We start from the raw sequence: 267,855 nt of genomic DNA on the forward strand, positions 1-267,855 counted from the left end.
GAGAGTGCTGGAGGAACCGGGAGGCGAGCGCCAGCCATGCGCCAGCGAAGGTGAGCTCATTAAAAAGCAATTAATGGAATTACACAGAGTCAGGCACATCCCACCTCACACAGCCCACGTATGTTTGTTCGAGCAGCCGTTCTGAGTAGCTGCATCTTCCTTTCTGCATTTGAGACCTGATTATAACTTCACTGTAACTTCATTTCCCTGCGGCCTCGCAGGGAGCTCTGTGGGGAAAGGGCGGATGCACGACTCGGAAAGAACGCGCGTGGCAGAGCTGCAGCTCAAGGCTTTATTGTGTTCTGGGAGGAAGGGCGCGCGCAGGCAGCCGCGCTACGTGTCACAGTCTTCGGGAATCGCCGCTGTTATAATCAGCGATTGCTCGATTACCTCTGCCGAAGAGAAGTTCTCATTTGAGCAGAGTCTCTGCACGGGGATCTCCTCGGGCAGGGAGCCACGGGACAGCGACTCCACGATCACCTCGGCGGAGCCCACCTCCAGCTCTGGCGGCGGCTGCAGTGCCACCACCACGGCCTTCTCGTCCTCGATGATCAGGTTCCGCAGCTTCCGCTGCCGCGGGTTGTAGTTCTCCACCCGGTCGTGAATCTCCATGTGACGCCTCAGGTGAGCCTGCAAAAGGAAGAGGCAGGGCGAGGGCCCAGTGAGGGCCGGCTGCCCTGGCACAACGCGCTCCACGGCGGCCCAGGAGCCGGCAAAGGCCTCAGCCTCACCTGCCGCGTGAACTTGTAGCCGCACTCGGTGCACTCGAACTTCCTCACGCCCTTGTGCCGGCGGACGTGGACGCGCAGCTGCTCAACAGCTGGAAGGGAAGGCAGAGCCCATTGGCACCGGGCAGCAAACGCTGGCGGGGATGCCAGCCCACCACGGAAGGGGCCGCGCAAAGCTCAGCGCCCCGGCCGTTACCTTTGAAGGTTTTCCCGCAGATCTGGCAGAAGTGGGGCCGCCCCTCCTGGTGCCGGCTGGCGATGTGCCTCAGCAGGGGCCCCTTCTCCGTGAAGCGCTGATCGCAGAACTCGCAGCTGAAGGGGCGCTCGCCGGTGTGGGTCCGGTTGTGCTTGTCCAGGCTCGCTGCCGTCCCGGGGGGAAAAGAGGGGGAGAGCCCCGGGTCAGCGGTGCGGCGCACGCCCCCCGTCCCAGGGCTCGGGTACGCACCACGCCGCAGCAAAGACGCGCGTGCGCAGGGCGCTCGGTCTGCGCCAGGCTGGTTAGGAAGGCTTAGAAGCGGAACAAGCAGCAGCCTGCTGGTCCAAGCAAACCGTTACGGGGGAAAACTCATCCATTTCCTCCCCTTCTGTCAGCGGCAGCATTCGCAAACCAGACCGCGGCTTTGCTCCCCGGGGAAAGTGGCAGCAGAAGGCGGTTTCGCAGCACGGCCGCTTTCTGGGGGTCGCGGATACCGGAGCGTGGTGCTCGGCCCTCCCCACCCCCACCGCACGCCCGGGGGTACCTTGCGTCCTGAAGGTCTTCCCGCAGAGGTGGCACTGGAAGGGCTTCTCGCCGGTGTGCGTGCGCAGGTGCATGTTGAGGTTGGCTTTCTGCGTGAAGGCGTGGTGGCAGAACTCGCACACGTAGGGCCGCTCGTTCCTGCGGGCAGGCAAAACGCTGCTTCCGTCTGTGCCTCTGCCAGTTCCGCCCCTCAGGCTGGCTGCTGCTCCTCGCCCAGAGCTCTTCTAATGAAATCCCGCTTCAGCCCGTCTCAGACTGCGGTGTCTGGAGGCCCAGGAAGGCTATTCCCGAGCTGCAGCCTCCCGCCCCTTGAGCGTCACAACCAGCACAGGAAACGGAACGCCAAGGATGAGCGTGCCGAGCAGCTGCTGCCGCACGCTTGCCGCTTCAGGACCACGGATTAGCCGAGCTGCTGAGCTTTGGTCGTCGCCCGCGTTACTGCGGCCGCACGCTCAGAGGAAGCGCAGATTCCTGGCAGACGTTTTGATGCAGCACCTCTGGGAAGGGGGGTGCTTGCTGCCCTCCCACCAACTGCTCTCCCCGGCACCGCCCAGCCAGGCCCCTGGGGGCAGAAGCGCGGCCGGGAGCGACGGAGTGGCGCGGGGGAGGCCGCGGGCCACGCCATACCTGTGCTTGGCCTTGATGTGCATCTGCAGGCCGTTGCGACTTGAGGCCCTGTGCCCACACTCCTCGCAGACAAACAGCTTCTCTCCCCGGTGCTTGAAGGCTTCGTGCAGGCGCAGCTCTGTCCGAGACAGAAAGCACTTGGAGCAGGTCGAGCACTGCAAGGCCACAGGAGACCGCGGGGTTAGGCAGCTCGCCCGGGCGCGGTTGGCAGCACACGCCCACGACGGACCTGCCCGCCACCCCAGGCCCGTCCCTCCGCCCGCCGCTGCCGCTCTGGGGCCCTCCCCGCGGCAGCACCCCAGCTCCACGACACCTGTGAGATGAGACAGCCCGCAAAAGCGAAACGCTGGTTGGTACTTGGGTCTATCGGCCAAAACAATGCGGAGGGCTGCGCCTGGACCCACAAAACCAGTTTCCAGCAGCTCTGTCGCTCCCTGCCTCGCTAACAGAGCCAAAGGACCAGGGGTGCCGCTCGCCAGGCCAGGCCGGAGCGCAGAATTCCCTCCCGCAGGCCCAGCGCCACCCGCCTGCCCCCCTTACTGCGTGGGGCTTTGGCGCGCCGTGCAGCTTTATCATGTGGCTCTGCAGGTCCTTCTTCTGCATGAACTGCTGGGCGCAGGAGGAGCACTGCAAGGCAGGAGAGGAGGGTCAGCTGCCGGCCACCCCCCGAACAGCCATCTTGGAGCAAGGAGAGGACCGTCAGCGCGCCGGCACGAGGGGCAGGGGAGCAGAAAACAAATCCCTGGTAAAGCTGCAGGAAGCGCCTGCCCTCGGCGCCTCCCTGGAGCGCACTGCGGCTCCGAGACGGGGAACGACCCGCAGCGGGCTGCCGCAGACTGGGGAAGGGAGCCGGAGCACGCCGCTCCGCTGACGGGCTGGGCCAGGCTGCCCGCACCGGAAAGGCTCGCCCGCCCTTCCCTGGCGCCGGGGCGGGAGGCACGCGCTGCTGACCTTGTACGGCATCTCCCCCGTGTGCGACACCATGTGCAGCCGCAGTTCCATTCGCCTCTTGAACGCCTCCTGGCACACCGAACACGTGAAAACCTGCACGAGACAGGGGATGCGTCGGCTTCCGTGGGGCCCGCAGCCCGGAGCAGGGCTCGGCACTCGGACGCCGGGACCTGGTTCTCAGGTTTGACCCGCGCCCACGGCGATGGGGGTCTTTTGGGTACAAAGAGAATCCCGCGTGCTTGGAACAGACACAGCGAGAGCTGTCTGGTAAATCAAAGGCTGCGGCCGTCCTCATCGGCAGCGCGCTGGGGGGGCCCTGGCCGTTGCACACGCGCCGCGCCGAGGAGGGGTTTTTGTAGCCGAGCGAGACCTGGCCTGTGGCTGGAAAAAACCTCAAATTCCGCTCCCGCCCTCCAGACCACCGGCGGCAGCCCCCCGGGCGTACCTGCTCAGAGCGGTTCATGCAGTTTCTGGCTTCGTGTTCCAGGAGATTCTCTTTTCTGAAATAACACTTGCCGCACTTGGAACATTCAAAGGGCTTTTCTCCAGTGTGTTTCCTAGGGGGGATACAAACGGAGAGCACCCATCACTGCCGCTCCAGCAGCAGCGACGCACGAACGGGCCCGGCAACGACACTGGGAACTGGGAAGGGAGAGGGAGGACCAGGCAGCTTTTACAGCCTCAGCACCAACATTCAGTCGCCCGGAAGCGGCCTTTGGCGCCAGCTTGGCTGATCCCGTCGCAGCGTGGTGCAGCCACTGGTGCCGCCGTGCTCCGGGGAACCTCGGCTTCACAGGGCTGAGGTTTGCCCCTCGCCGCCGAGCCTGGAGCCAGCGCCCGCCCTGCAGGCGCCCGCTTCGCTCCCCTCTCCCACCCCGAAGCTTCTCACAGCGCCCAGCCAGGCCGGGGCGCTCCCCGCCGCGCGGGCGCCTTCCCCCCCGGCCCGTGCTGATTCTGAACCCCAAAGGCCGGGCTGCCACCGCCCGCCTGCAGCCAGCGCGTCCCCTGCAAGAGGCCCTCAACGCCGCCGCCTCTTCAAGCGGGGCTGCTCCAGCCCAGGAGAGTCGCTGCAGCTCTCGGAGGCGCGTAATCCCCCCCGGCTGAAAGCAGCCCCGCGCACGGGGGGCGCGGGGGGCAGACGGAGCCCCCCGTCTGTCCCGCGGCAGCGCGCCCACCCCTGCGCGTGGATGCAGAGGGAAGGAGATGCCGGAGCGTTACCTGTTGTGCACTTTCAGGTAATATTTGCTGAGGAAGGTTTTGTGACATGTGGGGCACTCGGCCGGCACCGCTGAACCTTTTCTGCCCCCCGCCGCCCCCGCGCCGCCGGGCGCCTTCCCCGGCGGGGGGCTCTTTCTGTTCCGCGGGGCCCTTTTCTCGGGGAGGGACTCGGCGTCGCTGTCCCCTCGCCCGCCGTCTCCCGCCGCCGCCTCCTCCGGGGCCGGGGGGGTGGCCTGCGAGGGAACAGGCGGCCGTCACCGCGCCTCCCCCGCCGGGCGGGCGGCCCGCTCCCCCGCCCCGCTCCCGTCCCGTGCCCCTCACGCACCGCCTGGCCGCCGGGCTGCGGGGGGGCCAAGGCCTCCGCCTCCCCGGGGCGGCCGTGGAGCGGGGGGGCGGCGGCGGCGCGGCGGGGCCGCTGGCGGGGGGCGGCGGGGCGGAAGGCGCGGCACAGCGCCACGGCGTCGGGCACGCCGAGCTGCTCGGCGGCGGCCAGGAGGCGGGCGCGGTTGTGGGCGGTGAGCGCCAGGCGGCCGGTGTAGAAGAAGTCGAGGAGCAGCTGGAAGGTGTCGGCGAGGCCGTCGGGCAGCGCCACCGGGCCGCCGGGGCCGCGCGCGCGGAAGAAGCGGGAGCAGCTGGCCAGCACCGGCCAGTGCGCGCGGAACTCCCGCCCGCCCACGCCCAGCGTGGCGTCGCAGAACTGCCCCGCGGCGCGCTGCCGGTTCAGCTCCCGCAGGACGCGCACGCTGTGCGCCGCCGCCGCCGCCATGCCCGCGCCGCTACCGGGCCCCGCGCGCCGCCGCCATCTCGGCAGCGCGCCGGAGGTGGCGTCAGGGCGCGCCGGATGTGACGGCAGAGGGGCCCGCCGCGGGCGGCGGGGAGCGGGCGGGCTGCGCGGGCGTGGCGGCGGGGGCGGCGGCGGCGGCCCGGCCCCGGGGCTCAGGCGGCGGCCAGGCGCCGCGTGTAGCGCTGGATCGCCATCTGGAAGTGCTCGGGCGTGTTGAGGCGCGGCCGCAGCAGGATGACGAAGGCCTTCGGCAGGAAGTAGCCGCCCAGCAGGGCGCCCAGCGTGCAGAGGCCGCCGAGCACCCGCGCCGCCGCCTCCCCCCGGCCGCGGAACGCGCCCTGCGCGCAGAGCACGGCGGCGGAGCAGCCCAGGTGCAGCAGCAGGCAGCCGGTCAGGCACTTGGCCTCGTTGTAGCCGGCGGGCAGGTCCTTGCCCGCGTAGCTGAGCGCGAAGCAGCCGGCGCTGAGCAGGAGGGTGTGGGCGACGGCGGCCCTGCTCGCCGCGGAGCCGGGGCCGCAGGCCAGCACCACCCGCTCGGCCGACGCGCCGTAGTCCCTGCGCGGCACCGAGGGGCTGGCGGCCTCCGCGGCCAGGCACAGCAGCGCCTGGGCCGCCGTGCTGGCGGCGACGAAGAGCACGGGCCCCCGGCACCGCAGCCAGGCCTCGTAGAGGGCCGGCCAGCGCGCGTTCAGCTTGAAGATGCAGATGATCTGGAAGGAGCGCGTCGCCACGCACGAGAGGAAGACGGTGAAGCTGATGGTGAAGAGGGGGAGCCGCAGCAGGCAGGTGTGCCGGGTGGGCTCCCCGAAGTAGCAGAAAAGGCTGCTGCAGGTGCAGGCCAGAGAGCCCAGCATGAGGAAGCACATCGTCCCGCCCGCAGACTTGACCACCGGCGTGGAGGCGTGCAGGGCAAAGAGGACGGCCAGCCCTGCCATGAGCAGCATGAGGAGGACGGTGGGGATCAGCAGCGCCCAGGAGAGCGGCTCGGACCAGGACAGAAACTCCACGGTGCGGCTGAAGCAAGTTTCGCTCCTCGCCGGGGCCCACTCGTCCACCCCGCAGGGCTGGCAGCCGTAGAGGTCTGTGGAGGACACGAGGCCGGGCGGTGACAGAGGCACCTTGTGCACCACGGACCCCGGTAAGAGATCTGCCGCGGTGGAGCACCCCGCCCTCACAGCCCCCCGGGCTCGCTGCAAGAGCTGCCCGCTCCTCACACCCCGCTCCTTCCCCTCGGGCGCTTCCAAGTCTCAGGGAGCAGAGAGGGGCTCTTTTCCCAAAAGTCCGCTGCTTGAGATGAGAGGCGCGAGGCCCACAGGGGCACAGCTGCTTGAGCTGAGGCTCAGGGGTGCGTGGGCTATGAGTGGGAAGGGGCTTGCACATCCAGCAGTAACCTGCGAAGGGAAAGGTCTGCAGCAGCCCCGCTCCTGTGGGCTGGGGTATGGATCAGTATATTTGGGGGCTCCCTGCTCCCGCTGTTACCCAGAGCTGCCCCTTTCCGCCCCCGTCAGCCTAGGTGTGGGCCGAGGCTGCCAAGGGAGCAGCTGCCAGGAAGGGGTTTGTTGTTGTGGCTAGCGACTCCTGGCTGCCCTTGCCACAGGCAGGGGACATTTCCATATGCCAGGAGCCCCGGGTGCCATCTGCGGCACAAACCACCAGGTCGAATTTCCCTGCCGGAGGATGCGGTGCAGGAAACAGCTGTCAGGCCGGACACCCCTTGTCCCCTGGCTTCCGGAAAAGGGGCTCTGCGGGCGCCGGCTCCGCTGGCTGTTTGACCGGCGGGCAGCGCTCCCCGGAAAGCGCGGGGCACGGGCTTTGCAAAACCCAAATGTGAGGCAGACTGACCGTGGCCAGGTCAGCTCAGAGGCGTTTACTGACCGCAGGGAGGGAGAGAGAGCGGGAGGGCAGAGGCTGGGGAGCAGCGAGACGGAAGCAAGGAGCTGATGGGACGAGGAGGCAGGGCGCAGGCAGGGGAGCTCAGTGGGAAGGAGGAGGGGGCGGCCCCCGGGGGCGTACTGACCCGATCTGTTCAGGAAGGTTCCTGCCGGGCAGCCCACGCAACTGAAGCAGCATCGGTGGCGGCTCCGCTGCAGCCGCTTCTCCCCGGGCTGACAGGCCTTGGAGCAGAGCGAGGCGGGAGCCTGTTTGGAGCGCGGTGAGGGTCAGGGGGGCGAGCGGGGTGGCAGCAGGACCCCTCGCTGAGCGCAGGCCCGGGCCTGGCAGCGTTCGGGCAGCTCGCTGCCGGCTTTCGGGACAGACGGGGCGGGAGCTGAGAGCTCACCGCGTTGTGGTTCTTACAGAGGCGGTGAAAAAATGAGACCTGTTACAGGTAGGACCCAGGAGCCTTTTCGATTCATGTGCCCTGCATGTTTTTGGTAAGCATGAAAGCCGGTACTCAGAACACAGATCACCCCCTCCATACCGCCTCCGTCTGCTCCCATTTTCGTCCTGCTGTGGGTACATACCCCAGGACCGGCAGTGCTGGGGATGTAGCTGCCCCTGCAGTGAGCAGTACGTAAGATCTGGATGCAGAACGGTACCTGGCGATCTTTTGTGTGCCACAGCATTTTGCCCCGGTCAATGCTCAGCTTGTTGGGGTTCACGCTGAAAGTTCCTATCACATCGAAGGTCCAGCTCGGGCCGCTCCAGTTCCACATGACGATGTCGTAGCCTTTATGAATGTCCCCGTTGGTGTCAAAAGAGATGCGGCTCTTGTACAGGGTGAAGTTTACTCGCCTGATTTTTTGTAGGAGCTGTAAAACAGAAGAGTAAGAGAAGAGCCCCTCTTGATGACGAGGCTCCCGCTGGGGAGTGCCTTGTCTTGGGAGGGAGACGTGCTAGAGGGGCCCTTCTCTGCTCTGGCTCCTCTTTCCAGCCCCCAGCAGCCAGCGTATGCCCAGCTGCAGAAAGGCCCTTCCAGGTTTCTGCGAGGGGCTGGCAGCAGAGGAACAGAGCGATCCAGGGCGGGAGTCTGGGTCTGGGTTCAGGCTGCTCTGATTGCGATGGGCGGCTGAAGCCCAGGAGGCTCCTCAGCTGGGACACGAGCCTTCCAGAGGGACACAAAACCCCTGGGGACAAGGTTCCCTTCCCTGCGAGGAACGATCATCCATCCTCGTGTTGCTCTTACCTGCCAGGGATAGACGGTGCCTTTGCTGCAGGCCCCCGAGGCACAGCCCAGCAGGTCGTGGAGGCCGTGGGCCACCGCGTACACGGCTGAGTACACGCTGAAGGAGGCCCGAGCATTGTACGCGTTTGGGGGAGCGGCGAGCAAGGCGCAGCCGGTGCAGCGCTGGGTGCAGTCCAGTTGGGCGCTCCCTCCGATTCCCCCGCCTGCCTCCGTGCTGCCGGCACATTTAGCCGCGGCGTTTTCCTCTGCCGCCTTCCAAGATTCAAAGCGTTTCAGCATCGTGGGCTCTGTCTTCTCAAGCGACATCCCAATCACCGAGCCGATACTCTGGATGCCAGGCACCTGCCAGATCGTTTGAGCTAATGACCAGTCTTCGGAACCGACCCACACCATGCCCGTGACGTTCCTCTGGACCGCCACCTCAAAGAGAAGGCGGGCGCTTTGCCTGCTGGAGAAGACGACGGTGACGTTGACCCTGCTGTCCGTGAGGATTCTGACCAGGTTGTGGAGCTCCGGGCTGCTGGCGTCCTTGTTGGCGGGGATGATGCCTCGGTAGGCAACGCACACGTCGCTCGCGGTCAGCAGCTTGTAGAGGGTGTCCAGGCCGTGCCTGCCGTAGGCGTTGTCGCTGCCCAGCAGTGCGACCCAGGTCCACCTGAACTGCTGCAGCAGCAGGAAGATGGCCTTCACTTGCTGCCTGTCGCTGGGAATGGTGCGCAGGAACGAGGGGTAGACCCACTTCCGGCTCAGCGTCTCCAGGGAGGCTTCGTAGCTAATCTGCAAAGGGAGCCAGGAGAAAGGGGGTTGCGCTTCCCGAGGCAGCGGCACCCTAGGAGCTAACGGCACAGGCAGCCCGTCTCCTGAAGAGACTTGGGGCTGGGCAGGCGGCAGACCCGGAGCTAAATGTGCTGCCGCGAGAGAAACCTTTGAACGACAGCGAGCCAGCCGCGATTCCTGCCTGCCAGCTGACAGCGCCTGGGAAGAGACCCCAGCCAGCGTACGCGCAGAGGGGCTGCGTTTCCAGCTCAGCCTGGCTCCTCAGCTCCAAGCCCGTCCTCCCTCAAACCATCACTCCCTCAGGCTGACTTTTCTTCATCTGCTGGGGGAGCCGCGCTTACCTCCGGTACAAGGAAGATACCGAGGATGGCCGCTGTGGTAAGGGTCAGCTGCGTGCTGTCGGGCCCGATGACAGCCACTGCCTGCGGCTCGTAGCGGTGGAAGGAGGGGAGCATCGTGACGTCCTGCCCGCCTTTCTGGGTGAGGGCGCGCAGCGTGGCGTGGAGGTTGGTGGGCTCCGAGCAGGTGTCGTGGATGTCGTACCCCAGGGTGACGTTGGGCAGGAGCGCGCTGGAGTTGTTTATCTCCTCCACGGCGAAGCGCATGGCTTGCGACAGGCAGTAGCCGTGGTTCTTGAAGGCAGCGGCACTGCGCGAACACAGGAGCGGTTTTCAGGGAGGAAAAACCCGCGAGTTTGCGGGGGGGAAAGCGGGGCGAGGGGGACTCACTCGTCGCAGCCGTCCACCAGCGGGCGGGCGGCGGCCCGCGGCGCCGAGCTGTGCAGGGAGAAGAAGCCGGCCAGGCGGTAATCGCCGCGGCTGCGGAAGGAGGTGGAGGCGGCGGCGGCCGCGCAGAGGCAGAGCAGGGCGGGCAGCGGCATGGCGGGGCGGTGCCGGCCGGCGGGCGGCGCCTCTTAACGCGGCGGGCGGCGCTCGGCCGAGGGGCGGCCCCGGGGGCGGAGGCGGAGGGAGGCTGAGGCGGCCATGCCCGCGCGGCGCGGCCCCTCGGCCCGCCGCCCCCGCCGGGCCCCGTCCCGGGGGAGCCGGGCGGAGGCGGCCTGGAGGGAGTTCGCCGCCTCCTTCGCCCGCGCCGGCATGGTGCCGCCGGCAGAGCCGGGGCTGGCGGCCGTGGAGGCGGCGGAGGGCGCCGCCGTGCTCGTCCTGGCGCCGCGGCAGGTGGGCACCGACCGGCCCCGCTGCCCCCCGCGCCGCCTCCGCCGCCTCACCGCGCTCTCCCCCGCCGCAGGCGCTGACCTTCACCGGCAAGTGCCGCCTGCGCTGCCTCTACGGCGCCGTCCGCGTCCTGGGCTTCGCCGTGGCCTCGCACCAGCCGGCGCTGCCGGTCTTCTCGCCGGCCACGCACTGCGCGCTCAGCCTGGAGGCGCTGCCCGCCGCCCGCCCGCCCGCCGCCGACCTCCGCCAGCTCCGCGCCGCCGCCCGCGCCGCCATGCGGGCGCACAGCGTCCGCCGCCGTGAGTGCCGGCCGGGAACGGGGGGTGGGAAGGGCTGCGCTCCGCCATTTCGCGTGCGGTGCGGGGAGGCAGCCATTTCGCGTGCGGTGCGGGGCGCCCGCCATCTTGTGTGCGGCGGCGCGGTGCGGGGCGCCCGCCATCTTGTGTGCGGCGGCGCCACCGCCCCCCGGCTCGGGCTGAGGGCCGTCCCCCCCGGCAGAGGCGCGGGTGAAGGTGATGGCGCGGTTCTCGCCCGACTGCGCCCTGGTGCTGCTGGAGCACCTGGACACGCCGGTGACGCGGTTCCTGCTCAGCCACCCGCCGCTGTCGCGCCTCTTCGAGCCCCAGGTGAGACCCACAGGGCGTCGTGGGCGCCGCGCGTCCCCCAAAACGGGCCCGGTGCGGAGCGACAGGCGGCCGCCCCCCTTGGCGTGCCTGTCGGCGTCCGGCTGCGCCACTCCCGGGCCTGACGCGCGCCTCTCTGAGCATTTTTCCGCTCTTCCCCAGAAAAAGGAAGAAGCCAGCTTCACACCGGAAGACGCCGTTCTGGCGTCTGTTGGCATGGTGAAGTGTAGCCCCGACCGCGGGCTGCTGGTGTCGGAGAGCATGCTTGTGGCCCTGGAGGAGCTGATCCAAGCGTGCTGCGGTGAGCGGCGTGCGCCTGGCGGGGTCGGAGGCTTTAGTAGCCTGAAGAAAGGAAAGTCATGAGGCACTGCACGTTAGGGAGAGCGAGCCCTGCGACAGGCGCTGGTTGAACATCGTGTTTTACCCCTAAATAGTGAGGGTCTTGAGCTTGTGCATGACCTCAAGCGGGTTTGTGCCTCTGCTGCCAGACAGGCAGCTTGCTGCTGTGAAGACACTTCCTAGTCTGACGTCAAAACTCATTCTGCTCTCTTTTGTAGCGAGTAGAGAAAATACTCCCTTACTTGTCCAGCAGTATTTAAAATGCTCTGAGCGGTTGGAGTTTGTACATGTTAGTGCTAGGGCTTGCTTCTCACTTCAGGAGCCTTTTCCCTTTACATTGGTACCTATCCTTAATGGAATTTTTTCACTTTACTTAAAATATGTCCTAGTCAGACCACAGAGTCTGTCGGTTTTTTCAGGGCTTTTTTTTTTTTTTTACTCCAATGTATGTAAACAAGGCACATCCAAAAACTGACAGCCTGGTCTATTTCAGAGTTTGTTTGTTTTTCCAGCGGAAGATGAAGCTGTCCCGGTGGTTCTGGTGTGTGGCCCGAAAAACACTGGGAAATCGACATTTAACAGATACCTGATTAATCTGTTACTGAATCGGTGAGTCTTTTCGTGTCCTACAAGTTTTTAAGTACTGCATGGGATTTAGGAGAAGGAAAAAACCTGTCTGCCAAGATTCTCAGAATAGCGTTACTGTTGAAGATGGAAGATGGCTCATCTTTTAAAAACAAACAAGCATGCAGAAAAACAGACCTTCTTGTCTTGGGTTGCTTTCAGAAAAGTGACTGCTGAAAAATTGCTATTGAACTGCTAAATCACTGTCTTGGAGTATGTGAACTGATTGGGCACCGAGCAGTTAGGGTTCAGTAAGGAACTGGGAATTACAAGACTTAAAAACACAAAGTAAGTTATAATTTGTTAGGGTCTTTGAGGATTCTTGGCAAAGCAGGATGTAGTCTATTCTCCTGATAACTGCCTGCTTAAAATAAGGATTCTAAGGTTTTTAAGTCTCAAATGGCTGGTCTCGGGGTGCCCGGTTAACGTGGGGCAGGCGGTGCACTGATACGTACCACCTCTGATTATCATTCTGGCTGCTTCTCTTAAGCTGGATGGGTGCGGAGTTACTGCAGTACAGTATTGAACCGTAGGGAGCCTTGTGCGTTCCCGCTTAACACTGCCTCGTTCGGGAAGGAGAGAGACAAGGGGTGGTTTGATTGTGTTCGAAAATTTAATTTGGGCGACCTGGAACAAAATCAGATTGTGCTTCTGATGCGTTCCAGGTCGTGTCCTGTTTCTTTTTTTAGCGGACGCTAATAAACGAGCTTCTTTCACTGCAGCCTTCCACTGGTTGAGTATATGGAATGCGACATAGGTCAGACCGAATTTACACCGCCTGGATGCGTGTCCTTAAGTGACATAACAGAGCCAATTCTCGGTACGTGTTTTGCCATTTTCTGCAGTTGCCAGAAACCTGTTTCGTTTTCAGAAGGCTCTTTCTGAGCAGAGGCTGTGCTTTAGGGGAAGTTGCCACGTCTGTCAAAGGTGCATATAGGAAATAAAGGCCATAGAAGTTTTCTTGCTAGGGGCGTCTAAGCTCTGTGTGAAAATCTCGCTAAGTAACATGGGGCTGCTCTCTGTACTTGTTTTTTTCTGTTTTAAAGAGAGAAGATAGTTGTTTTTAAGGTGGTGGAACAGGCCGTGGCATGTCAAAGTGGATTTTCAGCCTTTCGGATTTGAAGAGTGTCTATGGGAAAGTCTTTCCCTGTTTTTCGTATCTGTAGGTGAAACTAGCTTGAGAAATGCAAAGTGGATCCACATAGGTTGTTGTTTTAAAGTGCACAAGTGTGTAGCCAGTGATTTAAAATAAACAAGAAAAACACCTGAAACCCCAAACAAACAAAACTCCTGGTGTGGAGCCTTGCCAGTGACAGACGGGGTTCTCCACAGGGGCAGGCTGTGCAGGAAGGACCGTTAGCGTGCGAAAAGAGGGCATATTTCGGGAGGGATTGCATGTAGGCCCTACAGGGATGGGACAGCTTTGATGTGACTTACTGAAACCACTGGGGATTTGCCGCTTGTGTTTTCAGGTCCGCCCTTCACGCATCAGCAGACGCCACGCAAGATGGTGTATTATGGCCAGACTAGCTGCGAGCAGGACACCGAAAGATACCTCGATGTCGTGAAGTACGTGTTTAGCTCCTACAAGAAGGAAGTGCCTTTAGTCATCAACACCATGGGCTGGGTGAAAGGTAAATAGGATAAATCTGTTCTCGGGGGGCGCCGCGGAAGGAGCGTAGTAATCGTAGCAGTGCACCGCCACGCTCTGTAAAATGCCGCTTAAGCCCCTTCAGCTAGCACTGGTCTTCTAGCAGTGTTCCGACCTGTTCATTAGTGCAGCAATCGTGTCTTCTCTGCTCCCTGAAGGCGAGGGGTTGCTGCTGCTGATTGATATCATCCGGCTGTTGTCGCCCAGCCACGTTGTGCAGATGGACGTGTACGACTGGAAGGCCATGGCGCCGCTCACCCCAGAGTACGTTCATCACACTCCTGGCCTGTACACCAAGGGCAAGCGGCAGGGCAGGTGCAAGCACGTGGGCACGAGCGGAGCGGAGAACTGGAAGCCCTCTGAAGGGGAGGGAGATGCCTCTGCCCCCGAGTATAAGCTGCTGTACGTCCACCCAGAATTCCCGCGAGCAGGGGTTGCCGGTGAAGCGTAAGTAGAAAGTTCAGTGCTGCGCAGTGGTTCGTGGGCTTAAGTCATGCCTAGTCCTGACGGTAAAGGCTCTTGCTGTGCTTTGGCCTCGAGAGCTCTGTTAAGTCAGTCAGAGCTTGCTGGTTTACCTATTAGGGGGTTGTGTGTGGGCGTCGTTGGTTTGGGTTTTCCGAGTATTCTGTTTGGGGGGAGGTTTGTGTAGGGTTGGTTTGGGGATGGGGGATTGTTCCTATTCTACTCCCAGTGACTACTGTCAGTTACTTTTACACTGGGCATGACTTCAACTTAGAATCTGTGAATATTATGTCTCTTTTTTAATTGGGAGGTTCCTTACCCGTTTCTTACAGACCTAGACGATGGTCACGTTATTTCTTAATTTCTCTAATGCTTTGATCATCTCCAGACATTTATTTTCCTGGACCTTGGGTCTTTGTTGCCAGTTTCAAGTGCTCTTTTTGACCCAGCCTTCACCAGTGAATTATCTAGGAAAACAAATTTATTGCTCTATCTCACAACAACTGCCTGACTGAAAGATGTGTGGCCATCAGGGTTGGAGAAGGGAGCCATTATCTAATAACAGGCTTTGTTTAAAAAAAAAACCAAAACAAAACCAACCAGCCACCACCTGTGTCAGTGCCTCTTTAAAGTAGAAGCAGTGCCCTAACTCCTGCGATCCCTTAGAGGTAATAAAAACATAGCTCTGAGTTTTCCTCAGTGGGAGAAGCTTTAAAAACTAACCTTGTGTGAAACAGCGTTTAACGCTGCGTGGCGTACTCGGGGCTGTCGGGGGTATCTGGTTTGACTCGCCACCGGGACGCGCTGCCTTTCCATGACGTGGTGCGGTTGTTTTCCAGGCGAGTTCACAGCGGTATCCTGCGTGACATGTCCATACTGGGGTACCTGGGTCAGCTGCAGTCCCCGGACGTAGGAGCGGTGCTCCCGCTGCACAGTCTTGTGCCGTACCAGGTAAATGGGTGGGGTTGGAATATTTGGAGGGGGTGCAGAGAGCCCGTCTTGTGGTGCCTGACAGTTCTGCTTGTAGCGCAAATGTGGTTTGGAAGAGTCTGCGCAAGGAGAATGACTCCTTCAGCGTATCTGGAAGCGAGGTTTCCGCTGAAGTGTCAGCGCGACGCACGTTTTCTGTGTTCAGTTAGTGCTGAGGGTGGTGTGTGTGCCACCGAGGTAGTGGCGGCTGGGTGGGTCTGCGGGCGTGGGCTGGGAGCTTTCGGGTGTGTGCCTGGTCTTCTTCTCTCTGACCTCCAACTGAACTGGTGCCGAGCTGATGACACAGGTTTTTCCTTTCTCCCCCTCAGGTACCTTTCAGTGCTGTAGCACTCAGGGTTATTCACACGGATGTTGCTCCCACAAACATCATGTATGCCGTGAACGCCAGCTGGGTCGGGCTCTGCAGGATACCGGATGAGATCAGATGCCAGACCGACGGGCCGGTCTTGCTGACGCAGACACCAGTCTGCGACTGCCTCGGCTTTGGTGAGCCGGCCCGGGAAGCCTGGAGCTGCGCTCTCGCCTGCCGCGTTGTGAGGCTGCAGAGTGACAGAATTCCCTGCTCTTTCAAAAACAACTGAAAAATGGGATGAGGTGGAAGAATGATCATGTATTCTGTTCCTAGTACAAGCTGTGCTTCGAGTATTTTTCGTTGGTTTGTGGTAACAGCCTTGGGGAATGTCACTGAGCGGTGCCTTTTGTGGCTCCTCTCTTTCATAGCTTGACAGTTTCCTTGCTTTCTGGATCCACGTTCTCAAAAGCAGATTCCACATGGCTTACGCAGAACTCCTTGAGTTGTCTTGTTAGTTTCCTTCCACAATTTGATTTAACGTTACAGTTCTGACTTGGAGTTTGGCCCTGAGCTCCTCGAGTTTCTGTAGGAGCGTACCAATCCACAAGGATAGGCGGTTTGGGAGGTCAGCTGTCCGTTTGTGCGCTGGGATACTGGAAAAGCGGGATACAGCAATGTGGGTTTTCCTCAGGATGTGTCTCAAACCCTTCTCTTGGCTCCAGAGGAGCCATTTATTCACAGAGCTTTGTCTGCGTCTGACTGTACAGTCCAGAATGATTGAGTGGAGTTAGGACTGAGCTTTGCATGGGTTTTTTTGGTTTTTTTTCAGGAATTGTCCGAGGGGTTGAGATGGAGAAGAAGCTTTACCACATTCTGACGCCGGTGCCTCCGGAAAACCTGAGAGCAGTGAATTGTCTGCTCCTTGGAAATATTGCTATCCCGAACTGCATCCTTGTGGGCCAGGTAGGAGCTGCATGGGAAGGGCGTGGGAGCTGGCTGAGCTCAGGCTGGCTGGCGGGCTTTCCCTTCTTTCCGAGGCGAATGCCTGTCTGGAGGTGTCTGGGCATTAGCAGATGGTTATCTCCCTGGGAAATTGTCCCTAATGCATAGAAAGAAGGGAGAGGAGAACATTCCTCTCGTGTTTCGGATACCAGAGCAGGGTTTGCTCGGTGGTAGCTTGCTCCTTTCCACCAGTCAGCTCTGTCAGTCTGCAGAGGAAAGTGCTTCCCCTGAAGTTGTTTCTGCTTGTGTTTTTCCTCTGTCCAGCAAGGAGTTGAGGGAGAGATCCCCTACGTCACATCTGATTATAACTACAGCATCTTGGGGGCTGGGAAGCTGAAGAAGAAGAAGCATTTCAAGCGGAGGGAGTACGCGTTCGAGTGCGATTACGCCTAAAGCCTTGGGGACCTCGGACCGCGGGGTTGGTTCTGTGGTGGTGGTGTCTGGGGAGAGCCGGCGCAGCCGCGGCAGCCCTGGGTGCTACGGCGCTGAGACCCTGGACAGGTGTCTGGTGTAGATACTGCAGCATGGCCGTTTTTGATAATGTTTTATATTTTTTGGTTTGTATCTCGGTGTTTTATAATAAATCTATATTAAAAGCATTGGTTTGGTTTGCACTTGTTCTTCAGCCTGCGTTGGCTCAGGCATGGGTGCCGCGAGCTGTTGGGTGGTCAGCGTGGGAAGCGCTCCGCGTCTGGATTCGGCAGGAGCTCCCCGTTTGAGGTCTAGCCTTCGCTTGGCCCTGGGTTTTGGAGCACAGCCACAGTGGCGTGAGCGTAACGTCACGGTAACCTGGCTGGGGAAGAGCTCTTGCTGGTGATTCCCTCCCGGCGCCACGGCTGACCTGTGTGTGCCTTCGGGTGGTTCTCTCAACGGGAGGAGGAGGAGGGAGCGCGTTAAATCCCCTCTCTCCCCAGATACGACCGCAGATGCAGCCGCTGGAGGGAGTTGGCTGCTCGCTGTGCTGTCGCAGCTCACCGCGGTGACCACCCGCCAGCCCGCTGCGCCTGGGGACGCTGCCTTGTTCCGGCTGTGCGCCGTGCTGGGGTGGGTTGAGTTCCACGCCTTGAGCGCTGCTTTGGGTCGAGCTCAAACGTGTTGCCCAGCTCTGAACAGTTTGTGGTGTGGGTAGAGGCCAAAACGGGATGGAAGCGAGGAGGAACTCGTTAGCCGTGCGCACGGAGCTTGGCGTGCTTGGTCTCGTTAGCTTGGTCTGTGTCCCACCGCGAAAGACAGAGGAACTTTATTTTTTAAATTATTTTTTTTTCAGCTATTTGTTGGCAGCAGTCTCCCGAGTGAAGATGAGGTTGGTGGGAGTCATGCAGAGGTCAGTGAGCGTCTCGGGCTGGGCTGAGTTGAGGACCTTTTTTGGGAAAACCTCTTCTGGATGAGTAAGGTCAGCACATCAGGTATTTAATGGCGCGCAGCCCCCGAGGCAGGTGCCGGTTCGGATCTGCTGTGGCCAGGTCTCTCCCGCAGAGGAAGGAAGGACGCAGCACGCCCCTCGGTGCTGGATCTTCTCGGCTGGCGGCTGCTGCGGCCGTGAGTAACCTGCGAAAAATGCTTTTATCTGGTTTGTGAGGAGGTTTCCTCGTGCTCCAGAAACGTGCACCTGTAAACACGCGGGCGGGACGATGGCAGGGAGCCGATGGAGCTGGAGAGGAGGTGCGAGGGGCTGTGCAGCGCTGCTGCCTTATAAAGAGTTAAAGCTTTAGCTTAATCCAGGCCTAATTATCCCCATCTGGCTGGGTCTGGCAGTGAAGGAAGGACTTGGCTGGCAACCTGGCCTGAACAGTGGCTAAAATAAACACAGGGGCCGTGGTGCAGCCGAGGGGAAAAGCGGGGCCGGGGCGGGGGTTCAAGGCGTGGGGCAGCGGGCGGAAAAGGCAGCAGGGAAAGCGAGACGGGCGAGCGGGGCGCGTGAAATGCCCAGCGCAGAAACCCCCGGGGCCCAGCATCCCTTGATGCTGTCACGAGCACCCCCAGGCAGGGTCCCCCCTCGGAGCCAGGGGACGAGTGAGTAACCCCCGTGTGCCCACACTGAGCCCCAAGTGTCCGGTTTCGGATCTTTCTGGGGGGAGACCAAGCTGGCCCGGCCTGGATGGGGGTGCATCTTGTCTGGCAAAGGGCTCCTAGAAGCAGCAAAACTACCGAGAGCACGGCACCGTCAGAGAAGATGCTGTTGATGCCGATGAGTCTGGGGGCTGGGACGGGCTCGGCCCGGCCGGTCGCCTCGTGTGGTGGTTTGTTTTTCCCCGTTCTGCGCGGGGCAGGACGAAGGTGCCGTATTTTGCCACTGTTGCGGGTTTTAAGCATTATCTGGTGCTTTCCCCTTTGCCTGGGTTTAGTGGGGGGGAAACCCCCTAAAGACCCCTGGCTTTCCCCACGCGGGCTGGGGGCCCCTGGCATGCCCGCGGGTGCGGGGGTGCAGCCGGGGCTCGGCGCGGCACATTCCTGCCCCCCCAAAAGCCGTCCGACGGTGGAGCCGCCGAACAGCCCCCTTCTTCATGCCGATTATTTTAATCACAAGCGCGTCTTGTCTCTGTGGCCGAACGTCTTTCATAGATGGCGGAAAGTGAAATTTGTGCAATGTCTGTAGGAGGCTGAAGAAAGGCCCTTTGTGCGCCCCCCGCGCGGGCGCTGGGCAGCCTCCAGCGGCACCCTCTGCCGCCCCGCGGCTCCCAGCCGCCGGCCTGAATGCACCGCTTGTCCGGAGACCGGGATCTGCTCTTACAGCCGCAGCCGGGCTCCCCCAGCTAGTCCCGCCGGTGGCCCCGGCGAGGTGGGCACGGCTCCGGGGAGCCCCCCGGCCCCCGGCCCGGGATGTTTCTGTACTGGAGGAAGCGGGGCGCCTACGAGCTGGAGGCTTTGCCCGCCGGCCTGGCCGGGCTGGAGTACGGGGCGGTGGAACGCTTCTCCTGGAGCTCCAGCCTGGACATCAGCGAGGAGCTCGGGGGTAGGTGGCTGGGGGGCGCGGGAGCCGACCGGCTGCGGGCAGTCACACTCAGCCAAAATCCTCCAGCCCTGGCAACGAGGGCGGGGGGCTGGGAGAGGCTCTGGTGCAGCGGGGATGCTGCAGGTGCAGCCAGGGAGCGCGGAGTGAATCGCCCCGCGCGGCCGGCAGCGCCGGGTGTCTGTAACGGTGAGCTGCGCCACACGCTCTGCTGCGAGCGTGGTCCGGTTCCAAACTCGCTTGCCGTCACCGAGAGACGCGGGTGTGACAGCAGGGCCAGGAGCAGCAGGAGGTGACCGCTGGGGAGAGGAGCTGGCGGGGACAGGATCCCCAAAGCGTCCAGTGGGGACATGGACGCCCTCCTGCCTCCCCCAGAACCCGGGGTCCGTTCCGCGGGCTCCTGGCCGAGGGGCTCCCACCCGCTGCGCCCAAGGTTCCGAAGCGCGCGTGACCCGTGGCCAGGGTCAGCGTTCGGGAAGAGCCACGCGGCTCGGCCGCGCCAGCGGCTGTGGTGTGGGGCTGGTCCCCGGCACCACCGGCCACTGCGGCCGGCCTCGGGCTTTCGGTGAGTTTGGAAAACTTTCCCTTGGGTGCGTGAAAGAATTCCTTGTTTGTTTCCGTTATTATTCCCGATAGGTCAAGTGAAACGGCGGCGGCGGGGGGCTGGCCCAGCTCGGGCGCTGCGGGGCGACTGGGGCACAGAGCCCTCATTGTGCTCCCACCGTGGGGGCAGCGCGGCCGCCCCAGCTCCCAGCCTGCTCCCGGGTGCTGCTCCCGCGCCGTCGTCCGGCAGCGCCCGCCGCAGCCCTGCCTGCGCTGGGGTCGCGTCCTGGCCGGGAGCTGGGGCAGCCAGCGCCGCTCCGGATTGACTCCCCCTCTGCGGGCAGAAGGAACAGCTTTTTGGGCACTGCCCTAAAAAGCAGCTTTTCCCGCAGACTGAGCCTAACCCCGGCCTGGGCCGCGGCCCCCTCGGGCCAGCGCAGACGCTGTTTGTGTTGGCAGGAGGGATGCGGGAGAGAGGAGTGGCGTGGCGGGGGAAGCCCCTGTGCCGGCTGCCCCGCTCCTGCGGCCGGCGTGGCCGCGCTGCCTGGTCTCTCCGCATGCCCTGCACTGGCTCCGTGCCTGGCCGGGCAGCTTCCCACGGGAGCAGCTTCCCACGGGAGCAGCTTCCCACCAGAGCGTCCCAGTCTCGCAGCGGGGCTGCTCCGCAGGACGACGTTGGCGCTACTCTTTCGCTGTGAGCCGCCTGGACTCTGTTATTTTTAAAAGATTGGATGAGACACATAACAAAAGCCTTCAAAATAGGATTTGTCCCCAAGGCCGATTTAACTGTCAAAGCTTAACGTGGCTCCTAAGCCCCTTCGGGGGCTGGCAAGGGGCAGATTTAGCATTCCTGCCGCAGCCCCGGTCCGTGCTGGCCCCGCGGGCACTGGGGCAGGTCTGTGTCTTCATCCCGCGATTTGGGGGTGCGGGTCCTGACGCCGCATGACGCGCGGTGCCTTCCCCCAGTGGGGACACAGCGCTGGCTCCGGGGACGGGGTTCACCCCCCGGGACAGGCTGTGGGGCAGGCCCAGCCCTGGCTGAGCCCCGGTGCTTTGCCGAGCCCTTAAACCCAGGGTTTGCGGCGCGGGAGCCTCGGTGCGGTCCCCCTGCGTGGGCAGGGCTGGGCGCGGGGCTGGAGGGGGCTCACCGTGGCACGCCAGCACTGATCCCCCCCCTCTCCCGCAGCCGAGCCGTGCCCGCCGGAGGAGACGGTGCTGCGCTGCCAGAACCCCGACTGCGCCGGCGAGAGGAGGGCGGCCAAGGTGGGTCCGGGGGGGTGGCGGGTGTGCTGGGCAGCTGCCGGCGCCTGGTGTTGGTCTTGCAGGTGGGAAGGGGGCTCTGGGTGACCTGCCGCTCCCCGAAGCCCCCCTGGCACGGCAAGCAGCCCCTGCCAGCCGCGTCCCCCCGGATTGCGCTGGGCACACGTTCCCTGGCGGTGCCGCAGTTCCACAGGTATCCAGCGGCACAGCGGCAGCTTGCCCGTCTCCCCTCACTGGCATAATTCAGGCTAATCTGCTCCAGCCCGTCTGTCCCCCACTCGCGAACGCGACGCCAAAGCGGATTTAGGGTCCCTTCTCCCCGCCGGACCTGTGCACCAGCTCCCGGTGAGGCCCGGGGTTCCCGCACCGGCCGCGGGCAGTGTCCCTGGCGCAGCAGGCGGTTCGGGGACCCGGCCGCGCCGGGAGGTGTGCCGCTGCGCTTTGTTTGCACGGCTGGGGCGGCAGGGCCAGCACCGGCAAGGGCACGCGTGGCGCTGGGCTGCGGCACCCCGGGGCGCGGCTGGGACCACGGGGAGGGAGCCCCCAGGGCCACCCCGCTGCCGTCTCCAGAGACCCCGGCGGCACCCGTGCAGGTAGCGTGGGGCAGGGGGTCCCGGCGGGGCTGGGGGCTCATCCCTTGTCCTGCCATAGCACGGAGCTGCAGCACATCCGCCCTCATTTTGTGGGGCTGGGGGCAAAGCCGCCACATGCCGGGAGCGCGGTGGGGCTGGGAGCTGATCCCTGGGGTGGGCAGGGGGTTTGGGCGTCCTGCCCGAGCCCTCCTGGGGGGACGAGCCCAGGGCTGAGCCACTGGCAGGGGCGGATGGGGAGCCTCTGTCCTGACGGGGTGGCTGCTCCCCACGGAGCGAGTGCCCCCCGGCTGCCGTTGCTCCACGGGTGCCGCGATGGCCACGACAGCGTTGGGCTGCGATGCGTGGTGGGAGAGGAGCGGGGCTGGGGCCGGGGGCACGGGGCGTCCCGGGCTGGCGGTACGGCTGGCGTGTCGGGGGCTGCGGCTGCCTCGTGGCAGGGCACCGGCGAGCACTGCGGAGGGGCTGGCGGCCCCTCGGGGAGCGCGCGGGCGGTGGGAGAGCGTCAGCTCTGACCTCAGCAGCGCTGGAGGAAGGAGGGCAGGAAGCGGGGGCGGCGGGAGCTGCACGGGCGCTTCCTCTCCGCAGCGCTGCAGCGAGCCCGGGCAGGGCTCCCCCCGCCCCAGCAGCCCCTCGCGCTGCTCCACGTGCAGGGCGGTGACGGGGGTCCCGTGCTGGCGGTGCCATGGGGCTCGTGGCCGGTGGCATCGTGGTCCCCGCGAGCGGGGCCAGCCGGGGTCCTGGGCGAGGCGGACGCCGGCCAAGGGTCGCAGGCCGTGCACCGTGCGGGGGGCCTGGCTGGGGATTTAAAAATAACACGCTGTGAATGCCCGGCGAGGCTGCGGCCGGCACACAATCGGAGGAAACGTGCCGGCTTCAGGCATTGTTTGGCCGCAGACGCTCGCTTCCTCCGTCCTGCTGCGGGACGCTGCTCTCGCCAGCACGAAGGGGCTGCGGCGCGGGAGCGCGGCCTCCCCAGCCCCCGGCGAGGTGCGGGTGGCACTGGCACAGGTGGCCGTCCCCCGTCTCACCCTCCCCATGCCCAGTCCAACTTTCCCGGGGTCCCTGCGCAGCGCGGCAGAGCGCACGGTGGGCTCTGTGGCGCAGGACCCCGCGCCTCGTGGCCGTGTCCCGCTCACGCTGCTTTCCCCGCGCCCGCTCTGCCCTCCGCGTTGCCCGCGAGCGCTGTGCTGGCGGCAGTTGGGGATGGGAAGGGGGGTCCTGCTGCTCACAATCCCGTGCCCAGCTGACACGTGCGCCCACAGGTATGCCACCACGTGGAGTGCCGGCAGCTGAGCCGCAGCGGCCCCCTCGCCTTGTGTGAGCTCTGCGACGGCCGCCTCCATGGCGCCATGCACTTCGACGGCCACGTTCGCTTCGACCTGCTCCCGCAAGGTGAGCCATGCCGCACGCGGCCCACGCTGCTGGTGTGCGCGGGGCCGGCCCGGTGCGGCAGTGGGAATGGGATGCGCCTGCAGCTGGTGCAGCACTGGGACGGGAGCGGGATGCAGCTGGAGCCGGCTCGGGGCTGGGGGTCCCAGCGCGACACCCCTTTGCAGGCTCCATCCTGACCCGCAACATGTCGACGCGCTCGTGTCCCCCGCGCACCAGCCCTGCCTCCGACGCGGAGGAGGAGGAGGAGGGACCGGTGGACAGCAGAGGGTGAGTCCCTGGCCCCGCTTGTCCCCTGCACATCCCCGGCCCGCAGCGGCCCCGTCACCCTGCTCACCCCGTGCCCGCAGGGAGCGGAGGAGCTCGGCGCTGAAGCTGCCCAAGAAGAAGGCTCGGCGCAGGCACACGGACGTAAGCCCCTTCCCCGCGGTGCTCGGTGGGCGGCAGCGTGGTCCCGGGGGTGGGAGAGGCCCTGGGCGAGCGGCTGCTGCCTCCCCCAGGACCCCAGCAAGGAGTGCTTCACCCTGAAGTTCGACCTCAGCGCTGACATCGAGACGGAGATCGTGCCGGCTGCGAAGAAGAAGTCGCTAGGGTGAGTGTGCCGGGGATGGGTGCAGGGCGGGATGTGGGAATGGATGCGGGGACGGATACGGGGATGGGTACGGGGTGGGATGTGGGAATGGATATGGGGACGGGTACGGGGACGGACGTGGGGATGGACGCGGGGCTCGTGTTCCTGCAGAGAGGTGCTGCTGCCGGTCTTTGAGAGGAAGGCGCTGGAGCTGGGCAAGGTGGAGATCTACCTGGACCAGTCCCACACGCCGCTCTCCCTCCAGTTCGAGGCGTACCGCTTTGGGGGGCACTTCCTGCGGGTGAAAGGTGCGCCAGGGGCTCAGCGGGGGGCTCGGCCACGCCGGGGCTCGCAGGGGGTCTCTGACAGCCGGGTGCCGCCGCAGCCAAGCCCGGGGATGAGCTGAAGGTGGAGCAGGTGGCGCGGGACGCCAGGTCAGCCAGCCTGCCCATCCTGCGCCCCGTCAGCACCGCCGCGCTCCTCGGGCCGGCACTGGAGCCGCTACCGGGACACCGGGAGGGCGCCGACAGCCTGGTGAGTGCCCGAGGGGAGGAGTTGGGGAGGGGATGGTGGGGCGTGGGACCCCCCTGGAGCCATCCTTGCTGGGAAGATGGGGCCGTGGGGCAGCAGCCTTGCGTGACGTGGGCTGGAGACCCCCGAGCCCTGAAGAGCCGGTTTGGCTCCTGGCTGTGCCGTGGCGCCCGTGTCGTGGTGGTGCCCGGGCAGCGCCCTGTGCCAGGCGTGGCGGCCGTGCCACGTACGGGCTGGCACCGGAGCAAAGGCAAACAGCAGCCCCGGGGGCCCCGGCGGCGGTGCCACCCCAGCCCCACGGCTTGCCCCAGCCGCTGGCCCTCCTCTCGCCGCGGCGCCTGGCAGCTGCCGCGCGCAGCTTGGTCCTGCCTCATGGACCCTGGCCCCAGATAAGGCGTGGGGCTGGGCTGGCCGCCACTCCCCATGGGAGCAGGCTGCCCCTCTCACAGGGAGCAGCTGTGGGGGACGCGGCGCTCAGCCCCACGCCGGTGGCCCCCGAGGGTGGCAAGCTGGCCGCGTGGCCGGGGCTGGTGGCCACCCGCATCCAGTACTTCGATGCCCAGCTGCATCGAAGGGCAGGGGGGCCAGTGGGCACCCAGCTGCTCCCGCGGGGGTCCCGGCCCCAACCGCCTCCCCGGGGGCAGGCGGCACCCGAGCCTCGCCGGGGCGATGGGGCTGGCGCTGCCCACGGTGCCTGGGGACGCGGGGGCACGGTGAGTAGCGGGGACGGTGCCCGCCGTGGCTCTCTGCACCCAGGGCTGGGGACGTGGCAGGGCGTGGGGCCGTGACGGCAGCAGAGTGCCGCGTCCTGTGGCTCGGTGGCAGGCAGGGAGCCCCGGCCCTGACGCCCTTAGCGCCAGGGTGAGGAGATGGCAGCAGCCGTGTCCCGGCACAGCCCGGGGTGCGTGGGGAGGCCGCCGGGGCGGCGATGCCCGGGCCGGCGGGAGCTGCTTGGCCGTGACCCAGCTCTCACAGCTGGCCGGGGGGCTTTGATCTGCGCCGGTGAATTGTTCGGCTCTGGTTCGCTTATCTGGTGAGGAGGGAAATCATGTTTTCGGTGCTGGCCCCACCTCCTTTTGTTTCGAAGGAGCCCGGCCGCAGCCCGCCTGGCTCCATCTCTGCCGTCCCAGCCGGGAGCACGGCGGGGTGGGCGGCTCGGCCGGGGTGCGGTGCCCCGCAGGATGTCCTGAGCCCTGGTGCTGCCGGGGCCGCTCGCCTGCGACCAGCTGGGCTCGGCCGGGCAGCGCCCGGGGCCCCGCGCCCCCGGGATGCAGGTAGGCAGGTCAGTGCGGGCAGGGGAGCGCGGCAGGGGGTCCCCGCCGCCCGCGGGTGCCGCCCAGGTGTCCGTCTGTCCCACGAGTGCTTGAGGTTGGCCCCGCTGTAGCGTCGCGCTGCGGTCCCATCCCGGTGGCGCTGCGCGGTGCTGGGTGCTGACCCGAGGGGCGCTGGCTGTCCCGGCTGCAGGCTCCGGGCCGGCGGAGGAAGAACATGACGGAGTTCCTGGGGGACGCCAGCATCCCCGGCCCCGAGCCGGCCCTCCACGGCGGTGGCTCCCTGCCCGCCAACGGCACTGACACCTGGAAGAACCGCGCTGCCAGCCGCTTCAGCGGCTTCTTCGGCTCCGGCACCGCTGCCGGCAACTTCGGGAGGGTAGGTGGGACGCGGGCACGGGGAGGGGGCACGGGAGCTGCCTGCGGCGGTGCTGGGGAGCTGGGATGGGTGCCCAGGGGCTCAAGCACCCCAGCTCCACAGGCAGGGTGAGGGGATCTGTGGCGCACCCCCCCAGCCACTCTGCCCCTGCTTTCCGGCAGGAGACGGAGAAGCTGGAGCAGCTGGCGAGCCGGCTGCACGCCTACAGCGCCTTCGGGCTGCCCAAGCTGCCGCCCCAGCTTCGCTTCGACCGCGACTCCTGGGAGGAGGACGGGGACGAGGCCGGGCTGGCGCTGGAGGACAGCTGGCAGCAGATCATCCGGGGTGCGGAGGTAGGGCTGGGGGCCTGGGGGGCCGCGGCGGCGCTGACGCTCGACCCGGCGCTGACGCTCGACCCGGCAGGCCCTGTCGCGGCGGCAGTGCCACCAGCAGGAAGCCATTTGGGAGCTGCTGCACACGGAGGCCACCTACATCCGCAAGCTCAAAGTCATCACCGACGTGAGTGCCGGCGGCGGCGGCCACGCCGTGGCGGGGGGCCGGGGGCCGTGGCTGCACCCCAGCGGCTCCCCGCTCTGTCCCCGCAGCTCTTCCTCTGCTGCCTGCTGAACCTGCAGGAGTCGGGGCTGCTGGCCGAGGTGAGCGGCGGGGGGCTGCGCCGGCCGGGGACCCCCGGGTCAGGGGCGGGACCCTGGTCCGGCTGTGCCGTGAGGTGAGGGTACCATCCCCGCGCAGGTGGACGCCGAGCGGCTCTTCGGCAACATCGGGGAGATCATCCGGCTGCACCGCCAGCTGTGGCGCGGTGTCATGGCCCCGGTGCTGGCCAAGGCGCGCCGGACCGGGGCGCCGCTTGACCCCGTCGACTTCCTCAACGGCTTCAAGACGGTGAGTGGAGACCCCGTGCCGTGGTGGGGGGCCGTGCCACACCGCGACCCCCAGTGACCCCCCTGCGCCCTCCAGTTCGGCTCCCTCTTCCAGCCCTACGTGCGGTACTGCATGGAGGAGGAGGGCTGCATGGAGTACATGCGGGCGCTGCTGCGCGACAGCGAGCTCTTCCGCGCCTACGTGACGGTAAGGGGAGCGGGCGAGGGCCGGGGCCGGCGCTGGGGCCGGGGCCGGCGCTGACCCCTGCGTGCCACAGTGGGCTGAGAAGCACGAGCAGTGCAGCCGCCTGAAGCTGAGCGACATGCTGGTGAAGCCCCACCAGCGCCTCACCAAGTACCCGCTGCTCCTCAAGTCTGTGCTGAAGAAGACGGACGACCCACGTGCGCGCGATGCCATCACCACCATGGTAAGGGGCCGGGGCCATGGGGTGTCACGGCGTGGCGTGGGATGGTCCTCCCCGAACCCACCGCCACACCGGCCACAGATTGGCTCTGTGGAGCGCTTCATCAACGACGTCAACTCGCGGATGCGCCAGCGGCAGGAGCGGCAGCGCCTGGCTGCCATCCTCAGCCGCATCGACGCCTACGAGGTGGTGGAGGGCAGCACGGACGAGGTGGACAAGGTAGGCTGGGCATGGCGGTGCTGCTGTGCTGTGCCACCCCGTGTCTTGCCACCCCATGCCATGCCATGTCACACCATGCTGTGCTACTCAATGTCACCCCGTGCCGTGCCGCCTCGTGCCGTGCTGTGCCGTGCCGCCCTGTGTCGTACTGCGCTATGCCACCCTATGTCCTTTCACGCCAAGCCACCCCATGCCATGTCACGCCGCCCTGTGCCGTGCCATGCCAAGCCACCCCATGCCATGCTACCCCATGTCGCCACACACCATGCCGCGCCATGTCACCCCGTGCCGTGCCTGGCGCTGACGCCGGGGGCTGCCAGCAGCTGCTGAAGGAGTTCCTGCGGCTGGACCTGACGGCCCCCATCCCCGGCACCTCCCCGGAGGACACGCGGCAGCTCCTCCTCGAGGGCAGCCTGCGGATGCGGGAAGGTAAAGACAGCAAGGTGAGGACTGCGGGTGACGGGGACCCCCGGCCCCTGCGCACCCTCCCTGCCGCGCCGGCCCGTGCCCACGGCCCCGCTCTCATCCCCAGATGGACGTCTACTGCTTCCTCTTCACTGACCTCTTCCTCATCACCAAGCCCCTCAAGAAGGCAGAGCGCACCAAGGTGGTCCGGCAGCCCTTGCTGGTGGACAAGGTCGTCTGCCGGGAGCTGAGGGACCCGGGTGAGCCATGCTGGGGGGCGATGGGGGCTGTGGGGGGGTCCCCGGGCGCTGCTGACGACCCCTGCCCGCAGGCTCCTTCCTCCTCATCTACCTGAACGAGCTGGGGAGCGCTGTGGCCGCCTACACCTTCCAGGCCAGCGGGCAGTCGCTGTGCCGCACCTGGGTCGAGGCGGTGCACAACGCCCAGGTGAGGGGCGTGGGGGGCGGCCGGGGGTCCTGCGGGCACCCCGTGCCTCTCTGATGTCTCCCCCTCCCCAGAACCTGCTGCAGCGGCTGCGGCAGCGCCGGCGCCTGGAGGAGGAGGAGGAGGAGGAGGAGGAGGACGGCGAAAGCAGCGCCTCGGCCGCCAGTTCGCCCACTGTCCTGCGCCGTGGCAGCGCCAGCCCGAACTCACAGTGGTGGTAGGGAGCAGGAGGGGGGCCCTGCGCACCCCCAGCCTGGCGCAGCCCCCTCCTCACCCTGCTGCTCCCGCAGCCCCTCCGACGGCTCCACCGAGACCCTCGCCGTGGTGGCAGCGGACGACGGCAACGAGCTCTCCTCCCCGGACTGGGACGCGGGCCCCTTCGGCTCAGCCTCGGACGGCTCCTCCGTCAGCACCAGCACCTCTGCCGGCACCCCCACCTCTGCCGAGACCCCGGCTCGCGAGCCACCCACGGGCGCCCTGCCTGTACCCCTGCCCCACAGCACGGCCCCTGCGGCTGGCGGCTGCCGCTCGTCCTCCATCGACAGCGCCTACGGCACGCTCTCACCCGCCTCGCTGCGTGACTTCGGCCAGCAGCCAAGGGGGGCGGCTGAGGAGGGACCGGAGCCCCCGCGGGCCCCCTCGCCCCGGCTGCGTCGCCGGACGCCTGTGCAGCTGCTGCCCTGCCCTGCCAGGGTGCTAAAGTCCAAGTCGGAGGCCAGCCTGCCCCAGCTCCTGCCCCCCGGCCCCCCATTCCCCCTCAGCCAGAGCCACAGCCTCTCTGACCTCTGCGCCGCTGCCCCCCGGACTGGCCGAGCTGCCGGCCCCCCAGTCGCCCCCAGCAGCAGCGGCAGCTCCACCTCCGAGCTCTCGGAGCCGGAGGAGCCGGCGGAGAGCCCGGCGTCCCTGCCAGGGGATCTGGGCCGCGACCCCCTGCCCGCCGCCCGCCGGACCCTCTCGGACCCGCAGTCGGCACAGCACCGCAAGCTGACGCTGGCGCAGCTCTACCGGATCCGGACCACGCTGCTGCTCAACTCCACGCTCACCGCCTCGTAAGCGCGCTCCCGCTCGCGCCCTGCCCCGTGGTCGCCGCAGCCGCGTGCTGAGGGCGCCTCTCCCCACGCTGTGCCTTGCAGGGAGGTCTGAGAGCCACCGGGGAGGCGAGGACGGACGCGTGGCCACGCTGAGGAGCCGCTCCCACTTCTAACCGTAGCGTAACGCCGGGGGGGGGGCAGAGCGGGCGCTGGGATGCTGCGCAAGGGGTGACACGGATGGGGATGCAGACCGGTCCCTTTGGCGGGGACGCGCCCTGGGCTTGGCGTCGCAGGGCCGCCCGCTTTTCCCCCAACTGGGGCCGGATGCGGCACGTGGCTCGTGCCCAACCCTTGTCTGCAGAGATGGGGGCTGTGGGTCAGGACCCAGCCACCCCACGGTGTGTTGGGGAAGGGGCCCCACGGAGGTGGGGGGGGCTGAGGGGGGCCGTGGGGTGGCTCCCGTGGGCGAGGAGGGGATGACGACGTTGGCAGCGGTGAGTGGGGAAGGTGCTGAGGAGGACGCGGCGCTGGTGGCGCAGGGAGGAGGCTGGGGCTGGCGGCAGGAGGACATGGGGCTGGGCTGGGGCGAGCGGTGGCCCCGGGGCCCGGCCGCGGCAGGGTTTGCCTGGTGAGGCGAGATGGGCGGCAGTGCTGAGGCCGGAGTGCGGGAGCCACGGGGGGAAGTGGCGGCGGCTGGAGCGTTGGCTGCTGCCCCGTGCCGGTCTGTGCTCCGCGTCCCGCCGAGCAATAAACCCAGCTGGTGCACGCCTGTGCCTGCCTCGCCTCGCCTCTCCTTCGGCCGCGCGGCCGCGGTGACCGGGAAGCGCTGGGATGGGCACGTGGCCGTGGCGGGCACTGCGGCGAGGCCAGGGGCAGCTCCAGCATCGGGCCCTGGGGCTTGGGGTGGGGATGGGGCCCTGGGGACGGGGCATCAGCGCTGCCCCCCGTACCCCCCACATCCCTCTGGACCCCCTGCATCCCCCCAGCCACACCTGGCTGGTGCCAGTGGGAAAGGGAGGGTGGCAGCCGGGCAGCCCGCGACGAGGCGGCGCAGGTCCCTTCTGCGCCCAGCGCTCCTGTCATGTGGTTTTGCACCTCCTGGACTCATTTCCAAAAAAGCATTTCCTCCTCTCGTGGTTGGGTGTAAAAGCCTGTGTGCGGAGGGCTGGCACTCACTCACCACGCGTCGCACGCTGCCGGCAGCGGCGATGGGGTGCCGGGGCACCCTCCCCGGGTGCTGAGCTGCCCCCGCACCCCGCTGCGCCCGCTGCGTCCTGGTCCCCTTGCCGCCCCGGCATGACCCAGCCGCATCGGCCCCAAGGATGACGTGCCGCTGCCCAGGGGCGGCTTGGGTGAGTGCGACGGTGCTGGGGTCCCACCGTGGCCACGGGGGGTCTGGAGGAGGGGGGAGAGCGGGGTAAGCCCGGTGCCAAGCGTGCTGGAAACTCTTGCCCCGCTCCAGCTCAGCGCCCGGGACTGGCGTCGGCCGCACCGAAGCGCCCGCGGCGTGGCACAGCCGCGAGGACCGCGGGCACGGCCCTGCTGCGGCCGTGGGAACGGGGCGCGGCCGTGGGACCGGGGCTCAGCGGCGGGCAGGGCGCTGCCACGGGCACCGGCTGTGCCGACCCGCGGCTGCGGGCCCGGGCTGCCGGGGGCCGTGCCGGGGCTGGGCCGGCGGGGGTCCCGGCGGCACCGGGCGCAGAGGCCGCGGCGGGGCCGCGTTACGGGCGGGGGCGGTGCTTGCGCGGCACAGCGAGCGGTGGCTCCCGCGCCCCGCAGCCGGCGGTGGGAGGGCGCCCGCGCTGGCGGGTCCCCTGCCCGCGGGGCCCCCACGGGTGCAGGGCCCCGCCACGGGACGGTCGTGCCTCGGCGGTGACTCAGACGTGCCGCTGGCAGCCGGGGCCGGGGCGGCCGCCCCGATGCGCCGTCGGCGTTCCGCGAGCGGGGCGGCCCATGCGCGGTTTCCAGTCCGCCGGCGGCGGGTTTAACAGAAAATGATTCAGCCGCCGTAATCGGGGCCATCGCGGCTGGGAAATCCAGCCCCCGGCGAGGAATCCCCTGGCTCCCTGCCCGCGCTGCCGGCACCGCCGCGCTCCCCGGCCCCCTGCCCTCCCCAGAGCGGGGCTCCCCGGGGTGCAGCGCCGAGGCGGGGCGGCCGTGACCTACTTCGGGACGCACGTACGAGGCGCGATAGCATCGGGGAGAGCGTGAGCCAGGCATGGCTTCCTCTCAGGGAGGAAATCGCCTCCTCTGCGAGGGAGATAAACCCCAGGAAAGTCAGCGCCGGCAGCGTTAACCCTCCCGCACCCGGCTGCCGGAGCCTCCCCGGGCTCGCCGTCCCGCGGGCCCGAGCATCGGCACCGCCGGCAGCCTGGTCGCCCGCATCCCTCGGGACGCGGCGGGGCGCAGGCGGGCGAGCGTCCCGGCCCGGATCCCCAGCCACCCCCCCGGCCGGCCCCCTGCACAGCACCCGAGGGGCACCCGACGGCAGCCCCCGGGCACGGGGGGTGGCACTGCGGCCCCCGCAGTGTGCGCGCGCCTCGGCGTCAGCAGGAAGCCGCTTGCTCCGGTGCGGCGGGGAAAGCTCGGTGCGGGGGCTGCCGTGGGGCATTCCCGGCCGCGGGGCCACACGCTCGGGCAGCTCCGGGGCACGGGGCCGCGGCTCCAGCCGTCCTGCGCGGTGCGGGCATCGGTGTCCGGGCGGCACAGAGCCTCGGCCAGCCCGGTGTGCGCCCGGGAGGCCCGGGCGGGGGGGGCACGGTGCGAGGGCTGCCCCGGCCGCCGCCATCCCTGCCTCCCCCTGCCCGCAGGTGGTCCTGGCAGCGCTGTGCGTGGCAGCGAGTGGAGCGCAGCCCCCCGGGTGCCAGGACTGTGCGGGGCAGCGGGGGCAGCAGGTCCCGGCGCGGCCGCCCACCCGCCCGCGGAGGCACGACGCCAGACTCTCCTGCCCCGCCGGCATGAACTGGATCGAGAAGGCTCGCCGGTGCTGTGCCCAGTGTCCCGCAGGTGAGAGCCGCTGGGGTGGCGTGGCACGGCGCGGCACGGCACGTGGCGGCACACCGCGCGCATCGCCCCGGGTGGCCGTGCTCCCTGTCACCCCCTGTCCCCGCAGGGACGTTCCTGCGCAGCCCCTGCTCCGGCGACGGCAACGACAGCGTCTGCATCCCCTGTCCCGCTGGCACCTTCAGCGCCTGGCCCAACACCTTCTCCGAGTGCCAGGCCTGCTACGAGTGCGACCGCCAAGGTGAGCTGGCGGTGTGCTGTGCCGTGCCGTGCCACGCAGCACCGTGCCGCGCCGCTCACCGCCTGTCCCCCGCAGCTTTCCAGAGCGTGCTGAGCAACTGCTCGGCCACCAGCAACGTCGCCTGCGGCTGCGAGCCCGGCCACTTCCGCAACTGCCTGGACAAGCGCTGCAGCGACTTCTCCTGCCACCCCTGCCAGCCCTGCACCAGGCGCCTCATCCAGCAGCCCTGTGAGTGCCGCCGGCTGGCCCACAGCATGCCCCCGCTGCCTGTGCTGCCGCTGGCCGGGCCACCCCACCTGACGCCCGCCTTCTCCCCAGGCTCGGAGGCGCAGGACACGCTCTGCGGGAGCTGCAAGCCTGGCTTCTACGCTGAGGGTGACGAATGCCGGCCGTGCCATGCGTAAGCGCTGACGCTCCCCATCTGGGGACATGTGCGAGGCCCGTGGCCTGGTGCAGCATGGTGCCCGTGGCTCCCCTCTCCTTGCAGGAGCGTCCTGGAGATGTGTGGCAAGGAGTGCCAGCGGGTGTGCAACAACGGCCAAGGTGCAGGGGCAGCGGGGCCGGGGGCGGCGGTACAGTGGACGCTTCGCCGGCCGGCTGACAGGGATGTTCCCGCTCCTTGCAGGCTCGGGGATGCAGTACATCCTGCTGGTGCTCGCCGGGCCCTTCCTCCTGGGTGCCCTCGCCATCTACCGCAAGAGGAAGCGGCTCCGGCACAGTGCCCTGGCCGGCAGCCCCCTCCCCGCCGTGCCGGTGGCCACCTCCACGGCGGGGGCTGCGGCCGCACCGTGGTGCCAGGTCAGCACCCGGGAGCGGGACAGCCCATGCTGGACCCAGATGTGCACCCCACAGCTGACCCAGATGACGGAGCACGCTGCTGGCACGGCGAGACCGAGCCTCGAGCACCAGACCTTACTGCGGGAGCGGCCCAGCAACGCGGCACGGCCGGGAGGCAAGGCGCAGCCCTCCGCCCCTCTGGAGCCCCCCAGCACCCTGCTGCAGGGCAGCCAGCTCTATGCCGTCATTGACGCGGTGCCGGTGCGGCGCTGGAAGGAGTTCATGCGGGTGCTGGAGCTGCGGGAGGCGGAGATTGAGCTGGTGGAGCTGGAGGTGGCCCACATCCGTGACCAGCAGTACGAGATGCTGAAGCGCTGGTGCCAGCAGACCAGTGCCACGCTCGACCGTGTCTTCGCTGCCCTGGAGCACATGGAGCTGGCGGGCTGCGCCGAGGCGCTGCGCCGGAGTCTTCTGGTGGGCCCCTGACCCCCTGGCTCCGACACCCCGGCAGCTCCCCGGGCGCCTCAGCCGAGCCGCACACCTAAGTATTGTTACTTACGCCGTGTAGACATTTTATGTCAGTTTTACGTTCCCTCCGTGCCCGCCCACCTCCCCTATTTATGTCCCCCTGCTCCCAGGGCTGGATGGGACCCCGCACCCCAGCACGCCGGCTGCCTGGCCGCTCGCAGGACGAGTGGGCGCCGCGCCTGCCGCGAACCCATGGGATAGTTCTCCAGGCCGCCCGCTGCCGGGTGCGCCTGCCCCCACCCCAATAAAGTGTCTCGTTCTCCATCCGACGGCCCCTGGCCCTTCTTCCCGGAGCTGTGCCGGCCCGGCTGGGCACCGGGCCACCGCTGGCATCGGGGTCACCACCGGGAACGTGGCCACCGCAGGTGATGAGCCGATGCGGGTGGTGGTGGTGATGGGTGACGGGGCGATGGGTGACGGGGGCACCACGGTGGGCGCAGTGTAGTGCGGGCAGGGGGATGGTGTGGGCAGCCCCAGGAAGGCGCGGGCGCTGCTGGCGGGGTTTATCGTTTTAATCGCTGGACAGGCAAGTGGTCCGGGGCGGAGGCAAGTTGGGAGCTGGCCTCGGGCGGCTCCGGAGGCAGGAGGGACGGAGCAGAGGCGAGTGTGCCGCAGCCACAGTGGCTAGCGGTGCCAGCGGGGAGCAGGGGCAGCCGGGTGGCGCGGCGGGCCCAGCCGCAGCGGTCGAGCTGGGTGGAGCACAGGGAGTCAGATGCCCCGCGCCACGACAGCGCGCTTCACGGAGGGCAGCGCGGGGCGGCGGCGGGCGGGCGGGCGGGCAGCAGTGGGACGGGGTCTGTGGGTGCCTGGGGTGGCAACGGGGGCTCCTCCGGGTGGGGCTGCGCGGCCGTCCGCGGCGGGAGGAGGGTGCTGAGGCCCATCCCGGTCCGCGGTGGGACCCGCCGGCCTCCTCCTGCCACGAAGAGCTGGGGCGCAGCGTGGCGTGACTAGTGCTTGGCTATGTCCCCCTTCTTGAGGATGATCTGCCGCTGCCAGGGTGCCAGCTTTGTCTCATCGTACCCGAGAGTCCTTAGCTTTTCTGACTGCTCCTTCTCCTTCTCCTCCTCCTCCCGCTTCTGCTTCTCCTGCTCTTTCCTGCACGGCAGCGGAGGGCGCGGGGCGCGGCGGTCAGCGGAGCCGCCGGAGCCGCCGCGCCCTCTCGCCCGCCCGGGGAGGGGCTCATGGCACTCACCGTTTCTGCTCCCTGCCAAGGCAAAGGGAAGACCGGGGTTAGCGGAGCCGCGGGGGCAGCCCGCCGGTGCGGCGGCCCCCAGCCCCAGCTCACCTCTCCTCCTCCAGCTTCTTGCGCAGGATGTCCCTCCTCCAGGCTGGCATGCTGGCCAGGCGCGCCTCCTCCTCCTTCTCCTGCAACAGACAGCCGCGTTACCGGCACCGCGGGGCAGCCGCCTCGCCCCGGCACGTGGCATTGCACCGGGCCGGCCGAGCCACCCTCGTGGCACAGCGCTGTTGGGGGCTCGCCAGCACGCGGCTCGCCGATGTCGCCCCTCGCCCCTGCCGCCTGCAAGGAGGAGGAAGGAGTGCGCGGCGCGGCCAGCCCTTCGCAGCACACCACAGCTTTATTGCACCGACACGCGGGGGCCCACGCCGCCCCGGCACCGCAAACGCCACACCAGAGGGGAGCGCGACCCTGGTGCCACACCCCCCGCACAACACACAGCCACAGCAAGCACCACACCGCAACCTCGGCCCGGGACCACGCAAACCAACGCCCGGCCCTCCGCCGAGCCGAGCCGCCGCTCTGCCACAGCCGCACAGGCGGCCGCGCGCAACCGGGCACAGGGTCCTGCCGCCCCCAGCGCCTGGTCCCAGCCAGCCCCACGCCGCGCTGCCGGCACTGCCTGCAGCCTCCCGCCAGGCTCAGGTGTCGGACATCTCCGCCTCCTTCTCCTTCCAGAAGGAGAAGCTGCGGTCGATGAAGCGGCAGACGTCCTCCTCACTGAACTCGCCCAGCTCCGGCACCGGCACCGCTGCCCCTTCCGCCCCCGGGGCCGCGGCAGGGAGCTCCGGCAGGCTCTCCGCCGCCGCGGTGGGGCCGTCCCCGAAAAACTCCTGCACCAGGTCCTCAAAGCCGTCGAGCCAGCGGCGGTGGCCAGCCTCGACCTGCTCCAGCACGGCGCGGTGGAAGCAGCGCACGCGGTGCCAGCTGTGGCTGCCCAGGCGGTCGAACATCTCATAGCAGAGGAGGTGGCGGAAGCGCCGCTCCTCGGGGCTGAGCGGCATCTCCAGCAGCTGGAAGTAGCCCAGCATGAAGAGGTCGAGCGGGAGGCTGTCGTGGGGCACGGGCGAGCCGCCCACGTGGGGCAGGAAGTGCTGGGGCCAGTACAGCACCGCGGCGTGGCTCAGCCGCCGGATCTGCCGCCCTGGCACCCGCCGGGCGACGCTCCTCCAGCGGGCCAGCAGCCGCCCTGCCGCCGGCCGCCGCCTCCCCGGCCGCCGCGGCCGCTCTTCCCCGGGCGCCGCCGCCAGCGCGCGCTTCTTCCAGTGCTCCAGGAAGAGGAAGACGGCGCGCTCCTTGCACACCTCGGTGTGCTCCCGCGGGCTGCTAGGCTCCGGCAGTGCCAGCCGGCTCCGCCGCGGCGCCCCGTCCCCGTACTCCTCCTCCAGGATGGGCTGGCGGGAGCTGCCGGGTGGCTGCGCCCGCTTGCGCTTGCTGACCCTGGGGAGGGGCGCAGGGGCCCCCCCTGGCCCCTCGTAGTTGGCCTTGAGGCTGCGGACGGAGACACCGCAGCCCAGGAGCTCGCGCTGGGCATCATGCTGGGTGCCGGGGCCGCCCAGTTCCCCCCCTGCTCTGCGGCCCTCCCGGTCCCGCAGGGTGGCCGGCGGCGCAGGGGGCTGGCCGCTGCGAGCAGGTGGGTCGTCGCGGGCGAGGGGGAAGCGCTGGGGTGCCGGGGCGGGGGGTAGTGGTGGGAGCATCGGCCGCGCCTCGGGCATCACCCGCAGGCTCCCCAGCTGCCTCTCCAGGTGCCGCACGTCCTCCTCCCGCATCGCCTGCCCAGCGGGTCCCGGCGTGCCCCCGCAGGCAGGTGGCCTGCGCCGGCACGGGGACGGCGAGCGGCTCCCGGGCTGCGGCGGGAAAGAGGGCGAAGGGGCTCTTGAGCCCACACCGTGCACTTCACGCTGCTGCCGCGCGTGGCACCCCGGGGCGTGACGCCCTTGCACGCGGGTGGGTGGTTCCCCCGCGCAGCCGCGAGCCGGAGGCAATGCTACGAACGCCTTCTCCCCAGGTCCGGAGCCACTGGGCCGTGCCCGTGCCGCGCTCGCCGCCGCAGCACACGAGACCCCCCTACCTTGCGCCGCTGCTCCTCTTCCTCCTGCATGCGGAGCTGCAGCTTGCGCACCATCACCTGCCGCTTCCACTCGGGGACTGGCCGGCCCTGCTCATCGTGGCTCGGCACCAGCGCCTCCGCCTCCGCCGCTGCCCCCGCGCCCGCCGCTGGCACTGGCGAGCTCCCGTTCAACACCGGCTCCGGCGAGCCCCCCGCCAGGCAGCGCGGCGGCCCCGTGGCCTCGGGGGTGGCCGGCGGGGTGGGCGTCCGGGTGGGTGATGGAGAGGACACCGGCGACTCTGCCTGCGGAGGGAGGAGGGAGGAGAGCGATGGGTGCCCGCTGCGCTGTGCCACGCCGCGCCCCTGGCCCCCGGCCCCCCGGCCCCCCGCCACCACCTACGTTGGCCCCTGCCTGGCCGCTGCCGGAGAAGACGGTGGTGAAGCCCTTGCTCTGTGGCGTCGGCTTGAGGCTCTTCCCAGCCTTGATCTCAGCCAGCAGCTCCGAGTTGTCGCCGGTGGGGGACATCATGTTGAAGGACTTGGTGCCTGGGGGGAGGTGGGGTGGGCAGTCAGGGCCCCCCGCCAGCAGCCCCCCACACCCCCGGCTCTCCCGCCAGCTCATGGGGCGCCGGGTCGGCAGGGCGGACGGTTTACTTCCCCCCACCCCCGGCACCCCCTGGGACTCCCCTTGGAGCAGCGTCCTGGCTCCCAGCCGCCCAGGTCCACGGGACCGGCACCCCGGCACCCAGCTCGCTGGGGACAGGGGGCTGCCAGGGCAGCCCCCCCGGACTCAATGCCAGAGACCCCAGCCCCGAGCGCCGCTCACCCGCGGCACCACGCTGTGACAGCGGCACCCTGCCTGCCGAGGGATGGGCCCGCGGCGGGCGGCAGCCCCGGCACAGCAGGACGGTCCCGAGCACCTCACCGGGCCCCTGGACGCCCTGAACCCGCCACAGCCCCCGGCAGCGAGGCACCAACAGCCCGAGCCAGCCCCACCGCCGGCCTCAACCCCCAAGGCGCCGGCACCAGGGCACGGCAGCGCCCCTGCGTGATACCCGTGCCGCCGCTCGCCCCACTCGCACCCACCGTCCGTGCCAGCCATGCGCGCGTCCCTAACGGCCCATGGTGCCGTGCCACGGCAGAGCCCCCTCCCCGCTGCTGGCGCCCACCGCTCGCCCTGCTCGGCTGTGCCGCGCCAGGGCCAGAGGGCTGCGGGTGCGGAGCGCCCAGCGGGACGCGTGCGCTGCCATCCAGCGCCGTCTGAGAACGCCCAGCCCCGGGAGCTGGCGCTAATAAAGCGGGTGCCGAGCGGCGGCCAAGCCTTCGGCTGCAATCCGCGGCGGGGGAGCGGCCGGTGCGCTCACGTGGCGGGGTCACGCCGGCCGGCTGAGCGTGAACAAAGGCCCTCTGTGCGTGGGGCCAGCGGCGGGGCCGCGGGGGGCGTGGGGGGCCCCGGCCGCCTGCCCAGCCCTGCTCAGCAGCTTCGGCAGCCCCGCGCCAACGCGCAAGGCGCCCGCGTGGCACGCCAGCCCGGCAACGCGGCGGCGAGGGCGCAGCAGGTAGGAGAGCCGCGGGTGGCTGCTGGTGCCATCGGCCGTTTGACGCCCCATGGCTCCGGCGCGGGATGGTCCCGTGTCGGGCCCCTCCTGCTGTGCCCCGCGCTGGGGCACCCCTGAGCCGGGAGCCGCGCGGGGCCGCGGTACTTACTCTTCATCTGCCTGAGCGCCTTTCCTCCTAGGGAGAGAAGCAGAGAGGCGGCGCAGGGCGCACGGCAGAGGAAGGATTTGCCCACCGCGAGACAAGAGAGAAGAGAAGCAGCCAGCAGTGAGAGGAGGCGGGGGCGGGTGGGCGTGGGGGCCCCCGCGCCGACACCGGAGGAGAGAAGGACAGAGAGGCCGTCAGGAGCCGTGCGGCCGGAGCGCCACAGGAGGAGACGCGCCGGGGCGGCTGGCGCCGCGGTGCAGCCGACGGGACGGTGCCCGGGATTGCTCCCCGCGCCCGCCTGGCGCCCTGCCACTTACTTCCCGTGGAGGAGGAGGAGCGGCGGGGGCCGGCGGGGGTCTCCGCCGGCGCAGGCGGCGGTGGGGGCGGCGGGCAGGCAGCGTCGGGCAGCGGTGGGGGCGGCGGCGGCGGTGGCAGCTCAGCGCCGGTCTTGCTCTCCCCGTTGCGCATGGTGTTCGCCGAGATGGGCGACGCCTGAAAGAGAGCGCAAGCAGGCGTCGCCCGGCGCCGGTGCCGCCGAGCCACGTGCAGGCTGGCGGAGGGGGGCCGGGGGCTCACCTCCTCGCTGTGCGCCATCCGCCGGGGGCCGGGCTGCTCGCCCGCGCCGTGCCCCAGGTGCTTGTAGTAGTCGCCGGTGCTCGGCTGCTTGCCGAAGTTCCTCGAGCGCCTGGTGGAGTCGGCCCGGCGCAGGCCTTCAGGGCTGCTCTCGCGCGACGCCAGCTGCAACGGGGAGCGCGGCTCAGCGCGGCCCTGTCGGGCTGCGGCCAGGGTAGCCGCGGGGCAGATCCCAGGCCAGGGGCACGGCAGGCACACACCCCAGGGGTCCGCTCGGCACGAGGCTGCACCGAGGGCTGCGTGCCGGGCCGGAGGCGCGTGCCATCGGTGCCTGGCGCTGTGACCCCATAGCCCGTGCCCAGGAGCCCGGCCGAGCTCCCCTGGGATAACCTCCTGGGAACGGGAGCGCCCAGCCCTGGCCCCGCAGATTACCGGGAGCTTATCCCCGCGGGGCCGGGCTCCAAACCCCGCGGTGAGCGGGGCGCTGGGGCGGCGCAGCCCCGGCTCACCCCGGCACATACCGCAGCAGCTTTGCGGGTCGTGCTGCCGAGCACCAGCGCTGCGTGGGGCCGTGCCCGCTCCCTGGGGTTGAGGTGCCGCGGTGGCACGTTCCCCACTCGCCATTCTGGCGGCCCTGCTATTTGCATTTCCCCGTGCGCCACCTCCACCCGCAGCATTTGCACGGCAAGGCCGGGCGCTCGCCGCCGCCGCCGCCACCAGCCCCAGCTAAGTCAACAAGCGCCAGCTCGGCGCTTCCTGCTCCGGCTGCCATGGGCGCTGTGCCAAGCCCGGCTCGCGCTCCGGCAGCCCCGGCCGCGGTCCGTGCGAGGGTCCGTGCTGCTCGGCCCTGCTGCACGGGGCGCCCGCGCCTCCCCGGCACCAGGCTGGCACACACCCGCACCTCCCCGGGGCAGCCCGGCTCTGTAGCCCCGAACAGGGCCGCTCGTCACCCTGGTAAGTGCTAACGAGCCAGGGCAGTGCACAGGGAGCACAACGGGGTGCTGGCACTCCCCGCTCCACCGAGACCCCCATCCCATGTGCCCCCGTGCCCTGCAGCGCTGGGCTGTGCCCCCGCCCCGGCCGTAGCCGTGCACCGGGCTCCCGTTCCCGGTGGGGTGGCAAAAGCCACAGCGGGAGGTTGTGGCGGCCCCGAGCCCACCGTGTTCCCGTGCCCGCCGCCCACCCGGGGGGCTGCGCCCCTCTTACCTGTGCGCACCCAGCTGAGCCCTCTCAGCTCCTGGCAGCGCCGGCTGTGCCACCGGACACCCTTGGCGCAGGCGACACCGGAGCCGGGCACTCGGGTTACAGCTCGCGCAGGCGCCCACGCCCAGCTCGGCGAGGAGCCGGCGGCGGCGCTGGGGCCACATGGGCGCGGCCGTGATGCCGGCCACGCGCAGCGGCCTGCGCAGTGCCGCCAGGCGCCCCGGCCGGTGCGGCGGTGGAGCAGGGCCGCCCAGGCGCAGCCAGGCGCCAGAGCATCACCAGCCCTGGCTGGCTGTACCCCTGCCACCGGTCGCACCCCAGTCCCCCGTGTGCGCTGGTGTTGTGAGCATGTGGCCAGTGCCGGCGCTGTCGAGAGCTAACACCTCCCCGCGGAGCGTCGGTGCCCGTCGGCACGTCGCCCCGGGCAGCACCTCCCCTGGGCCGCGTGGCCGGGAGCAGCCGCGCGCGGTGCACGGGGCTTGCGGCGTGGGGCACGCGGGGCTCGGGGCACGGTGCACGGGGCCGTACCTCTCGGCGCAGCGCCTGGCTCTCCACATGCCGCAGGTTGTTCTTGGCCTGCACGTAGATGTCGGCGGTGTGGGGGGCGGCGGGGGGCGCGGGCGCGGGATAGCCGGGGGGCGGTGGGGGCGGCCGGGTGGCGGGGGGCGGGGGCGGCGGGGGGGGGAAGGCGGGGGGAGGAGGCGGGGGGGGGCCCTCGTCTGCCGGCCCCCGGCCCCGCGGCCGTGTCTCGGGGTCCAACATGTCCATGTACGCCTGCATGTCCACCAGCGCCGGCTCGGGCACCCCTGCGCAGGGCAAGCGGTCAGGGGAGGCTGGCCCCGCGCCCCCCACCCTGCGCCCCCCCGACCCCACACTCACGGGCGGCGGGGGCCCCCGGGGGGCCGCCCCTCTTCTCCCCGGTGCTGGACTGGCTGGAGTGGCAGGAGTCGTAGTTGGAGAGGGTGCTGGCCGGGGAGCCCACCTCAAAACGTGCCTGGGGCACTGACGCCGTGGTGTTGGGCGACGACATGCCAGAGTCGGGCTGCCGGCACTCCCCGTCCGCCGAGGGGTCTCGGGACAGCACGCGGTGCTCCACGCTCTGCCGGCACAGCCGCGCGGTCAGACGGCGGGGCCCCGCGCGCTCTCTGCATGCTCCCCGCGCGCTCGGCTGCGGGACACTGCCGTACCATGTTCTCCACAGTGCGCAGGTACTGGGCGCAGTGGCCGTGGCCGTTGTAGTCGGCGAGGTCAGCCGCTGTGTAGCCATCCTGGTCGCGGACGCTGAGGTCGGCGCCGTTCACCACCAGGATCTGGCAGCACTGGGGAGAGCGGGGGCGTGTGGCAGGGCCGGAGAGCGGCCCCCTCCCCGTCCCGGCACCCCGTCAGCACCCACCTCCAGCTCGCCGTTCTCGGCGGCGTCGTGCAGCGGCGTGCCGCCCCAGCCGTCGGTGGTGATCTCCCCGCCGTGCAGCAGAAGCCAGCTCAGCACCTTGGCGTGGCCGCGGCTGGCTGCGAAGTGCATGGCCGTGGCCCCCTCGGCGTCCCGCTCCGACAGGCTCACCGTCGTGAAGCTCATCTGCGCGGGCGGGCAGGCTGAGCACCGGCGCCGCCGGCCCCACGCCGTGCCGCCACGTTGTGCCACCGCGCCGCGCCCAGCCGGCGCTTACCAGCCAGACGATGACGGTGTTGTGGCCCATCTGTGCAGCGGCGTGCAGCGGCGTCATGCCGTCGTGGGCGCGCGCGTGGGGGTCGGCCCCGCAGTCCTGCACCAGGTACTGGATGATCTCCAGGTGGCCCTCCTGGCAGGCGAGGTACAGCGGGGTGGCCCCCGTCTTGGTCTGGGCACTCAGCGTGCTGCAAGCGGGGCACAGCGCCTGTCACCGCCAGCAGCACGCCACGACGGGGGGAAAGGGGACAGGTGGGTTGCACAGGGACATGTGGGACACGGGGGACACACAGGGGACAGGCTGGCTGGGATAGGCAGGGCAGCGTGGGCAGCCTGGGCTGGGAGCCGTCCACCCCATCGCTCCCCCGGGTCCCCGCAGAGAGGCAGCGGCTGCGGCGGGAGGTCACTAAGTTAATCAGCCTGCTTAGGCTAAGCTCCTTCCCCGGCTGTTTTCGGACACTGCAATTTAGCAGTATTTTTAAATAAGCAGCTTAGGCAGCAGTGGCCGCAGGGGAGCCGGCAGGGAAAGGCAGACCCGCACCCTTGGCGTCCCCACAGCCCGCACTGCGCATCCCGCATCACTCAGCCCGTATCCTGCATCCCTGCATCCCTGCATCCCACATCCCGCAGCCCCGTATTCTGCATCCTGCCTCCCACATCCTGCATCCATCCCGCAGCCCCGCCACGCAGGAAGCCGTTTTATTAAGCGCTCCATAAAAAAAAAACCTGTTGAATATTTAAAAAAGGAAGAGCAATAAATACTCTGCTCTGTTATCGCAGCGATCGCAGGCCCTTAATAATTGATCCCTGTAACCGTGAGACGGGCCGCAGGCAGCGCTGGCTTCCCGCCGTGCCGTGCCGCAGGGCGCCTGCCCTGCAGTGCCGCAGCACCAGGCCTGTGCGCTGCTGGGCGCTCCCCAAGACGGGACCGGGGCCGGGGCTGGGGCGGTGGCAGGCTGGGCCGGAGCGCAGGGGTCGGCGGGGGCACGGGCACGCGTTCAGCCCCCGATTGCCGTTTCCTGGTGACTGGGAGAGATTAAACCACTTGGGCGAGCGCCGGTAAACTGCTTTGCCAGATGGCCACGAAGCCGCGCCGGGCTGCCGGGGACCCCACAGGGCTGGCGTGAAGGTGGGCTGGGAGCACCAGCGTCCCACGGCGGCACCCTGGGATTGGATTTCGTGGGTGTAACGGAGCCTCCGGATGGGCGCGGGGCTGGGAGCGGGGCCAGCCCTAAATAATTCAGGGGAAAGGCAGCGACGGCAGCGGAGCAACCCCGGCAAGAAGCGTGAAAGCCAACGCGGGAGGGCCGCTGCCAGCGCCGCGCCGTGCAGCGCCGGGGCCGACACCGTGGGTGCCGAGCAGGAGCCGTGGCCCGGCCGGGGCTGGGCTGTGGGCTGCGCAGGGTTAATTCCCACGGGTGCCCGGGGCTGAGCCCGCACACCTGGGGCAGGGGGATAAAGGGCCGGGCTGGGCTGGGGGTGCAGGGACCCTGTAGGGGCTCTGTGTGGGAAGGTGGGGGGATCTGGGGGTGGCTGAGCCCCCGGTTCACCTCCCACTGCCCCGGGACCCCCTGTACGTGGTGGGCGTGCACACCCCTTGCACACCTCAAGCGTACCGGGCACGGCGCGGGGCACCGGCGCATTCCCCAGGCTCCACCCGGGACGGGGCTCCGGGTTATTTCTGGTGGCCTCTGCCCAGCGCAGGAAATCAGCTTAGGGGGCCGCCTGACCGCCTGCGCAGCCCCGCCGCGAGGCCTGGCACCGCGTGCCCGGTGGGCTGCCGTGCTGCCTACCCCGGGGGCCCAGCCCGGCCCCGGGTACCGCTGGGCAGGCGAAGCGGGGACGTTGCTGTGGCAGTGCTGCCACGTCCAGCGGCACCCACGGCCCACGGCGGGTGGAAAGGTCACCCCCGGCACGGGGAGCGGCGCTCCTCGGCGGGCAGCCTAATCCATTTACATAACGGCGAGCGGACAAAGGCGGCTGTGTTATCGCCCCGCACCAGCAGCCCAGGGAGCCAACTCGGCGGCCGGCGGCAGTATTTCTGCCAGCGCTCACCGCGCTCCTCCTCGCCCTTTCTCTCCGGGCCATAAAGAAGGTGCAGCTGGCTGCCCGGCCTGATAACGCGCCCGCGTTGCCCTTGGAGCTTGGGTGGCTGCGGCATCCGGCCCCAGCGCTGGCACCTTGCCCGGCGGTTGGAGGGAGGGATGGGGCAGCGGCGGGCACTTTGGTCCCCCGCCAGCCCCCGTCCTGCTGGCGGGTGGGGAGCCCCCGGAGTGGAGCCCGTCCCGCCCGCTGGCAGTGGGGCCGTTACCTTGGGCAGTGTCCCAAGAGGAGTCGCAGGGAAGGGAAATCTCCTTTGGCCGCGGCGTAGTGCACGGGCAGCGCTCCCGTGTCAGTGGCAGCTGTGGGGTCGCTGCCCCCGAAGCGGAGGAGCCAGTCGATCACCTCGTGGTGACCGAAGCGGGCTGCCAGGTGTAGGATGGTGGCACCGGAGTTGTCTGTGTCCTGCGGGAGGAAGCGGGGCGGCTGTCGGCACCGGGGAGTGCGTGTGGGGCCGGGGAGCGCGGGCAGCGGGGTGCAGCCCCAGGGATGGTGGGCTAGCGAGGCCGTTGGAGCAGGGCTGGAGAGAGGGGCTGTGCGCCAAGCGCGGGGCCCGCACGCAGCGAGCGCTACACAAAGCCCCCCTTGTTCTGCCGCCGGCCAGCGGCCCCCGCCTGCGGGGTCTCGCCATGGGGCTCCGCCACGCCCCAGGCCCGGCTGCCCTCCACGCTCGGCGGGGTGCGGGCTGAGCCTGTCCCCGGCCGGGAGGTTGCCCAGGCGTCCTGACCCCGGCCTCCCCGCTTAATCCCCTCTCCCGGCCGCCCCCTCTCCCTCCGGGCCCGTCACATGTCGTTAGCTCTCGGCCGGCCCCGGGGCCAAGCCGCTTATCGCCCGCTCCCGCCGTTGTGTAACCCCGGGAGGGTCTGTGCGCCCCTCGGGGCTGAGCCCCACCGGGATGCCGGGATGCCGGGATTCCCCCCTTCCTCCTCCCCCCGTCCCGTCTGGGACCTCAGCTTGCCGGCGGCAGAAGCTGCGGACCCACGCGCGACCGTCCCTCCCCTCGGGGCCGGGGCCCCCCTCGCCCTCCGCGCCCCCGCTCCCACCTGCACGCCGCAGCCCCCCTGCGTGAGCAGCCACTGCAGACAGGCCAGGTTGCCGGTGGCGGCGGCGTCGTGGGCCGGCGTGGCCCCGTTGCGCGCCCGCGCGTCCCCGCGCAGCGCGGCCTCGGCCGCCAGGTACCGGAGGCAGGCGAGGCGGCCGGCGCGGGCGGCGTGGTGCGCGGGGGAGGCGCCCAGGGCGTCCCGCAGCCCCGGCCGCAGCAGCCCGGCCGCCCGCAGCCCCCGCAGCCCCTCCACGTCGCCCTGCCGCGCCGCCAGCAGCGCCCGCTCCAGTGCCATCCCGGCCCCGGCGGCCCCGGCGGCACCGGCGGCGGCCCCCGGCGGCGGCCCCGGCCGCGGCTTGGCACTGCGCGGCGCTGCCGCCCCGCCGGCCCCCGGCCCCGCCGGCTCCTCCTCCTCCTCCCCCGGGGCCGCCCCTCCGCCCGCCCCGTCCGACGGCGCGGCCGTGCCCTCCGCCCGGGCCCCCCGCGCCGCTCTCCCCGGGCTCTGCTGCTGCTCTTGGGGACCCCAGGAGCGGCCCGTGCCGGCTGGCCGCCCCCCCTCCCCCCCGCGCCCCACGGGTGTCTCCTTCCCCCGCCCGCCAACTCGAGACGCGCGGGACCCGTGGGCTCCTCCGGCAGCCCCGACGTGTGTCCGCCGGTGCCGGCAGCGTGGGCAGGAGCGGGGGGGCGGCGCTGGGCGGGCTGCGTGGGGGGCGCCGCGGCGGGACCGGTCGGCGGGACGCGCGGGCTGCGCGGGACAGCCCTGCGGTCAGCACCGCGGACAGCTCCGGCGCCGCGCCTTCAGCACCGCGGACAGCGGCGCGCCCGCCCCGCCTCGCGGAGGCGGCGGTACCGGTACCGGAGCGCCGCGTCCTCGCCGGGCGCCGTGCCGCAGCCCCCCGCTCTCCTCCCGCCGCTGCCGGCACCCCCGGGCCTCCCGCCCATCCCCGTGTCCCCCCAGGGAGAGCCCCCCCACGGAGAAGCGCTGCCGTGGGGCGGCAGGGACGTGAGTGCCGCCCGCCGCCTCCACCCGCCCCGCCAACTCCGGCCGCCCCGCCGGAGCCGTTTCCCCACCGGAGGCTCCGGGGGAGAGGGGGTGCCGGGGGAGCGGGGCCGCGCCCGCCCTCTGCCTGCCCCGGCCGGGCTGGGGGTCGCGGCCTCCGCCACCTGGAGACCGGGTCGGACGGGCCGCTGAGCGAGGGGAGGCGGGGGGGCCCCGTCCCGGCGGGGCACGCGCAGCATCCCGGCCAGCACCGGGGCTTCGCCTCCCGGCACCGGAGCCCCGCCCCCTGGCACCGGAGCCCCGCCCCCTGGCACCGGAGCCCCGCCTCCCCGGCACAGAGGCTCCGCCCCCCGGCACTGAGGCACCGCCCCCCGTTGCGGCCCCCCGCGGGGGCGTGGCGAGGCGCTGCCCGCCAATAAGAAGGCGCGTGGGGCGTGTCCCGCGCGGTGGGGCGTGGCCTGGCGAGGCGGTGCCGCAGCGCCGTTGCGGGCGGGGCGCCGGTGCCGCCATGTCGGAGCGGGGGGCCGTGGCGGGCCCGGGGCCGGCCGCCATCCAGGTCTCCAGGTACGGCCCCGCCGGGCTCCCGGGGAGGGCTGGGCAGGGGCGGGCCGGGGGGCTACCGGCGGCGCTGCCTGCGCCAGGCACCCGGCCCGCACCGGGCAGAGCGAAGCAGCCGGTGCCCGTGAGCTGGCCGGTTCTGCGGGGCCTTTGCCCGCTGCGGCTCCCCGGCACGGCCGCCCCGCCGAAGCACGGCTCCTCTGCGGGCCGGCGCGCAGCCGTTGCCCCGCGGCCCCCGTGCGTCGCCTTCCCTCCTCCGGCCGGTTCCTCGGCGCTCCAGCAAAAGCCGGGACGGCGGGTGGAGCGGTGGCACGTGCCCGGCCCGGTCTCCGTTTGCCGCTGTTGGGGCGGCAGCGAGACGCCCTGCCAGAGGAGCGACGCCTCCTCCTAGTCCCACCAGTAATTTAAGGCGGTTTCCACCGGCGCTCGCAGGAAGCCACGTGCGGGCAGCGCCGGTGACGTTGCCGGCATCAGCGCGGTGAGATGGCCCGGCAGCTCGTTCGGTAGGGTGATGGCGGTGCCTCCGGGCGGCCGCACCCGACCTGGCTTGGGGGCGCAGCAGAGGGGTGCGAGCTCCCGTGTTCCTCCCCTGACAGGATCATGCGCCCGGACGATGCCAACATTGCAGGGAACGTCCATGGGGGAACCATCCTGAAGATGATCGAGGAGGCGGGCGCCATCATCAGCACCCGCCACTGCAACTCCCAGGCCGGGGTGAGTAGGCACCGCAGTGCCTGCCGGGCTCTGGCCCGGTGACTCTCCGACCCTCCCACCGTGCCCTGGGGGGCTGCCGGGAGCAGGGGGTCCCCTCGAACTGCCAAGCATCCCTGGGCGCCTCCCTGGTCATCCCCCTGCACCAGCAGCGCTTGCTCCTGCGTGCACACTGGCTGCTGCTGCAGCACGGCCCCAGAAGCCGGAAGCATTGTACTGAAATTGTATTTTACGAGCAGAATATTATTACACTGCCGTTAACGTTTTAATTCCTGCGAAGGGCGAGTCAGAGGCAGCCCCAGTGCCAGTTACAGGCGCGGAAGGAAGTGCAGCCACCGGCTGATAAGGTGGAGGTCGAAGTGCCGGAGCCGCATGCGGCATGGGCCGGCCCTGGGGAGCTGCTGGCTGCGGTCCTGCGCGGTGTGGCTGCGGCCGCTACCCTTGCTATCTTGCTGTCCCCAGGAGCCTTGCGTGGCCGCGCTGGCGCGGGTGGAGCGGACGGACTTCCTCTCCCCGGTGTGCATCGGCGAGGTGGCCAATGTCAGCGCCGAGATCACCTACACCTCCCGGCACTCCGTGGAAGTCCAGGTCAATGTCATGTCTGAAAACATTTTAACAGGTGAGTGGCTGCTGGCAGCTCTGTCCCAAAACTCCAGGAACAACCGCGAGAAGCCAAGAGCCCGTGGCGGTCACCCTGTTCCGCACCCACTGTCGCTGGCAGCGTCGGGCAGAGGGGAGATCTGGCTGGGGGCAGCGAGGAGGGTCGGTGCTGGGAACAGAAGCCAGACAGGCTCCCTGGGGATTACAGCTCCATTGATCGCTTTTAGCGAAGAACGGAAAACTCCTCCTGCCTAATTTGCTGCCCGTGGCTGCGTTCAGCCTGAAAAAGGCTCTTTTCCTGCTGTTGCTGTGGCAACCGGCTCCGCTTGCCGGGATGCCTTCCCGAAAGTGCATTGTCACATCCGCTCCAAGGCAAAGCCCCGCGGGAGCCGGCAGAGTGGGGGGCTGCCTCGGCCGGCAGCATCACCAGCGTGCAGCCAACCCCGGGCCGTGGCGGCGCTGGTTGCAGGCAAAGCGCTGCTGGTGTCGTGCAATTGCCCTCTGCCCCCCTTTCCTCTAGGGGCAAAGAAGGTGACGAACAAGGCAACGCTGTGGTACGTGCCGCTGTCGCTGAAGAACGTGAACAAGGTCCTTGAGGTTCCCCCCATCCAGGTAGGATGGCTCGCTTTGCTTCCCAAAAACTGGAGCTTACCCTCTCCAGGGGAACGGTGCTAACCCGGCCCCGTTGGCACCCCTGGCTGTGCCGCAGACCGTTCTTACCGACCTTTCCTTCCAGTACACGAGAAAGGAGCAGGAGGATGAGGGGAAGAAGCGTTACGAGGAGCAGAAGCTGGATCGGCTGGAAACCAAGCAGAGAAACGGGGATGTGATTTTCCCCGTCATCAACCCAGGTAACGCGGGTGGCACGTGGCCCGTGGAAACATCCTGGTGGTGCTGGGAGGCCGAACTGATTCCCGGGGGAACTCTGGCCATCCCCAGGCACCCGTGGCTCCGAAACACCGTGTTGGGGATGGGAGTTTGGAGCTGCGGCGCACGAGAAGAGGGGGAGCCGGATGGGTGCTGGTGGGTGGGATGCCGTCTGCCGAAAGATGGTTCCCGACACCCCTCCTTGCATCCCTTGTGTGTTCCTGGGCAGCGGGAGCGAGGTTTGCTCAGCGTAGGGTAAATGCAAGTGTTGAGCGAGGGTTTTGCGTGTTCTGCAGCTGCAGCCCCTCTCTGGAAGTCGGTTTTCACCCAGAAGTTAACCGGATGGTGTTTGAAGGGGAGGATGAGCTACAGGGAGGGGCTGGGGGTCACGCTTTCCCTCAGGGATTGCTGGGGATCTCTTTCCTAAAAAAAGCATTGCCCTGGCTTCTGGAAACTTAATGGTGGTGCCGATGGTGAGCCAGAGGCACGGGCAGCCGGTGACCTCCAGGACCAGCCGTGGTCCCTGGGCAGAGGCGGAGAGGTGGCGCGCAGGGATTGTCAGAGGGGTGATGTAGGATGAAAGTTGCTCAAATGCTTTTTTTTTCCCCCTTATTCTGCATGCTCACAGATAGGCAGACGAAAGGTAAGGCTCCACGGGCGCGGCTGCGTGGGCGTCCTCCCCGAGGAGGCGATGCCGAGCGGGCGGGGGCTCGGCTGGCTTTTCCTGTAGCGTCTCTCATTAGACGGAAAACGCAGCCATCGCCCTGAGCGCTGGGACTGCCGACAGTCAGAGGGCGCGATTTCTGTCACCCGCCTTGAGTGGCGAGTCAGACGTCACCACGTGTGCCAGGGCTGGGGGATGCGGGGCCGAGGGGAAAGCGTGGTCCTTCGGAGATGTCGCCGAGCGGCAGGTCTGGGGAGGTGCGGCTGGTGGCCTGAGGAGGGAAAGGGTACAGCCACGCCGCCGTCCAGTTCAGTCCCCTTTGCTTTCGGGCTCCTTGAAAGCTTTAAAAGGAGCTGAGCTGGAATAAAACTGATGGGTGGGCATTAGAGGGAGCTGGCAGGTGGCAAAGAGCCCCTGCTCTCAGGACATCTTGGGGCCGATTTAAATGCTGGTTTGAACATAGTTCAGCTTTTCACAAGCCGGCTCCGTGTTTTCTTCCTTTGTACGGTTTAAGGCGGGCATACAGGTGCTGGCCGTACGCTGACCTCCACTTTGCTCTCTTCTACCCAGAGCCGCACACCGTCGGCTACAGCCAGTCCAGCCTGATCCACCTGGTGGGACCGTCGGACTGCACACTGCTGGGCTTCGTGCACGGAGGTGAGCGAGCGCTGGGGTGGTTTTTCCCTGCAGCAGAAGCGCAGTTTGAGAGCGAGACATGCAGCTGGGCGGTTTTGGCAGGTGGGCTCTGCCTCTGAAGGCACACCGGCCCTTTTCCACTGTCTGCAAGGTTCAGCGTTGCTCCAGTTGAGACAAAAGCTTCTTTTTTTTTTTTTCTATGCTTAAAAAAGGCCCTGAAAACTGACACATCCGAACTGTAAATTGCACGATTTTGTCATAATCTTTTAAATTGCAAATCTCGGATTATAAACAGTGTACAAGGACTGCAGTTTGCTGGAGTATTTTCTTCTTGGCTGGCAGCACTTGTGGCCTGCTGGGCAGGCAGAGCAGGGCAGGGCAGGCGGGATAGCGCGGTGCGAGCCCGGGGAGAGACGCGTTCACTGAGGGCTGGGACGATGCTGGGTGCCACTCACCATCTAATTGCACCTTTAGAAAAACACCAAACAAATCACCACCAACAACGCGCCTCAGAGCTCTTTCCAGGCAGGAGGTTTGTGGGAATGAGCTTGTTTTGCAAGGCTGAGGTTTCCTCAGAGAAATCTGGGAGAGCCAGAGCTGGCTGAAATGTTAAGCCCAGGTCTGCGAGGGTGCCACCCTGGTGGTCCTCTTGGCAGGAGTCTTTGTGCCGGTACGGGGGTTTGTTGGGGTTCAGTCTCTGCGCTGACTCCTCGGCACGGCTTTGATGGCGCAAAGGCCTTACTGACCTACGTGTGGCTTTTTCCCAAATCCCACTGGCTTCCCTGAAACGGGACCCTCTGCCTCCCCTGCCCCAGGTGTCACCATGAAACTCATGGACGAGGTCGCCGGGATCGTGGCCGCCCGCCACTGCAAGACCAACATCGTCACCGCCTCGGTGGACGCCATCAACTTCCACGAGAAGATCAAGAAAGGTGAGTGGGGGTGGTGGTGGGCGCTTTGCTCTCTGGCGGTGCCACATCCCGGTTCCCTTGGGACGGAGAAATGTAGTCCCTGTTAGACTTGGCCTGTGCTGAGCAGCTCTGCTTAAGACATGGCTTAAGCATAAAACTAGCAGAACTGCTTGCTCCCTTCCTCTGAAGAGAAGCAGAGGCCACCGGCTTAACTGGCCGCTCCACTTCGCAGGCAGCGTCATCACCGTTTCGGGGCGCATGACCTTCACGAGCAATAAATCCATGGAAATCGAAGTCTTTGTGGATGCCGACCCGTTCGTGGACGAGTCTCGGGAGCGGTACCGTGCCGTCAGCGCCTTCTTCACCTACGTCTCCCTCAGCAAGGATGGGAAGCCCCTGCCCGTCCCGCAGCTGCTGGTAAGAGCTCTCCCTGCCACGCCGCCAGCCAGGCGGGCCAGCCCTCTCCTGCTCCTCCCGGGGCAGACCCCAGCCGGCTTTTTTTGTCCAAATCCTCTTCCTTTGAATTACTCAGCAGAAAAATAGGAGTGTGAACAAAACTTTCCAGAGCAGGCTTCAGGGTTGGGTTTTTAAAAATTTTTTTTTTCTGATTGAAAATTGCTGACACAGAGATGAGGGGGGGTTCCTCCCTCATGGCTGAGGCCAGGCCGCGTGCACGCTCTGAGCAGCAACAGAGGCCCCTGCTGTCCCCCGACCTCCCTGCCGCATCCCCGCTCCAGCCCTCCTGCCTATTTTTAGCTCTGCTGATCCCGGCAGGGCTTTGCTGACGCGGCGCTGCTGGCTGGGGGCTGTTTCTTGGTTAACATTTTATCCCGCGCGGGTCTCCTCTTGCTCTGCGCTCTGCGTTTCCGAGTGTTTTGTCAGCTAATCGTACACTAGCTGTCAAAACACGTTTTGCACGGAGCACAGGTTTTCCTTGACGTTTCCCGTGAGGGGAGGCGCGTTTCCCTGCCGCACACGAGGCGTGGGAGGGCTGCGCTGCCCCGAGGCAGCTAACGCTGGTGGCTTCTCTTTCTTTCCGTTGCTGGCAGACGGAGACGGAGGATGAGAAGCGGCGCTTCGAGGAAGGGAAGGGCAGGTACCTCCAGACGAAAGCCAAGCGTCAGGCGCAGATGCAGCAGGCTGCCCAGCAGTGAGCCCACCCTGCGCTCCCGCAGCCCTCGCCCGCCAGACGTCCAGGTTCCCGTTAGTGTCGTGTCCGGTCCGCGCCGGGCCTCGCGCCTTCGCCCGCCCCAGCCTGCCACCGCAGCTGCCACGGCGGTGCCGTCGCTTCGCTGCTGCTCGGTTTAGTGCCGTAGACCTTGTGCTTCAGGTGGCTTAAGCGCCCCGAAAGCCTCCGGGAGCTTTCCCGGTCGCTCGCCGTGCACCCCTCGAGCCCGGTTTTCACCGCTCAGTCCTGTAAGGGAAGCTCCCGCCCGTGCCGGAGCAGGGCAGAAGCGCGTGGCAGCACGAGGGATGCGCGAGGCCGCGAGTCTTTGTAATGCTGTGTTAAACTTGCCGGTACGTCCTGAAACCGCACACCAAAGCTTACGTACGATACCCGCGGCAGGAACCTCGCCCCGGTGCCGTACTGAATGTCTCGGACCGTTCTGTTGACGTTTCTAGGTAGTTTCTCTGTGCACATCTAAGTTATTTAAGGAATCCTCTGGCATAATTAAAGTCTGTTGTCGTTGACTGAATGGGAGTGGGTGTGTTTTTGTTTTTATTTTGGTCTCGAGCGGCAGGAATTCTGCCTGAGGAGCCTTATTTAAAAAAATGGCTCTGCCTCCCCCCTCCTCCCTTTCTCCCCGGATCCCCGACCAGCGCAGCAGGCTCCTGCCCTTGTTTTGAGGAAAGTCTGCCTCTTTCACTGGCAATCCCGGCCCTTCGGCACCCAGCGCGGGGGGGCCGGGGCCCCGGGATGGGGCACGCCGGGTTTGGCTCAGCCTCCCAGGCGCCGTAGCGAGCCCCGGGGACGCAGAACGGGGTGCTGCGGTTTACGGTGTTAAACAGCAGCCAAAGCGGTCACGGATCCGGCCCCGGGCCGGGGTGACCCGCGGGGCCGCGCCGGGCTGCCGGGCCCAACCGCTGCCACGGCCGGACGCCACTGCGCCTGCGCGGCGCGACTCTCGCGAGAGAGGCGCCGCCCTTGGGGCTGCCGCGCCTGCGCGGGGCGGGGCTCTCGCGAGAGCGGCGCCGCCGTTTCCCAGGCGACGCGGGCGGGGCGGGCGCCGCCATGATGGCGGCGGCGGCGGCGGCGGCGTCGGGTCCGCGGCGGGGGCGGCTGGGCCGGGAGGCCCGCGCCAGCCTGGCCGCTTTCCTGCTGGGCGCCTCGGTGGCGGCGCTGCCGGTGGCGCTGGGCTCCCCCGCCGCGTTGCTGGCCGGCCCCGGCCTGCGCGGCCGCCTGGCGCTCGCCCTGCACGTGGCGGGCGTCAACGCGGCCCTGCTGCTGCTCTACCCGCGGCCGCTCTACAAGGTGCGGGGGCGGGGGGCGGCCCGGGGGAGCGGGCCTGGGGGACCGTGGGGCGGGGGGCGGCCCGGGGGAGCGGGCCTGGGGGACCGTGGGGTGGGGGGCGGCCCGGGGGAGCGGGCCTAGGGGGCGGGGGAGGACCCCGGGGGCGGCGGTCGGGGCGCACTGGGCTCGGGGGAAGGCTCCGGCGGGGCCCGGGCCCGTGGGGCGGTGGCGGCAGCGCTGTGTCCCCTCCCTCTGCTCGCAGATCGCCGTCCGGGCCTGCTTCCTGGGCTTCGCCTTTGGCTGCGGGCTGCTGCTCAGCGCCGGCCGCTCCGCCTGGCGCCACTTCGGATGGTAAGGGAAGGGCCAGGGGAGCCGGGCGGGTGCGATGGCCCCCGGCCCTGCCAAACGTTGCCACCCTCCCGCTGCAGGTACATGTGCTCCCTCTCCCTCTTCCACTACTCGGAGTACCTGGTGACAGCCATCAACAACCCGCGCAGCCTCTCGCTGGACTCCTTCCTGCTCAACCACAGCTTCGAGTACAACCTGGCCGCCCTCTCCTCCTGGGTGGAGTTCACGCTGGAGAAGCTCCTCTTCCCAGGTCGGCCGCCCTGCCCCTCCCTGCCTCCCGCCTGCCGTCCCCCGGCTCTGCCCGGCTGCGCGTGGCTCGCTTGGGGCCCACCCGTTGATAGCAAAGCGCTGGTGACCCCTGCTTAGCTGACCTGTGCTGGCAGCGGAGGAGAGCTTTGAGGTGGCCTTAATCTCTCGGTGCTCAAAGCCTCTTGGTTTTGGTCTCGCGGGGCGGAGGGCAGCGCCCCCTCGCTCTGACACGCCAGGCTGCCTCTGCAGTCTTCAGCCCTTTTCTGCCTGCGTCTTTCGAGCTGCTTCGGTGGGACAAAGAATGACGCTTCAGTTACATCTGCGCGTCTTCTTTTCACCTGGAATAAAATAAAGTCGGCAAAAACTATTGCTGTTTGCCCAGTCCGGGGTGCTTCCTTTTATGTGGGAGAGGGGAGATGTTCTCCTTCCCTGCTTCATAACAGCAGTGCAGGCTGCGGAGCTCCCCGTGCCCGGGCCAGCGCGCCCGCTCGGCTGTGCTTTGCATCGCCGTTACTCTACGCGGTAAAGCCGGGTTCTGCCTGGCGCCGGGTTCCCCTCAGGGCAACCTGCCGCGAGGGCGTACGGGCTCGGCGTCGGGCGTGGGTCCGCGGCAGGGGACGCTACTTTTATATTTTTTGCTGGCGGTACGGCAGCGCACGGAACGCTGGCTGTGTTTTGCACCTTGTCGTGCTCTTAGATTGAGGGGGGAAGCCCACCCAGCGACCCAACCCCCCGCGCCGCGAGCGTTACCTGTGCAAACCTGTTGTGACCCGTCCTTATTCACTTGCAGAGCTGAAGCAGATCACCTGGCTGAGTACTGTAGGGTTGCTGATGGTGATCTTTGGGGATTGTCTGAGGAAAGCGGCCATGCTCACAGCTGGCTCCAACTTCAACCATATTGTTCAGAATGAGAAATCGGACACTCATACTTTGGTGACAAGTGGGGTGTATGGGTGGTTCCGGCACCCGTCTTACGTGGGATGGTTTTACTGGAGTATTGGAACACAGGTACCGTATCCAACGCGCTCAGATACTTCCGTCTTATAACCCCAGTCTGTCTTCTTAATGCTGCCCCGCACCCGTAACAGGATGCGAACCGCCAGCGGTCAGCGGCAGGGGTGGCCCGGGCGTGGATTTTGATGCCTCCTGCCTCCCACTGGCACACGGCGGGGCAGGAAACCCCCAGCTCTCTGCCCTGCGCGATCTCTGGGGACACTCCATCGCCTTCATTTTCTGTGTGGAGTAAGCAGGGGCGGCGGGCCTGGGGTTTGAGCCAGAGCGTCCTCGGAGGCCCGGGGTGCAGCCTGCTGCTAGCCTAACGCTGGTGTCCAGAGCTTCCTTGCATCCCGACGGCCAGCGTGCCTTCTGTAAGTGTTCGGGCTCAACCTCGCTCCTGCCAAATACCAGTCCTGTGCCGGAAGGCAAGGAAAACGCCCTCGAAGAGTGCCCAGGGCCCCGGCTGGAGGGTAAACTGGGAGCCAGCTGCGGCAGGGCTGCAGCTCAGTGCTGCCTTAGTCTCCCTCTTCTGGTGGTTGGCACTTGGTTTAATTTCTCCGGAGAGAGACCGTGGCGACTGCACGCGGAGCAGTGCGGCCACGCGCGGGCTCTCTAGAGCTGGGGCGGCAGGAGCCGGCAGCTGCCCGCGGGCTGCTTTCTCCATAAGCGCTAATTTCTCCCGGGAATGAAATGCCGCGAAAAGCAGTGGGACCTTTTAGAGAGCGTTTAGACGTCATCAGCCGGTGGGAGGCGGGGGGCAGCCCCCGTTTCTCTGGGAGGCGAGGGGACGCTAACTGCCGGTGTCTGTTCGCAGGTGTTACTCTGCAATCCCATCTGCGTGGTGGGCTACGCGCTGGCGTCCTGGCGCTTCTTCAGGGAGCGGATCGAAGAGGAGGAGATCACGCTCATTCACTTCTTCGGAGAAGAGTACCTGGAGTACAAAAGGAAGGTGCCCTCGGGTCTCCCTTTTATTAAAGGAGTCAAAGTGGAACTGTAACGCGGGTGAAAACCGGACTGGCTGAGCAAACGCCCGACTCCAGGCGCCGCGGGGCGAAGGGACAGTGCGTGGTGCTGGCGCTGGGAGTAGCCCGTGGGTGTTCCCCGGCTGCCCGGGAGAAGCTGGTGAAGGGCTGCGGAGCTGGGCGGCCTGCCGGGTCACTAGCGGATCAGAAGCGCGTTCGTCCTTCTCAAGATAAGTCTTTCATTGCACATTCAGGGATCTTCCGGATAACTTAGCCTGTAGCCACCCTAAAGAGAACGGGACCCTCTGCCTGCAGCAGCCGATCGTACTGAAGTGCCTCCGGACCGATTCTTCCGGAGAGCCGCTCAGCCCTCCCGCCCCCGTGCAGGAAGGGCACAGCTCAGCGGATTGTTCGTGCGGCATAACTCGATTTTAAAGCTTGTTGACCTCGCGAGCCAGGCAGCGCGGCTTTCGTCTCTTTCGGCCCGATTCTGCGAGCTGGCGCTGGGGGGGCTCGCGGGAGCCGGCCTCCAGCTCTCCACTCTTCGGGCGCAGGGGCTGCCTGCCTGCCTGCGCTTCTGAGAGCCGGCAGCGCGGCGCCGGTCGGTTCTCCCCGAGGCGGCAGCATTCACAGGGAGCTGTTCCACTCGCCTCGTGCCGCTGGATCCTGAGCGCCTCCGAAACATGGAGAGCGAGCCGCTGCCGCAAAGTCGGGAGTCACCGTTTCAGCCGCTGCTTCCCGAGCCTCCCTGCTGCCACCTCTGTTCCCTCTTCCCGCTTCCGAATCATGCTGCTTCCTGTCCTGCCAGGCCGCCTCCGTCCTGCGGAGATCCCAGGATTTTGGGTTGGGAGAGAGCCGCAGCTGCTGGGCTTGCCGAGGGCTTTAGTGCTCGAGATCCTTGCCTGCTTTTTGGGGCGAAACCTGGGATAGTGGCACAACTAGGAGATGCTTCTAGGGAAATTCTCCACGTGGGAAAAAAAGTTTGGCTAGCTAACGCTATTTTAAACGTGACCATTTTGGAAATGGTTCCTACTCGAGCTTTGTGGTATAACTTATTCTGCCGTTATATACCAAAGAGGTTCGCTGCTTTCTTGAGTTTTACGTTGTTCTTCCTAGCTGGAATGGAAACGAGTTGCTTGTCAGTTCGTGCGTCGGGCTTGTGGCGCTCCTGGGTGAAGGTGCTGTGGTACGGCTCAGGAAAGGGGGCACTGATGCTTGATTTTGTTTCTGAGGGGGTTTTTTATTAAAAAATCAAGAAAAAATATTGCCAACTTCTGTCTGGTGGTTATTTGAGATCTCTTACGGTGCTGGTGGCATCGTCGAAACGGGAATCTTACTTTTACAGTTGCCAGTGGGTTCTCAGCACGCTCCAGCGTTGCGCTGGAGCAGGACTGCGACTCGCAGCGACTCGTGGGGCTGTGCAGCCGCAGAGACGGGGCAAATTCTCCATCTCCCCTCGCTTAACTGGTGCAGAGTCCTTCCTCCACCGAGTTTGTTTGTACTGCAGAGCGTCTTCTTCACGGACCGTCAGCTTGGTGCCTTTGCTGGTAATTTGTCTTTTGCCGAGCGTGTTTTTAGCTCGGGAGAGGCGAGTGAATGTGAAAGCACGCCGGTGGGATGGCGCTGATTTCTGTGCGTACTCGCTCGTGGGCTCCTGCTCAGGATTTTCTGCGCCTCTGGTGCACGTCTCACGGAAGCTGCGACCGGCGGTTGTAGCCAACGTGCCTCAGGTGAGTTAATTTTTAAATAGTTTTTCTGTAGGCGTGACTGTTTCTGCGGTGAGCTCGCACAAGCGTACTTCGAATCAAACGAACAAAGCGCTCGCTGCTTGGGTTTGACCTGAGCTGACAAGGGAAACAGAGCTTTATTCTCCAGTGGTTCTCTGCGGTAAATGCACCTTGATCCCGGTTTGTGAGCGCGTGCCCGCGCTAGCTCTGACCCCGGCTCCAGCTGCGCGGCGCCAGGGTCTGCCCGAGGCGGGATGGGTTCGCACGAAAAGAAAGGGATAAACTTCACCGGGAGCAAAATCCTCAGAGCCCTCCCGGTGCTTTTGAGACCAGCGGCCTCTCTTAACCTTTTATTTTCCCAAATCCTGTGACGGGAAAGGAGACAGGAGCTCGCCAGGCGCAGGGAAGGCGCCTGAATCTTCAGGGAGAAGCCGGAGCAAGCTGTCAAACCCAGCCCTCCTGCGCCGCAGCGGTCGGTGGGTTTTGGGTGGCGCAGATGCACAAGGAGCAGAGCTTTTCTTTCTGCGTCTTTGCCTCTGCTGCCTGTCGGCAGCTGGCGGGACGCGCAGGCCCTGCGGTGAGCTCCTGGCCCTACCCTACGCCATGGGGTCTGGGGTTTTTTTTTCCGCATGTTTGCAAACTTTGTGGTTTTAAGAGCAGCCGGACACCCCAAGCTCGCCGGGCCCGTTTTGTCCAGAGCCGCAGAACCAAGCAGACGTGTACGCTTTATTTTACTGCTAACACACGAGAGGGAGGGTTTAAAGACAATTATTTTTTCAGACAAATGAAGTCTCCCTAAGGCAGTCTTTTGTTGTGCTGCAGATGCTGCGTGCCCCGGCTGCGTTTTCCTGCCTTCGCTGGTGGCACAAGGCGAGAGGAGCCGGTTGACAACCAGGGCACGGTTTCTGCGCAGCGCGTGCCAGTGGCTCCGCGTGCTCGCTCGGTGTCGGGCTTCACGGTGCCAGCTCCTTCCGGGCAGCGCTCTCGGCCCCGCTTTTCTGCTGGCCCCTGCAGCAGTCTTTGCTTTTCGGGGAGGGGTCTCCGGGGGCGCCGCCGGGCACGCAGCCCTCCCCGGGGCCGGCCAGAGCCCCCTCCCCGCTGCCGGGTGAGGCGTCCCTGCGGAAGGGAAGGCAAGGCACCTCAGCAGGGTCAAGGGCACGGGGGGAATTAGGCACCCGCGCGCTTGTCATTGCCCACCTCGGTGCTGCCTCGCTGTCGTCGCAGATCTTGAGCAGCATCTGCGCCTGTTCCTCCTTGGGCTCCCGGGGCTCCTGCAGCCTGCGGCAGGAGGGACGTGAGCCACGGCCAGTCCTCCCCAGCCCCGAAAGCCCCGCCACGCCCCTCACCTGGGCTCCAGACGCTCCTTCACCTTGGCGATGGAGCGGACGTAGGGCGCGATCTGCTTGGTGATGGTGGTCAGGCAGCTGTTCTCCTGCCGCAGCTGCAGCAGGTCGTGGAGCTGGGCTAGGGGCGAGAGGAACGGGCTGCGGCCATGGCTGCCCCCTCCGGCGTGAGCGCGGGGCGTTCGGGGCCGGGGAGTGGGGTCGCCGGTACCTTCGTAGATCTCCTGCTCGTTCGCCACCCGCTGGTATGTCTCCTCCCAGACCTGGAAGGGGCAGAGGGAGCTGGGCGCTGTGCCACAGCACAGAGGGGCCCCGCTCTGCCGCAACGCGCCAGCCGTACCTCCTCGAAGACGCTGCGCATCATCTCCACGGCAGAGTAGTGCGCTGCGATCTGCACGTCCATCTGCAGGGACTTCTGCAGGATCTCGCTCATGATCTCCGTCTTGATGAGCGAGTGGTGCTTGGTGAGGTCGCGGTGCAGCTCCTGCACCTGGTCCTTCAGGCCCTGGATCTCCGCCTGCAGCATCTGCGGGGCCGGGGTCACCCCCGCATGAGCGCCCTCCCGTCCCATCCCACTCCGTCCCGACCCGCGCTCCCTACCCGGTAGGTGTTCTCGTAGTTGCGGCAGTGCTCGGCGAAGGGGGTCTCGCGCCCCTCGGCCAGCAGGACCTTGGTGCTGATGTACCGGTGCATCGTCGGCTTCCGCACCATGGGGCTGGCGGACATTTTATCGCCAGCGGGGGGGCAGCTGGGCACCATGAGGGTCTTGGAGCATTGGCCGCCGGGGAGCCTGCATGGAGAGGGTGATGCTGCAGGCGAGCAGCGGCGGGGGCGAGGTGCCGGGGGCCACGCCGCCAGCTCAGCCCCACCACCCCTTGCCCCTGGGTGCCGGAGGCGCACCAGCCCCGCACCCCCCTTCCCTTGCCCAAACAGACAGGGTCGCTTTGGGGGTGTCTTATGCCGCCCACGAGTCAGGTTTCCGAGGGCTGCTCTTCCGACGTCCCCGGCTTCAGGACCGGCTGCGGCAGGGAAAAGGCATGACCCGAGCTTGCCACGCTCGGGTTTCTCCAGGGAAGGATGCAGCTCGCTCCCTCACCGCTGGTATCTCTGGGTGCCGCTGCCTCTGCCTCTTGCCCCATCCCACAGCCTCCCTGCGCTGCCCACCGCCCCGGCTCTGCGGCCCCACCGCCCTCGGTCCTACCGTGCAGCGCCGCGCTCCCCCTGCCCGCGCTGGGGCCAGCAGCCCCCCGGAGCTCAGCCGCCCTGCGGCGCTGAGCCCGGCCGGGGGTGAGGAGTGGTCTCCATGGGGCGGCAGTGCCCGTTTGTCCTCTCCAGCCGGGAGCGCCTGGCAGGGCCACTGCTGCCGTGACATCAATGGGCCTAAATATATCCCAGGCGAGGAACGGCCGGGCACTTCCCTGAAATTCTGATAAAAATAGTGGCGGGCAAAGAGGCTGCGGCACCGGGAGCGTGCGGGTGAGCAAGGGCTGGCCCCGGCGCAGCAGCAGGGGCAGAGCCCTGCGGGGACTGAGTTTGGGGGCCGGGCTGGGGAGCAGGGTGCAGGCTCGCCCGGGGCACCCTGCTGCCAGCCCTGCTGCCCGCCCGCACGCCCCGCTTCCCAGAAGTGTCACTTGAAGCCCCCACGCCTGTCGTTTGTCAGCACAGCTATGCTCCACGCTGTCCCCGTGCCACCGCCGAGGTGACAGGCTCAAGGGCAGCAGGGGGGGCAAGCTCGGCATGGTGGGATGCCAAGGGGGCTGCGTGGCACAATGCACGGCTGGGGATGCAGCGGCACGCGTGGCAGGATGCGCCCCGGCCCCAAACGCGACCCCAGCACCTCACATGTTTGCGCCGCTGATGCCGGGGCCGATGCCACCGGCGCTGCCCACCACGGAGCGACGGGGGCTGAGCATCAGCAGCGGCTCCAGGCAGCGGGCAAACTCCGCCCGGTACTCGCTGTTGATCTGGGGGGCGAGATGGGGCGAGCGCGGCTGGGGCCGGGCCGAGCCGGCAGCTGGGGCTGCCCACGAGCGCTGCGGGCAGGGGCTCGGCCCCGGGCAGGCGGCAGGACTCTACCTTGCTGGTCTGCGCCGGCCGCAGGTGGTGCGGCAGCTTGACGATCCTCTGCAGTCTCTCCATCAGTTGCTGAAAGGCAGCGGTGAAGCGCAGTGAGGGGTGGCCAGCACCCTGCCCACGAGCCTGGCACCGCTGCAGGGTGCTCCAGCCGCCCCCCGCCGTCGTGGCGGGATGCTGGCACCACTCACGTAGCCCAGGTCCAGGAACTCAGCTTTGTTGGCGGAGCTCAGGAAGGCCGAGCAGGTCACCAGGTGGACCTGCGTGCATGGGGGCTGTCACTGCCACCGCCCCCGGGGCCGTTGCAGCCCAGCCCTTGCCCAGCTCCTGGGGCCGGGGGTCCCTGCCCAGCCGGTGGCCCTACCTGCAGGGTGGGCAGCAGGGAGGCGAGGTGGGCGAGCTGCTCCTTGAACGCCTTCTCCTTCTCCTCGTGCTGGCTGCAGCAGAGCGGGGCATGGCACAGCTGTTGCGGGGCACCCCAGCACGCCCCGGGACGGGGGGACGCCCCTGGAGGGGGCTCAGCCCGCGGCCCCTCACCTCTGCACGGCTTTCAGGAGCGTCTTCTTCCTCTCGGAGAGCTGCTCCTGCAAAACGGCACAGCCGCCTTGTGACCCGTGACTGCCACGCGTCCCTCAGCCACCCCGGCCCCCTCCGGCCGTCCCGGCTCGGCCGAGCTCCTGCATTGGGCGCCCGCGGGCGCAGGGCACGACACGAGGCAGCTGTCCCGCACCTGCATGCGGCCAAAGAGGGAGTTGATGGCCGCCTCCTCCTCGCTGGCACTGTTGCGCACCTCCTCGATCATGGCCTTGAGGAGGACGATGGCCTCGCGCGTGGAGGTCTGCAGCTCCTTCACGGCCTGCCCAGGGGCGGCGGGGCGGCTGTGGCACTGTGGGCAGCGCCGCACCCCCCCATCCCCCCCGAAACCCGCTGGCCCCTGCCCACCATCACCGCCTGGTCCAGCCGCTGGCAGCCCTGCATGTACGCCGTCTCGATGTCGATGCAGTGTGCCCGGCTCTCCCTGCGGGCACAGGCGTCAGGGCAAGGGACAGGATGGGGCGCGGCGCGGGCGCGAGGCGGGGGCTGCTCACCCCTGCATGTCCCTGAAGCAGTTGATGCAGAGCATGGACTTCTTCTCGGTGGAGAACATGATGTAGGGCTCCTCATGCAGCGCTGCAAGGGACGGGGGCGTCAGGCCGCCCGGCGCGGCACGGTGCGGCGCAGCATGGTGCGGCAGGGCACTCACGGCACTTTTTGTGGATGTCCTTGGTGCGCTTGGAGAGGGAGACGATCTCGTGGCGGGCGAACATCTTGGCGCGGTGGGTCTCCTCGCGGCACGGGGCGCAGAGGGGCTGCCCGCAGGTGTTGCAGAAGTACATGGTGTCCAGCTCCTGCGCGGGCAGAGGCAGCGGCTGGTGGCAGGCGCGGCCCCGGTGAGGGTCCCCTGCCCATTCTGCCCCGCCGCCCTCACCGCCTTGGCACAGCGCCGGTCGCAGTTGGCACACTGCACGTCCTCCTCGCCGTCGGCCGAGCTGTCCACCAGGAACTGCAGCAGCCGGTCCACGGGGGGCAGCCCCGTGCCCCCCCTCACCACCGAGGGGTGCCTGCGGGGACGGGATGGGGACGTGGACAGGGACAGGACAGGGATGGGACAGGAATGCAATGGGGATGGAGGTCGGGACATGGATGGGGATGGGATTGGGATGGGGATTGGGATGGGGACACCGGCCCAGGGCAGGTGGGGGCAGCTTTGGGGACGGGGGGAGCTGTGCCACGAGGGGCTGCCGACCGCGCGCTGTGCAGCCTGCCCTGGTCCCGGCGTCCCCCTGGGCGGGGTCCGTCCCTTACCCGCAGAGCGGGCAGTGCAGGCGGCCGTCGCTGGCGCGGCCGCGCAGGCAGCTGGCGCAGAAGTTGTGGTAGCAGTCGAGCAGGCAGGGGTGCTGGTAGGGCTCGTGGCAGAGCAGGCAGACCAGCGGGTGGCAGTTGGCCTTCTCCAGCTCCGAGCAGCTCCCCAGCGGGGAGAAGATGCCGCCGGCCATCTGCGGGGCAGGGAATGGCCCCCCGCTTCACCTCCTGTACCGGGGGGGGGGTCCCGCGTGGCACCGCCTTGCGCGAACACGGTGGCTGCCGTGGAAAGGACGAATCCCGTCCCCAGGGCCCGCGAGCTGCCGCCTATTTTTAGGTTATGAGCAGCACGGCACGAGGCTGCCCCAAATGCGCCCCGTCCCCGCGGGCGGGGGGCAGCGGGGCCGGGTGGGACGGCCCCCGCAGTGGGGTGTCCCCCAGGGTGGGCGCCCCCCAGAGCAGGAGCGCCTCCGGGACGGGGTGACCCCTGCAGCAGCGTCCCCCAGGTGAGGGGTGCGGGATCCCCAGGAGTGGGGTGTCCCCCAGGAGGGAGCATCCCCCCGCGACGGGGCATCCCCCGCCCTGAGGTGTCCCCTGCGAGGGCAGGCGGGCGGCGAAGGCGGCCAGCGGCCCCGCACGCTGGGGAGCCCCGGTCCCGTCCCCCGCACCGGGGACGCCGCGGCCGGGCGAAGGCTTTACCTCTCCCCCGTCCGCGAGCCGGGGGTCGGCCGCGCCGTGCCGCTGCTCCCCGCGCGCCGCCCGGAATGAGGGCGATGCCGCGGCGGCGGGGCCTGGCCGCCCCCCGTGACGCGGGCCCCCCCCCGCCCCCCGGCGCTGCGGGACGGCTGCCACGGCCCAAAAATAGCCCCGCGGAGGGGCCAGGGGCGGCCGGGCGCCTGGCGACGGCCCCCGGAGGAGCGCCCGCGGGCAGCGGAGACGTGCGGTGACAGTGACTGGGATGCGGAGTGCCCGCGGTGCGGGGGACGTGCGGGGACGTGCGGGGACGTGCGGGGACAGCGCGGCTCCAGCGACACCCCTGCCGCCGGCGGCCGCTGCCGGCTGGCCACGCCCACTCACCCGCAGCCACGCCCACGGCTCCGCCCCCGCCTGAAACCCCGCCCCAACCCAGAGCCCCGCCCGGACCTCCCCCGGCCCCGCCCCCGCCGCGCGCGCGCCCCGCCCAGCCCAGGCAGCACTACGCGCTCGCCGGGCAGCCGGCTCGCGTGCGTGGGAGGGGGCCGGAAGCCATCGATACTCTCGGTCATGCGGCTAGGGCGGCTCGCGCGCGGCGCGCGGCGCGCGGCGGCCCGGCGGCGGCGTGGGGGCCGGCGGCGCGGCGGCCCGCGCATGCGCCCGGGCTGCCGGAAGGTGTTTCCGCGCATGCGCGCGGCGCGGCCCTCCCTTTTTGCCCCTTCGCTGGAGCCGCCATGGCGCCCGTGGTGAGTGTCCGCCGGCCGCCGTCGGCCCGGCCCGGCCCCCGCTTTCCCCGCCGCGCCTCCGCCGCCTCCCGGCCCCGGCCGCTTCCCCTCTGGCCCGGCCCGGCCCGGCCCGGCGCGGCTCGGGCCAGCACGTGGGGCTGGGCCTGCGCATCCGCCTCCTCCGGGCCCGGCCCGCCGAGCGCCGGGCGTGCGCGGCCCTTCCCGCTGCCCCCGGCCCCGGGCCGCTGCCGCCACCCCGCCCCGGTGCCCTTCCCCGCAGCCCGGAGCTGGGCCTGGCGCCCTCCCTGCCCGCAGCCGGTCGCTCACGGCTCTCTCTTTCCCCCCTCCGCAGAAGAAGCCCGCAGCGAAAGGTGGCAAAAAAAAGAAGCAGGTGTTGAAGTTCACCCTGGACTGCACCCACCCCGTGGAGGATGGCATCATGGACGCCGCCAACTTTGTGAGTGCGGGGCCTGCCCGCCGCCCCGGGGGCGGGCGTGATGGGGGCCGTGCGGCGGGGGGGGGCTGCTGGCCCCGCTCCCACCGGCGTGCCGGGCAGCGCGGCTCCGGCAGCCCCCGCTCTCTGCCTCTGCCCCTCACCGCGGCGTCAAAGTCTGCAGGCAGGGAAGCACCGCGCAGACAAAGGGAGCCTGGCGCTGCCGGAGGCTCTGAGATGTTTATTGTTTTAAAACACTTCGTAGCCAAAGTGCAAGCGTTTCCCCTCCCTGTTGAGCAGTATTGGCGCTCATCCCTCGTGGGGTGAGCTTTCTGTTACGCTGTGAGGATCGGGAAGGGCAGAGCACCCCGCGTTCCAGCGCTGCGTGATGAACTTGTTTTCATTCCAACCGTGCTCCAGTACGGCTTTGAGGCACAGGGCGGCTGCTGAGGTGTCCTTAGAGGATCCTGACCCAGCCGTGGCTCTGCTGGCCGTCCCCTCGGAAGGCAGGAAATGTGTCCCGGCCTCTCTGAGCCGGTGCGTTTGAGCCCAGTGAACCTCACGCACCAGTCTGAACGGGCCGGTCGGATCGGTTGTGGAAGGCGCTGGCAGGCTCGGAGCTCGCAGCCCGCAGGAAGGCGGCTTTCCTCCGCTCCCCTGCCCAGCTCTAACCAAAAGCTGAAGCGCTGGGCCTGGGCGAGCTGGGGAGGCCTTGTCCGGCGGGAGCGGGCGGCCCCGGTAAGCGTCGGCGTTCCTCTCTTGCAGGAGCAGTTCCTGCAGGAGAGGATCAAGGTGAACGGCAAAGCAGGAAACCTGGGCGGGGGCGTGGTGACCATCGAGAGGAGCAAGAGCAAGATCACCGTCACGTCGGAGGTCCCGTTCTCCAAGAGGTGAGGCGGCGGGGCGGCCCCGCGTCCCGGCGGTGCCGGTTGCTGTCACGAGGCGTGCTGCTGGGCTCGCGCTGTGCTGCGGGTGGCTGCTGCCGGCGCCGTTTCTGTTCGGTTCCCGCAGCAGTCGGCCTTCAGTGGGCAGTCGCCGGCGTTCCGACCGGAGCCTGGCTGGTGGTGAAGCGGTGTCTGGGTGCAGGAGTTGTGCTGGGACTCTTGGCTGAACACTGTGTGACACTCGTTGGGGTGGCTGCCCGTTCCCCAGCGATCTCTGGTCAATATTCCCGTTGGGGAGGCCGGCGGGGCGGGTGGCCGGGGAGGGTGCGCAGCCGAAAGGACACTGAGTGCGGGGGCTGATCCGGAGCCAAGCTCTTCTGCTCCTCGTCCCGCTGGGCGTCTGCCCGCCGCCCGGCTTCGACAAACGTGGGTTGTGCTCTGGCGGAGACGGCGCGGGGAGGTCGCTGGAGGCCTGGAACGGTGGGAGCAGGAAAGCCCAGCATGGCGCCGGCGCGGCGCCCCCCGCGTTTCAGCCGACGCGGTTTCTCTGCGTCGGTGCTGCGCCTGGCACGTCCCAGCAGCTGCTGCGGTCGGCCGCCGTCCCGGCGGAGATCCGCTGCGGCGTGTTGAACCGGCGGCGTGTGAGCACGGTGCGTGGCGGCGGCCTCGGAGCGCGAGGGAGGGAGGCCCCGGGCGGCGTGTCGCGGGGGTGCCAGCGCGGTTCTCCCGCGGCGGTGTTTCGGGGCGGAAGCTTTGCCGGGATGCGTGCGATGGGACGCGTTGCTGCTGGTGGAGGTGGAAGCCCACGGGAAGGGGGATTTGCGTTTGCCCAGACTGCTGTGTGGGGGGCTGCAGGGGGGCGGAGAGCGTCCCGAAAAGGCCGCTCGGCGCCGCGGGTCTGGGGGCGCGGAACCGCGTTGAGCCGCGCCTGTCCCCGCAGGTACCTGAAGTACCTGACCAAGAAGTACCTGAAGAAGAACAACCTGCGGGACTGGCTGCGTGTGGTGGCCAACAGCAAGGAGAGCTACGAGCTGCGCTACTTCCAGATCAACCAGGACGAGGAGGAGGAGGAGGAGGAGGATTGAGCCGGGCCGCCCGGCGGCCATTTTGTACAGTTTTGCTTTCCTGGAATAAACGGCGGGGAGAGTTGTTGATACCCCGCGCTCCGCTGGCGGCTGGGGGGCGAGGGGGGGAGCCGGTTTTGGGGCGGGGGGGGGGGATTTGGGGCTTTTCGGGGAGCGCCGGGGGGCGGGGCTTGAGGCGGGGTGGGCGGGGCTGCGGCGCGTCACGGGGTGGGCGTGGCGCGGCGGCCGCCATCTTGGCGCGGAGGGGCCGCGCCCGCCGCTCGGCCCCGGCGCTCGGCGCTGCCCGGCATGCGAGGGCCGGCGGCCGGGCGGGAGCTGCTGGACGAGGCGGAGAACGAGGAGGACGTGTCCGGTAGGCGGTGGGGCGGCGGCGGGGGCCTCCCCTGAGCGCGGCCCGGCCGGGGCGCAGCCGGCCTCGCCCTCCCGGCCCCGCCCCGCCGCGCTCCTCGGGCTCGGCCCCGGCGGCCCCGGGGAGGGGGGGGGGGACTGTGCCCGCTCCCTGTCCCCGCACCGCGCCGGGCCCTCCCGCCGGTGCCTGAGGGCGCCGAGGCCCCTTCCCCCGCCGCCCCCGGGGCCTGGGGCTCTTTCCTGGGGAGGGGGTGGGCTCCGGGCACGGCCCCGTGGCCCCCGGGGGGGCTGGAACCGGCGCGGCTTAGCGGCGAACCAGAAGCGGGTCCCAGCGGCTCTGCAGCGTTCCTGCTCTGTAAGCGCAGAAATGAAAAATAAAAATACTGGCGCGAGCCTTAAAGAAGTGCCGAGGCTGGGCAGGATGCTGGGGCTCGCGAGCGCGGGGTCCCAGGAGGTGACGATGGTGGGAAGGGGGCGGCCGGCAGTGGGATCGGTGCCTCTGCCCGGGGCCGGGGTCCCCGCGCTGGCGCACGCAGCCCGGCCGGGTCCCCGTGGAGCGTGGAGCCGCAGCAGAGCAACCTCCTGCGAGCCCTGGCGCCTGCCTCCCACGCGAGGCCTTCCTCCTTCGCCCTGCGCTGGACCCTTCCGGTGGGCTCTGCCTGGAGATCCCAAAGGGAAAAGCTCCCCGAGCGCCTGCGGGCCCACCGCGGTGAGAGCAGGCAGCGCGCGGGGCGTCCCCCTGCCCCATCTGCCAGGAGCGGAACGCAGGCTGCCGGAACCCTGGCCGCTCGTGCGCGAGCGGTGGGCCAGGAGCTGGGCGCCAGAAGGGCCTGGGCAGGCGATCCTGGGCGGGACTCTGCCCGCGCTCCCTCGAGGGGCAGCGGCGGAGCGGCTGCTGGCACGAGGGTCTCCAGGAGAGGCCACCGAGCTCCGTGTCCCGCGGCCTGACGCTGCCGCTCGGCTGCGCTCCTCTGAGGGGGGATAGGCACGGACGCGGTGTCCTGCGTGCCTGGGCAATCCGTCCGCGTGAGCTGTCCCCTTTGTCCCCAGAAGAAGACGATGGGGTGCTGGAAGGACTGGATGAGTTTTTTGCAGAAGAGCAAGTCCCTGTGCAGAAAAAAAAGAAATCCAAGAAGCTGAAAGATGGCAAGGCTGGCAAAATCAAGAGGAGGAAGAAGGAGGTAACGCTGCACGCTCTCACGCGGGGCTGGGGGCTCCTCTCGGCCGTGGCTGCTCAGGCAGGCCCCCTTGGCTGGCTGTGGGTGGAAGGGGGGCCTTGTTTGGGTGTTCCCTCACCAACAGGTGCCTGGGGGGCCAGAGCCAGGACCAGAGCAGCTCTTGTCCGGCTCCGATGCTCTGGGGTGGAAATCTGCCCTACGAGTGGTGTCTGGGAGCGGCTGGGGGGAGAAGGGGCCACCGCGCCATCCGGCAGTGGTGCGGCTGCCTGCGCCTTGGAAGGGGCTCGGCGGTGGCGTGTTGGTGTGTGCGATGGTACCGTCCGGCCCCGTGTGTTGAAGCCCCCCTGCCATTGTCACCAGGGGCGTGCAGGAAATCTTCCTGGCATGTCCCGCACTGACACGGCGAATGCGGCTCGCGTTTCTGAGGAGGGAGATGCAAAGTGGGGCAGGGGCTGGGGATTTCTTGCGGATGCTGGTGTTGGCTGCGCTCGTCCAGGGCATTTTGCAAGTGAGACGGAGTGGGGGCTTCTAGGATTTGGGACACGGAAGGGCTGTTGGGCCTTCGGTAGGAGAACAAAGGTGAGGCGTTCTGTCCGTGTCCTCGAGGATCAGGCTTTCCTGGGCTGTGTCTGCTCGGGAAGGCTGAGCTCTGCCGGGACGCCTGGCTCAGACACGATGCGCTCCTGGGGCAGGGCTCGCTGCCGCATTGTGCCGTGCAGGCTCTGCCTCCCGCTGTCCCACCCCTGGGCACCGCTGGGTGCGAGGACAGGAGCAGACATCTTGTGCGCTGACCCTTTGGGTGCCTGTAGTGTGAATGGGCGGAGGTCCCTCAGCCCCCGTCCTTCCCCGGCGATGCTGCAGCTGGGGAGAAGTGGCTCACTGAGCACAACCAGACACATCCCCACCCCATCCCTTGCCAGCCCAGGGCCGAGCCATGCTGCTCTTGGCCAGCCCTTGCTGCCGCTCCCCGTGGGATCTGTGCAAACAGATTGGCTGGATGAGGCAGCGCATTAAAGTGCTTTTGCTGCTGATGGGAGCGTGATGAGCTGCTGATTGCTGATTTCGTCCTGTGCTGCGTTGCCTGCCAGCCTTCTGCAGAAGTCGTGGCCCTGAGGAAGCGTTTTCCCCTCCTTTGTGGCCGTGGTGATGCTCTGCTCTTTCTGCAGATGCCACACAAAGCTGGCTCAGGCCCTCTGCCTCCCTGTCCCTCTTCCGTGGTTGGACATGTATTTTTTTCCTGCGCTGCTTTTCTGGGGAGGGGGTTAGTGGAGTAAAATAGCACCCCGTGGTGTTTTCACCTCTGTTTGTTCTCTGCCGCTGTCAGTCTGCCTGAGCCCAGCAGCAACACGTGCGGCTCGTGCCGAGTCTGACTGCTGCCTTGCTGGAGGTGGGGAGAAATAACAGGCTGAACCTTGAGTGTGCTTGTTTTTTTAATTAATGCTTTGTGTGGGCAGTGTTAACCAACCTCGGTTCCGCCTGTGGGAGCCTGTTCCCTTGTCTGTCAAAGCCAGTGAGAAGCTGGTGCTGTAGCTGTCGGTGGGCACCCAGCAGCGTCCGAGCTGCCTTTGGGACGAGGAGAGAAGAGACAGGGGTTCTCAAACGGGCTTTCTCCTCCAGAGTTTTGTGGGATGAGTGGGCTTTCCCCTTGCTGGAACAGAGTGGGAGGGAGGTGCAAGCCTATGATGTGGGGCCAGAGCCTGCACCGCGATGGGTGGACAGCCTGTAGTGCCCTGTGGTTCTGTCACTGGCGTGGGGCAGGAGCACTGCAAAGCTGTGCTTGTGCAGGAATCCGCCTGCGTTGGCTGCAACGGGGCTCACTCAGGTTGTGGTGCTGACGGAGGCCCTGCTGCAGGAATCGATGCAGGAAAATCTACATAAAACGAGCAGGCAGCGGTTTGAACCTCGGCGCAGGGAGACGAAGGCCCTTGTCAGAGAAGGGAGCGGAGAGGGGGAATTTCAGCCCGCGCTGCAGCGGTTACCATGGCAACCCGTTATTCCGTGCCAAATTACAACTGTTTGTAGCCCCGCTAGAGGGGAGGCTGGGCCGGTCCGCACGGAGGAGGAGGGGACCCCGCTGGCTGCGGGCCTGTGGGCGGGGCGCTGTCCGCGGTGCTGATCCGCGGTGCGGGGCGCTGTCCGCGGTGCTGGGCCCTCCCCGCGGGGCAGCTCCCGCTCAGCCCCTCGGCCTCCTGTCACAGGCGCTGTCGGGACAGGAGCGCCGCGCTGGCAGGCGGTGGCCTGCGTTAGGGGGTTGCAGGGGGTCACGGTCTCTCCCAGAAAGAAACCCGAATTCCGCCGGAGCAGGTGCCGCTCTAGCTCTGCCCAGCGCAGCGGAGCCAGCGGAGCCTGCTCCCTTCTCATTGTGGGGGAGCAGAGCGTATCCGTTGGCCGTCCAGCAGCCCCAGGCTGTTCAGAAGTGGTCGTCTCACCTCGCTGCTGAAGCTGTGCGTGGCCAAGCCTCCCTGGAGGTGGGAGGGTTCATGTGGCTGGCTGGCTGCGGAAGAGAGGGAGTTCAGCCAGGCTCACCTGACCTGCTCCGTTCTCCTGCCCCTGTCAAGGCTCTGTACATCCACCGGGACTGTTCTGTTCATGTGCCAGCTGAAATCCTTCTGTAGTCACACCCTTCTACTGCAGCACATGGTGCCCAGCTGGGCAGAAAAAGAAAATACCAGCAAAGCAAAACCTTAGCACGTTATCTATCCGGTGAGCTCAGAGATTGCACATGACTAAAGAGATCTCTTCCTTTTCTTTTGTTTCTTAACTGCTTATGCTGTGGTGAATGAATGTGACTTTATTTGTGCAGAGCCATAAGCAAAAAGAAGCGTTATAGCAATTACAAACGTTGCCTAAATGTTGCCTTTCTGAAAGCTTAGGATCTTTTAGCAGAGCAGTTAGCTGCCTTTCAGAGGAGTTGCCCTTTGGTTTACTGCGCGGCTGTTTTTAATGCACACATTTGCGTGGCTTACTCTCTCCTGGTTTTCTGTTTATACGGCCACTCACCAGAACAGTGCCTGAACGCTGCGGTATTGCAGCGTCTGGGCACTTTCAGAGGAGCACGCTGCAATATGGAGGCAGGGCAGGCACCTGTCTGTACGGCTGTGCCTCAGCAGTGCTCCTCTTGCCCCTCCCGGTGAACAGGTCTTGAGGCAAAAGCGTGAAGGTTGCATTCCATACACCTTGGCCTAGACAAGCTTTCCCAAACCACAGTTTTATTTGTATTCCGTCACCTTCTCCTCTTTTTTTTTACAGTGCTTACATAGGACACAGGTTGCCTTGTGTGAGCGGATGTGTTAATAGCGCTCCTGGAAGGGAGGGGGGCAATGGCTCCGCTTACAGGTGGGGGCTTGGGGCATGAGGTTGCCTAGGGATCACAGGACTGCCCTGAAGAAACATTTCCAGATGAACCAAGGGTTTCCTTCTCTCTGTCTTTTATGGTCAGATGCCGCTTTCTGTTCCCAAATCTGATTTTCATGGTGTTTTGCCCCAGCCCCGCAGTGTAACGGCAGGGTTATTCGAGAGGAGGTTGACTTTGGCGGTGATGGCGGTTGCTTTGTGCTGGCTGGGAGGGTTTGTGGGAGGAGAGCAGAGGGGGGCCAGGCCCTGCTCTTTCTCCATTGTCACTTTCCATTTTAGGGGAGCAATGATGAAATGTCAGACAATGAAGAGGAGATCGAGGAGAAATCCGAGAGTGAAGGGAGTGACTATTCCCCCAACAAAAAGAAGAAGAAAAAACTGAAGGACAAGAAAGAGAAAAAGCCAAAACGGAAGAAGAAGGATGAAGAGGAAGATGACAATGAGGATGGAGGCCTGAAGGTACAAAAGGTTCCTTTACCCCAAGCTGGTGCTGGAGCACAAGACCTCAGGCCGTGGCCAGACCCTGGCGAGTGAACTTGTTCAGAGCTGAGCCGTTTTCTGGCCAGTCCCCTTGTGCTGTTGGATAGGTTCCCTCTGTGTAAAGCTGGGCAGCGTAAGTAGAGTGCTCCCTGGCAGGCTGGGGATTTCACCATGTGGCAATATGCGCCCGCAAGTCCTTGCGGTACCTTGTGTGGTGATAAAGCCAGCGTGTTGCACTTTGAGCTTGAAGGCCTACTCAGGTAGCTTGGATCTTCTGACAGACAGCAGCTTCTCAGTCTGAGGCAGCGTCCCTTCTCGGATCGTCTGCCTGCGTCCCGCCAGTAACAGGTTCATTGTGTCTGTGCTCTGAACACGGGGACAGAGAGTGGCAGAGGAGCTTGAGCTCAGAGGAGGTGTCTTGGGGGTTTCATGAGAAGCTTGCCCTGGATTTGGTGAGGAAGAGATTGCAGGTGAACGACTGGGAGAGGAAAGGTTCTGTTTCCCTGTTGTTTTTCTTTTCTGCAAAATTGAGAAATTGAGTTTCTCGGAGACGAGAAGCCTGCTGAGGCTTTATGTTGTATTATGTGGTACAGGGAGCATTTGGATGGTGCCACGTTAATTTGCTTCTTGGAAGTGTGTAAAGCATTAGTTTCTTAAGCTCTTGTTCATGCTCTGTTTTTTAAATCAGAGAAACAAATCCCTGCGTGTTGCTAACTAGTGACAGCGTTTGATATGGAACACGTGACAGATCCAGCCTTGCCCTGCTTGCCTGCAGAGCCGCGGCTGTTTGCGTTAACGATATCCCTCTGTAAATCTGCAGGAGCCCAAGAGCTCAGCCCAGCTGATGGAGGAGTGGGGCCTTGATGACGTAGATTACATTTTCTCGGAAGAAGATTATCATACTCTGACTAATTACAAGGCCTTCAGCCAGTTCCTCAGGTAGGAAACTGTAGGTCTGGACGGGGCCCTGTGTGGTGGTTGAGGTTTGGGCATTGCTCTGTCAGGTGGCTGAAGCTGTGAAGGAAATTCTGCATCGCGAGCTCCTTGTCGCTTCTCCCTGCCTGACTGGGAATGGTCCTCAGGATGGCATTTGAGTTGCAGGATTGACTGTCAAACAGCTGAAATGTTTCTCTCTCCTCTCTCTCTCTCCAAAATCCCATTTTTGATGTGTGCTTGTTTGAAAAATGTAATAAGACAAAATCAGGAACATTGACAAATTTTTGGTTGTGCTGTGAGCATTCAAAACATGAGAGGTGTTTCGGGGTGAGACGGTCTCTGAGGAAGTGAAGGTGTGCCCCCTTTTGTATTTGTAGTTGTTTGAGAACACGCTGGTTGCTGCTGCCTTGCTGGTGGCCCCAGCAGCCTGCTGCTGCGAGGCGCGCGCCACTGGTGCGTTTCCCGGGCTGAAGTACCAGCACAGGGCGAGCAGGAGCACACACGCAGCAAAGCGTTCCTGTTAACGCGTGGTTTTCCCTCTCCCCTGCCCTGCAGACCTCTGATCGCCAAGAAGAACCCCAAAATCCCCATGTCCAAGATGATGACCGTGCTGGGCGCCAAGTGGCGAGAGTTCAGCGCGAACAACCCGTTCAAGGGCAGCTCGGCGGCCGCGGCAGCAGCAGCCGTTGCCGCAGCTGTGGAGACCGTGGCCGTCGCCCCGGCGCTCGCCGCCAGCCCCCAGCAGTCTGCCTTGCCCACCGTCATCAGGAAGGCTAAGACCAAGGAGGGCAAGGGTAGGTGCCAATCACGGTGGGTTGAGCGGAGGGGCTGCTCTCAGCGGTGGCGTACGGCCCGCCTGCGGGGCTAGCCAGCGCATCTTCAGGCTGGCAAGGGTGGGAAAGCATCTCCGGGCAGGGGACATGCTTCAGCAAACTGGGGAGGCGAAGGCAGCGCCAGAGCTGCATCTGGAGATCCCACTCCCCTTGCAGAAGTCCTAGAGGGGCTGTGGTTTGTGAGCTGTGGCAGATCCCCCGGGCAGCCTCTGGGTCTTCTGGACTTTGTCAGTTTGTGGCAATGCTCACCTTCATTCTTACGCCTTAAATAAGTGATTGGGCCATGTGTTTCTGTGTCATCTTCTGTCACGGGGGATTCTGCGGGGTTCTAGAGCCCTCCAGAAGCCAGCAGTATCCTCGGAGTCCGGTGTCCGAGCTGAAGAGCAGCTGGAGGTTGGGGCAGAGGTGCGTTGGCAGAGCAGGTTCGGTCTGGCCAGATGAACGTGCACTGTTAGGCAGCCGAGTCGGGTGCTTTGTCTCTGAGATGGCAAGTTCAGTGATGGAGAAGCACTGGCAGTAGGGCCGCAGCTCTTTTTCAGAATAAAGGGTTTGTTCTCCTGGCAGCTGGGTGGAAGGTGACTGTCTTTCCCCACGCTTGGAAGGGGGCTGTGTGAATCTCTGTAGAGGCTGGGCAGCAGTGGAAAGGGGAGGGATCTCCCTTTGCGCCATGTTCCTCCTGGGAAAGGTTGCTGCTCCAGTTGCGTAGTTGTCCACTCCTGATGCCTCGAGAGCTTTTGAGCAAGCAGCTCAGAGCTGGTGGCTGACCAGGAGTGCAGCGTGCAGCAGCCTCCCGCGCGGTGGGCTCAGCGCAGCGTCCTGCCTCTCCGTGGCCGCCTCTTTTCTCCCTCCTGGCAGGCCCACGAGCCCCTGTTTGGTATCTGCAGCCCAGTGGTCCGTGGGCTGCAGCCCCTCTCCTGGGCAGATGCTTTCCTGCCCGAGTTCTTCACAATCGCTGGGTCTGGGCTTGCAGCCTTTTTCCCCATGGGATGTGCTCTGTGGATGGCGCTAGCTGCTGCGCTGCTCCCCGCGGTCCCCAGCGCGCTCTCATCCCCCCTGTAGATCCTGGGGTTGGGGCGGGGGTTGATTTGGGGACAGCTGCTTCTAGAGTAGCAAACAAGTCTTCTGTTTCTTCAGGTCCAGGCGTGCGGAAGAAAATCAAGGGCTCCAAAGATGGGAAGAAAAAGGGGAAAGGGAAGAAGATGGGAGGCTTGAAATTCCGGTTTGGAGGAATCCCCAGCAAAAGGAAAAAGGGCTCCTCTGTAAGTGCACGCCGCCTTTTCCTGCGCGGGGTGGGGAAATGCCGGGACAAGCCCTCCCCTAGAAGCTCCCTCGCGTAGGGGGTCGCAGCCCTGTTCGTGCCCCTCTGTGCGGCGCCGTCTCCAGTCAGCGTGTTCGTCCGTCCCTTGGACGGAGCTGTGTCCAGGCTTGGCTCTGTAGAGACGTTGTGTCTGGGCGCAATTTCTGCTGAAATCGTGTAACCGCATTTACTTTCAGTGATGAGGTTGGTAATGCCATCATTTCAGATTTCATTTGTGAAGGGATTCTTCAGGGCTTGCACTCCAGCTGAACCGTACGTCGAAGAGAATTACGGAATGCTTTAATTATGTTAGCGTCGCCTGCCTCCGGGCATCCGTGATCCCGCGGCACAGCCCAGGGTAGCGCAGCTTCCCAGCAGGAGCTCGGGAGCAGGGCTCTGCTGCCGTCACCACACAGATCTCGGGCGTGTTTTAAGGCGTAGCAGAGCATTTTAAAGAAGAAATGTTTTAAATAACTATTGAACAGGGGTGGAACTTTTGTAGGTCTTGGTAATGTTATTGATCAAAATCCCGTTAGTCCACCCTCGTTGGAGCTTGCTGACTCCCTCGCTCAGGTTCACGCAACGCGACCTGTTTGTAAACACTTTGTGTGTTGGAGGCTGGGGCGAAAGGAGCAACGCGAGGCAGCAGCTCGCCGCTGCCTTTTTTCCTTCACACATCATGAAAAATCCATCCTGTCTCTGCCTGCGCTCCAGATCTGTGCGTTTGCCTTCCTGAGAGTTACAGGGAGCGTGGGCTTGCTCCTGCAGCTGGAGCACTAAGCACCCAGCACCCGATTAATAGCTTGCAGGTCGGGGATTTGCATGCGTGAGTCTCCAGGAGAATTCAGGCGGCTTATTCTGTTTTGACGCCACTGAACGCCAGGCCTGTTTGACTCCTTTCACGTTATGAGGAACATTGAGCGTGAATGCCTACGTGCACGCACGCAAACGGGCTGGCACGAGCCGAAACGGGTGTCAAGGAGGGGGGGCAAAGTTCTGCCAAGCAGTGGAGGAGGGGGCCCTGACTGCACAGGAGTGGGAGCAGGGGTTGTCCCCCCACGCATGCCAGGAGCTCGCCCTGCCACCGTCCCTGCTGCTCTGGCCGCTCGGTTCGCGCGGAAGGGAGGGCGCCCCAAGGAGCTCGGCCGCCGGTCGGTGGTCCCGCCTGGGTTTGTGTGGGTCTCTGGGGTTTGTTCCGCTGCAGAGCGGCCTCCTCCGGCAGCGACCGCTGGGCTGCCAGCGCGTGGACTGTGGGTGCTCTGGTTTTCCCCTCTGCAGAGTGAAGAGGAGGAACGGGAGGAATCTGACTTCGACAGCGCCAGCATCAACAGTTCCTCGGTGCGCTCGGAGTGCTCGGCTGGCCTGGGGAAGAGAGGGAAGAGGAGGAGAAAGAAAAAGAGGAGTAGGCCATCCTTTGTACTCTGTTGCTGTTCTGTTTGGATTTCCCCCTTCCCATGGCACTTCCCTGGCCTTCGCAGCTCCGGGCTGTGCCTGGTGCCGGGTCGATGGGAGAGGATGTGCTTGTGCGTGTCTGTGTGTGTGGAGCGCGAGGTGTTTTGTGGTGTCCAGGCCCTGCTGCTGTGGGCTGGTGCCTGCGGCAGGCGGTGAGCGGACCCCGCCGTGGGGCGGTGAGCGGACCCCGCTGCGGGGCGCTGGCTCAGCCCCGCTGCGCCGGTGGTGGCAGAGCGGCCCAGGGCAGGGCTTTTCCTTCGCTTTGCAGTCAGCTTTCCCTCGGGCGTCTTGCCTGCGCGTTGGGCGCTGGGGCGCATCATGGGCAGCGTGGGCAGCTGGCACCCTGCCTGCACATGTGATCCCGCCAGGACTTGTCCTCTTGTAGCAACGTTCCAGAATTTGTGGGGCTTCCAGGAGGGTGATTTTCTGAGGAGCAGCCCCTGGAGAGACGGGGCTTGTGGCAAGCTCCTGGCGGAGCAGGGCAGGCTGCGGCGAGCAGGCGTTCAGACGAGGGACGTGTTGTCTGCGTGAGGTGTGCGATGGGGCAGCGGGCAGGCGGTAGATCTGTGGTAGTGAGGTAGGAAGAGGGAGGCACCGAACAGCGGTGGAAAGCACGTCACGGTCTGCCGGCGGCTGCGTGGCCGCGTTTGTGTGCGTGTTCCTTCGTCCCTTCCCTCGCGGAGGGCTGCAGGTGGATTCTGCCCCGTGGCATCTCCGTCCCCATGCTGCTGGTGAGAGCAGACCCCTGTGTCGAGCTGCCCCAAGCCCTGCTCTGGCTCTGAGCACCGATGAGAACTGCCTGGCTTCCCGGTGCCGCCCTGCGTGGCTTCCCGTGCCGTCTCTGCCTCCTGCGCCACTGCAGAACTTGTGTTGTCTTTCAACCTTGCGTCCTTGTTTGGGATGAGGTGCTTCAGAGCCAGGCACATTCTTTGGCTTCTTAGCTTTGCTGGTGGGTTTTTGCTTCCAAGAAATGGAAGGGCAGCTTCTGGGCTGGGGGACGGTTAGGGCGTGACGCTGGCCAGCCTCTTGTGCGTTGATGAGGCAGGGCTGGCTCCACGTCTCGCGTGTGAAGGGCGTCGCTTCTCCTCCCGGCTTGTTGCCGTACAAAGGCCCTCGTGCTGGAGCTATGTGGCTCCCACTGCGCGCTGGAGGAGCGGAAGGTTGGAGTTCTGCACCGGGATTTTGTGGCAGAGCTGGGAATTGAGACGAGCCGTGCTGGCGCTTGCAAGGCCTTGTCTCTCTCTTCCTCTTCCCATCCACGCTGAGCTGAGGGAGGTCCTGCCTCTGCACCAGCGAGCAGCCAGGGAGAGCAGGGTAGTCCCAGGAGAGGAGTCGTCCTCCTCCTCGGCCGTGTCACCCTTGCATGGTGCGTTTGCAGTTGGTGGCGCTGGTACCCGGGGAGGTTTCTCTGACTGGCCTCCCTTGCAACCTCTCCAGGTTCTGGCATTCTCCATTGAGAGCCTGAAGGAACCAAAGGATGATTCAGTGTGGAGAGAGAAAGAGACAGAGGTGAGATGATGCTGTGTGCAAAGATGAACTGTGGTGCTGAGGGACAGAGAGGTAGGGGGACGTAACAGGAGGGGTCTGAGGCGAAACGCTTTCCTTATTTCCTTACCTGTGTGTAGAGGAGCAAGCGTCCCGTTCCCTCCCGGGAGAGCTGGCCGCTCTGCCGCCCCTCTGACTGAATGCCTGTCCCTTGCTTGCAGTTGAAGAAGGGGACGGCTACGAGACGGACCACCAGGACTACTGCGAGGTGTGCCAGCAGGGAGGGGAGATCATCCTCTGCGACACCTGCCCCCGCGCCTACCACCTGGTCTGCCTGGACCCCGAGCTGGAGAAGGCCCCCGAGGGCAAGTGGAGCTGCCCTCACTGCGTGAGTGGGGTGGGGGTCCCACGGGGGCGGGTGGGCGGCCGGCGGGAGCCCTTGGCGTTACGCAGGCTCTGCTTCCCCAGGAGAAGGAGGGCATCCAGTGGGAGCCGAAGGAGGAGGAGGACGAGGAAGAGGAAGGCGGCGAGGAGGAGGAGGATGACCACATGGAGTTCTGCCGGGTCTGTAAGGATGGAGGGGAGCTGCTGTGCTGCGACACCTGCCCGTCCTCCTACCACCTCCACTGCCTGAACCCGCCGCTGCCGGAAATACCAAACGGTGAATGGCTCTGCCCTCGCTGTACAGTGAGTGTTACCAGCGTTCCTCGCCTCGTCCCTGCACCCGCTCGGGCTGGGAGCAAGTCTCCCAACGGCCGCTGCCCCTTGCACCCTCTCCCTGTGCGCTGCCGCGGGGCAAATGTCCTGCCCTCTGCCGCAGCTCCCCTCCTTGGAGGACCATCGCTGCCAGTCGTGCGCGCTCGGGGGCCCTGGATGGCCCTGCTGCCTGGCTTCCCTGCCAGTTTCCAGCTGGGATGTCAAGCCCCGCTGCTGCGTAGCCTGTGTAGAGGGGCCTTTCTTGCCTGGAGATGCTGCAGTGTCACGGACACTTCTTGGGCACGCTGGCACCGGCCAGCCCCTGCCCGCCCTGCGCCCCTCACCGCCTGCTTTCTGTTTGCCCTGTTAGGAACAGCAAACCAGTAACTCTGCCCGGAACTGGGCAGCGCCTTGCTTGCACCTCAGGGCGCTGGTGGTGTGAGACGGATGCGGGTGGGGTCTGGGACAGTTTAGGTGGCCTGGTTTGGGGTTGGCCACACTTAGCTCCCTGTGACTGGGGGTGAATCCACGGTGGCTCTCTGCCCTGGGCTTTCCCTCTGGCAGCAGCTTTCGGCACGGGCTGTGCTGGCGCTGCCCGGAGCCGGGGCCGAGCTCTCCCTTCCGCGTCTGCGTGGCCGCTGTCCGCTCGGCGTTGCGAGACCCCTTCTGCCCCCCAGATCTGCCCTCCCCGCAGCCTCTGACAGGGCTCACCTGAAACTGTGCGCTCTTGCCTCTTTGCTTTCTGTCCCCAGTGCCCTCCCTTGAAGGGCAAAGTCCAACGCATCCTGCACTGGGCCTGGAAGGAGCCGCCGGCCGCCCCGCTGCCGCCCGTGCTGCCCGCCGCAGACGCGGAGCTGGCTCTGCCCCCGCCGAAGGTGCTGGAGGGCATCCCAGAGCGCGAGTTCTTTGTGAAGTGGGCAGGCCTCTCCTACTGGCACTGCTCCTGGGTCAAGGAGCTGCAGGTGAGCCAGCGCAGTGGCGTCGGCGGTGTGCCCCTGCCAGAACCGCTGCCCGTGGGCTAACCGCGCTCCCTCCTGCCGCAGCTGGAGCTCTACCACACCGTGATGTTCCGCAACTACCAACGGAAGAACGACATGGACGAGCCGCCGGCCTTCGACTACGGCTCTGGGGACGAGGACAGCCAGAGGGAGAAGCGGAAGAACAAAGACCCGCAGTACGCCAAGATGGAGGAGCGGTTCTACCGCTACGGCATCAAGCCTGAGTGGATGATGATCCACCGCATCCTGAACCACAGGTGAGGAGCTGCCGGCAGGCGGCTGCGGGAAGGGGCCACGGAAAGAGGAGGGTGCGTGCCAGGGCGCCTGAGCCCCGGTAGTGCTGGCGCTGAGCGACGCAGCTGCAAGCCAGGAGGGAAACGGCGAGAGTGAGCCCTGCCACGCTCCCCGGGACCCCATGAGTTCTGCAGACGAAGCTTTGAGCAGCGAGTCTGTGCTCTCCGTGGGTTTTCCCCTCGTGCACAGCTCTCACACCAATGGTTTACATGGTTAGCTGAGCCTCTGGGACTGCCTGCTGCAGGATTTCTGTGCTTGGCTGAGTTCTCCTCCCCGGGGCCGGGAAGTTCTTGCTGTCCTCTGCAAAGCCAAAATCTCAGGCTGGTGGAATTTCAGCTGCTGGCTTGTTTCGCAGTCTCTGTCACCTTGGAGGCGTGCTCCCGAGGTGAAGCCAAGGCCAGCAGTGAATTGATGCCTTGTTTTCATTCCTGCTACGTTGCACATCAAAAATAGAGATGGTAGATTTTCCCAGGGGTGGGAGCGAGTTGTCCCGCTCTTCCCAGATGGATCGTTTGGGTCCCTGTTACAGCCCAGTCATTCCGTAAATTGCTGTTTGCCCTGGTGATGGGCCTGGCTTCCATCGACGGTGCCCTGTGCCCGCTCACCTGAGCGGCTTTGGAACAGCTGCCGGTTTCCGTGCAGGGCGTTTGTTCCCCTCGGAAGGCTGAGCCGAGGCCCCTCTGCGCTCACGGCAGAGGTCAGGCGCCGGCAGGGATTTGTGCACCGCGTGCACCCGTACGTTGTTGCCGCTTGGCCCCCGATGCCGATGGGGACGGTGGCTGACGAGAGGGGTTCGAGCTGCTGCCTGGCTCCCTTACGAAGCCTCAACGCTTGCGTTTCTTTTCTGCAGAAGAAATTGCGCACGGAATGTGCTGTGCTGTTGGTTTTTTACATCGAGCGGCTGGAGCCTTTTTGTTGAATTTCTACATTTCAAGTGGCAGCTCCGCTCGGAGGCTGCTTGGCAGGACACAAATAACGCTGCCTGGCTAATTTTCCTGCAGGCTTTACGTTGCCTGCTAATAAGGCGCGGGTTTCTTCCCGTGGGCGTGTACTCAGACTTGGTACTCGGTTTATTCGTTTTTCCGTGTGAGCAAAACTTCACAGAGCAGTGAGTGCTGCAGGAGGAAGGGGGCGAGCGCCGGCATTCGTCCAGCCCTGGTGAAACAGGGAACTGGGGCTGTTCCACGGAAAGGAAGAGCAGCCGTTAAAGGTTGATGGTTTTTCTACTTCTGCTTGGGTGTTGTGGTCTGTAGGTAAAAGCAGAGGACGAAGCACCGGTTTTGTGGAAGCAGAGTTTGTCTGGCTGCTTCCCGGGGGTCGAGTGCAGTTTCACTGACGGGCTTTCCGTGCTGTGTCACAGCTTTGATAAAAAGGGAGACATCCATTACCTGATCAAGTGGAAAGACCTGCCCTACGACCAGTGCACCTGGGAGATCGATGAGATAGACATCCCGTACTACGAAAACCTCAAACACCTCTACTGGAACCACAGGTACGAGCCAGCCGGGCAGTGGGACCGCAGCTGGGCGGTGGGACCGCAGCTGGGCAGAGCCAGGCAGAGCTGGGACGGCCTGCGTAGGCGTTTGGGGCGGCCGGGGACTCGGAGGTGCCCCCATTTTGAACACACTGGCCCTGCTCACAGGGACCTCTCTTCAGAGAGCAGCGGCCGAGCGCTGTGGGAAAGCTGGCCCTCCTGAAACGCCGTCTCGGGGCCGCTGGGAACTCCTGCCAGCTGTTCTTTTCCAGCCTGTGCTGCCCTTCCCCTGCCTTTGTCCTGCGTAATGTTCATGGTCTCACTGGGCGTCAGGGCAGCTCCGTGGCGCTGCTGCCTGTCTGTTTTGGGGGAAAACCGTGATGCTCTGATGAGATTGCTGTTCGTCGTTTTGGATGGTGGTGTGTGGGCTGCTGGAAGGGGAAAGTTAACGCTCCACGAGTGCCTGTGCTGCCTGGGCCAGAAGAGCTCCCGCGGGGAGAGGCGGTGGAGTTGGAGAGCGGACTGTGTCCCTTGCCTGGGGGACAGGGAGGGGAATGCCCGCCTGCCTTTCCTGACGCGCCCTGGCCGTTGCAGGGAGCTGATGCTGGGGGAGGACACGCGCCCTCTGAAGAAGCTGAACAAGAAAGGGAAAAAGCTGAAAGAGGAGAAGCTGGAAAAGCCTCCAGAAACGCCTCTCGTGGACGTGAGTAGGAGAGGTGGAGTGAGCCCAGAGAGAGGGAGGGAGGGAGGTCTGTCTGGCCCCCCGATCCTGTTACGTTCTTCTCCTCTTGCTCCTTCCTGATGTTTTTCATCCAAAGCTCCGAGGTGGCTTTGCTGCGAGGAGTGGTGTTGTGCTGGGGACCTGTCTGCGTCTCTTTTGGGGCTGTTCTGTGTCACAAGGCTAAAGAGGGCTGTGCCTGGCCGCAGAGGAGGTTGGTTCTCAGCGCTTTGCGTTGTGTCTCTCTCTTTTCAGCCTACCGTGAAGTTTGACAAGCAGCCGTGGTACATCGACGTGACGGGAGGCACGCTCCATCCTTACCAGCTGGAGGGGCTCAACTGGCTGCGGTTTTCCTGGGCCCAGGGGACGGATACGATCCTGGCCGATGAGATGGGGCTGGGGAAGACCGTGCAGACTATTGTGTTCCTGTATTCCCTGTACAAGGAGGTGAGTGGAGCGCCCCGCGGTCCCTGGGGTGGCTGAGCGCCGCTCGGTGCGGGGAGAACAGCTTGGACTTCTGTCTCCCTGCACAGGGCCACTCGAAAGGGCCGTATCTGGTCAGCGCCCCGCTCTCCACCATCATCAACTGGGAGCGTGAGTTTGAGATGTGGGCACCTGACTTCTACGTTGTGACCTACACGGGGGACAAAGAAAGCCGGTCGGTCATCCGGGAAAACGAGTTTTCTTTTGAAGACAACGCCATCCGGAGTGGAAAGAAGGTCTTCCGGATGAAGGTGGGAGCTGACTCCGTGCCTACCTGGTGCCTTTAGCCACCAGTAAGAAGGAGAGGGAGCAGAATTTGACCCGGAGAGGGAGGTTGGTTAGGTCCCTAATGAGCTGTTTTCCAGAGGGAAGCTGGCACTCTTCGCAAATGCAGGAGATTTGTGAGGAGCTTTAAAGATTTCTGCCAGACGCTTTTCAGTTTCTGTAGTCCCCTATGTGGTTCTGACGCTGCGCAGCGCAGGCAGCCCCCCTTTTCTCCTTGGGTCGCGCACGGCAGCAGCAGCGATGGATGCTGTCCCTGCACCCTCATCTTGGCTCTCCTCTCCCTCTGCTCCTCCAGAAGGAAGCCCAGATCAAGTTCCACGTCCTGCTCACCTCCTATGAGCTGATCACTATTGACCAGGCGGTGCTGGGCTCCATCGAGTGGGCCTGTCTGGTGGTGGATGAAGCGCACCGGCTGAAGAACAACCAGTCCAAAGTAGGTAGCAGGCGTTTGTGAGTGATTTTTGTGGTGCGGCTGGTGCCACAAAGACACAACGCCCCAGCACAGGCAGTCTGCTGCTCCGTGCTTTCCTTTCTGGGAGCTGAAAGATCTCCTCAACCTCGCACAGGTCTGCCTGGGACCTGGTTTCAGTGGATTTGCTCTCTTTGACATCCTTTGGCATTAAAAATCCTTCAGTAGTGGGAAAGGCGACAGCCTGGCTGCCTGCCTGGCTCTTGTGGAAGGGAGTGGATCCCTCTCCTTCCTCTCCCCTTCGCCTGGGGCCAAATGCAGCCTCTGGCCCCTGGGACCTTCAGACAGTCCCCAGCGCAGGAGGAGGCAGGTGGTGTGACCTGAGCATGTTCGGGATTGCTCAGAGCAGGACATGCAAGCTGTGGTCTGCTCTGCGTGCCTGGCTGGGAGGAGAGGTCACTGCTGGGTCCACGTGTGTGGTTTGCAGAGTCCCCAGATGAACAGTCAGCTCCTCTGAGTGCTCTTCACCTAACTTCATTTCTTTGCCCAGCGAGGTGGTGGATGCCCCATCCCTGGAAACATCCCAGGCCAGGTTGGCCGGGGCTCTGAGCAACCTGATCTGGTTGGAGAGGTCCCTGCTCCTTGCAGGGGGGTTGGACTGGGTGATCTTTAATGGCCCCTTCCAACCCAAACCATCCTGTTGTTCTTTTCGCAGTTCTTTAGAGTATTAAACAGCTACAAGATCGACTACAAGCTGCTGCTCACCGGGACTCCACTCCAGAACAACTTGGAAGAGCTCTTCCACCTGCTTAATTTCCTGACTCCTGAGAGGTTTAAGTAAGTTCCCCGCTCTGAAATGGGAGAGCAGCCAGGACCTGGTCTCTTGCTGGCCAGTGGGGCGGCTCAGCAGAGGTTTTCCAGTTTCCCAGGGCTCCTGGGAGGGGCAGGGTGCCTGGAGGCAGTTACTGCTGCGCCAGTGTCGCTGGTCTGCGCCGGCGGGCAGACGGCACAGCGCACGGCCCCTGTGGTTCGTCATAGCAGCTACGTGCACGTTTTCTGTAAACCTGAGTTTTATTCCCATGGACTACTACCTCTGGGGCCTCTCATCAGCACATTTGGTGGGAATTCCCCCTTAGCAACCAGCGTGGCTCCTCAGTCTGGCTGCGGCTCCGCTCGGACCCGGGCACGGGAGCGTTACCTCGTCCTGTGCCGTAAAAGCTCTGCCCCTGTTTTCACGTCACAGAGCAGCAGATACCTTTGCTCTCGTGTGTCTCGTTGTCGCTCAGCTCTGTGTGGTTCTGGCTGCTCTCACAGTAACCTGGAGGGGTTCCTGGAGGAGTTCGCAGACATCTCCAAGGAAGACCAGATCAAAAAGCTCCATGACCTGCTGGGTCCCCACATGCTGCGGCGGCTCAAGGCGGATGTGTTCAAGAACATGCCGGCCAAGACGGAGCTGATCGTTAGAGTGGAGCTGAGCCAGATGCAGAAGTGAGTAATTCTGGCTGGCTTCCCTCGCCCCACCTCGTCTGCGGCACGGCGGGGTGTTGGCGGGGTTCGGCGGGTCAGAGACACCCCGCTGTCCTCCGGCCTGCCGCGGGAAGAGCTGGGGCGCTTTGTGGCTCGCTGGGCAGCGCGTTGCGCCTGGTTTAACGGGGCTCCGCGCGGTCCTGGCCGCTCAGCAGGAGGCGTTTGATGCTGGCAGCCCGGCTCTGCTGGTTCTGGGAGGGGCAGAGAAAACGCCGAGGCTGAGCCCCCTTCTCCTGGTCTGGTGCCTGGCGCGGGTCTGGAGCGCCGCGGTGCCCCGAGGACGCTTGCTCAGCTCAGTCTGTTTTGGGCTGACTTGCTCAGCTTCAGCAGCGTCTCTGCCAGAGCTGGGGGGCTCACAGGGAAGGGTGCGTCGCTTTTTCCCGGCACTGGGGGCAAGGCCCGGTTTACACCCGGCAGCGGGAAGTGTTCCTGGCCGCTGTGCCCCCGAGCCAGTCCTCTGTGATGTTCACAGAGCAACCGAATAAACCCGGCCCTGCGCTCAGGGTGCTGAGCATCGCTTTTAAAAACATCCCAAAATGTCCCTTTTGAAGCCCCAGCGATGCGAGCAGACTGTGGTTCGGTGCTGTCTTGCTTGTGCCAGTCCCACCCGGCCAAATTAACAAGTGTCTGTCCCACCCCTGTCCTGCAGGAAGTACTACAAGTTCATACTGACGAGGAATTTCGAAGCCCTGAATTCGAAAGGCGGCGGGAACCAGGTCTCGCTGCTCAACATCATGATGGACCTGAAGAAGTGCTGCAATCACCCCTACCTCTTCCCCGTGGCGGCGGTGGTACGTCAACCGTGTTTGCTCCGCGGGGGCGTTTCCCGGAATGCTGTGTGTAAGCTGGGGGCTGTTTCCGTGCTCTTGCCTTGGTTAACGGTGCGGGGTTTCGTGTGAGTGACTTCACACGCGTTTCAAAGACAAAATCCTCCTGTGAATTTCTCTGGGACGTTAGTGAGCGCTGTCCTCGAAGAGGCTAACCGGCGTGCCCTTGCAGGAGGCCCCGGTGCTGCCCAATGGATCCTACGATGGGAACTCTTTAGTCAAATCTTCTGGGAAGCTGATGCTGCTGCAAAAGATGCTGAAGAAGTTGCGGGATGGGGGTCACAGAGTTCTCATCTTCTCCCAGGTGAGTGTAGGGGAGGATTAATTACAGATAAATTTGTAAAGGATTTTTCTTTGTTCTGTATGAGCATTTTGTGCTAGGAACAGATAGCGATAGGTGGAAGGGCTGGAGACAGCTTATCCCCCAGACGGCGTGGCAGTCAGGATGGTTGGGCTGCATCCCAGCTCTCTCCCGAGGGACTCTGTAGTGTTTGAAACCCCTTTTATCTGGGGATGGAGAGGGGATAACAGTGACAGTGCTTCCTTTGGGGAGGGCCGTTCAGACGCCATTCCCTCCTGCTGGCAAAGCTGCCTCTAGAAGAGGAGACGCGAATGTCATCCTCTGGCAGTTGCTTGCTGGCCGTACTCTGCCGCGGGCACTGCCGCCACCACCTTGGCCTCTGGGCTGCGGGCGGGGGGCCTGGCCGGGGCAGGGCAGGTCCCCGGGGGATGCGAGGGGCGGCGGGGAGCCGGGCTGCGCGGAGCCGTTCGTGCCAGGGTCGCCTCGCCCTGCAGATGACGAAGATGCTGGACTTGCTGGAGGATTTCCTGGAGTACGAAGGCTACAAGTACGAGCGGATAGACGGGGGCATCACCGGCGGGCTGCGCCAGGAGGCCATAGACAGGTTTAACGGTACTCGCGTTCCTGCCTCGCCGGGGAGAGGCCGCGGGGCGGACGCGCGGCACGCAGGCGTCGCAGGGTCAGCCGGCTGCGCCCGCGGGGCCAGTGGCAGGGGGGTGCCTGCGCGTCGGTTGTGCCCGGCCAGGCAGGCCCAGCTTCCTGAGGCGCAGCGTGGGCTGCTCGTACCGCACTGTTAAGCCCTTGGGTTGTGTCGCACAAAGAACCCCGAGCACGCCGAGGGCAGGGTGCTTGGCTTGAGGGTCTCCTGCATTTCCTTTCGAGGTCTTGGTAGGCGGTCGAGCTTCCCCTTTGGCTCTGGAGCCGCGTTTTCTGCAGTAACTGGTTCCCAGGGAACGATGTATTTTCACTCCTTGCCTTCCCTGCCCATCGCTTGTTGGCTTAGACCAACGGTTGCCACCGTTGGTCTCCAGCGATCCCACCTAAAGTGCAGTGCTGCACCTTTCTGCACAAGCCGTGCTCCTCTCTGTCTCACCGTTTGCCACCTGTGGGTTTGTCTTTCCCAGCTCCTGGTGCTCAGCAGTTCTGCTTTCTCCTCTCTACGCGCGCCGGTGGTCTGGGCATAAACCTCGCTACGGCCGACACAGTCATTATTTACGATTCTGACTGGAATCCCCACAATGACATCCAGGTTTCTGACTTTTCCTTTTCCTTCCCGTGTAGTAAGTACCTCTCCGGCTCCGCCCTCTTTGCGCACCCCGCACAGCCAAGTCGGTCTCTTCTCTTGAGAGCCGCCGGCGCTTTCTGCTGTATTTGTGGGATGCGTTTCTGCTCAGCAGCCCCTTTCCTGCGTCCCTGGCCTGTCTGCAGGGGCACGTAAATCCGATGCTCTGCCGCGGGCTTCTCACTTTCTCCTGCTGCTTGTTTGCAACCGGCTGCCCCCTCCTCTTTTGGGGAGCTTCCAAAGCCCAGGTGGACCCTAGCTGAGAACTGACCACCAGCAGGAATTGGCAGCTGGAGTGGGCAGAGAATGCCTCTGAAAACAGGAGGAAAGTGAAGAGAATTGTGTATCCCTCCCACGCTCCCTGGCTGGGAGAAGGTTCTCTCCAAGCTACATCCAGTGTTTCTGCCCGTTTGTTGCTGGCGCTGCCTTTCCCTGGGTCCTGGGCCAGGATGGGCCGGTGCAGGGCGATGAAGTAGCAGTGTGGGGCTGGTGAATCTGCAGCTGGGGGGTTCCCAGGGGGAGCGCGTCCTCGCTGCCTGCCTTCAGGCCCTGCATGGGGAGGCTGGCCTGTCTGCGGTCAGTGGAGGGGGCCAGCACGTTCAGGTTGGCTCTGAGGAGCCCCTCGGCCAGCGCGGCAGGCTGCTGCCCTCCACAGCTTTGTTCTCTGCCCGCAGGCGTTCAGCAGAGCTCACCGCATCGGGCAGAACAAGAAGGTGATGATCTACCGCTTCGTGACCAGAGCCTCCGTGGAAGAGCGCATCACCCAGGTGGCCAAGAGGAAGATGATGCTCACCCACCTGGTGGTGCGCCCGGGGCTCGGCTCCAAGTCGGGCTCCATGACCAAGCAGGAGCTGGACGACATCCTCAAGTTTGGGACAGAGGAGCTCTTCAAGGACGATGTGGAAGGTGAGGTCGGGGAGACGCTGGGGACGCTGTGCGCGAGGCGGGGCGCTGCCTGAGCTGCTGGGGCTCGCTCTCCTCTTCGCACGCCCGCAGGCATGGTGTCTCAGGGACAGCGGATCGCCGTGCCGGATGCCGTCACCCCTTTCTCTGATGCGCTGTCAACCAAAGGGGGTGCAGTGACTCCTGGCATGAAAAAAAAGCATGGAGGCACCCCACCAGGTGTGTACCCCCCTTTGTTGGGGTGACATGTCCCCTCCCTGGCCGTGCGCCCAACCTGAGCTGCCCTGGCTCTGGGGGCGAGCTGCCCTGGCGCGGTGACTTGACCTTCCTTTCCCCTCACTTTGCCCTCCAGGTGACAATAAGGACGTGGATGACAGCAGCGTGATCCACTATGACGATGCTGCCATCTCTAAGCTGCTGGACCGAAACCAGGACGCGACTGATGACACGGAGCTGCAGAACATGAACGAGTATCTCAGCTCCTTTAAAGTGGCCCAGTATGTTGTGAGAGAAGAGGACGGTGTGGTAATGTGACCAGTATCATGTCTTACGATCGCACCTCCTTGTCTGTCCCTCTGTCCGTGTTTCTTCCCCTCCCTGCTTTGTTCTTGCGAGTGTTTCGGCGCGGGGCAGGACTCCTCCCTGCTCTGTCTGCGATTGCCGTGGGTTGTCCCAGGCCTGGGGGTCCCGGGGCTGATGGGCCGGCAGAGGAAGCGCAATTCTCTTCATCCTGAGCAGCCCACGCTGCAGCTGAGCTCTGTCCCTGCCGGCACAGGACCTCCTTTCGGTCAGAGCATCCGTAGGCGCTTTCTTCTGGCCCTGCGGAAGGTCGTTCCGCTGCGGAAGGCCGTTCCGCTGCAGGCTGGGCACGGCTGTGGTGCTGCTGGTGTACCGCGCTGCCGTCCATCGCTTTCCCGGTAGCTGGCTGTTCCCTCGCCTCTGATGAAGCCGTAGCAGGCTGCTGTTTGGGAGGTCTCCGCAGAGCAGCGGTTTCTCCCTTGATGCGAGCGAGGGCACTGCAGGGCAGCATTGGAGGGGCTCTTTCGGGTGGGAGGTTCTCGGCCCTTTGACGAGCGAGGTCAGCACAGCCGGGCAAAGCCCCGGGAGCCAAATTCCAGCCAGGGGCTCGGTGCCTCCCTCTCTCCCTGGAGCGCCGTTCACGGACAGGCGGCGGGGCGATGCGGCCGGGTCTGTGGCTGCCCGATCTCAAGCCCCTTGTCTCTTGCTTGGCAGGAGGAGGTGGAGCGTGAGATCATCAAGCAAGAGGAGAACGTGGACCCCGACTACTGGGAGAAGCTGCTGCGGCACCACTACGAGCAGCAGCAGGAAGACCTGGCCAGGAACCTGGGGAAAGGGAAGAGAGTCCGCAAGCAGGTCAACTACAACGACACCTCGCAGGAGGACCAGGGTACGGCTGCGGCCGCTGGGCTCCTGGCCGGGCTGGGGGCGGGCGGCAGGCTCTCTGGAAAGCCGCTCCAGCGGGTTCCTTGACGGACACGGGCTGCGGCGCGGTTTGCTTGGCCTTTCTCTGCCGTTTGGTAGGCTGCGTGGCTCTGACTTGGCAGATTCCTGAACTTCCCAGGATAGAACCTCTTCAGATATTTTTTCATTTAATTTTTTGGTCTGTAAACTGTTTTTGCTGGGAGAATTTAAGAAAAACATGTCTGTGGGCAAAATGTTTCAGATGGAGTTTTTTCTGTATAGGAGAACACTAATTTTGGAAATCCTGAGAATGTGATTTCCCGCTCGTGCGCTCCTCTCCCACTGCCTGGCAATGGAGACCTGTCCTGCAGGTCCCTCCCGGGCAGGGTCCCGCCGCCCGCGCGCTTGGCTAACCCGGCCTCCCTTGGTCTGCAGAGTGGCAGGACGAGCTCTCCGACAACCAGTCGGAGTACTCCGTTGGCTCCGAGGACGAGGATGAGGACTTTGAAGAGAGGCCAGAAGGTCAGAGTGAGTTAATGCGTTTGATGCTCCTCGGGATTTTGCGCAGCGGGAGGCCCCTGGAGGGACCGGTGTGCTCCTGGGCCTCCGTTCCAGGAGAGGTGTCCCCACTCGCCTGCCAGGTGAGGAGATTCCCAGGACAGGGAAGGTGACCGGCTGTTTCCTGCACTGGCCGCTGCAGGACCTTGCTCTGGTCCTCGCAGTGGAGGGATGGGGACACGCAGCAGGAGCAGGCGTGGCACCCCCTCGCCTGGGAAGGGCGGAAGAGTGCCCTGGCTCGGGACGCCAGCGGGACGGGCGGAAGGGACGCCAGCCTGGGCTGCCACTCTGCCCGCGTTCCGCTCCCGGCGCGAGGGAGCGCAGGAAGCCTGGGGCGCGTGGGCGCTTTGGCCTCCTTCCCCGCTGCCTGGGCCCGCCCCTCACCGAGGCTGCTTGGCTCTAGGTGGCCGGAGACAGTCCCGGAGGCAGCTGAAGAGCGACCGGGACAAGCCTCTCCCTCCTTTGCTGGCAAGAGTTGGGGGCAATATTGAGGTGAGCCTCGGCCAGAGCACGACGGGTGCCAGGGCTGCCCTGGGCTCGCGGGCTGGACGGCTCTGTGCCGCGTGGCCGGCGCGCTACTCCTGGTCCAGCACGCCTGTAACAGCCGCGAGGCTCTGAGGTGCCACGCGCTTCCGAGGCCGCGTTGTGATCCCGGCAATGCCTCCGCTCCCGGCAGGTTCTCGGCTTCAACGCCCGCCAGCGCAAGGCTTTCCTGAACGCTATCATGCGCTGGGGCATGCCGCCCCAGGACGCCTTCAACTCTCACTGGCTGGTCCGGGACCTGCGGGGGAAGAGCGAGAAGGAGTTCAGGTACGGAGGGGGCCAGGTCTGTCCGGGGCCCAGGCTGATCGCGCTGAGCTCGCGTGTTCGGAGGAGCTCCCATCACCCCGTTGTCTCACGGCGTCATCGCCCGTGCCGTGTTCCCCAGGGCAGGCAGAGGCCGTGGGGCGGCGGTAGCCCAAGCGGCTGCACACCCCCACCGTGGTTTCTTTTTGGTGAGGTGGTGCGGGCGCTTGGCTCGCCGTGGGCCGGGCTGGATCGAGGTCTGGCTCTCCTTCCGTAGGGCGTACGTCTCTCTCTTCATGAGACACCTGTGTGAACCCGGGGCGGACGGCGCCGAAACCTTTGCGGACGGCGTTCCCCGGGAGGGGCTGTCCCGCCAGCACGTGCTGACCCGCATAGGCGTCATGTCACTAGTAAGGAAGAAGGTGGGTGAGTGCAATTTTCCGTGTGCCGTTTCGGGTCTGTTCTGCAGGCTTGAGAGCTTCACTGGCTGCTGAACGCCCCTCGCCGGGGGTCCCCTTCCCGAATCTCCCAGACTAGGGCCCGTCCGTTTTTGCCGTAGACAGAGGCGATGGGAACGCAAACAGCAAAATGCCTCTGCCGCGTTTGACGTGGTGTGTGTCTGCCCCAGGTCCAGGAGTTTGAGCACGTCAACGGCAAGTACAGCACCCCAGACCTGGTTCCCGAGGGCCCGGAGAGCAAGAAGTGCAGCGAGATTGTGTCTTCAGACCCCAATACGCCCGTCCCGGCCAGCCCGGCGCACGCGGGGCCTGCGGCCCTTGCAGGTGGGCGTGCCGGCGGGCTGCCGGGGGGTGGTGGCGTTGGGCTGGCCTGGGGAGGGAGGTGGGCCAAGAGGCCAGAGGGTCCTGCAGCTGCCTGCCCGCTCTGGTGGCATGTGCGGCTCCCCGGGACCCATCTCCACAGCTTCCTTGCTTTGCTGTCGCTACAGACAGAACAGAAGCGCAGCTCGGGCTCCAGGAGGAGAAGGACCAGGTGGAGCAGAAGTCCAGGAAGGCGTCTGACAGCCAGGTAGGGCGGCTTCTTTCGGCATCTCCTCTGGGAAGCCTTCCCGTGGCCTGCCCGGCGCTCCGAGCGCTCCCAGAGAAAGGGCAAGGCTGGGCTGATCTGGGGTGGGCGCTTTACTTAAGGTGCCTGCAAGCGCTGAGAAGGTGGAAAGTGAAGAGCACCCAGAAAGCGGTGACAGCAAGGAGAAACCAGGGGAGGAGAAGCAAGAGGAGAGCAGAAAGGCTGAGCCTTCTCCCGAGCCCCTGGCGAAGGGTGAGTGTCTTTCCCTCTGGTGGGAGGCTCTGGCTCTCGCACCTCGCCTGGGTTTTCCTCTTCTCTGAGTCACAGTGGGAAACCTGAGTGTCGCGCGGTCCTGTAGCAGTTCCTGAAAAAACCGCGGTTCCAGATTGTTGTTTAGAGAATGACACAGGGTGGTCGCAGTGTGATCTGCGCTGTAATCCTAGAGCAGTCCTTCAGTGAATGAAAACAGACCAAAAGTAAATTGTGAGAAATGCGCATTTTGGGGGGAACTTCCTGTTCCTAGCAGTGTGTTCCTCCAGATACCTCAAGGAAGAGGGAAAACTAAATACATTTTCTTGGTAAAATTCAGAATATTCTGGTTTAAGTTTTTCAAACACCTTGAACGGAGATGCAGGATGAGCACTTCTCTCCGAACGGGAAAGTCTATCCAGGCAGAGAAGTTGTTCCCTGAGGAGCATTTTGCAGGTCAGGCTTTTCTCGTGTCCTGTTCCCTTCTGCAGACAAGGGAGTCCAAGAGAAAGAGAAGCCTTTGGAGACGCCGGAGTTGAGCAGCAGCCCAGGCAAAGGGGAGGACAAAGAAGTCAAACCAGGTGAGGCTCGAGGAGGCTTTGGGGTGAGAAGTGGTGTGAAGGTGCCTGGGGCAGAGGTGGGGGAGCGTGTCCGCGGGGCGATGGCAAGGATGACCGGCAGTGCCCGTGGCAGCTGCTGCTGCCCTTCTGGTGACGCGCAGGAGCCACGAGCGGGAACAGGACCCCGTTATGGTGGGCGCTGCCCGCACTTGCCGTGCAAGCAGGACCTGCCGGAAGAGGCAGAGGGTCGGCTGCTGTGGAGCAGAGGGCGGGCTGGTGGCTTTTCCAGCAGTGGTTTTGGCATGGATGGCGCCGGTCGGTCTTTTGGTAGAGTGCGGTGAGGCAGGCGCAACTTCTTGTGTTTGCCAAGCAGAGGAGGCCAAGGCGGAGGAGAAGGAGCACAGTGAGGCTCAGCAAAACGGCGACAAAGAGGAAGAGGAGGATGGAAAGAAGGATGACAGAAACGTGAACTTCCGATTCATGTTCAACATCGCTGACGGTGGCTTTACAGGTGAGAGCAGGAGACCAGGCGCTGGCTGCTCCTGCAGAGCTGCTGCGCAGGAGCTCTGAACCTGCGCAAGGAACGTGAACCATGCAAAGAGCAGCAGGGTGTCTCGATTTGCCCTGTGCCTGTCATTGCTCGCCCTGCCGTGTCCCCGGCTGCCTGACCGAGCTGTCTCCCTTCTGCGTCCGCAGAGCTGCACACGCTGTGGCAGAACGAGGAGAGGGCTGCCATCTCCTCCGGCAAGATCTACGACATCTGGCACCGCCGACACGACTACTGGCTGTTGGCAGGAATTGTCACGTACCCTTTGCCTTGGTGGGAGCAAGCCTCCCGCCCTGGGGTGGTGGGGGGGCGAGGGAGGCCGGGGGGCGCGGGAGCCGGGGTGACAGTGTGGTGTCGAGCAGGGAGGGGATTTGGTGACGCGGTGTCGCTGCAGGGTGGTGGGCACGCCGTGAGCTTGGCCAGTTCTTCCTTGACGCTCTCTCCGCGCCAGTCACGGCTACGCGCGCTGGCAGGACATCCAGAACGACCCGCGGTACGTGATCCTGAACGAGCCGTTCAAATCGGAGATTCACAAGGGGAACTACCTGGAGATGAAGAACAAGTTCCTTGCCCGGCGGTTCAAGGTGTGTTGCAAGTCCAGGGCCGGTGAGTCCTTGCCGGCAGCAGGGACAAGAGGGGTGCCCCAAAGCCGGGGGGAGCCCGCCGGCACCTTCCGGGAGTGCAGCAGGGAGCGGTCGCGGGCTTTGCGAGGGGCTCGTGTTTGCCAGAGGAGGGCAGGCACCCAGCAGCCGGGGCTTGATCCCAGGGAGCTCGCGGGCTCTGCCGTGCCCAGGACCAGGCTGGCTGCCCTGGGCTCCTCTGCCCTGGGCTCCTCTGCCCTGGGCTCCTCTGCCCTGGGCTCCTCACGCATGCGGGGCTGCGGAGATGCTGCCCATGTCCCTTTCTGGGATGCTCAGCATCTCAACAGGCCCGCGTTTGGGATAAGAGGACGTAAGGGCTAAGCCTGTTCCCTCAGGAGGTTTTAGGGGCGAGGCCAGTGGGGTGCACAGCAGGGCAGAGGCTCTGCTGGCACAAACTGGGCGGGTAGCTGGAGGCTGCAGAGCCGTACTGGTCTGTGCTGGTGCGGGGTCTGGTCCCGAATCCCTCCCCTCCTGTACTCGCAGTTGCTGGAGCAGGCCCTGGTGATCGAGGAGCAGCTGCGGAGGGCTGCGTACCTCAACATGACCCAAGACCCCAGTCACCCGGCCATGGCCCTGAACGCCCGCCTGGCTGAAGTGGAGTGCCTTGCCGAGAGCCACCAGCATCTCTCCAAAGAGTCCCTGGCCGGGAACAAGCCCGCGAACGCTGTCCTGCACAAGGGTGCGTGCCGGCAGAGCCGGGGGGAGCCTGACCCTGGGGCCGGGAAGGGTTTGCCACCCCGACCCTGGGGACATCCAGCCAGGAGCTTGTCCCCATCTTGCGTTGCCCTGGCCGGGAGCTGCCTGCTCCTCCGCAGCTTGCTTTGCTGGTGAGGGCACGGGAAGGCGGCACGCCGCTGCGGCAGCCGGTGCTGGGGTCTGCAGTGCTCTGCCATCGGCTCCCGGCTGCTGGAGCTCTCTGCTCCCTGGGGCTGGGATGCTGGGGGTGCTCCTGCCTCTGCCGAGGGTCTGGCGAGGGTCCCCCGGCCTGAGCGCCGCCTCGCTCTGCTCGCAGTGCTGAACCAGCTCGAGGAGTTGCTGAGCGACATGAAGGCCGACGTGACGCGCCTGCCCTCCATGCTGTCCCGCATCCCGCCCGTGGCCGCCCGGCTGCAGATGTCCGAGCGGAGCATCCTCAGCCGCCTGGCCACCCGTGGCGGGGACCCCCCCGTCCAGCAGGTCAGCGGGGACGGGACAGGGACGGAGCCCCTCGCGGGGCTGGCGGTGGGGCCAGGGCTGCGGGTCAGCGCCTGTTCTCCTTCCTTACCTCCCCAGGGCTCCTTCGGCTCCTCCCAGATCTACAACAACAACTTTGGGCCGAATTTCCGAGGTCCCGGGCCAGGCGGGATTGTCAACTACAGTCAGATGCCTCTGGGACCGTACGTGACTGGTAGGTCGGGGTTTCGAGCGGAGTCACCTGGGCAGAGAAATTCAGGGGGTGGATTTGAGCGGGGCGGGAGCGTCACCAAAGGACAGCGGGTGAGCAAGGCGTTTCTTCTCCCTCACCACAGATATTTAGCCGATCCCACGATTCATCTCCGCAGCTCCTGTGCCCAGCTGAGGTGAGGCTGCGCTCGCTGTGTTTTGTTTGTGGGGATCTCGTGGGAACACGTGTGCGCACACATGACGGGGTGGGGGGCTGTACAAGGGCTCCTCTCCAGGCTGCCTCCCCCAGTGCCCGTGTGTCGAGGTGCGAGCAGGGGGAGATCCTTCCCAAAGCCCTTGAGCCGCACGCCCGAGCTGGGTGCCCCTGCCCCTCGGTGCGCTCCCCTCGCCCCTCATTTTGCGCGGGGAGGGTCCGGAGCCCAGCTGACGGGCAACTCGCCCCTTCCTTGCAGCAGCCCCCGGGGGCCGCTCCCCGGCCCCCCAGCCGAAAGCTGCCCCGTCGCTGGAGGAAGGGCAGGGGAAGCGCGGCGGCGTTGCCTGCGTGGATGACGAGCTGCCACCGGTGCTGCTGGGCTCTCCCGCTCCCGCTTCAAGTGTGCTTCGACCGACGTGACCCCCGCCGTCGCCGGAGCGGCCGGGATGGGGGTTTCATTGCCGTGTACATTTTTTTGCACTTTCTTCTTGAAGACTTGAAGGGTTTGTGTGGGCGAGGTGGGCTGGGCTCAGCAGGGAGGTAGAGTCGCGGTGTTTCTGTCTGGTTTTATTGGCACGCGTGGGGCGAGGGCAGGCCGGTGGGCGCCCTGCTTCCCGGCCGGCTGCTCCAGGGTGCCTGTCCCGCTCCCGAGCTTCCCCGTAAGGTCCGTTTCTGCGTGTCCTCGTGGTGTTTCAGCAAGTGCATGCGTGTGCAGCCTGCCCGCCCAGCCCCAGCACCAGCATCGGTGCGGGAGCCCTGGCACGGTCCTGGCAGCGGGGCTGTGGCAAGGCCGGGGGTCCCGGCGTGCCGGGCCTGGGGCACGCGGGTGGGAGCGAGGGGACAGCGGGAGCCAGGGTGGGGACACCTGCGAGCGCAGTGACACCGACTGTGCCGCGGCAGTGGCCTCTCGCCGGAGGCTGATGGCAGCTGTAAGCAACGCCCCTGCATTCACTTCGTGCTCCGTGTGTCCTGGTTTCTGTTCTCTGTGTTTTAATAAATCCGTTGGAAGGATGCAGTGGGAGCCTGGTGGGGGTGAGCGGCGCAGGGGCGAGGGCAGGGGTCCCGCCGCGGGGAGCGAGGGCGGCTGCGCTGGCCGTGATCGGGGGGTCCTGGCTGCGGTCACGGCCCCTGCACCATCCTGTGCACACATGTGCACACACGTGCAGACGCAGGGTCCATGGGTGGCTGCGGAGCTGCCCCTCCCCGGCCCAGCAGCCCCCAGCCCCAGCTCTCCCACACGCTCTCTGCATGGACACGGACACGCAGACATCAGTGTGTATGTGTGTAGATACATATATGCTGTAATTGTGATATGGGTGCGTATACACATACATGCATGTGCATGTATGTACATAATCTACATGTGTGTATATGCCCCTGCTGGTTTATTTAGATGGGTGTCTGTCTGCATGCACATACGTGTAGATACACACCCAACTGTAGGTTTTACAGAGGTGCGTGCGGGTACCTTTCTGTAAGCATACAGAAATAGGTATTGGCGTGTAGGCACGGCTGAGGGAATAGGTTGGCATTTAGGTACAGCTGCAGCTGTGGTGTGTGCGTACACACGTTACATTTTCATATGCGTGTATATAATGTATGTGTAATTTAATCCATGTGTGTTCGTGTGCAATTTAATCCCCGTGTGTTGGTATCTATGCTTAGGCACGTACCTAAGCAGATCTGCAGGGGTGTGTGTAGGCGTAGGCAGGGGGAGGTAGGCACGGATGCCCAGAGATGGCCGTACAGATCTGCAGTTACATGGGCGTGTACACGCGTGTGTGCAGCTACAGATAAAGACGTGTAGATCCGGTACCCAGTGGACGTGTATGTGCAGATACACACGTGTTTCTAATTTCCGACATGTACAGGAGTGTGTATGTTTGTGTACGCATACGAACACCCGTGCAGCTCTGCAGCCAGAACTGCGTAGCTCCGCAGAAATCCGTACGCAGGTGAGGTCCGGGGGTAGGGACGGGGCTCAGTCGGCGCCTCTGAAGGGGCGGGGGGTGTTTGCGTGGGGGGGCACAGACAGAGCTGTGATGGCTTTAATGTCTTGTGTGTGAGACTGTGGGGGGGGGGGTCTATACGCGAAGCCTGCCCCCCATTCCTATACCTACACGCGCACACGCAGAGTTGAGGCAGGGGCGCACAGCTCTGCACCCGAACTTGTCATCTTTGCACTTGCGTGTGCCCGTATACAGGGACACGTGTGTGCACGTGGTATGGACACAGGTGCTGTATGGTATAGATATTATATGGGTGCTGGCAGAGATACGTGTGCTTCCGCGCAGGGGGAGAAAACGCACATGTAGAGATACATTTAGATACAGATGTCTGTATGTGGACGTACGCGTGTTTGTATAGCTGTTATGTGTGCAACGGCGGTAGATGTGTGCATGTATACCTCCACACGTGTGTCTGTTTATATGTGACAGCCTGCTGTGCGTACAGGGCTGCCGTAACTGCGGGTGTGCAAGCGGAGCCAGAGCGGCAGCTGTAGTGCAGCTGTGACACGCGTGTGGATGCGTGTACACACCTGGCATTCACGTAGGCGTGTGCGCGTATGGGCGCAGCTGGATGTGACTGCAGCTCGAGGTGCTGCGGAGCTGCTGGCAGGGGGACGTGTGCAGCTGCCCGTGTGTCCATACGTGTTGGGGCGTGTGCCTGTGTACACACACGCTCACACCCCACGCCCCCCAGCCCCTTCCACCCCTCCCAGCAGACCCAGGGTTGGGGGCACCCTGGGCTCCCTCGGTGCATGGCTGTGGCCGTGGGGCTGCCCCCCACGCGCAGGGACACCCCCTCCCTGCCACCGCCCCGTCCCGCCCTCGGAGCAGGTGCTCCCGTGGGACCCCAGCCCCACGGTGCCGGTGCCACAGCGCAGAGGCGAGGGGCCGGGGCGCAGGCTGGGGAACAGCTTCTTGTTGTCATCCTCGTGGGCGTACAGCACCCGCTCGCACCCGCGCGCCCGCTGCCTCCAGCCACGCAGGGGGCGGGAGCGACGCATGCAACGGGTCCCTGTGCCGCACCGGTGGCACCCGCGCCGGCTGCAGCTGCGGGCAGGGCAGCTGGGCAGCTCGGGGCTCGCCCTCGCGCGCTCCCTGCCAGCGGCCGTCCCTGCGCTCCGGAGCCGCGTTGGGTGGAAGCGGCACGATGGTCCGTGGGAGCGTTGGCTCTCGGCGCTCGCGGCACGTCGGGCTCGCGGTGCAAACCACACTCTCCACTTTGCTCCAACAAAGCGTAAGCAAGCGAACGGGCGGCGAGGGCTGCGCGGTGGACGGCGCGCTTGGGCGCGCGCTTAGGATCTGTAGTCCTTCTTGCTGTAGGGTTTGTTGCCCAGGATGCTATCGATCTCGTGGACGATGGAAGACGACAGCTTCGGAAGGACCTGTGAGGGACAGGTGCCACCGTGGGAGTTGGGATCATGCCGCGGGTGCACGTGGCCGCGCCACGCTCGCTGCCTCCACCCCGCCACCCTGATGCTACAAGCCCCAGCTTGCGACTGAGCGACCCAGTTACGGAAACCTGGGTCAGGCTCAGCCCCTGCCTTCCCAGCCCAGCAAAGCCTCGTCTCTGCCGCTCGGCTGCGGATCAAGCCAGGTTCGCAACCTCCTTTTCCTACACGGTGAGCGCTGCAGCAGCGAGCGTTGCAGGACTGGGCGTTGCAGGAGCGTGCGCTGCAGCAGCGAAGTGGGCAGGTGCTGCCCCATTAAATCCCGTGAGCAGGGGCTGCTCGCTTCCCCGTGGCGCGCGCTCAGCATGCCGGCGAGGCGGGGAGCACTGACCTGTATTGCTCCTATATTCTCCATCAGCTGGTCGGCGTTGGAGGCGCCCAGCAGGACGGAGCTGACACCCTCGTTGCGCAGGCACCAGGCTGGGGCAGGAGGGAGAGCAAAGCCTGAGCGTGGCCCGGCAGCCCCCGGTGTCCCCCCCGCATCCCCCGGTCCCTTACCGATGGCAAGCTGGGGCAGGGTGCAGCCCAGGCGCTCGGCGATGGCCTGCAGCTCCTTCAGCTTTGCCTGCTGCCGCCGGCCCTCCTCGCTCAGGATCTTGTCCTTCAGCCACTGGTATCCCTGGGGGGCAGGAGGGGGCTCGGAGTCGATGTCGTAGTGGGATCGGGGCGTACCGGGACCTCGCGCAGGCAGGGCATCCCCAAACTCCCCAGGTTGTGGCTCCTGGGCCTCCTGTTCCCATGGGGACCTTGCACCGCCCCTGGCCCCGCTCCCCCAGCTCTGCCCCTCCCGCTGCGCCCCCCTTGGCCGGGCTCACCTTCAGCGAGGCGCGGGAGTAGGGGGGGATCCCCCCGTCGTACTTCCCCGAGACGATGCCGCAGGCCAGTGGGGACCAGGTCATGGCTCCGACGCCTGGGGGCAGAGCGGGAGGTGACGCCACCGCCCCAGCTCGCAGCACAGGGGCTGGCCGCTGCGCCTTGCCTGGCTGCGGCACTGCCGGGCTTTGGGGAGCACGGGGCTTTGGTGGGACCCCCGCCGCCGTACCTATCTTGTGGAAGAGCTCGGGGAGCTGCACCTCCACCTTCTCCCGCTGGAACATGTGGTACTCGGCCTGCTCGCAGATCGGTGGGATCAGGTTGAACTGCCGGGCCACCGAGTACGCCTCCTGCGGAAGAGCCAGGATGTCAGCGCGTGGTCGCCCCTCCCGAGCCCCCCACTGCCCCCCCTAACCCCCTGACTGAGCCCCAGGAGCTGCCCCGAAAAATAATTAAGGCTCAAGTGCATCTGCAAGCGCTTGGCTCCCGACAGCTGCTGTCCAATTAAATCAGCATCACTGGGCCACTCCACCGCGGCGCCCCCGGGGCCCCTACCATGATCTCCATGGAGCTCCAGCGCGAGGTCCCCCAGTACATGGCCATCCCCTGGTTGATGACGTGCGTCATGGCTCGAACCGTCTCTGTGGGGAGGGAAGGGGAGAGCAGCAGGTGGGGTTAGCGGGGCGCTGCGCCGGTGGGAGGGGGCTCGCGCCGCGCCCACGGCTGTCGAGCATCCCGCTCCGCAACGCCAAGGCGGGAGGTGGGTGCTGGGTTGGTTGCGTCCGGAAGATGCTTTTGGAGAAGGAGCAGAATGGGGACTGAGGGAGCAGCCGCTCGGGACGTGCCAGGGACCACGGCCAACCCTGACGTGCTGCCAGGGCGATGCCGGGGCTCTTCGGGTGTGGAGAGCAGCCGGTCGGCTCCTGGCGCTGCCTCCGCTCCCTGCAGGGTACCAGCGCTGCGCTTGGCACCGCTGCGTGGGGAGGGACCCGAAGCATCGCCCTTGCACCAAGAGCCAGGAGAGGTAGGGATCCCCGGGCCCCGTGCGGGGGGCGTGGGGGTCTCCGGGAGGAGCCGGCCCTGAGCCATGCAGGCTGGAGCCAAGCCAAGGCGCGCTCCTGCAGCCAAAGGCGGGCAGCGGGGAGAGCAGGGGCGTGAGGCTCGCCTGGCCGGCACCGGAGCACACACCCTGGCAAGGACGGACCCTGCCGCGATCCCTGGCACGGCTGCAACGGGCGCCGCGGGGCAAGGACCCTGGGGAGCTGGGGAGCCTCTTTGCTTTTTTGCCCTTTAACTGCACGATGGTCTGAAGGGACAGGGGGTGATTTCATTGTGCTGCGGCTGCCTGCGCATTTTCTGGCGGGGTTTGCTCGGGACGGAGGGAACGGGGATGGAAATCTCAGAGGAGTGGGGGTTCTGCCCTGGGAAATGCCGCTGGGACACGGGCAGCGGCCAGCGGGCAGAGTGCGGGCAGGGAGTACCTTCTACGATGAAAGTCCTGGACTTGGAGGAACTAAATGGGTCCCCTGGTGACAAAAGAGAGATTTAGAGAGAGCAAAGTCGGCCGCTGCCAGGATGGGGGCAGTACCTGCCGCCGTGCCACCGACCCGCCACGGCCCGAGGTGGGCTCCCAGTGCCAGGCTGGGGGCAGCAGAGGCTGAACCACGGCACGGGCTGACCGTGGCGGTGGAAGAGCGGTTTCTGCTCGGGAAGGGAAAACGCCCTTGAAATAAAAGCCTGGCGCAAACCAACCGTGACAGCGATGAAAAGCAGCGGGGAGGAGCGCGGCACCGCAACATGGCACCCACCTTCCATCGGTGTGTTGGGGTCAGGCCGGTTGGCGAACACCACGTCCACGTACTCCAGCTGCAGCCGCTCCAGCGACGCCTTCAGACCTGCCGCACCGACAGCACCGTCAGGTGTGCCAGGCTCTGCGCCGCCAGCCGGTGCGGGCACAGCCTGGCGCCGAAGCCGGCAGCGCCCGGTGAGCATCCCTACCTTCTATGATGTGTTTTCGGGACAGGCCCCTCTCCGTCTCGGCCCTGGAAAAGGAAAGGTGAGTGAGAGCTGCGCGCGCTCCATCTGCTCTGCCGCGGGTTCGGCACGCTACCTACTTTCCTCCCCAGAAGATTTTGGTGGTGATGACCAGGCTGGACCGTCTGCAGGGAGAAAGAGAGTCACCAGCGGTGGCACCCGCAAAGGCCCGCGCGCCCTCCCTGCTCGCGCGTGTTTGGGCCCAGGGCTGCTCCACCGGCATTTCCCCAGCCCGCTGGCACCGCGGTGATGGCTTTGCCGCGCAGGAATTAAGCCTGGCTTACCTCCACCCTTTCTTCTTGATGATGTTCCCCAGCACCACCTCGGCCCTACAAGGGAAGGGGACATCAGCCACCGGTGCCCGCAGCTGTTGCGGCCACGGGGAGTGGTGGGAGCCAGCAGGGATGGCCCCAGCCCCCGGCAGACTACGAGGCAACTGCAGTGGCCGCATGGACACCGTTTTCCCCTCCGGCTGCAGCAGGCAGAGCCGAGCCCCTCCCTGGTGTGTACACTCACTATTTTTAAGTGGGCATGTGGGCGCACTGTGACGCCTCTGGGCCACCGTGCCCTGGGTGCAGCCACGGCTCAACGTGCCACGGAGGGCTGCACGGCTATGCCCGCGTGGCAAAGGCAGCGTGGGACCGCGCGAGCCATCACCCCACCGTGAGCGAGCGCTCGCAGCCTGATCCTGACAGCCGCTTTGCAGCCGGCAAACCCAGGAGACTCGCAGCGCCACACAGCGCAGGGGGCCGGGGCGTGGGGCGAGGCCCCTCGCACCGCTGCCGAAGAGGGGTACCTACTTGCCAGCGGCGTAGACTTCTGCCGTGTCGAAGAGATTAATGCCGTTGTCGTAGGCTAAAGTCATCAGCTGCTCCGCCATCTGCGAGGAGAGAGCGGGGAGGTTGGCAGAGGGGGTGGCTGAGAGCGCGGAGGCGCGTGAGCTCCGGCACACCGCGTGCACCAAGAGCAGCGCCGAGGCCTTGCTGGCCCCATCCCTTACCTGCTTCACCCGGGGCGCAATCCTTACCTCATCTGTGATTTGCCCTCCGAAAGTCACCCATGTCCCTGCGGAGGAGAGAGGGCGCACGCATGGTGAGCAACGACGGCCGCTGCCCCGAGCCCTCAGCCACCCGCCCCGGCTCGCCCGGTACAGCCCCAGCACGCGGCAGCCACGGTCGGCCCCGCCACGTGCGGCACGGTGCTCCCAGCACGGCCTGGTCGCTTCCCATCACGTCAGAGGAGAAAAAGAAAATAATTTGACAACTTCTGGGCCGCGTCTCAAAACTGCCGCCGGGCCGGAGCAAAACCCTTTCCTTCCCTGCGGAAAGCATCGCCGGAGCAGGTGAGTGCCGCCCTCGCTGCGGAGCGCCAGCAGCAGCCGCGGGACAGGGGAGCCGGCGAGGGGCCGTGGCAAACCCCGGCACTTACCCAGGCCCAGACAGGACACGCGCAGCCCAGATTTCCCGAGGTTCCTAGAAGACAGAGACCCATTAGGAAAGCTGCTGGAGAGCCCCAAAATGCCGTCTCACGCATCTGCGTGGCAGTGAGTTGTGGTCCCCATCCCCGTGCCAATCCTCATCCCCGCTTGGGACGATCCCGCGAGGGTCCCCCTGTGACCGATTCAAAAGCCACCCTAAGCCGGGCAGGCTGTGGCTTGCGGGCGGCACGGCCAGCTCCGGCGCAGCGACGCCGTTTCCCGCACGCAGAACCATTGCCGTGCCCGGCGGGGTAATGGAGAGCGCAGCGGGCAACGACCGGGTTAAACGGATCCCGTGAGGAGGCTGGGGGGGGGTTTGGCTCCCGACCGTGCCGCTGGCGCGAGGGTCAGGGCGGGAGCAGGGGGAGATGGCACGCTGGCAGTCAGGCCCGCAGCATCCCACACGTGACGTGAGCTGTGCCTGTTCTCTGCGGCACAGCACGGGGGAGCGTAGGGCTTGCACGGGGAGAGGGTGCTTGGGAGCTACGCGGTGTCCTGGAGAAGTGGAGCACTCGGGAAAATCTGGCCGGCGCGAGGAGCCGGAGAACAGCTTTGGGGAAGGGGGCCGGGCTGGCAGACGCCTTCGCCGCGGTGATGGAGAGCCAGTTTCTCCTCAAAAATGACAAAGGCTCGAGCAACGAGTGTTAAAATAAATAAAGTGTAGGTGAGCTGCGGCAGCTCGCCCGCACGGGTGTCGCGTAGCAACCAGGAGGCACCGCCACCGCCGACATCGTGGCACGGCACCCCCAGCACGGCACGGGGAGCAGCCGCGGTCCGAAGGCGGCCGTGAGTCGTGGGCTCAGCCCGGTCGGGGCATCTTCCTTCCGCGCCGCCGCGTTATTGCCCAACATCTGGAGGCGCAGGCGCTCCCCCCCAACCCCGCGTTATTTTTAGAGCGTTCCACGGCGCGGAGAGGCCGTGGCCGTGGGGCGGTTTGAGCCCCCGCGATGGGGGGCTGTGGTGGGGAGGGGACAGCACCAGTCCCATCCCAGCCATTCCAGGCTGCAGGGACGTCGCCGGGGTCCTCCTGGGTGGGTGGGCACCGGCAGCGCATCACCACTCCGGGCTTTCCTGCCCAAAAGCCCGTCGACCGGCCGCCCAGGAGAGATGTTGGCAGATACTGGGGGAGGCCGAGCCCCCGCCGCCTCTGTGGGAAGGAGCATCCCACCACGCTGCGCCACGGCCTTCCTGTCCCGTCTGTTTGCATGAGCATCCCCCTGCGCCACCGCCCCCCCGCAGCCGCCAGCGAGGACCCCCGAGCCGGTCGCTTAGTGCGTGGGGAAGGGTGGCCCCGGGCGCGCTCTTTTTTTGGATAGGGGTGCAAGCGCGGAGCCTGGAGGATAACACCGTGTGTGGCCCCAGCGCCGCCAACGCAAGGGTTTGGCGTTCGAGAGCTGGACGGGGCTGCCCCAGACCCCTCCACGGCACCCGGGCGAGGGGACTGGGCTGATCCGGACGATGACGGTGGGTGACGGTGGGTCTCACCCCTGCGCTCTGCCGGCCTGATGCGCCTGACGCTGGTCACATCTGGGCTGCAGCGGGGGCACGCAGCGGCTGTCAGCTGGACCGTGGTGTGCAGGCTCGTGGGGGGAGCCCCCGGCCCCCGCGTTAACCCAGCGGGTGCTGGCGGGGGGGGCACAACGTGCGTGTGCCGCCCTCCGTTTCCAGACCCGCTGAGGGCCAAATCCTGCCCTGCGGCTCTGTGCGCGCTTCACGGGGCGACGAGTCTCCAGCAGCGCCGTAACGAAGCCACGGCAGCCCGCAGATTAACGCGCGCCGCGACTCTCAGACCCCCCCCCGGTTCGGCAGGCGCTGGGGATCCTACTAATTTTACCCCAGATTTTAGGATCCCTTTCCCCCGTACATCCCCCTGGTTTTAAAGCTCAAAGCCACGGCGAGAGGGGATGTGAGCAAACAGTGAGGAAGGCGACGGAGGCGCGCAGTCAGCACTTTTAGCACGGGGAAACCTACGGAGCGGGACACGAGCCGGCAACTGAGGGAGTGCAGCGCACCCGGACCCCCCAGACCCTCCCCGCCACCCGGATCTTGGTGAGGAACAGAGGAAGCAGCCGAGCAGGCAGCAAATCCGCCTGCCCGAGCAGCGCGCCCGTCTCCTACCGGTATTTCATCCCCGGCTGCTTGACGCTGGACTCGCTGGAGGAGGGGGCGTTCTGCACCGAGAGCTGCCCCAGGCTGCGGGCCACCATGGCCACGGCCCGGAACTTGCCACGGGTGCCGAGGCTGGGGCTGCCGGCATTCTGCCGGTTCAGCCGGTCCTCCGCGCTCCGGCTCTTGATGCTGTGCTCGGAGCACACAAAGGAAACCTGCATGCTGCTCCGGCGGGCAGCCGCGGCAGCTGCCTAAATTTAGCCGGCGCCCCGAGCGAGGCGGGGAGCTCCTCCCGCGCGCCCGCGCACCGTGGCTCCGCCAACGTGACGGCGGGGGGCTGCGAGGCGGCGGGCGCGCAACCGGCTCCCGTCAGCCCTCCTGCCCTCAATATTTGATGAGCTCAGGAAGCGAGGCAGCGGCACCCGGGCCGGTGGGGGGCCGGGAAGGAGCGCTGCGGCGGACGCCCCCCGAGGGGCCGCGGCGTGGCAGGACCCCCGTGCCCTGCCGAGCATCCTCTATGGGTGACGCTTCCTGCCCAGCCACTGTTTGGGGTGCGGTGGGGGGCTGCGACCCCGGGGCTGAAGGGGCCGCTTGCCCTGGTTTGGCTGCGCCGCAGCGGCACAGCATCCCTCCTCTCAGGCGGATGCAAGTCCGAAACAACAACCTCCCGGCACGGGCGCTTGCAGATCGCCAAAGACACGGTCCTGGGGCGAGAGCGCAGGCGGCAGCGATGCCACGGCTCTCTCGGGGCAGAGCCCGGCGGTTTGCCGAAGCTGGACTGGTTGGCCCCCATGGGGGCGTCCCCCCAATTTCACCCAGGGTGAGCTGAGCGGATTGAGGTGAAACCCAGCCCAGCATCTCCCGCCGATGGAGGGACGCAAGCCGGCCGTGCTGCGGCCCCATTTTCCATCCGGGGCCCGCATTGGCCGTGCCCCCCGGGTAAGGAGCAAGCAGCGGGGCTGGAGCAGGGGAAATTGCGCATGTTTGGCCCAACCTAATGAAAAATCTTGTAATCTCCTCCGCTTCCCTCTGCCGCAAAGCTCCTTAGCTGGGTAATCCCGCTGGCGCCAGCGCCGTGGCGGGGGGGACCTGGCAGCAATCAACAGCAACCCGGAGGAGGAGAAACCCCAGAGATTTTCAGGGTGCACCCCCATGGCCCCCCAGCCTGCAGCGGGCATGTGGCTGAAGGAGCATCGCTGGGGTGCCTGTGCCGGCCGCTCCCCATCAATAAATAACCGCCACATGAATATCAGATGGGCTCCCGCTGCCGCGTAACCGTTACCTCTGTTACTGTCAGCGGAGGGGAACCTGACCCGCCGAGCAGAAGTCAGCTGAAATCCCGATACACCTCACGCTGCCGGGACCCGCATGCAAAATTAATGGCGTGCCAGCTCTGCAACGAACGCTCGTCAGACGGACAAAGCATCTCCACAGCCTTTGGTCTGACTGCCTGATCTTTAGAAGCACGGAGTGTTTGCACTCGCAACTTCCCAACAGCGAAACCGAAAATCAAGTGAGAAGCTCAGAGACCATCGAGCAAGCAAGAGGCAACGGCGCCACTCCGCTGCAGCCTCTCCTGCACGCGCCACGCGAGATTGCCCTTCATGCCAAGGGCGCCAGCTCCTCCCGACCCTGGTACGGCACAGGAAATCGTGAAACCAGGTTTTTCCCCTGATGAGGTGTAAAACCAGCGCTAGGCAGCATCCCCTGCTCCGTCCCCACCTCTGGGGCAGGATGCACCCAGCCCTCGCCGCGTTCACCGCCCCGGCGGGCGCCGGCGCTGCCTTACCTGTATCTCATGCCAGTGGCACGAGCGGTGCTGTCGGCCAGGGAGAGCCCGTGCATCCGCAGGAACTCCTCCAGCGTCTTCGCCCGCGCCGCCGCCCGCACATCCCGCAGCCGCCGCAGCTCCAGCCCGTCCGCCGGCCGGGGGGCTGGTGGCAGCCCCCACTCATGGGGGTGCCGGCTGGCCACGCTGCGCAGGCTCTCGCTGTACGTCATGGAGAGCATCCCGCTGCCCGAGCGCGGGCTCTGAGGGCCAGCCCCACCACCGACCGCTCAGCGACGCTACGGAGAGAGCTGCGGAAGTGCCCTGCCATGACACCAAGCCTGCACCCGCATCACAGTGCCGGAGTGCTGGCACCCACCCTTGCAAGGATCCGCGGCGGGTCTGTGGCACAGAGAGGGGAGAGCAGGGACCCTGGCAAAGCCATCGCTTCAGCGGAGCAAAGCCTTGGCAGGGGAGCCGACGAGCAAAAGGAACAGCGAGAGCGGCAGCACGGCATGGAAGGGACATGGCGATGAGCAGCGGTGCCCACCATGGCCAGCCCGAGCCCGCTGAGCTGCTGCGGCCTGGCGTGTGCCCCGCTGCACTGCTTCCCAGCTCGCACCAGCTGGGCTGCCACTGGTGCGCACCCCCGCAAGGGATGCAGCTGGCTGGCGTGGGGCGAGCGGTGGCACAAGTGCCACCGGTGAGAACCCGGCACCACGTGCCAGTGGATGGGAGAGGTCAGAACCGGAGAGGTGGCCCCACAGGGCTTCCCGAGGAGAGCGGGCGTCCACAGAGGGGCTGGGGGCACTGGGCGCTTGCCGGTGGCGGCTGTGACTGCGGCACGCTGCCGCAACCCGCGCCGCCAGCCAGCATCTTCCCCGCAGCCACGGCAGCGACCTCCTAGCCGGCGCAGGCTGCCGAAAATAGCCCACCGCAGAGTGGGCTCCTCACACGCCGGTGGCACCCGCCGCCTCTACGGCTGGGATCTCGCCGGTGGTGGCACCAGCATCGATTTCCCTGCCGCTCTCTTCCGTGTCCCTCGCGCTCAGTGTCTGAAAGAAGGAGCAGGGACCGGGGCCAAAACCACGGCGCCAGTGCTGAAGCGGCTGCGGGGAGCTGGGAGTGTGCTGTGCCGGAGCTTTGCTGGAATCAGGCTCCGGCCAGGCTCCCACCGGTGGTTTTTTCTTTCCCTGCAAAGTTCAAATTTATGGCAGCAGGAGCCAAAAGCAAAGTGCACTTTCCCATTGAGGTGCGACCTCAAGAAAAAAGAAGAAAACCCAGAAGATACAAAGCAGCAGCTGGCAAGGGGTGAGTGAAACCCTGGGGAGCTCCCAGTGCCGCCGGAGACCCTCCCGTGCTCCTTCTGCTCCGCAGTGAGGGCTTGGGAATGCAGGGAGACCCGGAGAGGGGACCTCGCTCCTGTGGCAAAGCTAAACTGAGCGCTGGCCACCAGCCTTCTCCTCCTGCTGCGCCTCGAAGCCGGAGCCTGGAGCTGGCACCAGCCCTCCTCTGCGGCTGGCAGTTTTAGGGCAGTGCCGGTGGGTCCCGTCGGACGTGGGTGCAGCACCCGGCCCCGGGGGACCCTCTTGCCTGATAGTGGCCAGGAAAAGTCCAGGCTGGCTGCACTGCTGCTCTAGTGCTTCCCTGTGCTGCTAGGAGATGGCTGCAGCAAGCGGAGCCGAGGGGCTTGGGTTGGGCTGCTTTGAGGAACAGGGCGGGAACCCAACGCCCGCCCCATTTCGACACCTCCCTGATTTTCGGCTGAGCAGTGTTACGGGGCAGCGGAGAGCGCGGAGGCAGGCCGGTCGTTAGCAGAGATCCCTGCCTGAGGGACGAGAAGCAGCGGGGGCTGCAGGAGCCGCCGAAGCCCAGGCAGGGCTGAGCCCAAGCAGGAGAGTCTGTTTCGCAGGGAAGGAGCGGGGATGGGGGCAGGACGCAGGCTGTGCGGGACAACGGGACCGTCGGCGCGCGTCAGGGGTGCAACAAGTGCACGACAGCCGGGCGTGCGGGGTAGCTGCTTGGAAAGGCGTATGTCCAGCCCGGCTTGCCAAGCTGGGAGCTTGTTGGCAATCACCAGCCCGCCTAGAACCAAAAAGACCCCGGAGCTTAAAGGAAAACCTCCCCAAGCCAACAAACCCCGCGTCAGCCCATGCAGCACCTCCTCCCTGCCGCCCGCAGCGCGCTGCACCCATCCCCGCTCGCTGCCTGCGCCGCCGGCCCCGACTCACCGCGCGCTGGGGATGCTGCTCGCCAACAGCAGAGCTCCGGGCTGCCCGGGGGCAGCTATAAGAGGTGCACCGCCGGGTTTTTTGCGTTAGGGGAGTGTCAGTGCTTGGCGTCCAAAGCCATTGGCGGCTGGACGGGCCCCCCAGAGCCCAGCTTTCTCGCCGCGCTCCATTAGCCCTATTAGGGGAATTTCTTCCTCGCGAAGGGGAGCTAAATTATTCATGGCCGCTTCGCTAAAAGCCCGGGGATGCGCCGCCGCTTTATCAACGCTGGCATCGCTGCCTCCGCCCACAGCCGACCCTCGCCCCGCGGTGACAGGTCCTGCACCGCTGGCACGCGGGATGGTGGGGATAGCTGGGGGCGCTGGGAGCCGTCAGGGAGCGGAGCTGGCTTTGCCTGTCAGCCCCAGAAGCCCATCGCACCAGATGTGCCCAGCGGTTCCGGTGCCCAGCCGTGTCTGGCCGGTTTGGCAGCCAAAACTCACTCACGGCTCGGGCTCGGCAGTGGCGCATTGCCGGGACGGATGCGCTCGCGGTGCCGCCGAGCCATCCCGGTGCCGGCCACCCTCTCCTCCCGTTGTGTGTGGGGATGGAGCGGGGAGGCCACGTCTCCCTTGGGGGGCAGCCCCCCGTCCCCTGCCCCACCGTGGCCGGGCCGAACTCGGTCCAGCTCTGCCGGGCTGCTGCGGCCCTGGGAGCTCCGCAGCAGCTGCTGGCACGGTGTGCGGGGAAAGCGCTGCCTTGGCTTCAGACGGTAAAAGGATGGGGGGAAAGTGTTGCCTTCTGAACCACTTAACGGCGCTTCTCTTAATGGAAGGAGCAGTGCAGCGGCTGGCTGGGTTCCTGGAGCTGCCCTCGGGACAAGCCAGCAGGCTCTTCCCGGCGCAGCGTCGGTGTGCGATGCTCCCACCGAGCCGAGCCCTGTGCCCCCGCGGCGGCTGCCCCCCAGTAGCCTCCAGCCACGCTCTGCTGCTTGGGGAGCCCGACGAGGATGGCCGCTGCCTACCCAGCCGCACACGCGGGGTCCCCACGTCGCGCTGCCAGACCCACGTGCAGGTAAAGATGCGTGACGCGCCGGTGATGCCAGCCCCGCGTGGAGGGACCCCTGCACAGCGGGCAGGGCGGGGGCCGCCCGGGCTTCGTCCGCGTCTGCTCACCGGGGGGATTTTGGGGAGGGAGAAGGGCTGGGTTACCTGTAGAACTGGAGCTGGCGCTTGGGGCTCCCGTACCTCGCGCTTCCGACAGCAAAGGGGAGAAAGAAGAAAGATGCCACAAACCCCGTTAGAAAGGTGGAGCGGGACCGAGTGGCAGAGCCAGCGGCCGCGGGAAGGGTCGGTGGCACCCGCCCGTGCCGCATCGCGCAGGACACCATGCAGCGGGCACTGGCATGCTCCCTGAAAGCACCCGCTCTTCCCAGAACAGGCATCAGCGCCCAAAACCACTGCTGCCGCCGCCTGTTGTTTTGCAGTCCTGTAAGTTTTTGCACAAAGCGTGCTGGGCCGTTTTCGAGGTGCGGTGGCCCCGAATCTGAAGCCCCGCTGAGCCCCCCACATCGCCGTCTTGCGCCCTTACCTGTAAATCATCCCTGGGGAGCCCGTCTGCCGCAGCGAGAGTCGCGCCGGGGAGTCAGTGGTGGATTCGGGATACATGGAGCCAGCCTGGGCTCCCCGGAGCCGCTTGCCGCCTCACCCCTGCCACAGGGGAAGAGAAAAAGAGGAAGAAATGAGGGTTTTCGGGGCACGCGCATGACGATGCTTCCTGTCGCAGGAGCTCGCGAGCCGGATGGGCATGCGGCGCGGGCAGCCGTGTGGGCAGCGGCAGGCAGGGCCCGGCAGCCCTGCCAGCCCGACCCCAGGGCTCCCACCCTGAGCCACCGCCAATCCCAAACCTGTCCCACCCTTGCCCTGTTGCTCTCCCCAAACTTCCGGGGCTCCTGGGGAGGGCAGAGCGGGGCAGATTGCTGCCCACCGTGCTGCCCGCCCCCCCGCCTGCCGGGCTGCCCGCGGGAGGTGAGCCGGGCGTGCCACGCACCACCCCAGCTGCGGCAGCGAGGCACTGACCCGCGCCACGGAGGTCTTACGACACAGCAGGAAATGGTGAAGAAACACGAGCTGTAAAAATTAAACCTTTTGCTGGTGTTTAACACTAAAGCAGCCCCCAGAGGCTCCCTCGGCAAGGAACAAGCCAAGGAAAGGAAAATGCCTCAGCTTTTCCCGCAGTCTGCACCTGATGGTGTGAGTGAGGGTGCAGGAGCTCCGAGGGAAAGGGGAGCTCACCCCCAGCCACCCCGAACCCTCTGTGTCCCCGCTCGCGTGCCAGGGGGGCAGCCAGCACGAGTCTCTAGGGAGCCGTGGTCCTGCTCCTGCTCCACATCCCGCAATCCAATACCACAGAAAACCGCAATGCTTGCCTGCAAAACTGGGGCTAATTTTAAAATGTAACCCATTTTTCTTTAGGCCCGTGAAATGCCATCTACGCCGCAGGTCGCGGGCTGCTTTTTCCCGCAGATGGGGACCGAGAGATCTCCGGGCTCCTTCCTCGGCTGCCCCGGGCACAGCGGGTGCGTGGTCTGGCACAGCGCACTCATGTCCTGGCATGCATCCTGCCTGCATCCTGGCATGGCGTGCCTGCATCCCGCATCCCTCCTGCATCCCAGCAGGGCATGCCTGCATCCTGCATCCCTCCTGCATCGCAGCAGGACATGCCTGCATCCTGCATCCCTTCTGCATCCTGTCACAGTGCGCCTGTATCCCGCATCCCTTTAGCATCCTGGCGCGGCGTGCCTGCATCCCGGCGCAGCCCCTGCAGCCCACGCGGCCCAATGGCAGCGGCTGCGGCAGCCGAGCCCGTCCCCGCAGAGCTGCCTGCCTGCCCGCCCACCGCGGCCCCCGGCCCCGCTGCAGCCCCCGGCCCCGCTGCAGCCCCATCTCCCTCCTTCCCTGAGTGCTGCTGCTTTTGGCCGCGGCTGTACCGAGGCTGTGCCGAGGCTTCAGATCGGGCTCAAGAAAGCCAGGTTTATTTAGGAGAGGGCAGGAGGGAGGTGCTCAGCCGTGGCCACGCACCGTTGCACTGCGCGTCCCAAGCAGGACCCTGCCGAGCCCCCGAAGCCATCTCAACCCCTGGCTTCTCCCAGGGGCTGCTTGTGTCACCTTGGCTGGCAGCGGGCAGCTGCCTGCACCAACGCAGGGTCAACAGCGGCGCGGGCACCGTTGTACGTGCTCCTGCAAGCCGCACAGAGTCCCTGGACTCGAGGCAGTACGCGGAAGCTGAAGCGAGCCGAGGGGATGCCTGCGGGAGGGAGGGACGGACAGACCCCCCCCGCCCCAGCCGCAGTGGGGGCATCGTGCGGCTTCCTGGCCCACACCGCCACAAACTGAGACCCAAACTTATCGCAGGGCTTAGGACGGGCTCCGTGTATGCATCCAGGGGATCTGCGGTGCGAGGAGCTCAGCTCTGTGACGAGCTCAGCTCTCCGCGTTTTTCGGCAGGACCCAGCACCCCTCCTGGTAATGCCAAGGGGACTGGGCGCGGTGGCTGGCAAGTCTCTGGCAGCACCGGAGGAGATTTGCTGTTGGACCCTTGGCACACGGGGCTCCGCATCCCGAGGAGCCGGAGCATCTTGGCCCCTGGGGCCAAGCCGCAACTCCGGGTCCTCTGAGCCAAAGGTGCTGCCGAAAGCCCGGTCCCCTCCGTGCCAGCAGCTCGGTGCTTCCCCAAGACCACTCCTGCGCCGTGAGTCTGCCACTGCAGGAATTTCTGTGGGGTGATGCATGGAAAGGGGAGAAAAGTGTTTCCTTCTGCAGGATGCCCCTGGGTGTGAGGGATGCCCCAACAGCTTGCGCTCCCAGCCGGCTCCATCGCCATCGCCGTCCCCATCCCTGGCCAGCACGACGGGGCGGGAGAGTGCGAGCGCTGAGACACGGGGAGGATTTATGGCTGGGAAGCCCCCCAGAGCCAAAGCTGGGTGGGCCAGCCCAGGGGATGGTCTGCGGACCGCAGCCTCCCGAACACGCTGCCATCAGAGCGAGAGGAGGTGAAGCTGCACGTGGAAATAATTTGAATAGAGGGGCAAAGCGAGTGACCCTCTGATGAGCCTGAGCCCCCGAAGGTGAGGCATCGGGGTGGGGGAGCTGTGGGACTCCTGCCCCGGGCACCGCAGCGTCCTTCCCAGCTGCGCTGGTGAGGGACGCAGGGGAGATGGTGCCGAGCACCTCCCCGCTCCAGGTACCTGTCCCCGTATTTCTGCCCCTTTTTTACCCAGTTTGCAAACAGCACCCTCAGCAAGTGCCCCCCCACGCCAGCACACCAGGGAAAGGTGACTTTAGCACAACTGCTCACACCGCCCGCAAACGGCGGCCTGCAAACGGCCTTCGAGCCAGCACCCCTCTGTTCGTGCCCCCCGCCCGCAGCACCGGCGCTGCAGCAATCCGCAGAGCCGCAGCCCTGCCCCTTCCCTCTGCCCGGGGCAGCCTCTGCTGCAGAGCAGCATGCCCCCAGCCCGCCGCCGCGGCCCGCGCTCCCTCTGACCGCGCGGGCGGGCTCGGGCGTGTTTACGAGCCGGCCATGAAGAGAACGAACGAGGCAGGTGTTGGGGATTCAGCTGCGACACGTGAGGTTGCCCGTGATCGTGCCGTGCGTGCCGAAGCGCAGGCAGCCGGTGCTGCTCGGCTGCTGCCGGAGGCACTGACACAGCCCAAACGCACACGCGGCACGTCAGACGGGGTTATTCCTGCTTTGCCTTCGCATAGGCCGGCACAAAAGCAACGAGGTCCATCGCGCCGCCCGAGCGTCCGCGGGTCCCCGATGTGCAGCTCTGCCAGCGCGCGCCCCTTCCCAGCGAGCCGGTGGGCAGGCTCCCGCTGCGCCGTGGCTGCCGGCCAGGCACGGCCGAGCCGCCGCCACGCACCGCAGTCCTGCCGGCAGCGCCGACCGCCCCCAGCACCGCACCTACCTGGCTCGGGCGCTCTAACGGAGATGTGTTGTCAGGAGGCAAAAAAAAAAAGAAAAAGAAATAAAAAAACCCCCAGCCGCTGGCAGAGCTGCGGGCTCTGCAGGTTTGGGGAAGCGGTGCCGGCGTAGAGCGGCCGCGACAGCCGGAGGCAAACGCAGCGGGTGACGGTTCCTACCCCATTCCCGCTCCGTCCTTGGGAAAAGGTGTCTGACGGAGGGGGGAAAGCCGAGCCCTCGGCACTTGGGGATGCGGCAGCATCCAGGGATGCTGCAGAGCCGTTGCTGCCGCGCTCACATCCTGACTCGGCAAGTTTGGCTCTGCCGTGGCGTGCAGCCGTGGCGTGCAGCCGTGCAGCCCGGCTCCTGATCCCGCTGGTGCCTTAACCGTGTCGGCGCCGCAGCCCGGCACCGGCAGCACGCGTGGGCGAGCGAGTGGCTGCCACCCAGCAGCGGCCACCCCCGCGCAGCTCAGGCGAGAGGAGGCACGTTTCCATCACCGGATGTATTTAAGTCAAACCAGGTATTTTTCTTAAAAAACAAAATCAGGGCGGCCGCAGGTGATACCGCGGGGCTGCCTGCCGGCACCGGGGCTCGCCCAGGCGCCGCGTCCCACCGAGCGGGCACCCCTCCTCCTCCACGCATGCCGATCGCGCCTTCTCAGCAGCTTTTGCTTTTGGCCATCTTGGGCAAAAAAATCCACCCCGGAGTGCGCGACCTGGGGACACCCCAGTAACTGGAGCACGCTGGTCCCTGGCGGCAGCACGGCTCTGTAATCCCGGAGCAGTAACAGCACCAATGCAGCCGGCGGCTGGATTTAACACGAAAACCAGGGGCCAAGCCAGTAAAAAGGGGTCAGGATTTCGGAAGCATGTCGCAGCGCTTTTTTCATTTGTAAGTTAGGAAAAACCAGTCCCTCTCCATCTGCCCAGTCCCGCTCAGCTTCCTTGCGGCATCCTGCCACTTCCTCTGCTCCCCCCCGCGCGGTCCTGCCACCGACGGGCCCGGCACGCACGCTGCCTGCTCCGAACCGCGCTGGCACGGATGGGGACCCGCCCCGCGCCACGTAGGTGCGTGATCCCGGCAGGCTGCCCCCATTCCACACTGGGACAGCTCTGCTAGTGGCGTGCGACAGGCGAGGAAGGCCGTGAACCCCGTCCCGTTCGGGGAGCGCTCCCCAGCACGACGGCGGCTTCGTTTCTCCAGCAGACGCTGGAAACCACACGCTGAGGTTTTCCGCTCTCTCTCCGCCACGCGTGCGACCCACAGACCCGACGCCAAGAGCGGGGAGGAGATGGCCGGCCCCACTGCCCTCCTTATAAAAATAATAATAATAGATAATTTAAAATAACGGCTCTCGTGTGTCTGCCAGCAGCAGCTGCAAGCAGAAGCATTTCTTGTTAGCCAGCCGGAAAATCACTGCATATATGCAACGTATGTTGGGCATACACGGCCAGCCTGCCTGCTCCAGCACTCGCCCACGTGAGCGAGCGACGCTTTTGGAAGAAACTTGCGGTTTTTGGAAAGCTGGCTTGATAAGCGAGCAGGACACAGCCGGCGGTAACCTGGTCTCCCAGCAGCACGGAGCACGGGCTCTGCTCCTCTGCTGAGAGGCTCTCGCCGGGACGAGAGCCCGAGGCGCCCGCGCGAACAGTCGCAGGATGGCCACGTTAGCCACAACGGCACGGCGTCCCGGCTGAGCGGGCACGGGACGGACGGGGCTCCCTGCTGCAAGGAGAATGGCCTGGAAAAGCAGAGGGTGGGCAGGGGCTCGTACGGCAAGGAAACCCAGGGATCTGGGGTTGAAGGGAAGCCCAAGGGCAGCGTGGGGAGCAGCTGGGCTGCACGACAGGGAATCGTCCTTTCTAATGACCCTGTGCGTCATTTTGGCTAACGAAGCCACCGTCTCCTGTACCGAACGGGTCGGTTTTGCGTCCCCCGTGCACAGAGTGGCTCCCGTTACAAAACGGGGGAAGGCGTTTTGAGAAAAAAACCAACAACCCCCGTTCTGCAGCCCGCGGGTCTGCCCGTGCGTGGCGGTACTGGGGCCCGAGCGCTCCCCGACGCAACGCCAAGGGGGCCGCAGCGCCGGTGCGGGGTCAGCGTGCCCCGCCGGGGACAAACCGGGCGGGCCAGGCCCATCCCCCCCGGAACGGGACAGCCCGGCGGGGCCGGCGGCGGGCAGGGCCCCGCTCTGGGCCCCGTTGGGGTGACAGGCCCAAGGCTGACGGCGAGCGAGGGGAAAATAACATCCTGAGCGCCAACCCGCAGCTTTTCGGGGGAAGCGGGGCCCGGGCACCGCCGGCGGGGAGCGGCCGGGCGGGGCAGGGCCGGGGCCGGGCCCGAGCATCCTCCGCCGCTCCCGCCGAGACCGCGCCTGCGCCGGCCGCTCCCCGGTACCGCCGGGAGGACGATGCCCGGAGCGCAGCCGACGATCGGAGCCGCCCCTCCGCGGGAAGGGGCACCGGCTGCCCCGCGCATCCTTCCCCGCCGCTCCCGGAGCGCCGGCCCGGCGCCGGGAACGGGCGGGCGGCGGCGCGGCCTTATCGCAGCGGCGCCCGCGGCCGCGCCCGGCTCCATCGCCGCCATCGCCGCCGCCATCGCTGTCCCCACCGCCACCCCCCGCCCGCCCCCCCCCTTCCCCCCGGCAGCCCCGGCCCCGCGGGCCCCGCACCTGCCCGGCGCCCGCCGCTCCCCGCCGCTCCGCCGCGGCGCCCTCGTGGGGGGCAGGCCTCGCCCCGCCCCGCCGCCGCCCATTGGGTGTCCGCCCTGCCCGCCCGCCGCCCATTGGCCGCGCCCCCCTCCCCGCCTCTCCCGCCGCATGCCAACGGCGGCGGCCCCGCGCCGTCCCCATTGGCTGCAGCGCCGGTCGAGCCCAGCGGCGAGGCCCCGCCCACCGCGGTGCGGCACCATCGCCCTAGTAACCCGATGCTGAGCAGGGCGCGACCACCCGCGCGGCGGGGAGGGGGGGGAGGAGGCCTCCGCCGCCTCTTCCGCCACGGCCGCTGTGCACCGTTCCGGAATCGCTTTGGCGGCGACTTCCGTGTCAGTTCTCCGGTTGAGGGGCTCAGGGGCTCCAGCGGCTCCAGCGGCGGGGCGGTGAGCGGCGGCGGGGCGTCTGTGTGTCCCCCCCCCCCCCCGGCCCGGCGCGAGGTTGGTCGGGCCCGAGAAGATGGCGTCGGTGCGCGGTCAGTGAGCGGGACCTGGAGCGGGCGGGAGGTGCGGGCTGTGCCGCGGGCACCGACACCGGCACCCGTGGCCGCCTTCGGCTGTACGGGGGTCCACCTCGCGGGTCCCTGCCTTTGCCCCGCGGCATGGGCAGCCTCCGGGTGCGTACGGAGCGAGCGCGGAGGTGGGCCTCCGTGCGTACCCGCACATCCAGGTGCGGGCCTCTGTGCGTGCGTGGGGCTGGGGAGAGGGGGAGCCGCTGTGTCGCCGCGTGGGTGCCGCTGTGTCGCCGCGTGGGTGCCGCAGGAGCCCGCATCCCATCGGGGCCGCCTGTCCGCGCAGCCCCGCGGTGTGGGAGCGCGCTCCCGTCTCCCCGCTCTGTTTTCCAGGCACCGTAGGCCAGGCCCGGAGGGAGAGGTGAGCCCCGGGGAGCGAGATGAGCGAGTGGGAGAGCGTGTTTCTGCGGCACCTCGCCCTTCCGCCGCACTGCCAGCGGAGGCGGGCTCGCCCGCCGGGCTCCACGGCCTTCCGCTGCGTCCTGAAGTGCCTGGAAGGGGCTGCCCTCGCCCAGGTAAGGGGGGACTGCCAGCAGTAGTCTGAGCCAGCAGTGCCTTCTTTCCTGCCCGCCGCCTTCCGGCTCGCCCTGTTTGCGGGACAGAGCCCGTAAAGGTGGAGGCTTTTGGAACAGGGTTACTTGTTCTGGGGGCCGCTAACTGGAAATCTCCCAGAAACACAAATCGGAGCTGAATCACAATCCCGTGTGTTTTTACCTGCAAATCTGACTTAGCACTTAATTAATTTTTAATTTAACTTGTTAATTTGTAATTTGGGTAAGTATTTTAAAATTAAAATATCTGGGTAGGACTTTAACAGTCTGCTGCTCCTTTACTATATGCTTAATGTTCGGTTTTCCCGCTTTTGCTTTGCTTGTTCAGCCTCTGGCTGTCAGACAGGCTCTCCAGCGATGTACAGAGCTGTACGTGGCCCTGTGCCCGATTTGGGCATCGATTAGAAAACGGGAATTATTTGTCTTCTCTTACTCGAGTGCGTTTTCCGCAGTTTGGGGCTGCTGAGCTGGCGTGTCCCTGAGCGGGCCTGAGCCTCCTGTCCTGTCGTGCCTTGCAGGGAGCTGAGTACCAGCTGCGCCTCTCCCTTTTCGACGCCACCTACCACCACTTCTTCGGGAGGACGTGGAGGAGCGCCTGGCGAGCTGCCCGCGCCGTCCCGCCGCGCACAGCCAGGGCGGCTTTCAACGAGGTAGGGTGCTGGGGGGCTGTTGTGGTTTTGTTTAGTGAGGGGGGGCTTTGGGGGGGCAGGGAAGCGGCTGTGCTGCTAGGTCAGGGAAACGCCAGCAGCCCCCCGGGACAGTGTGATGAGAGGCGGATGGGGGCTGTGATCCTGCAAGAAGGTGGCTGGCTCCTCGCGAGCTGGGTCTGAGAAGGTTTGCAGTGCTTGAGGGTGAAAGCTGTCCTTGCGTGAGTTCAGCCGGGAGCCGCTCTCCTTTGGTGCCGGTTTCCTCCGTCAGCCTGGTGGAAGCGGAGCTCAGAGCTGTAGCACATGAGCGTTTTGAAGCAGCAAGTCCTGAGTGTGCACGGGCTCTGGCCCGTTGTCTGCCTGCCACTGAGCCTTGTCTGCAGCCGTTCATTCTCTGCACGCAGGCAGACAGCGGCAGCAAGCCCTTTTTCCCTCCGGCACTTCCAGATCCTTTGCCCAGGTTGTGTTCCAAACGCTGTAAATAATCCCAATTTTCAAGCTTTTGCGCTCAGTATTTTAGAATGGGGAAATTGGGGTTTGGGGTTGTCTCTGGGGCTGGGTGATGGTGCGGGAGCAGCGTGCACTGCCTGCTGCGCTCGGAGCCGGCGGCAGAGAGCAGTGTTTCTCCACAAGTGGGAAGGGAGGGAAGGCGCAGCCGCCTGCTCTCCGGCCCCGCTTTTCTGTCCTTACCTGGGAGCTAAACTCGCCCAGAGCCGTGCTTCCACCCGCTGCCCATACTGGCGAATCGGGCTGCCCCTTTACTGGGAACATCCTGCTGCCCTGTAGCGTGGACGACAGCCGAGGTGTCCCGTTTTCCAGTTAAACTCTTGTTCCACCTCCTCCAGTGCTCTGTGCCACTGTTGAAGTGTAGCACTGGCTAGAGCCACACTCCTTCGTTTATTTGAATTGGTAGTGGTGTCTGAGGGGTGTTGATGTGTGCATTTCTTCCACGAGTGTTTTAATCGCTTTTTATTTTGAAGAGGGATGGAGAAAATGCCTATGGCAGAGAGTGCTGCTGTGAGACAAACGTGGCACTGCTCCCCACCTTGCCGGATGCTGGGGGGAGCTGCCTGACCGATCACCATCCCTGTGTCTGCAGGCTGTCTGGGTGTTTCGCCTCTGGCTGGGAGCAGCTGGCAGGTGCTTTGGGGTGCTGGGGGCCTGCAGCCTCTTGCAGCCTCTCTGCAGTTGTTGGATTGCGTTGCCTGTTCCCTGCAGCCTGCCCTGTGCGCTCATGGTGCAGCTGCAGCGCGCGAGGCCTTGCGATGGCGCAGAGGAGAGGCGGTCTGCGGGCATGGTGCGATCGTGACTGGGATCTTTTAACTTTGTGGTGTTCAGCAGTTTAGTCTTGCAAAGAGTTCAGATACAAGCACAATCGATTTGTGGAAGGTGAGGAAGGAGGAAAGGTGCTGCTCCTTGCCGCTCGAGAGCTGCCTTGCGGGACCTGGCAGCGTGTGGGGACGTTGCAGCCTCTGCCTGCGCAGGCCACGCGTTGAGCTTCTGCCCGCACGCTCGCCAGCCTCACCGGAGGAGGAAGGCGCTGGGGCAGGGGACGGGGTCCACACATGTGGCAGGTCAGGGCAGCCTCCGCAGGCGTGATCTGCCCTGCATCATCCTCTTCAGGTTTAGGAGAGAGGAACACGCTGTTGCAACGCGCTGTTAGTGTTCACAGAGGCAACGGTGAGCTTGGTTTTACAAGAGGCCTGCTTTAAGGGCTCTCTGCACCTTTGCAAGGCGAGGCATCGGTCTGCAGCCAGCGGTCATTATTTCAGCTTTTGCAATAAAAGATAATAGAATAACGATTTATTTCCCTGGGCTGATGCAGTAATGTCTCTCTCCGTTATCCCTTCCTGACAGCCTGTAATTACAGTAAACGGTTTCCCTGGGACACTGTGGTAATGAGTTTTTAATAGAAAGATTAACCTAGCTTTAAATCCTGTCCTGGGGAGGTGACCTGTGTCCCGTACCTGCCCTCAGGTACGGGCCATCCCCGTCTCCCTTCCCTGCGGCAGGAGGCTTTCCAGCTCCCTTGGCTTTCCCGGCGTGAGGCTCACCATGGTGTGCTGTAGGCTGGGGGCATGCTGAAATCCTGCTGTTACAGCGTCTGCAGCCTGCGAGTTAACTCTGGAAAATGGTCATTAACAAAAAAAAGGGCGGGAGAAAAACCAGTTAATTATATTTGAGATTTAAGGAGGTCAAGACTTTGGAGCAGTGACAGGTCACTTGCCATGAGCTGCTGCCTGTAAGTTTTCGTGGATGTTCTGGTTGCACCCCTGGCTGTCCAGGTGTCACAGATATTGCTCTGCCTGCACCTACTGCCGCTAGCTCTGAAATTCCTTCTTTCTCTCCTTTCCCATCCCAGACTGTTTACTTCCACACCTCCTTGAACCACCCTGGCATCACCGCTGTTGTGGAAGTGGTGGTGACGGCCAGGAAAGGGGATGGAGACTCTCAGAATCTCTCCTGCGGCTTTGGGCTCATCCCGCTCTTCGGCAGTGGGTCGGAGGTGACTGACTTGGCCGCCGAGCACAAAGCGTAGGTCCCACTGACGCTGCATCCTGGGGCGTGGTGGGAACTGGGGTGGTAATGTGCACGGCTGCTGAGGGGGTTGAAAGGGTGGTCCTGAGGAGAAAGGGTGGTCCTGGGGCTGCAGAAACCAAGCCAGCATTTAGAAACCTGGAATTCTTCCCTATTGGGGAAGCAACGATGGATTTGTAAGTGATGCTTGTCCTTTCTCTGGCTATTCTAGAATTTTATGATTTCCCTGAAGGACAGGGTTTTGGTGCAGGGTAGGAGGGTGGCTTCTTGCTGGTGAGCAGAGGCATTGTGGAAGATGAAGATGTGCTTCAGGGTGGATTTACTGACCACTGCAGGTGCGTGCTTTGCTTTTCAGACTGAAGCTGTACCATGGGACGCCGCGTGCCTTACTGCACCCGCGCTTCCAGGACCCTGTGGAAAGTAAGCAGCAGCAAGGCATTGCGTCTTGCTCCTTTCTTGGCTGCTTCTCTCACCCAAATAAGTATCGTGTGTGTCTGGTCGAAGCGGTGTGTGGTCTGTGCCCTGGTAGTGCTAAGCAGATGTGCTGTACTGCCAGCTGGGAAGAGCCTGGCTGGGCACACACAGGTTTTTACTTTGCTCCCAGCACATGTGTTCATGGATGATGATTTCTTCAACAGTGGTGCCACACAGCTGTTTCACTGGGTTTTTGTCATTTTGGGATGTTTTCTCTTCTCAGAGAACAAATACCTAACGGTGATGGAGAAGAGCCACCTACAGTACGCCCTGAAGCCCCACCAGCCCCTGGAGACAATATTTCACCTTCTTCCTGAAAACCTTCTGATGTCTGGGCTGCAGAACGTTCCTGGCTTGCTGGTGGCGCACGGAGACACAAGTAAGGGCTCTTTCCCTTTCCCTACTGCCTGCGCTGCTCGGGTTGAAGGCAGCAGGTCCCCGGGGAGGCTGCGGGCAGGGCAGGCAGAGCACTCGCGTGGGGTTTCTGGGAGCGCTGGCGGGTTCTCTGCAGCACTGCCCCTTGGCACGAGCAGGCCAGTGGGGCTGCAGCCCTTGCATTTGTAGCTCATCCTGAAAGATGTCAAAATGGCTTCGGCCTGTTCTCCTTGCGTTAATTGCTTTGCTCCTGGGAAGCTGCTAGGGATAAATGATGGTTGATTTAATTACAGTCGTTCAACGGAGTCTTCAGAGAAGCCCTTGCAGCTTGCTTAAAGTTGTCTGCCTCGGTGGTGCGGCTCAGGGTCGCTGAGGGTCTGGCAGGTTCGGGAGGACAAGCTCTTGCGTGCTCAGCCCTCGTTAATCTTTCCCTGTGGACAGCAGCCTTGCTGTTCAGGCTGCTGCAATTAAAATTATGTGATCTGAAGATTCAGAGGGTAACAAGTACTCTCAATTCTGCAGCTGAATTATGCTTCAGCTTCCTGCCTAGAAAACCCTAGCGCTAGCTGTTCTGGGGGTTGTAACTGTCCGTGTTAAAGCTGAGCGAGGTCTCCAAAGCAGCCGAGTCCCTGGCTCTGCTGAGACCAAAAGCAGAAGAGGGGAGAGCCAGTGTTTTGCACCACAGGGTGGCTCAGCACTGCAGTAGCACTGGCTTTAGTAAATAAATGGATTGCATCCACTGGTTCCAAAGGCTTTGGGTGTTTCTGAGTCTCTCCCAGGTGTAAAGACATGTGGCTGCTGCCTTGTCTTTTCAGGTGACTGCTTGCAGAAACCCCGGCTGATGAAGCCAGTTACCTGCTATCTGGAGAGGCTGTCTGTCTGGCTGTACCCTTCCTTGGAGGAATTTGAGGAAGAACTGCTGGACTTGCTGAACAGCGATCGCTTACTTCAGGTAGTGCCAACGCAGTTACAGCAGGGGAGAGCGCAGTGCATGAGCAGTAGTGCTGGTGTTTTGGTTGTGAGCAGAGTGAAAATGTTCAGATACGCAGCGCTTGTGTATTTGTTTCACTTGGAGCCTGTCTTCTTTTTTGCTGTTGAAGCCTTGTGCTTGCTTTACTGCTGGATTAGCACACAGGTGCTCTGTGTTGGGTTGGTTTGAACACCCAGACACTAATAAGCAGAATTTGGGTTTGCTCTGCTGTGGAAAATGCAAAGATAAGATGCAGTGCTCATCATAGTGTGTCTCTTTAGGAGCGAAGCGCTCGGTGGGCAGTAAGGACCACTGGCCAAGTCCTCCTTTGTTTGCCAGATCTGCACCATCTCTGCCATAAAGACAAAATATCTGAATATCTGTCAGCCACTGGGGGGTGGGTCCCGTTTTTTTCAGTTTCTAACAGATTGTCTGAGTTTCCCTGGCCACAGGTGGCACGGGGAGGGATGCTGAGCCACCTCATGCCACCTTGCTGCCTGAGCTGGAAAACTTGCCTGTTGCAGGCTAATGCCACGCCGGACGGTGATGGGATGGTGGTTCGGGAGCGGCGGCTGCACGTTGGCGTCCACAATGGCCTGTGCTTCGTCCAGGCGCCGCAGGTGGCCGTGCTGGTGCCGGAGGCAGAGGCGGCGCGGGGCAGCTGCCCAGGGGTGTCGGACTCTGGAGCCAGGTAAGGGGGAGACCTGAACACGCTGCTTTCCTCCTGCCTTGGGCACTGCCCACAGCTGCTTCTCCATCCCGGCCCAGGGGCACAGATCAAGCTCTGGTCCTGAGGAGCCGCATCCATCTGAACGAAATGGTCCCTCACCCGACATTTGGGGTCTGCTTCCAGCTGGAATACGTCTTCTGCAGCTCGGGGAGAGCTGGCGGGAAGGTAGGGCTGAGTGAGCGTGCACCTCGTCTCTGTCCCTTATTAAAGAGTGGAGACCTGCTGCAGGAGGAGCGAGACCTGCGGAGTAACTCCCTCCTCTGCCCCAGTTTTGCCATCCCACACTCCTAAGAGGCAGCGGCTCCTTGTCCTGCAGCTGCACTGCCTAGCAAGCAGCCCTGCAAAGTGTCCAGGTGCTTTCTGTAGTGCTGTGCGAAATATCCTGCAAATGGGTTTATTGAATCACTTTAATTACACGTGGCTGCGTTTCTCCGCCCTGCGTACGTCTATGGAGAAATGTCGCCTGCAGCAGTTAGCTGTGTTTTGGCAAGCTGCTTTGGAAAATTTCAGCTTTTTTAATTTGCAAAAGACTTCTTTAGAATTTAGCACTTATGCCAAAAAGAAGATAACCTCCCATGTTTTTTTTTTTTTTTTTTAATTTTCTGACAGCTGAAGTTTGTCTGGGAGCTTCAGCCTGTGTTGTCCAGAACTTAAAGCCACAAGTCTCTGTGTTGACTGCAGAGGCCATGCTTGCTAATGCCTACTTATCAAGCATTTAACCATTTACCTGTGTATCAGTTTAACCTTTCTGCGGGTTAAACCCAGCTTAGCGAGCAGTTCCCAACCCTCCTGAGATCCTTTCTCTTCCACCCTTTACCCATAGGTCAATGGTGATGGGTTCCTGATTGTCCTGCTAAGATGCTCGTTGAAAATGCAGCAGGCATCCTCTCTCCTGTCTGGAGACAAAATTTAGGGGAAACCGGGTATTCATAAAGTGGGACAGGTGTGCCAGGCGAAGGGGATTTGTGTTGGCGGGAGGAGGAGAAGCTGAGTGGTGCTGTTGGAAATAAAGTGTTGGGTTCGACTCCTTGAAAAAGCTGAAACCCAAGGACCCACAGAGATCTTGGGCTCTTTGGCTCTGCTGGGTGCCAGGAGCGCTGGCTGGGGCAGAGGCGAAGCCGGTTCCCTGAAGCACAGCTCTTAGGCAGAGCAGCTAATCCGAAAGCTGATCCGAAAGCTGATCGCAGTGTCCTCTGTGCCATAATTAGCAGGCTGCCAGGGTGACTGCGGGCGCTGGTAGAGATCTCTCGGTTTGCTTCTGCGCCTCTCCTTCAGTTTAAGGGGAGGCTGTGGACGCGCCCGGTAAGTGGAAGCCTTTATGCTGCCTTTCTCGTCTGCCGAGGTGGGGGGGTCAAACATAAATCCCTTAACGCAGCTGCTTGAGTGAGGGGGTTACAGCCCTTTGGTTGGCTGCTGGTGTCTTTGTCTCAGCCTGCTTGTGCTAAATATATTCAGGGGATGAAAACCTGTTATTTTTTGAAAGCATTACATCGTGCTTTCGTATTCTGTCAGCGTTGTGTTGTGCTGATCCATAACACAGAGCCGTAGTCCCTGGTGTCAGTTGGTAAAGGGCGAAGGTGCTGCTCCCTGGAGCGTGGGTGCCTGATGCACTGCAGCCACAGCCTGCAGGACGGGCTGGGGGAGTGGAGCGTGCGCGGGGAAAACAAAGTACCCGTGTGAGAAGAGTGGTATGGGGTTTACAGGGAGACAGTGGGGTTCATACCTGCCCGCAGCTGCGGCCGTGGCTTGTAGTCAGGCTTGAGGAGGTGAAATCACGCAGGAAGGTGCTAGTCCTGCTTGTGGTGCTGCTGGCAGAGGGGAAGAGAAGCAAAGCTCGAAAGCCTACAAGCCGGCTCGGCGTCCTTTCACTGAGAGGAGGTCTCATTATCCTGAGTCTTCTCCCTGGGACCAGCATGTCCCTCTCCATCAGAGAAGTGTGCTTGGTGATCCTCAGAGCCTGCAAAGGGATGGGAGCAGAAAGGTGTGGTCGGTGTGGGGGAAAAATGGATGTAAAAAGAGAAATAAGGTGCTGGGAAGTGCTGTCTCTCCAGAATCGGCTGAAAGTGGAGGGAGTGGGGGTGCCTGGCACTCACCGCGCTCCCTCCTGCTCTTCCCCCAGGCCCTGTCTGGCAGCGCCCGTGGCGAGGCGGCCGACATGCGCTCGGTGCGCTGGGCTGTCTGGAGCCCCGTCCTGGGTGCCAGCGAGGCGGAGGTGGTTCTGCCCCTGCGTGGTGGCGCCCGCCGCGGCCCCTGCCAAACCTTGGTGTACCGGACCCCGCCGACCAGCAGGAGCTCCCGCCGGGTAAGCTCTTGCTTCTGCAAATACATGGGGATGCTGCCGTGCTTGGGCGGGCCTGCCGCTGGAGAGGCTCTTTGCCAAAACCTTTGTAAGTGCCCAGGCAATGGAGAAGCTCTCCGCAAATCTGCGAGTGAACGAAGAGGCATGGGAAGAGGAGGGTGACAGTGAGCAGGGAGGGGGAATGGGGGCAAAATACAGCCAAGATGCTAGGCTGTGCGGGTTGCTTTCTCTTGCTGGTGAGGTGGATGGGTGCAATCTTAAACCGGGTGGCAGTGGGTGGCGTTGGCAGGTGTGTGTCTCTGCAAGGACAGAGGCACTTGGTCAGAAATTAAAGTACAGGCCCTTGCTAGCTCAGCCTCTGGCTTGCACCGTGGTTTCTCTGGCTGCAGGGCAAGGGGATTGTCTCTCAGAGGTACGAGGGAGCCTGCGTGTAGCATGCTGTCTGAAAGTATTTCCTTTCCAATTTCAGGGGAAGCACGTGGAGTCTGGGACTGTCCAATTCCATGTCTCCACCGATTCAGAAGAACATCTTGTAACTGCTGCGGAGATCCTACGTAAAGACAGGGACGAGTCGGAGAAGCCTCCTACGCCATCGCTGAGTGAGTGTTTTCTAGATCGCTGACATTTAAAATAGTGTGGCATTGGTGTCTGCTCAGCAGAAAAAACACGACTTCAACAAGTTCCAGTGAGCTAGCTTATGAATTACCGAAGTGAAGCAAGTTTCTATTGAGTTGAGTTCAGCTCTCAGTCTTTTAACTTGCAAAATTCTGTAATCGTAGCACTGAGGCTCCAACGCTCAACACCCAGAGCAGCCGCACAGGTGCGGCAGCTGCACCAGCAGCACATTGCTCTGCTAGCGCCGCTGCTCGTCTCTCTGGACTCTGAATCCTCCCAGACGTTGAGGACAGGAGAGATGATGATTATAGGCTGAGGAAGAAAATAATAATCTTGCAGCACTGCCACTCAGGGAGCGTGACAGCAGCACAGGTTCGATCGGCGTGCGCAGGCTGTGCCAGTGCCTGGCTGGGGAAAGCCAGGCTGCGTGTGCACATGTACGTATAGCTGGCTGTCTCGTCTGTGGTGCAGGGGTGGCAGGCAGTCACGGTTCAGCCTGTCTGCTGTGTGTGTTGGAGGTGGAAAGGAAACTGCCGTTGGCTTGGGTTTGGACGCAGAGTTGAGTCAATGCCCTGGGCTGCTGGAAATCTTATCCACCTTGTTTCTGTCCGATCCCCTCTTTCGTGATCGGAGCGAGACAAACTCTCCGTTCCTCTGCAGCATCGCTCCTGCTCTGGTTCCCATGCAGGTCTTGGTCTGATGCCGCAGATACCTGACAGTGTTTAAATGTGTTTTACGTGCTTGTCCAGCTCCTCTGGTGAGCCGGTAGCTGCAGTGCCCGCTGCGGTGGGAGCCCGTTCCTGTGCTGGTTCTGGTACTGCTGTGCCTTCCACGAGATGGCAGTGGCACCGTGGCTTTCCCGCAGCAAGTCCTGGCTTTCCGGCAGCGAGGTGCGGGACTTACTGGTGTAAGGAGCTTTACAGCAGAGAGCTTCGTGGGTGACATGGAGGGACCTGGCGATGCTGGGGGTGCACTGTCTGAGGCTCTCTGTGACATGGCTGCATCGTTGCTGGTACCTTCCTGGCGCTGGGTGAAAGGTTTTCCTGGACGCCTTTCAGCTGGTGGTGGCCAGGGTGTTGAGGGAGGTGCGGTGCGGTGAAGGGAGAAGCAAGCGCGTGCCGATGGCGAGCTTGCAGCCCAGTGCTGGGCTGGCATGCTCCAACTTGGAGTGGGTAAGGTGCCTGGCAAGGGGGGAGATGCTCTGGCAGTGATTTTGGGGGTGAGCTGCTTGGTGTTTCCCTGGCTCTAGGGGGCTGGCGGCACTGGGGAGAGCTTAGGAAGCACGGCAGTGTCCCAAAGCTGTGCCACGAGGTGAGTGGCCGCATGTGAGAGCCAGCCCATGCCCTGAGCTGCTGCAAAGAGCATTTTGTGAACTTTTTGTAGTGCTCTGCCCTTCTGGCCAGGGGAGGCTGAGCACATCATCTGCTGGCTCAGCTGCTGGTGGTGCTGATGGTTCTGTCCATCATCTCTTCACCAATGACCAAAGCTATCTGAGCTGAGAGAAAACAGTATTTTAAACGTAAGGGAGACAGGACGCTTTCCTCTGTACAGCAGTCGGTATGAAATAGCTGGAATATACATGGCTGTGAAAGCAAAATAAGGTCTCAGCATCATGTGGATGCAGAGATAGAACATCTGTGCCCCTGCTCTGCTCCGAGGGACCCGTGGCTCAGCAGCACAGTGAGCTCAGCTGTGCTGGCACACGAGCTGAGCCAAATATAAACACGATAAAGCTCGTACCGTTTCAGGGCACGAATGCATGAACAGATGAAGGGAGTGACAAGAAGTAACGGAGGAGCGATGAAAACCTTAAGTATCCTAAAACTTTCATGTCTCATTGAGCATCCCACTTAGGCAGCGCCTCATGGCCGTGGGGGAACTGCAGCGCTGTGTGAGCATGGAGGAGCTGCCTTTTACAGCAGAGTTAGCTTAATTCCCAGCAAAATAACAGAGTAAATCTGCAGATGTGCTATGTGCCACCCCCAGGCAAGACTCTTATTTGAAAAATAAGTCAAGTAAGTGCTTGAGAGATGGTAAGGCACCTCAATAATCTGGTCCCACCCCTAAAAAGTAAAAGGGCAGGCGGGAGGCTGGAGGGGGCTCGCTGGAGGGCGCAGCCGTGGTGGCAGGGCCTGGGGGTGACAGCTCTGCTACAGCGTCTCTCCTGTCCCTCTCCGCAGATCTGCCGGCCTCGCTGGGAACGGCAGCCTCCCCACGGGGACCGGGGGTAAGTGCTGCGTGTGCCAGCAGACGTGGGCGGTGGGCAGCGGTGTTCCCGAGGGATGGCCTGTGTGCTGGGGATGTGCTCCTGGTCCTGTCCTCTGCCAATTTTCCTAGCTTGCTGCCCCTAAGAGGCACGGAGTGTCCTGCTCAAATGCACCTCCTCCGGGGCAGCAAAATGGAACCTGCATGTAATGTGCTGGGCAAAATTCCCTGAGCTCTTTTCGCACCCCAAATGCATTTTTAAGGGCAGTTCTGGGTTTTGACAGCCCAGATTTGCTGGGTACCATTGTTCCTGGCACATGCTGACATTGCCGCACGGCTTCTTCGTGTGGAGCTACTGGGATTTAAGGAGAGCTATGAATAGTGAGATCCCTCTTTATGCTTTTTTATATCTTGATGCAGGGATCAATGCTCACAAATATTTTTGATGAAATGAAATGCTTCATAAGACCGCATTAAGCAGTTTGATCTTCCTGCTGCGTTTTCTCATCCCTCCCCTTGCTGGGGAAAGTGCAGCAGCTAAATAGGAAGCAGAGGTGCGAACCCTTGAGCAGCTGAGTTGTGATGCTAGAGCACGCGGCATCCGAGCTGCCATTAACAAGGAGGGGCTGCTGGCCTGCCTCGCTGCGGGGGTTCCCGCAGAGCGGGGTGCCACGGAGGGCTGCTCCCTGGCGCAGGGCTGCGGGCGCTCACACTCGCCGCTCTCCCGCCAGCTGTCGGTGTCCCAGCTTTCGGCCCCGCCGTGGGGCAAGGGCCAAGCCTCAGCGCCACGAGGCTCTTGGCAGGAAGGGGGGATCACTCACCTGGAGGCCGACCTCGGCTTGCCGGACTCGGAGCGCTGCGCTAGCGACCAGCTGCGGGCGCTGCCCTTCGCCCCGCTGCAGGTGCCCATCGCTGCTGTGGGGCTGCAGGCAGGCAGGTGATGCTCGGCTGCCCTCCGCTCCTGCGTCCCCGTGGCCCGGCCCTCTGGGGTCCCCTGCGGCCGCTTCCGTGTGGCTCACCCCTGTTTCTCTGTCAGCTCCCACACGCTGCTCTCCCGTGCCTCCCTGGCCCGCCTGCACACCGCCGGCTTCCCGGAGATCCTGGACCACAACCAGGAGCCGGTGGAAATCTCGGAGCCGGCAGACCTGGCGAGCTTCAGCCTGCAGCTGGAGGAAGCTGACGCTCTGCAAGGCAATGAAATAATCCTGCAGTTCCTGGCTTTTGGCAGGTGGGATGGTGGCTCTTTGTGGTGCCTTCTGTGGGTGGGTCCCAGTGGCCTCCCTGGGGGAAGAGTCCTTTCCCAAAAATCTGCCCCAACTCGCTTCCCCGCTTGAGCGGGAGAAGTCCCTGCAAAGCTGCCGCTTCCTCCAGTGCCTGCTGTGGAGGCAAAGCCCCAGAGGGTTTTACGATGATGCTGTTGTCCTTTCTGGGCACTCTAAAATCATATTCCAATTTTTTACTTACTGTATCCATTAGCCACGGTGTGATGTCAAAGCTGGGTAATGCATGGTTTCTCCAGAAATGCATGTGGAGTTCGGAAAGCTGGCACCCACGGGGGTGGTTTTGGCTGGATAAGGCCCCACTTACGCTTTTTCAGTGGATGGCAGTGTGCTGTGCAAAGGTAAAATGCTGCCTTTGTTGGGCTCCTCCACAGCATATGGCGGGAGACAGCTGGAATTAAGAAGCTTTTTGGAAAGCTAAGGCAAACCATATGCGCACTGTCTTCAGAGAAGTCCAAATACTTGTGATGCTGCCGCTCTCGTCTTGTTCTGCCTCTCGGTGCGTGCCAAACGCACAAGGAGCTCATGATGGGGTGGCAGCGCCGTGCCACGAACTAACCCAAACCCCTCTCTTTCCCTCAAGGGATGGCTGGGACAGCACAGAAGGGACGTGGCCGAGGACAATCTTCCTCACCTTCCAGTTCTATCGGTTCCCACCAGTGACCACGCCGCGGCTGCAGCTGGTCGGCGTGGATGAGGGGCCAGCGTCTGGGCTGGCTGTGCCAGCGCAGCTCCTTGTCCGGGTGAACAAGGACGGGACTCTCAGCACTGGTAAGCTCTGGTTTTAGCATCCTTGTGCGGCTGCTCCTCTTCTGTCAGTCAGATTTGTGCTTGCCCCAGGGCTGAGGAATGCACCGGTGTCTGCTGTAACAGCAAACATCTGCTAGTTTGCATGGCACATCATGAAAAACACTCAACATGTCCAGCATTTGAAGTAAAACACTGGTAAGCGTTGGTGGTGTGATTTGCATGTTGAGGCTGCCGGCTCCGGCTGCAGCTAGGTGCCTTTGAAAAGAAAGGCAACACATGGGAGCACAGCGCCTGGAGTAAGTGGCTCTGATCCTCCTGGATGAATGCGTTTTGTTATTTCTTTCTGTGTATTATTAAATTCTGATCTCAAGAGACACCAGGCACTTTTGGCTGGTGAAGCTCCTTCTCCACGTGGAGCTGTTAACCGAAATGAGAGCAGGGTCCACACAGAGTGTTTCAGTGGGAGGGTGCCAATCCCGGGGGACCTCAGACCTTACTAATTGACCGACAAGTTCATTAAGTGGAGGAGAATGGGCGTGTGGGCAGGCAGGCTTCTCCGGAGTAGAGGAATGCCCTGGCTGGTGTGCTGGTGCTGGCAGAAGCTCTGTTTCCCTGGCAGTGCCTCGTGTCTTGCAGGAGCACCGGGCTTGCAGCTGAAGTATGTGGTGGATCCCGCTTTCCTGCGACCTGGGGAGCAGCGCTGGTTTGTGCGGTACCTGGCTGAACACAGCCTCCAGATTGACGTCTGGGATGGAGACTCCCTGCTCCTCGTTGGGTCTGCTGCGGTTAAACTGGAGGTACCGGTTAAATTGAAGGCCTTTCCCCTTCAGCCTTCGTGGCTGCTGGTGATGGAGCCCCCCTGCCTAGCCTGCTGTCCTTTGTGTTAAGGAAGAGTCTGACTGTTCTTTGGTCCTGTGTTGAGATGCTATTGCATTGCCCTCGCGTCTTTAATAACCGAGTTGCTGTCAGCCCCTCTGTGTAACTGAGACTGATGTCAGCCTGACAAGCCCCTAATCACAGGATTTGTCATCTTCTCCTTGAAAGGGATGGCAAAACATTAACTTTTTTCCACTTCCCTGAAACTCCTGCAGTATTCTAGGACTAAAGCCCCAGAGCTAGGACATCCAGAGACATCCTTACCCAGACCACTTAACCCTCAGAGCTGACTTCCCCGGTAACTCGTTACCCCTTGCTTGTCCCCAGCCCCTGCTGCGCCAGGGCCGGGCGGCTGTGAGGACCCACCATGAGCTGGAGGTGGCCACGACTGAGTATGAGCCGGACGTGACGGTGATGGGCCGGGAGGCACTGCGGCACGGCGCCCTGCGGCCCCTTGGCGTCCGCGTAGTGGTGAGGGGCCGCCTGCACCTCTGCCTGGCCAACGTCGGTAAGAGCCCGCTGCTCGCGTGGCTGAAAGGCTTGGATGCGGCACTGGCACCCCCGTGGCACGTGCCCCTCACTGGGTACCTCTGGTGCTGGCCAGAGCCCCTGTCCCAGTGCCAGCCCTTTGGCTCTGGGCGCTGCGAGCAGAAGCACACAGCTCCTGGTTGTGCTTGCAGTCCCTGCTCGGCTGGAAATGCTGGCGCAAGGCGGCGGGGAGGCCGGTGGTGTGGGGACAGTGCTGTGCGGTTAGGTGCTAGCCAGCAGCGTGGGGCTGCGGAGAAATGCACAGGGCTATACCTGAATGAAAACCATGCTTCTGAGAATGTTGTTCTTCCCAGAACCTGCTGGCTGCTTTTATTTTGTATATTTAATTCTCTGTCCTACAAATGTGCAGTGACTCCAGGTTTTAAAATCTTATCTTCAGAAGAAAGATTAGCTCCATTATAGGATATCTTAAATCGTCATTTCCCTGCTTTGCCTGCAAAAGGACGATAAGCTCCTGGGAAGGAGAATCTGAGATTCACAACCCAGGGAAAGGTTTAACTTGCACCCTGCAAAAGAAGAGGGAGAGAGGGAGCAGAGATGGCTGCACCCAGACAACAGCCATCCTTTGTTTGTTTTTTCTCTCTGGCCTCTTTTTTTATTTTTTATTTTTTAAATTTCAAAATACTGTTGTTAAAAACAGCACTGAAGAGCTTGGTGCCCCTGCTCAAAGGCTGGGGATGGGATCTGTAGGCTGGGTAAGTACCTGGCAGGGGTTTAGAGCCTCGTCTGGCTCTGATGGCAGCAGGAGTGGGGAGACACGGCGGCGTGTGACCGTCCTGACGCAGTGTCGCAGCCCAGAGATGGAGAATGCAGAAATGAACACCGGAGCTGGTGAGGGGCTCAGCGGTGACTCGCTCGAGATGGTGCTGTGCTTATGGTGCTGCTCTGTCTCTGAGCGCATGGCTGGATGGTGGTAACAGGGCTTGCAGAATGTTGTTAGCAACCAGATATTTGCTTCTGCTTTTTCAAATTGTCTGTAAAGAGCTGCAGTGAGATTAAAAATTTGCAGTAGATCTTATAACAACAAAAGCCAGATGGTTTCTGCTCATCCCTGTCTCCCCTCGTGGCAGGCCACCCATGTGAGGATATCCCGGGACAGCCGCTGTCCCCGCTGCCGTCCCGCTCCCGCATTGTGCCTGCGCTGGATGGCGCTGGCAGCGTCCTGGCTGGCAACTGGTTCTCCCTGAACACCGCCGGCGGTGAGTCCTGCTGGGCTGGGGCTCGGCCCGTCCCCCTGCGTGGGTTCAGGTTGGCAGGGTCTCCGCTGCTGCAGTGCTGGTGCTTTGCCCCCGCTTACGGGGTGGCTGCCCCCTCCGGCGCTCCCCTTCCCGGCCCTGCAGCATCACGGGGGGGCCATCGGGGCCGTGCTAATTGGAGTCCCTCGCTGGTGCCACAGTGCTCTGTCCCTGCAGGCGGGCGGGTGTCACGGGCGCGGAGGCTGGTGGAGGTGGACAGCGAGCTGGCGGCTGCGCTGCGTGGCCGCTGGCCGGAGGCGAGGCTGACCCCTCCAGCGGTCCCCAGCGAGGCCGCGGCCGCCCGCCGGCGCAAGCTGCGGCGCATGGCGCTGGTGCGGCAGCAGGAGGATGCTGGCGGTGGGAGGACCCCCCAGCTCTTGGTGAGGAGAGGAGTGCGGGGGGCTGGGGATGCCGCAGGGGCTCCGGGCTGATGGTCCCCTCCTCCCGACAGCACTGGCAGGAGCAGCACGCCCGCCACGTGTGGGACCTGCAGATCATTGATGCCTACCGGGAGCACACCAAGGGCGAGAGCATCTCCCGGATGCTCAGCCAGGCCATCACCGCCACCCGCACCGTGCGTGCCGTGCTGGGGACGGCTGAGTTCTTCGAGTTTGCCCTGAAGAACCCCTATGGTGTCCAGCACACCGTGACCATTGAGGTTGACCACCCCGAGCTCAGGTGGGGATCAAAGTAGAGTCTCCCACGTGTGTGTGGGAAGATGCTGGGGTAGCACCAGCACCTCTGCTGCTTGCTTCCCCAGTGTCATACTGGACCCGAGGGAGTGGCGCCACTTCAAGGAGCTGACCAAGAGCGCTACACCAGTGGAGGAGGAGATGTTCCACCTCCGTGATGACCTTAGGCCTCAGGTCTACCTCCGCCCCAATGAGACCGTCCACATCCCCTTCAAATACCAGACCTTCTCCGCAGACCCTGTGGTCGTCGCAGTGCAGGTGTGTGTGGGCCCTCATTTTGAGCTATTCCCAGTAAGAAGCCGTGGCAAACACAGCCTGCTCTTGCACCCCGTAGGGGCCAGCTGGGCTGGGCACTGGTGCCAACACGGTTGCCAGCTCTCTGGGGAAGAGCGGGGCTGAGCGAACAAAGCACATCCAGGTGAGGGAGCTGAGTGAAAACGCTGCTCGAGGGGCTGCGTGGGAGGAGAAGCATCGCTTTTGGCAAACTGTCCCTGTGGCCCCCTGGGGCAGGTCTCCTTCCAGGTAAGCGGAGGGAAGCCCATTGCGCTCCTGCGGGTGAAGGTGGAGCCACAGCCCCACGTGGTGGACCAGACCTTCCGCTTCTACCACCCTGAGCTCACCTTCCTCAAGAAGACCATTCGGCTGCCCCCCTGGCACACCCTTCCGGGTGAGCCCGCGGCGTGCCTGGCGGGGGCTTGGACTCTTCCTCGTTAGTCAGTTTAAGTGGTTCCTAGGAACCTTCCTGGAGGGGCGGGTGGCATCCAGAGAGCTCATCTCTGCCTCCTCGCACTTTCATGGCCTTGAGCTCCTTGCTTTCTCTTCATCTGCCTGCCTGAGTTAATTTTACACTTAATTCCCTGCACCAGCATGCCCATGTAGTTTGCTGGTAGCCCAGCGTAAGGGATTCTGGTCTGTTGGCTGCGTGGGATGCAGAGTAGCAAGCACAGAGAGAAAACACTGAATACAGGTTCGTCTCAGTCTCTCTTCTCCGCAGGTGCGCCGGTGGGGATGCCGGGGGGGGAGCCCGAGATGTTTGTTCGCTGCAGCGACCCTGACATCATCTGTGAAACCAAAAATATGGTACTGGTTGTGTTTTGGCATTGGTCTGTCCCTTGTTGTTCTGCTGTGGGCTGTTTTCATCGGCAGAGAAATGCCTTGCGCCCACAGAGCATCCCTGTTTGTCAGCCCGTGGTAGCAAGACGCTGGCAGCGATGAAGCCGGAATTGCCCTTTATTCCCAATTAAAAGGAGCCACATTGTTTTTGCGGTTGAAGCAGAAAGTTGCACCTTATCGCATCGTGCAGCAGCCTGTGCTCCCGTGTTCTTTTGAGCAAACACCAGATGGTTAAGATGCTGGGGAAAAGCAGCCTTTTGTCGAGGGGTGAGATAGACCTTCTCCGCTACTCGGAGTGCCAGCAGCCGCTCGGGCGTGCAGCGGGGTACGACGTGTCCTCCGAGCGCACGGCAGAGCATCCGGGTGCCGGCGGGGTTGTGGTGAGGGCCGTGCCAGGCTGGGGTGCGCTTTGGGCCAAGGCTAGCTGTCGCCCTGCGTCCCTCCCCAGCACGGCCCTTGCTTTGCGATGCCCAGTAAAGACTTCCTGGGCGTGCTCTGCAGCTGGGGGAGGTGGAAAGGAAAAATAAACTTGGGCACATATGTGCAGATGGCAGCGAAGGGTAGTTGCTAATTGCCATTGCAGAAATGCGTTAGTAGGGTAATTGGATTACGGCTTGTTAGAAAACTTGGGGAAAATTTGCCAAAATTTGATTACAGATGCAGACCTGGAATGCGATAGTCATTTGTATCCTCTTTTGTAATTAAAAATACTGGAAGAGCTCAGCCAAGCTGTATAATAACTTAATAACATAGTTTAACTGGATGCTGGAAGCATCTGCTTTCATAAGTGGGTTGGTGGCGGGTGTTTCTGTTAATGGGAAGGAAACCCTGGAGTCCTCATTAGCCGGTTTGATCTCGAGGTTAACTGCTGGAGTGATGCTCTGATTTCTGCACGCAGGGGCCCGGGGAGCCGCAGGACATCTTCTTAAAAGTAGCCGGAGGACCAAGCCCGCAGATCAAAAAGTTCTTTGTTGCTATTTATACGTAAGTAGCAGGCCCCCCAAAAGTGAGGAACGCTAACCCCGAGCATGCGGCAGCGCCGGGGGGAGCTCACACTGCCCTTCCCTTGCTCGTGGCTTCCCAAGCCCGGCCGGCTTTGCTGAGCAGCAGAAAGCTGGGTAGGAGGCTTCCCAAAATGTTTGCAGCATAGGGAGTTATGTCATTCTCTTCTGCTATAAATAATCCATGGCCAGAGTGTCTCTGGTGAGTGGGCTAATGCCTTCTGACCCAGCTGGGCTACCTCTGCATCAGGTGGTGCTTCAGGAACGGGTGGGACTGAAATGGGTTCCTTAGAAGAAGCCGTTGGCGAGCCCTGTCCGTCCCTTTGCTGCAGGGACGCCTGGCTGGCGGTGCCGGTCCAGATCTGGCAGTTCTACCTGCACTCGCTGCAGCGCCTGGATGTCAGCTGCACGACCGGGCAGCTCACCCGCCTCTCCCTGCTGCTGCGGGGCACCCCGGCCCCGCGGAGGGTGCGGGCCTACACCTCCCACCCCCAGGAGCTGGAGGTAACCCCTGCGGGCGGGTTTGGGGCTGGCCAGGTCCTTCATGGCGGTGGGAAGCGGGGGGCTGGCCTGGGCCAGCCCAGTGAAATCCCCTCAGGAGAGGGGGAGGCAGCCCACTGGGATTATGAACAATTTGCTGCCGTGAAGTGTTTACGGTAATTATCTTTTGATTAGAGCTGTCAAGTGTAGGATCATTGACATGAAACCTCGGAGGGCAAATTATCCGCATTAATGAGACCATCTAAAGACTTCACAATTTCTTTAGAGTTTGTTTGGCCGTAATTGCGAATACGAATAATAAAAGGCACAAAAACTCCATCCCTGTCCCATAAACAAAAGCCAAAGTCTCCCTGTGTGAAGGCTGTGAGGGGAGGGAGTCCCCTGGCTGCGGAGGAGCTGGCTGTCCCTGAGCAGTGGCTCTTTGCTTTCCTGACCTGGAGCCGGTCGGTCCTGGTGTGTTCACATAGGTGGGATTCCGTAGTGGTGGCGTAGGCATGCGGGTTTTTAAGAGCAGTCGGGTCTGGTTTGTACTCCAAGGTGGACGCTGCGGAGGTGCGATGGGACACCGCGGGTGCCTGCAGCTCCCAGTGTTGGCTTCCACAGGTGGATCCGGACGGCGCCTTCCTTCTCCCCGCCAACGGCATCCAGGACCTGTACATTGGCGTGAGGCCTCGGCGGGCGGGCAGCAGGTTCATCTACCTCAACTTGGTGGATGTGGAGTCCTACCAGCTGGTGTCCTCCTGGCTGCTCTGCCTCTCCTGCCGGCAGCCCCTCATCTCCAAGGTACAGTGGCTGTCGCACCGGAAAAACACGGTGATGGTGCTGGACCAGCAGTTACAGTCCAGCCAGTAGCCTGGGGCTGTCCCTTCCTTCTTCTCTTAACATTTTTGGGGTTTTTTTTGGAGCTTGCCACACTGAACGCACATTTGGCCCTCCAGTACTTGAATGATCTCCCTGAAGACAGCAGTAAAATGTCTTTCAGGCTGTTTTGAAGGCAGTCCCATGCTGAGGAGTGCCAACTCTGAAGTATCCTGGTTGTGAAATTAAAGCTGGAGCATGCTGCTTCCTATTAGCACTGTGCTGGCGGAGGCTTTGCCTCAAAGACAGACAATTAGAATTCCTGGCTAATGTGTTCCTTTTAAAAATGTTTTCCTGAAACCCTTGGTACCGGGGGAAGTTCAGATTGGCATTTAAACCGATGCCCCAGTGTCCTGCCAAGTGCCAGCCTGCCTCCCGGTGCTGCGGGGCGTTGGCTGAGCAAGCGCCACAGCTCTCTGTGGATGTCCATTAATTAGCTGGAGAATGAGCTGGCCTGTCCCAGCTGCTCCTCTGGCCCTTTGTCGTTCGGGCTCGTAATTACTTCTGCAAATGCGCTGGTGCCAGCGGCAGCGCAAGGAGGATGCTTTCAGTTGAAGGTGCTTTCTTTATACCCGCTGGTAGAGATCAGATGTAAGGTGTAGAAGGGGAAGGAGGGGCTGTAGTGCAGTGTGCCCCCGAAATGCCCCCACAGTGTCTTGGTGCTCTCTGGGGGAGAGCCCGTTGTTCCTTCTGCCCGCCCTGTGGTCTCTGCCATGCCTTGTGCTCAACCCGCAGGCGTTCGAGATCTCGCTCCCAGTAGGAGGCGGGAGAGGCTGCAACAAGCGCATCACCTACACCAACCCCTACCCCTCGCCCCGGCTCTACTTCTTGTGCACCAACCGCCCCGACCTCTTGCAGTTCAAAGAGGACTCCTTTGAGGTACGTCCTCCCGCCACCAGTCCCACCCTGACAGCCCCTGCCCTCGTCCGGCTGGACCACGCCACGTGTGGGGCGATGCTCGGCAGGTGCAGGGCCACGCTAGCCTGGGAAGGTGGGCGCGTGGAGGGCTCTGCGGCGGGTCGTGCCACCGCTCGTCCCGCCCGCTCTCCCGCAGGTCGCTGGTGGGGAGGTGTACACCATCGGCTTGCGGTTTGCCCCGAGCCAGAGCGTGGGTGAGGAGGAGATCCTGATTCACATCAACGACCATGAGGACAAGAACGAGGAAACCTTCTGTGTGAAGGTCCTCTACCAGTGAGGCTGCCCGCCTGCCGCAGCAGAGCAGCTGGTCTCTGCGCTGTCCGGCAGTGCCGCCTCAGGGACACGTGTGTCTCTTGGACTTCTCTCTGTGTTTTCTCCGAATTCTCCTTGGCTGCATCGTTTGCAGACGAGAGGTCATGAGCCCAGTCCCCTCGCCAAGCTGGGAGGTCTTGCTAGCTGTTGAGATCCCTGGGCTTTGCCACGAGCGCCCATGGTGCCACGCAGCTCTGTCTGCTCAAATCGGGGAGGGCGAATGTATCTGCTACCACGCAGGATGTCTTTATTTTTGTTAAACTTTGCTGTATTTTAGGCATATTGTAATCTTTTTTTAACTTAAGAAGTTTACAGATCTGATTCTACAGAATATTTTTAAAGTATTTTATATTCTACAGTGAGTTTTGCACATGCTGAAGCAGTTTTTTGGTATTTTTAATACTTTTTACTCATCCTTGATCAATTAAACTTACTGTGCAGAGCTGGCAGAGTGTGGTGGCGTTTTCTTCTGTGAGAGGTGGAAACCCTCAGCGTCCCCATCCTGCGGAGGCGAGTGCTGGGCTTGCCCTGCCCACCACTGCGGTGCTGTCAGGCCCATGGTGGGTGTCCCCTGCGTCACCCCCAATTCCCTGGCGCATCCCACCACCTTGTTTGGTGGGTACCGAATGGCTCCACTTGTGGCCACGATGCACTAAGTTCACTTGTGGAGGGGGAGAAATCCAAGGAGGGGAGGAAGAAAGGCAGCTGAGGATGGCAAAGCTGAGGAGGGGGTGTCCCTGCCCCTCACCCTACCCCTCTGCCACGATGGGCAAAGCCATGGCAGGCAGCCTGCGGCCCCCAGGAGAGGGGTGCCCCTGTCAGCGCTGCCCATCCGTACAGGTCCCAGGCTGATGAATTAGTAGCCACGATGGAGTCGTGTGCCAAGTTCCTCTGCCTCCCTAGGACTGATAGGAAATGACAGCTAATATTTTAAAAATTATTATACTGTCTGCAGCACAGAGAGGCCCTGAAGTTGAGTTATTAAAGTAGATTAGCTGAATAATTTTCATTACATTTTCGTATAACAATATTTCTTGAGGCTCATGAATGAGCTGGTGGAACCCTAAGCCCTGTTGAGGCAGCTCTGGGCGTGTGTTGAGCGCCAGCCGGTCGCAGCCACGGGTACGCGGTGTGGGCTGGGGATGCCGACGCGGGGACTTGAGCTGAGGTGGCGTGAAATGCCGCTGGCCAGGAGCAGCCCGTGGGTACCAGCATGTGAGCAGGGTGCCACCAGCTCCTCTGTTGTGTGCGGCTGTGCCCTGGGTTCCACCTGGAATCTGCAAAACCAGCAAGGCCAGTGGAAGAAAAGTTTCCTGGCAGGAGCTGGAGGTGTCGTTTCTGGCTCTTTTGGGAGGGACCTTGGATGCCCACAGCTGCATCTTTGCAGTGCTGCCTGCAGCCAAGAGGAAGGGCTGGTAAACGAAGCCTTCGACAGCACTGGTTTCAGAAACCAGTGAGAATTTGTCATCTTTTAGTGGTGTAAGAGAAAATGCACCACAGAGCCCGGTGTTCCCACCGAGCTGGAGCTGGTCGGAGCTGCCTCCCGGCCGGCCTAGAGGAATGCTAATTGCGTTGTGGCGGCTGAGGGAGGTGCAGTGAGGTGCCTGGATATTTACGCGTGGGCCTGTCTTTGGCTGCGGAGCTCAGGGCGTTGCGGGGAACTGGGAGCCAGTTGGCAACCTGGGGGTGCCCTTCTCCCTGCGTTTCCAGGGAGGCAGCGCAGGTGGGCGGCACGCAGCTGTTCGGATACCGGATCAAAGGCTCTGCGGCGGCTCCCTAATGGAGCTCGTTTGGTGGGGGTCAGGCGCGGGTTGCTGAATCGGCTGGAGATGAAGGCAGGAGCGCTCGGCACCGCTGCCGGCTCAGCCAGCCTTTGAAGGCTTTCCGTGGCTCTGCTGGATTCCAGTCGTGCTTTCCCTCTCTGTGTCTCCGTGGTGTTTGTAGCCGTTGCTTGGAAGTGTCCAGTGCGAGACCGGCTGCCCCGGGGCAGTGTTGGGAACCTCGAGGGATGCCGGCACACGTGCCGCCGCGCTGCTGCTCCGCTGCCTTCCTCCGCCCTCCGCGGCTGCGAGAAGGTGACCAGGGCGGCTGTGCCGGGACGGCTCCCGTTCGGCTCCTGCTCCCACTGCTCCATGGGCTGTGCTCCCTGCGCTTTGCTGGCCAGCGCTGGCATTTCCCGTCCGGAGCGGCGTGGAAGGAAAACCCATCAGAGTTCGTTTGCCTGCCCAGACGGGAGCTGTCGTCGGTGAACTTCACCCATCCTCAGAACAAATAACTTTTCTGGGGCTGTGTTTGGAACCAGCAACGTGGGGCCCGGGGGAGGCAGGAGCGGCATTCCTGCGGGAGCTGCGCTGGCATGCCGGCACGGCCGGGTCCCCAGCCGTTGGCACTGGAGGTTACTCTGGGTTTTCCGAAGTGGGGGCAGGCGGGAGGCAGTGCAGGAACAGCAGCATAGTAGAAGAGCAGCTGAATCTGCTCCCAGCTCTATGCCTGGCCCAGCCCTACCCATGCCTGTAGAAATGAGAAAATACATTTAAAAAAGAAAAAAGGGAAGATGGGTGCAGGAGATCCTGGACCAGCAAAATGCCCTTTCAGACTGGGAAACGGGCTCCCGGGATGCCCGGGCTGCAGCAGGGTACTCCTTGAGCCCGAACGTTTAAACCTTCCTTACTTTTCCCGTGATGAGGACGAAGTTGTGACTGCCTGAGAAAGCCCTGATTAAACAAAGGCGCTCCGTAATATTTGCTGGGAGCTTGCCAGCCTCATAATGCGACGTTGCCGGGTGTCTTTATTAGCCGAAACGAGCATTTAGAGCCTCTGCCAAAGTGAAAGCTGATAGCCTTGTTTGACAGCGGCACCGCGGCACCACGCAGACGCTCCTGCACCCCGCCGCTGAGGCACGGTCTCCGGGGTGACGAGCAGGATGGTGCCATCCCTTGCAACAGCAACACTGGGAAAACCACCACTCTGTGAAAAATTCTGGGAATTCCTGAGGAACCTGGTGGGGCTGGAGGAGGAGGGCGGAGAAAACCCAGCGGCCCAGGGCAGCTGCCTGCGGGGCGGCTGCCGGCACCGAGAGAGGTCTTTCCACGTAAGGAGTCAAAAACCGTCGGTGTTATAATGCGTCACCCTGGCATTTCCAGCTGGAAGTGTTTTCGTTCTCAAGTCTGGAATGAGTTTTTATTTTGAAATGCATTATTCATTCTCTTTTGAAAGGTCAGAATCTGAATGAAACACTTTAATTCACCTGAGATGGATTTATTAGTTTTTGTCTTTGGCAGGCACACGGCACCTCAGGCTGCCGCGGGATGTGGCACGCCGCGTCGGCAGCGCCGGGGAGCTCGTCTGCCTGTTGGAGTCCTGCTCTGCTCTCTTCAGTACGTGCAATGCAAGACATCGTGTGTGTACGTATGTGTATATATACATGTTATGTGGTGACTCTGTTTTTTCTCAAGCCATCTCTAACGAGGTTGCACAACCCGTCGCCCGCCGCAGGTTCAGCCGTTGCTCTCTCAGGTCCCAGGCACCGCACGTCTCTTCCTTTCTTAGTTGAACTACGTCTCACCTGGGAGATCCTGAGTGCCCTCCCTGGCCCGTGGCCGCGGCTGCCCTCCAAGGAGAAGCCCTTCAGACACCCCGCAGCGTATGGGCAGAGGAGCCCCCGGCTCCGGGGCTCGGGTGACGGGAGAGCATCACGCGGTGGGCAGCGGGCTCCTCCCAGGGCTTGCGCTGGGCTCGTGGGCAGGGCTGGGCAAACCCAGCCTGGGCTCTGCCCTCCCCTTTGCTCCGGATGGCTTTCCAGAGGAAAAAAGTCCGAAAAACAAAGATGTGTTGGCCAAGGCGCAGAGATGGCATCCCGACTTTCCTGCGGTGCTGCCTGGACTGCGCCCGGCACCACCTGGCCCCAGCGTGGTCTCAACACCTTGGCTTTTAGGAAAAGCTTTCTTTTAAAGCTGCGTCTTCAAGGATCATTATTTTTTCTATCTGAGAAGGGTGTGAACTCTGGTCCCTGTGGCTGCTGGTACCGGGATTGGTGGATGTGTGGGGTCTGGAGCCAGAGGCCATGATTCCTGGTGCTCACCCTCTGAGGGAATATGCCATGGAAAGTTCGTTAGGCCAATTACGATTCTCTCTTGTCCCCTGGAAGTTCTGAACAGAGGTCCCAGACGATGATCTGCAGAGGACAATCCCCGTTTGGTGACTAACCCGTAGCACAAACCTGGCACAGCCGCCCCCGCGCTGCAGTTCGGGAGGTTGATTCCCCGTTTCTCCCATGCGTCTCCCTGCAAGTGCACCGCTGACTCAATAAAACCGACGTAATGGTTACAAAACCCAGAGATAAAGCTGCTCTTAATGGATTTCTTTAAGATCAAGGCTGTCAAATACCAGGCTCAAACTCCTTTCTACAACAGCTGTATTACGCGCACTCAATCCAAACCAGGCTGCGGATTCCTGAAGCGAAGCGATGGCTGCAGCAGACGCGGTGTGTTGGCACCTCCTGCGGAAGGGGGGGCTGGCGGAGGGGATGAAAAGCCGCCAAGCTGCGGCTGCTCTGCTCCCGTTCAGCCGGGACGGATGAGATGTGAAGGGCGTTTGCGAAACGCAGCCTCGCAATCTGGTCGGGTCCCGCTGGGAAGAGGGCAATGGGTACCGTCCCGTTGGGCTCCGAGGGGAGACGGCACAACGTGGCCTTTCCTGGAGGACTCTCTCGTGCCACAGATCCTCTCTGAGCAACGCGGGCTGCTTCCCTGCAGAGCGTGGCTCCCGCCGCGCAGCGCTCCCGGGGTTGGTGGGGTCCGGGACGGGACCTTCCGCAGCCGTCGGGTGGAGACGGGGCCGCTCTGCCACAGACGGCACCGGGCGGGCCAACCAGAGCGGGAACGCAGCTCGGATTTTGATAATAATTCACAGCTACGTAATGAGAAATCCGTAGCATTTGTACACTGCTGATTGCTTTTAAATAATTTCCCTTTCTGTTCCAGGCTTGACATTTGGTGAGGAACTGAGGCGTTGTGTTCATTCACAATTAATTTATTGTTCGGCGGTGGGAAGCAGCGCTCACCTTGGAGAAAGTCATCGGCGTGGAGTGTTTACCTGTTATTTCCAAATATTATCGAGCTTTTAAACAAACTCTGTGTGCTGCAGGCAACGAGAGTGGCTCTGGCGAGACGGCTCCCGCTCCTGCAGCAGCTCCCCGCGGCCGGCGACCAGGCGTTCATGGGAGCGAGACCGGATCGCTTGGCTCAGCGGTGGGAGCCCAGCGCGGAGGTCCCCAAAGCGGGTACGGCACAGCGCACCCCCGAATTCACACTGAGAGAGCGCTTGGTTTTAGGGACAGCACGGGCTGAGCGCTGGCAGCCGTGCATCGCCTCCCAGCCCAGAGCGACGTGGAAGTGGCGCGCGGCTGTCCTGCGGCTGGTCGCTCCTCGGCTCAGCTGCGGCCGTGCGACGGCGCTGCCCCACGCCTCCTCCCCGGCACGCGGGTTTGGCCGCCTGCTCCAGGACCCCGTTGCTGGCTTCCCTAAATCTGTTCAGCCGGGAGCTGGTGCGCGAGCAGAGCGGGCTGTGCCACGGCTTATCGAATGTCACGCAGATCTTATCTTGGGGGGAAGCACACTTCAGTAATTGAATTGAATGGAAAGTCTGGGAATAAAAGCTTCGGAGGCTGTGGCCGCCTGTTTGCCCCCAAAGTATGGACGGGGTGGGACGTGGGAGTGGGAGCTGCCGGGGGCTAGGCCAGGTCTCTGCTTGTTTCGCTGCATGGCTCCCTGTACGACGGAGCGCCTCGTACGTACACCCTTCACATTTCCTCCCTAGAGAAAGACCGGACCTGCCAGTTTGCTGAAATCCAGCCCTGTGCAATCGCCCGGGTGGCCGCTCCGGCATCCCCAGCGCTGCCAGCCCGGGAGAAAGCCTGCCGCGGGCGGCCGGAGGGGCAGGGGCTGCCTGTCCCACCGGGAGACAGGCGGCTGCCCACCGCGCGCGGGACGGGCCAGGCTGGCTTTGTGGGAACGTCTGAAGGATTCTGGTGAGTCACCTTATGGCGCCTGCGCGGTGTCACCCAGGGCTTTGGGGACAGCGTGCCCTGCCGTCACAGCGCCTTGCTGGCGAGCGGCTGTAAAAGGGACTTGACCACAAAAGCCGTCCTCTGCCGTCAGCGCGGGACTGGGCTGCCCTTGGGACGGAGGCTAACGTTTACATCTGCTGCTGAGGGATAACGCCAGGAATACCACTGCCAGCCCTCGCCCGGCACCCGCATCCCCCAGCACCGGCCCTGGAGCCCCGTGGATCTGCGGGAGGGAAGCCTCGGCTCGGCTCGGGGGGTCCGGCTGCAGCCCGGCAGGTGATGGGTGCTTGTGCATCACCGATGGCCCTGGGTCTGTGTAGATCATTGTCCCGTCCTGTCCCGTCCCGTCCCGTCCCGTCCCGTCCCATCCCAGGTAACTGTTGGTGATTAACTCTGCCACTGGCAAACTGGAAGTGATTAATCTGGTCTCTTGCCATCTCCCGGGTGAGCCCCGCGAGCTGTTGGTGGTGAGGATGGGGGTGCAGCTGATGCCGGAGTTCGGACCCTGGGGATACCTGTCCCAAAACCAGAGGCCTGTGTGCTTCTCCGGAGCAGGGTTTGCAGAGCGCGGGTGTTTCGCCGGGCTGGCGGGCCGGTGCCGGGGTTTGCGTCCACGTGCGGCACACGCCGGACGGAGCTCTGAGCTCTGCCTGTGCAGACCATCTGCCCCCTCCCTTCAAACGACAGACAAATTCAGAAAGAAAAAAAATAATCCAAGTCTTTCCATGGGCAATTTGCGCACGGAAGAAAGAGGCCAGATGAATTAAATAAATCCTCTGCTGCGACAGGCTCGCCCAGCTTGGCTCCCTGCCTTTCGGAAGCGGGTTTTCAAGCCTAATGGTATCAGCTACTCTTTTGGCACCCATTTTCGGAGCAGCATCCCACCCCTGCTGCTTCTTAATGCAGCTCATCTCCTGCCGATTGCTCCCGGGGTCTCAGCCAAATCAGCACTTCAAATTAAAGCCTTCCCTGCTGCTCGTGGGTTTCCATGGAGATCCGAGCGGATGCTCCTTCCTCCCGCCGGCCGATGGACGGAGGGGCACCCTCCCGGGGGTGCCCGCGGCGGGGTCCGGGGGCTGCTCCAGCGTCCGGTGGCTCCACAGCCGGGTGGAGTCCGGCCCTTTCACCGGGCAGGAACTGGGTTGGTTTGGTGGCAGCAGCGTTGCTCAAGCCGCGTGCGGCCGTGGCTCTCCGAACGCGGGGTTCCTGCGCGCCTGCGCCTCGCACAGCGCCGCTGGGCCGAGGCCGGGCGGTCGCAGGTGACAGCGGGTTCGGCGGTGGAAATGGCCTCACGCGCGCGGCCGAATTAGCAAATAGCTGCGAGATCTAAGAAATGATAGTAATTACGGGAGGAAAATTGTTATTAATGTACTAATTTACTCGGGAGCCAGGCTTTATGTAATTATGCTCCGGGATCAAGATAAGGCTAATGCGTTTACCTTCCCGGGTGTTTATAGGCGTTTTGGATTGTTCTTCCTCCGCCGTACGACACAAGCGTGCGTGTTCCTGGCGACGCGGCGGCGGGACCGTGCGGGTCCCCTGGCAGAGGAGTCCAGCGCGGGGCGAGGGGGCACCGGGAGGTTCTGGGCGATGCTTTTTGCCGATGTTGCTGACGAGGGGATTTGGAGCTGTGGGTCGGGATCTGCACGGCGGGGCGTCCCGTGCTCGGCTGCTGGCCGGAGCCTCTCAGGGCGCGGTTAAATGAGTTTTCCGTGGTGAGTGCACCCAAGGGCGAGCTGTCCCAGGGACTGCCAGAACCTGGGAACAACCCCAGACCTTCAGGCTCAGCAGCGACGAGACGCCAGCGAACTGGACCTGTTCATGCTTAACACGGTAAAACATTGCGAACAGCTCTGAAACTTCCAGCTGTCGGAGAAAAGCTTCTGCCCGTGCTTTTCCCCAGGCCTGGCCCTTCTGAGGCTCGGCTGCAGCATCGGTCCGTGAGACGGCGAGTCCTTCAGTTGCTCAAGCTGCCGCAGACACGGGTGCCCTAGAAAGGCCAGGCTGGAGGGACGCTCGCCCACGCGCTGGTGGGCGCAGGGGCACATGCGGAGCCGTGTGCGGCAACCTTAGGACGGGCTGCTGCCGCGGGCTTGAGCGTCGCTCCGTCGTGGGTGAGAAAAGAAAAAAGGAGGGCACAGAGTCCCCCTCCTCAGGGATGCTCTGGAGCTCGCGTCGTGGCTCACACCCACCTTTGACAACGTCGCGTGGGAAATGTCGGCTGGGTTTGCCAAGCGTCCCGCCGTGCCAAACCCTCCTGGCCACGCTGGCCGCCCAAAAGCCGACGCAGCGGAGCGATGCTGCTGGCTTGCAGGGCGCTGGTGAGCGGCTGCCACGTGTCACCGGGGATATTTCTCCTGGTGTCACACGGGGAGGACGGGGGCAAGCTGCAGAAGGTCAGAGCAGCCCTAAAAATAGATTTCTGCATGCGCGGGTGTGTGTTATTGGCTTCTTCGCTAGCCAACACACGTGCTGCCAGTTGTGGGCTGGAGAGACCCGAACACAGGTAACCTTTGGGCAGGGGAGAGGTTTAATAAGGTGACACAGGGCTTGGGGACCCCTCGGCCTGGCCTTTTGCTGATTTGCAGGGAAATAAACGTGTGGGTGGCTGAGGGGAGCCCGACAGTGGCCCCTCTGCTGCAGAGCTTTGTGGCGGAGCGGTCAGAAGGGGAACTCTGCCGAAGAGGAGCTGATGGAGCCGAGCAGACGCTAAAATAGTTCCCCCAGAAGTCGATGGGAGATTTGTTCCCCTCTCGGAATGGGAAGGGCGTCGGCGCTGGGCTGTCCGTCAGGCCCGTTTAACCGCAGCGTGTAAAGCCGCTTCTACAACCAACGTGGGTTTGAGTTATGTGTGTTATTTTTGCCGTTTGCACATGGCTGAATTTCACGATGACAGAAGTGAGTAACGGTGCAAGGTTATGCAAATGAAGTGCTTAATTAAGTAGGAGTCATACGAAATAAATCCCAGCTCCACCACGTGCCCTCTGGTTTTCCTCCAAGTCTGGGTCGCTTCTGAGTGACCGGCTCCTGACCGGGAAACCTCTTCCAGGCGGACAGCTCTGCTCGTCGGCCCTTGCTGGGAGCAGAGTGGGAAGTGATGTCTCCAGTTCCATTCTGGGAGCTCCCCTTGGGCTGTCCCCTCCTGTCCCATCCCATCCCGTCCTGTCCTGTCCCATCCTATCCCATTCCGTCCCCACCAGCACGATGCTCTGCTGAGCCAGCCCAGCTCTCCTCCCTCCGGACCCCGTTAATCACCCTCGAAGGCTCCTCATTCGTTATCAGGTCCAGATGTTTCCCCCTGTATGCTACCAATGTTAATTACCTCCTAATTAGTTATTAGCAGAGGCTGGGCTGGTGCAGCCCTAGGCGGCAGCGCTCAGCCGAACAGCAGCCTGGGGTGGGGCGGTTGTTGGGGTCCCCCCATGCTCCCCATCCCCTCAGGACTCGCGAGGGTCCCCAAAAGCCATCCAGAGAAAGTACAAATATTTGGTTTGGAGCAGCTGTACTTCTCCCCGCCGCGGTTAGCTATAAAGGGAGCGCGGGGTGCTGGCCTTCGTTTACAGGACGGTATTGATGAGCGCAGGCAGGGCGGGGGGCCAGGGTGGTCCTGGGGCTGGAGGGATGCTGCGGTGGGATGCGCAGCGTGCAGCCCTTCCTGGGACGCATGGGGAATCCTCCTGATCGCACAGGCATCGCCAAGCGTCCGCTGGGAACGCGCGCGCCTCAGGCAGGCAGCCAGCGGCTCCAGCTCCACAGTGAGGATGAACTCCCGGAGAGGACAGCTCGGGGGCTGCCGGCCTCTGTGGAGTCGTTCATCTCCTGAGCTGCCACGTAATTCGGATTAAGAGAGAGCGGGTAAATTTCTGCCTCGTTTTCTTTTGTGCTCAGAAATTCCCCCAAAGCCAGGTCCCAGCCCATCGCTGGCTCCTCTTCTGCTCCCGAGAGCGGAGGACGAGGTGCACAGCGCAGCTCCCCCCGCCGCCTCCGCGTCCCCCGCGTCCCCGCACTGCTCCCCAGCCAGGGGTGCGGAACCCGCCGAGCAGAGCCGAAGCATCGGCAGAAGGGGGATGTGGGTGTCTGGGGTGGGGGTTAATGGGGCGGGCGCCGCGCTGGCGTAGCTCGCCGTGTGAACGCGGCGCCGCACGGATGGGAGCGCGGGAGCCAAGCTGCCGCCAAGCGCCGTTTGCAGCTCCCTCAGCATTTTGCTGAGAAAAAAAAAAAATCAAACCCTGCTGGCAGTTAATGGAGTAGTTGTTAAAAATACCCCTTTCCCAACATGCAGAATTCAATGTTCTTCCTCTTTTTTTCCCCCTTCCCCTCCCAGCAACATTCCCCCATTTCTTACTCCCTGTGGTTTAATCATCGTGGTGAAATGCGTGGGTGCTGCCTGCTGAGCACCGGCACACGGCACAGCCCTGGGCGGATCCTGCCCTGCCCTGGGGGCACATCCCGGACCCCCACACCACTCCGAGGAACCCTCCGCTGCCCCATCGCGCGTTAGAAACCTTCGTCTGGGAGCCTGACCCTGCAAAAACGCCTTAGGTTTGGTGCTGACCCTGCCCTGTCAAGTTCTCAGGGTGTCCGGCCCCGCGGGGGCTGTGGGGGCTGCGGGGCAGAGCAAACCCCAGCCGGGGCGCGTGGCCGGCAGCTCCTTCCGTCAGCCCCTCTTGCGCCGCCGCAGGATTCCCAGGGGCGGGATTGGAAGGGCTTAGCGGGGGGAAAACGGCTTGTCTGGGGAAGCGGCAGCCCAAATTGTCGCCATCTGCCACGTCGCGCAGTTTCTGCCATCCCCAAGCTGTCCCTCGTGCTAAAGCATCTTCGCGGCAGCCGCGCGTCACCGCCCGCTGCGGCGCTGAGCGGGGACCGGGCAGAGCGTCGTGGCCCCCCCGGCTGCGAGCTGCCCGGCGTCATCAACACCGGGCAATGTTATTGTTAAAAACCCACGACAAACATGACCAAAGGAAAAAAAGAACAACTTTTGCAGCAGGTTTATTTTTAGCTCTCTCCAGTGCAAAAAAACAAAGTAAGAAAGTGTAAAACCCCAGCCCCAAAATGCGAGGGGTGGACACCAAATGCCAGGGCGGCTGTGGCCCCCGCCGGGGAAGCGCTGGTGCTCCCGGTTTGGAAAGACGAGATTTGTGTATTCGTGTCCCCTGCTTCGCTCCTCAGGGGCTGAGCTCCAGTAACCGGTGGGGAAAGTCTCCCTGCGCGTGCGGAGGCTGTGCCACAGAGGTGTCAGGGAAAATAACCGGGTGCGAATGAGTGTCTGTCCCAGGGAAAAGGCTGCCCGTAATTAAAAACCGAGCAAAGCCAAAAATCCCTCTGTGCACGTCCAGGGGCTGACCCGCACGGCCGCGCAGCCGCAGAAGGACTGGAGGTGGCCACGCGTGGTTTCGGCCACCGTGCCCTGGGTGTCTCTGCGTGCCCAGTGCCCGAGGCGAGGGGAAAGGGGGGGACGCTGGGGGGCTGGAGACCCATTCGGCTGTAGAGCAGCGAGAGGCGCTGTCGGGACCGGGCTGGTTTAGGGAGCGGGCTCGGCTGCGGCGAGCCCCCAGTCACCGACACGAGCTGCTGAAAGGCTGTGCCGGGGACCGGCCGCCCCGCCGATTCAACGGCTGCGCTGCCAAGTGATGGATCCCTTCTGCTCACCCTTAATTAAATTTCTTTTAGCAACACAATAGCTCAGTTTTGTGCCTGCCATTTATCAGGAATTAAAGTTATTGGCATGGCTGTTGGCAGGGGTATCGATCGCGAGACGGCACTAAGGCTCGCAGGAGAGGGCACCCGCTCAGCGTCCCGCTGCACGCCCGCTCCTCATCCCGAAAACAAGCGCACAGAAAGCGGGGGAGCGCCCGCAGCTGCAGGAAGCGATGGGAGGTGCGGGATCCAGTGGGAGCGCTGGGTTTAGTGCACATTTCCCGTGGGTGCGGAAGTTCAGGCGCCGCAGGAGCGTCCTCATCTCGCCGCCGCCGCCCGAGCAGGGCTCGCAGTGTCGGGGAAGAGGCGAAGGCGCTGGGCCTGGCCCACGCGGTTCCGTTCACTCCTCGCTGCCTCGGGAGCGCCCGTTCCATCTGATCTGCCAGGGCCGCAATTACCTGTGGTGTTGTCAGCACCAAATAAAGATTAAGCTGTCAAAAAGATCACGAGGCCGCGTTGAAGGCTGCTGCCCGTGGCATGAGCTGTGCGGTGGAGAGAGCTGCCGGAGCGCCGGGTGCCACGAGAACCACGGAACGCTCTCGGCTGTAAGGCGCGTGTATGCCGTGCGCTCCAGTGGGAATTCCATGTGGGACGTGTGGTGGTTGACGCGACCCGGCTGTACGGCTCAGCGACTCCCGCAGCCGGCTAGCGGCGGGCAGCGTGACGGCACGGCGGCGCTGGGCAGTGTGACACTCATTTCGTGCTCCGCGAGCCGTTCCCCTCTTTAAATTGCAAATCCTGGTGACGCCGTCAGGCTCCAAGGGTGACCGTGGCTGATGCGTCCCAGCACGCGCTGAGTTAAAATGCAGAACTGGATTGCGAGCAGACAAGTCACATTTTATTGAAAAGCGAGAGGCGATTGTGCATGTATTAACAAAATTGCCTGAGATGGATTGCTTCTCGTTTTGAGTGGTTTATCAGGGAAACGACTTTAATTCCTTAATGGACAGAGACAGGGGAACCATGGTTTCCATTTTGCCTTGCGAGGTGCGTCGCTGCGTCCGGGATGCCCTTACCTGTACGCTCCCGGCTGAGGAGCCAGCGTTACAGAGGAGCCGCGCGAATCCGCCATCACAGAGCCCGGGGCTCCGCTCCCGCTGCCCGCTCCGGCGTGGGAGCTGCCGGGGGAACGCTGCCGAGCTCTGCTGGGGCTGAGTCCCAGATTTCACCAAAATTGGCAATTTCAGCCCCAGCTGTGGGACTCGAGCTGAATGGCAAGGGCAGAGCCAAGCTTACTGCGCTGCCTTATCTATCCTTAGCATCAACTCCTCTGAAGAAAATCATAAAGAAAAAACTTCCACTTTCTTTTCTCTCAGCTAATACATTTTAAATAAATTATGTGATTAAAAATGTTAAAAGTTTAATCAGCTCCCCTATTGTGCTAAAGTTCAAAAGGAAGGTTTATCGGCTGCGAGGTTGGACCACAATTTGTACGTGCCACTGAAAGCCTTTTAATTCACTCAACGGGAAACAATGAGCAGCGCTGATTAAATGGGAGCCGGTAATTTATTCCCAGCCCTCAGCGGCTCAGGCACCCTCAGAAAGTTTGCAGCCCTGGCAGCTTGGCCCCCAGGATGGGTTTAACTGGTAGCGGTGAGATCCCGGCAGGTTTGTGCCACGTTGGCAAAGGAAGGGCAAGCTGGTCTGTCTCTCCTCCGTCGTCTCCTCCCCAGGACGTGGGGCTGTGGCGGCCGTGCGGGGACCAGCCAGCCCTGCCCGCGGGCTTTGGGGCACGGGGCTCTGCCTTTGGGGAGGCCCCTCCGTGCCCTAATCACACCAGGGTCATTTCTTCGTGGTCGCGGCTAACGGTATGGTTCCTCGTGCTCCATGCTTCTCTTGCTTTTCAAAAAGCATCACTTACAAAGTGTGCAAATATATTAATATAACTGGATAATATTTAGCAGATTTAGTATTAAAATTTTACAATAGAATTTTGGATTATTCACCCCCATCTCTCCCTTCAGACCCCTTCCTCCTCCGTCACCAGGGCACTGCGGTTGGCCAGGAGCATCACCTTTGCCCTCCCCAAACAATCTTATTTTCACCTGTGCTTTCATTTTAATTATTTTTTATAAAGGAAAAGTCAAAACTGATCTAACGAAGCTGCTGGTGCTGCCGCGTGAAATCACTGGTTCACGCCCAGTAACGAGGGGCTGGTGCTGGGCTGCACGTCGCGGTGTTTCCAGGCGCCAGGCTCTAAGGCTCCTGCCCTTTTGTATCGCAGCGCGTAGCCACGCGACGGCTGCCGCACGGGGCAGCGGCTTCCCAGAGCCGTGCGAGCCGTCCGACGGCATCCCGGGGCTGGGGCATCCCGGGGCGCAGACTGGGTTGATCCCCGGTTCCTCAGCTGTCCCCGGGCAGACGCGGTTTCCCCCGCCGCCGGCCCGTGCCGAGGGGCAGCTCTCCGGGTGCCTCCAGCATCCCCAGGGGCTCAGTGGGGAGATGCCGCGCGCCAAGCCAAACCCGCTTTATCGCCGTGGTATCCTGTTAAATCCTGCGTTGTTAGCAGCCAAATAAGCAACTGCTGACATCCAGGCTGCTCTGGAGAGCGACCCCGCATCCATTCTAAAAACCGAAAACCTGCCAGCGTGGTAACGTCCGATTCCATCCATCTCCCACGCTCCCGTTCCCCCTTTTTCTTGCGGGTCGGAGCGCCGGGACCAGGAGCGGCAGCGGCTGGCTGCTGAAGAGTTAAGAGCCTGTTTTTCCCCTGCCACTCTTCCTTCTAGAGAGAAGACAAATGGTTCATTATATTCCCCATCATTTTCTCCGATGCCTGGCTGCCTCCCGTCGAGATGTTGGGTCTGCACCACGGCGAGTCGTTAACGTGATCTCCACGGCGAGCGGTGTTTCCTATTTGTGCGTGGTGATTCATGCCAGGGGCAAGCCAGCGTGATCAATTCCAGTTTGCTCTCAGATCTCTACAAAAAAGGCCTGCACACGGAGACGTGGCGTGAGAATATAAACAACGGCGTCCAGCTTTTACTAGGCGGGGAGAGAAAGCTCCGTGGCTGCGAAAGGCTTTGCAAAATGTTAGCGTGGATGGGATTCACCTCCCAGCAGCATCTTGCAAACCGGCTGTGAATAAACCCCCAAAGCCAGGGTTTGACTCCAGCACCCCGAGAAGTGACTCCGCCCGGGCCAAGGGGGATCCCAGCCACCCCATGGCACACCTGGGTATTTTCTCGCATGTGCGTCTTGCGAAGTTCAAAGAAAAATATTACTGATGCTGTGGGCTGGAGAGGTTAAAGTGCGTATTCGCAACAAGCTTCACGCCCGACGCATCCTTCTCTGCGCTCCTGATGGCTTTGTCCCAGCTTCGGAGCGTGGCCGGAATGGGGTCGGTGGCAGGTCCTTGAACCCCCATCCCTTCGGGGACGCGTGCTGACCGCTCATTGTGGGGACGACCGGCTTCGGTCCTCCCTCAGGGTGAGCGCTGAGCGCCTCTTCTCCCAGGCAATGTTTGCCCCTCGGACCTGCGAACGACAATATCGGGTTCAGCAAAGCCAGAGCCCGGCAGCTCTGGGGGGCTGGGCTGTTGCGTGGTATTTTTATCCGTCCTCTCCGGCTGCTCCCCGCCAGCACCTCACTTACCGGTTTGCGTGGACGGGCAGGGGCCGTTCGTTCCCGCTTGCTGGTGTTTCATGTAACGTGGGAACCAGTAATTTGCGACAGCGGCTGAAATCGCTTTCAAATACATAAAACACAAATGCAGCGAAAGTGCAGAAACGAGCCGTAACTCTCCCTGACGGAAACCCCGGCCTCCCCGCTTTTCACAGCACAGGGAAAAAATGGCCCCGCTATTTTCAATCATTAATTTTGCGTTGGCCTGAGCAGTGGTGCTGCTGGTTTCCAAAGCACTTTTTGCAAAATAATGAGGCTATTTATTAGTGGCAACGAGGCTGCACAGAAAGAGCAGTTGAGACAGTTTCTATAGTAACTCCCTGCTAAAACATTTGGCTCTCACCCCGGCCGAAGCTCTGCCGCCGCCCGGATCGCCCGGCTGGGGCTGGGCTGAGGGCTCCCTGCCCTCATCTTCCTCCCTCCATCACAGGACCTGCTTCAAGCTGTGACAAGCACCGTACGAGTCCTGGGGCCGTTGCCTCCGTTTTGGGGTTCATTCGGCGGCATTTCCCGGAGGAACGCCTGTGGGCAGGGAGGCGCGGACGCCGCAGCGGCTCGGTGAGGGGATGCGCGGCAGCCCCATGTGCCGCTGGCCCCTCTGACAAGACGCAACAGGTCTTTTCTCCTCAGCTGCGGGTCACGTTCCCGTTGGGTATAAGTGCATGTTCTCAGCTCGCTCCTCCTCGGAGCGGAGGAGCAGGAGGGGAGCGGGACAGCCGAGCGCAGCATCCCGGGGCTCGCCAGGAGCATCGGCCACCGGCCACCCCGGTTCAGAGACAAACTTGGGGCCCATGCTGGTCTCTGCATTGCAGCAGAATTTCCAGAGGTAATTGGGTTTGGCTGTTCGGTCACTTCCACAAATAAGGGAAAACACAATTATTCACATTCGCCAGTCGGATACCGTGGGAACAAAGAACAAATTCCATTTTTCTTATGCGCAGCTCTGCGAATGGTTTGTATTGAGTTAGAAAACAACACAAATCCCAGGCACCGCAACACTCATGCATTCAGGCACACGAAGGACCCCACCGGCCCCTTCGAGGAGCCGCAACGCGCGGCGTCTCCCTTCCCCTCCGGGCAGAGCGGGCAGCAGCGTTGCTGCGGTAGGGGACGGAGCATCCCGCCGCCGGCGGTGGGACCCAGGGCAGCCGCTGCCCCTCGGTGCGGCTCCGCTGTGCAGGGCGCTGCGGGCTCCCATTCCCTGCGGGACCGGCTGCTCTGCCCACGTCTGCGGGTGCAAAAGCGAGGCGGGCATCCTCGCGTAGGGAGGGACTGAACACCTACACCACTCGCCGTCCATTCGGGTGGCGATAAATTCCAGAAAACCGTGGATTCCTGAAGATTAAGAGGCGGCTGAATTTACTGAGGACACAGTTATTCACTTGGCCTGACGTGACAGCTGGACAAACAGGGCTCGGGGAAGGAGGATAAATCAGTCCCGGCCCCTCGGTGTTCGCGGGGGAGCTGAGCATCCTCCAGCCTGCGCTCCAGCTCCGGCTTCTCCTGTCCCCCGCAAAACCGTTATTAAAGCTGGCAAGCCATCATGAGAAATAAAGATTTATCATGGTGTAATTTCCCAGGAGGGACAGAGATTAATGCTGAGGAGAGAGCAACCAGCATTCATTTTCTGTTTGGGGAGCGGAGGAGGTTTTCACCTCCCGGGGTCCCGTGCCTCCAGCGGGAGCCGGCAGCGTTCCAGCCGGGTCATGGCCCTGGGGCTCCATCCCGACCCTGCTGGGAGCCCATCCAGTGCAGGGGAGCGTCCCGCAGCGTCCCGCTTAGGATGCTCAGCGCTGGCAGAGCAGTGCTAAACCCAACGGCAGCACAAGGCGTCGAGCCGAGGGGTCCCTGTTCCAGCCCCCTGCCCCCGCTGCGCCGGCGGTGACCCCGCAGCACAGCCCTCCCTCTGCTCACCGGTGGGAACACAGCGGCTCCATCGATGCCTTTCTGTTCTTCTGCTTGGCTTTTAAGAGACACATGTCCCCAGAACGGCTCCCCGGCTTTGTAGCGCACAGCAAACGCCGGGCGCTGGGTGACAGGAATTACAGGCAGCCATGGCTCTGGGCACAGTCGCAGGTTGCGTGGGAATGAGCCACGAATATGATATTTTGGAACTGAGAGAGGTTTCTGGGGTGTGTTTGGCTGGTCTCTGCCCGGGGCAGGTTCCCCGCTGTTACCCGGAGATGGACCCGGCACAGGAGCGCAGCACCGGGAGCAGGGAGGCAGGAGGAGCATCCCCTGGGCACGAACCCCGCCGCAGGACCAGCCCCATCGCACGCTCCCCCATCCGCTGTGCCAACCCGTTTTGTTTTCCTGAGAAACAAAGTCATAACGCCTCCAGTGCCGGCCACTGAAAAGCAATCATCGCTGGTTTTGACGGTTATTCATCAACACCTGACGAGAGCTGTTCAGTGCAGAATCATTTCCCGTGCTCAGGCTTGCCCACCCCTGCCCCTCCTCACCGCCTCACTCCTCTCCTGGGGGAGATGAAGGCTTCCTTCCACCTCCTCACCCTTTCCTCTTTTTTTTTTTGGGCGTTGATAGGAAAAGGAGAGCAACGTCAGAAGCCTTCGAGGCGTTTCTGCAGCCCCAGAGAGGCCAGCGCTCCGCGGCGGGGACCTGCCGTGGCCCTGGTCTGGCGCCTCTGCCTTGTCCGTTCTAAAAACATCTCAGATTTTGCCCTTTCAGGCCACTTACGGCATCGCAGCCTCCGGCGAGAGCCTCCCCACATGCCAGCGGGACAGCAGCGCTTTGCCCGGTACCTCACGCGAGGCCGTCGTGCCGGCGATGTGCGGCACAGCCCCAGCTCCCGGCACCGCCGCCCGCGATGGGTTTGGGAGCAGGAGCAGAGCTGTGCTCGAACACTTCGGTGTGGGTTCGCGCTGCGTGCTGCCGGGGCTGGGCAGAGGGGAACGTCGCCGCGATGCTCGCCCGGCCCGGGTGCCTGGAGCAAGGGCAGAGGAGGAGGAACATGGGAAGAGCTGGCGAGGAGTTGGATGGCACAGCCACGCGCTGATTTTTTACAGAGAAAAAAATAATCCGTGGACTGAGGAAACTGCCGCTGCTCGTAGACAGAGAGCAAGGGGCTCTCACCGAAGACCCCGGGTTTTGTTGTTGCGGTTTGCGGATGCGTTTCACGGGAGGAGGGAACACTTGTAACGCACACTTCAATTCCGGCTGCAGAACTTCCATCATTATCATTTCAATTAAAACCACTCTTTGAAGCAGTTTGTCTTCAGGCTCAGCTGCACGAACCCTTGCTTTCATGAACACGTAAAACTCCATAAATACAAATGACCCTGTTTCACCCAGCTCTGGTTCCTCCCGCGCGGCGCCCTGCGAGGTTTCACCGCGGGGCTCGTGCCAGAGCGCGCGAGGCCGGCTGCCCTCGCAGGGCTGGCCACGCTGCGGCGTGAGCCCCAACACGCGCGACGCGCCGTGGCGTCAGGTACCGGCTGCCCCCATCGAGGCAGGGAGCAGCGCCAGGGGTTTGTGCTTTAAAATCCCGCAGGGGTTTGGCAGAAGCAAGAAAAGGCCCTGCACGGGTTTGGCTACAGCGGCGCGTGGCGGCAGGATGCGGTCGGACGCGAAGCTCCAACACCTCCACAAAACAAACCAATGTTCAACACTGACTTATCGATGTACTGGATTATCTAACACAAACATAAAGAGGATTTAAAATGAGGTATCGGGAGAGGCACCTACAACCCGGTCAATCTTTGCGGAGGAGCAGAAGAAGAACCATGAAAAAGAAGCCCGATAAGTTATGCGTCCGTGTGTCCCGTTCCATCCTCAGGAACGCAGACACCAGCAGCCGCAGCCCGTCCTTCATAACCCCTCGCAATGTCATCTTTTTAATGAAAATTAAGTGCTTTGGTTGCACTAAGCTGTGAGGACATGCCTAATTGCAGCGCTGGGAGATGGCAACCTCATTTGGAAGGAAGCGAGTCCCGGGAGGGTTCAGCGCGGACTCTTCAGAAACAACAGACGCCATGGACTTAGAAGGACTAAAAATATTTTTCCCGCATCTGTGCGAGCCGTTTCATTTCCTCTTCATTTTCTCTAATTTTCTTTGTCTTCAGCTTTAACAGATTTGATGCATCCTAATTAGCAGCACATCTGCCCGCTCCGGCGTGTCCCGGCTGACCTGCGCCGGGGCCAGCAGAGGGGGGAGGGATGGGGCAGCGCTGCCGGACATCCCTCTGCTGGGACGCGGGGCCGGCCCTCCCGGGCCCCGGCAGTGCCCTGGATGCTGCCCAGCCCTCCCTGCAGAGTTTCCCATAATCCTGGGCTGGGATGCCCGACTGGTTTTCCCACACGTGCAGTGGCTTTCCCAGGATTGCACCCGTTGCGGCTGGTCCTCGGATCCTGCGTGTCCGGCTGGGGCTGGCTTTTCGGGTTAGCCATCACTTAAGGAAAGCCCATGTGAATCCAGTGCTCAGAAGTGGTTTATTCTGCTTCCAATGTATGATAGCGTTTTCCATCCCGATCTTAAAGAAAATCCATCGTCACGCTGAAGCTAAAAGCAGATCCCCGGCAAGATCAGGTTAGCCTAGAAAAACCCAGCCCGTAAGCAGTCGCCCGCTGTTTTGGAGGTGGTTTGTCCCCTGGCATAAGGAAATCAAAATCCCCAACCGGCGATTCAGGGGAAGAAGCGGCGCTGGTACGAGAGCAAAATACTTGTTGTGTCCTTTCTTTAATCAAGTTAATGGTCATCATTCCACACGCTAATGTTTCCTCTGTGCTCCATCAGCCGCACAGCCGCCGCCTTCACTCGGTTCGCCTACGAGACCCAATTACCAGCTTTCCTCCGAGCTCTGACCGTCGCAAACAAACCCTCGCCACCGGCCTCTTGTCCGTGATAAAGCTGTTCCCTGGCATCACCCGTGGCAGGGGAACGACTTCAAGGCTTTGGGTGAAAAAATGAAAGGCACAACAGCTTGTGTTCCTCTTCTTTCAGCTCCTTGGGAACGGGCTGGGGGCTGCCCTGGGGTACCCCGGCTGGGGGGCCCTTAGCAAGCAGCGATGTCCCCAGGGCCACCAGCCCTGCCAGGCTGCCCACGCCAAGGCCACTGACATTTTCATTGCCGTCCAGTGGCAACCTCCATTTCCTCATACAATCATCAATAACCGGTAAGAAAATAACCAAACCACAACATTCAATATTTTTCCCCACAATCCTCACATGAAGCTGCTTGACGGACCTGCAACGCAAGGTGCTAATCGGAGGCAAAGCAAAGAGGGGGACAGTAACAAAGAGCATGGACCAGCTCTCCGGGTTTCTTTCCAAAAGTGCAATTCTGCTTCATGTGAACGGAGAGGCACCCACCCTCCCACGCAGCCCCCCGGACCGCGGCCGTAACCGGCAGTTTTTCCCCGCATTACCCAGGCAATGAGCAGAGCGTGGCGTGGATTAAAACTGGGCTGTGACAGCAGCAACCCTTGGCAGCCCGGGCAAGCAGGCAGGATGCCTGCTGCCTTCCGCTGCCCTTCCTGGTGAAAACACAAGGTTTTGGTGCATCCCTCCCCGCGCCCTGGCTGCCCGCAGCCCCAGCCCCCAGCAGCATCCTCACTCCTGCAGGCACTGGTGGGAGCATCCTCCCAGACAGCCCCTCCGGCAGGACCCCCATCTCCGCCGCTGGACGAGGGGCCGTGCCCCACGCTGTGCCGGGACACCCATCCCAGCAGGAGCGGAGGGATGCAGGGATGCTCAGCGGCTGCTCGCAGTCTCCAAGGGCTGCAAGATAAGGGGCCTGCCAGGGAAAAGCCGGGCCAGGGAGATAAGAGAGCTTATTCCGTTCAATTACTGGGCAGATAAGGCAGCACAGGCAAGCCTGGCTCTCCTAATCCTGCTGCGGCTCGCCTCTTCCAGACGAGCTGTCCTCACCGCTGCTGCGGCACTCGGCGAGGGCTGGGCAGAGCCCTGCCGCCCCGCTGGACCTCCTGCTGCGGGCTTTATGAGCCTGGGGCCGCGCGGGCTCGTATTTTCTGGTGAAATACGGCCCTGGCATTTCTCACAACCTTTGCGCAAAGGTTAGGAGGGAGCTGGATGAGATTTGCCTGATGACTGGGAGTTGGGATGCGCTGTCGACAGGGAAGATGGAGCTCCCTCCCGGGACGCGGCGGCTCACGCCTGGCTTCGAGGGCTGGTGAGGAGAGGGAGCGGAGGAGCACGGACCACAGGGTCATCCTGCCGCAGCAGTGCTGCCAGGGCTTTCTCGACCGAGGGAGGAGAGCCATGAGGTTGCAGGGCTGCTGTGAACACCGGTCGAACCCCGCGAGCCCCCTGCACCAGAGATGACCCCCTCCCAGAATGGCTGTGGGCAGGGGTTTGCGGCACCGGGCACCGCTCCAGAGGGTGCTTGCAGAGCCCTGCATCCCAACAGGGACGAGATCAGACCCCTGGAACTGTCTCAGAACGCCTGGCCCCTGCACCGGGCTGGGAGAGGTGTGGGGGGCACGGGGGCAGCGCCCACCTCGAGGAGCAGCATCAGCCCTCGGGGACCGACACCAGCATCCCCATCATCTTCCTCAAGCGGGGGGACTGAGCTCTGCGGGAGCCCCCCCTTCCCTCCCAGGGCTGGGCACCGCTGAGCCGGTGCTGAGGAAGGAAAAGCACGTACAAAATCTCTTCTGTCTGTGGTTTCACCTGGGTACCTCTAATTTACCCGCACAATTAATTGGAGCCATAAATCTGCAGCTACACTGAACTGCGCGCACAGGGCTGAAGATGAGGATTAAAGCCGTTCCTGCGTCGCCTCCCTCACTGGTGGCCAGGAGCCGTCCTGGCGTGTCCGGGTGAGCCCAGAGCCAGACCCTCTGCGCTCACAGCCCCCTCGCCTCCCTCCCCAGCCCACGGCTCATCGCGCTCGCTCCTGACAGCACCCAACCACGTGTAGGTCCAAGACCGCAGCAGGGCTGGAGCCTGGTGGGGCAGCTGGGGTACCTGTGCCCCCGCCACTGCACTGCCATTAATTAGCCATGGCCTGGCGGCTCTTAATGAGCACTGCCAGCCCCATCCCCAGGGATGCCGACGCAGTTTTGCAGAGGATGCTGACGCTGTTTGCAGGAGATGCCTGTGCGGTACCACTGGTCCAGAGCTCGGATCCAATCCCCTCCCGGGGAAAAGGGCTCGAGCAGCCTCACCTCACCACCCATTGCAGGCGCCCGAAAAAACATGGCCCACACCACCCCCAAACCCTCACTGGGCTGGCTCGGAGGCACAAACCAGGCATCCTTCCACCACCCATAACTGCACACACTCAGATTGGGCCAGGACACAGCTCAGTGCTGTAGGGAAACTTCCCCAGATTTTTAATTATCACAGGCAATTAAGACTTTAATTCTGCCGGGCTCCAGCTGCCGCAGCTCCTGCGGCTCAGCCACCCTTTCCGAAGGCCACACTGGGACACTGGGTCTGGATGAGGATCTCCAGGAGAGGGGCTGGCCGCCGAAGCCACGGCCGGGCGATGGGTGCTCCTGGCAGGAGCAAGAGAAGAACCCGTAAAATGCCAATTACGCTGTGAAAAGTCAAACAGTCTGTGGAAGGCAGAAGGATGAGGGGGAAAAACAAGAGCAGCATTAAAAATAGATCAAGGTGACAAGGTGAGAGAGGCGGCTGGGGAACGAGAGCCCGTGGGAGGAGCGGTGGATGAGCAGTGGTGTAAGATGGAGGGGCAGCATCCAGCAGGGATGCTCAAACTGCCACAGCCCCCGAGAAAACCCCTCGGGGACCGGGGGCCCCAACCGTCCCGCAAAGCCGTCCAGACGGCCCCGGAGCGAGTTGTACCTGGCCGAGGGCGTGAAACGCAGCCACGGCAGTGGAGAGCCGGGCCCTTAATAGACAGAAAGTGTAATAAAGTAATCCAGTCCCACCGCAGCAGCTTTTCTCTCTCTGTGGTGAGAATTTCTTTCACAGCTGATCTAGCGCAAGCTGATACAGTTGTAATGCGCACACAGGGGGATGTGCTGGCTCCTGCCTTATCACCAATAAATATCGCTATAAAAACTGGAGGAAGCGCGAGCTCGGCCTCATCTGGCATCCCGCGATGTAATTAGTTAGCACGCATCAACTGGAGCCTGAAATACGGAACACACAGATCAGAGGAGCTCGCCCAGCGAAACGGAAAATGTGAAAGCCTCGCCCAATGAACAAGCTCTCTAAATATAACCGGCGCTGCAAAATTATGTCAGAGAATAACTCAGACGCAGAAATAGCTCCAGAACTTGGTGGAAGCATGAGCAGCTAAATAGAGCAAACCCCAAGGAACAACGAGGAAACGGCACGAGCAGGGTGCGAGTGCAAGAGTGATGCAGAATAAATGATAAAAGATGTTCTGAGACACGGGAACCTCGTAATTGAGAAGGCTCTCCAGTGTCCCTAGGTCTGGGTGCTTTGAGGAAAACTGCTGGAGTTCAGGCAAGGGAATTTGGGGGTGGCAGGGAGCGGCCGGCTCCCCGCGCTGGTGACGGGGACAGAAGCCTCACCTGCCCTTGCTCCCTGCACCGGTGGCACGGAGGTGACTGATTCCCACAGCCCCCCATGCCAGCGGCGAGACTGGCACCCCCAGCACTCTGGGGTTATTTTGGATGCTTTCCTTAATTTAATTTGGTGTGATTGGATTTGATTAAAAGGTATTGATTACGGGAAGGGAGGGACTAAAATTGTGGCCATTCGTCAGTAGCTGGGAGCCTGTGAAATCTTGTTAATAAATCAGGGCCGGCGCTGCGCAGCGTGCAGCTATTACTGTTCAGAAACACGGCCGGGCTCCTTCCCCTCTGGCACCCGGTGACGGATTAATACCATTAAAAGCTGCCAGCGTTTCCAGCATGGAGCTGCTGCTGGGCACAGAGGAAAAAGCCCTGGAGCTGAAGTGTGAGAAGTGGCCCCCACGCAGGCAGGGTGGCTGAGGCTGTGGGTGACGCATCCCAAACTCCACCACGCTGGGACGCAGGTGGGCTGCCGCAGCACAGGGCAGGGAAGCTCCTCGCCCAAAGTGACTTTTCTCTCCTCTTGGGCAGCTGAGCCTGCACAGACACTGCTTCCAGAGACGGCTCTGACGGGAGATGCTCCCTCATCTCCCATAAGATGCTCCAGTATCCCCCATAAGATGCTCCAGTATCTCCCATAAGATGCTCCAGTATCCCCCATAAGATGCTCCCCAGATCTCCCATGAGATGCTCCAGTATTCCCTATAAGATGCTCCCCACATCTCCCATAAGATGCTCCAGTATGCCCATAAGATGCTCCCCAGATCTCCCAAGAGATGCTCCAGTATCCCCCATAAGATGCTCCCCAGATCTCCTATGAGATGCTCCAGTATCCCCCATAAGATGCTCCCCAGATGTCCCATAAGATGCTCCAGTATCCCCCATAAGATGCTCCCCAGATCTCCCATGAGATGCTCCAGTATTCCCTATAAGATGCTCCCCACATCTCCCATAAGATGCTCCAGTATGCCCATAAGATGCTCCCCAGATCTCCCAAGAGATGCTCCAGTATCCCCCATAAGATGCTCCAGTATCCCCCATAAGATGCTCCCCAGCTCTCCCATGAGATGCTCCAGTATCCCCCATAAGATGCTCCAGTATCCCCCATAAGATGCTCCCCAGATCTCCCATGAGATGCTCCAGTATCCCCCATAAGATGCTCCCCAGATCCCCCATGAGATGCTCCAGTATCCCCCATAAGATGCTCCCCAGATCCCCCATAAGATGCTCCAGTATCCCCCATGAGATGCTCCCCGCACACAGGGCTGGACCCCCCGCCAGATGCGAACGCGACCGCTGCTCTGATTTAAGCCCAGTGTCCACAGACACTTTCCTCGGCAGCGGTGACACACAGCAGCAGCACAGAGCAATACCTTCTGTCTCTTCAGCAGCACATTGACACAACTCGAAGGGAAAGCGGGGACAGAAACGAGCAGGCGCAAGGCTTCTGATGCGTTTGTATTATTTCCAGTGCGCTATCATAGCTCCCCGAATGGGGATGTCAAATGGCTCCCTCTGAGCATTCTGTACATCTTTAAAAATGAAATGGGCTACGCTGATGCCTTCAGATGTCTAATGGGCGATACGAGCGTGGAAGTGCCACTTCACGCCTGGAAATGCCGCTATAGTAAATCAATCCTATTTTCGCTGCTTATGAACGACAAATGTTTTCTCAGGGCTACTCCAGCACGGCGGGAGGAAGAGAGGAGCCGGGGGCTGCTGGCAAAGCTGAGTGCGGCCGGGTCAGCCCGGCTCAGCGGCTCTTGGGGGACGTGCGAGGGGGGCAGCGGCCACTGGCCCCAGGCTTTCACCTGCGCTGCTTGGCACCCAGAGAGACGGTCCAGCACCGTCCGTGCGGGTTTGCACCACCTGGGAACACCTCTCTGCGCAGCCAAGTCCTTCGGATTGGCTTAGATGGAGCCGGGGGCAGCTTGACAGGTCGGCGCAGCACTAAAAATGATGAATGATAATAAAAGGGGAGAAAGAGAGACCACTGTCTTACAAGAATCCATCTCTGAAAGGCGTGAAAGGGATGGTGATTAACAGATCCGCTGCATCGCACACGCGCGCTGTTGGGTGTGGGGGGGAAAAACTCTCGACGCTTGGGGTTTTTCTTTAGTGGCAGTGGACACTGTCAACACACACCAAGTCCTTGATGCAACACAAGGTGATGTATGTCGGGTTTGTGCATGCGTGGGTGCTGCAGTACCTTGGGGTCCCTGAGGCCCCAGGAACCATCCCTGGGGGCTGCCGAGGGGGGAATCCACCTCCCGAGGGTGAAGCTTCTGGGAGGGCACGAGGAACGCGCTGGCTGCCCTGCCCTCGGCCGAGGAGGCCAAGCCTTTGGTCCAGAGCGGGAACAAGCAAAGGCAAGGGGTGCGTGAGGATCCACCATCTCCGTAACCCCCGAAAGCCTGGGACATGCGGTGACTCGTAGGGCTCGGTGACTAGTGAAGCCATGACCAAAATGGACCATAATCGCTACAGCAGCAGTGTCCTTACATTTTCCTGTTTACTAATCTTCAGCATCTCCTTCTGACCTTTACTTTAAAATGTTTCAATATAAATAATGCACTTCTGTGAATATATTCTTCTGATTATTTCCCCAAGCTCTGATTCTCCGTGTGTGACAGTCCCTGAAGTGGTAATTTGTTCTCTTTCCTGGTAATTGCAATTTTAGAAATAGCTTTTTCAAACACTCACAGCCTGATGTCTTTTTAGACAACAGTTCCTTCACTTTCCCGTCCTTTCGAAGCCGCTGCCTGCAGTGGCACATGCCCCAGGCGGCTGGGCTGGGGATGGCTTGGGGGAGCGGTGGGTCCCCCAGCACAGACCCAGGGCTTGGGGCCACCCCAGGACACTCCATCTTTCTGGTAGGCACTGCTTAACCCATTAGGAATCTCCTAATTATTTCAGATTAACTCTTATTAATTCCGGTTCAAACCGGGATTCCGTTACTGCAGGGTGGGAAACGTGCTGGTGATGCACAGAGGGGAAACAGCCCAGCAAAAAAGACATCGGTGGGAGAATTGGAGACCTGCACTTACGAGCAGTTCATCCCTGCAGCATCCATTCGGGATACACATCGTGCTCCCAAGTTAATAAAGCCATCATTCCCACACGCAGGAAATGGCTTTGGGCTCTGAGTCCGGGCAGAGCCCAGCAGCAGTGGGGGGAGCGGGAGCCCCCCGCCAGAACACGGCCCCCTGGGCTCAGGCACAGCAGCTTGTTACCCGCTAACAAAGTGCTGTCAGCAACCGGGATCCTTGTTTTTGGAAGGAGAGGGGGTCTCCAGCACGGGCTCTTTTTCCCCGAGGGAGATGCCAGGGGAGGGTCCCGTCGTCAGCACAGCTGCCCAGCCGCTCCCCGCTCCCCGGCAAGGTCAGCCCTCGTTTCAGCCATGCCACAGCCCTCGGGCTCCAACCTTCTGCAGCCAGTTCAGAGAAATTGCTGGTGATTAATTTGAGCTGAAGGTTAAGAGCCAGCATAAGCTAGAAAGTCAATGACTAATCTATTAAGCTCCCCAGTAACTTAATTCGCATGTTTTTAATGATTACTTCCTACCTGGGCACTCTGAAAACTAATTGGACTTGAATCGTTAAGTGCATTCAGAGGTGGACTCAAATTAATAAGTACCACTCGTGTCTGCTTTCAGATGCAAAAGAAAATCAGCTTTGGTTCTGGGGGCTGCCAGGACCTCATTGCCATGCAAACGCCGCTGCCTCTGCTCCCTCCGAGGGCAGCTGCTCTCTAATAACCGGGATGCATCGGCCTGCGGAGCCAGGGTTGCTGTTCCCACTGCCATTTAGGAATTAAAATCCCAATTAAGGGCTTGATGCACTTCTTGAAAACTGAGGTTTTCTCATCCGTTGTAAAAGAAAAATCTGCTGGAGACTTCAAACGGGGCTCTGGCCAAGCGTCCCTCCCAATTAGTCAGCGGTGTTCTTGGGCGTCCAGGATTGGGGGGGAGCGAGCCCAATCCGACACGCACCTCGACCGGAGGAGGCGAGCCCGACTCCAGACACTCTGGCGTTCAGCTCATCTCCGCGAGTGTTTTTAATTCCCAGGGGACGGAAGCGCAGATCACGCCTGTTCGCGCACCCGTGGGAAAGGGGATGTCACTCAGGTCATAAGGCCCCACTGGGTTCAGGGTGCCTAAAATCCACGCGAGAGAAATAGCTGGGGTGCCTCCTGTTTCTGTACAGGCAAGGAAAGCTCGTCCTTTGAGAGGGCTGGCAGGGATGGAGGAAATGTGGCTGGAATGAAAAGCGCCTACTTAAGAGATAACGTGAAAGCCCTTTTAATGTAATTTAATGGCAAAAGGCAAAATGAGGCTGCGAGATGCAGCACCGGTTCTCTACTTAAGGCGAGGATGAGCACTTGCATTGGATCAATCCACATGAGGATGAGGAGAAAAAAAAATAAAAAAGAATCAGTGTGGTATTTATTTCCCTAAAAAGTCCAGCATCTTCACTGCAGCTGTGGGAAGCGAAATGAATTTGCTCAGCATCGGCTGTGTAGGGCTGTTCTCGGCACGGCACCGCGCTCGGAGCAGAGCGGCAGCCTCGGCCGCGCGGTACTCAGCGCCCGCGGGCCCCGAGAGTGGCGGGCACGGGAGCCAGCTCCGCTCCGCCGGCACACGCGGCGCCCCACGCCGTCACCGTGCGCTCCGGGAGGGCGACCGGCCGGCGAGGTACAGGCTGCACGAGTCAATCCTGATGAAATGGAGAATTTCACAGCTTGCCATCAGTTAACAGCCAAGCAAAGAGAACACAGTGCAGGTACTGGGGAAGACAGTTCCCCCTAAAGAACGGTTCCTTTAATGAGGCTTATAATACTCCTCATTAATTTGTGCATATCCGAACGCCCGGGTTCACAAACGGGGAAGGAAACAGCTTTGCACTGCGCTGAGTCATACACACAACAGCTTCCCTATCCTTCGAAGCCTCAGGTGGGTCACTGAGAATCTGTTTTACTGATTAAAAAAAGCTTCTCGGAATAAACCCGGCAGCCAGCAGTGCCCAGAGCCGCCTGGCACAGCACTGCGCCGGGTCAGAGCCAGGGTCTGGGGGTCCCGCAGCCCTCGCGGCTTCCTCCCCTCCACTTGTATCCCATCGGATGCACTCAACCCTTTTTCTTCCCTAGCAATGAGCCTTGCAGATCAGCTCAGCGCAGCAGGAAAACAGGCTTTTCCCCCTTTCACGTGCTCCCCGTGCCCAGCGCCGCATGCGAGGCCCCCCAGCGCGCACCGGGGACGCCCCTCTCCGCGCCTCCCGGGACCCCGGCTGCTCGTCCCCAGACCGGGAGCCGGTTGCAGCTCCCAAAGTCTTTCCCCGGCTCGGGGAGCGGGAGGAAGCCTTGCCGGAGCCTGCCAGGCTCTGCTCCGGCACAAATCACGGCTGTGACGCAGCGCCGAGCTCCCGCGCTCCTCGGGGGCCGGCGCGTGCCGTTGCGGGCTGTTTCATTAGCTCACCGTACAGGAGCTGTACAGATGTCGTCTGCACCCCCTCAGCGGCGGGGAAATTATGCACCTGGGCCGGCAGCCAGTGTACGGAGGATTTACGCTTTCCAAGGCCTTTTATTAACTCGACAACATACGGCTCCATCCGCAGAGCATCTCCTCCTCCTCCTCCCCGGGATGCCGGGGCGGGAGCCGGGCTCTCCCTGGCTGCCCCGTGTCCCTGCACCCTGCCTGGGGGGAGCCCCAAGGGAAGAGAAGCGCATGGCCCTTTGGGGGTGGGTGGGGTGCTAACAAAACAACATGAAAAAATTTTCTTATGTAAAACCATATTTAAATTCCCTTTTTCTTGCACAAATGAAAAAACCAGAGCTTTAAAGTATCATTATCTGTCGCAGTTCAGCCCCAATCAGCACCAGACTACACAGTCTCTCTAGCACTGTAGGGCCCCCTCACTAAAGAAAACCACAGCATTATCCAATATTTAGGAAACTCAGATTTTTTTTTTTTTGGCAGGTACTTGCATCTGAATAGGCACACCTGAGAACGTCAATAGAGGATAAGTTTGGATTTCACATGGTTCTCCATGGAATCCTGCACCAAGGTCAGGTTTTTCACGGCACTGGGGCACGTTCCCATGCTGACAAGAGCCCGCACCGCGAACGACCCCACCCCAAAAACGAGCCTGTGCTTCCTTTGCATCCGTATAAGATTCCTGCTCTCGCCGGCGCCTCACGACAGCCCAGAGGGTCCCTTCGGAGCCGGCAGCTGCCCGAGGCTCCTCGGTCGATGTGCGCATAGCAGCCCACGCTCGGAAAGCGGAGTTACCATTGATTTTGGTCTTTAAGATTCAGGCTGCGATTGATTTATCTCAGGCGGGAGCTTTGCATCTAACGAAATGCAGAGATCCTCTCAGAAATGCTCTGCAGCTGGCAGCGGGGCCATGGGCAAGTGAAATTGCCCTCATTTTTACAGCTTTTAGTAACTCCGAGAGAAAACCCCAACGGCTGGGTTGTGCAGGTCGAGGAGGGGCTTCAGAGAAGGCAGCCCCGCCAGGAAAGACCTCGCCGAAATGTTTCCATGCCCCGACACGCGTAGGAGGAATGTCTAATGATGTTGAACTCAAACGGGCTGGAAAAATGTCATAGGCTGCCTGGCTTAGACACGTCTGCTCCCTCTCCCAGCCCAACTACGGCTGGATTGCACCCAGCTACACCCCTCGGTGCTCACAGACCAGCCCGAACGCCAGCGGCGACACGGGATCTCCACACTGGCCAGCGAGAGCTGCTGCCCATCCCTGTCCCGGGAACGTGGGCCAGGAGCGACGTCCCCACGGGCAGAGGGGCATGCAGGGCTACGTCCCCACACCAGCAACTCGGGTGTTTCCTCAGCCACGGCCCACAGTGGACACCGGAGGGTTACCCGGGCCGCAGAGGGGTCCTGGGCTGGGAGTGTTTGGAACCCACCGGTGGGGAGAAACCCTGCTCGTCTCATCCCTCAGAGGAAGGGGCGCAACTGCCGTAGGTACATCCCTAGGGAGGTGATGTGCACCGCTCTCAGTGGGGCTGGAGGATCCCAAGAACTGGGGTTTGTTCCTCCCTCCCCTCCATTTGAAAGCCCCCAACGGAACAAATCCCTTCAGCTGTCGGTACAGAAACTGGCTCGGTGCCGCCTGAACCTCGGAACAGCATCGCGAGAGCTTTCAGCTGCAGCACCGCCTTTCCCTTCACTCTGCACCCCTGCCTCTCCTCCCTGGGGGACGGGACCCTCCCAGACCTTCAGACCCCAGCAGTGGCCATTGAGACCTCCCACGCCACCCCCGAGCCAGCAGTCCCCAGGAGATCCCAAACCCCAGCCCACCTCATGTCTCCAGCGCTGGCCCAGGGCTGACCACGAGGAAGCTTCACATGTGTTCGGCAAAGCTCGCTGCTCCAGAAGAATCCTCCTCCCTGCCCCACAGCGGCGTTTTCCTGGCTCTCTGCTCACTTTGCTGGTGGAAAAGCCTTTCCCACAGGCAGCAAAGCCCCAGGGATGCAAAGCCTGGCTGGATACAGGAGCCTGCAGCCACCCCACCAGCAGCAGATGCTTAGAGGTCTCCTCAGCAGGTTTTCCCAGCAGAGATTTTCGGAAGGAAAGCTGGGCAGGAGGAACAAGGCCAGCCCTTGCACCGGAGCCCTCTCCCTCCACCCAAAAGCCCTGCAGGGCTTTGCAGCAGCCTTTTGTGGGCTAGTGGGGATGGTGCTGAGTGCCTGCAGCTGCGAGCATCCCCAGCTGGGCAGGGGGCTCCCGGCCGAAAGGTCCGGCCCCAGCCGGTGTTTTAGTAACAGCGCTGGCAATGCCGTTGGAAACTCCGAGTGGAGGTCGGGAGCTGCTGTTTACACCTGTATGAAATGTTCCGAATCGGTTGAGGCAGGGCCCAGATAAGCTTTGTGCGAGCTGAAACGCCAGCGTTGGCATGGCTGTGGGCCACTGCATCCCCACAGCATCCCACAGCATCCCACTGCATCCCCACAGCATCCCACAGCATCCCCACAGCATCCCACAGCATCCCACTGCATCCCCACATCATCCCACAGCATCTCACTGCATCTCCACAGCATCCCACTGCATCCCCACAGCATCCTACAGCATCCCACTGCATCCCACAGCATCCCACAGCATCCCCACAGCATCCTACAGCATCCCACAGCATCCCACAGCATCCCCACAGCATCCCACTGCATCCCACAGCATCCCACAGCATCCCACAGCATCCCACTGCATCCCACAGCATCCCACTGCATCCCCACAGCATCCCACAGCATCCCCACAGCATCCCACAGCATCCCACTGCATCCCCACAGCATCCCACAGCATCCCACTGCATCCCACAGCATCCCACTGCATCCCCACAGCATCCCACAGCATCCCACTGCATCCCACAGCATCCCACTGCATCCCCACAGCATCCCACAGCATCCCCACAGCATCCCACAGCATCCCACTGCATCCCACAGCATCCCACTGCATCCCCACAGCATCCCACAGCATCCCCACAGCATCCCACAGCATCCCACTGCATCCCCACAGCATCCCACAGCATCCCACTGCATCCCCACATCATCCCACAGCATCCCACTGCATCCCCACAGCATCCCCACAGCATCCCACAGCATCCCACTGCATCCCCACAGCATCCCCACAGCATCCCCACAGCATCCCACGGAGCCACCTGATCTCCGTCCTCTTTGGACAACAGGCCTGCCTTTTCCCGTCCCATACCCAGGCATTTTCCCAAACTTTTCCAAAGCTGCCTGTTCAGCGCGACAAGCGTGGGCTCCGCCTGCGCGTGCAGACCTGCGGGATGAGTTTGTTTACCCCCGCGCCTTGAAGTGCGGAGCGTGAGGCTACAACGGCCTTGGAGCAGCGCTGAGTGCTTTCGAGAAGATTACGCTGCTGAAGTCGTAATTAATGTTTGTTTTATTATGTTCTGGGGAATGATTGGCCAACAAGATAACTCAAATAAAGCAGAACATGTTCCGATTGAACGCTGTTTAAAGGCTGATTCATTACAAACTGGCCCGTGCGAAGGACTAATAATTAAGAGAAAAGGCACAAGTAGGAGTGTGCTCACCATTTATCTGCCTTTTATGTAATTAAAATGATGGAAATTGCGGCTTAATGAGTAGAAATTGGATGTGCTCTCGAGAGCTTTGCGTATCCTGTTTTCCCACCAAGCGCCGTCTCCAGTGGCATCCCTCCGGCTGGGTCCGCAGCCTCGGGGCGCGGCCGGATGGCAAAGGCTCCTGGGCCGCTTGGGGCGAGGAGGCGGCGGTGCCGGTGCCGGCAGCGTTTCCGCCTGCCCTTGCTGCGCAGGGGCTGCACCGCCCGGGACCGGGTAGCGCGGGCTGGGAGCGGGGCTCCTCTCACCGAACCGCAGCGAAGCAGCCTGGTGTGAGCGCCGCTTGCCGCGATTAATTCTTTCCTAACGTGTCATTAAATTACATACAGTGAAACGACTGCGTCGTGTTATACGGTAAATAAACTTCAGAGAAGGGAGAGCATCCAGCGGCACCAAGCGGGGCGGCTTCCCACTCCGGCTCCTCGGGGGAGCATCTTCCACAAGATGGAGCCTGCAGGCAGACGATGCGCGGCCGGACGCCGCATCCGTCCATCCCCACGTACAGTGCTCTGTCTGTCCATCCATCTCCCGGGCACGTGCCCGCGGAGCGACGCGCCGTGGCCTGTCCATCCATCCATCCGTCCGTCTGTCCGTCCGTCTCCCAGAGAGAGGGCAGCTCCGCTCACTGTGAGCGGCCCGGGGAGAAGAAAAGCGTCGTGCCTCACGCCACTTCCACGTTATGCTACGCGTATCTGTTGGACGCCTCCTTCCCACCACAGATTCCAGCAGGTCCCTTCTTCTAAGCGGGAATCACTTCCACCGCCTGGTTTTTAATTACTCGGTGCTTAGGGAAGGGGATCGGCTGGGTGGTTTGCTTGCTGGCTGCGGCAGCCTGGCGATGCTCGGCACAGGCGGGGCCCGGGGCGGGCGATGCCGGGGAGCTCTCCGGGCGACGCCGAGGACCAGCCAGCGGGCGAAGCGGGCGGCTGATCCCACAGAGCGGAGCCAGGGGCTGTCCGTCCGGGCTGCGTGCTCGGGCTGCTCCGCACCCCTGGGCCCCCGACCTCCCCCTGCCCCGGGACCAGGGAGCCCACCACGGTGGTGGGAGCATCCTGCTGCCGCATCCCCTTCACCGGGAGCAGAATTACACTAGGAGAGGAGCTGGCCCTTCCTGCCATAAACAGCCCCAAACAAGCTCCACGCCGAAACACGGGGAGAAACAGATCGATAAAAACATTCAAGGAAGAAAGCAAAAAGGAGAAAATAATGAGAGCCTCATTTGTTTGCTTTCTTTGGAGGTTACCTTAAAGGCACGATGACAAGAGAAAAACATCAAACATCTGATAAAAACGAAATAGCTAGAGAAAAAAACCCAACACCTGAATGTCAGGCAGACAACACAGCCAGCCAGGCGGAAAGTCCCGCTTCCCCTCTGCGGATATGGGATAAGAGCTGTGACTTTGGCCAAAGCCAGGGCGCGGGCACGCGAGGTAGCGCCGAACGGCGAGGGTGGGAGCGGCGCTGCGGGCCGGCAGCACGGCATTAGAGCCAATAAAAATGGAAAGAGGATTTGGAGAGCGCGAGGAGGCAGATAAGCGGTGACAGGGAATACGGGAACGTGGCCTACTTTTGTCAGCCCGAGGAAATCGGTACGGCGTCGTTGGAGATGCGGAGACGACCGCTTTGATCCCGGATGCTCGGCATGCTGGGGCTGGGGCCGCAGGAGCCTGGCCAGGGGACCGCAGTGCCGCGTTTAAAGGCTCGTCTTTGGCTTCTTGGCAAAGTCTTTTCGCTCTGCAGAAAACAGAGGAAAGCTCTGAGCCCGAGAGGAGCCGCCGAGGCAGATGCCCTCGCTGCTGAGTGATGCCAGGCTCGGAGCCCTGCACGGGCAGGAGCCCTTTGCCCCTTGGAAGATGAGCCTTCCCAAGTGGAGACCCTCGGATGGGGTCTGCCTGCAGCACCCCGCTCTGCCACGCCCTCCCCTCCTCGCTGCCCACGCACACGTGACTTTATTTCGCAAATACCTCCAGCCTTGCGCTCACCTATTCTGGGACGAAGGCTGCTCGCACAGCAGTGATGAACGAGCGACACGACGACCTTCTCTCCTGCCCCGTCACCCTTGAAATCTGCCTGATTGTGCATACTAAGTGGGAACAAATTTCAGGGATTTAATTTTTTTTCAGCGTTCTTCGGATAGGTCTGTGCTGCCGGCCCTGCCGTGATTGCCGTCACCAGGTTGAGCCGGGTTTGAGGAGAATTTTTATTTGAACAATAGGTCAAACGTGAATTCACCTCGCTCCAGACACAGGATATTAGCTCCAGTTTTGGAGGCTTTCAGCCTTCTTGCAGAAAGGGACGGGAAAGAAAATCCTCACCATCCAATTATGCTGGTTACAGGCAATCAGACTTAATCATGTTCTGATGACTTTTATTTGACACTGATTGATTACGCCTTAATATCTGCCCTGAGCGCTTTCTGCGCTCGGAAGTAGTTTGGGAGAGTTGTGCCGGGCATCGAGGGCTCGGAGGCTGCTGCTCGCGGGTCACGGATGTCTGCTTCTCCTGCCCTTGGGAATCTCCTTCCAAGAGCGCCGGCTGAGAACCAGGAAGGCGCTGAGGGAAGCGGAGGGCGGTTAGACGGAGCCGCGGAGGGCTCTGCAACGGGTACGGGATGCAGCCCCGCGGTGCTGGGTTCCCCGGGGCTGCGGCCAGGGCTCTGCTCCCTGCGTGGCGATGGCGGAGCTGAGAACACCAGTTCAAACAGCACGCTGGGAACCGGGTTACCAAAGGGCAAAACACGGCTCTGAATACATTCCAGCATCTTTTACACACCGTAACGGGGCTGGGCGCGCGTTGGCGGCTTTCCAGCGAAACACCTCGAATCGTCGGGGAGCGCAGGCGGGCCGCTCGTCCGGAGTTACCGAAATACAGAACGCCGCAGGTAAAACTCCCCGCGCCGCTCCGGCGCAGGGCTGGAGGCAGATAATCGCGTTCTCCGGCACAGAGCGTGGCAGCGGGGTCAGGGCTGATGCATTGTAAATCAGCGTCTTGGAAGGATGGTGCCCTGTTCTACTCGGCCGGCTCCTGCCAATTTGAAGCTGATGCATTATTCCACAGCCTGCTGCCGCGGATGCCGCTCTGGGGCCATCGCGTATTCCCTTCGCACCCAAACCTGACCAGGAATGGCATGGGGAAACAGGGGCTGGCTCTACAGCATCGCCACGCTGGGAACCCGCTGACGAGGAGAATGAAAGGGTTTGCTTCCCGTCCCGCACGTACAGCTAGCAGCCAGCCAGCTCCTGGGAAAAACCTGCATCAAAAGCCCCATCCCGCAGCAAGCGTTCCCCAGGCAAGGCTTCGACCCTGCGAACCCCGCCTGCCCGATGGCCGAGGGAAGGGCCGTGCTCATCAGCGGGCTGGGGTTAGCACGCTCTCGCCCGGCGCGCGGCACTTGCCAGCGCATCCCGCTCGATCACCTTTTTCTCTGTTGCTTTGGCTTTTTCTCCTGAGCACCGAGAACACCACGGGAAAAGAAGTGTCAAAATAGGAAAGCTCCCCTTGGTAGGCAGTAAATGATGACGGAGCCTGAGGAGACCTTCAGGAGAGACAAAAATTCAGTTTTTAATTGCCAGCCGTGCCTACGTACCTGCAGCTGTGGAGGGGGGTTAACTTTTGCAGTCTGCTGGGTTTTCGAGGGGAACTGGGCTCATCCCACTCAATATTTGTCTTTACCGGCACAGGAGAGCAGGTCCCAGCACTGCCCTGGCCCCATCCGGAGGCCGATGGTCCCTCCCTGCGCAGCGGTACAAGATGATGTTCGGGGCATCTGGGGGGAGCCACAGAAAAGCCCAGACCAGGCAATTATTGTAAAACAAATATTCAGCATGAAGGTGAGCGTCTAACCTCGGTCTCCGCGCAGCCCTCCCTGGCCCGGGGCTGCTCGCGTGGCTGCGCCGGAATGGAGCGCGCAGGGAGGTTCACCGCACCGACGGCACGGTCACCACCGCCACCGCGGCCTCGGTGAGCCTGATGAGAGGCTTTAGAAGGACCTAAGCCTGGCAGGGGCTGGAGGGCGAGCCCTTGCCATAACCAGCCCTGCTCTGAAAGTAATATCAAAAACTTCTGGTTATCTGCAGCTGGGAACACACCCAGCTCCAGACATTCCGGTCCATGTAATTGAATTATTTAGGGGCTGGCGTGGCGTGATGAAATAGGCTTTCTTCCTATTTTTAGGTCTCCATCTACAGGGCTGGAAATTACAGCCATTAAAATGTTCTATTAGTAATGATATATAAAGGGGGAAAAAACTGATCAGACTTTTCTAGTGCACAGAGAGCATTAGGATATCATTAATTTTAATGATAGAGCCCAAAATTACAAAGCTATTACAATCACACTCAAGTTTCTGAAAAAAACCAGAATCATTCTAAATTACTGCTAATGAGCAAAAAAAAAAAAAAAAAAAAAAAAAAAATTAAATCATATTTAACAGACCTTAAAATTACAGCCGATATTGCCATGAGCTGACGACTTTGGGCTGTGTTTGTTTTGTGGGGCCGACAAACAGCGCGTCCCACACTGGGAGCGACACGTGGCCTGGGAGGGAGGGGTGGGTGCCTGCGGGCGCTCCCGGCCGGATCCGGAGCTGGAGGGGCAATGGAGAGGGGCTGCCTCTCCCGCTGCCCGTGCTCCCGCATCCCCTGCTGAGCTCAGCCCAGCATCCCGCCGTGCCCGCTGACGGGAGAGGCAGGCGCGGTGACCACGGGCCCGCTTCAACCTCCACCTCACAGCGCAGCAACGCGCTTGCCAGGCATGGGAGAGAAGCTGCGCGGGCACGGAGCGGCAAACGGAGACGTCTCCCCAAGGAAAAGCCCTCCCTGCCCAGCCTCCTCCCGCTGCTCCGGTTTGCTGGCTGCCGTCCCACGGCTCCGTGAAACATCGCGGAGCAGAACACCTAGAATCAATGCACGGCCTCGTAATGCTCTACGCAACATTAAAGCTATTTTCCAGACACCTGATATTAGAGACGTTGCAATAAAAGGGTCAAAAACTTTCCAAATTCATTAGGCTGTCGCTTTGAAATAGCTGCTTCGCTACGTGCCGTGGAGCCGGCTGCTAGCAGGGGCGAAGCAGAGGGCCCCGGAGATTGGATGCGCTCAGAGTGCTGATGAATGGCTTCTCTGCGGCCGTTCCCGAGCCGGCAAGGGGAAAAATGCCATCCCACGCTTGAACAAGCCTGGAGTTTAGTGCGAAACTCGGGAACTGCCTTGGCCGGAATAAAACATCCCTGCTCCTGCCTTGCCGGCAGCAATGTGACCTTGCGGAGGGAGGCTGCGAGCCAGCGCGATGGCAGCGCTGAGGACACAAAACCCCTTTGTCCTTCCTCAGCATGGCTCGGGGGTCCCCAGTGCCCGGGGGGTTCCCCCGCAAGCCCACCCCTCGCCTGGGGGAGCCGGTCCTTCGGCTGCCCCCGCCACGCAGAAGGGCGAGGAGCGATCGCTGCCCGCCGCTGCGGCCCCGCTGCCCGTCCTCGCGCTGAGGCGTTGACGTAGCCCTTCGGGGTGATCCGACCTCCTCAACGGGCAGAGAGGAGCCACGGCCTCGGGTCCTGCATCCCTGAAGAGTTTCTGCTGGATTCACCTTGATCAGCTCCGGCTGCAGATCTGGGATGCGCGGTAGGGAACAGCGCCGAACCGCCAGCCCCTTCCTGACGGATAAGGGGGAGGATGAAGACAGACGGCTTTCTCGGGCCGGGGTAATAGAGTCAGCAATTCCGCTTGGCTAAGCACACGGCTTTTATGAGGTCCCCGCGCAGCGCTGAGCAAAACGCCGCGGCGGCAGAAGACGTACAACGCTGTCTGTGGGGCCGTCTATTTCCTAAATGGGAGCTGGCTGTTTAAACAGAAAGCACTTTAACACTCTGCAAAATACGAGAGAGTCTCCAAAGCTGCATTTTTGAGCGCTCGTTCTGCAGCTTCCCAAAAAGCCGAGTTCATTACTGAGCGGCAGCGCGCGTCGGGTGGCACCGGCCCAAGCACCGCTTAGCGTGCGCCTAACTCCGGGCAGAGCCGCGGTCCCAGCGCAGATGGAGGTATTAACCACATCCCAAAAGTGAAGGATGTGCTTAAGTGAGTTTCTAATTTTTTTTTTTTTTAACTCTAATATTTGTTCCCAGACTCACCTGACCCCGCCAGGCAGCTGCGGCCGGGGGTCCCGCTGTCCCCGCCGTCCTGGGGCCTCTCCCTCGCAGTCGCAGCTCTGCCGTCAGCGTTTTCCACACTTGCCCTCGTTTCCCAGCGCCAAGGTGCTCTCTGCTTTTTTGAAAGCAGAGGCTGAGACAAAGGCTCCTCGCTCAGGCACGTCCTTCACAAGAGGCTCCTCTCGCTGCTCAGCGGTTTGGGCAACGCCTCTGGACAGCGCTTCGTAAAATAAACCGCTGTTAACGAAAGCGGCTGCGGACATAGGAGCCCGAGCAGCCCGGCAGTGGGCGGGCGGGAGAGCGGGCACAACGGGCGGTGGGGAGCGATGCACGGGAAAACGGGGCAAGGCGGGGGATTCTCACGGCTGCACTTCCATGCGGACCCCGGTCCCTGGCAAAGGGCACCCGCGAGCACATTTGGAGCCGTCCATCGGCAAGGCTTTGCACCCGAGTTTTCACTCATTTTGCACAGCCCGTGCTCCCGCTGTCGGCAGTCATCTCTCCGAGCGGGAACACCTCTCCCGGCACCCTTCCCTGCGGTGCTGCATGACCTCCCGGCAGCTTGGCGTCCTCGTCAGGGACAGAAAACGTCAGGCTCCTCTTCTCGCCCTTGCCTCTGCTGAAGCTCAGGTGACAGCCAGCCTCCGCGTGAAGCGGGTGCCGCAGAGCGGGCTGGGGGCTCAGCCTCCGCGTCCTTCCCCGCCTCTCCGCATCCCGAGCGGCCGTGCCGAGCACGGCATCCCGGCCGCTGGTCCAAAGCCTCTCCGCCTCGCTGCGCGGGGCCCGGTGAGCTCTGCCATACCTGTAAACTCCAGCTGAGCTTCACCAAACCTATTTGCTTGATCAGATTTATGTAGCAATTCCAGGACGAGGTGAATAATGAAAACGAATCATGAATATTTCATTTTTATAAATCACATAATTCATATCTATTCACAAATATTTGCTTTGCCTTATAAACCAGATGAATAATTTACAGAAATATGCAGCAATATTTTAAAGAAAATATGAAATCCATCGACTACATTAATCAACAAATATTATCCAACTTCTATTGGTTTAGCTTGCCGACAGATGAATTCCCTGTTTACGAGAGGAGCTGCAGGAGCAGGTGATATTTCCCGTACTAGAACACGAGGAGACGAAGCTCGGCTCTTCCCACGACAGAGTTATTTTCACGCTCACCTGCCCAGTCCTGGCGGCAGCGGCCGGGCCGGAGACCCATCCGCGGCTCTGGGAGCCCCTTCCCACTCCGTGCTGTGTTTTGGGGAGAGCAGAGGGCTCTGGAGCCAGCGCCGGACCCTGGGCCCTTGGCGCCGGCACGTGCTCGCCTGAGGCAACGCGGTCCAGACCCCGGCAGGCATCCCATGGCAGAACTTTTCCGTACCCCGCCTTCTCGCTGCCTGAGCCCACCCCTCGTTTTCGCCATCTGGAAGGAGAAAACGTGACTTTTGCATCCAAAGGAAAGGGACGGCATGAAACGTGTGGTGCTCTGAACGTGGGAGGGGAGAGCGCGGCTCCCTGGGAGGAGGGAGGTATGAGTGATTGGAATTAAAAAAAAAAAAACCCACCAAAAAAACACAAACAAAAAAAACCCAAGAAAAAGGAAGAAGGCATCGCACCTTGCTTCTCCGCAGCCTCTGCGTGGCACAGGGAGCACAGGGTCCCGCGCTGGGGCAGTGGCCGGGCTGTTTGCAGGGTGTGAAACCAGAGATGGATGATGCCGCTTGTGCCAAAGACGGGGTTTTATCTGCAGAAAATAACAGCGCCTCTGCTTGTTAAAATTTTTTTCTCACCATTTTGGTTCCATTTAGGTAGCAGGGCTTGGCCGCACCAGCAATCACTGTAGGGACTTCAGAGGTGGCTAAAAGGGGGAAGGAGGAATGTCACTTTTTGCATTTCTGGTTTCCGTAGCCAGGGCAGCATGCCACCGCTGTCCCCCGGTCCCTGCCGTCCCCCCCCGTCCCTGCCGTCCCCCCCAGTCCCTGCCGCGCCACCGTCTTTTCTCGGCCAGCAGCTCTGCCAAGAAGCAGTAAATAAACTGTTAAGTTTTTTAGTTTTACAGTAATTTCCTCAATTATTCAGCTTTTTAAAAAATCAGCTGCTTAAACAGGGTATTAAGTGGCTGCGTCGGTCCACCTGCGCTGGGAGGATAACGTGATTAATCTGCCGTAGTTAAGCACGGTGATGGCTGGGCGAGGAGCGTCCCGGAGGAGGTGGGGGCCGTGTCCTGCACAGCAGGAATGGGGTGCAAACGTCGGGGTTTGGGAGGGGTCCCCGAGGAGCAGGGCCGAAGCCGCTGCAGACCCCGGCACTCGCGCGTGCTGGGTTCCGCAGCCCAAAGCGAGGAAACGCTAACGTCCCTTGTTAGTATTCCTGCTGTTCGCGGCGCGTCTCCCGAACTATCCATCTGTAACATTTGTAGGCCTATTAAGAGGGAAATACAATTTCATAGTCACAGATAAGAGATCAGACAGATCAATCCCTCCCCAGGGACCAGGCTGAGAAGAAAAATTTGCTTCCAAATTGTGATGTAGGTTTTTGTTTGCTTGATTTATTGAGCTGTGGGTCCTGCCACCAACTTTTCCAGTCGTGTTCTTATGAAGAGAGCAAGAAGTTTGTGGGATAAACGTGAAGACAGCCAGCGGGGCAGCTGGGGGACCTGGAGTTTGGGAACGTTTGGGGGGAAGGCAGGCTGAGCATGGAGCTTTAAGAGCACCTTCCACCCTCGCCTCCATTCCCATCGCCGGGGTTTGAGCTGGGAGCATTTCCCCTCGGAAGGTCACGGCCGCCCGGCGCAGTGCGTGTCAGCAGCGTGTGGCAGGCGGTGTGCCGGCACGGAGCAGGCGGTGTGCCGCGGTGGGGAGCCCAGGGCGCTGTTACCGTACAGCGTGACGTGCTGTGCGAGGCTGTGAGAAGAGAGCCTGTCAAAATATTTAGCGGCAGAGTTAAACTGAAACCACTACATCTGCAGGCAGGGAATTCCATACAACGGCTCTAGAAAAACCCTCAACCGCTCACCGAGAGCGGAGCCGCAGAGACAGGCGGGGTCGTTTCCCAAAGCAGCTCACGCACGTGTGGAAGGCGATGGGTTTGGCCAGCCGGTTGCACGGTCCCAGCGCGCACAAGAAGCCTGTATCGGCGAAGGGCATCGCCGAGAGCCACCGCAGCGGCCAGGGGAGCAGGCAGCGCGGCGCAGACGGGAGAAAGCAGAGCTGGTCCGGAAAGGCTGGGAGAATGGCAGAGAGATGTCCCGAGAAGGCTGCGGGACGGTGAGAGGGCACCGTTCCCCGCACCTCTTCCCGGAGCAGCGGGACCGCAGCCACCCCAGGTGCCCGCGTGCTCCTCAAACCCGCAGACAGCAGCTCTGTGCCAAGCGCCCTGCATTATTAACAGCCTGTTGCCATCCCGCAGGTATTATTTGTGCAACCATTAGTTTCTGTAAAGCATATGAAAGAAGCTGTGAAACATCAAGCATCTCCTCCCTTCAGCTGGGAGCTTATTATTTCCCTACCTGAGTTACCCAGCTCTGTCTCAGCAACTTAACCCTTCCCGGCTGGCGGAGGAGCGCGAGCGCCTCGGCGCGTGGCCAGCCCCAGAGCCTCCGCTCCTCGTGCCCACGTGCGAGGCGGCATCGCATCCGAACGGCAGCCACGAGCATCGCAGGAGAGGAGGGCGCTGCATCCCTCGCTCCTGCGCTGGAAGGGTTTGTCCTGGCAGGAGGAGCTCTTGACTGGAAAGCCGTGGCTCTTCTCTGGATAAATACATTAAAAAAAAAAAAATATTCAACAGTATAACGAATTCAGTGCCTTCTAAATGAGACAGTGGGTAAAATACATCGGCCTTCTGCAGGCTTAAATGTCATCTGTAAAGATCAGGCTTCCTCTTCCCTCCTCCGCATGCGGGGGCCACCCTCTGATTTACTGCTCGATTTTGGAGGGGCCCGGGGCAGCACCCCCGCACACCCACGGGCACCAGCGAAGGGGCAAACTGGGGGTAAAGGGCTTTGGGGTGAGAAAAGCAGAACCCGTGAGGCTCCGCAGGCTGCCCGAGGGACAAGTGCCTGACAGGGGTTTCCAGGGGACGGTAACGCATTTCTTTTAATTCCCAGGTCGGCAAAACACCACAGAATTACACTTCAACGTAAATTCAGAGCCAACCGAAAAATAAAGCAGAAACAGCAAAGCAGACTAGAAAGCAGCCCTCAAACTCACTTAGTGCAGGCACGACGCGGGGCTTGGACCAGGCTGGAGAAATTGCTCTAGAAAACGAGCACTTCAGAAACCAAACAAACTGCTCCAAAGACAAGAAAATTACCCTCAGCAAACTGGTATTGATTGCAGGCACTGAACCAGAACAACAACGCGCACGCCCTGGCGCCAGCGGTGCCTGCTCCGCGCCCGCCATCCCCGCTGGCTCCACCGCCACCCGGTCCCGGGTCCTCCTCGCCGCCGCCCCGCTCCGTCCCTCCCGGCTCCCAAAACGAGCCTTCGCCTCCCGCGGAGAAATGCGGAGCCTTTGGAAACGCACGCAGAAGGCCCTTCGCCTGCCGGGCACCGCTCCTCCGGGAAGGGCACCGGCATCTCCGGGTGCCAGGCTGAGAAACCACCTCACCGAGAGCAGCAGTACATTGTAAAAAAATGAGAAAAAAAAAAAAAAAGTTTTCCTTCCAGATTATTGAACCAACTGTAGTGAAAACTCCACGTTTGATATGCATGACCTGCTCTGTGCACTCCACTCTAATGAACCGGTGGAACATCTTGCACAGCTACATCATTAGGGGCTGGGTGAAACACCGGGGGCCAGCTGTAAACACAAGGGAAATAAATAAAAAAAAAAAAACTAGGCACATAAAATATGAACCAATTTTTTCATCTTGGCTAATAGATTTTAAATGGGAAAGCTGATCGTGGATAAGCACTGAGAAGATGCAGAATTCGGGCGTTGCAGGGCCCCTGGCTGATCCATAGGGGAAGGGCGAAGCGTGCCGAGCGCTCCAGGACTGCGGTCGGGGCCAGGAGCCGCCGGGTTGAAACCCGCTGCCGAACACTGGCCTGTGAGAGCCCTCGTTTAAAGGGGCGTTGTAGCTTGCTGCTTCCTAATTACCTTGTATGTTCTGCATAATTTTTGTTTTTAATTTCAGATGGGAAAACACCATAAACTCACTAATTAATTACTTTTTAACCCCGGCGTAGCAGCTGAAGCGCACGCTTCGCCGTGCAGCCTCTCCTCTCCACGGGAAATCGTCCTCCAAGCCAGCGGAGCGGCTGGATTTGCGGGGAATTTCACCAAAACCCCTGGAACACAAAAGGAAGGAGAGAACAAGGAGCCGGGTAACCTGATTTTCGGCTGCGGCAGCAGCCGCTCCCCAAATCAGGTCCCGGCGGAGGCAGCCCGGGAGCAGACAGCACTGCAGAGGTGACGTTAACCGGTGATTGATGGACTTCATATTTCAAAAGCCCATGAGCTGCTGAAGAGAAAATGTTTAGAGAATCTAAAGCAGCTAGAAGTACCACAGAGGGCTGGGGGGGGGTAAAAATAATTTTTAAAAAGGCAAAAAGGAAGAGGACGGAGGTGGCACTGACAAACGACCACCAGCTCCCGGCAGGCCCAGGGCCAGCTCCCAACCTGCTTCCCGGACTTTCCAGAAGCAGTGGCAGGGTTTGTCATCCAGCCCTCCTCGCTGTGCTCCTCCCAGTTCTCCTGCCATCTCCGCTCTCACTGAGCAGGTCCAGCTTGGGTTGACTTGACCCCAACACGGTCCGTGTCCAGCAGCCTTTCCTGTTAAGGGCAGACTGATGAATCCGGGAGGGAAAACCCCAAATGAAACCTCAGGCTGCATGGGCAGGTGAACGGCTCGCTTCTTGGCATGCCCAGCTGGAAATTATTCTTTCCTTTCTCTGTTTTTATGAATCATTCATGTTTTCATCAACTTGAAAAGCAAAGAGGCAAATGTAAACGCTAGGATTTTTCAATGGGAATACATTGATGGGAAGACAGAGGTTTAATTCCCTTCCCTTTATCCTGGCGAACGCGTGCTAGTGAGAAGGCGGGGTAACGATGAACTCGCCTGGACCGGCGATGAGGAAGGGGAGCGCAGCGTGGGGCGGCCCGAAGGCCACCGTCCCCATCCCGCCCCGCGCACAAGGCACACAGCAAAGGTTTGGGGACGACAGAGGGGTGACCCCGGGAGGCATGGGATGAGGGCGACACACGGATCCGGACGGCAGCGCGGGGCATGGTGGCTCAGAGCCACACGCTGCGGCCCCCACGCAGGGGTGCGGCCCCTACGCAGGGGCGCATGCCCCGGGGACCGCGGCCGGTCCCTCCCCGCCCAGCGAGCTCCTTATGCCCCTCGCGCTCCATCAATCATTTTTTCATCGAGTTGGAAGATTATAGCTTCTTATATACTACCTCCAGTGCAGCTTGTCAGGGGAAAACTCCGGGGAGAAATTTGCGGAGATGTATTAAAGCCATCCAACACTTTCTCCATGGCAACTGGGACCGGTGCAAATCCCATCAGTCCTGCCTGGAGCAGGATGAGAGCTCCTCTGCAGCTCTTCCAGGCGCCCGGATAACGGCAGGCGAAGGGAAAACGTCTTCATTAGCTCGCGTTGCCTCCCAACTACAACACGCAATAACGCTCGATGAACGCCGAAGCACTTATCACTTATGAAACACGTTTGAGGCTCCAGCAACTCACCTTTGCTCCGGCCTTTCCCTGCTGTGAGGGATCACACGCTAACGCACGCATCCGAGCGCCCCGGCAGACGGGGAACGAGAAGCGACGCGTGGGGCAGAGCGCAATCGCAGCCACATGCCGGACACCACTAAACTGCCTGCCGAAGAGCAAATTAGAGCACGTTGACAGTAATGCATCACTCACAATGCTATGATTGATTTTAAAAGTCGTGATCTTTGTTTGTTGTGCTGCCAGTGTGGCTGGGAGCCTCCAGACAAAGTGGGAGAGGGAGCTCCAGCTGCAAGGAGCAGGTTTTGAGGGTTTAATGCCAAAAGTCACAGCCGCAGCGTACACTGGAAGGTCTTTAAAACCAGCCCGAGGTCTGTACGCGCAGAGACGGCACGGCGGGTGAGAGGGATGCCCTACATTTCCCGGCTCCCTTAATCCCTCAGACTGACGGCAAAATCCCCGCTCGTCCTCCCGGAAGGCGAGCTCCCCGTTCCATCTCAGAGAAGACCCTTCCCCGTAATTAGGGGCTCCACTTTCTCGGCAGCTGCGGGGTTGTGGTCCCGAGCCCTTTACGGGGGGTGCAGTGGCTTCCCCAGAGCGGGGCCCGTCCCGGGACGCAGAAGCCGGCTGGGTGCCGCACCGGAGCCGAGTTTGGCAGCGGCAGCGAGCAGGTGTCCGCAGGGAATTGCGCCAAGCAGGGTGCCAACCTCAGCGTGCCACCGCACAAAGCCAAGGGGGGCGAGGAGCGGGCCTTTGCCGGCGCTGTCCGGCCAAAAGCCTTGCTCTCTGAGGCGATAAAACTTGTTTGAACCTCTGGAGCGAATCTGCAATTTTATTTCCACCCAGGCTACCACCAAACTGCGAGGGAGCCAAGCCCTTTGAAGTCTGCCGTGTCCAATCCGTTATTAATCACTGTAAATCTGGTATAATCTCTACAAGCATATTCTGCTCCCTGCAAACAGGCCGGTGCCAACCCGCTCTAATAAACCCCGTGTCAGGGCCGCTGCTGTGCCTTCTCTTCCCGCAGCGCTTCCCAGCAGAGGTATTTAAACAATAACTGTCCCTATTTGGTGCAGTCACTTTTGTTTTAGAAGACTGCAGTCTAACACATAACCGATTCAGAGCTCACAGAAAGGCCGGGATTTACAGCACGCTTTCTCTCCAATGCTTTTTTTGTGTCTAATAATCCCTGGGAGGCATTAAGTGTCTGCATTTGGGCCCCTAACTTCATGCCAACGCCAGAAAACTATGTCCGTCTTCCTACCCAAAGCTTAGGGGCAAACTCCGAAAGTTCTGCCGAAAAGGAGCACTGCTATAAAAGCAATCCCGCATCATTTCCCCACAGACTGGGAGCAACCTGCTGATTTCTCTAGGGAGAGCTGGGATGGAGACAGGGAGGAAGAACACGCGTGCATGAGGAGCACTCCTCACGGAGCAAGGACTTCCACGAGCTAACGTACGGCAGAGGCACGAAAAATCAGTGAGTTACCTCGTGCTGCCTCCGTGAAGCAGACCTTGAGGATGAAGATAAGGTCTTACGAACCCTTCCCCTGCAATGATTTTTTTTTTTTTTGCTGCTCAGCGCCCGGGAGGAAAGGCAGCGCTGCTGGATAAGGGAGCACTGGCTGCAGACACAGCCCATGATATCAACAACCTTCGCAATGGAAGACTTAAACCCACAGAAAACGGCTCTGGGAACCGCAGAAATACCTGCCAGGACCGGTATTTTACTGGCACGCAGTCACACACTCACTCAGCCGTGGACAAGCCGGCAGTGGCGGTGATGCCCAAGGACAAGGCAAGACTCAGCTTTCGGATGGACCAGCTCCCCGCGGGCAGAAGTCAAAAAACCCCAGAGCAAGAGCAAACAAAACACACCCTGGGCAGAAAGAATTCAACACAAGGGTAAGAAAACTGGCCCCCAAATTGTACACGGGGAGGTGCAAATGAAGGAGGTTTACACCATGAGCCCTGTGTAAAGAGCTGGGTACGCAGACAATCCCTTGGGATTCATCATCGGCACCGAGCAGCTCCAGGCAGTGGCTGCCAAGGAGCATGGAGGGAGCCCGGGCTGCTCCCGTGGGATGCTCTGGGGATTCCTGGAGCAGCTGCCCGGGGACACAGCTGCCAGCCCCGGGGATGCTCGGCCTGCTGTGACCCAGCCTTTACGGAAGGGTTTAATCGGCAAGGCGCTAACGACTCCCCTCCTGCTCCCCAGCCGCCCGGACAACGACGGCGTCGGCCCTTGGCTGAGGATGCTCTCCGCGTGCCTCCTTGACGTGAGCGCAAACATCCAGGAGAAGGAGCTGTGAAGGCTGTTAGCCCAAACGACAGCTTGTTTTCTCTCTCGCTGACAAACGAGTCAGAGTTCCAAAAGCAATTTAGCCTGGGAAGAAACGTCCAAGTCCCCACCGCTAAGGCTGAGGCACTAAATGAGCTGAACAGAGGGAGGCTGCTGCGGCCGCGGCTCCCAGGCACTTGGTTTTCACTTGACTTCCTCAGCTGGCAGCTCACAGCGGACTAAACGCTCTCCAAGAGGAGCAGCTCCTTCCCACCCGTGCCAAGGACTCTGGCCAGAAATCGCTTTTTTCCCCTCCCCTGACGCTGCTCATTAATTTTGTTTGTTTTTTTTCTTTTTTTTTAAAGCTTGTGCTGCTTCCCCAATTAGGACATGATTTAAAAAAAAAAAAAAAAGAAAAGAAGGAGAATTTGAGGTACAGAGAATTCAGGCGGACCCCCAGTGCGGGCAGCGGTGGTTGCCGAGGCGCCCAAACCACTTTTTAGCGATGGGGCCGGCAGCCAGGTCACCGTGCCTTCACCTTCCTCCTCCTCCCGCCAGCGTAACTCATTTAGTGCCCTGCTCGCGTTGATAAACTGGCAATAAAAATGCACAGGAACTCAAGGCAGATCGATTTATTTCAATATTTCTGACACAGTTGCCTCAGAAGCCGAGACCAGGGGAACCAACAATGCAATTTCCTACCGGAGAAGTGGCGAGACGTCGGGCATAAATTACGCTTAAATGCCATATAGATAATGAGGCTGCATCTGGGAAGATTTATCTCCCCTTTTCCTGCACTGAAAATGCCCTGAGACAGCGAGCTGATGCAGGAGCTATCGCGGCACAGCCTTTCTGACAGGATCGGGCCTCGCGGAGCCATTCCCCTCCATGGATGCTGCGGGGATGGTGCTGGGGTACCCGAACCAGCCGGCTCCCACCCGGAGCTGCCCTTCCCTCCCTCGCTCCCACACCTCTGCAGCTCCGAGGCCGGAGCACGGGTCCAACAACCGAAAATGAGAATATTAACATTCACCTTTTGGGGAGCAGTTGGCTATGCCACTGCCGGAGGAGAGCGGTACTGAGGCCAGTGCTCGTAAGAGACGTCCGAGCAGGTCCATCATCGCCAGGGAGAGACGACGGAGCTGGCGTGAGGCGTCTGCTGGGAGCCAGGAGCAAGAAGAGAATATTTTTCTTCTCTCATTTACAAAAAGAAAATTACACCTCGCGCGTCTGCTCTCTCTGAGCAGATTTCTAGCCAGAGTTCATCATTCCTACCTGCTTCCCTATATTTAGAATCCCTCTCAAAGCGTGTTTTGAGCAGTGATTCCGGTAAATAAACTGCCGGGGCCTTCCCCTCGGTTCACGACAAGGCACGTGTACGACCCACGGGATCGGATTTTCCGACGGTTCACATCAGGAGCCGCTGTAGTGCCGTGAGCAAGGTGATTCCTAATTACATCTCTGGGGGCTCCCACCGCTTCCTGGCCCCACTGCCTGATTGCAAGCAGCTCGTTAGCTCGCTTCGGAAAGCCCGTTGTCTCCGGACAGGGTCGGCAAGCTGGGAGCAGGGACATGGCGTTGCCTTGCACGCTCCCCTTCCCTTCGCAGCGTCCCGCACCCCCGCGAGTCACCGGGCTCTCTGAGCCCTCGTGCCGGGGGCACGGATGGATGTTCGGCCGGGTCTGGTGTCCCCAGCCGTACTTCACGGTCCGGGGGTCGGGTGAGACACGCAAACCGCAGTGCGTCACGCCGGGCCGATACGGCCACGCGGCGTCGCCTCTGCCGGGGTGGGCTGCGAGGAGGGGGCTCCCCGCGCCCGCGGTGCTGCTGCGCCAGGGCACGCACCAGCTTCTCCTTGGCACTTCATCAAATCCACGCGCAGGAGGAAATTAAAGGACGGCTCCAAGCAGGGGCTGCGGTAGCGACATGAGGTTGGCTGCAATAACTAGCTTTTCCAAAAATACCTCTCCTCTGTCGGAGACGCTCTATTTTTAGAGCTATGAAGCATCACCGTGCCAGGCAGTGGGGTCAAAACTTACCTTTAAACTTCTCAAATTCCTCTGCCCTTGTGCAAGCGCCTTGGTTGTCAGCTGGCTATCAAAGGCAACGACGGCCAGTTTGGCCGACAAGCCCCAGCTCCCCCTGAGCTCCGACACCCCGGAGCTGCGCAGCAGGGTCGGCTCGGACGTGACCGGACACGGACACCGTCTGTGCAATGCATTGCTTTCTCCTTTACCCCGACACCTGCCTACGAAAACCTTTTATAATTTAAAACCCACAACGAGATCTCCAGGTGGGGAAATTGCTTCTCTCCAAACCCGTGCAGGACACGCACGTGCTCAGGCGAAGCAGCGACTCCCTGGGCGTCGGAAGCCCTTTCCCCGCTCGGCAGGCGCGGCAGAGCGGGGCAGGTTAATTAAATTATCACAGACCTGCGAGCTGCTGGACGGCGGTGGAAACGCGGGAGATCCCGCCAGAGCCGTAGGGCTGCCGCCTGCGCCAGGCGGCGAGCTGAGCACACCGCGTGGAAAATTAAAAATCTAGCCGGTCGCTAGGAATAAAAGCCATCATTTGCATGTTAAAACACCTTACAGCAGCAATTTCCCTCTTCCTAACTTTCTTGGTTTACACAGTTTCCAGGACGAATAACGCAACGAAACTCCTCATTGGCGATGCATCCAAAACTGCGATAGGATTTCTCTTTTTTTCCCCCAAAACCACACATCTTCCACAGGAAGCCTTTCCACTGAGACATCTCACCGCTGCTCTGCTCGTCGTGTTCACAAGCATCAATAAAATCCTGAGAATGCCTTTTCCTGAATGGGGTGGGATTCCGTTTCCCCCAGAAATGATCACTGAGATGCCAGAAACCTGCCTGTCCCTGTTCCTGCTGATGGGATTTATACATCTCTAACGCCCCTAATAACGTTTCCATTGCTCAGATTACAGCCTGCCAGCTTTCCTGTTTGCTCAAATTAAAACACAATCTCTGCAGATTTCCGTTAACGAGATCTTGCATCTCTTCCTTCAGGAATAAGCAAATCAGCTCATGGGGAAAAAAACCCAGTGCCATCAACCTGGTTCTGAAATCTGGAAGCTGATCCTATTAAATCTGAATAATCTACATTCCATTAAGATATCCTCTTGTCTGGAGAGGAGAGAGAATAGAAACTCACTTGAGCAGTCCCTGGCAAGGAGGCACCGCCACCACCGCCGCTGTGACGGCACGCCTGGCTGCGTCAGCCAAACCCGGCACGTGAACGAGCGTGTGCCCGGTCTGCGCCGCCGCCACCCACGGTTTGGTGCGTTGCTTACCGGTTCCTGACCTGCTCTGGTCTTTTCCCAGGGGAGCAGCCCAGACACCAGCGATACCCCGATGTCCTCGCCAGCAGGCTGAGCGGCACGTGCAACAGGAAAAGCCGGGGAGAAAGGGCAGGGTTTGCCCAGAGGAGGAACCCCAAAGGGCCACCCTGTCACTCCTCACTCCGTGAGACAGATATTCCTGCCTTTCTCCTCTTACGCCCATTCAACACAGAACCGGAGCGAAGCACAGCTTTCCCTGGGTGTGGAGGCTCCGCTTCGCGAGAAGGAGCAAGGCTTTTCCGCTCCGGGACAGCACGGAGAGAAAGAAGGAGGCCACGAGCACCAAGAGGCAACTTGCCCTCTGATGGGTGATTTATAGCCTCGCCCCCACCAGAGCCGGTTCCTCTGCAGCTGGGTTTGATTTCCCCAGGTGCCCACCCACCCACCCACCCACCTTCCAACCCAGCTCCTGCTGATCCCGCTCCTCCGCTGGGGAATCGTCATCCTCACGCTGCTGCACGGTGGAGGCTGGGGGGTTTCCACGTGGAAGGGAATCCATGTCTACCCTTACACGGAATGTTTTGCTTTCCATGTCCACCAACACCTAAGTAACCCATTTGTAATGCACATAACCTGCTTAACAAAGTAATGCACCTCCCCTCATTTGCATTTTCAAGTGGTTATTAATTTGTACTTTTACTACGCACAAATCTTCCGCCAAGCTCAAGGAAAATTGCTTTCTGGATGCCATTCACCCTGAACGCCTGCACACCGATTCACAGGCGCGCGTCTCGGTGCCGGCACAGGTTGTAACAGTGTGAAAAACACGGCACCGCAACAGGTACGGAAAACGTGCTCGTTCCCGTCGCCTCCAAAGTGACCGCCGCGTGCTTGCGATACAGCCCGAGACCTCCCACGCCCAGCAGCATGCGCCAGTGAACGCCGACAGCACGCCGCGGAGCTCGGGATGCTCGGGAATTCCAGTAAACGTGAGAAACTCCGTTTGCAGAGGCTGGGAGCAGGCGCTGGCGCTGCGGCTGCCGGTGCTGGCCCTGGCCCTGGCACGCCAGCGCTGCTCGAGGAATGTGCGTTTCCTACCAACGCAAATTGTTCCTTTGCATTAGAAAATCAAATTATTTCCATTTATACATGTTTAATGAGAATTGCAAGAGCGTATAATGCAGCTAACGCTTCCAGGGCGCCAGCAGGCGTTTGGAGCTGGAGATGAAGAGGTCTGGGGCGCCGCGGGTCCCGGCCCCGCAGCCGGCGTCTCCACCATCACCTCCCCGGGCTCCCCGTCCACAGGTCATGGCTCAAGAGATGAGAAGCACCTCGGCCCCTCGGCTCCCCGTGCCCGCCCGCCCGCAGCAGCAAACGGGAGGGGCGGCCCCAGCAACGAGCCCGAAACTCGCTCATTAACAAGCTGTTAAATAATTAATACGTTTATATATAATTGCTTCTGTGTACATAATCGTGCATTTTTCAAAAAACTATCATCAATTTTCAGTTAGTTCCACCCGAGGAAACAAGAGCTAATGCTTTTATTTGAGCAGATGAATATTTATGATGTGCTTGTTCTGTCTGGGGCTGGGGAAAACCGAATTACTCAGCTTCGCGGCGTGAGAAAGGTGGGTGGTGGGAACCGCGCGCGCCTCGCCTGTCGGTGGTGCCCCTCAGCCGCTCCAGACCTGCCCCCTTGGCTAACTGGTCTCTGAAGCCTCAAATTTTGGCCATCTTTGGGCTGGCGAGTGGGTTGTGGAGGTAGGCTCGCTGCTCTGAAACGGCGCTGGGGCTTGGATGAGTCGGGCGGCTTGGGCAGGTTGGCCGGGGCTCCGAGCAACCTGATCCGGGTGGGGATGTCCCTGCTCCTTGCGGGGGGGTTGGGCTGGGTGGGCTTTGAAGGTCCCTTCCCACCCAAACCGTTCTGTGATTCTATGATTCTATGACTTGGCCCCCTGCTGCTGGGAGCACCTGTGGTAGCACTTCTTATTTATCTATTATTTATGTATTATTTATCTATTATTATCTATTATTTCATCTCCCCAGGACGAGGGTGGGCCGAGCAGAGGTGGGGAGAAAGGTATAGGAAGGATGAGGGCACGAGGCAAACTTCGCCCCTTCTCCAGTCTTCCAAAGCCTTGTGCTTTCCACGCTGCTCGTAACTCATCCTTCCAAAACCCGTTATAACTGCGAACAGCCCCGGTTTGGTAGGAGACAACGCCGAAACGTGCCCTTGGGAGGGCGTAGCTTGGCGCTGCGACAGCTCCGTGCCAAAGCAGCCCGTGCTGAACAGGAACCTTTTCACCTCAAAATATCCTTCCCTTCATTTTACGCCACGGCTTTGCAGCACGCGGCTCCTCGGCTTCTGCGCGGCACGAAGTCCTGCAGCAGCTTTGGCTTGCTGTGGAAACCAAATATTTTGACTTTGCTGTTTACTCCTTGTTTTTAAAGTGCGCTCAGAGTGAACAATAAACACGGCTTGTAAGGCAGCTGGCGCTTCCTCCTCTCGCTCGCGAGGCACGGCAGAAACAAACGTGTTTGCTTTTGCCCGTCTATTTATACAACAACGGTAGCTGCGGCTCCAACGGCAGAGGAATGTAATTACCGCACAGGGTCTCACCAGCCCTAATTAGTGCGACGTTTAAGCATACGCTCAAGCACGTTGCTGCTCGGCGGCGGCTCTGTCGCAGGCAGGCAGTCGCTCCGCCACGGCTCTGGCCACCTTTACGGCGTTCGCCCTGATGTTTCAGAGCCGGGGAACGTCGCGCCGGCGCAAAGCCCAGCGCAGGGCCAGGCAGTCGTCAGCGTAATCGCGGCGGGGACCAGCCCGGCACCCCTACCCCGCTCCTTTGGGCGCCGCAGAGACAACCCAGGCTCGGAAACGCCTTTCTCGCTTACCCATAATTGACGCTTTGCTAATCCAGGACATTTTTATCTTTTATCTTTTTTTTTTTTCCCTTTATATTGGCAATAACATTAGTTTAGCGAAAGCATAATTAAGATAATTAAATGAGCGATTTACTTATTGACAGATTGCAACCTTTTCAACAAGATGTACCGGGTTCCCCCCTTCGACCCCAAACTCCTCCCGCACAAGGAGTGAGAAGGGAGGTGTCCATGGCCGGGGCTGGGCAGCACGACCCCCGCCCCCGGCGGGGGGAGGCCGAGCCCCCTGCACTGGTCCCGGGGAGGGCGGGTGCTGGGGACACCTCCGCGTCCTCATCTGGGCGCTCGGGGAGCGCTCGTGCAGAACGGGGAGCCGGAGCCACACGAAAGCTGCTCTCTTTACGCCAACGTCTGCGTCTCACCCCTCAGACCAAGGCGATGCGCTCCCCTGCCAGTCCCGTAAGTAGCTGGAGTTTAATTCCTGACTTAATATTTCCCTGGACGCTTGTTCATAACGAACTGAAGCAAAAACGTCCTCTTCCCGAGCGGAAGTGGAGCACACAGCTTGCGGCAGGTACTCCTGGAAGCGCAGAATGAGAAACCCGGAGTATGGGCAACGCCCTGCCGGGTTTGGGACCCGGTGCCCAGCTTCCCGCGCTCACCCAGCGATGCTCAGGGGACCCGCGGCAGCGCTCGCACCCGGCTTCCCGGCAACGGCTCCGGTGCACGGCAAACCAACGCGGGCATCCCTAGGTCACCCAGCCAGAGGAAAACACATTGACTCACTCCAAATCAGCCTGGAAAGGGCCGGACAGCGTCTTTGTCCCCCAGAGCAATCTCTTTTATCAAAGTAAGCAATTCCGAAAGAGTAAGGGCTGCCGGTGCGAGGTGTCCCCAGGCCGCCTGCCACCACCGTGGTGCGTGACGGTGGGCTGCTGCACGGTGGGAAACATTTGGGAGATTGGTGGGAAACATCCTTGGCTTGTCAGGCTGCCCCCGGACGGAGCCGAAAGTGGGATCCGTGCTCTGGAAGGGCGCTGCCAGGGCTAGCGGGGCGCAGCTGAGAGAGCCAGCACTGCTGGCAGCCTCCCCACATCGTCACGCGTGCAGCCTCCCGCCGCCGTGAGTCACGAGTCGGGGCAAAAGCAGCTCTGAAATCACTGGACAGAAAATTAAAAACTCCTGGGAGCCTTTACCCCAGTCTTTCACTGCGCGCTCAGGAAAAAACAGCTGCTGCTTGTACTCAGGAGACGCAGCTCCACACTCCAGAATAAATTCAGCGTTGCATTTTTCCACTGCGAACTTAAACGAGTCTTTTTTTTTTTCCTGTTTCAGTTCAGTTTCCCCGCTCTGCCCCAAAAGCGATACAGAGGCCTCGAGCGGCTCCTTTGCTGCGCACGGGGCAGGATGGTGCTATGCCGGGGCACGTGCTGGGGGGCTGTGACTTTCCCACGGCCAGGACAGGCGATGTGCTGCTGCCTCGCAGGACCCCTCCGGCTCCCCTCGGCTCCGCAGTTTGCGGTCCCTGGCATCCACGCACCAGCGTGGAAGGAAGATGCTGGGAGCGCGGGCTTACGCTCCGGTTTTGGCACTGGCACGGCTTGTGCCCGGCGGGTCGCTCGCAGGATGCGTCCTCGCCCAGCACGCCTTCCCGGGGCTCCCGTGCCGGCAGAGCCGCGGCGCGAATTGGCTTCATTTCAGCGCAGAGTCAGAGTCACTGCGGTTTGGAGCGTATGCGCCAGGAGGGATGCGGGTGTCATCTCGAATCACCGTTGTCTCGTGGCAAAGGGGCTGCACACTCCAAGAACAGCAGCTCTGCATCAAAGGGCCGTGGTTCACCCGCAGCCCAGACCCACAAGGTGCCACAAACGGGAACGCAGCCCCCCCCCGGCCCCTGGCTCCGTAACCGCCGCCACAGCCAGCAGCGAATGCTCCAGCCACGGGAGCAGCAGCACCGGGTCGGGCCGTGTCGCATCCCCGCGGGCCCAAGCCGTGGGCGGTCAGCATCACAGTCCTCGCCCGCGCCAGCCACGCGCCAAGGGGCCTCCCTTTCGGCAGCCCTCAAAGCTCCCCGCATCCCACACGTCACTCAAAGCGCCGCGGCCGGACCCTGACATCACTGTTACCGCTGCCGTGGGTCCCTGGAGCTGCCCGAGAGGGAAAGTACAAGGGACTTTTCCCACGCTTCCCCTTCCATCACAGACCGGGGCTGGCGTTTCGCTGATTTCTAAGGAAAAGAGCTCACCGTGATGGGAAATCTGCCCTCACCAGAGAAACGCCTCGCTGCTTCCCTGGGACCGTTTCCCCTCCTGCACCGCTCTGTTGCCTGGGATGTCTTACACCACAGTATTAAAAATCCACGGGTAACTGTTACGGTTTGCTGGCATAATAGTTTCAAGAATCAGCATTCCTACTTTTTGCAAGAAATACATCCCCAGGCAGTTTCCTTTGCATATAAGTGTACAAAAAAAGTCGAAGAGAGAAAAAATCGTATCAGCAAAGCACATTTGTATAGATGAATTATTTTGAAAACTTCTGAGCATCCAAACTACTTACTTGCAGTAGTTGAATTATAGAATTGTAAGCAACAAGTTCATTTTGATACTCCGGGCTAAAAAGTTATAATTAGTGCACACACCGTAAATCTGTCTTTTAATTAAATAAGCTTCAGAACAGAGGAAGTTCTGCGCGGTCGCCGCCTCGCTTACGTAAAGCAGTCGGCGCGAACGGCTGCCGCCGAGGATGCTGTGCTGGCTCCCGAGCCCGGGGAGCGCTAAGCAGGATTTTAAAGAACGGAAAGAGAGAAATGGGAAATTAGGCGAGCGGGGAGCCGCGCAGCGAGCGGCTGGATCTCGTACATGAGCGGCCCGGAGAGCTACCGCGGCCAAATGAGCCCGAAAGGCGGGTTGTGCTGGCGAGGTAAGCCACGTTTACGGAGTTGCGGTGTCCTGGGTTATCCTGGGTTGTTCTGGGCCGGCATCTCGGTGTCCTCTGCGGTGGGACCCAGCCAGAACACACGCCAGGAAGGCAGTGCCTTCACAAGGAGCGGCGCGCACGCCATCGCTTGTGCTTTCCCGGTCTCTGGAACAGCGTGGCAGTACGTCCCACTCCCTGCTGCCTGTGTTACAACGGGCTGAGCTTCTCCACCAAAAGCGTATGGTGCAGCACCGAGCGTGGAAATGCCACCCCTCGCAGCTGTCTCCTCCTTCGCGCTCCGAAGAGGCTGCAGAAGAAGATGACGTATGGCACCTCAGCTTACCACGGTCGGGCCAGGGGAAACAGAGCAGAGCGGCGTTCCCCGGGGAGGGCGCGTGGTCCCGCCGGGATGCTGCTGCCCGCCTCGCGCACCCGCGGGTGCCTCGCCGCTGCGCGTGCCGGCACGGGGTGACAAAACAAGCAATTAACTGGGCCCTCCTTGTCAGCACCGAAGCTGAACCGCTGGTTCTTCAAACACGTAATTAAAGCACGCTCTCATAATTATTAAATGTTATTCCACTTGAGTGAAGGTGGAGGTCTGGCAGGTGCTTAAATTGGGATGTCTCCACCTGCTCCCCAAGCCTCTGAGCAGCGGCACAGCCCGAGAGGGGGGCGAGGGAGGTGGCGGGGCTGAGGGCAGAGCTGGGGGGTTCCCATGGAGACCCCCGCACCTGGGCAGGCACCAAACAGGGCTCCGACTCCAGGAGCGTGGAAGGCAGCACCGAGGCTGGCGATGCTTCTGGAAGGATGAACCTCTGTTGTTGAGAACAAAAACTCGTGACAGGTTCTAGGGGAGCGATGGGCACGGTGCCTTCGCTGGATCGGGAGGGGACGGGGAAGGCTGTCAGCACAAATACCTTGCGTAGCCAGGGGAACAAATGCTGTTCTTTTCCCTTAATATCCAAAATTATCCACTAACGCCATTGCTGTAATATTCTATAAATATTTGCTCTTCTCAAAGCCTCCTTCTCAACAGCCCTCCCCAAAGCTCACTCCCGTCTCCAGACCGCGCACCGAATCTCACCGCTCCCTTTCTCAGGGCGACAAACAGCGTGGACAAACCCGTCACGGCGACGCTGAGACCCAACTCATCACACCTCAGGCCCGGAGACGGACAGCTGGGAAAGCTCTGGCCACGGGAAGGCACGAGGAGCCACGGACCACGGGAACGCGTTCACCTCTGCGGCAGCAGCCTGGGCGGTGACCACCACCCCACAATCACTGCTTTACCCAAAGGAAAAAGAGCTTTCCCGTCCCGACGGGAGGGTTGCGTGGTGGGGGTCCGGCAGCAACGGGGCCAAGCCTGGGAGCCACCCGCAGCGGCGAGCCCAGCACGGAGTGGGAGCGTCGCCCCTGAGCAAACCGGCTGCTGTCCCCAGCACGGCCCAAGGCTCCAAGAGCACGGGAAGGGCGGTGGTCCGCAGACGGCCTCGCGCAAGCTGGGGTCCCCCAGGCCTTCCCTGGCCTGGCTCTGGGGGAGGTGGGAGCGGGGCTCCGGACCAGCGCGGGCTGCGCGAACTGTGGTTCTGGGAAAGCAAATTAAAAAAAAAAAATCATGATAACCTGTTTCCATGCCATTGTCCCTTCTCGGGGGGGAACAATCGCTGCCGAGGACCTTTGCAAAAATTTGCTCCTGTAAGATCTGAGGAATCTTTCTGCTTCTGTACTGGGAGGGAGCCTATAAATCCAGTTAGTCACACGCGCCGGATTACATTGGACCTTGCACTTCTGCTTTTATTAACAAGATTGTTTACTATATAAGAAGCTTTATATAACTGTGAATCACGGGCGATTTGTAGGCCTGCACAGATGGGAGTTGCCAACCGCCCGTTCTCTCTGCGCTCGCGCTCGCCTCCCGCTCCCAGCCCATACCTAAAAAATAAATAAAATCCCTGCTACGCTAATTAAACGTCTGGCTCTAATCCACCTCAGCCGTGCTCCCAGGATTTAAGAGTCTGATATTCCCGTTTAACGCAGCCAGCGTCAGTGCCGACGCAGGGACGAAGTTATCCCCGGAGAGCGCTCTCCATCTGCGCCCCAGCCCAGCGGCTCCTGACCCCCTCGTTGGCCAAGCGCGAGCACTCGAAGGCAAAGTCGCATCACACCCAGCGCACCGAGCACACGTCAGTCCTGCCCGCCGTCATTAAACGTCTATTTTATCACAACCAGCAACCTCTGGACTCCCCCCAACGCTCACGGGGCGTCTCTCTGCGCCTGTGCTGTCCTCACGCCCGCCTCACCGGCACCGGTGCGAGTGGAAAACGCCGTCCGGTGTTAGTGTCCCACTTATGCACAGGCAGCCTTCATCCCCAGACAGAGTTAATTGGCTTGCCATCATTTATTTCACCTGTCGCTCTCTACGAAATTAATTGATAGCCCTGCCGCTACGCCGCAGCCCGGCGCAGCTCGTGTCGGCATGTCCATCTGGCAGCACGGCACCGTTAGAAACGCAATCAGGGAAAGGGAGGCAAGCTGAAGCTGCCAGAACTGCTTCTGGATGAAGGCAACTGGCAGGGAAAATATTAGGAAAACACCGGAAAAACGCAGGCTCGGCCTCGTCCAGTAGCGGGAGGAACCCAGCCCCCTGAGCCGGGCAGAGGCTGCTGCCTCCCAGCAAGGCTTCGCGCCTGCCCCCAAAACCTGGGTACCAGGCTCGGCGTTGGCTGTCCAGGATGGTCCTTGCATGCCCTGGACCCCTGGCCGTACCCAAAGACCAAGGGCCGGGTGCGAGCCAGCAGCTGGAGTCCACTGCCACTGCGCGGGCGTCCAACCGCGCGGCGCCGTAACGCCCCGCGCGAGGCTGACTGCGTGGATTAGTATTCTAGAGATGCTCCCATGTATTTTTCATGAGTTTGTTCCGCTATCAGCAACAGCACCCTTTAAGAAGATGAGATGCATCTGTAACAGGAGTAATTTTTACTGAACTTAATGAATAATTTGTGTGAAAAGCTGGTTCCCGTCCCCGCACGGTCTCAGGCGTTTTCGGGGGGAACATGCACCCTGCGAGCAAGGTGGGCCCAGACGGCTCCTCCCGAGCGCTAGATTTGGACCACGGATTCAGATATCGATTGAGCCCGAGCCTCCAAGCAAAGAGCACTAATTAGCACATGCAACAAAGCGCCAGCTTTTAATTAAACACCGCTTAGCGAGAAGGACCTGCTCTAGACAGCTCTCCCTGTACGCGTGGCGCGTGCGGGGGCGTTTCAGAGCAGGACGGGGTCCGGCAGTGTGAGGGCTTGGCGCGGCGCGGGGCGGTGGGTGGGCGGCTGCCCCCCTCCACGGGCCGTCCCGAGCCAGGTACCTGCGAAGCCGTGGGGCTCCTGGTGCCCGCGCCCCTGCCGCCCCCGCTAACCGCCAGCCCTTCCCTGCCGCTGCAAATAACCAAACAAGCAGTGCGGAGAAGATAATAATATTAATATTAAAAAGGCATTTATAGTTTTAATCAAGCTTTGGGGGAAAAAGACAGCTTAACACGGCACTTTACACAGTTGATAAAATGTTTGACATTTACTGGTGCCTGTAATGAATCTTGTCTCAATTTTCTCTTTTAAAATGCCACTCCAGATACTCTATCTATCTGTAGGGTTTAAAAAGCACTTATCCAACAACGTGGTATCACGACGGAGAATATTAAACGGCGGCTCGCCGGAGCACCGCCGGCCGCAGGGTTTGCCGGCGCCCGAGCGAGCGCTGCGATGGGTTGGCAGCCGGACGGGAGCGGCTCTGCGGCCCCGCATCGACACAGCCCAGCAAAGCACCATCGTTTCCCACCGGTTTCCCACTTTTCCCCAAGCTCCCGACTTCTTCTGCTCAGCTTGCTGCCAGGACACCACTTCCAGCTCTCCCCACGGTCCTGGGTCCTGCTCGCTCTCGCCCCCCAGCCAAATGCTCCCCGTGCTGCTCTTGCAGAAGGCAGCCTTGGGACGTTTGCCCTAGAAAACGGCGCATTTTCCGTCGCTGTGACCTTTCCCTTCCTCCTTGCGGGCTCTGATCGGTGATGAAATCGGTGAGCGCAGCCCTGGCAGCACAGTTGGTGTCAGCCTTCAAAATCTGTGCTTCTGCGACGGGTGGGGAAAACGCGTCCCCCGCTGGGATCGTGGCTTTCTCTTTGGCAAACGCTCCTCCAGGTGCCGAAATACAGTTGGGGTGTCATTCTATCAGGCCTTCCCCTTCCATTGCACTGTATTTTTGGCAAAGGAAGCGGCAGTGACGTGGGGTTGGCTCACCCAGCACCTCCAAACTCTTCCAGCCCCAGCATCCTTGTGGGAGGATGGGGGCAGCTGCCGTGTCGGTGCGGTGCGGCACACAAGGCTTCAGGCTTGGTCCCAGACTGTGCTGAGCTCCCGGGATAAAACAGACGCAAAGGTTTTGGAGGAGGAGGAGGAGGAGGCTGGAAGTTGACTTGGTCCCACGAGGAGACGAGGCACCCGGCCACAGGCAGCACGGCGACCTTGGCCGCCCGGCTCCGCCCGCGGCGCGGAGGCACCGGCTTTGTGTTTTATCAGGGACCGGCAGTTGGCTTGTGTAAATACAGCTGACGCTGCGCGGCTGCTAAGCAGGCGTTTATCTGCGGAGAGCCTCTGCTCCGCTCCTGGAAGGACGCTGCGGGGGGAATATCAGCAGCCAACACGCGGGCGGCTCGTCCCGGCTGCGCGGCTGCGGCCAGCCTTCCCTTTGAACAGCCACTCCAACAGCTGCCTCTGCTCTCTCTCCTTTTTTTTTTTTTTTTTTTTTTTCAAGAGGGAAGAAATGAATAATTCTATGAAAGTTAGCGCCTGTCTCAGGAGCCTGGCACGGAAAATTAGGTTTTAATAGCTTTGAAATTGAGGTTCTTTGGGTCAATAGGACAAGATTCTGCCAGTGAAATGACAGACCCATAAAGGGAAAGGAGCAAATATTTTGTTACTCATCAGAGAGTCACAGCCCAAAGATAGCAGGCAGTAGCTTAAAATACTGCTGTGCTCTTCGGGCTGCCGTCATGTTTAGTCATAAGCTGCTTTTTTCTCTTGCTGTCTATATACGTGTTGGCTTTGGGAACGGAGCGCCCGGCTTTCTGTCCTTGGATGTGCCCAGGAATTCTCCAACTTACCCCTGGAAACGGAAATCAAAGCGCTCTGCTGCTTCAGAGCCGCTGCTCCGGACAGCTCCTGCCCGGGAGCGGGGACCTCGCGACGCCCTGCCCGACAGCCCGCGTCGCTCGGCGCCGAGCCTCCCCAGCATTTCTGCTGTTTGCAGCCTTTTAAAAACCACGCTGGCAAAACACAATCTGTACCAGAACAGGTAATTAAGAGCGAGTTATTGAAGGGGGAAAATGCCATGAGATGGAGACCAATGCACTTTAAATGGAGAAACATAAATAGGCTATGGACAACCAAAGAGCCGATCTCCCTTTTGCTAATTAAAACCCCAGCAAGGTCAATTAAACGCAAACCAGGAGACCTCTCGATGCTTTTTCCCACAGACCCGGACCGAGGCAGGGAGGGGCGGGGAGGCTCTGCCCTGCGCCGGGGCCCCGGGGGTACCCACGCCGCCCGGCCGGCCGGGCCTCGGGATGCAAAGAGAAAAGCTACCAACCCAGCCCGCGGTGAAATCGCCGCAGCGCACGCAGGACGGAGAACTTCCAGAGAACTTCTGCCAGCGAGCACTGGAATTATTTCACTCATTATTAAAGGGATGGATGGATGATAATTATTACTAATTTCACATGCAGAGACATTACCATCCCTAAGAAGGGCAGACAGGGAGCCCGTGAGACCCTGCGGGTTCCTTTAAATATTCACGGAGCCAGGAGAAATTCCTCACGCTTTGGATGGGCTGCGGTGGGGAACGTGCCCCTGGCCAAAGGGGCCAGGCAGCTTCTCCCCCCAAGCCGCTGCTCCCAAAGGAGCATCCCGGCCCGGGAACGCTGCACCCGTCACCCGGGGCTCCCCAGCCCGCGCCAGCGCTCACAGCTCGTACCGGGGACGTCCGCCGGAGAGCAGGAGGCGGGCACCTCGGCATTCGCCCTCTCTTCAGGACATGGTTTAGTTTCAGGACCTGGTTTAGTAGGCATGGCCATGTTGGGTTGATGGTTGGACTTGATGGTCTTGGAGGTCTCTTCCAACCTTAGGAATCTATGATTCTACGATTCTTTCCAGCCCACTGGCTGTTTTGTTGCTCTTCCAGGTTTCAGCCGTGGTGAGGGCAGGCAGATGAAGGCAGTGGTGAGCGTGTCCTCGCCCTGGTGCACATGAGCACTGCTTCTGTGGGAGAGGATCCTGAAGGCTCCCAGAGTGGCTTTACCACCGCACGGCGACAGAGATGGGGCTGCCGCTCAGCTGGCTGCGCCGGCCCAGTCTGAACTCCCACTTCTTCAGGCTGCTGCCCGGGAACTAACGGAGCTGCCTCCGCAAGCCAGCTCAGGGCTGGAGCAGCTGTCATCTCGGACAAGCTCCCAGGGAAATCCGCAGGCTGAGTTTTTCTATAGGCCTTTTGTTCACGAGCAATGACAGGTCGTCCCTCCTACATCCCACGAGGAGGCTGGAGACGCTCCCAGAGCGGAGGAGGGATGTGCCTGCTGCTAGCGGGATGCTGTAGCAAACGCTCTCTCCTGGGTCTGTGTTCAGCCTTTCTCTGGGAAGAAATCAAGCCCGGATCCTCCCACCTTTGTGTCAGCACCAACAGAGGCAAGCTCACAACTGCCTAGGCCAGCAAGCGCCTTTTGTTTCTCCTCGTAATATCCATTGGCATGGGAACTGATGGAATGTAAATGCTTGCTAAGGATTTTTAATGATCATATGAAAAGACTTGGAAATAAGCCATTGATGCAAAAACCAGGCACCTAAAACCTGAAGCAGTTCCCCGTATCTGTCCCATCCCACCCTCCCCGTCACTGAGCCGTGGGGGTCAGCCTCGAGCCAGTGGGTCAGGCTGGGCCCAGGCTGGCAGCCGCCTGCGTTTACACCAAAGCCGATTTCCTCCGTCGCCTCCCCAACTGACAAATCACTACACGGTGATGACTGTGTTAGCCCTCCCATCATTTCCCCACTCAAGGTTTTACGGCAGCGCTAAATTGCCAATCCCTGCTGCCACCTCCACGGCAGGATCCCGGCCTCTCTGGCGGGACGGCGCAGTGCTGGGGTGACAGGCTGAGCGGGGAACCAGGACACGGCGCCGGGCGAGAGCTGCTCTCCTCTGACACGGAGGCACGCGGAGGAGCGCGACCGCAGACCTGTGATTTACGCCCTGAATGACGCCTACCACGCACGCGTCCCTAACGTATGGAAATGTCGCATTGCTTTAAGTATCGTGCTGAACTTCTGTCCTCCAATCAATGCCCGATTTCCTTCCAAGGAGAAAGCTGTGCATTATTTTTGGCTGACCAGTTGAGCTCAGGGCACTCTAATTTTCCCCCGTGCACTCGGAGGACAAATGCTTCACCGCGACTGCCTGAGAGCAATGACAGAACAAGCACACTGCTAATGGCTGGCACAGCGCATACCAAATATATTAAATGGATTAACTTTGGCACTTGCCGGGTCTCGGGAGAGGCTCTTGGAGGTGCTTGCGTGCTTCGCCTCCGCTCCCCTGCCTCCTTTCCGCTCTCCTCTTCCTCCTGGAAAATTCCCCGTCCCCAAAACCGTGGCTGGCTGGAGGTCACCGGCACGTGCCGGCAGCGCGTCTGCACGCCCCTCCGTGAGCAGCCGTGACGCGCTGGGTATCACAGATGGTGCTGAGCCGTCCCGGTGCCGCGGAGCAGCTGAGTGGGGCCGGCAGCGCCGGGCTGGGACACGCTCACTGCTCCCGGGGGCACGCGCGACCCCGAAGCCAACGCACGAGCAGAGCGAGGAGCACGGGAACGCGGCCAGGGCAGCACGACCAAATGCTCTCTTGGCTCCGTAACACCCGGATCCATAACATCCAGATGCTTAAAGCCCGGCTTAGCCCCGCTCTGGGCTGGGCTGCTGGGGTGAGGCTCTCGGAGGAGCGAGGTGGGGACCAGCCAGGTGGGAAGTCACTCTCTTGGTGACAGCAGGACCACCGAGGGACACCTGGCCGGGAAACCCACGGGGGCTGTCCCAGCAGCCCCGTCAGAACCGTGGGCATCGACCCACGGAGCGTCCGCCTTCCACACACCCACCCAGCTCCTGAGCGGGAGGCAATTCCCAGGGCTCGCTCTGCGGCCACACACAGCCCGGGATTTTATTATGTTTTCAGTAAAAAAAGTGCCGCGAGATAACACCCCGAGTGGCATCTGCCACGTGGGCGGCTGCTGCTGCGGAGATGGGAAAATTGCCCTTTGTTCCTCAGAAATAAATCTGAGGGAAAGCCCTTCATAAGCAGGCAGCGTTCTCTGGGGGCTGCCAAGGACTTCACCGGCATCACCATGAATAACAGTTTATCTACAGAGTTTCATTCAAAGCGAAGCCTCAGACGTGGCCTAAAATTATGGGGACGCTGTGAAAATGGCTTTATAAACTATCGCTTTTCCCTCTACGAGCCGCAGCAAAGCACAGGCCAGACAAAAGCCAGCCGAGGCTCCAAACGTAATAAATAAGTCAGCGGAGCTGATAAAAATAAAGGATGAAATATAATTCAACCATTCAGCGACAGATCCCATCTTAGCCATGATATAGGGTCTGTTCAGACTGTCATTGCTGCAGGAAATTAAAGAACGAGCCCATTAGTGAGGATATTTAAAGATGTTCGTATTAAGATTATGACTTCCCAGACTCAGCCCGCGCGGGGAACACGCTCGCCTCAAAAGGCATTTTTCACCGGCCCCTCTCAGCCCCGCTCTGAAACCCCAAAAGGTGCTACGGGGGGCCGGGAGGCGAGGGGGGAGCAGGGGCGCGGGGGCCAGGCGAGGCAGGGGGATGCGGGTTGCCATGGCGATGGGGATAACTGGTCTCCACCTGAAGGGAAAGGGCATGCGGGCAGCCGGACCTGGGAGGGGAACGCAATCCAGCCAGGGCTGCAGCGGGGCCGACGCGCGCACACCTTGCGCACTTGTGCACCTTGCACGAGTGCGCACCTGGAAGCGCGCACACCTTGCACGCTCCCCCGGCTCCCAGGAGCCAGGAGCAGTTGCTGCCGCTTGCTTCCGCTTCCAGCTGCCAAAGCAAACGCCTTCGCTGGCGGCAGCGGAGCAAAGCCCACGGCCAAGGCAAACAACCAGCGGCCAGCGAGCGCCACGGGAGGGAGAGCGGGAGCGCGGAGCCTGCGAGGGGGCCGGCGCCTGCCCGCGCCCGGGGGATGAGGGGCTGCCGGTTAAATAAGAAAAACAACGGTTAAAAAAAAAAAAAAAGTGAAGATCTCTAGTCCTGGTATGTTGAAAAACTGATGGATAATTGTAATTAGCTTTCAGAATTTTTAATTATAGAAGGGGTATAAATAATCACAAAGCACAGCTTCACTAATGAGAGTCCTTGTGCTAAGAAACACAGGGATGCATTTGTTAGGGAGACTTTGAAAGCTCTGCCGTTAATTAGGTGTCTCACAGCCAGCAGGGTTTCGGGAGAAGGAGAAACATGTATACATTGAAATCAGGCGCATCGCGAGAGGGATCCAACACCAATTACGGGGTAGCAGGGTGCTAAAGCGAACGTGCTACGTAATTAGCAAGTGGATCTGCAAGGCAGAGCAGAGACTTGGCTGCTTCCTTGGGTGCCTGTCAGAGGGATTTAGTGCTGGCCAGGCCCCGGGGAGGAAGAGGAGGAGGAGGAGGAGGAGGAGAGCTGACCTGCCTTCCACACACGGGAGAGCATCCGAGCATCCCTGGGCATCCTGAGCACGCTGGCATGGAGCCGGACCTGCCAGCTGGGGCGTGTCCCCCGGCCCCGGCTTTATGGGCAGGGAAGCAAAGGGGAGGGGAAGGCTTGATTAGGCTAATTAAGCGTGGGGGAAGGGGGAATGAGTTGTCATCTACCCACCTGCGAAACTCACCGGGGGCACCTGGGGTTCCCGCTCTCCCGGGCTGGAACCACAGCCTGCTCAGACCTCGCTGCGCCAGCCGCCGGCGCCCCTCCACGCGTTCCCACCCCTTACAAACAGAAGGGGAGAGGACGAGGACCGGGAGCTGCTCCCTAAAGCACGTCCCTGCCCGTTCCAGCACCCGGCACCGGCCCCCAGCCTGCTCCCCCCGCAGCCCACCTCCCACACCAGCCGCCAGCTCCGGTCCCGCTGGGACACAGGACCCGGATTCCTACCCCCCTTCCTCACATTTGCTCTTTTTGACTACAAATGTTAAGCCTTGCCACAGGAGTTTCTGCAAGTAATTACATCGAGCTGGTATTTGGCTCAGTCTAATGAAGCAATGATAAACAGCTCAGCGTTTTCTTCTCTGGTGAATAATGAATATTAATTGGGCTGTCAAAAAAAGAGCCTCTGCTCGCTGCGAAGTATCAGATTCCTGTGCTAAAGCCTGGGGAGGGGACAGGGTTTCACCAGAAACGGTGGCATTTTGGGAAAGCCCGCGTCCCCTCCCGTACCTTCCCGGGAAACCAGAGGCGCTGCGTGTCCCCGCGGCACGGGCTAGCACGGCGGCCGGCGGCCACTCGGCCGAGCGCTGGGGCTTTGCGCCGTTACGGAGCGAGCAGACGGTGCCTGGTGTTTCGGTTGCCTCTGCAGACAGGACAAGAGCAGACCGTGCTTTTGAAGGATTTTTTCCTGTGTGGGGAGGCTGTGCGGAAAGCTGGGTACGAGGAAAGGGCCCTTCTTGACAGGGAGGGCGGGAGGGTGGAGGAGCTCCTCCGTAAGCAGTGGCCATCAGTCCCCGTTTGACCCTTCAGTCCGGTTTTTTGGGCAGAAACCACGCGGAGGACGAGCGGTGAAGACACGCCAGGCACCGCGTGTCCCCGTCGCAGGCAGCGGTGACACCAGAAACCCCCCTCCAGACAGGCAGTGCCTAGGAAATCGGCAGGAAAAGTCTTGGATGAGTTACGTTCCTCCGCACCAGCATTCCCGCTGAACTCACCGTGCGTCTCCACGTGTCCCCGCGAAACAAAGACGACCCATTATGCTCCATGTCCCGCGTGCAATGCCTCACTTTTAATCACTTTACTTATTGCGTGGTAGCTTTTTTTTTTTATTTTATTACTTCCCCGCGTGGTTTCTATTCCTTTGCCGCATGCCGTCGGGGCAGCCGTCGGGTCACACCACAGCCCAGCTTCCCAGTGCCCAGGCAGGAGGAACGGGCAGCTCTCGTTAACGCGGCCGAGGCTTTCAGCGGTCCGTGGTGCGCGGGAGGACCGTGGCCCAATTCAGAAACACCAGGACTTTTCTATTAGACAGGATATTGCCAGCGAGAGAGACGCGGGCCAGCCCGGTTTGCAGCAAGAGGTTGAACATACCTGTTCCTCTGGTTTTCCATATGGTTCGTTAACGCATGGCCTAGGCATTAAAACACAAATTGCCAGGGACCATCTGCCGCACCTATTGCCAGGCAGAATTTACAGCTGCGTAACAATGACAAATTACACAGAGAAATCGCGAAACGCTGCCCAGTACGTCTCAGGAAGGATGCTGGCAGTTACCGGCGTTCAGCCGGACCATCTCTTCCCGGCTGGAAATGATTTCCCTGCGCTCTCACGCCGGCTGCAGCTGGAACGAACATCTGGGGCACGCGGGAGGAAAGCTTCAGCGCAGCCAGCGCTGGAACCCCGCGTCCTGCGCCGTACGTGGCAGCGAGACGCAGCCCCGGCGCACAGGAGCAGAGCGCGAATTTTTGTGCATCGGAAGGCAGAACCGTGTCTCAGGGAAACCCATAAACAGCTGGAAGGTGGAAAAACTCTCTCAGAGAGCAAACGTTCACCATGCTGGAGGGCAGGCTGCTCCGGAGCATCTTTCTGCCCTGAGAACAAGCCTCTCTCTGCTGCGCCGAATCCTGTCCCGTTTTCAGCCTGGTTACAAAGTGTGACAGCGAAGTGGATGCCGGGTGAGGAGCTGCCAGATTCTCGGTGAGAAGCAGAGAAAACATTCCCAGGGCTGGGGAGCCTTCAGCACGCAGGGGTCCTGGAGCTCCTGGTGTGCAGGGCCGCTCGCACCAGCGATGTTCGCATCCGCTGAAGCTGTTCCATTATCGCTCAGGAGCGGTCACACCCACCGCACAGCTCGTTATGTTCTGTAAAAATTTAATGGCAAATGAAATGTGCTGTTGAGGGTCAACCAATATTGTTATTCTTTTTTGGCAAACTATGAACTACATTGTTTTAATAATGAAAACCATCACAGCAACATACCGGTGTCGGGCGGAGACGGAATCCAGGGGATGGGAAGGAGTACGTGACCTCTGTCCACGGCCACAGCCCTCTCCTGGTGCCCTGATGCCAGTCCGTCACTCTGGCCCCACCCCACGAGGGGTCCCGGGCCCCTCCACGCCTTCAGAAAAGGCGTGGTGTCAGCTCTCCATTTCCCCACCGTGCCCAGACACAGCTGGGCGTTCTTCATTTTGGGAGGGAAATGACCCCGCAGCTCCGGCTCCAGCGCAGGCGGGAGGAGGTACGAGCGCCGGCCATCCCTGCTCCCTTGCCTCCTTTCTGGGACAAATTCCCGAGGCCATGCTTCGCCTTACAATTCACATCTTTGCATCTCAGTTCCTACGAGCGTGGCACGGGAACGTGGTTCCGGTGCTGCTGACGCCACGGGAACCTTGGGGCTGGGGACGGCCCCATGCTCCAGCATCCCGCGGGATGCTCCTGCTGCCGGCCCCAGCCCAGCCCGGCAGCCCTGGCTACCACGGGGGCTCAGGGGGCTCATGCCAGCTTGCCCCGGCTCCCCGCAGCCCCGAGCCGCGGTGCTCCGCGCTGCTGGGAGTGACTCCTGGGTGCCAGCATCGTGTTCATCCGTTCCTAACTTTAACGAGCACGTGGGCTGTGGCGAAACGCGCTTTGCACATGATGTGAGGGGAAAGGCGCGGCTCCTCCCGGGGAGGAGGCGGGCGTGAAGATGAGCTCGCCCGGGTGGGCGCAAGGAAGCGAGACCCAGGCAGCTGCTGCGGGGTGCCCGGCGGTGCTGAAACCTTTGCCCAGATGATCGAACTTCGTTCTCTGGGATCCAGGCTTCCCAGTGACTCCGCAGCCCCCAAGCCACTGCACTTCAAATGCGCTTTTCTCTCCAGCGCCCGGTGATGACAGGGACGCGCGCGGCTGCTGTTCTCCTGCTTACGGTGACGACGGAGCGTTCCTCAGAACAAAAACAAGAGGGAGAGAGAGCGGGAACGTTTGCCTATGCAAATACGGTATGCACTCACACTCAAATAAAATTCGAGCAAACAGAATCTGCAGCTCTGGAGATAAAAATGGTAATGAGTTTTAACAGTTCGCTTTGATTTCCTCTGCCGAAACTGACTCCAGGAGGCTGGTACTGTGCCGGGGAGATGCTAGAGCCCTGCTCACCCCTCAGCAGCCGTGCGGATTCCAGGGGCAAGACACAGGAAACGGTGCGCTGCCGCCGAGCGTCACAGCATCACAGCAGCCCCGCAATTAGACCCGCTATTGATCGTTAATACCCTCTTAATCAACAACCTGGGCAAAGCTGAGAGCTGGATCGATGTTGCAGGGGTGTAAAGGATCCGTAAAATTCTCACCGGGGTACGGCGGGAGGGTGAGCTGCTCCGCCGGTGGTGCGCTGGACGGGGGTGCAACGGGTCAGAGCGAAGCAGGAGCTGAGGGACCTCAGCGAGCAGCCATCGCCTCTCCCTGAACCAAAATCTCACCCTTTCCTCAGGCAGCTTGCGGCCACGCGGGCAAGGCCTTGCTGGAGTGAAACGAAGAGATCTTCTGTGGTGGGGCCACTGCTGCAGGGAGCAGGAGCCAGGATAGCTCGGATCTGGACGAGTCCGCGTGCCCGGCGAGCTCCCTGCGCTCGCGAGGAGCCATCTGGGTCAAATAGTAGGAGGAATTCGCAAAGTCTTCTCTCTTCTTTTTTTTTTTTTTTTTTTTTGGCTCTGAGCGCTCAAGGGCGAAATTTGAACATCAGAGACGCGTTCCTGGGCTGATTTGTGAACATCTTGTTGAGACGCCTAGGATCAGATCTGAAAACATTTCAGCGACGCAGAGAGTGACTCAGAGTCATTCGGGCCACCCGCCCTGCGCCGGGGACGCACTGGAAACGGCTGTGCGCCGCCGTACCCAGCCTGTGAACTGCCGTGCTCCCGTCCCAGGATCTCCTCGGCCCCCGCGCAAGCCTGAGAGCAGCGCTCGTCACCTTTGTACGCGCTCTTTGGGTCGCTGCGGGGCTTTCTGATCCTGCACCGCTCCCGGCGCCGGAGGGATGGAGCCATTCCCCCATCCAGCCAGGAGGGACGGGACGCTGGTAGGCAATGCTGGGGAGAAGCTCAGATGAAAAAAATGTGTGGTTTCTTCCCTCCCCAGCTAGCCAGCTGCCCAAAGACAAATTGTCCTCCCTTGGGGTGCACATTATAAATGCTTAAGCAAATTAGCCATAAATAGAAAATGTAACATATGGGTCTGTAGATAATGTTTCATTATAAATTATCATATTCTCCAGGGAGATACGCCTCTTCCCTTCACACCAAAGACTTTGTGTTTCTTCTTCTGTGCAGATTTTCAGTTTCTTTTTTTTTTTTTTTTTGGTAACTGTTTCTGACAGCGATTGGACTCAGTAGTTGATTTCCTGGGTGCGGAAATTGGGATACGAAACTCACTTCTGCTGCAAATCCTCTCGGATTTAATACTCCCTCATTAAAAAAAGAAAAGAAGTTAATACAGTTCTGATGAAAGGTGTCTGAGCGAAAGCCCTGAGGATTAAAGGCGGCCGTTTCCCCACCGCACAGCCGCAGCCAGGAGAAGGCAGCTTCTCCCCGCGCAGGCGGCCCTGCTGCTCCCGCGCGCTCTGCGCCAGTCGCTGGCAGCGGTGCGGGACCGCGGCCCCAGTTCTCGTCCAGATTTAAATGGACCGTTTCCCAGATCAAGAACGCCCATGGATTTTCCCTCTGTGTAGCTGATCTCTCGGGCTGAGCTGCGCAGGAGGAATCTGCCCAGCACGGGGGCATCGCCCTGGACGCCCATCAACCGCCACGGACCACAGCGAGCAGCACCCAGCGTCTCCCTCCTCGCAAAAACACTTGAAAACTGCGTTGTTATTCATCTAGCTACAGAGTCCTCGGAGGAACAGACTCCCCAGACAGTCTGAAATTCATCTTCTGTGTCTTGAAAATTGACGGGTTTGGCGCTTTAAAAAAAAAAGTTGTAATCCCGCCGGTTTGTTCCCACACCGATCTGGGAGCCAGGGCTGGTGGCCGCCTGGGAAGTCTCGGCTCACTCCAGGAAGGTGTTTTTCTTTTTGCAGAAAGCTCCCCGGGCTGGCGGCTCGCTGGGGCCTCCATCATCACAGTGGAAAAGAGATTTTTTTTTTTTTTTTTTTTCCCCAGAAAAATGAGTGCATATGCAAACACAGACTGTGTAGGCAGAAGTCACAGAGAAGCAAGTAGTTTCTACATCTACAGGTGCACCTGGATGTGTGTCTCCGTATAACAAATGGAACTAATTTGAACCACCTCACGGAGAGGCTTACCTGCTGTAATTGCAGAAATCTTGGCACTTGCACCCTGAAGCTAATTGATGTCATCAAAGCGCTGAACGCGTCCTGATTTCGGCAGTTACAGTCCCACCTGCCGCCTCTGCCTCTCCGTAACAACCACAGACTTGAGGGAAGGAAAATGTTTAAAGTCACATCTGTTGCAATGCAAATATTTGGTACGAGCTGCCACAAGCCTCCCAGAGCCGCTTCCTGGCCCGGGTGTAGGCGTGAAACGTCCGTCGGTGGTTTGTCAGCATCTTCCTCGGGATGCAGGGCGCCGGCAGCCGGCGTGCCGGCGGGATGCTGGGCGAGCCCTTTCTGTGGAGGCCGTGCCGCTGCGGCACCCCAAGAGCAGCCCAGCGATGCGCTCGAAGGCTGGAGGTAGTTTGGCTGGTTGGGGTTTTATTTTTTTTTTTCTTACGAGGCGCCCTTGAAGCGTCCGCTGGACCCAGGCGCCGGCGTGGGAGGCCTGGCTGAGCGACGGCAGCCAGCCGTGCGGCAAAGCTGCTGCCTGCCGGGGTCGTAAAGCAGAGACGGGCTTATTTGTGAACGCTTCAGGAAAATAAAGTAAAAACAAAACAGGCGAGCATGCAGCGGAGCGACGGCAGAGCAGAGCCGCATCCGCCGTAAGGCACGTCCTTCCCGGCGCTCAGGGCGAGCCCAAGGACGAGGGATGATCCTGGCCCTTCCCGGGACCAAACCCAACGCGGCAGGGAGGCAGCTCCTGCGGGAGCTTTGCCCCCTTACCAGTCCCCGCTCCCGGTGCTACGCCACGCGCCGTAAGGGAGGATGTGCAGCGGCTCCTCGGCGGCGGGGAAGGGTTTAGCAGAAATCCTGTTCGGCTGCGGGACAGGTGACTTAACTGGGTCAGCTGGCTTCGCTCGGAAAAGGCTCAGACCGCCGTATTAGCCTCCTTAGCGAGTTTCCTGGGAAACTTCACAAACAGAAAGAAAAAAAATAATAAAATTAGGTTTAGCTAGAATTCCATTCTTGATGTATTATGCCCTTGCTGGTGGCATTGCCAAGCAGAGAGGGGCTCTGGGCGCCAGGGGCGTGAGCTCACCGCCCCGCGGGATGCTCGCGTCCTGGCACTGGGGTGGGATGACCCCGCATGCCCCTCTTGTCATTCCCAGGGGAAGACAAAGGAGTCCCGAGCTCTGGGCTGGCTCTCCCTGGAATCACCCCTGTCCCCGGAGCCGTTCACACAGCACCGGGCTCTCAAAAGGACCTGGGCTCCCGGTGACAGCAATGGGGCCAGGTTCCCGATTTAAGTTACTTTGCGCATCCGGGCTGGCCGCGGGTTCGCCCCACGCTGCTGCTCAGAGGAACTTACTGCCCAAGGAAAACTTCCCTTCCCTCCGTGGCGGCAGGGCGAGAGGCCGAGCTGAGCCGCCCCTTCCGCGTCCCCAGCTGAGAGACGGGCGTTAAGCAAATCAGCTTAGTCATTTAAAATAAATAATGTCCCAAACTGATCCCTGCCCGTCGCAGAGATTGGGCTGCTTGTTCCAGCCAAAAAATAGTTATGGCCCTGAGGCCCTGGAGATAGAAAAGAGGCAAAGGAGCAGAAAAGGCAGCGAGAGGGAAGAGCTGCGGCTCCCTTGCCAGCTCAGGGAGCGGGTGCGGTTTTCCTGGCGTCAGGGAGAGGATGCGTTACTGAGGGAGCCGCCGCGTGCCCGCGTGCCTCGGTGCCCTCCTTCGCTCCTTGCCAACCCCTCGCTGTTGTAGCCCCGCACTTGCACTTTTTAAAAAAAGAAAAAAAAATCCGTGGCTGATCTTTCACGCTGAAGCACGACACGCTCCATATAACGAGAGGACCGGACGCGGAGGCAACCTGGAGCGTGGAGCAGCGCAAACCCTCCAAACCCGACAGCTTCAGAGCCCGAATCCCCGGCAACGAGGGAGGTGACACCCTCCAGATCTCTGCTCCCTCCGGAGAGCTCGGGGGCGGGCAGGGACGCCCTTCGCGCACACGGTTCCAACCGAGCGGGCAAAGGAGGTGAAATCTGCCCGCTCCGCGTGCCGGCGATGAATTATTCATCCCCTCCCAGCGTTCACACGCTGCCTCAATATTGAGCAAACAGTAGGGAGGCAGCAGGGGCGCGGGTTCCCCCCCCCAACGCTGCCTTCAGCGCCCGGACACGGCGGCGCGCCTGCGAATCCTGCGTGCGTCCCGGAGCAGGCGCGCGTCCCGCACGTCCACGTGAAGCAAACACAGATTATGCCGTTTCTTCGGGCCTTTCATTCCACACGTCATTTTTTCTCTATAAGTATAGGTTTACATGAGAGGTAATTATCATCTTTTCAAAGCTCTTAGCGCAGAGTAAAACGAGACGGAGTATTACATCCGTAATATAATTGTAAATAAAAAGGGCTGTAATAACCCCCAATTAGCACATTAAATATGTTGAGGATTTGTTTTACTGCTCCGGTGTAAACAAGACCTCCAGGAACACCTTACCTCGCCGAGACCGCGCCGGCCGGCTCCCTCCCGCAGCAGAGTTACGCAACACCCCGAAAACCGGCTATTAGCCGGAGCCAGCCATGGTTTTTTAATAAGGATAAATTAATCACGGGCGACTCCGCTCCCTCTGCCGAAACACCCAGTGCTGGGCAGGGAGGAGAGGGGCTGGGGGCGCAGCCTCGCCACCTCTTCCCGCGCTGCGAGAGCGACGTTGCCGGCTCCCGTGGCAGGCGGGGGCGAGGCAGAGGGGAGGTGTGAAGACGAAGGAAAAAAAGACCAGGAGCCCATCTTTGCTCTTGGCGTTCGGCGCCGAGACAAGAGTCAGAGGAAAGGTGCCTTCTCCCGGCGCTGGGGAGCAGGCAATGGCGGGGGGGGGCTGTGGAGACCCCTCGCCCCTGGCCAGCGCCCCACGGGTGCGCGTCGGCCGCCGGAGCGGAGCGAGCAGCCCCGCTGGCGGTTCCCGCAAGTACACGGCGGGCACGCAGGCTCAGGCCTTTCCCAGAGCCGTGATTGTGATCCCCCGGGAGACTCATTTCCAAATGATCTTGTTAGACATTGTTAGGAATGGATGTATTTGCATCGCATGAATGTTAAAACTCCGAAAGAACTCAAATGCCAATTAGAACCACGGCATTTTTTTCCCCCCTAATTAATCAGCCATAAAAGAGCAGCTCCAGGTGTTTTTCCCTGACTGAACACCAGCAGAAGCCTCTCGTCATTAATCTCGATGACCCACGCTTCATCCCCACACGCAGATTTTTTTCAAGGTGACGAAGACTGGAAACAATTCCAGACGCAAGGCGACCCGCTCACCAGGGATCGCTCCCGGGGCCGGGCACCGCGCCGGGACAGCGCAGGCGAGGCGCGCAGCCTCTACGGTAGCCGGGGCCACGCCGGCAGAGAGGCTCCCTCGCCTGCTCCTCAATTTCAATCTGTGCTGAAATTTTCCATTAGTTCATTCTAGTTTTTTAATTCTTTTATTCCGGTCTGCAGAACAGGCCAGGAGAAAAGATAATTAATTTTCTCTTTTGACACAGGCACGTTCTCTTAAGAAAATAGCTTCATCATTTTTACTGAAATGGCGCTTTGGGGCGCTAAGCCTCCCGGACCACCTGGCCGGGGACACGGCAGGGACTTCACCACCGCAATTCAGAGACCTGGCAGATGCTGAGCCCCATCTGAGGGACACCAGCTACTCCTGGGATGTTGCACTCTGCATAGAATCAGCAACAAAACCTGGATTTTCTGTTCAGACGACAGCAAGAAAGCTATGAGTCAAGCAAGCATGCGCCCATCACCCAGCCGGAGCAAACGCACTCGCTGCGAAAAGTTGACGCTGACGTTTGGAGGCAAGAAATACCGCACTTGGGTGGCGGGGGATGCCACGGGGAAAGGAAAAGGCATTGCAAATAAAAACAAAACGTGTGCACTGCAGGTGGATTGTGTTTTGTTAACAGAGAAAACGCACGTACCTGATGCAGAAGGGAGGATTTGTGCTGATTCGCGTTTTCCACATCCCAGGAGCCGAGCGATTTGCGTAAGCAGCTTCACCGGTGTCGCTGGCAGCGGGCACTCGGCTGGCAGAGCTCTGCCGGGCTGCACTGCCGGGCACGGGGCACCCGTCCCGCGTCGGGCGACGGAGAAACCAGGGAGGAGGAACCACGCTCCCGTTTCTGGCTGCGTTTGCAGCGTGGCTGGTGCGGGGCCGAGAGCAGAGCCCAAGGATGAGAACAGGCTGGCCGGGCGCGTGTCCCCCGTCACCCCCTGCCCCATCCCCTCTGCCGGGAGAGGAGCCTTCGCCCCGCGTTCTCCAAGCACAAGCCCGGCTGCGAACCGCCCTCCTGGAGACTCGTTATTTGGCTCAGAAATTGAACCTTTGGGGTTTTTCTATCCCTGGCCCCAGTCACCTTTGTTTCCCTTGCAGCAAATCAACGCTGGTGGTCCCACTGCCTGGTTTTGGTGGGACCAAGAATGCCCTTCCTGACCAAATGCGCATCCCGGCCCCGCGGCCACCCCAGCCCGGCTGCATCCGGGGAAGCTGGATGCTCCGTCACAAGCCCGTCATCTCCAGCCATTGTCAGGGCATGGCTGAGCTGCTCCGAGCCTTCCCAGGAGGAAATTCATCAGCTTCACGGTGATTAATTACCCCTGGGACAGGGCAGGGGCACAGCCCTCACCCACCTCCCCACCCAGGAATGCCACGTGCATGGGATCCGCTCTAATCAGCGGCACCCAATTTACACATCCTACTGGGAATGATGATTGAAAAATCCAAACCCCAAAACTAAAAATACCATCCCCGGGGGAGAAGCGTGGCCAGCGTCTAAGCTTGTAAGACAGAGAGCGAGGAAGATGAAGGAGAAAACTGTCCTTTGCCTGCAAAGGTAGTGTTTCAGATATGCAGATTTTTAACTCGCTTTTGAAATTTGGTAATAAAAACACTGTTAAATATTAATCATATTGCTATTTATAAATGTATACATAATTAATAGGAATAATTAATGTAGCAAGGATGGGTTAAGAACTTTCTCCTAAATATTTGAATAGTGAAACAGAATTATGTTTTGATGTGAAAATGTCAGAAACATACCAAAGTGTTTTTACATTACAGAAATCAGGGAAACTTGCCGGGAAATACCAGCTCGGGAAACGGCCCGTTTCACCCTATCCCACTCAACTTCCAGAGTTTTTGTGCACTCCGCCGCCTTCGTACGGCAAATGCCGCAGAAAGCCGTCGCTGTTGACGCAACGCGTTGTATTTCATTCCAGTTTCAGACTGCTGACACCACTACGCCCCACCTTGAGATTCCCGGGTGCCGATGAGCTTCGAACCGAACTCCCTGCGCGTTTGCCGTACAGGCAGCCTGGGAGCGTCCGGTGCCAGCGAGGAGCAGTCCTGGGGCGCGGGCAGCGCCGGCCCCACGGGACGTCTCTGGGACACTACCACAGCAGCAGCCGAGGCCGGACCGCACGCGTCGTGGGAAGCTCACGGAGACGCTCAAAATGCTTCAGTGCTTTGCCTCCTTTGGGGGAGATTTCACGGGAACCAGAGGCCAGGCTGTTCGCCTCTGGAATTTGCGACCTCTGCCACGTTTGAAGGGAAAACGCTGCGGCAGGAACACAGCCATGCGCTCTAATTAGCCATTCGACTGAGGAGAAGCACGGGAGGCGGAGGGAAGGCTTCGTTTCATCCCCGGTCTCAGGGAGGCTGAGCCGGATCGCTCGGTCCCCCCAGCAGCATTTTTGGGAACCTCTGGGCAGATGCTGCACCCACCACCCTGTGCCGCATCCCTGGGCGAGACGAGGGGCACAGCTCTCCGAGGCGCCTGTGCGGGCGGGAGAACTGCCATGGCCTTTCTCTCCGGGTTAGGAAGGTTTTGGCACTTGAAGCAACGCCAATCACACGTTTTTCTTTCCAGGAGAACGTAGTACATGCTTTTGCACTTAGTCAGAGGGCTGTTCTACCTTAAAAGTGAGATTTGTTCCAAGGGAACAACGAATCCCAAGTAAGTTTGATTTCCAAGTGGTCTTTTAGCCTTGCCTGCTTTGTCCTGAAAACCCCTGGATTGGTTCCGCTCCCTGGGTTTGTGTTTGCTGGTGAACACGGACATTTAGCGATGGGGTGAGCCCCTTCACAAGGGGCCGGGCCCTGGCACGCAGGGAAGGAAAGCTCGCTGCCTCTGCTCTCTGTAAAAAATACTGTGACCTCCTGCAAGGGAAACGGCATCCGTGAAGAATCGGCTCCAGCTGGAGCCAGCGGCACCCAGAGCAAGTGACACCGCCTCCGTCGCAGCCCCGGCTCCGTGGCGCTGGGCGATGTCACTGCAGACGTCTCCTCGAGCGCGGTGGGGACCCCCTCGCCGCGGGCTGAGGGCCAGAGGACGGTGCCATGCACAGCCATGCCTCCTTCTCACGGCAGCAAACCCTCGCCGTGCCGCAGCGCACAGCGGCGCGCGCTGGAGCTCGGCCAGTCGTCCGTTACCACTGCGGAGCCTCGCTGTCCTACAATACCTGCCTGCGCTGATAAGGCGTGCAAAACATGAGGAGTTTAGCAGAGCATGCGAAAGACATGTTAAAAAAAAAATATATAATAAATTTTACCATAACGCAATCTTTATGCAGATCTCAGCAAGAGGCTGGGCCCGCTCAGCCATCAGTCACCGTGAAAAATGAAACTTCCCCAAACTTCTGCACATTAAGGAGAGGTTTGCAGCTTGGTTTACCAGTTTGCTTGCTTGTTAAATGCGTAACATGACTGATTATGTCTAAAAGCGAACGCTTCAAAGGTCTTCTGGCTTTCTGGAAGATTCATGGCATAGCTTCTTCATGTTTTTGGAGGAGGAAAGTATATTTATGTATTGCACTTTAAGTGAAAGATAGCATCTCACAGCCGGTTCCTAAAACAGCTCTGCTGTCCTAAGGCACTTACTGAGGATTGCTGCTGCTCAGCTAATACATTACCACATAAAAGAGAAAAAATGACCTTAAAATTCAGACATCTGTCTCTGGTGGGTTTTTCTTTGGCTCTCAGAAAGAAGTAACAGAGACAGACCTCCCCAGGCCTGTGCGAAAGGAGCAACTTATCCCGGCTACGCCGGTGCCTGGGCATCTCGGTGTCAGCAAGGCAAGAAGCGGCCTCCGCATCCACCCGCGAGCGCCTGTCCACGAGCTCCGCAGAGCCCAGAGGGAGATTTTGTCCTGACTTTGTGGACTCTGGACTTTGGGTGAGCCCCGATGCTTACACCCGGCTCATCCGAAACCCACAGCGAGCATCCTTGGGTCCCTGCGGGTGCTTCTCTGTGCAGGGGATGCTGTGGGAGTCCGAGTGATGCGCGAGGCTCCTGGCTACCTGGAGACAAATCCCGCATCAGCACAAAGCTGTACGCAGAAGACACGCCACGCCGTACCGCAGCTGGTCCCATCGGCACCTGCCCAGCGCTCGTCCCCGTGGCGGGGTCCCGCCGTGCGTGGGAGGCACGTGGTGCCGCAGCCTGCGGACGCGAGCGGCTCTCGGCAGCAATAACCGCTCCATCCTTCTGATCTGCCTCCTCTCCTCCTCCGAATGTTGTGGGCGATCAAGGCTGGGTAATGAACGAGCAGTCAGCATTTGTGTTTGAGATGTATTTAAAAAGGTTAGAGCAAAACAGATCAAAACATCCTTTATTCTACAGCCATTTCCCCAAAGTAACACGTTAGCCCTACGGTAAAAATCAATGTTCAAAGCCTGTACCAATTTTCAGAAAGATAAACGCTGCGTTTAATACTTTGTGGCGCTGATTGTTGAAGAAGCCGTCCTTGGTGTATACGAGGCCGCAGCAGCGTTTCCCAATTAACGCCTGAGCATTAGCGACGCGGCCCCTCGGCTGGCGCGCGGCGCGAGGACAGGCACTGCAGAAAGAGATAAAAGAGGCGCCTGCCTGGATTCTCTGTGAAACGGTTTACACCGCGGGATTTTGAGGATGCCGACACCTCACCCTGCAGCCGACGCCGTGGGTCTGTAAACTCAGGTTTCCCCAGGACAGAGGGACAGGGTGCCCAGCACCGGGCTCCCAGCCGCACCGAGGTGGCTGGTCCCCGAGGATGCCACCCCCACACCCCGTCACAGCGCCCGCGCCGGGACCAGCTCAGCGCCAGCTCTACCCGGGGCACTGCCGAAGCCAAGCGTGGGCCGGGTGTGGTGAGCTTCTCCTGCCTTTAAACTGAGAAAAAAGGCAGCACGGAGCTTTGATCTGTAAGGAAAAGATCACTCTTGTCTGAAGCAGTCCTGCGATGTTTTTAAAAGGTGATGGCATGACACGCAGGCTTGCGGCGGCGGCGCGGTGCTCTGTTGGATTCCAGTTGCACGATTCACAAGTGTTCATTTGGGCGTAACCAGAAACACACCCGACCTCCTGCCCGCAGCCCTGCCCGCTCGCGCCGGCAGCCAGCGCCGGCCCAGCGCAACGCCGTCGGCTCCGACCTGCTGGTTTGCACGCCCCAGGACCCCGCGCCTAAAGAGCCCCCCACCGCTGCTCCCACAGCCAGTCTGGGTACGACGGATCCCACCAGCGCCTCTCCCACCGCACGCCCGCGCGACGGGAGCGCAGCCGAACGCAGCTCTGCAGCCGAGCCCAGCTGTGGGACGCGACAACCAAAGCCTTTCGCCGGCTGCCAACCGGTATATCCCCGCGTCAGCGCAGCCCCGGCGCAATCGCAAGGTGTGCGCGCACAGGGCTGCTCCTGAGCTGTGAGGAAGAGGAAGATGAGGGATGCAGACAGGGCTGCTGCAGTTTTGTTATTGTTGCCCGGGTGCCTATCCAGAAATAATACAAGAGGCACGGATCCCCGCTGCTTGTTTCTCAGCAAGTGCCGGAAGGCCAATGCCTTACCCTCGGACACTGACCCGGTTAGGGCGAAGGAGGCAGCGGAGCACAGGCTCCGGCGCTTTGTCGAGTCCGGCGTTCAGCGAGCCCCGCCAGCCCGCTCCCGTGGGGACCAGCTCCCCAAAAACACCGGTGGGCAGTCAGTCAGAACCAAAGCCAGAATCGATTCTCTCAGCCCACAAACGCCCTGCCTGGTTAGCTTAGCTTTTTCTGAGCCCAAAGGACTTTTTTCTTTCTTGATGGATCCCAAGTACGATAACTGTATTTGCTGTGATAAAAAGTTAAGTCGCATAAAATGAATATTGATTCACATTAAACCATTCACCTCCTTTCATTTTTCCGTTCCACAAATACAATTATTGCTTTGGTTATCACACACCAAATAAAATCACAAGTCAAAATTGTGGCTTGTTTGCTGGGTACTGTTTTCCCCCCGGCCCGGGTCCCCTCAGGCTCTTGCTGGGCACGCAGCACGGGATGCCCTCGGACGCGCTCGCCGTCCAGCCTGGCGTGTCCAGGGGACCATGGCAGGGAGCAAACCGCCAGCAGACCCCGCTCCCCTCCCCAGACGTCAAAGCCGGTTCCCTCCTGCTCTCCTCTTCCTTTCCACCGCCTTCTCATGGCGATAATTGCCAGGGAAGGAAGGAGCTATAAATACCTCCTGAAATTAAAAGGAGCGTGTACGGTCTTGGCAGAGAGGTAGAATATCCTGAGGGTCCCGGCTCCTCTCCTGGCACCTATTCCCAAGTGTTTACTTTGAAATTTTTCATTCGTCTCCTCCAGGAGTACAGGCAATATTTGACAGCCCAGGAAAAACACGGTTTCTATGGAGCGCTGTTTGCTTATGCCAGGGATGAAAATTAGGCTTGGTGGGAAGCAGGCTCGGGGCTTGAAAGCCGGGCTCTTGCAAACAAGCAAAGCTCCGCCACAGGCAACAGGAACGCTGCCAGCTGCCCCGCTGCCCTCACCACCACCTCTTGGAGCAGGGGACACGCGGACGAGCAGAGGGCACGACGACTGAACTGCTCCTGGACTCCACGAACGGAGCCGAATCGTAGTGCCTGCCTGCAGGTCTGCCCCTCTGCACAGCATCCTCCTCCTCCTCTCCAGCATCCGCAGCCCCACACAGCATCTCCGTGTGCTGCCCAGAGAAACCCTGTGCTGGTTTCCATCCCCATCAGCTGGACAGGCTCACAGCAGCAGCCTCCCTGTCAAAACCGTGCCTCCACAGACTGGAGAGCTACAACTGAGCATCGCCGGGGTGTCACTGCTGGTCCAGGAGCAACCTGGGGCATGGACCAAAGCAGAAAGGAGAAGGCTTCTCTGGGTCAGAATCCACATCTTTTTCCGAGCCTGGGCTCGTTCCAAAGCGTGTCCCTGGCTGCAGGGCAGCTCGCCAGGCGCAGATCCCAGCCTGGGAGGCAGAAGTTCACTGGACCGGAGAGGTTTCAAACCAAACAGTGCCGGCTCGGCGAAGCGGGGCTGCTCAGCGAAGCAGTTTCACATCGGCTGCAGCGCCGCGCGGGTTCATTTCTGTAAACTTCTGCAGATTCAGAGGCAGGGCAGAGTTACTGAAATCACCCCCCCCCGGGCAGATTGGGGTCTAACTGCTGTGTAAAATGCTGAGCAGTCACTTCAGGCTGGGGCTGAGCTCTGGCACCGACGGCCTCAACCTGGCCCCACGGTGAGCATCACACCGGAACGGGGGGCGACTACCGACTTGGCCCCCGCGGCTCACAGCGCACCCGAACCCCAGCCACAACCACATCGTTATAGCCAGGAGAAGCACAAGTCCTGCAGGGTGAGGGTTTCGATGATATTTCGGAGCATCAGGCTTAGAGAGTCAAGGAATTGGAGACACTGGGATTGCTGCGGCAAGCCCCCAGAGCCGGTGGCTGCCGGCTCAGCAGGAACAGGGAAGGGGTCCGGGCTCCAGTGGGACTGGGAGGGAAGGAAAGGACAGAAAGAAAAGGTAATTGTGCATTCTGTTCAACCCAGAATTGTTCTCCCGTTACATTCAGCAGCGCTTTACAGTGCTTGAAGTGCTGCTCTGTGCGTTTGTAAAGCAACACAATCTGTATTTATTATCACTTCATGAGTCCAAGGGAAATTTTTCCTTTTTGTAAGCTTAAGGGAAGGGAAAAGGGTCCGTGCTGCTGCCAGCTCTGCCAGCAGATCACGCACGGGGTCTGCAAGCAGCCTGCGCCCGCTGCTTTTCTCGGCCACCTGCATAACTAAGGGCCTGTGGGCGAAACCTGCCCTCGCCCACCTCCGGCTCCTGCCCCTCCTCACCTCCTGCTCCCGCCCGTCCCCTCCAGGAAAACGAAGGGCACCGCCTCACGAAGCCCTCTGCGAAAGCATTTCCGAGCCCAGGAGCGCTGCTCGGTGGAGACCGGCAGCCTTATTTTCCCTTTCTTCATGTGAACCCACTGAGAGCCGCTCCCCGCGCGTGCCTCCCTCCGTGCCTCCCAGCCACTCTCCAGCGGAGCGCCGCTCTTCCCTATTCTCCGATGCCTTGTTGTCCTGAAAAGTGAACATGAATTGCTGCCAGCTCAAATTAGTGTCTTTCCACACACGGCCAACCGAAATGCTGAAAGAGGGGAAGGAGTCAGGATCTTCAAATCTTTACATTTCATTCAGCTTGCATTAAACACAGCGCTGTTGCCGAATTTGTGAGGGGGCGTTTGGCAATCCGGTTGCCTTCATCTCCACTTAGGTGGGAACCGGGCTCTTCACTGCACAGCCATGGAGAAAGCCCGCTTGCACCAGAAAAACGGCACGAGGCAGGCTCAAAGATTAAACTTTATACACAGGACAAGCAAGAAATAGCAGCCGCTGAGCACAGTGCTGCGGCAGAACTCAGTGCTGTGATAGAAGTCCGACACAGGCAAAACCAGTCCTTGCCAGGAGATGATGATGAAGGTTATAAATTTGGAAACCCAATAAAGAAAAACAAAATGGCCCCAGAAACACCTTCATGATCAATAAATCGCCACAACAGCGGTCCCCGGCTCACGCACGACAAGTGTGAGAACGTGGAAACGCCTCGCTGCGTCAGCGAAGGGAGATGGGAAAGCCTGCTCCGTCTCTGCCAGCACCAAACTCCAGCGGACCGAACTGGAGGGGGAAAACCTTGCGTCAGGGCATTGATTGACTGCGTCAGTGGTGCACCTGATCGCTGCGGCTTGGTAGCTAATTAGCAGGCATTCCTGTGAAATGGCATTAGGCTGCCAAGCACCCCAAGGGAAGCCAGGGAAACACGGCTTGATCCGGAGAGGTTTCGTCCGGCGATTCGTGATTGCCTCCCCAGGCTGCCCTCAAACCCTGCGGAGGGGCGCGCGCTTTTTATTGACCAGATAGATGTGGTTGTAATCTCCCTGGAAACGCACATTAAAGGAATTTTATCATTGGGATTATCTCCATAAGCAGTCCTTAACGACTCCTCTGCAGCTGCTACAATGCTTATGTAAATATTGTGAGCGAATATTTAAGGTTTATCCAAGAGAGATGTACTGTGCTGCCCATGAAGCACTGAGTGTCTCCACAAACCCTGCTGCAGAGGGTGGCTCTACGGAACACAACCATTGCAAATAAAACACCACAGGCGTCCTCGGGAGAGACAAGCGTCTGAAGGAGACCGGCACCCCATCTCTATCGACTTTGGAATCAAAACGTCGGAATAACGTCCAAGTAGGAGAAGAAAAAAGTTACACTAGAAAGATGTAAGGAAATGTGATAGAATCCAAAATAAATTAATATTCCAGGCTAGGAATAATACACATTTATACATGCACGATTGCTATCAGCTCTTTGTTAGGAAACTGGAGGAGGATGAAAGCGGTCGTGTGTCTTCTCGCAAGACTCCGAACCTGCCAGAAGCAGCTCTGCACGTGAGAGGAGTCTCTGGTGTTTTCTCTGACCAGGACCCCCTGCCCCACGTCCACGGCTTGGGCAGCGGCTCCCATCGCCGCTCCTCCTGCTCTGCGGTTGAATTCCAGCAGCAAAATCCACACGGCCCAGAAGAAGTGGGCGGATGGTTACGCTGCACGGCGGCAAGGCAAGGGCAGGGCGCTGCGGGGATGCAGGATGCCAGCGAGCCCCCCGAGCCCGGCTCCTGCCTGCTGCCACGCCGGGGTGATGCTAAGGGACCCCTCAAAACTAACTTAGTTTGTTTTCCTAAACTAATGAAGTACTTCAGCTCCAGGGCAACGACTGTTAATGGTGCTTCTATCTCAGCTGAAGAGGCAAGTGATCCTGTTTACAGTCATTTTAAATATAGATTTGAGGATCTGTCCCATAAATCATGAAGTCAGACAAGGGCTGCGCATAATAACCTGTCAGATGACATAAATAAAACTGATTTCAAATACTTCGAGAAACACTTTTATTCCATTTGCAAGGCTGTAAACTTCAGAGGAGACCTTAGCACCTGCATGAACCACCAGCCATGTCAAAACCTTCACCTGTGGTAACTGCTTTGTGTATTAATGCAGCAAATACGGAACTCACGCAGGCTTTAAAACAACTATTTGAAGTTGTGTGGACAACAGTTTGTCCGGGGAGGGAGCTCGTGCAGGTTTGCTCGGAGAAGAGTGGGCTCCCACGCAAACCGCGAGCAGGGAAGAGCCCAAGGGAACGCTGCACAGAGAGCGGCGCAGCCAGGCCGGCGGAGGGGACGACGCCCAGAGCAGGCTGCTTGGCCTTGAACGGACCTCGGCCGGCACCTCGGGGCGTCTGCCCCTGGGTCTCCAGCCCCAGCCGAATCGTAAGAGCACCCTCCGTCACGCGCCTTCTACATAAGGACAGTGCCGGCGTCCATCAATGATATTCCTTGAGTGCAGCCCGCAGACACCTCTCAGTGCCGTGAGCTGCCGCAGCGCCGAGCTGCTACCTCAAACGTAAATAACAGCTCGTGCTCTTACGCTCCTTCCCAAGCGGGGTTATTTTAATGTTCCCCTCCTCGAACCCCTGCTCCCCAGAGGGCCCGGACGCCGCAGGCTCATGCGGTATTGCCCCAGAAAGCCCTCGGCACAGCAACACGCGCCGCCGGCACCGCGGGCTGGGCATCTCCAGGGGCTGGCGCTCACCGAGACGCGCTTCCCGGGGAGCGGGGGAGCAAACGCCCATTTCCCTGTGCTGACAGTGTCAGCCTGAGTGTGAACACCCTCCCTGCACCTCTGCTCCATCAGGCGCCAGTAAAGGGACACCGGGGGGAAGGGAAATCCCCGATTAACAGAACCTGAATTAGCGTGTCAGTCAGAGCTGGGGGACCTGCGCATCAACCATCTCCCGGCCTTGGCCCGCTCTGAAATCGCCGCTGCCCAGGCGCCTGCCCCGGCCCCACCTCTGGGGCCCATCCATCGCATGTGACACGACTGCGAATGACCTCTGGACCAGGCTTCACGTAACGCTCCCGCGAGGGGATGCCCGAGCCCGGCTGGCCAGCAGCTCACGCCGAGCCCTCCTTCCTCCAGCGAATTCCGTGGCGACTGCCCTGCTCTTTCCAGTGACTTATACACTTTTTATCCATCTGTAAAATTTCTAATTAACTAAGATAACTAACCAACGTTGCAGGAACTCAAACTGAGAATATTACAGTCACATGCATAATTAAAAATTTCTGCTGCGCTGGTTCCTTCTGCCGGTTACGTAAGTGACTGCACACGGCGCGAGCGCCGCAGCCCCAGACCCCATTTTGACAATTCCCATTCCAATAAAGAAGGAGCCGTGCTCTGCGCTCCCCTCCTGCTCACCGCCGGCACCCGGGGGGGACGACCCCCACCCTGCCCCAGCTCCCAGGGGCCACGCACGGCCCCACCGGCTCTCCCGGCCGGCTCTCTGCCAGCGCTCATCTGCAAAGGAGAGGCAAGTGCCGACGGGGAGCGGGAGCAGCAGAGACCACGCCGCAATTCGAGAGGAGCGCACGTTAAGCTCTCCCCTCCTGAGAATCAACTCTGGGAAGCATTCTCCTGCAAGGAGCTAGCAGCTGCTGGAGACAGCCCGTCTGGAAAACCCCAAAGAAATGAGAGATCGCAACGGGGAGAAGCCACCACTCCCAGTTTTCCTACGCAGCACGTGACCCTGCTACAGAGGGGAACTGGGACTCGGCGTTTGCGTCCCGCCGACCGCCGGGCAGCTCCCGCGGCTCCCCGAAGGGTGCCAGAAAACACAGCATTCCTCCCAGTGACTCACCTGCCTCCACGCCGCATCAAAGCCATCCAGCGGGTCTCATAGCAACCGCCAGATTAACGCATCTCCCAAAAGCGGGCGTGTTACCGCGAGCTGGAGGGCTGGAAGGATCAGCCTGCCATGCCAGCCTTCAAAAAAGGGGCAACTCTCCCCAGACCCCCTGGTACAAGCTGCAACCAGGCTCCCGGCACCAGGAGCAGGGCTGAGCTCCCTCACCTGCGGGTTAAATAACCTCGCCCCCAGCCCAATCAAGCCTGGGAGGCCCACCCCCTCCCTCCTCCCCACCTGTGGAAGGTGCTGACTCAGCACCCAGCCTGTCTATCCTGGGGACCATGGCCTCTGGCTCTGCCCAGCCCCACCGCCGGACGGGTGGGCAGCAGAAGGGTCTGCGGCAGAAACGGCCGTGTTCCATGTGCCGGTGGTCCCCAGCCCCTGCGAGGCGGCGCTAAGCCGTGGCTGCCCAGAGCCCTGCTTGGCTGAGACGCGGCCGGCTGTACTCGTGTTTGGCTGCCACGGCCAGTTCCCTTCGCGGGGATTTTCCTGCTGCATGGCCCCAGCGGCCTCTGGCACGCTACGTGCGTTCTGTTGACAATTTCCCTGGCTTCCCACCCCGGCGTGAGCAGGGAAAGGGTCTGCAGCAGCTTTCTGCGCTAACATCCATGCTCTGCGCGCTCGCGTTTGGTGTCAGAGCTGTAAGCCCCTGCCAGGCTGCGGGAGGGATTTACTCCCCATGTGCTTCCCAGCCGGGTCAGGGAGAGCCGGCACGGGGATGGATCGCGTACCCCTGGGGTACCCCGCCCCAAGCAGCGATGGGCTTTCCAACGCTCGGAGCGCCGAGCGCTCGCTCAGCCTGGGTGCGCGCTGGCTCCGGGACCCACGGCCGTGGGAACAGCCCCAGCTTTGGGGAGTTTGCTCGCTGGGGACAGAGGTGACCTCATGTGGGAGCACTGTGCAGCTCTTCACAACGAATTATTGGCGGGTGTTTAAACCCCAGTGCCACTGTGCCGTTGTCTGTGCCTAATTTTCCGTTCCAGCCCCTAACATTTCAATTTCCCCCTTCACTGAGCTCCGCATTTAATAGCTCTCCCAAACCTTGCTCAAGTGGAGAAGCGCCCATTTGGTACCGCTCCTACTGACACCTTGCCTACTTTCGTTCTCCGACTCCTTTCCCTTTTCTCACCTTTTTCTCCTTGAAAACTCAGCCCCCGTTCCCTCGCTCCCCTGGGAACTGCGGCGCCGGCCTGGCTGCTGCCGGGGATGCTGTGTTCCCTCGCGGGGAGCCTGCGCCGGACCCTGGGAAGGAATTTCACGGAGCTCGTCAACCTTCACTTCTTTTCTTTTCTCCCTTTGCAGCCCTCCAGCCTAGCCCAAGCTGACCCCCCACTTGTACAGCCCCAGCACGGCTCCAGGGCTGTGCTTGGCCAGAAAACCGTCCCTAATCCATTCAGAATAAAACTGAATGGATGCTCGGCTGGACTCCGGCGAGCACCGCGTCTTTGGGGCCCCGTGTCCCCCGCTTTGTTTGCTCCCTCAATGCACTGAGCGCTTTGGGCTGCACTGTCCGGTCTCTTCCCAGCCCCCCGCAGAAAGGATGCTCCTGGTGCTCGGCGTCACTCAGCCGTCAGCGGGCTTTGTCCCTGCCGGTGTGCCATGTCCCCGCGCGGGCTCTGCTCCAAGGGGCTCGCTCACCCCGCTCCAAGTCGCCGGGGCGCAAGCGACCCGCGGGCTGCTCCTGGCGCCGAGCAGGGAGGGTTTTGGGGGCTCATGGCTGCTCCTCCCCCCACGTCCCGTGGAGTCGGTTGTGGGGCGGAGGGACGCTGGGATGTAGAGAGCTCAGCGCAGGAGGCCGCTGTCCAAGGAGAAGCAGCCTCAGCCCCTTTGGGAGTCAAATTTGAAGCCAGACCTGCCAGCCTGAGGGAAAAGGTTTTATTTGCATTTTAACTGCCAGCTGGGCTCCCGTTTTCCAGCCGCACGCTCCACCTGAGTGGCAGAGGCGTTGGTGGGACAGGGGCAGCGCCCCGAGCACGCACGAGCCAGCACCTGCTCCCGCGATGTGCGACGCGCGGGCACAGCAAAGCCTCCGCGTCCCCGTTTCTCTGCCCAGGACGGCCACGTTTCGAGGGCTCCCGCCTTCCAAAACCCTGGGAGAACAGCACTGCGCAAACACGCCGGCCCAAAGCGCGAGCGGCGGCGATGGATGTCGCTGACTGTGGGCTGGTTCCCAGCTGAGCAGCTCTCTGGGCTGACTGAAAGCGAACTGGTGAACATGGGGCTTTTCTGTACCGGGGACCGGGATCACGGCTAACGGGTTCAATGCACAGGTTTACGGGCTGTTACATGGATATCGCTCTTCTCACGGCTTCACAAACCCATTCTGCCAAAGGCGCTGGCTGGGATCCACGGCGCTGGCCTGGATGGCAGTGCGGCGTTTGCAGCGAGGAGAGGGAAAACACGGACAAGAAATAGACAGGGAAAAACAAATGTCAAGCTGAGCTTTTTATAGACCGAGGGCAAAGTGCTGGCCAGCCTTTCAAACACGGAGAAGGAGAGAAAGATGTGCTGGCAATTGGAAACGCGCCCGGGGGAGGACGGCAGCCCCGCTCCCCGTACCACCAAGCAACCAGGATGCTCAGCCGGCCCCGGGCGCGACGCTCGCTCCCGCGCCGCGCATCGGGCTCGGCTCCTGTCCCACTCACGGGGCCGCGTGCCCCGTGGCACAGCCCGGGCACCGGCCGGTGCGGGTCTGTCCTAGAGCCAGCAAGGTCGGAGAGAGGAGACCTGGAGGAAAGCACTGAGCTCTGGTGGGGTGGATCCCACTTTTTGGGCAAAAACAGGATGAGGGTTGGTGGCCCTGTTATCACCACAAGCAGAGGAGTCCTCTGGGTTGGCAGGGCGCTCGGAAACGCTCACTGGCTCAGAGGCTGAAGGAGCATCGCTTAACGACGGCTTTTTCTGGGAAACTGGAGCCCCGAGGCCGTTCTTGGGCTGCACGTGCTGGCGTTGCCCACTGGAAACCAGAGGCGATGCTCTCCAGACAGCGAGGCCGAGCAATGTATCTCTAAACGCTCCCGCTATCCGAGGCCAGAGCAAGTATCAGGCAAAGAGATCAGCTGTTCCCTGATCTACGCTGACCGAAATCAATTGCCACAGGGGGAAGCGCGGTCAGCTGTGGCTAAGCCCTTTGACAGGTCAAAAAATTCTGCACCTGAGCGGACACGGCTCGCCCGTGGGGGAGGACGTGCTTCCCCGGGCATCGTTGCTTGGGTGACATCCCTGCTTGGGTGGGCGCTGGGCGCCGCACCCCGCGCCGCCTGCTCCTGTGCGCTGCTCACCTCGGCTTTGCACGGGGCTTTGCACGGGGCCGGCGCCCTGCCGCAGCCCTGGGGTCCCACCGTGGCTTTCGCTAACGCGCCTCCCGTGCTGGCCCTCTCCTGCGGCAGGGGCACGGAGCGGGCTGCCAGGGCGCCGGCCACCAGCTCCTGCCTCCTGCCCTGCGCTCCCGTCACATCTTTGTTCACGCTGGAAAATCTGCAAGGGAAAGATAATAACAACCCTGAAGAAGCTCCGTCCCCGGTTCGGCCTGACAAGGCAGTAAGATAAATGTGAGTTTTCAGTTAATATCACGCTCGGAGGATGACGAGAGCTACAGGAACAGCCAGGATTTCATTCTGGTGAGTTTATTAAAAACATACAGACGTGTCACTCCTGGCAGGGCTGAAGAGGTCCCAGAGTCCCGGGGCTCAGGTCGTGTCAGCGTCAATAAAACCTGAGATTAGATCTGCCAGCAGCTTGGCATTTGAATCCCACAGATCGCATCCACGCGTGCTTCCCGAGCCTCCAAGAGAAGACGCGCGTCCCATCAGGGAGGGGGTCCCCAGCGTGAGCCACAGGCAGCCACGTGCTCCCCAGCCCGGGTGGGCAGGCAGAGAAGACCTGGGGCTGACCCCAACCACGGGCTGACCCCAACGGCAGGCTGAGCCCACCACAGACCGACCCCACCGCAGGCTGTGCCGGCGCTTTCTATCCAGGCCTCCTCCACTGCGGCATCCTCGGGGCTCTTCCTTTCCCGCGCCCTCCTGCGATAATTCATCTCGCTGCCGAGAGGCTCGGCTGCTTCAAACCGCTCATTAGCACAAATTGCCTGGCAGTAATAAAACGCTCTCTCAGCGCTCGGCATTTATGGGGCACGCAGGTCCATGGCCAAACGCTGAGCCGCGAGCTCGCCGCCTCAGCAGCGTGCCGTGCCGCAGGGCTGCTGGCGGGGGCTCGGCGCGAGGCCGGCGGGCTGACCCCTGGTCCGCTTCGGCAGCCAGTAATAGCAGCCACCAACCCCGCCGTTTGGCGGTGGAACTTCTGGATGGATCAAATAACGCCACTTGCAATAAAAGGCTTTGCTCAGCGCAAAGCCCCGACGCTGTTTGGGCCATGCCACCCAGCGGGACAGCTGCCCTGCCTCGGCCAAGGGCACCCACGCACGCCCCGTCCCTCTCCCCATCCCCACGGGGAACGCACGGCACCCAGACGAGCTGTGAAGCATGGAGACCTTGGCTGAGAGACCCACCGGCTTAGATGATGTACTTAAACTTTTAATAAGAAATAGCAGTCACACAGCACGTTTTCAGCGTTTATCGAATTGAAGTGCCTTCCACTGCTTCAGCCTGAGCCCTGACGCCTGTCCTGGATGATTTAAGTATGATCCATCTGGAAAATGATGCAGACAATTTGTTACATCCAGCCAGAGAGCCACAGAAACCACAATAACAAGCTTAAATGATTTCAGTGTCGCTAAATCATCCAGCCCCAGCCAATCTCCCCCAAAGCCGCCGCCGAGGCGGGGTCACCGCATCGCACGTGGCTCCTCTTCCTGAAGCCGACGCTCCTCCCGCAGCCCAGCCTGGCGCTGGGAGTGCACGTCCTGCGGGACACGGGGCCACCGGTTCCCCACGGCCAGGGGACCCCTTTCCACCTCCCCCTTCCCGTCCCTCTCCCACTGCCCCCCAAATTTCCCTATTTGCAAATAAGAAGAGAGGAGCAGCTTAAAAAGCCTTTTCTTGGCGGGCTCCCTGTTCTGCAGCAGCATTGTTGCCTGTTGACGGTTACTACCTAGCCGTGGATAAATCAGGGCTTCGTTTTTCCAAATAGCATGTTGATTGATGCTTAAAATATCTCCAGCAATTACTTCGCCCCGGTATAATTATAATAATTAAACTTGGATAATGCTTAGTCCTACTTTTTAACAGAACCATGTGCTGCGGCATCAGCGCGCTCGTGTTTTGTTTCCAACCTCGTTTCCCAGTCTCGCCCCGCTGCCGGGCTGCGGCGGCCCTGAAGGGATGCAGAGATCACCGCCTCCGGCGCGGAAACGGGGATGGAGACCCAGCCCGGGCCCCTCCGGCCCCGCGTCACCCGCGGCACGGCCGGGCGCTGCTCCTCGCTGCAGGGTGGGCGAGCAGCGGGAGGGGACGCAAGCGAGCGAGGCACACAAAGCCGGGCGACGCCACGCAGCGCCCACCCGCCCGAGCCCCTCGGCTCGTCCCCCGCGCGTCCCGTCTCCCGCGCTGCGCGGCTCGGCACAATATTTGTCCCCTGCGCTCCCAGCAGCGACGCTCGCAGCAATTCAAGCTGGCGAGTTCGTTTCCGGCTGTGACAAACGGCAGGAAAGGAATGAGATCCCCCTGATTTCACGCCCTGAAATCCCACTCGTATCGGGAAACGAACAGAGCTCTCTGGCTGACACACACAGCTCCGGGCCACGCGCATCCTGGTAGCTTGCACACGTTGTCACCGTGATTTAAGCTGGCAATTTGGCCCTAAAATGAAGAGCATCGCACTTTGTCCCTCCCTATTTTCCTCTATGTTTTCCGGCAGAAGAGAGCTTTTGGGGAGGATCGGGCCAGGCTGGGGCCGGGCAGTATCTCCGGTCCCCATTTCGGCACGCGCCGGGCGGCTGGCCTGGCACCGAGGGTCCCGACGCCGCAGGAAGGCTGCAGCCACAGCCTGCAAATGAGAGCAGCAGGCGGCCATGCTGAACTCCATCTTCCCAGGTCATCCCTCTTCAAAGCCGACACTGAAAAAGGCTTTTTTTTCCCCCCGTTTCTAGGTCAGACGGCGTTTCGGAGGATCGCAGCCGCGGCGCCCTGGCAGGGGAGGACGGCGGCGGGAGCGCGGAGGGGCTCTGGAACCTGTCCCTGCCGCCCAGCCAGCCCGGCGAGAGCGTGCGGTGCCTGAAAGCAAGCCGGCGAGCAGAGAGCGGCCGCGCAACCGCAGCGTCGTCACCCATCTTCGCACACAGAAATGCCATTTGAACACAGACCGGAGCCAAGGGGCCGTGCGAGACCCTCTTCCCGGGATGAAGGCAGGCCCGCGGGGGGTGCGCGGCTGGGGAGCTGGGCACACTTCTCCAGGGCAGCCCCCAGGCTCCTTCTTGCCGGGGAGCCCCCAAAACGACCCCGACCCCACCCCAGGGACCGCAGCCGCCGCGCAGAGGAACCCAGTCAGCAGCCGGCTGCGCGGTTCTCATATCAGTTTTAATAGCAACATCGGAGTACTAAATATACACAGGGCAATCGGTACAGGGTGCATTTACAGTGCTCCACACACGGCTTCCAAGTACAGAGACAAATCAAAACCCACTCGGGAAGAAAAAAGTTCTCGCCCGCGCGGCCCCGCGGCAGCCGGCTCGGGAGAACCGCCACGCCGAAAGGCGACGGGCGCGTCCACCGCGATGGCCCGACGGCCCCCGCCGCGAGAGCGTGGCACGCAAAGGCGCCGGCCGGGCCGCGGTGCGGGGTTTTCCCGGGAAAATAAAGGAGTACTGAGTGATGGAAAACCGGTTACAAAGTAAAAGCTGTCTCGTGTTAGAAAACGGTTTTTGGCAAAATAAAAATAAAGTGTAAACTTCGCTGTACATGTCCTATCAAACAAAAAAATAAACCCCTCGGAACCTAAAATAGAAGAATCTGGGTCAGGAATCTGTGCCCTTAGTGTACGTTTTTGTGCAACATAGACTTTTTCTCAAAGTAAATCTTATCTCCACTCATGACACTATTAAAAATGTACCTACAAACGCTGAGAATAACTCTTAAAAATGCGTGAGAAGCGTTACATGAGATCTGGAGACCAAACCCACGGACGTCGGAAATGGTGAGGGATTTCTTGCTGGTTTTGAAAAAATCGCTTACAGGTTTTACACCCGGTTGAATGAAAATTCCAACCACATTCATCCTGAAATGCGGGGGCAGAGACGGTATATATATATTTTTGTTCTATTTTATTTTAATTTTTTTTTTTACAAAATATATAATATGTGTAGAATATCTACTATTTAACTACCATTTTAGCTGAACTACCTTCCTTCGCAACAAGCTGCCGATGGAGAAGAGGGAACCCGAAATCCAGCCCCGCGTGCCCTCCTGCGCCGGTTGTGCTGTCACCGCTCCGACGCCCGACCGCGGCACGGAGCCCAGGGAGCTCGCCCCTCGCCTGCTCGCCGCTGCCGCCCGTTTCTCTGGCTGGGAAGACGGAGTGAAGGTAAACAATCAGATCAGGAGAGATGGGCAGCTGCCCGTGACCCGCTCTACCCTGTGCGCCCGGGGGTGCGATGGGTGGGTGCTTGCCCTCGCCGTACCCCCCTTTAAAAAAAACGTCAGGGGCCGGAGCACCAAGCCCTGCCGCCGCGCCTGGAGGGGCCGCGACACAGAAGCCGCAAGCCGCAGGCAGACACATCTGGGGGAGCTGGCAGCCTTTCGGCAGCCGTCGCGCATTTCTTCCTAACTCCCAAGGGGCTAAGCAATCTGGGAGATGAACCGAAAAGAAAGAAGCAGCAGCTGGCTGGAAGTCAATGGCAAAGCAAGGAGCACAAGGAGCAAAACTTTTTTTTTTTTTCCCCAAGCTGCCAGATCCACAACGAAACAACACACCACCAAAAGCTCTGGTTTTCCAAGGAAAGGGCGTGCTGGAAATACAGCCTTGCTGGGCGGTTGTGGAGCCCAACGCCACATCCAGGCTGTGCTCCGGGCTGCTGTCCTGAATTTACCATGCCGAGTCCCACCGCACGCATGCCCGTAGCTCCCAGCAGGGCACCGCAGCGAGGTGGCCGCCCTGGACACAGCGGGGACGTTCACGAGGGTCATTCAGCACCTGGCTGCTCACAAGTCACTGCTCAATCCATCGCAACACGAACAATGCTCAACCCATTGCAACACGAACGATGCTCAACCCATCGCAACGCCAACGATGCTCAACCCATCGCAACATGAACGATGCTCAACCCATCGCAACACCAATGACGCTCAACCCATCACAACACAAACAGTGCCGTCCACGCACAGGGCTGGAACATCTCCTGCTACCTGCACAACGCGATTGGGCTGGAAAACTGGCTTGGCTTCTGAATGACAACAGAAAAATCCCTCATTCTCCAAATGTGCCCAGGTCCTCTCCGTCCCCACACAGCAGCAAGGCTGAGCTGCTTGGGCGAGCGGCTCCAGCCATCTCAAAGTAACCGGAGCCGCGAGCATTGGTGAAACCACCCCGTTATTGCTGAGCAAGCTCTGGGCTGGCCCAAGCCAACGGAACCTGGCACAATTCCCACCGGCTGAGGACAAAGCATTGTGTCGGCAAAGGCGGACAGAGCCCACCCAGAGCCATCGCCTGCGGCAGCCAAAAGACCTCGGGGCGAGACAACGGCCGTAACGTGGCAAAGCTCACAAGGGAACGTGTCTGCAAACGCCACGCTTGCCTGCTTTTTCCCCGCTGTAAAAGATCCTCTCACTCTGTCTGTTCCACTAAAATACAACTTTATGCTTCCATTTCTTTTTTTTTTTTTTTGGCTTTCATCAATGGTAGGGAATAAAATAACCACAGTTCATTTCTCTTTACTGCAAGAGCCACTGGGACGGTAGGATGCTGCTCGTAAATCACGGCATTTGCAGCTCCAGCCCTTCCCTCTCCTTGCTCCGGGCAGTCGGCCCTTGTCGGTGTGCTTGGCGTGCGTAGGGACGGGAGGTTTCTCTGATAAAGTGCAAGTGCTGTTGGTCCTTATAAATAAGGGAAGATTGTGCATCTACTTTTGTTCCCTGGTTCACCGCTCATCTCCTGGTGATGGGGCCGTGTCCTTCTGCGGACTGTGGGAAGCTCACGCGAGTCCTGCCGTCAGAAACCCGCTCCCGTCGTCCGGGGTTGAAGTTATTTGCCGTCGTTCTCTCTCCCTGACGCACACAGACACACACACACGCTTCCTCTCTTTGCCCCCAGCTCCGCAGGGAATTTCCCGGGAGCCGGGCACCTCTCCATCACCGGCACCAGCGCTGCCTGCGCCGCTCCGCCCGACTCCGCTTCAGGCAGCAGGTTCTGCACGTGCAGTTACAGAACAACGCTCCGAGTGCTGAGGAGTGAGGGAACTGGGATGTATTCTATGGTGTCAAACTGCTACGGAGATTACACCAGAACACCCACAAGAAGCCACGCACCGTTCCAGCACGGGCAATCGGCAGGGGCCGCGCCATTTACCTCAGCAAACCACAAAAGCCGCGGCGTGCAGAGATGGGGGATCGCCCCGGAATAGGCGCTCAGAATCGGTGCTCCTCACGGCTCCTCGGCCCTGTTAAACACCCCCAAACCAAAAATCCAGCCCCGGGGACACGCGTCTCTGCTGCTGCCCGTGCCCACCCGGCTCAGCGCTCTGGAGAACCCACCTCCGCGGAAGGAATGGGCTCGGTCAGGGACCGAAACAGGAACCCCCCTCCTCCTCCTCTCTGGCTGCTCGCCGGCAGCGACCCCGCACGCAACGCACCCGAGGTGACGCCCCAGGCTCATCGGAGCAGCAGGAAACGTTGCCGATGCCTCTGGAGAGGTTTGGTTCAAGCCCACAGGTCAACGTCAGGTCCAGCAAGGAAGACTTCTTCCCGGGGCAGCTTCCAAAAATTCAGGAAAAATAATGCAGGCTGTGCAATTCCATCGGAAAAGGACAGGGAAGGGAACAGAAACAGACTGCACACGTGGCTACGTGCAATACCAGAAGTTTCTACTTTTTTTTTTTTTTTTTAAACTGCACGTTCATTATAATAAAGAAATGGAGCTGAATAATTAGTGGTTGAGTAGAAACGTGTACCTGGACAGCTCTAAAAAATCGCTAGCATTTACGAAGGGCAGTTTACAAAAAGAACAGGAGGACTTTGGTCTGAACTCTGCTGCCGTTCCCACCCGCGCCACGCCAGAGCAGCCCGGCCGAGACCCAGCTCGGCGTCCGACGTGGGCCAGCGGGTTCGGAGGGGCGCGGCGCGGCACAGACTGCCGCAGAGACGGCAGCACCCGGCTCCGTGGAAGGACTCGGAGAGGGGGGCTCACGGGTAGGCTGGGGCGCTCGGCAGCACCCACCAAACCCACCCACCCCAGCAGGAGCCGGACGAGCGATGGGACTTGTTCTAGAGCAACGCACCAAACCGGAGTCAACAAACCCACACTTCCCTGGCAAACCCTCCGGCAGAATTCCCTGTTAACGCCAGTAAACGATCCCCACGGCTGCGGACAGCGGGCTCCGTCCTCTCCTGCCACGGCAGAGCGAGCCCACCAGCGTGAAGGAGGGGGCTCCCTGGCGCCCGCGGCCCTTGGGCTGCCTCAGGGGCGATGGGCTCCTTCCCTTCCTCTCCTGTTTCTCACAGCGGGCTGAGCACACTTTGGCGTCGGGGCCAATTTAGAAGCCATTTTCCATAAAAAAAAAACCTCCCACATCCCACTCCTGAAATTTGTCTCTTGTGCCAAGAGGGGCCCATCCTCTGAAAGTCCACGCCTAAATCCCGTCCCAGGCCAGCCCCGAGGCATCACGCCTCACACAGTGGGACCGCAGCTCCGCCAAAAAAAAGGGCAGACAGGGGCTTTGGGCTCCTTCCCATCTGCCTTGATAGCGTATCGGGCTGCAGAAATCCGGAAACATCCTTCACCCCCGCCTCGAGCTGCCGCAGGCTACCAGGAGCCGGGGCACCCACCTGCCGTGAGCTCCCCGCTCGCCTGGCCCCGCCCCGCCCCCCGCCGCCCCGCTCCCGGGAACGCCACGGTGCATTTCCAAAAAGAACCAAAGCTACAGAGATATATATGTATACATACATATATATGTTTATACATACACACACACTATATATATGTATATATCTCCACCCATATATACACATATAGGTTTGAAAGGCAAGCTGCCCCAGTAGAAAACATGGGTTCACCTAGTTGGTATTACGTGTGTTAAAGAAATGAGACGTTTAGCCCATGGCATCTTCTTTAAAAATGAGTATTTAAGATCTGCAAAAATCGCTACGGTACAAAAGGTGCCTGTGTGTGTATATATATATTTTCTCTCTACATATATCGTATGTGTGTATGCGTATGGACCGGAATGAATGACCCCACCGGGAGAGACACCCCACTCGTCCTCCACACCGCTTCCAGGCGTTCTCCGCTCCGCCTCGGCTCGGCGCGAGGCCTCTGCGTCGGTACATGGCACATAACGGTATTATTGGCACAGGTTGGGAGCCGCCGCCCGCGCCCAGGCTCCAGGCGCCCAGTCCTTCCCCTCAGTCCCTCGCCGGTTCCTCTTCCTCCACCGGGTTCTTTGCTCGCACGTTTATCTTTCTCTTCTCCAAGAAACGCACTCGTTGAAAAACGCAGTTACCTATAGGCGTGTTCATTTTTATAAAAATATATTTGGCCCATAGAACGCTGCTCTTTGAGTCTCCTACTGGTAAACAGAAATGGTAGGTACAGGTAACCCATTATTTTTTAATATTTTTTACAGGTTCACCAATGGAATCCTGTTAAGGACGAGAAGAAAAACAAAGATTAAATCACGACAGGCACACACACCACGACTCGCATCGCCTCTTCCACGCCCCCCGGGAGCCTCCCCCTCCTCCGGGCAGCGGCACAGCAGGGCAGCGGGTGAGCATCCCGGGGGAGCGGGGTACGGAGGAAGCGGGATGCTGGCCACCTCCCCCTCCCCGGCTGCCAGCCTGCATTTGGGACCGGGACCACTGCTCCTGCCTCCCTGGAGAGGCCCACCCTCACCCAACTTCACTGGCAGCCCTCCGACCTGGGAGGCCGGCGTTGGGAGCGGGATGCTTTGGGCGAGCCTGAGAGGCTTCGGTGTGCCTTACCGCACACTTCCATCCCCCCAGGGCCTTTTCCAAAGCGCGATTTATTTCCGAGCATCCCTGTGTTCCAGAGCCTTTCATACTGGGGCTGACAACAGCGAGTGCTCCGGCAGATGAGGAGCCGATGATGAGCACTAACAAGATTTTCTAAAGTTAAACGCCCTAAAGAAATCAATGGAGAATTGGTTAAGCATCAAAAACCGAGATCCCATTGAAGTTCTTCTTAAGCTATTTATTTCCCGTTTTCTGAAATCGCTCTCCCTGCGTAATCTTTAAACCTCTCCGCGAAGGCAATTACTCCCCGCCATTAGCGCGCGGCCGCTCGCTCGACGTGTGCGCGGCTTTGCGTCCGGCGACACACGCCGCGGCACGAGACAGCCGCCCAGGCGCGGGCGCTGCATACGGCACACACGCGCGCGGCGAAATGCTGCGAAATGCTCACGACGCGCGCGCCGTACCCACGCCATGGCCCCTGGCTAGCTGGCTACGAGCATCTAGCGATGCAATCTGCTTTTTGGGCGAGGGTTCGTTCTTCCACGTTATTTTTAAGCAAGATGCCCCAATGTATACCGCCTCCAAGAACGGCGCTGAAGTCTTAATTAGCGAGGCAGATTTTTGCAGAGTCCTTAATCTCCTGCGCTGGGGCTGTGCTGGGACCGCTGCGATTCCTCCCAAGACAAGCCTGGGTTTTTTAGGATGACTCATTATCTGCTAACGCTAATACAAACCGTTTGCTGTTGTCAGGCAGAACGGGGCCGCCGCAGCAGCTGCTCGCTGCGTGCAAAGCGCAGAATTACCACACAGCACTGTAAATTTTAACTGCCCCGTGCAAAAGCTGGGGTCAGACCGACGTGACCGTACCGGTAACGGTTTCCAGGTCGCGGACCGCCGCTTCCCTAGCCGAACGTTTACACAGCTCTGGGCGAACGCTGCCCAACGCAGGCATTGCGGGATGCAAAATTCGTATTGTGTTCCAAACAGCCTCTTTGTGCAAAGTAGGTCAGCGCTTGATCAACCTCACAGATTTGTGTATAATCTCATTCCACGGGGTTTTTCAGTCAAAGAGAGCGGGATTAAAGACAAGAATAAAGTGAAACCTCAAACTTCATTTCAGAGAGCCCCAAAGCCAGTTTGAAACCAAACCAAAACAGCCGCAGTTTGCGGTGCTGCGCGGCCAAAGCCGCTCGAGCCTTCAGCAAATTCCACCTTTGGGTTTGCAAAGCGGCGGCCGCTCCTGCCGCTGCGTCACCTCTGTCACCGGCCGCCGTCGGGACACAGCTTTGCTGCTTACACCTCCATGCAAGTAATTCTGCATGAGCTGCCTGGCAGGGATGCTTTAACCCACTGCTTCTCCTTCACCTAAACCAGCCCGGGGCCGGGCTCCGTTGCAGGAATTGCTGCCGGCTGCCTAGGTGTGAGCCCCCTCCGAGGTCGCGCTCCGGAGGGAGCGATCTGCTGGGAGGCTCCGACAGCTGCTCCTGGCAGGGACCACACCTGCGGCACGGGAACCCTCTCCATCGCTCCCGTTGGCACCGGATGAACACGACCCCAGGAAACAGGTCCAACATCTGCTTGCCGTGTAACTAGACGGGCTCCCCAGGTTTCCCGACACGGCCCCACGCTGCCCGCGGCTCCGCGGGCCGGAGGCTGTGCTGCGGCACGCGCCCGTACATCTGCTCCCTGCAACCGCTCAGCCCGCCGCCGCTGTCAGCATCCCCAAATGCCAGGCTGCCATTTAGGCAGCGCGACGTTCGGTACATGCATGGCACTGACAGACTGCAAGATGTGAGGTCTGCATTGAACTCAACCAGCCTCCCGGCGCTCATCCAGTCAAAATGTCCGCGCTCCCTCTCCGCCCTGCCAGCCCTGTCCTTGGCCGCGCTGTCCGTCAGCGCCTCGGCTCCGACTCTACACACTCAGTCGTACTAATTTGCTTATTAGACAGCTAAGAGCTGTGAAGTACCATCAATTAGAACTCTTAAAGTACTTTGAGGCTCTCCAAGGAGAGAGGTTTCTGTCGCGGAGTCCAGTGCGGCGTCGGACCCTCCCGGTGCACGGCCGTGTGCCCACAGCGCCAGGAGAGCCCCCAGCCTCGGCGAGCCTCCTTCCCCTCCATCCTCTGCACGCGCTGAGGGAACGGGGCTGGGAAGACAAAGCTGTGTGCATCCCCGTGTGCCCCAGAGCATCCTTCCACCTCTACGAGACACAGCAGCTCAGCGTCAGCTCCGTCACCTTCAGGCTACCTTGCTGCCGCTGCAAAAGCCAGCCGGGAAAAGAGCCATCCTGCCCGGAGAGGAGCAGCCCGGAGCAGCTGCATCTCCTTCTGCACCGGCCTCTCCTCCAGAAAGAAGAGCTGGAAAGGCATCCTCAGTCCCACCGCTCCTCCTGCGACAGCAGCATCTGTCCGGTGACAGCGCGGAGGGGACGACCTCCCACGGAGCTCATCCCACGCCACCAGCCGGGGCCATCTGCTCTCGGAAGGGTTTACCTCACACAGCCACACGGGAAACTCGAAATATTTTGTCTGTGGGACGTCCCCGCGGGCGCCGACGCGTTCACGCAGAACGCTGTCTGCACGGGGCTTCAACGCATCTCTCGACTGCTGGCGTCTGGGAAGCTGCGGGGAGCCGCGCCCACGGCCGCGGGGAGAGCCGCGCAGCACCGCCACGCAGAGCAGAGCCCGCTCGGGAGGCTCCCGCGCCGCGACCCTGCCAGGTCCCCGCTCCAACAACCACGGCCGGGCAGGAAGGGCCGGCGAACGCGCGTGGGAAGCAGTATGGTGTGGAAAAAGTGCTAAGCGACCTTTTGTGAGCTTCTAAAAAGATGTGGGTTGACCACATTTTGGAACGAGGGTGATTTCTCCTGTTATCGGTGCCGCTCTCGCCGTTACTCCCCACGTGCGGTAGGGCTCCACGGCAGCCACCGGTTTCTAACATGACGTACCGTTTAGGCGGGCGTGTTCCAGAAAGGCTGTGGTGCAAACACACCTACGCACATGTACACAGGCAGGGAACGGTTTTTGGATTAATCTCATTTTGTTAACATTAACGAAACCAAGCATCAGCCTCCAGAATTGTATAAATAATTGAAACATTACCACGGAGCTCGCGCTCCAGGTACGACGCGGATAGATTTTTCCAGAGCGCATCAATAGGTGCTTTATGGATTCCATGAAAACGGGTCAATGAGAATTTCAAGGATTTAACAAGGCAAAGTGGATGGGCTTTGGACGATTTAAAGAAATCTACGGAGCGGTCTGTCTTTGGCACAGTCTCGCAGGACCCCAGGCAGGAGCAGCAGGAACGGCACTGGCTTCCCAGAGCCGGCGACAGCTCCGAGCTGCTCCTGCTCCTTCCCTCTCCTACCTCAGGCGTGGGAGCTGCTGAGAGCATCCCAGTACGACCAGCTCGGGTTTTGTGTGGGGTTTTTTTAAATCCTTTTAAGCCAACGGACAGACATCACAAACTGCAAAGCTCACGCTGGAAAAGGCACTGCGGGTTACAGCTGTTTGCTTTCCGAAGCAAGTGTCCCCGCGTGCTGTTGAGGAAGACCCTGCAGACCCTCTCTGTTTGTCCCCCTCCTCACCAACGCCAGCTCTGTGGCCACAAGAGAGCCAGAGAAATCACAGCAGAACATCAACAGACGGAGAGCGAGAGCCTTTCCACACGGAACAGAACCCCCCGGCCAGGAGAAGCTTCGGCTGACCGAGCAGCGGGTCGTGCCAGTGGGACCCTGCGGGCACGGGTGCCGGTGGCAGACGGCCGAGCCCGTGCTCTCCACCCTCCGCCTCGCACCTCACCTGGCCTGCCCTGACACCGCCAGCCCCCAGCACAGCCGAGACCATTAACTTTTTATTCCCTTCCATTCTAATCTAATTATATTTCTGTGTTCAATAGCGGAGCACGATGTTAAACAGGCTATTCTGAGCAAAGCTGCAGTCAGGGAAGGCTGGAAATTTCATTTACACTGAATATATGATTCATTACAGCAGGGACCTGGGACAGACCAATTAATTCACCGGAGCGCGCGGCTCCAACGGGCGCCGCTGCCCCACGGCGAGCTGGCATGCCGTGAACCCTCATTGCTTCTCCTGCCATTGCCATTGGCCGCGTCACCTTCAAAAGCGACACGGGGAGGTGAAAATGGCTCAGGCCAACTCAGAAAAAAGAACAAGATCCCCAGAGAAGGTACTGCTGAAACCAGCACAACGTCGTCATACGCCTTGGGTTGCAGCAGTACCCGAGGCGTGAACTGGCTGCTGGGGACCTGCACGGTCGGCTTCGTGCAGAGCAAGGGGGGTCACAGGAGGAGGAGGAGACCCCAGCACCCTCGCAGCGGGAGCACGGAAGGGTTTGTGACAGCAAACATCATCAAATGAGCTTTTGGGTACGGATGGAGCATGCATGTTGGATGCGTGGCTCTGGAATGGGACGGGCTGTCCGTCATGCAGCAAGAGGTTCGTTACAGATCGGGCCACCCCGCAGCACAGAAATTACTGTCACTGGCCGAGGACGTGGAGCTGGGCTGGAACCACAGGTCAGGCTGAAGTCCAAGGCTGCCCCAGGGACCCGTTGCCCTCAAGTCCACATCATCCCAGTCCCTGCCTTTGAGCCCCGGCCCGTCTGTAATTCACCCCCGTGGAAAAGCCATTTTGGTACCAACGTCCCACCCACGGTGGAAATGTGTCCGGCCATCCCGGCCGGGCGAACCACCCAGCTCCGGTCCCACGCCCCCAAAGCGCGAGTGGGAGGACGGCACCAGGCAGGGAAGAGAGCGGCTCCTTGCGGGCGGGGGACGATGGGCGCGGGGTGGACACGGGACGGACGCGGGGTACCTACCAGGAAACAGCCCGACGGCGTCTGCCCTGCCCCCAGAGTCAAACAGGCTTCGGCCAGTCAGCAGGAGATTTCAAACCATTTCTCAGACACAAAGGCCACGGGAATAAGATGCCGGTCAGAAGAAGAGGATCTGCAGCGAGAGGAAAAACAGCCTTGCACGTGCTGGTACGTAACACACGAGGAGCAAGCCGAGGCGGCTTGCTGCAAAAAGCAGCTTTTTAAGAGGGGGGAAAAAAAAAAAAATCTCTAAAATAATGCTTTGAATGGGGTTATTGGCCTTGGATCTGAGGAAAGCCTGAAAAACCAGCAAAACCCTGTGTGCACACAGAAGATGACGGTTAGAAAGATCTCTAGGAAGCTGTTGGCTTCCAGGCTGCTGCCATGAGCCGTGGGCAGCACGCGCACCACGCTCCAACCAGGTCATTTTCTCCCTCAAAACTCTCCTACTGCTTCTTCCTCCCGCTTTGATGCGGGACACGCATCCACCTCACGGTGAAACTGCCCCAGCGCCCAGCGAAAGGGCTCTGGGAGAGGTCGCTCCCCGTCCCCCCACAGGGAAAAGAGGGGCGGCGGACCCCCAGCACAAGACGGCGTCCCCGAGCCTCGCCGCCTCACCTGTTTCCGTTGAAGGTTGTTTTGTAATCCCCGGGCGAGTGCAACACCTCCTCGGCGTAGACGGACACGGGGGTCCGGACGCACTCGTGGGAGCACTGCAGCGTCTCGTTGTAGGCGGTGAAGATGTCGAGGGCGCTGGGCACGCGGGCGGGGGCGAAGTCGGTCAGGTTCTGGCAGCTCTCCTCTTGCTGGTCCAGCTTGCGCTGGTGGCTGTTGCGCCGCGGGCGCCCGCTCTGCGCGCAGCTGGGGAGGGAAGGAGGGAGAGGACGCAGCGCGTGTCACGGCAGGGGAACGCGCCTTCTCGGCCGTTAATTACACACCGCTCAGCATCAGATTAGCGTTCAAGCACTTTGGAACGCTCAGCCACAATCAAGCAGTCACTTTGCTTGCCTTTTTTTTTTTTTAAGGATCAAATTTAAATTTTAGATACAAGCTTTTACTGCCAGAGGAATTACTTAGCAAGTCGTGTTTATACCTGCAGGAAATGAGCCTTTTTCAGGCGAAAAGACAGAGGTGAGAACAGTGAGGTTAACCCCTTTCCACCTGGGAGCCACCGAGAGGCTTTGACGTTTCGGGATCAGTAAGCTCAGAAACGGGTCCGGCGTGGCGGACTCGCTCCCCCCGGCCGAGGGACGGCTGGCAAGGCAGTCCCACTCCCCGGAGACTCCACCGGCTCTGGAGGCTCCAGCGGGATCTCGTGGCCGCACAAGGTTCCTCGTTCAGCGCGTGCGAAACACAGAGACCGCCGGCTAGCAGGAGGCTGCCTCGCTCAGGCTGGTCCTCTGTACGCTGATTTAATGAAGATGTCACTTTTTTTTCCCCAACAGGATTGACAGCGTCTGTCACAATATTGGAGTTTCGGAAGATCGCAGCTCCGAGCGCAGCGGGAGCCGGGAATGCCGGCGCTGCCCGTGGAGGCAGAGCCATGGGGCCAGAGCGTGGGGCTCCCGGGAGCAGCAGCGGCTGACGCGACCGAAGGAGACAGCCACCAAACCAGCCGTCAGCTCTGCCGCGGCACGCCTTTGGGGTCGGTGACCACGCGTGCGCCCTGGGCCAGCACCGCCACGGAGCCTGCAGCCAGCGCGCGGCCGGCCCTCGCCCGCACAGGCAGCGCCGGAGGTGGCCTAGAAAACGCACGGAAAAGCCCACGTACGGCTTGGCACGCGCTGGGGCTGAGCGAGCTCCTCGGGCGCTGCTTTTCCGCCTGCGACACCGCTGGCTGCTGACCGAGCTCGCTGCAGGTATCCTCCGGTGAGTTCCCAGTTTCACTCACAGTAAACAGTTCCTATTCTGCACTAACGACTGTATTTATTTTTTTTTCCCCATTTTGGCCTCAGCATTAGGTTGCTCGAGCTGTTCCGCCGAGCTGCAGTTGGCCGGATCAATGATGCTTATGGCCACCGTTAGAGGAAAATCCCAGAAGCGTTTTTGGAAGTATTTTCCACGCTCTTTCATGGAAATACTGCTACGACTAGGGAAGTTTAGCAAAGTAAATCCTGCCTGCGACACAAAACCGAGCACACGCAATGACTCCGCACGGGCCCGCTCCCAGCAAAGCAAGCTGAGGGGCGAGGAACTCGCGCTGTCGGCCGGCTGCAAGGCTTCGTTAAACCTCTGCCGAGACGGAGATGCCTCCGTAGCCCTGCCCGTAGGTTTTCCTCTAATCCCGGGGAGCGAGCAGGCTGCTTCATCAACCCGCTTTTCTAATTTCCTCCTGGGCGCAGGAATCGATCTGCTGCGATCGAGAGCATCGCCGGAGGAGAGCGGAGCATCGCCGGAGCCGAGCGCGGCAGCACCGGGCGGCGGCTCTCCCACCGGCCCAGCGCTGCAGCCGTATCGCTGCCCCGGCAACGCTGACCTCAAAGTAGGCCAGTTTCCCTGGGAAAATAGGTAAAGGCACGAGCGCCCGAAGCGAATAGCTAACCTATTTTGCCATACGCCCAGCCAGGCCGAGAGGATAAACGGGAGCAAATTGAGCTGGAGGAGCGTGGAGCGCTGCAGGGGATGGGGCACGCTGCAAACCGGCGGCACCCGAGGGGCTCGGAAGGTGCCCTTCGGTCCCCGGAGGTGGACGGAAGGTCAGAAAAGGCAATCGCTGCCTGCCGAGCCCGGCTGCTGATCCAAGGAGCAGCAGCAAAGCTGCTTAAGCCAGCAGCAGAGGAGATGCCCCCCAGCGCAGGGCCGGTCCCAGCACCCTCGCGGGGACACGCACTGCGGCCGAACGCGTGGCTTTGACCTCACGCTGCCGTGACTCAACCCCGAAGCAGCGATGCGCACGTGTCCCACGTGGGGCTCGGCCACGTGCCGCACCCCAAAGCTGCCCACCACGCGGGGAGAGGAGGGGGAGCTGTGGGGACATGGACGATCCCAGGTGCTTTTGGGATGCTCGGGTGTTAAACCCCCCCATTTGCTCCCGAAATGCCTTTCCGAAGCCATCCCGGTGGATGCCACGGGCTTTAACACTTGCAGCTGGAGAAGGCCCCCGTCCCCACCCTGTCCCCACGCCCCCGCACCCCCCAAGGCAAACACACCCCGGAGGGACCTTACCAATTTTTTAAGACAAGAGTTGTGATCAGCGCAGCTATGACCATGATGAGGGACACGGTGATAGTGATTATCTGGTGCACCGCCAGACCTGCGGAGGAAAGAGATGAGAGAGAGCGGGGACGGGAGCCAGGGGGATCCCGCGCAGAGCCCCCCACCGCGCAGAGCCCCCCACCGCACCCCCCGAGCCCATCCCGGCACGGGGCCGCGATCCGCTGCCCTGCCTTACGTAAAATCTTTAAGCTGGGCTTCTCGTTTCCTATCCTCTCAAGTATGTTCCTTGTCAGCCCGAATTAGGCACGAAGAACGGAAGAGACGCGAGGACGTCTCCCCTCCGGGACGGAAAGGGAGGCTCGCGCAGCCCCGCCGCGGGTGCGAGATTAACCAGGGATGATCACCACCGTGCTAACCGCTGCTCGCTCAGGGGGTCGGGTGGGCTCATTTTCTCCCAATTCACCTTACGCAGGGTATAATTCTGGCTCGTGCAGCGTTCCTAATGAGCAGTTTGGAAACAAAAGCATCTCAGTGTGCAGTGTGTGTGTGATTTTGCGCTGCTTTACAGTTGCAATTTCGTAATGAAATTATTTTCCTGGCTCCAGCCCAAGGATGTGCTATTTTTCACAAACAGATGTTGCGGCTCCTGACGAATGGCGTTTTTAATAAATAAATAAGTGTTGGCTTGAAAGGAAAACACGCAGTTTTATATAAATATATATATATATCTATGCCCATCTGTGCAATGCACGCGTATGGCTCCCAGCTCCTGCGGGCGCGAGTGGCAAGGAAATTGCTGCTGCTTCCCACAGAAGGGCACACGGGCTCCCGGCCGGCTGCTGCAGCCCGCCCGGAGCTGGGGATGCCCACGGGGCTGTCCGGCTGCAGAGCCACCCGGGAAGGAGGTGGGCAGACGGCCGCCCGCCCGCCCGGCCATGGGGCTCCGTGCTGAACCGCCCGTGGCAGCTCTTCCCACGCACGCACATTCCCTTCTCTAGCAAAAACAGTGTGCCAGGCGCACCCCCTCCTTGGAAGGCGGAAAATACTCTCAGGAGAGGGGGGCTTTGCGCAGAGCATCCCCACGCTCCCACGGGAATGCTGCCCAGGCTCTCCCACCCTCTCGCAGGAATGCCGCCCAGGCTCTCCCATGCTCCCATGGGAATGCCGCCCAGGCTCTCCCACGCTCCAGAGCATGGACCCGGAGCCAGCTCCCTGGCTTTCGGCACAGCGCAGCCCGCTCTCGCGGCAGCCTCGCGTGAGCCCTGAGCAGCAGCCCGAGCACCGGGCTGGGCAATTAGCCCAGACGAGGTTTATCAGTGGCTTTGTAAACCACAGCTCGCGCTCGCTGCTCCGCTGCCTTCTCTTGAAGGACAAAAGGTTTGACTCCCTTGACGTTTGTTATCTCACCTCCCCTCGCTTGCCCCCACGCGCTGGGGGTCTCGGGTCCCTGCCCACGCTGCCCACAACGCTCATCCAGGGGCAGAAGCCGCTGGAGCTCAGCCCGGCCCCCGGGGCACAGCTGCCACCTCCCCGGGCGCGCGACGGCTCCAAAGAACCCCCAGTCCCTCAGAAACACGACGGAAAATGCATCCGGCCTGGGGGAGAGTGGGGGAAAAGCCGCGCAAGGCTGCCGAGACTGCAGTGACACGCGAGGGGAGATGTAAATGGCTCAGCGCGGGCGCGCAGAGACCGAGTCACCTCTGGAAGGGCACCTCCCGCACGCAGCGCGGCAGCCTCCCGGCTCTCGGGAGCACAAACGCAGATCACGCCGTGTCCGGAGGGGCCATCCCAGCCCTGCCCACGGGCACCACACCTCGCCCCCTGAGCATCCTTCCTCAAGATCCACCCATCCACCCGTCCTTGTCAGCGTTACCGAGCAGCCCACGCCGCAGGACCCAGGCTTCACCGCTGGCCACCCCGGGAAGGAGGCGCGGATCCCCGCTCGGGATGCGGAGACCTGTAAAATCCCAGATTTCGAGCAACGAGGCCAGCCAGCAGCAACACCTTTTTAGGAAGAGCTGCAGGCTTCGCTGCCAGGACGCACCCCGGGCATAAGTGGAATGCTCAGAAATGTGAATCTGGACAGTTTAATATAACAAAACCAAAGTCACCTTCAGCGAGCCTGGTTCACCAAAACACGCCCCGTGCCAAGTCCCCAGGTAGCGATGGTGCTCACCTCCAAAATAAAAGCTGAAGGGTTGCTGGAAGGAAGCACGCACCCAGAATCTTCCAGCGCTCATTCCGCTTTGCCAGCGGACATGGTCTGGAGGAGATGTGGAGAAAAGAGCTGGGATCCCGGCTGGTCTGAAGGACAGGATGCAATCCGGAGCAGGATGCAACGGCAGACATCAGCCCAGCCACGGACACGGCCAACGAAGGTGTTTTCCAGAGGCAAGATTGAGAAGAAACGCCTTCCCAAAGGCCCACACTTCCGAAACGCTGGCTCTTTGCATCCTAGTATGGTCCCAATGCCGAGCCGGCAGAAGGCTGCTGAAAAGCAGGGAGGTGCAGAACGCAGGTACTTTGGGGTTCTCCCCGGCGCCGTGAGCCACACGCTCCCTCCCGGGGAGCCCTCGGACGGACGGACAGAGGGGCGGCTGCTCGCCAGCCCCCGTGCCCCGGCGAAGCCCGGTGCAGTGGGATGGGATTGCAGCAGGGTAATTTTTCTCCCTAGACTCGAGCATCTATTTTGCAAATGACCCATTTCCTCCACTTACTCCCAATTCCACTTGAATTGGTTCAAACAGGCTGTGACAAGGCTCCTCGGGAGGACGCTGGCACGCGCCGCTGCCGGAACAAAGAGCGGGCCAGGGGAAGCCAACGCCAGGGCCGGGGACGGCGCAGGACCGGGAGGACCCGGCATCCCACCTCCTGCCCGCCAGCTCTGGAGGGGTCCGACGGCGGGAAGCAGCCGCTGGGTTTCACGCCCTCGAGGAGCAGACCCAGCCTGCGCCTCGCAGAACCCGAGTGCGGCTCCGCGGGCTGGGCGGGCTCCGAACCGCGGCAGCCCGGCCGCATCCTTGGCGGCAATCTTGGAGCGGCTCCCAGTGGGACACCGCCAAAAAAGATAAAAGGAAAGACTCTAAAAAGAAAATAAAACCAGCCCAGTGCCCCATCCCTTTGAAAAGAGAAGCGGCGTTGGAAATGAGACCTTCTGCAAAGATGGGAGTGGCGGCAGCGGCGGCAGGGATACGGGAGAGCCTAACGATGCAATTAATCCTCGCACTTACATAATGGGAAAGGCGCAGGCAGAACAGATTGCAGGTGGCTGAGCACTGGGAAGGATGGCAGCTCTCGGGAGCGGGACACACGGATTTTAAGAAGGGCTGGATAATTTTAGACTCCATCACATACATAAGTTGCCATATGCACCAGCAGAGAAGAAAGTTTGCATCGCATATTAATGCTGCGCCAGAGCCCGAGGGGATTTCAAGGGGATGGAGACGTTTTTCCCAACAGCGTTGACCTGAGCAGTGATGGGAAGAGGGAAAGGGACCTGACGGGTGACTGGGATGGTTCCCTGGGAAGCCCTACAGCAACACCCACCGCCACAAAGACGAACAGGGCTGTATTCTTACTCTGCAAATACACCAGATCCTTTCCTCCAGGCCTTCAAAGAAATACATGGAGCTGTACAGAGCAAAATCGAACAGAAATACCCAGTCTGCAAGAGGAGGAGTTAATGGATGAGGCACCCTGGGAGGGGGGAACATCCCACAAGGGACACGCAGCACCCGGGGGTCGAGGCGAGATGAGAGAGAGATGGCTGCAAAGAGCAGAGCATTATTTTAAACACGGCCTGAGGAGCTCAATCTCCCTGGAGGAAAGGCACTTGGCGGATAAAATCAATAGCTCATAAAGCACAATCACCCTCCTCCTCCTCCTCCTCCTCCTCCCCTGGCGCAGGAAGCCTTCTGCCGAGCACGTAACTCCCAGCCACAGCCCGCGCCCCCAAAAACGGGGCAGGCTGCAGGGAAGAACCCGGAGCAGGAGTTATGGCTCGGTTTTGTTCGCTCACCTCCACGGCAAAGCCCCGATCCCAGCGAGTCACAGGTCCCGGTGGTCGCTTAATTACACGTTAACGACCAGCCAAGGAACCAGCTGGAGGAAGGGCAGAGCCGGCGCGCGGGATCGGGGAGGGATGCTCGGCGAGCTGCCGCCCCGTCCGGCACCGGCCGCAGCATCAGCGAGCGCCGCACCTCCGCGAGGGGCTGCCAGCGGCTCTGACAAGGCTTTTACCGGGCAACCTGACGCAGTGACCGTTTAACTCGAGGGTAATTACAGGAGAAGTATTTAATGGAATTGCAAACGTGTCCAAGCCCCTGCGCTTCTGCTAGCGCAGCAGTATTTAACGTGTGGCCTGCCAGGAGGGAAAGCTCTTCAAACGCGCTCTTTGAACCCCTGGAAACGCTGGAATACTGCTGGGTTTTTCCACTCCGGCGCCGTCTGAGCGCACTCGGCTCTCGCCGGGGACTTCTTGTCCCCTCTGGTAGCGGCAGACCCAGCCCCAGCATCCCTGCGCCCCAACCTGCCAAACGCAGCTCCAGATCCCCCACGTCCATGGAAAACCCAATCTTCTCCAAGCAAGCAAACACCAGGGCTTTTTAAAAATTTTTTTAAATATTATTTTAAAGATCATACATTTGCCACCGAGATGAAAGCGCTGAGTTTCGGCCTCTCTGACCACCTTTGGTAACGGCTCCCGGACAGCTCTGCATCACCGGAATTAATTCCATGAGAAAATCCATTCGAGACGAACGCCTGGCTGCTGCAGAAGTGCGCGATGACAGCAAACAGGAGATATAAGCTCTTAATTAAAAACAAAGAGAACCTCTATCCCCCAGGGCCTTTATTTCAACAGCTCTGCTTAGGGAGACGGTATTTTTCATTTTCCCAATAAAAACAGATACGAGCCACAACTCTTTGAAGACCCTCGCCAAGGCCTCTAAGCTGCATAAAATTAAAAAAAAAAAAAGGAAAAAACGGCTCCATTTCATTTTGCAGAGTGTAATCTCCAGTTACCGTTAGGGGCAGGAAAAGAACAGACGCCCCGAATACCAGCCCCACGCTGGCCAGGAGGGCTGCAGCCGAGCCCCCGAGCCCCGTCCCGCAGACGTCCCGCGCGGCGCCTTCCCTGCTCCTCCCCTCGCTCTGCCTCAGCCTTCCCGCAGCTCCTGGTTCGAGTCGCAATGGCAAAAGAGGGCGAATCTCCCAAACAGGCCAAGGCTGGGGCTGCCGGCACGTGGCGGGGCGCAGGGAGGGCCCCCCGGTGTCGCAGGGGTGCGCGGGAGGGGTGAGCGCTGGGTCGCGGTGGGATTTACACGCGCGGGGTCAGGCCCCAACTCCCCCTTGCTCCACAGAGCATCGCATCCAGCTGGGGAGAGAGCATCCCGAACGCGCTCCCAGCAACGGGCACTGGAAAGAAACGGGCTCCGGAGAGCAGCTGAAGAGCTCACAGGGAGGGAAATGACGACAGCGCAGATGGAATCGGTGCTGCGGCGATTGTTCCTGGCCAAAATAACCTTCTAAGCAATTTCCACGCCGAGCATCACAGCCCACACAGGAGCCAGCAACCGGCGCTGTCGCCGCTGCCTCCGCCCCGCGCTCGGCTCGGCAGGGCACCGCACCGGGCAGGTGGCCACACCGCATCTCCCAGCACGGCTGCCCGGAACAGCCGGACCAGCGACGGGTTCCTCTCGGATCCTGGTCACCGGGCATGCGAGCCCGGCAGCCGGCCACCCGCTCTGGGCATCGTCCCCAGCTGCCTTTGGGCGCGGGGACATCGGCGCCGGCAGCTGCCCGAGGAGGGGCTCTCTCCGAAGAAGGGTCTTCCCGCGGGGCTCGACATCCCGTCCTCATCCCTGCCATCAATCTCCTTCCTCTGTTCTCGCACATCCTGGGCTCCGGGATGCCTCCGACTCCTCCCGAGCATCGCGGGGAGGCTGGGGAAAACCGGCTGGACTGGAGCGGCACTGCAGCTTCCCCAGCCGTCAGAAAAGGCGTCTGATCCCCAAAAGCCTCATCCAGCCGACAAAGCTGCTTTGGGACAGAGAAATTCCATCAGGGGCCTTGTGTGGCCGTGGTGCCGCAGCCGCAACTGGCCCTTCCCGGGGGGATCAGTCAGACTGCGTGAAACACGAACAGCTTATGAGAAACATGATTTACAAAACAGGCCAGGGTTAGACACAGGGGAGGAAACACGGCAGGAATCTTCTTGGAAAACCTTGTTCCGGGGCAAAGCTGGTGCGCGTCCGCTGCCCGACCCACCGGCTGGGAAACGGCCTTGGGGCCGCTCCTCCACAGCGGGGTTTGTGCAGCGAAGCCCTTGGCTTCCCACCTGCTAAACCGGGGCACTCGGCTCCAAAAGCCAGCCCGGCGAGCGTTACTCATCCTGAAGAGAAAACACAGCTCTTCAGCACAAAAACCACCAGCCCAGGGTTCCTGGAAACCTCCCGGCGTTTCGGGTTGGATTGAGGAAAGGAGGAGAGCATCCCGCTGCTGCCGCTGCGAAACGCTCCTGCCAAGAAGGGAGATTGCAGAGGCTTATGCTAAAGACACCAGGGCTTATCTGCTCAGGTGTTACAGCAAATATCACCGAGCAGTAAATATTTCTGAGCGCAGCAGAGAGCTTCTGGCTCATTTAGACACACGTGGGTGAAGGCACGCGCGCACGCACGACATCTGCTCATCCCGGGGAGAAGGAGTCCTCGCTCCCTCGCCAGAGCTGAGCTTACGGCCAGGCTCGTCTCTCCCTTCAGCGTCATCCTCCATCCCCAAGCTGCTGCAGGGCCTCACAACGGATCCCTCGGGAACCCACCGGGAAAGGCGGGCGCTGGCCCAGGAGATGCCGGCCGGCCCCTCGCCTCCTCCCTGGTCGCCACAGCTCCCCACGCCTTCGCGCGACAGATCAAAGAGGCAGCTCCATCCCCATCGCCCCGGGTTCTCTTTTAAACACATTTTATCTTTAATTAATTCCTTTGAAGCCTCGTGCATCCGCTATCTCCCCGCATCCCGCGCCCCCTCTCCTGCCCCCTCTATCTGAAGGCAGGGTCATCTCCCAGCGAGGAAGCGAATCTCTCCCCGTTATTATTTACCCCGACACGCTCCCGGCCGGCGGCCGGTGAGCCCCTTCGCCCCGGCTCCTTCGCCAGCACGCTGCCCGCGGAGCACGCTGCCAAGCGCGTGGTGCACCAGTGATCAAGCCACCGTTAAGAGCAGCAGACGGCACATAAAGTCTTCTGCCTTATAAAGCACTTAAAGGTTTAATTAAAGAGGCTTTATCCTAATAATACTGAGAGGAGAGCCTCCGACAGCCCGGCGAGCGCGATTCATGCTTCGCTCTGTCTCTGATTCACTCTTCTCCTTTCTTCTGTTTTTCGGAGGATGCTGTGCCTCGGCGGCGGAGCCCAGCCCGCACGGGGAGTGTCAGCACGGCCGCCCCTTAAAGCTCCTCCCGGCCCTGGCCTCTCACCGCACGCTGGAATTTTAATGATTTCTCTCTTTCCGCGCTCTGCCATAAAGTGATGATGACAGCCCCCGAGAAAGGACGCGCGTTTTTGACAAGCGTAAGCACAAACTACACCTGGGTGAACACGCTGTGTCCCCGTCTGACTGCCACCAGCACTCCGCCGGCACCCGGCACCGGGACAAACACACCTGAGCTGGGGGTACCCAAACCCCCGGCGCGCGGTGCCCACCTGACCGCGGCGGCGCGCGCCTTCCCGGCCGTCACAAGCAGCCGCTCGTCCGCCTCCTCTCCCACCTACGAGCAGCGTGCTGCTCCAGGGGAGCGTTTTTACGTGTGTTTTGCTGCTAGTGAGTCACGGAGATGTTGTTTCTGGCTTTTTTTCTCTTGCTTCTTCATCCAGGCGGAGCGGGGCGAGGGGAAGATCTAAGTGGGGCTGCTCATCTCCGCGAGCGCTGCTGCCCAAGTGCCCCAACCCCGCGCGTGCCAGGGACCCCCCCCGTCCTCCAGCATCCCCAGGCACCCAATTTGTCCCGTTCCACCAATGCAGGGCGGGCAGCAATGGCAGGAGGAACGCAGCGCGGGAAGCAGCCCCTTCGCCAGCAGGACGGCAGCACCCCATCCGATGGGAACGCGGATGTGTGCCGGGGAGCCAGCTCCCAGGGTGGCCCCAGCTCCCGTGGGCGCTGCAGGCGAGACCACCCCGACCCCCCGTGCTGCTGCCCAAGGAGGCTGAGGGACCACAGCCTGCGAGAGCCGCGTCCCACCTCGGGTTCCCACCACAGCGCCTCGCAGGACAAGAACTCGCGATGCTCGCTGAGGCAAATAAAAAGTACAGCCGAGTTACCTAATCCTCATTTGTAGCCATATGTTTTTCCCAGCAGAGAACAAACACTTCCAGCCGCTAACGCTTACATAACAGAGAGGAGCCGGGCTTGAGAAACCGCACGGCTCGGCGCGGGCGCATCGCCAGCAAAACCCGCCACAGCACGGCCGGGGCTTCCAGACGCCGCGACCGAGCTCCCGAAATGCTCGGCCCGCTGCGTGCCAGGGCTTGGGGCTCCCCGCCCGGAGCTCGCCCGGGCTCTCCTGGCCGCTCGGCGCCCGAAGGAAAAGCAGATCAGGCGCTTTTCAATTCAGGGTGGACGCGCCGAGATCAAAAAGGCCCTTTAGCCCTGGGAAGGAGTTTATCGCGTCCACCACTCGGCGAAAAGAAGTTCATTAGGAAAGACTCCGACCCCAGAAAACCCCCTAACGGGAGCTAAGAGCCAGCGGATTAAAGCAGCTGGCCCCCGGGGACGCAGGGTCACAGCTCTCCGCCGGCCAGGCAGCGCGGTGGCACCACCGGCTCGTCCTCGCCTGCATGAAGCCACCGACTCCAGCGAGCTACGGCGCGTGCCCGGGGCCGCCCTCCCTCGTGCCGCAGCCGGCACCCACCGCATCCCGCGCACCCGGACCCAGCGACGTCACAGAGGCTGACCGCGCCAACCACACCAGCCGCGGCTCAGATCTCGTCACGCGTGTCGAGCAGCTCACGCCAGCAGCGTTATCGCTGCTCCCTTGCTCGTTTACCCAGCCAGTTCCAGCGGTTTTCTGAAAGGTGTGTAGGCTGGGAGTGTTTGCACCACTACAAATAACCTGTCGAAGTCAGGAACAACGTTACGGTTGGCCTGCCTCCTTCCGCCACGCCGAGTGGGCTAGATAAATTAATTGGGATTAAGATCAGGCCATAAAATTCTTCTTCGATTTGACTGGAAGAATCACCGTGGGCCAAAAGCAGTCGATGCACAGTGAATAAATTCCGTAAACGGTACAATGGCATCCCACCGTTTAATACCGGCAATAATAAATATTGTCTGAAATGAACGGGCAGCTGCTCTCCCATCCGCGGTCAGGCAGCAGGCAGCGCGGGGGGAACGTGCTGCCGCGCCCCAGCGCCACGCTAAGCGCGATTATGGGAGACAGGTACCGCTGACGGGAAAAACACAGCAAGCTGCTGGAAAACACCTTGGATAAAAGCGATGAACCAGAGCTGCCGCTCGCCTCCCGAGCGCTCTCGTTTCACATCACATGCTTCTCTCTGTCCCGGGCAGCGCTGCCACCGGGAAACTCGCACCGCGGTGACCCCTCCGCTCCCAACTGACCCGCCGTCGCCCTGACCCCCGGCAGACCCTACCTGTGCTGTCTCCCAGCCCGCGGGGCGGGCGAGCATCCTTGCCGCTGCTGCTGTGGCCGGCGGCCGGCTCGGCGGTGCTGGTGCGGCCGGGGCTGCTGCGGGGCACATCCGCGCCGGGCGCGGGAGCCGGGGTGCTGGGGGGCACGCGAGGCGGCGTGGCGGCCGCGGAGGTGGCAGCGGCGGTGGTGGTGGTGGTGGTCGCAGCGGTGGTGGTGGCGGCGGCGGTGGTGGCGAAGGTGCCGGGCAGCGTGCTGCTCTCCAGGGAGTCCTCCTCGCCCGTGGGGCCCCAGACGATGACCTCGGGCATCGCCGTGGGTCGCCCATCCCGTGGGGCGAAGCCGTGGCTGCGCAGGTGCCGCCGGCCCCTCCGGGAGCGGAGTCGGCGCAGGGGGCGGCCGGCGGGCAGCAGGGCGGCGGGGGGCGGCCGGCGGGAGCGGGGTCTCTGCGGGAGAGGCGTGGGGGCGCAGGTCCAGGGGGGGCCGGGTGGCCGCAACTCCTCAGCGCTCCCCGTGCCCCACGGCGAGCTGCGGGACAGTCTGTGCCGGAGCGCTGGCCGCGGTGAAAGCCTCCCACCAGGGCCGCTGGCCAGGGGCTGGCAGCTGGCGAGGTCCATGGCTAGGTGGAACATGGCTATTAAAATCCAAGCATGGCTTCCGAGCGGGCAACTTGACCTGCGGACAGACAGCAGCCACGTTAGAAAGGCAGGGGAGCAGCCCAGCGCTCCCACCCGGCACGGCGCGCCCCGGCTCCCCACGCCCGGCCACCCAAAACGCCCCGGCAGCGCGGCAGAGTGATGCCATCGTCGTCCCCCAGGCTCCAGCTGGCACCCCCCAAAACAGCATCGTGGGGTACCCTGCACCCCCTTCCCGTCCTCCTCCGGCCACAAAACCCATCACCGCACGCGGGGCAGATCAAGGACGTCCACCTGAAAACGCGACTTTGCCGCTTTTCGGCGGATCTGTGGGTGCCACGAGTGCCTCGAGGACGGGTTTTACCGCGCCGTGCCCTGCAGAAGCGGCCAGCGCCCGCGCTGCTGACACTCGGCCCTTCCGGATGGATTACCCGGAGCCGGCGGCACGAGCAGCGGGAGCTTCGCCCCGGGGTCTCTCAGCGGCAGGGGTACTGGGGAGCCCCTGCTCCCCGCCTTCCCACGCCAAGGCACGAGCAGCAAGCCCGCGGATGGCAACGGGACCCATCCCTCCACAAGCCGAGCCAGGAGAGGCCGTAGACTCACCAGTACCCCACCTCCCGCTGAGGGGGCCACCCACGCCGCAGCAGGAGCATCGCCTCCTGCGGAGCACGGCACCCAGCGCCGAACGCAACCCCGCAGCACGGGGACGCGCCGGGCGCCTCACGAGGTTCTGCTCCACTCGCATCCTCCCCTGGGACACAACCACACGCGAAGCATGGTGTTCGACAGCAAGAAACTGCCCAATATGCAAGTTTTTCTTGTTCACTTTTTTTTTCCAGGAAAAAAAAAAAAAATCTTTACTCCATTTTATTCAGCTTTTACACAAGAAAGACGTTTGTCGGACTCAGCAGGAGTTAAGGAGAGCTCTGTCTGGCGAAGCAGAGCGACGCTCCGCAGCGCTGCTCCCGTACGGTCCCTGGGAGCACCCGGAACGCGCACCCGGCTGACAGAGGCATCCGCGCGCTCCCCTCCACGCCCGAGCAAGCGACGCTGACCTGGATACTCCCAGGCACAGCCTTTTTCTGCTGGGAGGATCTCTCGTTTTCCCTAATTGGCTATTTTTTTTCAAAGCGTAACAGCATTTATTTTGGGGAGGAACAAGGCGACGCAGGGAAAGAATGCAGAAGGAGAAAGGGAAGAGCCAGAAACAGATAACATACACCAAAATAGTTCAGCCTGGGGGAGGAAGGATTTCAAGGCTTCAAAAAAACCAAACCACCCAAACCACGTTGCTGGTGGGGTTTTTTTTAGAGCGGTGGCAGTGCCGCGGCGGGCAGCACGAAGAGCGTCCCCCGCGCGCCAGCGGTGCCACCGGCAACACCAACGCCCCGTCTCCACCCGCGAGGAGGCAGGAGCTCGGCTTCAGCGGGCGCACTGAACGCAGATTCACCTTCACAACACTCGTACCCACGCCAGCCGCGCATCAGGCTGGAGCTCAGCCTCTGCCTGCCGCCCTGACGCCATTACCAAAATGCCTTCTCGCGGGGAAGGCGAGGTGCCGGCCACCGCCCCGGTGCTCCGTGCACCCCAGGTCCCACCCCTCGCACCCAGACCAATTCCCTTCCCTGCCCTCCGCGGGCGAGCGGCGCGCACGGCGCACTTTTAACAACAGCCACCAAGCACGGCGAGGGACGACGCGCCCAGCCCAAACTCAGTGCTCACTAAATCCCAGCGGCCGCGTGGAAGCTTCCGAAAGGCAAAACACCCGTCCTCGGCGCACAGCAGTGGCAGCTCACAGGAAAAACAGATTTTTTTTTCCCCCTCTTCCCATTTCCCCCTGCTCGCTCGTGACCGTGATGTTCTCAGGCTGCAGCGACGGCAGCCCCGAGCTCAGAGGGGTTTGCTCCCGCGCGGGACCTGCCCGAGCATCGCTGCCCGCGGCACCAGCCGGCCCCGGGGGAGAACGCAACGCACGACCCCCAGCCTCACGTGGGTCACGCCAGGCGACACCCGAACGCAGGGGTGCCCCTCGCTCCCGGCACCACTCCCCATGCCAGACCCTCTCCTGACGGAGGGGGACACGGCAGGTGCCACCCACGGCTTGTACAGGGCAGCGCCCATCCCGCCCCAAGGACAGCACGGGTCACTCTCCCGCTTGCGTCTGACGCCGGCCAAGGAGCTGTCACCAAGGAGCATCCTCCCGGCCACCCGCGGGCTGGCACGTCCCCAAGGAGGCAGCTCTCGGGACGGGAGCAGCGAGGCCGGTTACCTCGGAGGAATTTTGCGCGGCATGCAATCTTTTGAGGGCTTTGCAACAACAGATAAGAGCAAGTGTCCTTCAGAATAAATAGCAGCGTGTAGGAGTTGCCGTTGTCTAGGCAACGCAGCGCGATGCGCTCGGCGTGGTGGCGGGGATGCGGCGGCGCGTGGCGGGGCTGGTGGCAGCCCGGGGCCCTGGGGTCTGCTGCGGGACCACCCTTCCCTTCCCCTGCCACCCCTCCTGCCCCCTGCCCCACCCCAGCACCCTGCCAAAGCGGGCGGCGAGAGACGCGTCCCAAGGGCAGCCCGGGGAGCGGGGACGTGTCCAGCCCCAAGGTCCCGCCGCCCTGCGCTCGCCCCAGACCAACGCTGTCCCACAAAAACCCGCTGCTCCCGGCCTGCCATCCCCGGGGAGTCCCCACGCCTCTGCCTCGCCGCTGCCAAAGCGGGCGGAGAGCATCCGCTCGCCTCTCGGGAGGCGCGAGCGGAACGTCACTGCGGTTCGCGGGCCGGGAAGTCACCTGAGCTCTGCTCAGATACCAAACGGCACAAACCCTCCTCGCCGGCCGGAGAGCAGAGGCCAGGAGAGCCTTCCCCCACCCACCCAAACGGGGGCTGTCCCAGGGAAGGGGGCGAATCACATCACACTCATCTGCCGGGGTACGCGGTGGGATGGAGGGATGCACTGGGCAGGGCTGTGATGACACCGCTTGCTGAACTCTCTGCAAATCAGGATTTTGAGTATTCAGGACTCCCTCCGCACAAAACTGGTTTTTTCCCCCGTTGGAAAGAGAGATGGGCTGCGCGTGGGCAATTCCCACATTATTTCTGTTCCCATCTTTGGGGTGAATGGGAGCGTTATCCCAAAATACTTCTCAAACTCAAGGAAAAATTCAACAGAACTCTGAAATTGGGTTGGAAAAAAGAAAGGAGCAGCAGAGATACTTGAGAAGATGAAATCCCTCCTCATCCGAAGCCCTTCCTCCCGCGAACCACAAATCCGCTCCCGCAGCTTAACGGATGGAGAGGCGGCCGCATTCTCCCACGGGAAGGGAAACTCCCACAAACATTCACCTGTGCCTGGCGAGAAGCAGGAGAGCGGATTTCAGGGAAACTGCTCAGGTAATTACAGGGATCACGCGCGCTCAGCGCCCCGGGGTTGCTGCGCTGAGCCCAGTCCGGCCAATCTCCGTTTTAACGGCGACGGAGTCGCGGGCATCGAAGGTGGTTCCGACGGAGCTGTCGCAGCCCTCCCACCACAGGCAGCCCGTTTCAGAATCCCCCCAGTATGAAAACCCCTTCTCAAATCCTTCAGATCGAAGAGGAGAGATTGGTTTCAAGGAGGCTGGAGGACGTGAGCTCGCCGCACTCTTCGCTGCTCAGGAAGAGGTGTTTCCATGCCGGGGCTGGCGCAGGGATGCTGCCCGGCTACCACAGCTCTTCCCACGGGCCCCGTGCGCCAAGGGCTCCTTCCCAACAGGAAAGCCGGGGCCACCAAATCCCTCCTGCCCCGACGAAGCTCCATGCACAGGCAGAAGCCCCCAGGCGTTTTGAGGAACACGCGCAGGCAACAGAAATGCGTTGGTAATTAGCCATCTCAGATTGCTGCAGAGCTGAAAACGCATGATCGTCCCTGTCGTGGGATCACCTACGAACGCGTGAAGCAGCAGCCCGGGAAACGCAGCCGCCAGCCCCCCTTGACCCGTGTCCCGGACATGGACCCAAACCCACTGCCCCCCCCCGGGCATCAGCCGGGCTCACGGTCCCAGGGCTCCTGCAACGCCGCTGCCACTGGAGCACATGCACGGGCCGTGCAGGCGTGGGAGCGTCGTTCGCATCACTGCGCGACGTTTCCGGATCGATCCGGAGCACTGAGGGCTGCTCAGCGCCTTTGAAACGATGGAGCTGCATGACTGGCAGAGCAGTACAGTTTGGAAGTCGGAGAGAAATCCATAGGGAAAACAAGGCACAAAGGATGAAAGCAGGCAGGACAAGTGGAGTAAAACCCCTCTTCTGCCACCCTCCCTGCACGTTATTTTGCATTTCTATCCACAGCGGCATGATGGGAGCGAGACCCCCGAGCCCAGGGCTGGCAGCACCCCGGTGCCACCTCCTCAGCTCGATGTCACCTCACCCTCGCCCAGGCTACGTCTCCCACCCGCTCTCCACCACGGCCTGGCAAGAGCCAGAGCTTCCAGAGAAGCGGCCGCATCGCTACAGCACCTGGGTTTGGGATTCACGCAAAGCCCAGCACCGCTCCGGGATGCTGCCTCGGAAATCAGCCACAGCCGTCCCCACGCGTGGGAAGCGGGAACATCCAGCATGGAGCAGGAGGGAAACGCCCCGGCCCCAGGGACCCTCGGAAGACGGCCAGCCCGGACACCACGGATTAATCCAGCAGCTGCAAAACCAGGAGACCCCAGAAATCCCCCAGTTGGGTAATCCATCCGAGCAATCAACTGGGATGTCCGAGCAATTAACGGGGATTGCGGCCACCGAGCGGCCCCGACTAACCGCGGAATGCAAGCCACCAGCAGCTGGCGAGCAGCGCACCTCCCCGCAGCCGCAACCGGCTCCCTGCAGCGCGCGTCCCGGGGCGGCAGCGGGCAGGGGCACCCGTTCGCGCCCCTTTCGTGAGGCCCTGGCTGGCTCCCCAGCGCCGGCCCCTCTCTCCCCGGACTGCGCAGCCGCTCCGCAGGCAGCGCTCGGTGCCGAACAGCCTGATTTTTGATGCAGAATTACACAAATGGAGCCGCTCTTCCATTGCACGCCTCCCGTTAGGTAATCTCTTGGTATTGCGCAGGGAACCAAGGTTATGTCCTTGTTGGCATGATTTACGCGCTCGGAGCGCTTCCCATCTCCAAACACCAAGCGAGACGGAGGCAAAAATATTCCAAGCGAGGGCCTGGAGCGCGAGTGGGAGCCGTGGCCAGAGGGACGGGGCGATGCTCCCTTGTCCCGGGCCAGACACGGCAGGAAGGCGGGTGCCGCGCTCTAGGAAACGCATCCCTGGCAGCGCGGCTGCGCGCCCTGCCAAGGCGCTGGGAGCACGGCAGCACGGTACGAGAGTACGCGCAGGGGCTCGCTAGCTTCATACGGAAAAAGAACAAGGCCACTGCCTCTCGGCGGGTGACTTTCACGCTGCAGCGAGAGGAAGAGAGGGCAAAGTTTTGGTGGTGGCGGCAGAGACTTGGCCTGCAACCGCGCGTCCTGGCTGCGGTGGGGACTGCAGCCCCGGCGCCCGCAGCAGCCGCTCTCACCGATGATCCCCGCAGTGCAGCGACTGTCCTTGTGACACTACCAGCCACTGCCATGGAAATGCAGCATCACCCCTTCGCTCCAGCCCAGACAGGACCCTCACCAGGGCTGGGAGACGACTTACACTGTGGGACCGGCGGGACACCCTGGGGACCAACCCGGCGGGGTGCCCACCGCATCCTGCCCCGCTCCCCGGGCTCTCTGAGCGATGCGCTCAGGGACGAGTCGCCCTGAAGCCAGACCCAACGGGAACTGGGAATCTACCATCCACCACGCCGTCTGCAGCCACGACTTCTTCTGAGATAATTACGAATTTGAGAAGATGTGACTGCCCAGCTCTGTAAAGCTGGGGCTGGGAATTAAGGCACAAGAGCTGACACACAGTAGCACCTCGGTAAATTAAATGTGCCAAGCCGCTACCTATCTTTATTACAGACCTGAGCTTCAGGATTACCTGCTAATAAAAGTGATATTTAAAGCAAAGTCCTAAGTTCCTCCACTCTCTCCCTTCTCCCCACAAGTAATTAAACCGACACCGCTTCCCGCGGCGGAGGGGACGGGATTTATCGTGGAGGGAAATCAGCCGAGGGTGGAATCGGCCGAGTCCTCCCCACCACGCCTCCACGCCCAGGCAGACGGCGCCCGGGAACACGGGGCAGAAACGGGGCGGCCGGGGCTGGCTGAGCTCAGGACAGAGGCAGCCGAATCCGACCCCACCTGCGCTGGAGCACCGCATCCCACGGAGGAGAGCGGGGCGGGAGGGCGGCCGCGCAGGGCTGGCAAAGCGGGGACCTCTGTCTTGAGCTTAGCCAGCTGCGAATAAACAATTTTAACATCTGAATAGCCGCGAGTGCGGAAGGCGTAATTAATACCCAGCGGCACCGCCAATGTGCTGATGCGGTAGGCGCAGGGCCTGCCAAGGCTGGCGGAGAGCAGATCTGGCGCAGCGGCGGCCGCTCGCGCCTTCGCGTCCCGTCCTTCGCTGGAGGCAGAGGAAGGGCAAAGCCCCAGGCACGTGGCCGGGGGCTGCTGCTGGAGCCCTCCGGCACGGGACCCCTCCGGCACGTCCTGCATCCCACAGCACGGGCTTGCAGAGCGGCACGGGAAAGGGGAAAAAAGGAGAAAACTGAGAAAACGGCCACACGTGGTATTGCTGCAAGGGCAAGAGCAGGTCTGCGCCACGGCAGCCACGTGCCTGGTCGCTGCCAAAGCCGAGCCAAACTTCAGCCCTGGGTTTCGAGTTCATTTCCCATTTTTCAACGTTTAAACGGGTGCCGACAAGCCTGCGGGGTGCTCGCTTGGCCTGAGGACGAGTCCGGGAGCTCAGCTATCGCAGCGAGCTGGTGAACATTGCCCAGGATTGCCAGCCTAGCTCGACTTGCTCGGAAAAGGGCGCAACATCTGCTGCAGAGCGCTTTCCCCAGTCTCGCGGGATTATTTCAGACAGGATTTGAAAAGCACTGGGGGCAGGAGGCCCAGAAGTCACCACGTGCCTTCAGACAGAGAAACGTCTTCAGCGAATTTCCGTGCAAAACCGGCACTGGGTGATTCACGAGGAGCTCCGCGCACGGTCTAGCTCCCCCAGTACGGCTCAGCGGGCTGCGGCTTCATCTGCCAGACGCCACGAGCTGCGCTGCCTCTCCGTATGCTGTGGGCAGAGACGGGGTCATGCCACCTCCTGCCCCGGCCGGGCGACCAACCACCCCCAGCTCTTGCCCCTGCATCCCTGGGTACCGCTAGAGCATCCCTCGCAACGGGCACAGCACGGCCACCGCTTCCCCCGCCGCCGCTCTCCAGCGCCGGGCCAAGGCAGCCGGCAAACACTGCGCGCATTTAGCGCGGCGGGGCCGGACAGTGGGGCGTTTCATCAAACCGTCGGAAATCACACTCGGCTTTTGTCCCGCCGGATAAAGGGGCTTTGTAAGCGCTGGCTTCCCAGCCCAAACCTGCACCTGTCGCCGACTTGTTTCGCTCGTCCCCCCCGAATTTTGCACCAGCGCCGGGGAGCAGGCAGCAGCAAGGGCTTCAGCTCAGACACAACTTGCCGGGAAGTTTCTCTTCCATTTCCAAATCCACTAAAAATCTTGTCGAAGAGTCACAGCCTCGAGCTCCATTGTTGGGGATGTTAAAAAAAAAATCCCATAAACCTGAGGAAATTAAGGGTGATTTCAAGAGCCAGTGGCTACTTCAACCCAGCCCTCTGCCTCTGAGGGGACTGATGGGGAGGAAGACCATGGTGCAAGCTACTGCTTACACCGTCCTTCAACACCGCCGCCTTGCTGGTAAATAACCCGAGCGCTTATCTTATTTTCTCAATTAATGTGCCCAAGCGTGTCATTACAACTTACGCAGGAAATGCTTTGATCTAAAAAAATAAGTTATCTCGGTACGTACAAAGTAGCAGCTAAATGAGTACAACAAAATAATTAAAATAGGCATTGTTGTAACACAACACGGCTTCGTCGGAGCCCACCGCTCTGCCCACCAAGCTGTCTGCATCAATGGGAAAACTACCGCTGTGGAAAATACCCAAGGAGAAGATATCTTTCCAATGGGATTTGGAAGATGGCCCAGCCATCCCCGTCCCATGGTGATGTCCGCACGGGGCCGTGCGGACCCCTGGGAAATCTGAGCGACTCAGGACTTAACTCCGGCACTGTGGAAGAGCTGCTCCCGATTCCCGCCAGAGTATCCCAGAGCCCAGCCGGCTCTCTCCCGGGAAGCCCCCGGCAGCCCAGGGATGCGCAGCCAACCTGGAAACCTCTGCAGCCGTACACCGGCACGAACGCAGGGAAGCACAGAGAATTTCAAAAGACCCAGTAACTCTTACAGAAATGGAGAGGGTGAGAGAAATAAAGGCTCTAAAAGCAGAGAGAGAGACAGATGGCTTTTATGGAGCAAGAAATACAATTAAAAAAAAAAAAAAAAAAGAATAGTGGCAGCAGAGCACTCTCTGAAGGTGTGGAACATCAATAGGGACGCCTGGAGCAGCAAAGCCAGGAGAGCTGGGGCGCGAGGGAGGGGAGCGCAGCACAGGGCATCGCCCGGCCGAGGCCCCAGCCCCGCGGTCCCCTCCCGAGCCAGGCACTGGGGCCGTGTCCAGCCCTGCCGCGGGGCCATCCCGCTGCTGGAGAGGGCTCATGGCGTGACACATCTAATGGAAAAAAAGAGAACGGGCCAAAAAGGTGGAGAAAAAGCCAAACCAAAATAGAAAGCGAAGGCAGGGAGAAAGAAATCCAGGGCAGAGACTCTGATCCTTTCATGCACAGGTTTAAATCCCCTTTTAGCGCCGAACAATTTCTTTTCCATGGAAAAGAGCTGTTCTCCCTGCCACAGCCGCCTCCCCGCGCGTACAGCCCAGCAGCGACGCCGCGGGATGAAGGTGAGCGTGAGTCACCAGAGGCACGCCGAGCACTGGAAACGCCGCGCCGTTCAGGGGCACGCGCCCCCCGAGCCCACCCGCCAGCGCGACACATAGCCCTGCGCCTCGCACCTCATTAAAAAACCAAATCCCCGTGCGGGAGCGATTAAACTTTTCCAAGCGTTATCTCCAAAGGAGAGACGGAGGTCCCTGCCAGGCAGATCGGCGGCGGCAGGAGACCGCCCGCATCCCCCGCTGCTTTTCACAAACCTCTGCAGTTTATTGCGCCTCCCGCGGTACCTTGGCTTCCGGCAAATGCCCCCGCGCCGGGTCCGCGCGCCAGCGGCCTGCCAAGGACGAAAGGGAAGAACGTGGAATCACATCCCTTCCCACCGGGCGCCGGAGCAGAATATCCCCAAGGAGCTGCCCATCAGAAACGTTTCCATCCTTATCCATCAAAATCAGCAAAATGGATTTTGCCAGAGAACACGTCACTGCGATGGGAACCCAAAACAAGTCCTGACCATTTCACCTGGGAGGACGCTACAGGAGCGGAGCGCCTCTCACAACGCCAAGAAACAAGAAGATGAATAACTCATCCTCATCCTTCCCAGAGAAAACTTCATAAAAGAAACTACGGAAGGCAACTACTTGTAGAAAATGAGTTTATTATTCCCGGCAGCTCTTTTTAAAATAACGCCTGCCAACACCCAAAATGGCAACGCTTTCTGCGCATAACGCCCAGCGCTGCGGGCTGAGCCGAGCTTTGGCTTCCGCATGCAGAGGCAAAGCCCGACCGCGCTCCCGGCGGGAACGGCGGCCACGTGGCTGGGCTCCCGGCATTAATCACCCACGTTTCGGTGGGTACTTAAGTGGATGTCCTAATCCATGTCAATTAACTGTCGCTTCATTACGCGAGTCCTGCAGACGAGGCAGAGATGCTATCGCTGGCACGGGGCGCAGGGCTGGGGTCACGCGCGGCAATTAGAGGAACGCGTCCCTGAGGAACGCGGCGCGTGCGGTGCGGACTGCTCACCGGGCAGGCGAATCCCACGGGGGAGAACCTGCGCTCCCTGCCACGACCTTGCCTCGTCTTCAACCTGGACGACACCCAGACAAGTGGCAATGTCAATTAGCGCCGTTTGCTCTTAACGGAGCCCCAAATGCAGTCTGCTGCGTGATGCGCCCTCGGGCCTCCCACGCCAGCTGCAGACACTTGATGCGGTTACGCGGCCACATCCCCTGTCTGCAGGGCCACAAACGACGGCTGGAGCGCGTCGCGCAGGGAGAGTCTCCCAAGCATCCCGGGATGCTGCGGAAAGGCAGGCACGGCCAAAGGCGCTTCCGGACGGCAGCGACCCATCCCTGCGAGGTCGTAGCTGAACTCCACGAAACCGTGCTCCTGCCCCTCCTCACTCCCAACCGTTGTCTTCGCTAGGGACTGGCGT

General features: G+C 61.6%; 14 protein-coding genes across 29 annotated transcripts in view; 8 read left to right on the forward strand and 6 right to left on the reverse strand.

Moving 5' to 3' along the window:
- Positions 1–278: 278 nt before the first annotated feature.
- Positions 279–5,084, reverse strand: ZBTB48 (zinc finger and BTB domain containing 48). Of its 2 annotated transcripts, XM_086764627.1 has the most exons (11): positions 4,589–5,084; positions 4,264–4,496; positions 3,491–3,602; positions 3,046–3,138; positions 2,635–2,721; positions 2,095–2,249; positions 1,469–1,605; positions 925–1,089; positions 732–820; positions 496–630; positions 279–392 (listed from the first exon to the last, which is right to left on the reverse strand). In XM_086764627.1, exons 1-11 carry the CDS (start codon positions 5,027–5,029, stop codon positions 387–389), a joined length of 1,653 nt encoding a protein of 550 aa, XP_086620753.1. In that variant the 5' UTR covers positions 5,030–5,084; the 3' UTR covers positions 279–386. The 2 variants fall into 2 exon arrangements, with proteins under 2 accessions (XP_086620753.1, XP_086620752.1); XM_086764626.1 differs by having other exon boundaries at positions 279–630.
- A 102-nt stretch (positions 5,085–5,186) lies between these two features.
- On the reverse strand, positions 5,187–9,929 carry TAS1R1 (taste 1 receptor member 1). Its single transcript, XM_086764630.1, has 6 exons — positions 9,677–9,929; positions 9,290–9,596; positions 8,172–8,948; positions 7,585–7,797; positions 7,065–7,185; positions 5,187–6,128 (listed from the first exon to the last, which is right to left on the reverse strand). The coding sequence occupies exons 1-6, from the start codon at positions 9,826–9,828 to the stop codon at positions 5,200–5,202; spliced, it is 2,499 nt and encodes an 832-aa protein (XP_086620756.1). The 5' UTR covers positions 9,829–9,929; the 3' UTR covers positions 5,187–5,199.
- Positions 9,300–16,702, forward strand: NOL9 (nucleolar protein 9). 2 transcript variants are annotated; one of them, XM_086764625.1, is made up of 12 exons: positions 9,300–9,326; positions 10,194–10,419; positions 10,619–10,746; positions 10,906–11,044; positions 11,595–11,691; positions 12,429–12,526; positions 13,179–13,340; positions 13,516–13,804; positions 14,659–14,770; positions 15,118–15,295; positions 15,931–16,064; positions 16,368–16,702. In XM_086764625.1, the coding sequence occupies exons 1-12, from the start codon at positions 9,315–9,317 to the stop codon at positions 16,494–16,496; spliced, it is 1,704 nt and encodes a 567-aa protein (XP_086620751.1). In that variant the 5' UTR covers positions 9,300–9,314; the 3' UTR covers positions 16,497–16,702. The 2 variants fall into 2 exon arrangements, with proteins under 2 accessions (XP_086620751.1, XP_086620750.1); XM_086764624.1 differs by lacking the exon at positions 9,300–9,326 and adding an exon at positions 9,917–10,123.
- A 2,128-nt stretch (positions 16,703–18,830) lies between these two features.
- PLEKHG5 (pleckstrin homology and RhoGEF domain containing G5) lies at positions 18,831–29,745 on the forward strand. The gene is made up of 22 exons (XM_086764618.1): positions 18,831–19,056; positions 20,783–20,859; positions 22,712–22,841; positions 23,006–23,108; positions 23,189–23,249; positions 23,339–23,430; positions 23,581–23,717; positions 23,795–23,943; positions 25,405–25,590; positions 25,752–25,922; positions 25,993–26,088; positions 26,175–26,225; positions 26,323–26,472; positions 26,548–26,658; positions 26,729–26,878; positions 26,957–27,094; positions 27,418–27,537; positions 27,627–27,759; positions 27,831–27,946; positions 28,018–28,160; positions 28,234–28,992; positions 29,077–29,745. Exons 1-22 carry the CDS (start codon positions 18,924–18,926, stop codon positions 29,084–29,086), a joined length of 3,216 nt encoding a protein of 1,071 aa, XP_086620744.1. The 5' UTR covers positions 18,831–18,923; the 3' UTR covers positions 29,087–29,745.
- Positions 29,746–30,142: 397 nt separating this feature from the next.
- On the forward strand, positions 30,143–33,787 carry TNFRSF25 (TNF receptor superfamily member 25). Its single transcript, XM_086764665.1, has 7 exons — positions 30,143–30,326; positions 31,785–31,980; positions 32,087–32,218; positions 32,294–32,446; positions 32,537–32,618; positions 32,706–32,761; positions 32,844–33,787. The coding sequence occupies exons 1-7, from the start codon at positions 30,297–30,299 to the stop codon at positions 33,479–33,481; spliced, it is 1,287 nt and encodes a 428-aa protein (XP_086620791.1). The 5' UTR covers positions 30,143–30,296; the 3' UTR covers positions 33,482–33,787.
- A 233-nt stretch (positions 33,788–34,020) lies between these two features.
- Positions 34,021–45,393, reverse strand: ESPN (espin). 3 transcript variants are annotated; one of them, XM_086764664.1, is made up of 15 exons: positions 45,100–45,393; positions 44,268–44,461; positions 41,958–42,144; positions 41,684–41,866; positions 41,478–41,609; positions 41,170–41,389; positions 40,819–41,096; positions 39,091–39,252; positions 38,832–39,006; positions 38,518–38,544; positions 37,211–37,356; positions 36,832–37,113; positions 34,809–34,888; positions 34,716–34,727; positions 34,021–34,618 (listed from the first exon to the last, which is right to left on the reverse strand). In XM_086764664.1, the coding sequence occupies exons 1-15, from the start codon at positions 45,391–45,393 to the stop codon at positions 34,471–34,473; spliced, it is 2,520 nt and encodes an 839-aa protein (XP_086620790.1). In that variant the 3' UTR covers positions 34,021–34,470. The 3 variants fall into 3 exon arrangements, with proteins under 3 accessions (XP_086620790.1, XP_086620788.1, XP_086620787.1); XM_086764662.1 differs by lacking the exons at positions 34,021–34,618; positions 34,716–34,727; positions 34,809–34,888 and adding an exon at positions 35,402–36,607; XM_086764661.1 differs by lacking the exons at positions 34,021–34,618; positions 34,716–34,727; positions 34,809–34,888 and adding an exon at positions 35,402–36,633 and having other exon boundaries at positions 36,819–37,113.
- Positions 45,394–46,577: 1,184 nt separating this feature from the next.
- Positions 46,578–52,742, forward strand: ACOT7 (acyl-CoA thioesterase 7). Of its 2 annotated transcripts, XM_086764620.1 has the most exons (10): positions 46,578–46,662; positions 47,253–47,370; positions 47,830–47,986; positions 48,488–48,579; positions 48,704–48,818; positions 49,463–49,477; positions 50,069–50,155; positions 50,950–51,066; positions 51,278–51,462; positions 52,095–52,742. In XM_086764620.1, the coding sequence occupies exons 1-10, from the start codon at positions 46,607–46,609 to the stop codon at positions 52,197–52,199; spliced, it is 1,047 nt and encodes a 348-aa protein (XP_086620746.1). In that variant the 5' UTR covers positions 46,578–46,606; the 3' UTR covers positions 52,200–52,742. The 2 variants fall into 2 exon arrangements, with proteins under 2 accessions (XP_086620746.1, XP_086620747.1); XM_086764621.1 differs by lacking the exon at positions 49,463–49,477.
- Positions 52,743–53,278: 536 nt separating this feature from the next.
- On the forward strand, positions 53,279–57,323 carry ICMT (isoprenylcysteine carboxyl methyltransferase). The gene is made up of 5 exons (XM_086764721.1): positions 53,279–53,518; positions 53,760–53,848; positions 53,926–54,095; positions 54,885–55,102; positions 55,905–57,323. Exons 1-5 carry the CDS (start codon positions 53,279–53,281, stop codon positions 56,085–56,087), a joined length of 900 nt encoding a protein of 299 aa, XP_086620847.1. The 3' UTR covers positions 56,088–57,323.
- Positions 57,324–58,485: 1,162 nt separating this feature from the next.
- Positions 58,486–63,813, reverse strand: RNF207 (ring finger protein 207). Of its 2 annotated transcripts, none has more exons than XM_086764495.1 (18): positions 63,737–63,813; positions 63,041–63,316; positions 62,664–62,796; positions 62,439–62,583; positions 62,284–62,365; positions 62,138–62,213; positions 61,926–62,051; positions 61,733–61,779; positions 61,560–61,632; positions 61,387–61,455; positions 61,199–61,267; positions 60,965–61,086; positions 59,723–59,912; positions 59,463–59,564; positions 59,334–59,385; positions 59,126–59,243; positions 58,977–59,057; positions 58,486–58,895 (listed from the first exon to the last, which is right to left on the reverse strand). In XM_086764495.1, exons 2-18 carry the CDS (start codon positions 63,229–63,231, stop codon positions 58,733–58,735), a joined length of 1,839 nt encoding a protein of 612 aa, XP_086620621.1. In that variant the 5' UTR covers positions 63,232–63,316; positions 63,737–63,813; the 3' UTR covers positions 58,486–58,732. The 2 variants fall into 2 exon arrangements, with proteins under 2 accessions (XP_086620621.1, XP_086620620.1); XM_086764494.1 differs by having other exon boundaries at positions 59,463–59,648.
- Positions 63,814–64,333: 520 nt separating this feature from the next.
- RPL22 (ribosomal protein L22) lies at positions 64,334–66,928 on the forward strand. The gene is made up of 4 exons (XM_086764520.1): positions 64,334–64,476; positions 64,808–64,912; positions 65,654–65,778; positions 66,713–66,928. The coding sequence occupies exons 1-4, from the start codon at positions 64,465–64,467 to the stop codon at positions 66,855–66,857; spliced, it is 387 nt and encodes a 128-aa protein (XP_086620646.1). The 5' UTR covers positions 64,334–64,464; the 3' UTR covers positions 66,858–66,928.
- A 153-nt stretch (positions 66,929–67,081) lies between these two features.
- Positions 67,082–96,791, forward strand: CHD5 (chromodomain helicase DNA binding protein 5). 4 transcript variants are annotated; one of them, XM_086764263.1, is made up of 42 exons: positions 67,082–67,209; positions 68,256–68,386; positions 72,017–72,196; positions 73,038–73,156; positions 73,709–73,947; positions 75,121–75,245; positions 76,562–76,685; positions 78,442–78,608; positions 78,689–78,907; positions 79,669–79,878; positions 79,960–80,171; positions 81,569–81,700; positions 82,277–82,385; positions 82,656–82,847; positions 82,934–83,134; positions 83,464–83,601; positions 84,293–84,414; positions 84,892–85,065; positions 85,754–85,895; positions 86,104–86,235; positions 86,727–86,844; positions 87,357–87,481; positions 88,189–88,420; positions 88,511–88,636; positions 88,770–88,942; positions 89,651–89,825; positions 90,275–90,367; positions 90,801–90,889; positions 91,074–91,207; positions 91,461–91,605; positions 91,812–91,965; positions 92,130–92,209; positions 92,329–92,458; positions 92,947–93,036; positions 93,389–93,526; positions 93,712–93,820; positions 94,014–94,146; positions 94,687–94,882; positions 95,216–95,379; positions 95,476–95,590; positions 95,712–95,762; positions 96,039–96,791. In XM_086764263.1, exons 1-41 carry the CDS (start codon positions 67,146–67,148, stop codon positions 95,717–95,719), a joined length of 5,859 nt encoding a protein of 1,952 aa, XP_086620389.1. In that variant the 5' UTR covers positions 67,082–67,145; the 3' UTR covers positions 95,720–95,762; positions 96,039–96,791. The 4 variants fall into 4 exon arrangements, with proteins under 4 accessions (XP_086620389.1, XP_086620392.1, XP_086620391.1 ...); XM_086764266.1 differs by having other exon boundaries at positions 90,275–90,361; XM_086764265.1 differs by having other exon boundaries at positions 83,467–83,601.
- Positions 96,792–98,689: 1,898 nt separating this feature from the next.
- Positions 98,690–117,349, reverse strand: KCNAB2 (potassium voltage-gated channel subfamily A regulatory beta subunit 2). 4 transcript variants are annotated; one of them, XM_086764568.1, is made up of 16 exons: positions 117,287–117,349; positions 111,238–111,356; positions 110,859–110,900; positions 103,512–103,555; positions 103,111–103,148; positions 102,884–102,963; positions 102,368–102,412; positions 102,164–102,208; positions 102,048–102,091; positions 101,858–101,944; positions 100,605–100,690; positions 100,279–100,399; positions 100,052–100,146; positions 99,735–99,855; positions 99,568–99,656; positions 98,690–99,170 (listed from the first exon to the last, which is right to left on the reverse strand). In XM_086764568.1, exons 2-16 carry the CDS (start codon positions 111,312–111,314, stop codon positions 99,081–99,083), a joined length of 1,104 nt encoding a protein of 367 aa, XP_086620694.1. In that variant the 5' UTR covers positions 111,315–111,356; positions 117,287–117,349; the 3' UTR covers positions 98,690–99,080. The 4 variants fall into 4 exon arrangements, with proteins under 4 accessions (XP_086620694.1, XP_086620695.1, XP_086620696.1 ...); XM_086764569.1 differs by lacking the exon at positions 117,287–117,349 and adding an exon at positions 114,617–114,946; XM_086764570.1 differs by lacking the exon at positions 110,859–110,900.
- Positions 117,350–117,604: 255 nt separating this feature from the next.
- NPHP4 (nephrocystin 4) lies at positions 117,605–139,293 on the forward strand. Of its 4 annotated transcripts, none has more exons than XM_086764635.1 (29): positions 117,605–117,657; positions 118,170–118,351; positions 118,906–119,037; positions 121,397–121,569; positions 121,928–121,992; positions 122,270–122,425; positions 123,237–123,373; positions 123,916–124,082; positions 124,160–124,286; positions 126,241–126,423; positions 126,890–127,019; positions 129,216–129,262; positions 129,972–130,177; positions 130,277–130,468; positions 131,104–131,291; positions 131,907–132,067; positions 132,474–132,654; positions 133,766–133,894; positions 134,108–134,310; positions 134,382–134,608; positions 134,667–134,880; positions 134,957–135,040; positions 135,133–135,289; positions 135,617–135,702; positions 136,634–136,719; positions 137,069–137,240; positions 137,841–138,020; positions 138,831–138,974; positions 139,150–139,293. In XM_086764635.1, the coding sequence occupies exons 2-29, from the start codon at positions 118,217–118,219 to the stop codon at positions 139,288–139,290; spliced, it is 4,203 nt and encodes a 1,400-aa protein (XP_086620761.1). In that variant the 5' UTR covers positions 117,605–117,657; positions 118,170–118,216; the 3' UTR covers positions 139,291–139,293. The 4 variants fall into 4 exon arrangements, with proteins under 4 accessions (XP_086620761.1, XP_086620760.1, XP_086620759.1 ...); XM_086764634.1 differs by lacking the exon at positions 117,605–117,657 and adding an exon at positions 117,888–117,964; XM_086764633.1 differs by lacking the exon at positions 117,605–117,657 and having other exon boundaries at positions 118,117–118,351.
- A 94,344-nt stretch (positions 139,294–233,637) lies between these two features.
- Positions 233,638–267,855, reverse strand: part of AJAP1 (adherens junctions associated protein 1) — a 39,327-nt gene continuing 5,109 nt past the window's right edge. The window contains exons 2-6 of the mRNA XM_086764715.1: positions 256,899–257,569; positions 247,267–247,354; positions 244,720–244,962; positions 244,105–244,234; positions 233,638–238,927 (exon numbers count right to left, since the gene is read on the reverse strand). Of these exons, the coding sequence (XP_086620841.1) occupies positions 244,162–244,234; positions 244,720–244,962; positions 247,267–247,354; positions 256,899–257,569 (1,075 nt within the window). The 3' untranslated portion in view covers positions 233,638–238,927; positions 244,105–244,161. The remainder of the gene's footprint in view (positions 238,928–244,104; positions 244,235–244,719; positions 244,963–247,266; positions 247,355–256,898; positions 257,570–267,855) is intronic.

This window comes from Chlamydotis macqueenii, chromosome 21, assembly GCF_036417535.1.
Source record: "Chlamydotis macqueenii isolate bChlMac1 chromosome 21, bChlMac1.mat, whole genome shotgun sequence".
Taxonomy (NCBI): Eukaryota; Metazoa; Chordata; class Aves; order Otidiformes; family Otididae; genus Chlamydotis; species Chlamydotis macqueenii.

Excerpts from the sequence above, each read along its gene's own strand:
- ZBTB48 (XM_086764626.1), bottom strand. The coding sequence starts at position 5,029 with ATGGCGGCGGCGGCGGCGCACAGCGTGCGCGTCCTGCGGGAGCTGAAC. Across the intron at positions 2,250-2,634 it reads GCGCGCCAAAGCCCCACGCA|TGCTCGACCTGCTCCAAGTG; the intron begins GTAAGGGGGGCA and ends GTGGCCTTGCAG. Across the intron at positions 631-731 it reads GCTACAAGTTCACGCGGCAG|GCTCACCTGAGGCGTCACAT; the intron begins GTGAGGCTGAGG and ends TTCCTTTTGCAG.
- TAS1R1 (XM_086764630.1), bottom strand. The coding sequence starts at position 9,828 with ATGCCGCTGCCCGCCCTGCTCTGCCTCTGCGCGGCCGCCGCCGCCTCC. Across the intron at positions 8,949-9,289 it reads GTATCTTCCTTGTACCGGAG|ATTAGCTACGAAGCCTCCCT; the intron begins GTAAGCGCGGCT and ends CTCCCTTTGCAG. Across the intron at positions 7,186-7,584 it reads GGCACACAAAAGATCGCCAG|GCTCCCGCCTCGCTCTGCTC; the intron begins GTACCGTTCTGC and ends CGCTCCAAACAG.
- NOL9 (XM_086764624.1), top strand. The coding sequence starts at position 9,932 with ATGCCCGCGCGGCGCGGCCCCTCGGCCCGCCGCCCCCGCCGGGCCCCG. Across the intron at positions 10,747-10,905 it reads CGCGCCTCTTCGAGCCCCAG|AAAAAGGAAGAAGCCAGCTT; the intron begins GTGAGACCCACA and ends GCTCTTCCCCAG. Across the intron at positions 13,805-14,658 it reads GCAGGGGTTGCCGGTGAAGC|GCGAGTTCACAGCGGTATCC; the intron begins GTAAGTAGAAAG and ends GTTGTTTTCCAG.
- PLEKHG5 (XM_086764618.1), top strand. The coding sequence starts at position 18,924 with ATGTTTCTGTACTGGAGGAAGCGGGGCGCCTACGAGCTGGAGGCTTTG. Across the intron at positions 22,842-23,005 it reads CTTCGACCTGCTCCCGCAAG|GCTCCATCCTGACCCGCAAC; the intron begins GTGAGCCATGCC and ends ACCCCTTTGCAG. Across the intron at positions 27,095-27,417 it reads GCACGGACGAGGTGGACAAG|CTGCTGAAGGAGTTCCTGCG; the intron begins GTAGGCTGGGCA and ends GGCTGCCAGCAG.
- TNFRSF25 (XM_086764665.1), top strand. The coding sequence starts at position 30,297 with ATGACGTGCCGCTGCCCAGGGGCGGCTTGG. Across the intron at positions 32,219-32,293 it reads CTACGAGTGCGACCGCCAAG|CTTTCCAGAGCGTGCTGAGC; the intron begins GTGAGCTGGCGG and ends TGTCCCCCGCAG. Across the intron at positions 32,762-32,843 it reads GGTGTGCAACAACGGCCAAG|GCTCGGGGATGCAGTACATC; the intron begins GTGCAGGGGCAG and ends CGCTCCTTGCAG.
- ESPN (XM_086764661.1), bottom strand. The coding sequence starts at position 45,393 with ATGGCACTGGAGCGGGCGCTGCTGGCGGCGCGGCAGGGCGACGTGGAG. Across the intron at positions 41,867-41,957 it reads ACACCGTCATCGTCTGGCTG|ATGAGCTTCACGACGGTGAG; the intron begins GTAAGCGCCGGC and ends CCGCCCGCGCAG. Across the intron at positions 41,390-41,477 it reads TGCGCACTGTGGAGAACATG|AGCGTGGAGCACCGCGTGCT; the intron begins GTACGGCAGTGT and ends CTGTGCCGGCAG.
- ACOT7 (XM_086764620.1), top strand. The coding sequence starts at position 46,607 with ATGTCGGAGCGGGGGGCCGTGGCGGGCCCGGGGCCGGCCGCCATCCAG. Across the intron at positions 47,371-47,829 it reads ACTGCAACTCCCAGGCCGGG|GAGCCTTGCGTGGCCGCGCT; the intron begins GTGAGTAGGCAC and ends TGCTGTCCCCAG. Across the intron at positions 51,067-51,277 it reads CCACGAGAAGATCAAGAAAG|GCAGCGTCATCACCGTTTCG; the intron begins GTGAGTGGGGGT and ends TCCACTTCGCAG.
- ICMT (XM_086764721.1), top strand. The coding sequence starts at position 53,279 with ATGATGGCGGCGGCGGCGGCGGCGGCGTCGGGTCCGCGGCGGGGGCGG. Across the intron at positions 53,519-53,759 it reads ACCCGCGGCCGCTCTACAAG|ATCGCCGTCCGGGCCTGCTT; the intron begins GTGCGGGGGCGG and ends CTCTGCTCGCAG. Across the intron at positions 53,849-53,925 it reads GCCTGGCGCCACTTCGGATG|GTACATGTGCTCCCTCTCCC; the intron begins GTAAGGGAAGGG and ends CTCCCGCTGCAG.
- RNF207 (XM_086764494.1), bottom strand. The coding sequence starts at position 63,231 with ATGGCCGGCGGCATCTTCTCCCCGCTGGGGAGCTGCTCGGAGCTGGAG. Across the intron at positions 62,214-62,283 it reads TGCTTCAGGGACATGCAGGG|GGAGAGCCGGGCACACTGCA; the intron begins GTGAGCAGCCCC and ends CTGTGCCCGCAG. Across the intron at positions 59,058-59,125 it reads AAGGAGCGTCTGGAGCCCAG|GCTGCAGGAGCCCCGGGAGC; the intron begins GTGAGGGGCGTG and ends CTCCTGCCGCAG.
- RPL22 (XM_086764520.1), top strand. Across the intron at positions 64,913-65,653 it reads TCATGGACGCCGCCAACTTT|GAGCAGTTCCTGCAGGAGAG; the intron begins GTGAGTGCGGGG and ends CCTCTCTTGCAG. Across the intron at positions 65,779-66,712 it reads GAGGTCCCGTTCTCCAAGAG|GTACCTGAAGTACCTGACCA; the intron begins GTGAGGCGGCGG and ends CTGTCCCCGCAG.
- CHD5 (XM_086764263.1), top strand. The coding sequence starts at position 67,146 with ATGCGAGGGCCGGCGGCCGGGCGGGAGCTGCTGGACGAGGCGGAGAAC. Across the intron at positions 81,701-82,276 it reads CACCTCTACTGGAACCACAG|GGAGCTGATGCTGGGGGAGG; the intron begins GTACGAGCCAGC and ends TGGCCGTTGCAG. Across the intron at positions 82,386-82,655 it reads CAGAAACGCCTCTCGTGGAC|CCTACCGTGAAGTTTGACAA; the intron begins GTGAGTAGGAGA and ends CTCTCTTTTCAG.
- KCNAB2 (XM_086764567.1), bottom strand. The coding sequence starts at position 105,890 with ATGCAGGTTTCCTTTGTGTGCTCCGAGCACAGCATCAAGAGCCGGAGC. Across the intron at positions 100,400-100,604 it reads GGAGCTCCATGGAGATCATG|GAGGCGTACTCGGTGGCCCG; the intron begins GTAGGGGCCCCG and ends GCTCTTCCGCAG. Across the intron at positions 99,171-99,567 it reads AGAATATAGGAGCAATACAG|GTCCTTCCGAAGCTGTCGTC; the intron begins GTCAGTGCTCCC and ends TGTCCCTCACAG.
- NPHP4 (XM_086764635.1), top strand. The coding sequence starts at position 118,217 with ATGAGCGAGTGGGAGAGCGTGTTTCTGCGGCACCTCGCCCTTCCGCCG. Across the intron at positions 122,426-123,236 it reads GGTGGCGCACGGAGACACAA|GTGACTGCTTGCAGAAACCC; the intron begins GTAAGGGCTCTT and ends TTGTCTTTTCAG. Across the intron at positions 137,241-137,840 it reads CCCACCCCCAGGAGCTGGAG|GTGGATCCGGACGGCGCCTT; the intron begins GTAACCCCTGCG and ends TGGCTTCCACAG.